General features: G+C 48.1%; 1 protein-coding gene and 1 long non-coding RNA gene across 2 annotated transcripts; one reads left to right on the top strand and one right to left on the bottom strand.

Moving 5' to 3' along the window:
• Positions 1-34,209: 34,209 nt before the first annotated feature.
• LOC140425367 (reticulophagy regulator 1-like) lies at positions 34,210-166,377 on the bottom strand. Its single transcript, XM_072509559.1, has 7 exons — positions 166,197-166,377; positions 117,502-117,628; positions 111,665-111,749; positions 87,576-87,713; positions 76,810-76,883; positions 66,195-66,318; positions 34,210-49,716 (listed from the first exon to the last, which is right to left on the bottom strand). Exons 1-7 carry the CDS (start codon positions 166,238-166,240, stop codon positions 49,208-49,210), a joined length of 1,101 nt encoding a protein of 366 aa, XP_072365660.1. The 5' UTR covers positions 166,241-166,377; the 3' UTR covers positions 34,210-49,207.
• A 38,191-nt stretch (positions 166,378-204,568) lies between these two features.
• On the top strand, positions 204,569-222,384 carry LOC140425800 (uncharacterized). The gene is made up of 2 exons (XR_011948015.1): positions 204,569-204,886; positions 220,895-222,384. It is a non-coding gene; the product is annotated as an uncharacterized lncRNA (long non-coding RNA).
• The last annotated feature ends 22,948 nt before the right edge of the window (positions 222,385-245,332 follow it).

Raw genomic sequence — 245,332 nt, 5'->3', positions numbered from 1 at the left:
ATACTGTGGATGTTGTAATCTGAAACAAAAACTGCTGGAAAAACTCAGCAGGTCTGGCAGCATCTGTTGGGAGAGAACAGTTAACATTTCAAATCTGTTTGACTCTTCATCAGAACTAAAAGAGAGAAAATGTGTTGGATTTGTATGGTATAAGGAGTCGAAAGTTGGAACAGTGCTTTGTGAGAGCTAGAAGAGATTCCAACAAAGATGCAGCAAACTTCAGAACAAGGGACAGATTGCCAAGAATGGATTAGGGGGAGGGGGGGGCAACGATTTTTATATTGAGGCAAAAAAATTACAAGATATATTAAAAAGGGATTAAGATCACAGTTTAAAGTTGTTGAACTGTGATGTTGAACCTAAGGGGTGTAACTATGACTAACGTGCCTAATCAGAAAATGAGATGTTGCTACTCCAGCTTGCATTGAGCTTCAGTGGAGGGTTCACGGTGCTGAGGACCCGGGTTCGATCCCGGCCCCGGGTCACTGTCTGTGTGGAGTTTGCACATTCTCCACATGTCTGCATGGGTCTCACCCCCACAACCCAAAGATGTGCAGTATAGTGGATTGGCCACACTTAATTGCCCCTTAATTGGAAAAAATAATTGGATACTCGTTTTAAAAATTAAATTTAGGGCATCCAATTAATTTTTTCCAATTAAGGGGCAATTTAGCGTGGCCAAGCCACTTACCCTGTACATCTTTGGGTTGTGGGGGCGAAACCCATGCAAACATGGGAGAATGTGCAAACTCCACACGGACAGTGACCCAGAGCCGGGATCGAATAATTGGATACTCTAAACGTATTTTTTTTTTAAAGCTTCAGTAGAGGGCTGCAGTGGACATGTGGGCAGGAGAACACGATGCTCAGTTGAAATGGCAAACATCTGGAAGATTGAGGTCATGCTTGCTGGCTGAGCGAATATGTTCCGCAAAGCAGTCACCCTTGTCTGCATTCAGTCTCCTCAATACAGAGGAGACCGGATTGGGAGCAGTGAATGCAATAACCAAGTTGAAGGAGGTGCAAGTGAAACGCTACTTAACCTGAAATAAGTTTTTGGGGACTTGAACAGTAAGGAAGGAGGAGGTAAAGATGTAAGTGTGACACATTCTGTGATTTCAGGGAAATATGCCATGGGATGGGGGATGGAGGAGTGGACCAGGGCATCACAGATGGATTAGTCCCTGTGGATTGCTGACAAGGACAGTACAGAGCATATATAGACATAGTACATGTAATAACCCTCACTAGGTCCATGGGGATACCCTAGTCGATCTCCATGGCATATGAGCTTCCCTGCTCATGGGCAGAGGCCTGCCTAGCTAGGGCTCATTACTGAGCTATGTTAGAGCCAGACCAGAGGGCAGCACGGTGGTGCAGTGATTAGCACTGCCGCCTCACGGCGCCGATGTCCCAGGTTCGATCCTGACTGGATCACTATCCGTGTGGAGTTTGCACATTCTCCCCAAAGATTGGCCACGCTAAATTGCCCCTTAATTGGAAAAAATTAATTGGGTACTCTAAATTTATTTTTAAAAAGCTAGACCAGGACCGGCATTCTGGTAGTCCTGATGAGGATTTACTGTATGCATGTCGCTGTGGCGGCCATTTTCTCTGACTACAATGAACTTGCGTTTATTCACCTCCAGGGTCTTCATTGTACACGTACCCCAAAGGGAATTCCCCAGGCCCTCAGTGAATTATGGTGTGAAGGCCTTTGACTGTGGGTGCAATATCTTGAAATAATCACACATTTGGACACAATACTGTAGCTTTCATGAAATCATGAAATCCTAAGCTTAAGTTTTATGGTGAGCAGACATCCTGGTTTTGGCGGGACAGAGTGGGTTTCTCATTAGATCCTGGTGTCCCGACAGTTTTCTCCAGAGTACTCATCTGTCTAGATTTTCATCTTTCGCACAGCGTCTCTATACTTTTTCTGTCCCGAGTTCCTCCTCTTTATGCTGAGAATAAAACAAGTTTGTAATGAAAGCAAGGTCCCTGCACCACGATGCACTATCAATCACGACGAGACAAGTGTAGAGAGTAATCGAGGCTTTATTACACAAAGATGTGTGGCCTCCTACAGCTGCTGCCAAAATGGCTGCAGTTCGGAGAGCACACATATTTATACTCTGCCTACTGGGCGGAGCCAACAGGCAGGGATCTACCCCCATACCTGTAGTGCAGGGGCCTTACCGTAATAGCCTCATATGCAGTGCAGTATATACAATATAAATCAACAGTGGTGACTACCACATTCACCCCCTGTTAAAAATGAGCCCAGCGGGGGTGGTGGAAAACTATTTACATACAGGTTGTCATGAACTTTTCAGAGAAGGTTACAAATTTAGACAGTCGGGCGCCTTGATCCGTCATTGAGGGACCGCAGTGCTGGTGGCGAGTCAGGCGTCGGCTCGGTCATCGGTGACTCCGGGAGCGTGTCGACATCCTCTTCATTCCCAGGTGGGACCAAGGGGAGGACGGATTGTCCTGGAGCTGTGTTGGGGTGCGTTGGGGGAAGGGAGGGTGATGCCGGGGCAGAGGGAAGGGGGTGGTGCCAGGTCCCTGAGGGAGACTGTGTCTTGGCGGCCGTTGGGGTACGCTACGTAGGTGTACTGGGGGTTTGCGTGGAGTAGCTGTATCCTCTCAACCAATGGGGCCGCCTTGTGGAGCCGCACGTGCTTGCGGAGGAGAACGGGTCCTGGAGCTGCCAGCCATGTTGGGAGTTAAACCCCGGAGGTGGACTTCCTGGGGACGGCAAGGAGACGTTAATGGGGGGTTTCGTTAGCCGCCATGCACAGGAGTGACCGAATGGAGTGAAGTGCGTCGAGGAGGACCTCCTGCCAGCGGGAGGCTGGGAGATTTCTGGACCGTAGGGCCAGCTAGACAGCCTTCCAGACCGTCCATTCTCCCGCTCCACCTGCCCGTTTCCCCGGGGGTTGTAGCTGGTCATCCTGCTCGAGGCAATGCCCCTGTTGAGCAGGTACTGGCGCAGCTCATCGTTCATAAATGAGGATCCCCGGTCGCTGTGGACGTAGGCGGGGAAACCGAACAGAGCGAAGATGGTGTTGAGGGCTTTGATGATGGTGGCAGACGTCATATCGGGATGGCGCTGGGGAATCTGGAATATTTGTCAACCACATCAAGAAAGTATGTATTTTGGTCGGTGGAGGGGAGGAGCCCTTTGAAGTCCACGCTGAGGCGTTCGAAGGGGCGGCCTTCACCAGGTGCGCACAGTCTGGCAGGTAGAAGTGCGGTTTACACTCCGCGCAAACCTGGCAATCTCTGGTGACAGCCCTGACTTCCTCGATGGAGTAGGGCAGATTGCGAGCCTTAATGAAGTGATAAAAGCGGGTGACCCCTGGGTGACAGAGATCGCCGTGTAGGGTCCGGAGTCGGTCCATTTGTGCGCTGGCACATGTACCTCGGGACAGGGCTTCAGTGGACTCGTTGAGCTTACCGGGGCGATACAAAATCTTGTAATTAAAGGCAGAGAGCCCGATCCTCCACTGTAAGATCTTATCATTTTTGATCTTACCCCGCTGTGTGTTGTTAAACATGAAGGCAACCGACCGTTGGTCTGTGAGGAGAGTGAATCTCCTGCCGGCCAGGTAATGCCTCCAGTGCCGCACAGCTTCAACAATAGCTTGGGCCTCCATTTTCGATAGAGGAGTGCCGAATTTCGGAGGCATGGAGATGCGGGAAAAGAATGCCGTGGGCCTGCCTGCCTGGTTCAGGGTGGCGGCCACAGCGACGTCTGATGCATCGCTCTCGACTTGGGAGGGGAGCGTCTCGTCGACCGCATGCATCGCGGCCTTGGCGATGTCGCCTTGATACGGTTGAAGTTAGGGACCCACTGGACGTAGTACGAAAAGAAACCCAGGCATCGTTTGAGGGCCTTGGGGCAGTGGGGAAGGGGAGATCCAGGGGGCGCATGCGATCGGGGTCGGGCCCTAGAACTCCGTTCTGAACCACATAACCGAGGATGGCTAAACGGTTCGTGCTGAACACACACTTCTCCTTGTTGTAGAATCATAGAATCATAGAATTTACAGTGCAGAAGGAGGCCATTCGGCCCATCGAGTCTGCACCGGCTCTTTTGAAAGAGCACCCTACCCAAGACCACACCTCCACCCTATCCCCATAACCCAGTAACCCCACCCAACACTAAGGGCAATTTTGGACACTAAGGGCAATTTAGCATGGCCAATCTACCTAACCCGCACATCTTTGGATTGTGGGAGGAAACCGGAGCACCCGGAGGAAACCCACGCACACACGGGGAGAACGTGCAGACTCCACACAGACAGTGACCCAAGCCGGGAATCGAACCTGGGACCCTGGAGCTGTGAAGCAATTGTGCTAACCACCATGCTACCGTGCTGCCCAAAGGTTAGGTTGAGGAGTTTGGCTGTGTGGAGAAATTTGGAAAGGTTAGCGTCGTAGTCCTGCTGGTCGTGGCCGCAGCTGGTGACATTATCCAGGTATGGGAAAGTGGCCCGCAGTCCGTACCGGTCAACCAGTCGGTCCATCTCCCATTGGAAGACCGAGACCCCGTTAGTGACGCCAAAGGGAACCCTAAGGAAATGGTAAAGGCGGCCGTCCACTTCAAACGCGGTGTACGGGCAGTCCGCCTTGCGAATGGGGAGCTGGTGGTAGGCAGATTTCAGGTCCACTGTCGAGAAGACACGGTACTGTGCAATCTGATTGACCATATCAGATATGCTTGGGAGGGGGTACGCATCGAGTTGCATGTACCGATTGATGATCTGACTGTAGTCAACGACCATCCTGTTTTTCTTCCCCGTTTTCACCACTACCACTTGGGGTCTCCAGGGGCTGTTGCTGGCCTCGATGATACCTTCCCGCAGCCGCCGCAGGACCTCAGACCTGATGAAGGTCCTGTCCTGGGCGTTGTTCCGTCTGCTCCTGGTGGCGACGGGTTTGCAATTCGGGGTGAGGTTTGCAGAGAAGGCGGGTCGACCTTAAGGGGCGTGAGGCCACATACAGTAAGGGGTGGTAGGGGCCCGCCAAATTTCAGGGTTAGGCTCTGGAGGTTGCACTGGAAGTCCGGGCCAAGTAGCAAGGCAGCGCAGAGGTTGGGGAGGACATAGAGCCGGAAGCCGCTGAACTCTATGCCCTGGATGGTGAGGGTTGCGATGCAGTACCCCCGGATCGCCACGGAGTGGGATCCGGAGGCCAGGGAGATTCTTTGGTTAATGGGGTGTACCACGAGGGAGCAGCGCCTTACCGTATCGGGATGGATGAAGCTCTCAGTATTCCCGGAGTCCAGAAGGCAGGATATCTCATGCCCGTTGATCTTCACCTTTGTCGACGCGGTCGCGAGGTTGTGCGGTCGGGACTGGTCGATCGTGCCGGAGGCAAGGTCGTCGGCAGTTGCAGGCGATGAGTGGCCCGATGAGGTGCCCGATGGGCAAGGGTCCTGAGGTGGGGAAGATGGCGGCGCCCATGGGCTGCACGTGTTGTGAGGGGGGCAAGATGGCGGCACCCATGGGCTGCACGTGGTCTGAGGTGAGGAAGATGGCGGCGCTCACTGGCCACACGCAGGGGGCGCAGGGACAATAGCGGCGTTTGAGCGGGCCTGGCCCACTGCAGTGAAATATCCTTTCTTGCCGCAGGCCTTGCAGAGCGCGCTCCGCGCCGGGCAGCGCTGCCGGGGTGTTTTGTCGGTCCGCAGAAGTAGCACTCGGGTTCCCCGGGGTTGGTTGGCTGCCGCGCAGCGCAGGCGTGGGGTTGGCTTGGGGCGGTCGCTGATGGGGTCCACGATGGGGTGGCCACTGGCGGGGTCCACCATGCCCCAGGGTGGGCCGTGCGGTCGGGGGCATACGCTTGTACGTTGCATGAGGCGACTGTGAGCGAGAGCGCTAGTTTCTTGGTCACCACGAGGTCAAGCGTAGCCCCTTCTAAGAGGTGCTGGTGGATTTAGCCCGACCCTATGCCCGTAATGAACGCGTCTCTCATTAGCAGGTTAGATTGTTCAGCTGCCGAAACGGCCTGGCAATCACAGACTCTCACCAGGGCGAGCAGGGCACGCCAGAAATCTTCCACAGACTCACCGGGAAGTTGGTGCCACGTGGACAGGAGGTGCCTGGCATAGATCTTGTTGGTCTGCTGAACATAGTTCTCCTTCAGTAGCGCCATGGCCTCTGCGTAGTTAGGCACGTCCTGGATGAGGGGAAAGACATCCGAGCTCAGCCGCGTGTACAGATTCCGGAGCTTCTGTGTTTCTGGGATCGGGCCTGTCACGGATCCGATGTATGCTTCAAAGCAAGCTAGCAAATGTGCGAGTCCTTTTTGGCGTTGTCTGCTTGAGGATGCAGCTGCAGGCGATCTGGCTTGATGCGGAGATCCATCTTTGTAAAATCTCTGTGTAATAAATTGATGCACTATCAATTACGACGAGACAAGAATAAAGAGTAATCGAGGCTTTATTACACAGAGATGTGTGGCCTCCTACAGCTGCTGCCAAAATGGCTGCAGTTCGGAGAGCACATACATTTATACTCCGCCTACTGGGCGGAGCCAGCAGGCAGGGATCTACCTGTAGTACAGGGGCCTTACCGTAATACCCTCGTGTGCAGGGCAGTATATATAATATAATACAACAGTGGTGAATACCACACACCATGAACTCCTTTGTTTCAAAGCTCGGGATAAAGCCTTCATGCTTGCTGTTTAAGCGGAGTTTTATTTGTCTCTCGCTTTCTTGGGTGACACCTTCTTTCAACTTGCAATATCAAAACAATAGGCATGTTACAATGTAGACAACTGGATTGAAGAAAACAAGAAATGCTTAACCTCGCTCCGTCTGAAACAAATAGCTGTCTCCCAGGCGTGACTCTACTAAATGGGGAAAACAGTGAGTAAGAGCCTTCTCTTAGGCTGCAAGTAGAACAATTAAGCACAATTCCATTTGTTTGAATATTTGTTACAGAGCCAAGCACCTGCTGCCAATTCTAATAATACAGTATAATAATTTCATTCTGAGGGGGCATGAAAATACCTTGCAGCTTCAGGGTACCATCAATATACCTTCCTTGAAATGTGAAAACTTCAATGTTTGTTTTAAAAGGCACCACACATAGTTAGAGAACTATTCTCTAGGGGGAGGTAGTGTAATCCCTAATACTCCGAGAACAAGGATAATGCTCTGGGGACACGGGACACTAGCAGTGCTACTAGTGGAATTTAAATTCAATAAATCTGGAATTAAAATCTAGTTTTGCTAACAGTGAGCTTAAAACCATTGTCGATTGTTGTAAAAATCAAACTGGTTCACGACTATCCTTTAGGGAGGGAAATCTGTTGTCCTCACCTGGTCTGGCCTACCTGTGACTCCAGTAAGGGTCCTTCCTGTTTATTCCCTTATTTCCCCTTTCATTTATTTTGTCGTTATCTATTTGATCCATGGGTGAATAATGGACATGTATCTTTAAGTCAAGCAACAGAGAGAATGATGAATTCGGAAGTTACAAGAGAGAACACTCTGCTAGTCTCTGCTGATTTGAGTAGGAGTTTCAGACTTTTCGGCACCAGAGAGAGATGGGGTGGGACTCGGTTTGACTGATTGGCTGGTGGCCCAATGAATTGACCAAAAGGCCGTATTCTGCTCAGTAATCAGGTGCTGGTTAGAACGTGCCTGAGTGGAACGATTTTCAGAGACCCAAGGAGCACAGATCGATTCCTGGAAGCACAGGGACAAGGTTTCTCTCTTGTCATGTGAGAGTACCTTTAAGAAATGGGTGTTTATAAATGGGTATGTATATAAATATCTGTAGTGAGAGTACCTTTAAGAAATGGGTGTTTACTACTGCAGTGATGTCAGAGAGTGGATGGAGCTGGGCTGTCTGTCAGCTTTTTACTTTCGCTTTAGCCTTGTTGCTGCAGGGTGGGTTTGGTTTCATTTTAGTTTTGGAGAAGCTGAAATCACAACAGAATGTGTATGAATCTCTGCAAGCTTCTGGATGTTCATTTGGGATTTTCAAAGTGGTAACTGCTCTCAATAGTGAATTTAAACCTGATCTTTGTGTTAAAAGGGTCTTTTGTCTTGTAAATGTTGCTTGGGAATTTATTAAGGATTACTTAGTGTTGTATTCTTTGGGGGTTGTATTTGAATTAATGGTTGCTAAGATGTTCACTGTATGTTTTAAAAAGGTTAACTTGAGTTCATAGAATAAACATTGTTTTGCTTTTAAAAAAAATACTTTTCCATTTCTGCTGTCCCACACGTGTAGAGTGGGCCGTGTGCGCCCCATACCACAATCTAGTAAAGGCTGTGGATCAGGTGAACTCCATGATACACTTTGGGGTTCTCTAAACCCTGGCCCATAACAAATTGGGGGCTCGTCCGGGATAAAAGTCTATCTATTGGATTGGCTTAGTGAATTTAAAGACAGTGATGGGTGAGCATATTGTGGTTGCTTTTTAGGTGTGGTATTTCAGTTGAAGTGGGGAGTGTGTTGTGGACAATGGCTCTTTCAGAGGCTCACTACCGGAGGAGGTATCTGGGACATATGAGGAGGTGAAAAAATCCATCTTAGGTGCATATGAACTAGTGCCTGAAGCCTACAGACAAAGGTTTAGAAATTTAAGGAAAGAATTTGGTCAAACATACATGGAGTTTGAAAGGACCAAACAGAGTAATTTATGGATAAGGGCTTTGAAAATAGACCAAATGTATGAAGCTCTCAGAGAAATTATACTTTTGGAGGAGTTTAAAAATTCAATTCCTGAAGTAGTGACAACTCATGTGGCAGAGCAGAGGATTAAAACTGTGAGATTAGCAGCAGAAATGGCAGATGATTATGAATTAGTTCATAAATCAAAGCGTGGTTTCCGACATCAGTTTCAGCCTGTGAAGGATATGGGGACATGAGAAATACTCAAGTGGTGGAGGCAAAGGTGATCTGATGGGAGATAATAAGGGGAGCGTACCTCAGACTAAAAAAGAAATCCAGGTGGTGGAAGAGGCATGAAAAGTTTCAAATGCTTTCACTGTAATAAACTTGGCCATGTAAAAACACAGTGTTGGTGCTTATCTTGTCCAGGAATACAGGTCGGGATTCTCCGCTGTCCGGCGGGCAGGCCGTACCGGCGCCGAGGAATGGCGTGAACCACTCCGGTATCGGGTCGCCTGGAAGGTGTGGAATCTTCCGCACCTTCGGGGGCTAGGCCGGCGCCGAAGGGCCTCCGCCGGCCGGCCCAAGTCGGCACATGCGCAGGAGTGCCAGGAGGATCCAGCGTGATCCCAGCGCATGCGCAGGGGGATTCTTTGCCGCGCCAGCCATGGCGGACCTTTACAGTGGCCGGCGCGGAGGGAAAGAGTGCCCCTACAGCATAGGCCCACCCACGGATCGGTGGGTCCTGATCACGGGCCAGGCCACCGTGAGGGCCTCCCCCGGGGCCGGATCCCCCCGTGCCTCCCTGAGGACTCCGCAGGCCGCCCGCAGAGCCAGATTCCACCGGTAAGGACCTTATGTGATTTACGCCGGCGGGACAGGCCATAAACGGGCAGCCGCTCGGCCACTCGCGGAGCGGAGAATTGCCAGGGGGGCCGCTGCCAACGGCCCCCGACCGGCACGGCGCGATTCCCGCCCCCTCCAAAAAACTGGTGCCGGAGAATCCAGCAGGCAGCGAGGGGGCGGCGAGGCTGGATTCACGCCGCCCCCCGGCGATTCTCCGGCCCGGCGGGGGGGTCGGAGCATCCCGCCCACAGTTTATCTTGGGTAATGATCTAGCTGGATCGCAGGTGGGAATTATGCCTACTGTGGTTGATAAGCCAGTGGAAAATCAGACAACTGAAGTTTTGCAGGACGAGTATCCTGGGATTTTTCTGGATTGTGTAGTAACAAGGTCGCAAAGTCACAGGTTAAGACAAGAGGAAAAATCAAAGAGTGAAGATGAAGTTGAAGTGCAATTATCAGAAACAATTTTTGATCAGATGGTTGAAAAAAACAAGAACAGGTGGAGGATGAGGCGGATATTTTTAGTTCAGGAAAATTGGCGGAGTTACAACAGAAAGACATAGAAATAAAACGGATCTATCAGAAAGCATACACGGAAGAGGAATCTGAGTGTATACTAGATTGTTATTACCGTAAAAGTGCTGTCTTGATGAGAAAATGGAGACCTTTACATATGCAGGCGGATGAAAAGTGAGCAGAAGTTCATCAAGTAGTATTGCCAGTAGGGTATAGAAAGGAGGTGTTGCGAGTTGCACATGAGGTACCAGTGGGAGGTCATTTGGGAATAAGGAAAACTCAAGCTAAAATACAAAAACATTTTTATTGGCCTGGACTACATAAAGATGTAGTTAAATTTTGACAATCATGTCACACATGTCAAGTGATAGGGAAACCTCAAGCAGTGATAAAACCAGCACCCTTAATACCCATTCCAGCATTTGAGGAACCTAATTGATTGCTTAAGACCGCTTCCTAAAAAGTGGGAATCACTATCTTTTGACGATAATGGATGTGTCTACTAAGTTTCCAGAGGTCATTCCAGTATGCAATATCACAGCTAAAAAGATTGTGGAGGACTACTTAAATTCTTTACTAGATATGGACTACCCACATAAATACAATCAGATCAAGGATCAAACTTTACCTCTAGGTTATTCTGACAATATTGAATTCTTTACCCGTCAGTCTGGCCTCAATAAAACTCGAGATGGATTTGTAGGTATAGTATTATTTCTTTTTAACCAACTTGCAAGGCTGACTCGCTCCACAGAGATTCAGAACACACAAGCGGTCTCCTGGCGCTCCAGAACCGAGTGAGATCGGAGACAAAGAAATCTCTGCAAACCTCATTCAAATGACATCAAGTTTCACATACAAGATTCTCATAGGTCATCCTATACACCTCCTGACCTGGCCATATATTCTGATTGGCTCACTTTGCATTCCTTAACCCTGGGCCTCTTGTTACCCAGCATCCTTTTCCCCATCCTTGCCATGCTTTCTGAATCCCTTTGTCCTTTGTTTGTGAACTCACTACTATCAGACTGGCTCACATCTACATTATTGTAACTAATCTTTGAACTACCTATTTTATATCACATTCGTTTGTTCAATTCCTCATTCCCTCCTTTTATCATTTCATGATAACCTATCAGTCCAATCCATAGCTACGGCCCCTCATCTAAGAAGATTCGTCGCTGCATTTCCAATTCCTGTTGCAGCACCCCGTCATCCGCTACACCCTCGTGGATCCTAACAGCCAAGATTCTAGGAGCATCTATCTGTTCCAGTGCACCCTGCATTTTACCCATCACGCATTTAAGGATGGCCAGGCCCACAAAGATGCAGCCGAGTGCCACTGCTAAATACATGGCCATATTTATCAACCAGTCCTTCCAACCTCCGAATCCCCAGTTACCCCAAGCACCTTATCATACTGTGAGTGGGAATTATCCCGAAGAAGGGGAAGGCAAATAGCCGGTGGTGCTGAACCCGGATCGTAAGGAAGAGTGACTTGCTCGGGCGGTGGCTCGGTACGCTGACAATCAACCACCATTTGGGGAGTGCCCCAAAGCGGTGAAATAGAAAATAACCTAGACACCGATGCGGGGTTCGGGTAGCAGACAACCCATCCCTGGCCATACAAGCAGTAGTAGATCTGGTAGAAGAGATTCATACCGCCCCGGTTTCCCTCATTCTGGGTCCTAAATGAATTAATTATATCTCCTGATAACCTACATTCTAGTTGTACTCCTCTTCTCACATGCTCCGTCCTCTCTCTAGTCCCCCTCTCTCTCTCACAACCTCTTCCTACCCTCTGCGCACTGTCTGACTTTACCTTTATGGCACCAATCTTAACACATCCAAAATCAAATTTACAAGTACTCCAAAAACAAGGAAATGTCCATGCAATGTTCCCTTGCTTCATGAGTCCTGCATTGTCCGTTAACCTGATAACCTTCCATGACGCAATACCATGTCCTCGTATATGGGGGCAGCGAAGAACGTCACCTCTGCATAAGTGAAATGTCCTTGTAGTTTGGTTGGGGTTACAGATGTAGATGATATTTCCCTTTTCCATTTCCGTCGCCAATGTCACTCCAAGCGAGGCGAGACCGAAGATTACACAGGCAGTGCGTGGCCACCCCATCATGCTCCACACCTGTAAAACAGCGCTGGGGAAGGCAGGCAGGCCAGTGACCAACCTTTTTACAGTGGTGGAGGAGGACCCAAGCACTCCGCCCCTCCACTTTAACTGCAGTGGGGGTAGTAAGGAGAACTTGGAAGGGCCCCTCCCATTGTGGCACCGACCCTTTCCGAGTCCAATTTTTGACCATGACATAACTACCAGGCTGCACTGAAAGCGAGCTATGTAATGGGGATGGTGACGGGTGAGCCGTGTGGCCATGAAGCTCCTTGAGGACCTTAGTGAGGGCTAGAACATAGGTAGTCATTTCTTCAGTCATATGGTGAAACTGAACCAGTCTGGGAACATGCAGGTTCCAGGGAGTTCTAAGGGGCCTGCCATAAAGGATCTCGGCAGGAGAGAGCCGGTCCGGTCCCGCAGGTGTAACCCGCAGCTAGAAGAGGGCAACGGGGAGTAACTTAAGCCAGGTCAGTCCCGTGTCTGCTCTTAATTTAGCCAATTTAGTTTTGAGGGTCTGATTGTGTCTCTCAACCAACCCGGCCGCCTGCGGTCTGTACGCACAGTGTAACTGCTGGTGTATGCCCAACTGGGAGCAGAACTCTTTGTTAATCTGTCCAATAAAATGAGGCCCGTTTTCAGAACTTAACTGAGCTGGTATGCCGTACCGGGGAATGATTTCCCACATCAGAACTTTAACCACAGTAGCAGCTTTATTATCGGTAGTCAGATACGCCTCAACCCATCTGCTGAACACATCCACAATGACCAAAACATATTTATAACATTGACACCTTTCCAACTCAATGTAATCCATTTGGAGCATCTCAAAGGGACCACTGTCTGATGTGCTGGCGTGGTCCATAAAGAAGAAACAGAATCATATGTACAACCTAGCCGTTTCCACATTTGTTTATCACTCTCAGGAGCATCCTCCTGTAACCTTGTGACATCTTGGATGGTTGGCATTGGCTTGTCAGAGGCAGACCTATTTATTGCAGAACGTTTTAGGCACCATCACTTGCTGAATTTGCGCGGCTGTCCCAACACACTTGGAACTGAACCGTCTTTCTGACGTCCCATCAATTCCAAAACACACATGGAACTGAACCGTTTTTCCGACGTCCCATCAATTCTAAAACACATGTGGAGCTGAACCATCTTTCCGACGTCCCATCAATTCCAAAACACACGTGGAACTGAACCGTCTTTCCGACGTCCCATCAATTCCAAAATACACGTGGAACTGAACCATCTTTCCGACGTCCCATCAATTCCACAAAACAACTCAAAACTGAATCAATCTTATGATATCCCATCAGTTTTTTTTTTAACCCTCAGCCGCACCTACATCGATTAAATTTTTAATTTTATAATCCCCAGACTGACTTTTGATTTCGTCGAGACGATCTTCCCGTACCAACCGCGAGTGACCAGACCAATTAGACCATGAGAAGAGGGGAAAATCAATGTGGTAATTTTCCAGCTACACACATTGTGGGCCCATTTCCACTTTGCTTGTCCAACATCAGTCTAATTCTGATTTCGCAGCTGGCCGGTGACCGTCTGGAGAAATCCCGGGTTTCGGCACTAAATGACAATATTGAATTCTTTACCCGTCAGTCTGGCCTCAATAAAACTCGAGATGGATTTGTAGGTATAGTATTATTTCTTTTTAACCAACTTGCAAGGTTGACTCGCTCCACAGAGATTCAGAACACACAAGCGGTCTCCTGGAGCTCCAGAACCGAGTGAGATCGGAGACAAAGAAATCTCTGCAAACCTCATTCAAATGGCATCAAGTTTCACATACAAGATTCTCATAGGTTATCCTATACACCTCCTGACCTGGCCATATATCCTGATTGGCTCACTTCGCAATCCTTAACCCTGGGCCTCTTGTTACCCAGCATCCTTTTCCCCATCCTTGCCATGCTTTCTGAATCCCTTTGTCCTTTGTTTGTGAACTCACTACTATCAGACTGGCTCACATCTACATTATTGTAACTAATATTTGAACTAAATATTTTATATCACATTCGTTTGTTCAATTCCTCAATTCAAAGAAGTTATAAATAGCTTAGGAATAAAACAATTTAAATCAACTGCGGACCAGCCAGAATCGCAGGGAGTGTTAGAAAGGTGGCATCAGGCATTAAAGACATTGTTGAGGGCTTATTGTCACGATTATCCAGAGGATTGGGATAAAGGAATTCCATTTGTATTGTTTGCAATTAGGGATGCACCTAATGCTTCAACCAAATTCAGTCCCTTTGAACTTATTTTTGGTCATGAGTAAAAGGACCACTTTAATTGATTAAGAAAAAATTGGTGAGTGAGAAATCAGAAATTACATTATTGGATTACATGTCAAATTTTAGGGAACGATTAAATAGAACAGGTGAATTAGCTAGACAACATTTATAAGCTATGATGAAACGGGTAGCGGACAAGAAATTTAAAGTTCGTAGTTTTGCCAGTGTAGATAGAGTTTTAGTATTGTGACCAGTGGTAGGTGAACCTTTAAAAGCAAGGTTTTGTGGACCTTATCAGATTGAAAGGAAATTAAGTGAGGTGAATTATGTGGTAAAAACACCAGCTAGAAGGAAGACTCACCGAGTGTGTCATGTGAATATATTTAAAAGGTACTTTGAAAGGGAAGGAGAGAAAAAGGAGGAGGTTTTAACGATTCTAACTCAAAGTGACGAACCAAATCCAGCTGACTGTGAATTTGACATACCTTAAAATAAAAGTAGAAAATGAGGATGTTCTTAAAAATTGGGATAAATTGTTGAGTTACCTTCCACAGGAAAAACAGACTGACCTGAAAGAGTTATTGATATCACATGGGTAAGTTTGTAGAGTTAAATTGGGAAGTACTAAAATGGCTATACATGATGTAGATGTGGGAAATGCTGTTCCAATCAAACAACATCCATAGCGACTTAACCCTTTAAAATTGGCACAGGTCAACAAAGAGATTGAGAGTATGCTGAAAAATGGCATAATTGAAGTGGGTTGCAGCCAATGGAGCTCACCCATAGTGATGGTACGAAAACCAGATGGTATCCAATGGTTGTGTGTGGACTATAGAAACGTTAATGCAGTTACAAGAATGGACTCTTAACCTATCCCACGTTTGGAGGATTGCATTGAGAAAGTGGGGCAATCAGTTTTCATTTCCAAACTGGATTTACTTAAAGGTTACTGGCGGGTACCTTTATCCGAAAGGGCGAAGGAGATTTCAGCTTTTGTGACTCCAGATGGTACATACCAATTCAAAGTTATGTCATTTGGCTTGAAAAACGCCCCAGCCACATTTCACCGGTTAACTAACAAAGTCGTTTCAGGATTACCCAATTGTGCGCTATACATCGACGATTGGTAGTTTTCAGCCAGACATGGAAAGAACATTTAAAACATCCGATGGAGTTATTCGATCGACTTCAGGAGGCGGGTTTGGTGGTACACCTAGCCAAAAGTGAATTTAGAAAAGCCCAAGTCACTTTCCTTCAGGAGTTTCTGATACACTCATCACAAAGGGAAATAAAGCGATTTATTGGCATGAGTGGATTTGATCGAACATTTGTGCAAAGAATTTGTAGCATGATTGCTCCACTGATGGACTTGCTGAAGAAACGTCAAAAAGTTCAGTGGACAGCGGAATTTCAACAGGCATTTGACTGCCTGAAAGCTGGGATAACCAATGCTCCTGTGTTGGAGTATTACAAGGGACTCTGTGATCAGGTTGAACTAAAGTATCTGACTTTAAAGAGAAATGCTGAGGTGTAGAGTAATGGACGGATCATGCAAGGACCTTCGTGTTCAAAGAGACTGTCAATCGAGAAGGATTCCAGTTGGAGGAAGAAGAAAGAAAATGGACTATATATTATACCTGCTTGCGTGTGTTTTTGTTTTGAAATGAAAAAGTATATTTACTGTGTGCATTTCTTAAAGGATAGTGAAAAGGTGAAAAATGAAACCATCTTGAAGTTGATGTTTTTTTTTTCTGGGGGGGGGGTGTGTCATGTGAGAGTACCTTTAAGCAATGGGTGTTTATAAATGGGTATGTATATAAATATCTGTAGTGAGAGTACCTTTAAGAAATAGGTGTTTACTACTGCAGTGATGTCAGAGATTGTGTGGAGCTGGGCTGTCTGTCAGCTTTTTACTTTTGCTTTAGCCTTGTTGCTGCAGGGTGGGCTTGGTTTCATTTTAGTTTTGGAGAATCTGCAATCACAGCCGGATGTGTGTGAATCTCTGCAAGCTTATGAATGTTCATTTGGGATTTTCAAAGTGGTAACTGCTCTCAATAGTGAATTTAAACCTGATTTTTGTGTTCAAGGGTCTTTTGTCTTCTGAATGTTGTTTGGGAATTTATTAAGGATTACTTAGTGTTGTATTCTTTGGGGGTTGTATTTGAATTAATGGTTGCTAAAATGTTCACGGTATGTTTTAAAAAGATTAACTTGAGTTCATAGAATAAACATTGTTTTGCTTTAAAAAAAATACTTTTCCATTTCTGCTGCACCACACCTGTAGAGTGGGCCCGTGTGCTCCCCATACCACAATCTATTAAAAGTTGTGGGTCAAGTGAACTCCATGATACTTTGGGGTTCTCTAAACCCTGGACCATAACACTCTCCCCTCCATGTTTTCTCTAGAAAGGCTGTATTCCCGGAACTGCAGAGAACCTGAATGAATGAATCTACAGAAAAACCATTGTAGGCTGCAAACATAAACCAGGACTCTCTCTGTCTCCAGAATGGCTGTGAGGATTGTATATATGAAACTACAGAGATCTGAATGAATCTACAGCAAAACCTGAAACTGAAAGCAAAGTTTGAAGAGGAGTAAGGTGCTAAAAACCACCATCTGAAACAAAGACTGTTTTTTCCCCTTCTGTGTTTGTCTGTCTTGTGTGTATATATATATATAGAGGGTGGGAGCAAGGTAAAGCGGGGAATAAGGAAATATATAACAATTAACCAGTTGTAACCAGGCACCAACGATATAGGTAAAAAACGGGATGAGGTCCTACAAGCTGAATTTAGGGAGCTAGGAGTTAAACTAAAAAGTAGGACCTCAAAGGTAATCTCAGGATTGCTACCAGTGCCACGAGCTAGTCAGAGTAGGAATGTCAGGCTAAAGAGGATGAATACGTGGCTCGAGAGATGGTGCAAGAGGGAGGGATTCAAATTCCTGGGGCATTGGAACCGGTTCTCGGGGAGGTGGGACCAGTACAAACCAGACGGTCTGCACCTGGGCAGGACTGGAACTGATGTCCTGGGGGGATGTTTGCTCGAGCTGTTGGGGAGAGTTTAAACTAATGTGGCAGGGGGATGGTAACCGATGCAGGAAGTTGGAAGGTAGTAAAACAGGGACAGAAATAAAAGGCAGTAAGGGGGAAAGTGTAAGGCAGAGAAGCCATAGTCAAAAATCAAAAAGAGCGACAGTACAAGGTACAGTGACTGAGTGGAGCTCAGCGAATAGGACCAGGAATACTAAAAGAAATAAAACGGGAAGTGAAAACATTAATGGTAAGCGACGCGGCAGGTTGTTACATGGGCATCCTTGGGCGCGCTTGCATGCGGATATCACCGGCCCTTTTCAAGGATCCATGTTCCTTCTATTAATTGATGCCCAGTCTAAATGGTTAGAGGTGCATAAGGTAGTAGGCACAATATCCTGCGCAACAATCGAGAAGATGCGTTTGTCTTTTAGTACGCATTGCCTCCCAAAGAACAAAGAACAAAGAAATGTACAGCACAGGAACAGGCCCTTCGGCCCTCCAAGCCTGCGCCGACCATGCTGCCCGACTAAACTACAATCTTCTACACTTCCTGGGTCCGTATCCCTCTATTCCCATCCTATTCATGTATTTGTCAAGATGCCCCTTAAATGTCACTATCGTCCCTGCTTCCACCACCTCCTCCGATAGCGAGTTCCAGGCACCCACTACCCTCTGTGTAAAAAACTTGCCTCGTACATCTACTCTAAACCTTGCCCCTCTCACCTTAAACCTATGCCCCCTAGTAATTGACCCCTCTACCCTGGGGAAAAGCCTCTGACTATCCACTCTGTCTATGCCCCTCATAATTTTGTAGACCTCTATCAGGTCTCCCCTCAACCTCCTTTGTTCCAGTGAGAACAAACCGAGTTTATTCAACCGCTCCTCATAGCTAATGCCCTCCATACCAGGCAACATTCTGGTAAATCTCTTCTGCACCCTCTCTAAAGCCTCCACATCCTTCTGGTAGTGTGGCGACCAGAATTGAACACTATACTCCAAGTGCGGCCTAAGTAAGGTTCTATACAGCTGCAACATGACTTGCCAATTCTTATACTCAATGCCCCGGCCAATGAATGCAAGCATGCCGTATGCCTTCTTGACTACCTTCTCCACCTGTGTTGCCCCTTTCAGTGACCTGTGGACCTGTACTCCTAAATCTCTCTGACTTTCAATACTCTTGAGGGTTCTACCATTCACTGTATATTCCCTACCTGCATTAGACCTTCCAAAATGCATTACCTCACATTTGTCCGGATTAAACTCCATCTGCCATCTCTCCACCCAAGTCTCCAAACAATCTAAATCCTGCTGTATCCTCTGACAGTCCTCATCGCTATCCGCAATTCCACCAACCTTTGTGTCGTCTGCAAACTTACTAATCAGACCAGTTACATTTTCCTCCAAATCATTTACTCTAAACCTTGCTGTGATATTCTCCCTAACCAGTAGCGCAACTCCGCCACCCCTTTTACATCCCCCTCTGTCCCGCCTGAAAAATCTACAAACAACAAAGGTCCCAGCACTGATCCCTGCGGAACACCACTGGCCACAGCCCTCCAATTAGAAAAGCATCCTTCCATTGCTACTCTCTGCCTTCTATGACCTAGCCAGTTCTGTATCCACCTTGCCAGCTCACCCTGATCCCGTGTGACTTCACCTTTTGTACTAGTCTACCATGAGGGACCTTGTCAAAGGCCTTACTGAAGTCCATACAGACAACATCCACTGCCCTACCTGCATCAATCATCTTTGTGACCTCCTCGAAAACCTCTATCAAGTTAGTGAGACACGACCTCCCCTTCACAAAACCATGCTGCCTCTCACTAATATGTCCATTTGCTTCCAAATGGGAGTAGATCCTGTCTCGAAGAATTCTCTCCAGTAATTCCTACCACTGAAGTAAGGCTCACCAGTCTGTAGTTCCCTGGATTATCCTTGCTACCCTTCTTAAACAGAGGAACAACATTGGCAATTCTCCAGTCCTCCAGGACATTACCTGAAGACAGTGAGGATCCAAAGATTTCTGTCAAGGCCTCGGCAATTTCCTCTCTAGCCTCCTTCAGTATTCTGGGGTAGATCCCATCAGGCCCTGGGGACTTATCTACTGTATTATTTTTCAAGACGCCCAACAATGTGACCCAAGCTATCTACACACCCTTCTCCAGACTCAACATCTACCAATTCCTTCTCTTTGGAGAATACTGATGCAAAGTATTCATTTAGTACCTCGCCCATTTCTTCTGGCTCCACACAGAGATTCCCTTGCCTATCCTTCAGTGGGCCAAGCCTTTCCCTGGCTACCCTCTTGCTTTTTATGTACTGTGTAAAAAGCCTTGGGATTTTCCTTAACCCTATTTGCCAATGACTTTTCGTGACCCCTTCTAGCCCTCCTGACTCCTTGCTTAAGTTCCTTCCTACTTTCCTGATATTCCACACAGGCTTCGTCTGTTCCCAGCCTTTTAGCCCTGACAAATGCCTCCTTTTTCTTTTTGATAAGGCCTACAATATCTCTCGTTATCCAAGGTTCCCGAAAATTGCCGTATTTATCCTTCTTCCTCACAGGAACATGCCGGTCCTGAATTCCTTTCAACTGACACTTGAAAGCCTCCCACGTCAGATGTTGATTTGCCCTCAAACATCCGCCCCCAATCTAGGTTCTTCAGTTCCCGCCTAATATTGTTATAATTAGCCTTCCCCCAATTTAGCACATTCATCCGAGGACCACTCTTATCCTTGTCCACCAGCACTTTAAAACTTACTGAATTGTGGTCACTGTTCCCGAAATGCTCCCCGACTGAAACTTCTACCACCTGGCCGGGCTCATTCCCCAATACCAGGTCCAGTACCGCCCCTTCCCTAGTTGGACTGCCTACATATTGTTTTAAGAAGCCCTCCTGGATGCTCCTTACAAACTCTGCCCCGTCTAAGCCCCTGGCACTAAGTGAATCCCAGTCAATATTGGGGAAGTTGAAGTCTCCCATCACCACAACCCTGTTGTTTTTACTCTTTTCCAAAATCTGTCTACCTATCTGCTCCTCTATCTCCCGCTGGCTGTTGGGAGGCCTGTAGTAAACCCCCAACATTGTGACTGCACCCTTCTTATTCCTGATCTCTACCCATATAGCCTCACTGCCCTCTGAGGTGTCCTCCCGTAGTACAGCTGTGATATTCTCCCTAACCAGTAGCGCAACTCCGCCACCCCTTTTACATCCCCCTCTGTCCCGCCTGAAAAATCTAAATCCTGGAACGTTTAGCTGCCAATCCTGCCCTTCCAGCAACCAGGTCTCTGTAATGGCAACAACATCATAGTTCTAAGTACTAATCCAAGCTCTAAGTTCATCTGCCTTACCCGTAATACTTCTTGCATTAAACCATATGCACTTCAGGCCACCAGACCCGCTGTGTTCAGCAACTTCTCCCTGTCTGCTCTGCCTCAGAGCCCCACTGTCCCTATTCCCTAGTTCTCCCTCAATGCTCTCACCTTCTGACCTATTGCTTCCGTGCCCACCCCCCTGCCATACTAGTTTAAACCCTCCCGTGTGACACTAGCAAACCTCGCGGCCAGGATATTTATGCCTCTCCAGTTTAGATGCAACCCGTCCTTCTTATATAGGTCACACCTGCCCCGGAAGAGCTCCCAGTGGTCCAGATAACGGAAACCATCCCTCCTACACCAGCTGTTTAGCCACGTGTTTAGCTGCTCTATCTTCCTATTTCTAGCCTCACTGGCACGTGGCACAGGAAGTAATCCTGAGATTACAACCCTAGAGGTCCTGTCTTTTAACTTGCTGCTTAGCTCCCTGAACTCCTGCTGCAGGACCTCCTGCCCCTTCCTGCCTATGTCGTTAGTACCAATATGTACAACGACCTCTGCCTGTTTGCCCTCCCCCTTCAGGATGCCCTCTACCCGTTCGGAGACATCCTGGACCCTGGCACCAGGGAGGCAACATACCATCCTGGAGTCTCTTTCACGTCCACAGAAGCACCTATCTGTGCCCCTGACTATAGAGTCCCCTATTACTATTGCTCTTCTGCGCTTTGACCCTCCCTTCTGAACATCAGAGCCAGCCGTGGTGCCACTGCTCTGGCTGCTGCTGTTTTCCCCTGATAGGCTATCCCCCCCGACAGTATCCAAAGGGGTATACCTGTTCGAGAGGGGGACAACCACAGGGGATTCCTGCACTGACTGCCTGCCCTTTCTGGTGGTCACCCATTTCTCTGCCTGCACCTTGGGTGTGACCACATTTATATAACTGCGATCTATGATGCTTTCCGCCACCTGCATTCTCCTAAGTGCATCCAATTGCTGCTCCAACCGAACCATGTGGTCTGTGAGGAGCTCCAGTTGGGTGCACTTTCTGCAGATGAAGCCATCCGGGATGCTGGAAGCCTCCCGGACCTGCCACATCTCACAGTCAGAGCACTGCACCCCTCTAACTGACGTTGCGTCAATTAATTAAATTAAACGTTTAAAAATGTTTTTTTTAAAGTTACTGTTAACTATCTGTTTCGTAGCACCTAATATAAATGTGAAAGCTAAATATAGTACTCTCCGATCTCTGGCCCCTCTAAATTATAATTAAGTAATTATGTTTAATTAGTTACCAATGCTTAATTTTTAAAATTTAGTGTAGATTCCCAACCAGCCACTCAGGTCACAGCTTTCCTGTGATGTCACTTCAGTTTCCCCCCCAACACACACAATTTGAAAAAGGTATAAAAGTAAAAATGAGTAAAAATCACTTACTTACCTTCTGAGTGTCTTCGATGTTCTCAGGTTCTCTCCCTGACAGAGACTGCTTCTCCTCCTCCGAACGGCTCCCAAAACTAGGCCGCGATCTTTTTAAATCTCCGCTCTGACTCGCAGCTGTGGTTTAAAGAATGCACTTTTGCCACAAGTTTTGCCCCTTTCCGGCGACCATTCGGTTGCTATCCCCTCACCTGCTATTTACATGTTTGAATCACTTGGTTGAAAAACAAGTTTGCAGAGGACGGAGAAATTGTCTGCCCACTCAGCCCATCAAGCACAGCCTGCAAGAGTGCTTGCACTGTGACAGAATTTTTTTTCGGATGTCTTGTCTCCAAATTGGTTGGTTTAAAAAAAAAATTCGGGAGTCATATGGTGACGATTCTGAATGGGAAATTGACGATACGGAGGAACAGATAAACAGACGAGATATTAAGCAACAAGATAATAACAGATATTATGCTTGTACCCCCAGGAAGATACGAAGATACCTGAAAAGCACGAACAAGATGAAGACGAACCTCATGATCTCCCTCATGACCGTCGCTGGAACAATAGAGTTACGCGCGTTACCCACCCCTACACCCCTCACCACACAGGCCCTAAACACGACTACCCAACACAACACCCCCAGCCTGGACACTACACCACACATAGACACAGCCACTGACATCCCCACATGGTGTGAGAATCTCATTAAATGGTACTCCCTGTCATACACAGTAGAAGCCTTACTGGTGATAGCTATACTCTGCAGTGTCATCCAGACAATCAGACTGCGGAAATGGATGAGGAGAGCCCTCCAGTATACACACTTAGAGCCCCTTTCCTCGGACCCCAGCAAACCCCACACTTTTTCTGAACGCTTCCTCCCTAATAAATCCCGCGGTTGTTGTTTCGTTCATAAAGTTACTTCTTTGTGCATCGACATTTGATAAGTAGGAATGTGATGCTGCTATCGGTTATATTTTTTGTATTGTAAGATAAGTTATTTGATTGTTAAGTAGCAGCATGAGTGTAGTCTAGTTAGAGACAGTTAGAGGTTCCCCTTTTTAAGGACACTGGAATATAGGTTTGAATGTTAAATGCCCCTTAGGAATTTTTAGAATATGTGGTGTGTTAGGGAAATTTAGGTAAATATTTTGACCCATAGGACAGAATAGGGTAGAATCTGTCCTTGATTGAGCGTACCCGGCATGTCAGAGAACAGGAGAAGACTCAGTAGTGTGATCCTTCACGCTTCGCGTTGAGGATCAAGAGGACGGAGTGTAGCCATCTGAGATGGCCACTTACAACCAGGAACAGAGAAACTCACAAAGCATAGCGGGTAAAATGGACAAAACAAGATTCAGGCAGGCTCAGAGCCTGAAATGTATATTTGCAAGTGAGGAGTCCAGATGGTATCGAAACTCCGACCAATTAGCATTTTGATGGACGATTAGCATTTGATAGCCCATCTCCACCAAGGCAAACGACTGGTACTTGAGTGACCGGTACAGTCCCAGACATTTTGGCGCCACTCCCTGTTCTAGGGAAGCGCAAACAACAGGGTCAGTGACCGCTTGGGACCAGTCATCCAGGCGCCTGCTCATTGATTGGTTAGAAATTGAACATAGTGATCAGGGATCACCCAATTAGTGGGGTCCAAACTCAAGGACCGCCCAAAAGAGCGCGAAAATCCCCAAGCATAAGAAGAGAGCCCACCATGCGTCCACCCGGCTACGACCATCTCCAATCGCAGCACCACCAGAAGCAAGTCCAAGGAGGTTTTGCCAGATATCCACCAAGTCGAAGGACCTGATCAAGTCAACTTACCCACCAATTCTGTGTATTTCCCAAACAACACTATTCCGGTCTGAATTCTGAAACTTTCTATGCATTTTAAAAAAAGAGATGCTCATGTGTTTATTTTGTTTAGTTGAATCCTTGCATTATTGGAGTGCATAGAAGTATTTATATGGTTCTATAACTGTTGATTGAAAAACATGCTCCAATAGGCCCAAGGTCCTTTGTTCTGCTAATAATTCATAGGAACATAGAAAGAGGAATCAAACCTTGATCTCCTTGAGCCGTTTCCACCATTCAATAAAGTCATGGATGTTTGTGACCTAACTTAACAAAAATCCATCAATCTCAATTTTAAAATTTACAATTGATCTAGCATCTATTACTATTTGTCAGAGTTCCAAATTTCACTCCTGAAAGATCTGAAACTATTTTTTATATTCTGCTCCCCAGTCTTAGACTTGGTAACCAGCAGAAATAATTTCTCTCTCTGTTCCCTCCTATCTGTTTGCCTCTTTTTTGATAGAAGAATCATTCTGGAGGTTATAACAATTTGTTAAATGGTCCAACTGCTCAATGTTACTTGGGATTGTGCAACATGGGAGAAACTGTTCTAGATTATGTAATCTTTATTATTTCTTTCTTACTAACTGCAGAAGACACACATTATCTACCAGAAAAAGAGGGTAGCCAAGGGGCTAATGAGAGTTGGGACAAAGTAATTAATATCAGCAGACAAAATGTTTTGGAGAAACTTAAGGAGCCAAACGGCAACTGCCGCAACCGGTCCACAGCAGATGCCACCTCCCTGGCCCTCACTCATCCTGAGAGCATCTCGACAACAAGGGCTCCTACATGAGACTCCTATTTAATGACTACAGCTCCGCCTTCTGTTGTGTTATGCTTCTTCATGTAGCATAAGCTGCTTCCTTGATGTATGTTCTGACAAAGGAAGATTCAGACTTGGAGATAGCGTTAACACATTTATTGAACAGTTAACAATTCTCCTACTTGAGTTCGACTCTCCTGCTAATCTTGCTCAGTCTAACTAACCAGTCTGCTCCAAGCCACGTGGTGGGTGTGATGCTTCTGATCTGCCTCTGTCCTTCTCTCTAAGTGTCACCTGTGGAAAGAGAAAGAGCATGTGTGCCCTGTCCTTTTATATGGGTTGTGTAAATGCCCCCTTTTGGTAGTGTCACATCTGGGTGTCTTGACTGCCCATTGGTCGTGTCCTATTCTGTGTGTTCATTAGCTGTATGTCTGCATGTCATGATGTCTCTGGTGCTCCCTCTAGTGTTTACTTAGTCTTAGTGTATTTACATTAACCCCTTGTGTATTTACAGTGATGCATATCACCACATCCCCCTTTTTCTCGTGTTACATATTTTCTGTACAGTGTTAAAGAAAATTGAACAAAATAGGTGGATAAGTGATGACATGTGTTTTCCGGGTCCTTAAGGGGGAGGGGGAGCAGCCCCAAGTCGTGGTCCACATTGGCATAGGTAGGAAAGGGGATAAGGATGTCAGGCAGGCTTTCAGGGAGCTAGGATGGAAGCTCAGAACTAGAACAGAGTTATTATCGCTGGGTTGTTGCCCGTGCCACGTGATAGTGAGATGAGGAATAGGGAGAGAGAGCAATTAAACACGTGGCTACAGGGATGGTGCAGGCGGGAGGGATTCAGATTTCTGGATAACTGGGGCTCTTTCTGGGGAAGGTGGGACCTCTACAGACAGGATGGTCTACATCTGAACCTGAGGGGCACAAATATCCTGGGGGGGAGATTTGTTAGTGCTCTTTGGGGGGGTTTAAACTAATGCAGCAGGGGCATGGGAACCTGGATTGTAGTTTTAGGGTAAGGGAGAATGAGAGTATAGAGGTCAGGAGCTCAGATTTGACGTCGCAGGAGGGAACCAGTGTTCAGGTAGGTGGTTTGAAGTGTGTCTACTTCAATGCCAGGAGTATACGAAATAAGGTAGGGGAACTGGCAGCATGGGTTGGTACCTGGGACTTCGATGTTGTGGCCATTTCGGAGACATGGATAGAGCAGGGACAGGAATGGATGTTGCAGGTTCCGGGGTTTAGGTGTTTTAGTAAGCTCAGAGAAGGAGGCAAAAGAGGGGGAGGTGTGGCGCTGCTAGTCAAGAGCAGTATTACGGTGGCTGAGAGGATGCTAGATGGGGACTCATCTTCCGAGGTAGTATGGGCTGAGGTTAGAAACATGAAAGGAGAGGTCACACTGTTGGGAGTCTTCTATAGGCCTCCAAATAGTTCTAGGGATGTAGAGGAAAGGATGGCGAGGATGATCCTGGGTAAGAGCGAAAGTAACAGGGTAGTTATTATGGGAGACTTTAACTTTCCAAATATTGACTGGAAAAGATATAGTTTGAGTACATTAGATGGGTCGTTTTTTGTACAGTGTGTGCAGGAGGGTTTCCTAACACAGTTTGTTGACAGGCCAACAAGAGGCGAGGCCACGTTGGATTTGGTTTTGGGTAATGAACCAGGCCAGGTGTTAGATTTGGAGGTAGGAGAGCACTTTGGGGACAGTGACCACAATTCGGTGACGTTTACGTTAATGATGGAAAGGGATAAGTATACACCGCAGGGCAAGAGTTATAGCTGGGGGAAGGGCAATTATGATGCCACTAGACGTGACTTGGGGGGATAAGGTGGAGAAGTAGGTTGCAAGTGTTGGGCACACTGGATAAGTGGAGCTTGTTCAAGGATCAGCTACTGTGTGTTCTTGATAAGTATGTACCGGTCAGGCAGGGAGGAAGGCGCCGAGCGAGGGAACCGTGGTTTACCAAAGAAGTGGAATCTCTTGTTAAGAGGAAGAAGGAGGCCTATGTGAAGATGAGGTGTGAAGTTTCAGTTGGGGCGATGGATAGTTACAAGGTAGCGAGGAAGGATCTAAAGCGAGAGCTAAGACGAGCAAGGAGGGGACATGAGAAGTATTTGGCAGGAAGGATCAAGGAAAACCCAAAAGCTTTCTATAGGTATGTCAGGAATAAGCGAATGACTCGGGAAAGAGTAGGACCAGTCAAGGACAGGGATGGGAAGTTGTGTGTGGAGTCTGAAGAGATAGGCGAGATACTAAATGAATATTTTTCGTCAGTATTCACTCAGGAAAAAGATAATGTTGTGGAGGAGAATGCTGAGCCCCAGGCTAATAGATTAGATGGCATTGAGGTACGTAGGGAAGAGGTGTTGGCAATTCTGGACAGGCTGAAAATAGATAAGTCCCCGGGACCTGATGGGATTTATCCGAGGATTCTCTGGGAGGCCAGGGAAGAGATTGCTGGACCTTTGGCTTTGATTTTTATGTCATCATTGGCTACAGGAATAGTGCCAGAGGACTGGAGGATAGCAAATGTGGTCCCTTTGTTCAAAAAGGGGAGCAGAGACAACCCCGGCATCTATAGACCGGTGAGCCTCACGTCTGTAGTGGGTAAAGTCTTGGAGGGGATTATAAGAGACAAGATTTATAATCATCTAGATAGGAATAATATGATCAGGGATAGTCAGCATGGCTTTGTGAAGGGTAGGTCATGCCTCACAAACCTTATCGAGTTCTTTGAGAAGGTGACTGAACAGGTAGATGAGGGTAGAGCAGTTGATGTGGTGTATATGGATTTCAGCAAAGCGTTTGATAACGTTCCCCATGGTAGGCTATTGCAGAAAATACGGAGGCTGGGGATTGAGGGTGATTTAGAGATGTGGATCAGAAATTGGCTAGCTGAAAGAAGACAGAGGGTGGTGGTTGATGGGAAATGTTCAGAATGGAGTTCAGTCACAAGTGGAGTACCACAAGGATCTGTTCTGGGGCCGTTGCTGTTCGTCATTTTTATCAATGACCTAGAGGAAGGCGCAGAAGGGTGGGTGAGTAAATTTGCAGACGATACTAAAGTCGGTGGTGTTGTCGATAGTGTGGAAGGATGTAGTAGGTTACAGAGGGATATAGATAAGCTGCAGAGCTGTGCTGAGGGGTGGCAAATGGAGTTTAATGTAGAGAAGTGTGAGGTGATTCACTTTGGAAGGAATAACAGGAATGCGGAATATTTGGCTAATGGTAAAATTCTTGAAAGTGTGGATGAGCAGAGGGATCTAGGTGTCCATGTACATAGATCCCTGAAAGTTGCCACCCAGGTTGATAGGGTTGTGAAGAAGGCCTATGCAGTGTTGGCCTTTATTGGTAGAGGGATTGAGTTCCGGAGTCAGGAGGTCATGTTGCAGCTGTACAGAACTCTGGTACGGCCGCATTTGGAGTATTGCGTACAGTTCTGGTCACCGCATTATAGGAAGGACGTGGAGGCTTTGGAGCGGGTGCAGAGGAGATTTACCAGGATGTTGCCTGGTATGGAGGGAAAATCTTATGAGGAAAGGCTGATGGACTTGAGGTTGTTTTCGTTGGAGAGAAGAAGGTTAAGAGGAGACTTAATAGAGGCATACAAAATAATCAGGGGGTTGGATAGGGTGGGCAGTGAGAGCCTTCTCCCGCAGATGGAAATGGCTGGCACGAGGGGACATAGCTTTAAACTGAGGGGTAATAGATATAGGACAGAGGTCAGAGGTAGGTTCTTTACGCAAAGAGTAGTGAGGCCGTGGAATGCCCTACCTGCTACAGTAGTGAACTCGCCAACATTGAGGGCATTTAAAAGTTTATTGGATGAACATATGGATGATAATTGCATAGTGTAGGTTAGATGGCTTTTGTTTCGGTGCAACATCGTGGGCCGAAGGATCTGTACTGCGCTGTATTGTTCTATGTTCTATGTACAAATCATGATGACAGTGATGATTATACAAAAGCAAATAATATGTATGAGTCCAAAGTTCATGAATTTATATGGTCAAGTGGCTTTCTCGTTTTGTAATTGAAGTGTTGATGTTGATGTTATCATTCCCTTGTGAATGCCAGCAGTGACCTTGTGCTTAAGGAACCAAGAAGTCATCAGGATGTGTGCAAATGGTCAAATAGGTCTGATTTGGACTCTTTTTTTCGATGCTTGTGGTAGCGATTCTTGATGTCATCTTTCCTGTCGGACCTGGACTGGTGTCTGTGTTTGCGGTATTGATGCCGTATGTCAGCTGCCTTGAAAGCTGGTCTGCTTGTTTGTAATGTAGCAAACGTGAATTTGTTGACAAAGTGTCACCTGTGGAAAGAGAAAGAGCATGTGTGCCCTGTCCTTTTATATGGGTTGTGTAAATGCCCCCTTTTGGTAGTGTCACCTCTGGGCGTCTTGACTGCCCATTGGTTGTGTCCTATTCTGTGTGTTCATTAGCCATGGTATGTTTGCACTCTCGCCATTGTTCTGAGCTGAGCAGCATCATTGTCCTTCATGGTCAGAGTTGTACTATGTCTCAGGGAGCCCGGCGAACCATGTCCATATAGTTTTGGTCATGCCCGGCATTGGAGGGGTTCTGGAGAGGTGTGGCGGGAGTAATATCCCAGGTGGTGAAAGTCTGGGTCAAGCCAAGCTGGGGACTAGCAATATTTGGAGTCGTGGATGAGTGCAGGAGGCGAAAGAGGCCGGAATTCTGGCCTTTGCGTCCCTAGTAGCGAAAGGTCTTGCTATTGTGGAAGGAGGCGAAGCCCCCTAGCCTGGAGGCCTGGATTAACGACATGCCGGGGTTCATAAAATTGGAGAGAATTAAGTTTGCTTTGAGAGTGTCTGCACAGGGGTTTTACAGGCGGTGGCAACCGGTCCTAGAATATCTCGCGGAGCGTTAGAAGGTCGGTCAGCGGCAGCAGCAACCCGGGGGGGGGGGGGGGGGGGGCGGGGAACGAGAGATTGTTTGAGGGGATGGACGAGCGGGAGATGGCATAGAGGGTGGGGAGAAACGGTTCGTGCGGCCAAGAGCCAGTGTATAAAGCTATGTAAATATACCATCTTGCCATGTATATATCTTGCTCAGGGAGATTTTGCGTTATTTTGTTGCGGGGGGGGTAATTGTTTGTAAGGGGAAAAAATTGTGTTGTTAAAAAACCTTAATAAAAAATATTTAAAAAAAAAAGAGTTGTACTATGTCATACCAGTTGTTCTATCGTTGTAGTCATTGTTGTTATTGACGTGCTTGTTGTTGAGTTTGTTGCCTTTGGTAACACTTCTTCTTGTTGTCTTTGTTGTTGTTTTTGTAGGTTTTGTTGTTGTGTTTGTTGCACTCAATGACCACACCGAGTGGAGAATTCGAGCCCTTCACAAAGTTACTTGAGTCAGTGTCCTTTGTGGCATCTGCTGTTTAATGAAACAGCGTGCTGTCTCAGATTCCTTGGCGCTCCCCATCTGGAGTCATGTCCAGTTCACTTGAATCATCTTTGGCTTGTCGATGCTCCTCGTCTGGAGCCCTTTCTGGTTCACCTGATTCAGCTTTGGTTTCTTGACACTCCCCGTCCGGAGTCATTTCAGGTTCACTTGAATCATCTGAAGTGTCTTGATGCTCCCCATCCAGAGTCAAAATGTTCAGGAATGCATTTTCTTGTGGAGAGGCTCGAGTGGATGAGGTTTGAATTAACGTGGTGTCACTGGAGTCACTAGGAGCCTCACTTTGATTGTCGAGTGCCTCTGTACATACTAGCTGTGGTCTGTCAGTCTCGCTGAGATGCCGCACATCTTGTATGGGAATTGTGAAGCCTTTGTCACTTGTCGCACATACAGTGGGTAGACTTCAGTGTCTTCTTGTCAGTTAAATGAGCTGGGTAGACTGTTAGTCTTCTTCTGGTGGCTCAAATAATCTGGGTAGACTGTCATAGTCTTTTTGTTGTTCACATGAGATAGCCGATGCTTTGTCACGAATGTGATGAACAGAAGCAGGTTCAGTTGGAGGAAGAACAAAAATGGACTATATTATTATACCTGTTTGCGTGTTGTTTTTTGAAACAAAAAAGTATATTTACTGTGTGCATTTCTGAAAGAATAGTGACAAGGTGAAAAATGAACCCATCTTGAAGTTGATGATTTTTTTTTTTCTTGGGGGCGGTGACATGAGGATGTCACTTTAAGAAATGGTAGTCTGCTAAAGTTACTGCAGTGATGTCAGAGTGTGGGTTAAGCTGAGCGCTGGCTCTGCTTTTTAGTTTCACTTTGAGAAAAGTTTGGGTGTGTCTGTGTTTTTTTCGGTTTTGTTTCAGTGTTGGACCTGCAGTCAGCCACAGAAGGTGTAATGTTGTTCTCTCTGCCCTGTAAAGACTATCTCTTGATCATTTGGTGCATTCAGAGTGATAACTGTTCTCAGTAGTGAATTTAAACCTGATGTGCTTCTGTTAAAATTTTTTTTTTTAATGTCTTATGGATGTTAAAAGGAAAGTAAGGATTACTTAGTGTTGTATTCTTTGGGGGGTTGTATTTGAATTGATGGTTGCTTAGAAGTTCACTGTATGTTTTAAAAAGGTTAACTTGAGTTCATAGAATAAGCATTGTTTTGCTTTAAAAAAATACTTTTCGATTTCTGCTGTACACCTGTAGAGTGGGCCATGTGCTCCCCATACCACAATCCAGTAAAATTCGTGGGTCAGGTGAACTCCATGATACACTTTGGGGTTCTCTAAAACCTGGCCCATAACATACTTCCACCAGCCCAAAGGGTGCCCCCAACCCCTCGAAAGGTCCTCCTCCACCTTGGGGAATTCCAACTCATCCAAAAAACACCTCACCCCCCCCCCCCCCCCCCCCCTCAAGCCGGGAGCTCCGATTCATATAACCTTATAAAAAACCCATTCACCCCCACCGGGATAAAGACCGCTCTTCCCCTCCCATCTTTCACCTTTCTGATCTTCCTCAGCTGATGAGCCAGCATCCTACTCACCTTCTCTCCATACTCACAGACTGCCCCCCAGCCTTCCGCAACTGCTCCATGCCAAACAGTTTTCCATCAATCTTCATACACTACGACAATCCCATGTGCTTTAATTTTACACGCTAATCTCTTATATGGGACTTTGTAAAAAGCCTTCTGAAAGTCAAAATTAACCACATCCACTGGCCTCTCGTCAACTCTACTAGCTGCATCCTCAAAGAATTCCAGTCGATTTTTCAAGCATGTTTTTCCTTTCATAAACCCACTATTTTCCAAGTGCTCTGCTGTTAAATCCTTTGTAATGGATTTTCTTCACTGATGTCAGGCTGACTGGTCTATAATTCCACTTTCTACCTCCATTTTTAAAATAGTACAGTTACATTAGCTACCCCCCATCCATAGAAACTGTCCAAGAGTCTATAAAATCTTGGAAGATGACCACCAACGCATTCATTATTTCTCGGGCCACTTCCTTAAGTACTCTGGAATGTAGATTATCAGGCCATGGGGTTTATCAGCCTTCAATCCCACCAATTTTCCCAACACCATTTCACTACTAATATTGATTTCCTTCAGTTCTTCCCTTTCACTAAACCCAGTGTTCCCAACATTTATTTGTTATTTGTATCCTCCTTTGTGAAGACAGAACCAAAGTATGTATTTAGTTGGGCAACCATTTCTTTGTTCCCTGTCATGAATTCCCGTTTCTGACTGTAAGGGACCTACATCTTTCTCTTTACATACCTGTAGAATCTGGTGTGGTGTGCTGAGCCAGTTATCTTCGCAATCCACTGGGATTTCACAGGTTGGATAGGGGTTGTCTGTCTGCCTCCGATTGGGCCAATTGAGGCCCTTAATGGCCCCTTCCTAAGCTAAGCAACTGCAGGTCGAGGGAGCTTCAGTTTGGGCACCCTGATGCTAATGGAGGGTATCCCCAGCGGAATAGCTGCCCCTGCGAGTTCTTCCCTCTTCAACTCTGTCCTCCTCCATGGTTTTTCATTGGGAACTGTCTGCAGTCCTAAGCAATGGTCACCGCTCCTGCCAGCATGGCTTGGATTGGAGAACTGATCATAGAATTATTATAGAATTTACAGTGCAGAAGGAGGCTTTTCGGCCCATTGAGTCTGCACCGGCTCTTGGAAAGAGCATCCTACCCAATGTCAACACCCCCACCCTATCCTCATAACCCAGTAACCCCACCCAACATTAAGGGCAATTTTGGACACTAAGGGGAATTTATCATGGCCAATCCACCTAACCTGCACATCTTTGGACTGTGGGAGGAAACTGGAGCACCCGGAGGAAACCCACGCACACACGTGGAGGATGTGCAGACTCCGCACAGACAGTGATCCAAGCCGGAATCGAACCTGGGACCCTGGAGCTGTGAAGCAATTGTGCTATTCACAATGCTACCGTGCTGCCCTCAAATGGCGTCCAATTAGTTGCCAGCTAGAGACAGGACATTCTCCTACATAATGGTAGAAGCCACGACCTCAGGCAGCTAACTGGCTGATAACTGTAAAATTTGGTCAGTTTCCTGGGTTAGCGGAGCAGAGCTTGTCCCTGACGTTTCAGCTGATGGGTGGAGCCACTGCCTTTGCAATATCCTCTGCCCGACATGTCAAGTTCAGCAACATTGTTCTCATGGCTTTTTCATAGTACATTTATCAAATAAATTCATAAACTCATGTATCAGACAAAATAAGGAGAATGTGCACTGTTTCTCTGTCAGTTAAAATAAGGATAGGAAGTTCAAATTTTAAAAGTTTTAAACCCAAAACTAAAATCAAATTTGCATACTTCTGGGCAATCAATTTGCTTTCAGGAGGCAGGTTGATCCTTAAGACCAAGGAGGTTGCATGCTTCCAATTTAGCATGCTTTTTATTTTTAACAAAGGTCAGCTGTGTTTCCCTGGTCTCAGCAAACCTGGCTGATAAAAGGTGGAAAGCGCTAGATCCATAATATAAATGGCACTACACAACCAACTGAGGAGGAGCGGCCCAAAGTTACCATCAACCACGTCTGCAGTCCGTCTGTCCCACTCTCCCAATCTTCACCTTCCCCATCTCCTACAATCACCAACTGCCCTGTGACTAAGCTGTTCTCCCCACCGGAATCTTGCTCTACCATCCCCCAACCCCTCACATGGACCATGATTCACACCCTCTCCACTGTGACCATATCCTGACCCCAGCCCAGGTTCCCCATCACATCTCCTTCATTGCATTCCCCTGCTGCAGATTTACCTGGATGAACAACAGTCAGTGGAAAAAAATGAAAAAAGATCATCCAGGAAACCCATACCTCAAAGTTTTCTGTCCACTGTCCCAAATGCATACTCAATAAATTTTGTGTCATTGTATTTACAAAAGAAGCTAGTTCACTATGTCAGATTAATTGATTAAAAACATGGATATGAAGCTGGGCAGAAAAAAAATGAGAATGCCATAAAATTAGAATCAAAACTAGTTATTTATAGCTGCATACACAAGACAGTACATTTTTACCATTTCATTTTCCTTAGCCAAGAATTTGTAGATCAATAAAGAATGCAAATGGTTCAAAAAAAATTAGGCAATTCTCATTGTACAACTGACACTTAATTATAGCACTGCACTGATTAATTGGAGATGGTATTGTACATAAAGTGCCTTTTATTGAATAGAGCAGTCATCAATCACAAAAAAAAAATCAACATTAGACAAGCTTTAATTATCAAATCCATAATAGTCATGTATTTGCCACTGAAATTCTTTTAGATCCTATTATTTAATAAAGTGCTGCAGGTGAAAAGTTTTCATATTTTTATGAAATATCATAAGATATTTTGTGATGTGCTCTGTTTCTGGTTATCATTCCTTTCTCCCAGGAAAAGTTATTGGTTTACATGTGGTTTGATTGACAGAAAATGCATTTTCGTAAAATATATATAAAGTGCAAAAATATACTTTTTTTTAAATGATAGTCAAAATCTACTCTTAGTCCCAGCACCCACATTTAAAGGCTAAAGATCCCACCTTTTACAAATTCTACATAAAATGACATTTAACAAATTAACAATTTTGTGACTGTAATGATTTATACACTCTTGAATAAACATGTTCTCAAAAAAGAGGAAAACAAATGTTTTTTAAAAAAACTGGATTTCCAGTTTAGTTGCAACAAAAGAGATCCAACAATTTTAATTTGTAACCAGAAACAGATTTCACAAAATCGCCCAAGGATTGGCCTAACTTGAACTTCGAACAACCCAAAACATCTTCTAAATATGAGATGTTTAAATGGCCCAAAATTAGCACTGGACGATGCATAAATGCCTAATACCAACTGCAGTGTTGATCAATGCAGAAAGGGTTCATGAAGGGAAAGACATTAAATATTCATGTGATAACAAATCTTATATTGTACTGCGATTTGAGAATTAAAGTCGGGAAGACGTGTCATTAAATCTGTCAGAAATTTCCACTTCATTGATGGAGGCTAAATCCCAAGTTTCAAGGTTTCAGACCTGATAACAGTACAATTCAATGTTTGATAACTTCTGCACTGCCTCCATTTTGTACTTTCAACAGCATTTAAGCAGAGTTATATTAAAATGCATTGGTAACAAAGTTTAAACATTGACTCAACCTTGAAAAGTCTGTATATGTGTATATGCATGCAAGTGAAGTACTGAAGAGAGAAATTTTGTGTTAAAAGCATTACTTGAATATTGCATCGTCACAGTTACCGAACTGGGATAGTAAAATAATCTAAATATACCACTGTTAAAATAAAGTTACTAATAATCATTTGAGCCTGGGTCCTACCTCTGAAAATATTTAAGCCCAGAAATTAGAGTGATATGAAAAGAATTGTTAATTCACATAGCACTCATCCACATGTCCTAAAATGCTTTACAGTAACTGCACTTCTAAAATCTAGCCACTGTTAACTTATGCAGCAACCAATATGCACACAGCCAGCCCCACAGATAGCAATGAAATAAAGGACTAATTATTCTATTTCAGTGGTGTTAGTTGAATTCTAGGATACCAGACTTTTTGTCCTACTCTTCCTCAGATATTGCCTTTTACCATCCACTTGGAAAGGAAGACCTGAAGTCTCAGCTTAACATCTCATTCGAAAAATGGTAGCTCTGATCATGCAGTATGCACTCAGTATTGCTTGCAATGAAATGCCATCCTACTTCTGCCCTGAAGTGACATATGAGATTTAATGTGTCCACATGTCTTTTTATCTGCAGACTTCTTTAAAGTGGTGTTAACCGTTTCATGATAGAAACAGCAATTGCCAGGCTGTAAAGTATTTTTGAAAGCATTGCCTCCATATCTCATAGAGACTTATAAAATTCTAACAGGACTAGACAGGGTAGATGTAGGGAAGTGTTACCAATGATGGGTGTGTCCAGAACCAGGGATCAGTCTGAGGATTCAGGGTAAACCATTTCGGACGGAGCTGAGGAGACATTTCTTCACACAGAGTGGTGAACCTGTGGAATTCATTACCACAGGAAGTAGTTGATGTTAAAACATTGAATATCTTCAAGAGGCGGCTAGATATAGCACTTGGGAAGAATGGGATCAAAAGCTATGGGGAGAAAGCAGGATTAGGCTCGTGAGTTGGATAATCAGTCATGATCGTGATGAATGGCGGAGCAGGCTCGAAGGGCCAAAAGGCCTTCTCCTGTTCCTATCTTCTATGTATCTATGAATCTTGCTACATGAATAAGGCTGGAAATTGAAGCACCACTGATTTTGAAATGGGTGGCAGACTTCATTTTGAAGTTTCAAATCACCTTTCTTTAATACTCCAGTTTAAAAAGAAAACGACACTCCACTGCAGACCAATTGTCAGCTTAAGAGGCCAGCAACTGAATTGTTCCCAGATCTATAGTTGCAAATCAATGTTATCCAATTGAATACTTCTGTATGACAAATCTAATTGAATTTTTTTTAGTTTACAGGAAAGCTCTTCACTATAGGCGTTATGTGCCTATTTGGTATTTGATAAATTGACCAGAATCAACATGGCATCTTCCTTAAAACAGAGCCAAAGAAGTAGAGAATATAAAACTTCACTTGTTCAAAACGTTTTACCAAGCGCATGCGGAGCTAACATTGGAACGGAGCTACCACCCATCGCGCCTGTGGGTCACGAACGAGGGACGGAACCATTACTTTGAGGAACCCGAGGATGCGATGGACTTCGCCAAGAGAGAAGGGCTGGTGCTGAACTGAGGACTTTTTGGACTTGTGTTAAAAAGACACAAAGCGATGTTTACACGTTTTCCTTGTGTTGTGTTTTTTTTTCCTGTTTCTCTCTTGTATTTGAGTTTTCCCTGGAAAAAGAGGGTAGTTAAGGTATTTGGTGCTGGGGGCTTTTTGTGTTCGGATCGGGGTGGTTGGAAGTGCCTATTATTTATTTTGTTTTATTCGATTTGCACTAGCATCGGGGTTTTCTTTGTTTCTTGTTTTTTTGTTTCTTTTCAGAGCAATTGTTCGAGGATGGCTGGTTTGGGGAAGTTGATGGGCGGGGGTGGGGAGGGGAGGTAATGGGTCAGAGGGAACGGAGTCGAGAGTCACCAGACTAGCTGGGTGAGCTGGTCTACGGAAGCCAGGTTGGAGAGGGGGGTATATAGCTAGTTTATGGCAGGGGTTAGGTTACAGGGTGTTGTTGCTAGGGGGGAGGAAGGGGGGATAGTTGATCTGCTGACGAGGGAGGGACTTGGGTTCGGGAACATGGAGGAGGTCGGAGGTGGGGGCTGCCAGGAGGCGGGCCAGGGGCAGTGCGGCACAGGGGCTGGGGGCGGCACCAAGAAAGGAGATGGTTGATCGGCGAGGGAGGGGGCACGGTGCCCCTCAACCAGGCTGATCATCTGGAACGTTAGAGGATTAAACGGGCCGGTGAAGAGTTCGCGCATCTGAGGGCGCTGAAGGCGGACGTAATAATGCTTCAGGAGACCCACCTGAAAGTAGCTGACCAGGTCAGATTGAGGAAGGGCTGGATCAGCCAGGTCTTCCACTTAGGGCTGGACACTAAAACCACGGGGGTCGCGATTTTGGTCAACAAACGGGTGCAATTCGAGGTGGGCAGCACAATCTCGGATGGGGGAGGCAGATTTGTCATGGTGAGCGGCAAGCTTGAGGGGATGAGGGTAGTTTTGGTCAATGTATATGCCCCAAACTGGGATGATGTGGATTTTATTAAGAGACTGCTGGGGAAGATACCTGACCTGGACTCGCACAGGCTGATTATGGGAGGGGATTTTAACACAGTCCTTTACTCCGGCCTAGACTGGTCATTTTCAAAAACGGGTAAGATGCAGGCAATGGCAAAAGAACTGAGGGGGTTTATGGAGCAAATGGGGGGGGGGGCTGATCCATGGAGGGCTAGTTGGCCGACGGGGAGGGAGTTTTCATTCTATTCACATGTTCATAAGGTGTATTCATGAATTGATTTTTTCATCATGAGCAAGGATTTGCTGGCGGGGCTGACAGAATATTCGGCGATCGCTATTTTGGACCATGCTCCACACTGGGTTGATCTTCAGATCTGCAAGGAAAGTTTTCAGCGCCCTCAATGGAGGCTAGAGGTCGGTTTGTTGGCGGACGAAGCAGTGTGTGAGAGGGTGAGGAAATGTATGCAAAACTACCTGCAGGCCAATGACCCAGGGGAAGTCTCAGCTGCGGTGCTTTGGGAGGCGCTGAAGGCAGTGGTGAGAGGGGAGCGGATTTTGATTAGACGACATCGGGACAGGGCAGAAACAGACCGACTGGTAAAGGAGATCTTACAGATAGACAGGAGATATGCAGAGACCCCGAGGGCAGAGGTATGAAGGGAACGACGAAGGCTACAGACTGAGTTTGGGGTGGTGTCCACAGGTAAGGCCGTGGAGCAGCTTAGGAAGGCGAGAGGTGCGATTTATGAGCACAGGGAGAAAGCCAGTAGAATGCTGGCACAGCAACTGAGGAAGAGGGAGGCGGCCAGGGAAATAGGGAAGGTCGACAGGGGGGAAAACATGGTAGGGGATACGGCAGCGCTGAACAAGGTGTTCAGGGACTTCTATAGTAAGCTTTACACCTCGGAACCCCCTCCGGGGCTGGAGGGGTGAGGCGCTTTCTGGATGGACTGACCTTCCCAAAAGTGGGCAGGAGATTGGTAGACGGGTTGGGGCCCCGATCAGGACCGAAGAAATATTGGGGGTTATGAGGACCATAAAGTCCTGGGGCTGGATGGGTATCCAACGGAGTTTTACAAAACGTTCTCCGAGATAGTGGGGCTTGTTAGAGTTTTCAATGAGGCAAGAGACAGAGGGGTGTTGCCCCCGACGATGTCACAGGCCACCATCTCCCTGATATTGAAACGGGACAAAGACCCTGACGCATGTGGGTCCTTTGGGCCGATCTCTCTGCTCAACGTAGATGCGAAAATACTGGCCAAGCTCTTGGCGGCTAGGATTGAGGATGTTGTGCCGGACGTTATTATGGAAGACCAAACCGGGTTCATCAAGGGCAGGCAGCTGGTGGCCAACCTAAGAAGGCTGCTGAATGTGATCATGATGCCCCCGGAGAGTAGGGAGGTAGAGGTAGGCAATGGATGTCGAGAAGGCTTTCGACCGGGTTGAGTGGGACTATTTATGGGAGGTGTTGGGACGGTTCGGGAAGAGCTTTATCGACTGGGTCAGACTGTTGTACCAGGCTCCGGAGGCGAGTGTAAGGACGAATAGGACGACATCTCACTATTTTAGACTGTACCGAGGGGCAAGGCAGGGGGTCCCCTCTCCCCACTGCTGTTTGCGCTAGCAACAGAGCCGCTGGCAATTGTCCTGAGAGCTTCTAGGAGTTGGAAGGGGCTGGTAAGGGGGGGGGGGGGGGGGAACACAAGAGTTTCATTGTACGCAGGCGACCTGCTCTTACACATCACGGATCCAGTGGCTGGGATGGATGAAATCATGGGAATCCTGAAGGAATTCGGCCAGTTCTCGGGATACAAACTGAACATGGCAGAGTGAGTTGTTTGTAGTCCAGGAGGGTCGGTTGAGGGGGCTGCCGTTCAGGCTAGTAGGGGACAGTTTTAGATACTTAGGGATACAGGTGGCGCGGGACTGGGGCCGGTTGCACAAGTTGAACTTATCTCGGTTGGTGGAGCAAATGAGGGCTGAGTTCCGGAGGTGGGATGCGCTCCCACTGACATTAGCGGGGAGAGTGCAGACGGTTAAAATGACGATCCTCCCGAGATTCCTGTTCGTCTTCCAGTGTCTCCCCATTTTCATTCTTTTTTCCAGAAAGTCAATAAAATGATTATGGGATTTGTGTGGGCGGGAAAGGGTGATGCTCGAGAGGAATCAAGAGGAAGGGGGGCTGGCGCTGCCAAACTTTAGTAACTGCTACTGGGTGGCCAATATAGCTATGATAAGGAAGTGGATGGTGGATGCGGGGTCGGTTTGGGGGCGAATGGAGGCCGCTTTGTGCAGGAGCACCAGCTTGGCAGCCCTGGTTACGGCGCCCCTGCCGCTCCCGCCGGCACAGTACTCCACCAGCCCTATAGTGGTGGCGACTTTGCGGATCTGGGGCCAATGGAGAAGGCGCATGGGGGGGACGAGAGCATCGGTTTGGTCCCCAATCTGCGACAATCACCGGTTTGCCCCGGGGAATATGGACGGTGGGTTCCGACCATGGCAGAGGGCTGGGATTGAGAGGATGGGGGATCTGTTCTTGGAAGGGAGGTTCCCGAGCATGTGGACATTAGAGGAGAAATTTGGGCTGGCGAGAGGGAATAAGTTCAGGTACTTGCAGGTGCGGGACTTTCTGCGCAGACAGATTCCATCCTTCCCACGCCTGCCACTTAGGGGGATCCAGGACAGGGTAGTGTCCAGTGGATGGGTGGGGGAGGGGAGGGTCTCGGATATATATAAAGAACTTATGGGAGCAGAGGAGACACAGATCGAGGAGCTGAAGCTTAAGTGGGAAGAGGAGCTAGGGGGTGAGATGGAAGAGGGCTTACGGGCGGAGACGTTGAGTAGGGTAAACACGACCGCAACATGCGCTAGGCTCAGCCTGATTCAATTCAAAGCCATCCACCGGGCCCATACGACAGTGGCACAGATGAGTAAATTTTTTGGATTAGAGGACAGGTGCACCAGATGTTCGGGAGGACCAGCAAACCATGTCCACATGTTCTGGGCATGTCCAAAACTCAGGGGGTACTGGCAGGGATTCGGGGACATAATGTCCCAGGTACTGAAAACAAGGGTGGTGATGAGTCCAGTGGTGGCTATTTTGGGGGTTTCGGAGGACCCGAGAGTCCAAGAGGAGAGGCTGACGTTTTGGCCTTTGATTCTCTGGTAGCCCGGCAACGATTTCTGTTGGCAGAGGCCTGGCTATCGGATATGGCGAGCTTTCTCGGTCTGGAGAAAGTTAAGTTCGCTCTGAGAGGGTCACTGTCAGGGTTCGCCCGGAGGTGGGAACCATTTATCGACTTCTTCGCGGAAAATTAATCGTCAGTAGTTGGGGGTGGGGGGGGTAGTTAGGGTAACGTAGATTAGGGGGGTAGTTAGGCTGGTCCTTGTAGGAGGGGAGCGGTTTTCTTGCACTATATTGATTGTTCTTTGCACACTGTTTTATATTGTTGCTGTTTACTATGCCAAAATGTCTTAATATAATTGTTTATGAAATTTTTAAAAATTCTTAGTTTAAAATAAAAGGTACATATTTACATTTTAAGTATTCTCTAAGGCGCTGCTTAAAGTGGGATTAACCAGGGTGAAGAAAGACAGAAAGATTGATATCTTAGTTATTGTTAGTGTGTGTCCTTGACACAAGGGACATTATTAAGTACAGACACAATGGCATCTTAAATAAGTTTGCATTAACTACAAATTTCAGAACATAGCTTAAATTATACAATCCATCCAACCAACATGAAATGAATTTAACACAGCAACTAGACTGGTTGCTGTGGGTTTCACTGATGCACAAATTGTAATTTAGTTCCAACCTCAAGTTTACTTAATTATTTTCAGAGTCAGTCCCATTAACTAATGAAATTATGTGATGTTTGTGAAATGTATAATTTTAAAGTGTTGCAATTCAAAACAAAAAATGTAAAATCAAAGTTAATTTGTAATGTTATTTAAACTGATTGGCTGTTGCGGGGAGTGATTTGCCTCAGGTGCAGTCACTGCGACTAGAAGGAGCTCTCAGTGAGGATAGACTGCGGGGACAAGTTGAGGCAAGTATCCTGCAGAGGGCGGCAGAGCGGCGACGCAGATTGGCTGTTGCGGGGAGTGAATTGTGGAAAGCTGCTGTTGGGTGAGTTTCTAGAACTAATATATTTCAGGCAGTGGCTAAACCCAAGATACTACACAGGTAGTGTCTCCCACCCCCATCCTCCTCCTCTAACCAAAAAAGTGGTGAGTTGGTGAGGTAAGCTTTTCTTTCCTTTTCCTCTCTCCACCCTCCCACCACCTCTAACCTGCCGGGAGTGTGAAAATCAGGTACGCTTTTTTTTCTCTCGCTGTAATTGTCAAGTGTATAAATGGAAGGGATGGCAGAGAGAGCAGTGCAATGTTCCTCCTGCAGGATGTTCGAGGTGAGGGACACCGTCAGTGGCCCTGAGTTCACCTGCAGGAAGTGCACCCATCTACAGCCCCTCAAAGACCGTGTTAGGGAACTGGAGCTGGAGCTGGATGAACTGAGGATCATTCGGGAGGCAGAGTCGGTTATAGATAGATGCTACAGGGACGTAGTTACTCTTAAAAATGGAGTTAGCTGGGTGACATTTAAAAGGAGGGGAAGAAGCAGTCAGTGCAGGGATCTCCTGCGGGGAACCTACCAGAGGTAAGCCACGGTGACCAGGTCTCTGGCACTGAGTCTGTCCCTGTGGCTCAGAAGGGAAGGGGGGAGAGCAGGAGAGCATTAGTTATTGGAGACTCTATAGTTAGAGGTTCAGATAGGTGGTTCTGTGGCAACGATAGAGGCTCACGGTTGGTGTATTGCCTCCCGGGTGCCAAGGTCTGTGACGTCTCTGATCGTGTTTTCAGGATCCTGAAGTGAAGGGGGAGCAGCCACAAATCGTGGTACACATCGGTACCAACGACATAGGTAGGAAAAGGGACGGGGATGTAAAACACAAATTCAGGGAGCTAGGATGGAAGCTGAGAGCCAGGACAGACCGTGTTATCATCTCTGGTTTGCTGCCAGTGCCACGTGCTAGCGAGGTGAGGAACAGGGAGAGAGTGCAGTTAAACACGTGGCTACAGGAATGGTGTAGGAGGGAGGGTTTCAGTTACTTGGATAATTGGAGCACATTCTGGGGAAGGTGGGACCTGTACAAAGAGGACGGGTTACACCTGAACCAGAGGGGCACAATATCCTGGGAGGGAAATTTGCTACAGCTCTTTGGGGGGGGTTTAAACTAATTTGGCAGGGGGATGGGAAACTAATTTGTAGTCCAGGAGATAGCGTTGCTGGGGTTCAGGAAGTTGAGGGTAGTGCAGTACTGAGGAAGGTACCAAGGTCGCAAGAGTGGACCTGCAGGCATGATGGTGGTTTGAAGTGGGTCTACTTCAATGCGAGGAGCATCAGGAATAAGGTTGGTGAGCTTGAAGCATGGATTGGTACCTGGGACGACGATATTGTGGCCATTACGGAGATGTGGATAGAACAGGGGCAGGAATGGTTGTTGGAGGTTCCGGGGTTTAGATGTTTCAGTAAGGTTAGGGAAGGTGGTAAAAGAGGTGGAGGAGTATCATTGTTAATCAAGCAGAGTATAATGGCTGCAGAAAGGCAGTTTGAGGAGGATCTGTCTACTGAGGGAGTGTGGGCTGAAGTCAGAAATAAGAAAGGAGCGGTCACTTTGTTAGGAGTTTTCTGTAGGCCCCCAAACAGTAACAGAGATGTGGTGGAAAAGATTGCAATGCAGATTTTGGATAGGTGCGGTAGTCACAGGGTAGTTGTCATGAGTGACTTTAACTTTCCAAATATTGATTGGAACCTCTAATTTGAATAGTTTGGATGGGGCTGTTTTTATCCATTGTGTGCAGGAGGCTTTCCTCACACAATATGTGGATAGACCGACAAGAGGCGGGGCTACATTGGATTTGGTATTGGATAATGAACCGGGCCAAGTGTTAGATTTGGTTGTGGGAGAGCACTTTGGAGATAGTGACCACAATTCGGTGACTATCACTATAGCAATGGAGAGGGATAGGAACATACGGCAGGGCAAGGTTTATAACTGGGGGAAGGGTAGTTACAATGCGATTAGGCAAGAATTGGGGAGCATATGATGGAAACAGGAACTGTCAGGGATAGGAACAATTGAGATGTGGAACTTGTTCAAGGAGCAAAGACGGCGTGTCCTTGATATGTATGTCCCTGTCAGGCAGGGAGGAAATGGTCGAGTGAGGGAACCATGGTTTACAAAAGAGGTTGAATGTCTTGTCAAGAGGAAGAAGGAGGCTTATGTAAGGATGAGAAAACAAGGTTCAGTTAAGGCACTTGAGGGATACAAGATAGCCAGGAAGGAGCTCAAGAAAGAGCTTAGGAGAGCTAGGAGGGGGCATGAGAAGTCCTTGGCAAGCAGGATCAAGGAAAACCCCAAGGTTTTTTACACTTATGTGAGGAATAATAGAATGACTAAGGTGAAGTTAGGGCCAGTCAAGGACAGTAGTGGAACGTGTGCATGGAGTCTGAAGATATAGGAGGCCCTAAATGAATACTTTTCTTCAGTGTTCACAAAGGAGAGGGGCCATGTTGTTGAGGAGGATAGTGCGATACAGGCTGGTAGGCTGGAGGAGGTAGATATTTGGAAGGAAGATGTGTTAGAAATTTTGAGAAGCCTGAGGATAGATAAGTCCCCTGGGCCTGATGAGATATATCCTTGAATTCTTTGGGCGGCGAGGGATGAGTTTCCAGAGCCGTTGATCTTTATGTCCTCTGTCTACAGGAATAGAGCCAGAAGACTGGAGAGAGGCGAATGCTGTCCCCTTGTTCAAGAAAGGGAATAGGTATAACCCTGGGAATTATAGGCCGGTTAGTCTCACTTCAGTCATAGGTAAACTATTGGAAAGGGTCCTGAGGGATAGGATTTATGATCATTTGGAAAGATTTTGTACAGTGTGTGCAGGAGGGTTTCCTGACACAATATGTTGACAGGCCAACAAGAGGCGAGGCCACGTTGGATTTGGTTTTGGGTAATGAACCAGGCCAGGTGTTAGATTTGGAGGTAGGAGAGCACTTTGGGGACAGTGACCACAATTCGGTGACGTTTACGTTAATGATGGAAAGGGATAAGTATACACCGCAGGGCAAGAGTTATAGCTGGGGGAAGGGCAATTATGATGCCATTAGACGTGACTTGGGGGGGGGGGGGGTAGGGTGGAGAGGTAGGTTGCAAGTGTTGGGCACACTGGATAAGTGGAGCTTGTTCAAGGATCAGCTACTGCGTGTTCTTGATAAGTATGTACTGGTCAGGCAGGGAGGAAGGCGTAGAGCGAGGGAACCATGGTTTACCAAAGAAGTGGAATCTCTTGTTGAGGAAGAAGGAGGCCTATGTGAAGATGAGGTGTGAAGTTTCAGTTGGGGCGATGGATAGTTACAAGGTAGCGAGGAAGGATCTAAAGAGAGAGCTAAGACGAGCAAGGAGGGGACATGAGAAGTATTTGGCAGGTAGGATCAAGGAAAATCCAAAAGCTTTCTATAGGTATGTCAGGAATAAGCGAATGACTAGGGAAAGAGTAGGACCAGTCAAGGACAGGGATGGGAAGTTGTGTGTGGAGTCTGAAGAGATAGGCGAGATACTAAATTAATATTTTTTGTCAGTATTCACTCAGGAAAAAGATAATGTTGTGGAGGAGAATGCTGAGACCCAGGCTATTAGAATAGCTGGCATTGAGGTATGGAGGGAAGAGGTGTTGGCAATTCTGGACAGGCTGAAAATAGATAAGTCCCCAGGGCCTGATGGGATTTATCCTAGGATTCTCTGGGAGGCCAGGGAAGAGATTGCTGGACCTTTGGCTTTGATTTTTATGTCATCATTGGCTACGGGAATAGTGCCAGAGGACTGGAGGACAGCAAATGTGGTCCCTTTGTTCAAAAAGGGGAGCAGAGACAACCCTGGCAACTATAGACCGGTGAGCCTCACGTCTGTAGTGGGTAAAGTCTTGGAGGGGATTATAAGAGACAGGATTTATAATCATCTAGATAGGAATAATATGATCAGGGATAGTCAGCATGGCTTTGTGAAGGGTAGGTCATGCCTCACAAATCTTATTGAGTTCTTTGAGAAGGTGACTGAACAGGTAGACGAGGGTAGAGCAGTTGATGTGGTGTATATGGTTTTCAGTAAAGCGTTTGATAAGGTTCCCCACGGTAGGCTATTGCAGAAAATACGGAGGCTGGGGATTGAGGGTGATTTAGAGATGTGGATCAGAAATTGGCTAGCTGAAAGAAGACAGAGGGTGGTGGTTGATGGGAAATGTTCAGAATGGAGTTCAGTTACAAGTGGCGTACCGCAAGGATCTGTTCTGGGGCCGTTGCTGTTTGTCATTTTTATCAATGACCTAGAGGAAGGCGCAGAAGGGTGGGTGAGTAAATTTGCAGACGATACCAAAGTCGGTGGTGTTGTCGACAGTGTGGAAGGATGTAGCAGGTTACAGAGGGATATAGATAAGCTGAAGAGCTGGGCTGAGAGGTGGCAAATGGAGTTTAATGTAGAGAAGTGTGAGGTCATTCACTTTGGAAGGAATAACAGGAATGCGGAATATTTGGCTAATGGTAAAGTTCTTGGAAGTGTGGATGAGCAGGGGGATCTAGGTGTCCATGTACATAGATCCCTGAAAGTTGCCACCCAGGTTGATAGGGTTGTGAAGAAGGCCTATGGAGTGTTGGCCTTTATTGGTAGAGGGATTGAGTTCCGGAGTCAGGTCATGTTGCAGCTGTACAAAACTCTGGTACGGCCGCATTTGGAGTATTGCATACAGTTCTGGTCACCGCATTATAGGAAGGACGTGGAGGCTTTGGAGCGGGTGCAGAGGAGATTTACCAGGATGGACTTGAGGTTGTTTTCGTTGGAGAGAAGAAGGTTAAGAGGAGACTTAATAGAGGCATACAAAATGATCAGGGGGTTAGATAGGGTGGACAGTGAGAGCCTTCTCCCGCGGATGGAAATGGCTGGCACGAGGGGACATAGCTTTAAACTGAGGGGTAATAGATATAGGACAGAGGTCAGAGGTAGGTTCTTTACGCCAAGAATAGTGAGGCCGTGGAATGCCCTACCTGCAACAGTAGTGAACTCGCCAACATTGAGGGCATTTAAAAGTTTATTGGATAAACATATGGATGATAATGGCATAGTGTAGGTTAGATGGCTTTTGTTTCGGTGCAACATCGTGGGCCGAAGGGCCTGTACTGTGCTGTATCGTTCTATGTTCTATGATACAGCTTAATCCAGTATAGTCAGCACGGATTTGTGAGGGGTAAGTCTTGCCTCACAAGTTTGATTGTATTCTTTGAGGAGGTAACTAAGTACATAGATGAAGGTAGAGCAGTTGATGGCATATACATGGATTTTCGTAAGTCGTTTGATAAGTTGCCCCACGGTCGGCTCATGCAGAAAGTAAGGGGGCATGGCATAGAGGGAAATTTGGCTGATTGGATCAGTAACTGGCTATCACACAGAAGACAGAGGGTGGTGGTAGATGGTAAATTTTCATTCTGGAGCCCAGTCACCAGCGGTGTACCACAGGGATCAGTGCTGGGTCCTCTGCTATTTGTGATTTTTATCAATGACTTGGATAATGGAGTTGAAGGTTGGGTTAGTAAATTTGCTGATGACACCAAGATTGGTGGAGTAGTGGATAATGTGGAGGGCTGTTGTAGGATGAGACATTGATAGGATGCAGATCTGGGCTGAAAAGTGGCAGATGGAGTTTAACCCTGATAAGTGTGAGGTGATTAATTTTGGTCGGACAAACTTGAATGCGGGTTACAGGGTTAATGGCAGGGTTCTGAAGAATGTGGAGGAGCAGAGAGATCTCGGAGTTCATGTCCATAGATCTCTGAAAGTTGCCACCCAAGTGGATAAAGCCGTGAAGAAAGCCTGTAGTGTGTTAGCATTTATTAACTGGGGGATTGAGTTTAAGAGCCATGAGGTTATGCTGCAACTGTACAAGACCTTGGTTAGACCTCTTTTGAAGTATTGTGTGCAGTTCTGGTCACCTCATTATAGGAAGGATGTGGAAGCGTTGGAAAGTGTGCAAAGGAGATTTACCAGGATGCTGCCTGGATTGGAGGGTAGGTCTTATGAGGAAAGGTTGAGGGAGCTAGGGCTTTTCTCATTGGAGCGAAGGAGGATGAGAGGTGACTTAATTGAGGTGTATAAGATGATGAGAGGGATAGAGTGGACGTTCAGCGACTTTTTCCTTGAGTGGTTGTAGCTGTTACAAGAGAGCATAACTATAAGGTTCATGGTGGAAGATATAGGAGGGATGTCAGAGAGTCCTTTACTCAGAGAGTGGTTGGGGCGTGGAACGCACTCCCAGCTATGGTAGTGGAGTTGGACACTTTAGGAACTTTCAAGCGGTTATTGGATAGACATATGGAGTGCACTAGAATGATTGGGAGTAGGTTGATTTGATCTTAGTTTCAGACTAGTTCGGCACAACATCGTGGGCCGAAGGGCCTGTACTGTGCTCTTCAGTTCTATGTTCTAAAACTGAGTTTTAATTTTTTTTCACCTTAAATCTGCAGTTCAATAAGGTAGAAAGTGCAGTGAAGATTGGTTTCATGTATTTAAAACAGTACAAGCATGGATAAATAATTTCAATTGTGTAACATGTCTCTACTAGACTTTCTTTGAACATTCTACTTGAACATATGAGGAAAAGATGCTTCATGTTGGACTAGATTTTATAAAATATCTAAAATACTGCAAATATTTTTTAAATGGGTACTTTACTTCCTTAGCAGTCCAATTTGCTGCCAGGTCCAGGGAGAAGCTGATTACTGATTGTCAGGTTCTGCGCACAAATCTTTAAAAAATGTTTGTTAAATATCTGACTTTAAATTTTGGCAATACATGTCAGTTAAAATATTTTAAAGCTAATTGTTAACAACTCAGATTAACAAGACAGAATTAGTTTCCATGCTGTTATTTCAAGGCATAAAGATTATAGTCAGACAACACACACACGATAGGTGGCCCATTATACCAAGTAACACAAATCAAATCCGTTCCTTCAATAACTAGATTAAACGTTGAAAGGTGCAGTTCTAGTTCACTTTTTTCATTCTTTCTTTGCTGCACTTTGTTCGATATTCACACGATCATGTTTATGAGGTTTGGTTTTTTTGGGGGGAACAACTGTAGTAAATAAGCTTGTAGCTTGTGTTTGTTTAGTTGTTCACATGTGGTCTGTATGTTTATTCTCCAGCCCTGAAAGAAGGCTTAATGACCTCCGAGTAGGTTTGAGAGAAAGCCTGACTTGTCATCTTTGCCTTTTTGATTTGCTGCCTGGCCCTGTTCCAGTCCTAATTCACTCTCAATTTGTTCCAACTCAGACTCATCAAGCAACTCAAAGTCATCAGCCTCTTCCGTGTCAGTCTCTTCACTTGAGTTAAGCTGCGGAAGCATGGTCGGGTTGGTTTCTAGGGCCTGCAACTGGTCTTTCACAGCAGATGACACTGCAGCAGCAATGACATCAGTTGCCATAGTGCTGATCAGGTTGAAGCTCTGCTCATTGGACAGGTTTAGGGACAGTCCAGTAATAGCAGTTCCTGTGCTTATGCCCTCCTGATGTGAACCTGGTTCATTAGGTTCTAGAGTGGGAATTGGAGGCATAGGGATGCCAATGCTCGAGTCATCATCATCATCTGTTGTTCCCTTATTATCTATTGAAGGGAATTCTGGAAGATCTCTGGCAAATGTTTCCTCATGATCACTTGGACGATCTAGATCTAATTTAAAGATTAAAACATGGGAGAATTAAAAAAATACAAATACCATTAAACTATTTGTAGGCAATTAAAGATGGGCAGAAATGCTGGCCTTGCCAGTAATGCTTCCATCCCATGAAAGAATAAAAAAAACATTTAATCACATTGTTGTTGAAGCTTATTTGAAGAGGAGAAACCAAACTTTCTTTAAGCATAGTAAACCAAGTTTAAAATTCAATCACCAAAATGTCAGTATGAAAGGAGCGATAGCACAGTGGTTCGCACTGTTGCTTCACAGCTCCAGGGTCCCAGGTTCCATCTCGGCTTGGGTCACTCTCCGGGTGCTCCGGTTTCCTCCCACAGTCCAAAGATATGCAGGTTCGGTGGATTGGCCATGTTAAATTGCCCGAAATGTCCAAAAAAGATCAGGTGGGGTGACTGGGATAGGGTGGAGGACTGGGCTTGGATGGGGTGCATTTTCCAAGGGCTGTTGTGCACTCGATGGACCGAATGGCCTCATCTGCACAGTAAATTCTATGAAATAACTATTTAAAATTAAATAATTCAATGATAGAAAAAAGTGAATGGCCTGAATTTTACTCTCCTGTGCACCTGAAGTCAGCATGGGTGGGATAGGATGTGAAACGTGCTCCCACCAGAGATTGCATTGTTAATGTAATATTAAACCTCACCCAGGGTTCAACACATCTGCTGGTTGGGTCTCTTGATTGGCAGGGGCAGGAGCACGTCAGACACCGGGTCCAATGAGGACCCAGCAGGGATGTTTGAAACCAGAGGATACAGCTCCCTGACGGCTGTCAGGAGTTTTGGGGGAGGTTGAGGGTGGTGTGGCTTAGGAGCAATAACGTTCCTGCTGCCCAGTAACATCCAGTGGCAGGAGGTCATGGTAGGTGGGAGAGAAAGTTGGGTGAGGTAAGTATACCCCGTTTCCCTGGTGCATGAGGTTAGTGACAGGCGCTACATCCTGATGCCCAGGGACAGTAAGAGATGGCTGCCTCACCTGACTAAGGTGGCCTAGACTGAGGTAGCAGCTGAAGTCAGTGGGCACAATGCTCTGTCCCTTACCTGGCTTTGGTGTCGTAAAAGGTTCAACAAATTTCTGCAGTTGGCAAGGGTAAGTGCAAAGATGGTATGGACCTTTGCGGAGAGGTGTTGTCTTGTGTCCATTCCACTGTGCGCTCAGTGTGCATGTCAACTGGCACTGAAGCCTGCTCTGCCAAGGCTGAACTGTCAGCACAATAGGGCACACTGCAATGGAGGAGGTAGGAGTGTCACTGTGAAATGGCCGCTTAATGCCAAGGTGGGGGGAGGGGGCCTTTGGAATGGCCTTCAAGGAAGGTGTAGAACACTAATGAGCCTTTCTATTGCTCCCTGTCAGGAGAAGATAAATTACAATAATGTAGAGTGCTACTGAACTGATGATGGAGTCCCCAATCTGCTGGTCCTGACTTGGAGTGAGAGTTATGCCCTGGAGTTGGATTGTCACAAGCCAGCTCGCTTCCCCAGTAATGGCAAGATGGTGGTCTTAATGAAGACAAGTTCCAGATGCATGTGCTCGGCTAAGGGCGAGTTTGCGGGCTCTCTCATCATCTCTGCACTGTCTCAGCAGGGCACCTAATAGGGATAGTAACAATGATGTCCATCAGGCAGCGGATGCTACATGTCCAGCAAGATATGTGGGAGATCTGGTGGAGATCCATAAGGTTCTGCATGCTATCGCTTACGTCATTGAGGAGTCCATGCAGAACATGAGCACTGTGTTGACCTTGAGCACCAAGCACAGGTCCTCCTCCATTGCGAGTGAGGTGACTCTCATGGATAGGCTGCTTCAGGGGTTACACTCAGACCTGCAAGTCAGCACACTGGCTGTGACCTCTGCCAGTGCGAGAGATGGGTAAGGCAGCTTTTTTTTCCTGCTAGATACCCATCCATCAATGGTGAGCAGTGAGGTGCAAACTCTAGCACGCTGGTAGACAGACTGCCCGTCGTCTCTGTGGGCTCCTCTCGGGGCACTTCAGACGAGGACAGCAGCACCACCACTCCTCTGCCAGTGGCTGCTACATCTGACAATGCCGGAATATCGGAGGAGTGCCCAGCCATGAGGCTTGATGCACCTGAGCTAACTCAGGCAGGCGCCAGTAGCCAGAGGACACCCGCCAAGGTCAGCATGACCAGCAAAATCAGCAGGCTGCCTCCAATGCCGCTGCAGGTCAGGTGAATTGGCCATGATAAATTAGCCCTTGGTGTTCAAAAGGTTAGGATACAGGGATAGTGTGGGAGCGTGGGCCTAGGTAGAGTGTTCTTTCAGAGGGTGGGTGCAGATTTGATGGGCTGAATGGCCTCTGCACTGCACTGTAGGGATTCTATGAGGACAGATTCTGGAAGTATGTGCCTGTTATCCAGGGAGCTCACATGATTAATACATCCTGTGGTACTTCCGGTACCAAGGCTGTTTGTGGCTCTTGTAAGATTGGATGGATGGCTCCTGGGTGACGAGGGCTATCTTTCCTTTGTAAAGGTGACTAATGACCCCATTCCGTCACTCAAGAACTGAGGCAGAGGAGAGATATCCAGGAGTCTTGGATATACAACAGCAGTGGTGGAAAGGACTATTGGGCTGCTCAAGATGTGTTTCCAATGCCTCGACCGATCCGGGGGATCATTACAATATCTGCCAGGACGTATCTCCCTCAAAGTAGTTGTATGCTGTGCCCTGCAAAATCTACCTCTGACAAAGGGGACCCAGTGGGTGCTGACGAGAGCGAGGCAGGACCACTTGCCATGGAGGATGACTCATTGATGGGTCTAAAGATAAGCCTGGGATCGCACACGATGAGGACTCTGAGGCAGACAATGAGAACATTCAAGAGGGCAGAGGAACAAGAGAAGTTTTAACATAGAACATACATACATACAGTGCAGAAGGAGGCCATTCGGCCCATCGAGTCTGCACTGACCCACCTAAGCTTCCACACCATCCCTGCAACCCAATAACCCCTCCTAACCTTTTTTGGTCTCGAAGGGCAATTTATCATGGCCAATCCACCTAACCTGTACGTCTTTGGAAGGTGGGAGGAAACCGGAGCACCCGGAGGAAACCCACGAACACACGGGGAGAAGGTGCAGATTCCACACAGACAGTGAGCCAGCGGGGAATCGAACCTGGGACCCTGGCGCTGTGAAGCAACAGTGCTACCCACTTGTCTTACCGTGCTGCCCTTTTGATTCAGGGAACCTTCAGCTGGACATTTGAGGCATGTAAGCCCATTCAATCCAATCACAATGTCTCACTTGTAACAGAACTTTACTTAAGAACAAACAAAGAACAACAAAGAAATGTACAGCACAGAAACAGGCACTTTGGCCCTCCAAGCCCGTGCACGACCATGCTGCCCGACTAAACTACAATCTTCTACACTTCCTGGGTCCGTATCCCTCTATTCCCATCGTATTCATGTATTTGTCAAGATGCCCCTTAAACGTCACTATCGTCCCTGCTTCCACCACCTCCTCCGGTAGCGAGTTCCAGGCATCCACTACCCTCTGCGTAAAAAACTTGCCTCGTACATCTACTCTAAACCTTGCCCCTCTCACCTTAAACCTATGCCCCCTAGTAATTGACCCCTCTACCCTGGGGAAAAGCCTCTGACTATCCACTCTGTCTATGCCCCTCATAATTTTGTAGACCTCTATCAGGTCTCCCCTCAACCTCCTTCGTTCCAGTGAGAACAAACCGAGTTTATTCAACCGCTCCTCATAGCTAATGCCCTCCATACCAGGCAACATTCTGGTAAATCTCTTCTGCACCCTCTCTAAAGCCTCCACATCCTTCTGGTAGTGTGGCGACCAGAATTGAACACTATACTCCAAGTGTGGCCTAACTAAGGTTCAATACAGCTGCAACATGACTTGCCAATTCTTATACTCAATGCCCCGGCCAATGAAGGCAAGCATGCCGTATGCCTTCTTGACTACCTTCTCCACCTGTGTTGCCCCTTTCAATGACCTGTACTCCTAGATCTCTTTGACTTTCAATACTCTTGAGGGTTCTACCATTCACTGTATATTCCCTACCTGCATTAGACCTTCCAAAATGCATTACCTCACATTTGCCCGGATTAAACTCCATCTGCCATCTCTCCGCCCAAGTCTCCAAACAATCTAAACCCCGCTGTATCCTCTGACAGTCCTCATCGCTATCCGCAATTCCACCAACCTTTGTGTCGTCTGCAAACTTAGGTGTGTGAGTATTAGCGATGGAGAGACGGTGATGCAATGAGCAATCAAGTATGAGAAGGGGAGGATTTGCAGTCGGGAAACTGAAACCAAACAGTACATCAGGACATGATGAATCCGCCCAAACTATCATAACCTGAATATCATCGGATTTCGAACATGGAAGGGGAGAAACTGTATACATGCCGAGCGCATGGACGAGGCTCCAGTCAAGCATCTGGCCTGTCGAGACAAAAGCGCAGTCACAGTGGGGAGATACCATGTAAATGTGGGGACTATGGGAAGAGATTCAGACGCCCGTTGGAGTTGGAAACTCATCAGCGCAGTCACACAGGGGAACACCGAATGTGGGAAAGGATTCATTGACTCCCCCAATCTCCTGAGACACCAGTGACTTCACACTGGGGAGAGATCTTTCAAATGCCTAGACTGTGGGCAGTGCTATAAAAGCTTCTGGAATCTGGGCCGGAATTCTCCGATATCGCGGCCAAGAGTTGACGCCGGTGTCAAAACCGGAGCGAGCGATGCCGGCGTCGACCCGACCAAAAGTGCGGCTATTCTGCGCAACGGAAGGGGCCAGCACAGGCGTCAAGGAAAGCGCAACGGCGCGGCCCAGAACGGTGTCACAGACGCGCGCGCCATAATCGACGCTGCGTCGCATCACAGTCAACCACCCGCACACACACAGGTCAACCCTGGAAGATGGCTGCCCGCCGTCCAGGTTCCAGGACCGGGGCATCGAAGCGCTCCTGGACGCCGTGGAGCAGAGGAGGGAGGCTCTGTACCCCAGACACGGCCGCAGGGTTGCAGCCAACACTGCCCGCGTCTGTGGAGGGAGCTGGGTACAGCAGTCAGCGCTGCAGGCATCACACCCAGGACAGGCAGCCAGTGCCACAAAAAGCTCAACGACCTAGTCAGGGCAGCCAGGGTGAGTACCTAGCACTGTGCCCATGGCACCAACCTCCCTACCCCCCACACATGTGGTATCATCCCCCCTCTGCAATGAGGGGTGGCACAACCCCAGCTGTGACCCACATGGCTGCACCCACCCATGCCAGCTGCATTGGCAGGATAGCCTGTGAACCTATGCCAACATAGACACAACTGCTGGGCTGCAAGTATCTGTCCGCCTAACACTGCTGATCTTTTTGAGCCCCCCCCCCCAGGAGAAGCGTGCCCATAACAACTGGGAGCGTGCCAGGACCGGAGGGGGTCCACCTGAATTGCACCCCCTCACCGTGCATGAACAGAGGGCACTGGACATCGCAGACAGACGTGAGGACCGGGAAGTTGCCGATCGGGGGCGCGCCACCAAGTGAGACCCCCCTGCCTGGCAGTATGCAAGGCCTAGGGCTTTCTGTGCAGGCGGGGGCCGTGGCCCAGGACATGTCTGCCCTCTCACAGGCAGCCATGAGCCAGAGCCAGCTGCAGTTCGCAGCGGCGCTCAGCACCGTGGGCCAGTCTCAGCAGGCCATGGCTGAGAGCATCAATGCCATTGCCCAGGTGCTGGCCGGCGTCGCACAGACCCAGGCAGGGATGGCCAACTCCCTGAGCTCCATGGCTGCAAACCTGCAGACCCTGCTTGATACCAGGGTGGGCCTCAAGGACTGGCAGCGCCATTTGCCAGGGGTGCCTCAGGTGTTGAATCCGCTCGCACCCCTGCCCCATGGAGAGCCCGGGGGGCCATCGAGCACCCCGAGGGAGGAGGTGCTGGGGCCCGTTCAATGTCCCACTGCAGGGGAGGTCCCGGGACACCGCAACACCTCGGACTCCCCCCCTCCCCGTCCCAGGTGCATCCGGTGGGAAACGGGCAGAACAGACTGGCAGCACACCATCCCGCTCGCCCGAGGCACAGCCTGGTCCACTCGCCCGAGGCACAGCCTGGCCCGTCCAGGCCAGGCAGCCCCAGGAAACGACCACCAAAGGGAACCCTAGTCACAGGGCAGGAGTCACAGCAGTCCGCCTCCAGTTCTGCTGTACCATCTGGGGAATCACCTGGACGTAGTCATAGGGCCAGAAAAGTAGACACTGAGTAAGTTATAAGAACATAAGAACGAGGAGCAGGAGTAGGCCATCTGGCCCCTCGAGCCTGCTCCACCATTCAATGAGATCATGGCTGATCTTTTGTGGACTCAGCTCCACTTTCCGGCCCGAACACCATAACCCTTAATCCCTTTATTCTTCAAAAAACTATCTATCTTTATCTTAAAAACATTTAATGAAGGAGCCTCTACTGCTTCACTGGGCAAGGAATTCCATAGATTCACAACCCTTTGGGTGAAGACGTTCCTCCTAAACTCAGCCCTAAATCTACTTCCCCTTATTTTGAGGCTATGCCCCTAGTTCTGCTTTCACCAGCCTGTGGAAACAACCTGCCCGCACCTATCCTATCTATTCCCTTCATAATCTTATATGTTTCTATAAGATCCCCCCTCATCCTTCTAAATTCCAATGAGTACAGTCCCAGTCTACTCAACCTCTCCTCGTAATCCAACCCCTTCAGCTCTGGGATTAACCTAGTAAATCTCCTCTGCACACCCTCTAGTGCCAGTATGTCCTTTCTCAAGTAAGGAGACCAAAACTGAACACAATACTCCAGATGTGGCCTCACTAACACCGTATACCATTGCAGCAGAATCTCCCTAGTCTTAAACTCCATCCCTCTAGCAATGAAGGACAAAATTACATTTGCCTTCTTAATCACCTGTTGCACCTGTAAACCAACCTTTTGCGACTCATGCACTAGCACACCCAGGTCTCTCTGCACAGCGGCATGTTTTAATATTTTATCATTTAAATAATAATCCCTTTTGCTGTTATTCCTACCAAAATGGATAACCTCACATTTGTCAACATTGTATTCCATCTGCCAGACCCTAGCCCATTCACTTAGCCTATCCAAATCCCTCTGCAGACTTCCAGTATCCTCTGCACTTTTTGCTTTACCACTTATCTTAGTGTCGTCTGCAAACTTGGACACATTGCCCTTGGTCCCCAACTCCAAATCATCTATGTAAATTGTGAACAGTTGTGGGCCCAACACTGATCCCTGAGGGACACCACTAGCTACAGATTGCCAACCAGAGAAACACCCATTAATCCCCACTCTTTGCTTTCTATTAATTAACCAATCCTCTATCTGTGCTACTACTTTCCCCTTAATGCCATGCATCTTTATCTTATGCAACAACCTTTTGTGTGGCACCTTGTCAAAGGCTTTCTGGAAATCCATTGGCTCCCCGTTATCTACCGCACTGTTAATGTCCTCAAAAAATTCCAGTAAATTAGTTAGGCACGACCTGCCCTTTATGAACCCATGCTGCGTCTGCCCAATGGGACAATTTCTATCCAGATGCCTCGCTATTTCTTCCTTGATGATAGATTCCAGCATCTTCCCTACTACCGATGTTAAGCTCACTGGCCTATAATTACCCGCTTTCTGCCTACCTCCTTTTTTAAACAGTGGTGTCACGTTTGCTAATTTCCAATCCGCCGGGACCATCCCAGGGTCTAGTGAATTTTGGTAAATTATCACTAGTGCATTTGCAATTTCCCTAGCCATCTCTTTTAGCACTCTGGGATGCATTCCATCAGGTCCAGGAGACTTGTCTACCTTTAGCCCCATTAGCTTGCCCATCACTACCTCCTTGGTGATAACAATCCTCTCAAGGTCCTCACCTGTCATAGCCTCATTTCCATCAGTCACTGGCATGTTATTTGTGTCTTCCACTGTGAAGACCGACCCAAAAAACCTGTTCAGTTCCTCAGCCATTTCCTCATCTCCCATTATTAAATCTCCCTTCTCATCCTCTAAAGGACCAATATTTACCTAAGCCACTCTTTTTTGTTTTATGTATTTGTAGAAACTTTTACTATCTGTTTTTATATTCTGAGCAAGTTTACTCTCATAATCTATCTTACTCTTCTTTATAGCTTTTTTAGTAGCTTTCTGTTGCCCCCTAAAGATTTCCCAGTCCTCTAGTCTTTGCTACTTTGTATGTTTTTTCCTTCAATTTGATACTCTCCCTTATTTCCTTAGATATCCACGGTCGATTTTCCCTCTTTTTCCCTTCCTTTTTGTTGGTATAAACCTTTGCTGAGCACTGTGAAAAATCACTTGGAAGGTTCTCCACTGTTCCTCAACTGTTTCACTATAAAGTCTTTGCTCCCAGTCTACCTTAGGTGGTTCTTCTCTCATCCCATTGTAATCTCCTTTGTTTAAGCACAAAACACTAGTGCTTGATTTTACCTTCTCACCCTCCATCTGTATTTTAAATTCCACCATATTGTGATTGCTCCTTCCGAGAGGATCCCTAACTATAAGATCCTGAATCAATCCTGTCTCATTACACAGGACCAGATCTAGGACCGCTTGTTCATTCGTAGGTTCCATTACATACTGTTCTAGGAAACTATCGCGGATACATTCTATAAACTCCCCCTCAAGGCTGCCTTGACCGACCTGGTTAAACCAATCGACATGTAGATTAAAATCCCCCATGATAACTGCTGTACCATTTCTACATGCATCTGTTATTTCTTTGTTTATTGCCTGCCCCACCATAATGTTACTATTTGGTGGCCTATAGACTACTCCTATCAGTGACTTTTTCGCCTTACTATTCCTGATTTCCACCCAAATGGATTCAGCCTTATCCTCCATAGCACCGATGTCATCCCTTACTGTTGCCCGGATGTCATCCTTAAATAACAGAGCTACACCACCTCCCTTACCATCCACTCTGTCCTTCCGAAAAGTTTGATACCCTCAGATATTTAACTCCCAGTCGTGACCATCCTTTAACCATGTTTCAGTAATGGCCACTAAATAATTTCCTCTTAACCTTTCTCCTAATTTTCCTTGTCGTTGAACCCATATCTTCATGTAACAACCTGCCGCGTCGCTTACCATTAATGTTTTCACTTCCCGTTTTATTTCTTTTAGTATTCCTGGTCCTATTCACTGAGCTCCCCTAGTCACTGTACCTTGTACTGTCGCCCTTTTTGATTGTTGACTATGGCTTCTCTGCCTTACACTTTCCCCCTTACTGCCTTTTATTTCTGTCCCTGTTTTACTACCTTCCAACTTCCTGCATCGGTTCCCATCCCCCTGCCACATTAGTTTAAATTCTCCCCAACAGCTCTAGCAAACACCCCCCCCTAGGACATCGGTTCCAGTCCTGCCCAGGTGCAGACCGTCCGGTTTGTACTGGTCCCACCTCCCCCAGAACCGGTTCCAATGTCCCAGGAATTTGAATCCCTCCCTCTTGCACCATCTCTCGAGCCACGCATTCATCCTCTCTATCCTGACATTCCTACTCTGACTAGCTCGTGGCACTGGTAGCAATCCTGAGATTACTACCTTTGATTGGTATTGGTAATTGGTATCCCAAAAGCTTTCTATAGGTATGTCAGGAATAAGCGAATGACTAGGGAAAGAGTAGGACCAGTCAAGGACAGGGATGGGAAATTGTGTGTGGAGTCTGAAGAGATAGGCGAGATACTAAATGAATATTTTTCGTCAGTATTCACTCAGGAAAAAGATAATGTTGTGGAGGAGAATGCTGAGCCCCAGGCTAATAGAATAGATGGCATTGAGGTACGTAGGGAAGAGGTGTTGGCAATTCTGGACAGGCTGAAAATAGATAAGTCCCCGGGACCTGATGGGATTTATCCTAGGATTCTCTGGGAGGCCAGGGAAGAGATTGCTGGACCTTTGGCTTTGATTTTTATGTCATCATTGGCTACAGGAATAGTGCCAGAGGACTGGAGGACAGCAAATGTGGTCCCTTTGTTCAAAAAGGGGAGCAGAGACAACCCCGGCAACTATAGACCGGTGAGCCTCACGTCTGTAGTGGGTAAAGTCTTGGAGGGGATTATAAGAGACAAGATTTATAATCATCTAGATAGGAATGATATGATCAGGGATAGTCAGCATGGCTTTGTGAAGGGTAGGTCATGCCTCACAAACCTTATTGAGTTCTTTGAGAAGGTGACTGAACAGGTCGATGAGGGTAGAGCAGTTGATGTGGTGTATATGGATTTCAGCAAAGCGTTTGATAAGGTTCCCCACGGTAGGCTATTGCAGAAAATATGGAGGCTGGGGATTGAGGGTGATTTAGAGATGTGGATCAGAAATTGGCTAGCTGAAAGAAGACAGAGGGTGGTGGTTGATGGGAAATGTTCAGAATGGAGTACAGTCACAAGTGGAGTACCACAAGGATCTGTTCTGGGGCCGTTGCTGTTTGTCATTTTTATCAATGACCTAGAGGAAGGCGCAGAAGGGTGGGTGAGTAAATTTGCAGACGATACCAAAGTCGGTGGTGTTGTCGATAGTGTGGAAGGATGTAGCAGGTTACAGAGGGATATAGATAAGCTGCAGAGCTGGGCTGAGAGGTGGCAAATGGAGTTTAATGTAGAGAAGTGTGAGGTCATTCACTTTGGAAGGAATAACAGGAATGCGGAATATTTGGCTAATGGTAAAGTTCTTGAAAGTGTGGATGAGCAGAGGGATCTAGGTGTCCATGTACATAGATCCCTGAAAGTTGCCACCCAGGTTGATAGGGTTGTGAAGAAGGCCTATGGAGTGTTGGCCTTTATTGGTAGAGGGATTGAGTTCCGGAGTCGGGAGGTCATGTTGCAGCTGTACAGAACTCTGGTACGGCCGCATTTGGAGTATTGCGTACAGTTCTGGTCACCGCATTATAGGAAGGACGTGGAGGCTTTGGAGCGGGTGCAGAGGAGATTTACCAGGATGTTGCCTGGTATGGAGGGAAAATCTTATGAGGAAAGGCTGATGGACTTGAGGTTGTTTTCGTTGGAGAGAAGAAGGTTAAGAGGAGGCATACAAAATGATCAGGGGGTTGGATAGGGTGGACAGTGAGAGCCTTCTCCCGCGGTTGGAAATGGCTGGCACGAGGGGACATAACTTTAAACTGAGGGGTAATAGATATAGGACAGAGGTCAGAGGTAGGTACTTTACGCAAAGAGTAGTGAGGCCGTGGAATGCCCTACCTGCTACAGTAGTGAACTCGCCAACATTGAGAGCATTTAAAAGTTTATTGGATAAACATATGGATGATAATGGCATAGTGTAGGTTAGATGGCTTTTGTTTCGGTGCAACATCGTGGGCCGAAGGGCCTGTACTGCGATGTATTGTTCTATGTTCTATGTTCTACTTTTTAGTTTAACTCCTAGCTCCCTAAATTCAGCTTGTAGGACCTCGTCCCGTTTTTTACCTATATCGTTGGTGCCTATGTGGATCACGACAGCTGGCTGTTCACCCTCCCCCCCCAGAATGTCCTGCAGCCGCTCTGAGACATCCTTGACCCTTGCACCAGGGAGGCAACATACCATCCTGGAGTCTCGATTGCGTCTGCAGAACCGCCTGTCTATTCCCCTTACAATTGAGTCCCCTATCACTATAGCCTGCCATTCTTCTTCCTGCCCAGCTTCGCAGCAGAGCCGGCCACGGTGCCATGAACCTGGCTGCTGCTGCCTTCCCCTGGTGAGCCATCTCCCTCAACAGTATCCAAAGCGGTATATCTGTTTTGCAGGGAGATGACCGCAGAGGACTGCCTTCCTACTCTTGCTCTGTCTTTTGGTCACCCATTTTCTATCTCCCTCAGTACCTTTCACCTGCGGTGTGACCAACTCGCTGAACGTGCTATCCACGACGTCCTCAGCATCGCGGATGCTCCAAAGTGAGTCCATCTGCAGCTCCAGAGCCGTCAAGCGGTCTAACAGGAGCTGCAACTGGACACACTTCTTGCACGTGAAGGAGCCAGGGATAGTGGACGTGTCCCTGAGCTCCCAAATCGCACACGAGGAGCATGACACGGGTCTGAGATCTCCTGCCATGTCTTAAACCTTCGGTTAACTTCAACAACTACAATTTCAACAAAAAAAAACAACAAAGAAAAAATAAATAAATATACCAATGAAAAGAAACAGAAACACTACTTACCAGGGATAAAAAGCACTTCCTCCCCACCCAGCTTCGAATTCCCACCTCGATTCAAAAAAGTTGGCACGGGTGCAGGGCACAGACTAGTTATAGGGGCTTGGGTACGTGTATCCGATGCGTGTGGGGGTGGGGTGGGAAGTGGGCGCCAGTGTGTGTGAGGGGTGATGAGATGTTGAACTCCGGTGAGTGTTTTGTGCGCCCCCCCCTCCTTGTGCGCCACCCCAGCCAGACGACAGGGCCATGCGATGCAGTGTCCAAGCCGCATGCAGGGACCAGTCAGGTGGAGGGTGTATTGTGGCCATGAGTCAGACATTGTCTAACGATGTAGAGCCCGGAGCTCATCGCAGAGCGGGTTGTGATCATGCACCAAGCCATGCAATAGACCCGCTTCCGCTGCCGACCGTGTGAGCCCTACCCGTTGTGCCATAGGTGGATGTGTAATGGAGGGGTGGTGTGCATGCGGGTAGTTAGTAGTGGGTGGGGTGAGGGTGGTCGGTAGTGCTGTACTGTGCCATCCGTGCCCCCCCCAAGTGGACCATGCGACTATCAACTCCTCCTGTACCCGCTGGCCCAGCCAGTATCGTTGGGCAGCCTTCCGTCCCTCGAACAATTGGGCCAGGATGAAAGCGTCATGTACACTGCCCGGGTCCCGGGCGCAGACCTGTAGGATCTTCATCCGGTGGTCACAGACCACCTGCACGTTCATGGAGTAGGATCCCTTCCTATTCATGAGGACGGCCCTGTTATCCAATGGTGGCCGCATAGCGACATGCATTCCATCAATCACACCCTGGACCATGGGAATCCTGGCCATCGCGGAAAAGCCTGCTGCCCGGGCATCCTGGTGGGCGAGGTCCATGGGGAACTGAATGTACCATTCCGCGATGTCGTACCGCCGATCACTGCACGGATGCACCTGTGCACCGACGTCTGGGAAATGCCGGAGAGGTCCCCACTCGGCGACTGGAACGACCCCGTGGCATAAAAGTTCAGGCGACCGCCACGTGTCAAGCCATCGGGGGAGGATGTCCACCCCCAGTCCCACGTAGTGCCAGGTGTGCCATCAGGCGGCAGATATGGGCGACAGTTCCCCGGCTCATCCGGAGTCTCCTCCTACACGACCTATCCGGGGGGTACAGACGAGGCCTCATCGGGCGCCTCCATCACCGTGGCACTGACTCCTCCTCCTCCAGTCGGGCGGGCGGCCCTTATTCCTGGGCGGCTGCCACCTGCCCCTCTGTGGCATGTTCCTTTGCGGCAGCCTCCGCCGCCTCCCTGACATGCCCCTGCTCCAGCTCTCATAGGGCTACATGCAGGGCAGCGGCCCCTACCACGCTGGCCAACATCGCTGGGTGATGGCCAAACATAACAGTCTGCAGGGGGTGAGGGTAGACAAAGTTGCATCATTGCACATACCCCCATCCACAAACAGGTGCCATGGGCTACACTGTTGCCAGCTGCCGCCTAGCCACGCAAAACCCCTCCCCCCCCGCCTCGATACCCCCCTGCCCCTCCCCCGACACTCCTCCCCCCCCCCCCCCCCGGCCCTCCCCCCGACACTGCCCCACCCGACAACGGCACTCCCCCTCAGCCACAGCCATGCCATCTCGACATCTCTCCCGTCCCCCGTGCCGGCCCCTACCTCCTCCTTCGTTGGCGTCAGCGGGCATTAGCCAGCACGACTGGTTGACGCCGTTCTAAAGAATGTTTGATTCACGTCCGCGGGACTTCGGCCCATCTGGGCCGCAGAATTGCTGCAGGCCTGGGGACCAGCAAGTCCCGCCATCTCTGGCGATTCGTGGTGCACTCCACGTGGGACTGGAGGTGGACATCAGAGAATCCCGGCCCTGATGTCTCATCCATGTGTTCACATTGACTTGAAACCATAAAGCTGCTCTGGCTGTGGGACTGGGTTCAGGTTGTCATCTAAACTCAGTGCTCACCAGTGAGTTCACACTGGGGTGAAGCTGTTCACCTGCTCCAAGTGTGGAATGAGATTCAGTGATTCATCCCGCTCCTGACACACCAGAAAGTTCATAAGGATTTTTGCTGCTAATCCTGTCAGGGACTGAACCTTGTTCATTGAGGTTTGTTTCTGCTGATGTTAATAACATCCAGCCTGGTTATGTGTGCTAATATTCTGCCTCAAAATCAAATAAATCAACTTTATGCTGATCCTAAAAAAAAAAAAAAACTTTCCTTGAGAACCCAACCCAGAAAGGCTGCACCACACAAAACCCTTAGTTTACAAGCCTGTGCAACATCTGGCCAATGTAAAAAGCATGTTGCCAAACCGCCCATTGAATTCAGGAACATGTTTATGTGACTTATTAAAATGTGCCAAAAAATATCAGAAAATTGAAAGCAATAAGTGCAAATAATATCACCCATGACATACCCCTGGAGTGTTCAAGATCCCGTAATAATTCAGAATGTCCAATGCACCGAACAAGCACGTCTTTCGGGACTTGTGGGAGTGAGCTGGAGCACCCAGAAGAAACCCACGCAGACACGAGGAGAACGCGCAGACTCTGCACAGTCAGTGACCCAAGCCGGGATTCAAACCTGGGTCCCTGGTGCTGTGAAGCAACAGGTCTAACCACTTACACCTTATGGGTGTTGCTGCCCTCATCTGTCCAGTAGTGGATGAAAGTGTGGGTGTGTCTGAAGATGACATCGCTCAGTAGCTTGACATAACTGTGCGCGGCTGACTGGAGGTGTCACACAAATTCCCCACTGAACCCTTAAATTAACCGGAGGCTTGGAAGCTGAGGGCCTCTGTAATCTTTAATGCTACCTGCATGGGGTGATCAGCCACCCAGCTGGATACAATTTCAGGACCTATCATTTCACAAAGGGATGTCACCGAGTCCCTGGAGAGGCGTAGTCTCCTATAGCACCAGACCTCAGACATTTGCAGGTCATTGGTTGCGCTGCCTGTATACTGAAGCACCTGGGTGGTGGGGTCTTTGACATCCCCTCAACCTTGGCCTCCCTGCTGAACCTGCACCAAAAACAGAGCCTGTGCCTCTCTCCTTACAAGTCTCTGCTGGGGGTACTGCCTATGCTCACTTTGCCTCTCCTACCCATCTATTCCTCTTCAGATTAGATCCCACCAGCAGAGTAGACTATTGCCATTCGATCAGAAGCAGAGGATCAGTGCCTTGCAAATGCCAGAACATTGTCCTCCAATCCTCATGAAAATATTCCAGGGAGGTTCTGAAATGCTGAAAGTCCTACTTAAAATGTTAAACAACAACTAAGGAACTCAAGCTAACGCAATACTAACACAGCTATGAACTCTATCACTTTGACAGAGAAACTGCAACTATTCCTTTTATCACACTTTATCCCGCATTTGGATGAGGATATACAAAAAATGTTTCCCCTACGCGATGAGAACACACAGCATAAAAAAGCACGCACAACATAAAATTTCTGTTAATTGGACTTTTAATGGCCTTAATAGGTCTTTAAATTGTTGATGGTTGTGCATCTGAGATGGCATGTACTAGGAGAGGAGGAGAACATCTAATTCTAAGAAAGGAAATTATGAAGTGGACGGATTTTTCCCCAGTGAATGATGGACTGTAGATAAAAGTACCATGATTTAAAACACTTGAATTCACTCAGGATTCAACTTTTTAAGCAAATATCATCAATAACACACTACCATCAGAACAGCCTTCCTTAGGATTCAACAAGCACAAGGAGATCAAATAGCCAACCTGCCAATATACAATTTCGCCGTGCAGCTTGTCACAATAATTCTCCAGCAACAGGTTGATTTGGTCTAGCCAATTAACTCAATTATTGTCTGGTTGGTCATCTGTACGTGCAATTGTGAACTTGCCGTTCCCAAGACACTGGTGTTCCTAATATATACAAACCCTTAAATGAGCATGTTTTTGCTCTACCCTTTAACACTTTACAGCAAATTCCCATAGAAAATGTCTCCAAAGGCAAAATATTTCCCTGAAGTTTGTGGCAACGTCTCATCTCCAGAATATTTGCTAAAAATGTGTATAAAAATATGTTCCTTATATGTATATCCTCGGGTGCTCCGGTTTCCTCCCACAATCCAAAGACGTGCAGGTTAGGTGGATTGGCCATGATAAATTGCCCTTAGTGACCAAAAAAAGTTAGAAGGGGTTATTGGGTTACGGGGATAGGGAGGAAGTGAGGGCTTAAGTGGGTCGGTGCAGACTCGATGGGCCGAATGGCCTCCTTCTGCACTGTATGTTCATGTTCTATGATAGCAGAAATTCACCATACCATCCGAGGCATCTGTCTGTGGCGTATGACCTCCTGACAAGTTAAACGTTCCATTTTCTGTCCATGTTTCTGAAGGTTCGGTATCAGAAATAGATAGTTCTTTGCCAGCTCCTGAGTTGCTTACCTATAGAATAAAGGTAAAAACACCAGAACATAACAAAGTTACTGTGACATATTCATAACTCCTCGGTCCATATCTCTGTAAGAAGTCTCACAACACCAGGTTAAAGTCCAACAGGTTAATTTGAAATCACAAGCTTTCAGAGCGCTGCTCCTTCATCAGGTGCATATCTTCCCAGATCAGCTAATTGCTTTCAAAGCTGTTCTCACTTTCAAACCACCTGTTGGCCTTTCCCTCCATCCTACGTCACAGAAACCAACGTTGTACCCAATGTTCTTCAACCATAGGTTTAACCATCATTCCCAAGTCACTCGCTGTTCCCCTGAACTCACTACCCAATTTATTTCTCTTTCAAAGATCTCCTGAAAATACTTCTCATTCATCGTGCTTTGCATCCCCCCTTTTTATTTCTACCTTTCCCTCTTGCTTGGGAGTTCACTTTCTTGTTTGTCCAACATGTCTATCTATACATGAAGAATAATGTACAAATTTAAGCTGCTGGTGGTGTTCAATACAATGTACAGCTACAGCTGAACAAATGGGGAGCGTTTGTAACAGGAAAATGCTCTTGTAATTATTTTGATGATTATATCTACAATATTGCATCACACTGACAAACTCTTTTCATATTTTTAGCATTAATTCAGGATTGAGCCCAATAAAACAAAAAGTCATACTTCAACATGAGCTCTGAAACAATTTCTAGTAAACTATGCTGCTCGTAGAAGTCACATAGAACATTACAGCGCAGTACAGGCCCTTCCGCCCTCCATGTTGCGCCGACCTGTCCCTTATCGTCCATATGTCCATCCAATGACCATTTGAATGCCCTTAGTGTTAGCGAGTCCACTACTGTTGCAGGCAGGGCATTCCACGCCCTTACTACTCTCTGAGTAAAGAACCTGCCTCTGACATCTGTCTTATATCTATCTCCCCTCAATTTAAAGCTATGTCCCCTCGTGCTAGACATCACCATCTGAGGAAAAAGGCTCCCACTGTCCACCCTATTCAATCCTCTGATCATCCTGTATGCCTCAATTAAGTCACCTCTTAACCTTCTTCTCTCGAACGAAAATAGCCTCAAGTCCCTCAGCCTTTCCTCATAAGATCTTCCCTCCATACCAGGCAATATTCTGGTAAATCTCCTCTGCACCCTTTCCAATGCTTCCACATCCTTCCTACAATGCAGCGACGAGCAATACTCCAAATGCGGCCGCACCAGAGTTTTGTACAGCTGCAACATGACCTCATGGCTCCGAAACACAATCCCTTTACCAATAAAAGCTAACACACCGTACGCCATCTTAACAACCCTCTCAACCTGGGTGGCAACTTTCAGGGATCTATGTACATGGACACCGAGATCTCTCTGCTCATCTACACTGCCAAGAATCTTACCATTAGCCCAGTACTCTGTCTTCCTGTTATTCCTTCCAAAATGAATCACCTTGCACTTTTCTGCATTAAACTCCATTTGCCACCTCTCAGCCCAGCGCTGCAGCTTATCTACGTCCCTCTGTAACTTGTAACATCCTTCCGCACTGTCCACAACGCCACCGACTTTAGTGTCATCTGCAAATTTACTCACCCATCCTTCTACGCCCTCCTCCAGGTCATTTATAAAAGTGACAAACATCAGTGGCCCCAAAACAGATCCTTGTGGCACACCACTAGTAACTGGACTCCAGTCTGAACACTTCCCATCAACCACCACCCTTTGTCTTCTTCCAGCTAGCCAATTTCTGATCCAAACTGCTAAATCTCCCCGAATCCCATGCTTCCGTATTTTCTGCAGTAGCCTACCGTGGGGAACCTTATCAAAAGCTTTACTGAAAACTATATACACCACATCAACTGCTTTACCCTCATCCACCTGTTTGGTCACCTTCTCAAAGAACTCAATAAGGTTTGTGAGGCACGACCTACCCTTCACAAAACCGTGTTGACTATCTCTAATCAAATTATTCCTTTCCAGATGATTATACACCCTATCCCTTATAAACCTTTCCAAGATTTTGCCCACAACAGAAGTAAGGCTCACTGGTCTATAGTTACCGGGGTTGTCTCTACTCCCCTTCTTGAACAAGGGGACAAAATTTGCTATCCTCCAGTCTTCTGGCACTATTCCTGTAGACAAAGATGACTTAAAAATCAAAGCCAAAGGCTCAGCAATCTCCTCCCTAGCTTCCCAGAGAATCCTAGGATAAATCCCATCCGGCCCAGGGGACTTATCTATTTTCACACTTTCCAGAATTGTTAACATCTCCTCCTTATGAACCTCAAGCCCTTCTAGTCTAGTAGCCTGAATCTCAGTATTCTCCTCGACAACATTGTCTTTTTCCTGCGTGAATACTGACGAAAAATATTCATTTAGCACCTCTCCTATCTCCTCAGACTCCAAGCACAACCTCCCACTACTGTCCTTGACTGGCCCTACTCTTACCCTAGTCATTCGTTAATTCCTGACATATCTATAGAAAGCTTTAGGGTTATCCTTGATCCTACCTGCCAAAGACTTCTCATGTCCCCTCCTGGCTCTTCTTAGCTCTCTCTTTAGCTCCTTCCTTGTAACTTGTAACTCTCGAGCGCCCTAACTGAACCTTCATGTATGATCTTTACATAAGCCTCTTTCTTCCTCTTGACAAGTGTTTCGACTGCCTTCGTAAACCACGGTCCCCTTGCTCGACCACTTCCTCCCTGCCTGGCAGGTACATACCTATCAAGGACACGCAGTAGCTGTTCCTTGAACAAGCTTCACATTTCCATTGTGCCCATCCCCTGCAGTTTTCCTCTCCATCCGATGCATCCTAAGTCTTACCTCATCGCATCATAATTGCCTTTCCCCCAGATATAACTCTTGCCCTGCGGTATATACCTATCCCTTTCCATCACTAAAGTAAACGTAATCGAATTGTGGTCACTATCACCAAAGTGCTCATCTACCTCCAAATCTAACACCTGTCCTGGTTCATTACCCAGTACCAAACCAAATACGGCCTCGCCTCTCGTTGGCCTATCTACATAGTGTGTCAGGAAACCCTCCTGCACACATTGGACAAAAACAGACCCATCTAAAGTACTCGAACTTTGGCGTTTCCAGTCAATATTTGGGAAGTTAAAGTCCCCCATAACTACCCTGTTGCTTTCGCTCCTATCCAGAATCATCTTTGCAATCCTTTTCTCTACATCTCTGGAACTTTTCGGAGGCCTATAGAAAACCCCTAACAGGGTGACCTCTCCTTTCCTGTTTCTAACCTCAGCCCATACTACCTCAGTAGACGAGTCCTCATCAAACGTCCTTTCTACAACCGTAATACTGTCCTTGACTAACAATGCCACCCCTCCCCCTCTTTTACCACCTTCCCTGAGCTTACTGAAATATCTAAACGCCGGCACCTGAAATAACCATTCCTGTCCCTGCTCTATCCAGGTCTCCGAAATGGTCACAACATCGAAGTCCCAGGTACCAACACATGCCACAAGTTCACCCACCTTATTCCGGATGCTCCTGGCATTGAGGAAGACACACTTTAAACCACCTTCCTGCCTACAGGTACACTCCTGCAACTTTGAAACCTTACTCATGACCTCACTACTCTCAACCTCCTGTATACTGGAGCTACAATTCAGATTCCCAAGTCCATGCTGAACTAGTTTAAACCCTCCCGAAGAGCATTAGCAAATTTACCCCCAGGATATTGGTACCCCTCTGGTCCAGGTGTAGACCATCCCGTTTGTAGAGGTCCCACCGACCCCAGAATGAGCCCCAATTATCCAGAAATCTGAAACCCTCCCTCCTGCACCATCCCTGTAGCCATGTGTTGAACTCCTCTCTTTCCCTATTCCTCGTCTCGCTATCCCGTGGCATGGGTAACAACCCAGAGATAATAACTCTGTTTGTCCTAGATCTAAGTTTCCACCCTAGCTGCCTGAATTTCTGCCTTACATCCCTATCCCTTTTCCTACCTATGTCGTTGGTACCTATGTGGACCACCACTTGGGGCTGCTCCCCCTCCCCCTTAAGGATCCCGAAAACACGATCCGAGACATCACGCACCCTGGCACCTGGGAGGCAACACACCAACCACGAGTCTCTCTCGTTCCCACAGAATCTCCTATCTTTCCCCCTAACTATGGAGTCTCCAATGACTAATGCTCTACTCCTCTCCCCCCTTCCCTTCTGAGCAACAGGGACAGACTCTGTGCCAGAGACCTGTACCCCATGGCTTACCCCTGGTAAGTGCCCCCCCCCCCCCCACAGTATCCAAAGCGGTATACTTGTTACTAAGGGGAACGACCACAGGGGATCCCTGTACTGACTGCTTCCTCCCAGCCCCTCTCACCGTCACCCATCTATCTTTATTCTTCGGAGTAACTACATCCCTGAAGCTTCTATCTATGGCCACCTCTGCCTCCCGAATGATCCAAAGTTCATCCAGCTCCAGTTCCCTAACGCAGTTTCTGAGGAGCTGGAGATGGATGCACTTCCCACAGATGAAATCAACAGGGACACTGTCGGCGTCCCTCACCTCAAACATTCTGCAGGAGGAACATTGCACTACCTTCCCTGCCATCCCCTCTAGATTGAAAAAAAGAAAAAGAAAGAGCTTACCTGTTATTCACTCCCCTTCTCAACAAGCACTCACTCAGCAACCTCTGCGGCCTGCATGATAACACCTGAAGGAAAATAAAAGAAAAACTACTTACCAGTCACCAGCCAATCCCTTACCTGCAGGTTCACGGTTCAACGTCTACCTGCCCACGAGCCTTCCTCTTGATCTTTACATCGGTTGGTTCTTTTTGGTTAGAGGAGGGGGTAGGGAGGGAAACACTGAAGAAGTGTTTCAGGTTTAAGTGTCACTTGACAACAGCTCCTCCACAAACCACCTTCAAGTTCGGGTGACCACAACGGAGGTATGCAAATTTCCCTTGCAACAGCCAATCAGCAGTTCCGCTCTACTGCCCTCTGCTGGATGCTTGTCTCCACTTGAACAGCTAGGGTCTCTAGCTCAGGTACACCTTCACGTTAGGGTGACCACAATGGAGGTATGCAAATTTCCCTTGCAACAGCCAATCAGCAGCTCCGCTCTACTGCCCTCTGCTTGTCACGGAGTCAATATGCCAGTGAGGAAAGTGTTCATACCATCACCTCTCTCACGCTCAACCGCATGCTGTAACTCCAAAGCCCTGCAAGTTTATTTCCCTCAAGCACCCATCCACCCTTTTAAAATCATTGTCCATCTCTGCTTCTACCACCCTCATTGGCACAAAGTTCCAGGCCATTAACTTTGTGGAAAATGTTCTCCCTTACGTTCTCGCTGCATTTCTTGCTCAAAATCTTAAACCTGTGTCTTTGTACCATCAACTAATGAGAACAGCTTTGATGTGTCCACCTTATCGAAACTTGTATCAATCCTGTCACCTCTATCAAATATCCCCTCAATCTCCTTTTCTCCAAGGAGAATAATCCCATCTTTTCCAAACTAACCTTGTAGCTAAATTCCCTCATCCTTGAAAGCATTCTGGTGAACCTTCTGTGCAGTTTCTCAAGGGCCCCTCCCATGCTTCCTAAAGTGTGGTGCCCAGAGCTGAACCTAACACTCCGGTTGTGACTAAACAGAACTTCATAAAGGTTCAGTGTAACTTACCTGATTTTGTACTTAATACATTTATGAAGTCCAATTTTCCACATACTTTGTCGACAAATCTCTAAGTATGACCTGCGAATTTCAATGATCCATGCACATGAGCTTTCTGGTGACCCTGCAGAGTCTTTAAATATAGCCATTTCCTCTCCCTGTCGCCATGATGCTTCACCTCATATTTCTCTGTATTAAATTTCATCTGCCACTTGTCTTTTCATTCTACTAGTCTATCTGATCATTGGTATCTGATGGATCTCTGTGTCTATTCGGAACCCTGGATATCCGTTATCCCTTCTTAGTTCCCAAATAACAGAGGTCAAGTCTCTGCTTTTTGGCAAAGTTCACTTGAACTTTGTCAGCTATGTCGCTGGTAAACTTTATTTGTCAATACAAAATTAGGTCAGATTGATCATCTTTAGCGAATACAGTCGATGAGTTTTCATTCAATTACAAATCTAGGTTATTTTTCAAATCATAATCCACAGTATAAAATGACTGAGTGATTTAAACAAAAGAAAGATGGCGATTTAGCAAAAGCAGCAGGGGAATAGGTTTCAGAAATAAAGATAGTGAGAGTGATTCCGGAATGAATTTTTCCATCCCGGCAAGTGATTCATAAGGAGATTATTATCTTAAGGTCTCACCTTCTTTACACCTCTGATTGGCTTTAACTAATTTATAATTCATTCAATTCGGCCAAAGTGTCTGTCCATCAATTTAAGAGATATATGTATTTAAATATATTGGTGCCAATTTCTCATTCTATCGTCTGTCAATTTTCCAACTTTATCCACACCTGCATCTAGACGTTATTGAAGAAGCACAGTTTTCGCTAAGAAATTATCAGCCCTAGACTGGCTGTAACTATAGAAATGGAACTACTTGAACTGACCGCCACCCAGTTTTTAAATACAATGGGGCCTTTTAGCTAGTTGACGTCAATGACCTCGCAGTTTCTAGCTGCTTGCAAAATGTGAGAAATTGAGAGGAACTTGTAACTACAACCTCAAGCAACTTGTAAAATGTGAGAAATTGAGAGTATTATCTGGATTAACCCCGGATTCCCAGCTATAGTTGCACTGAAATAATGCCTAATATGATTATAGTTAATTTAATCTTAATGAGTTCTCAATTAAACCTCTTATATCTGACTAGAAAAGTCAATTTCTATCAGTATCATTCCCGTTGTCTGCAACACCTACAATCATCATATTGAATGGTGGAGCAGGCTTGACAGTCTGTATGTTCTTTTCCTATTCCAATTTCTTCTACTCCCATGTACAAGTTCGATGTCATTGACAAATTTTGAAATTTTATTCTCTGGGTGGAATCTTATGTCCTCGTCCAATGAGTTTGCAGTGTGGGGTCATGTAATCAAGCAGGAGATTGGTCGTTGGACAACATTCTGCATTTATGTTCCCTTTCTGATCAAGTCCAGGCGGGATGGCTCTTGCACCCTGCTGCTAAATCAGAATCACAGAATAATAATACAGTGCAGAAGAGGCTATACGGCCCATCGAGTCTGCACCAACGCATGAAAAACACCTGACCTGCCTACCTAATCCCATTTGCCAGAGCTTGGCCCATAGCCTTGAAGGTGATAGGATTTAGGAACAGAAGAAGGCAATTCAATCAGATCATGGCCGATCGCTTCCTGGTCTCAAATCCGGCTCTACACCCTTTTCCCTTTTAAACCTGTTTTAAAATCAGAAATATATCTATCTCCTTCTTGAAACAATTTAATGACTCCGATTTCACCGTACTATGGGGCAGCGTGTTCCACAAATTCACCACCCTCTGCGAGCAGTAGTTTCTCCTCATTTGGGGGCAGCACGGTAGCGCAAGTGGATAGCACTGTGGCTTCACAGCGCCAGGGTCCCAGGTTCGATTCCACGCTGGGTCACTGTCTGTGCGGAGTCTGCACGTGCTCCCAGTGTCTGCGTGGGTTTCCTCCGGGTGCTCTGGTTTCCTCCCAGTCCAAAGACGTGCAGGTTAGGTGGATTGGCCACGATAAATTGCCCTTAGTGACCAAAAATTTTAGCAGGGGTTATTGAGTTACAGTGTGGAAGTGAGGGCTTAAGTGGGTTGGTGCAGACTCGATGGGCCGAATGGCCTCCTTCCGCACTGTGTGTTCTATGTACCTATCTCAGTTCTAAATCTATCGCCTCTCAACCTATATCCGTGACCTTTCCTTCCAGATTGCCCAAAAAGGGGTAACATTTGGTCTACATTTATTTTTTCAATCCCATTTAGTACAACTAATGGGATTTTATACACCTCGATCAGATCCCCTCTCATCCTTCTAAACTTCAGCGAGTACATGCCCAAACTGTTTACTTACTCCTCATACTCCCTTATGATGTGCCAAGTGCTCAGCCAGGTACGTTTTAAAGGATGTGAGGTAGCCTGCCTCTACTAACCCCCCAGGCAGTGCATTCCAGACCGTCACCATCCTGTGGATAAAATATCTTTTTCTCAAATCTCCCCTAGACCTCCTACTCCTCACCTTGAACTTGTGTCTACTCGTGATTGAACCTTCAAATAAGGGGAACAGCTGCTCCCTATCCATCCTGTCCATGCCCCTCATAATTTTATACAGCTCGATCAGGTCGCCCCTCAGTCTTCTCTGCTCCAGCGAAAACAACCCAAGCTTACCCTACCTCTTTTAATAACTTAAATGTTCCATCCCAGGCAACATTCTGGTGAATCTTCTCTGCAGCCCCTCCAGTGCAATCACATCCTTCCTATAATGTAGCAACCAGAATTGCACACAGTACTCCAGCTGTGGCTTCATCAAAGTTCTATACAACTCCAACATGAACTCATGCTTTTGTAATCTATGCCTCGATTGATGGCAATGACGGCCTCGTCCTGCCGCCACTGGTACTAACCCATTGGTGGGTGAAGGCTTGCCATGCAGGGAACATGACAAGACAACCCTGATAAGGTTGTTTGTGGACTCCCAAGGGTAGGAAGGAGAGTGTGTTGGCGAGGTGAAGGGTGGGGGTGCTGCAGCATGCACTGACTTGGGGAACTCTACTGCTTACCATCCTCCAGTCTGAAAACAATCATTTACCACAACTCGCTCACCAACTTGCTGCCTGATTCCATCGCAAACTCATTATGCCATTTATTTTTTAAACAAAACTGGCACTGACCCTCCTATTCAATGTGCCTCCATTTTAGTATATCAGCCTTTTGTGATATTTGGCCAATGGTTTCTTAAATTGCATATAGGCAGAATTCACTACATTCTCTTCACTGATCTGCATTATAGTGTTAAGCACCACAAACTTTAGTTCAAGTCTCAAATCCCAGGCTCATAAATGAAGAATTTACATTTGATTAAGGTAGCAGAGGCTGCAGCCCTTCATGGAACTATGTAACAGCATGTGCCAATTCCTTCAGGAAAGCTAAAAAGTAATAAAATGGACAGGAAAATTTGAGGAGAAAAAATAATTGATACATCACAATTGGCACACAATTTTCAAAGTGGCATTGGCACTCAGGCAATGTAAATATTTTTTTAAAATATAAATTTAGAGTACCCAATTAATTTTTTCCAATTATGAGGCAATTTAGCGTGGCCTGCACATCTTTGGGTTGTGGAAGCGGAACCCACGCAAACACAGGGAGAATGTACAAACTCCACAGGGACAGTGACCCAGAGCCAGGATTGAACCTGGGACCTTGGTGCCGTGAGGCAGCCATGCTAACGGCCACCGTGCTGCCCTTAGGCAATGTAAATGTAACCTCTACAATTTTAATGATAATGTGGCTGATACTTTCCAACATTTTTTAACTCCTTCATAGCAGGCCAATGAGATCTTGAGAATGCACTAATGATATTTAGCAATTATGCAGCAATAAAATGTAACCCTTGTACTTTAATTAATGACGTTCATAGATCAGGCATTTTGCCACCCTGACCTCATAGAATCATAAAATTTATAGTGCAGAAGAAGGCCATTCGGCCCATTGAGTCTGCACCGGCCCTTTGAAAGAGCACCCCATTTAAGACCATACTTCCAACCTATCCCCATAACCCAGTAACCCCACACAACCCAACCTTTTTATTTTTTGGACACAAAAGGCAATTTAGCATGGCCAATCCACCTAACCTTCACATCTTTGGACTGTGGGAGGAAACCGGAGCACCCGGAGGAAACCCATGCAGACACGGGGAGAACGTGCAGACTCCACACAGACAGTGACCTGAGCCTGGAATCGAACCTGGGACCCTGGAGCTGAGGGTCTGGAAGTGTGGTGGAGGCAGATTTGATCATAGCTTTGAAAAGAGAATTGGATCATGAAGAGGAAGAATTTGCAGCGGAGTAACTGAATTACTGAAGCAAGAAGCGTTAAAGTTGGCATTTTACTGTTCTGTAACCATTCTATGATTCGATCTGTAAGATTCACTGCAATGACTCGCCAAGCCTTCTTCAACAGCACCTTCCAAACCCGCAATCACTACCAAGTAGAAGGACAAGGGCATTAGACGCATGGGAATAGCACAATCTGCAAGTTCCAAACCAGGCCACACAGCATCCCGATCTAAAACCAAATCACTTCACTACTACAGGATCAAAAGCCTGGAACCCCCTTCCCAACAGCTCTGTGGGTTCAACATTTAGTTCAACAACAGTAGCTGCAATATTTTAATAACCAGCTACTTTACGGGTGTTAATTGTTCAGTCATTTCGCTGGGTTTAACAACGGACTGCAGCTGTCCAAGAAGATGATGCACCAGCACCATCTGAAGAGCAATGAGGGATGGATAACAAATGATGGCCTAGTCATCAGTGTCCCCATCCCATGAACGAGTAAGAAGAAAGGAATATTGTCTAACCTTGGGGCAAAGTGCTGACGTGTCCGCTTCACTCTCATCTTCTGACCTCCTTTCAGCCAATTCTTTCTGCTTCACTACAACATAAAACATGCAACAGATTAAATAGAGTTACAGATGCACTGCTTTTCTTTTTGAAAACTAAGACTAATGAGTTCAACATGCGGAAAAAGGAAACATAGAAAATTACGAAAGGAAAAAATGAATCACTTTCCAAGAACACATCAAGGATCAACAGTTGAACAAAAATGTTTGAGCAATCAGCCACTTTACGAATGTTGATCAGTTCATTCATTTTGCTGGGGTTAACAACTCAGCAAAACAAAGCCAATGCTCAAAACAAATTCACACTTGGTAAAAATATTTGTGAAGGATTAATGGATATATTTTAATTTTTGCTACTATCACTGTTAAAATTTGAAGGGTGCGATTTACCGGCCTTGTCCTGTTGGAATCGAGACAAGATAAGGCCGATAGATCCCGCGAGAGGCCTCTTCCGGGATTCCTGACGGTCGTTACACCTCGTGAGATCCATCAAGATCTCATCTGTATCCTGCCCACAATAGGTGGGACTGTAGCCACCTGAGTTGGCCAAGTCCCGATTTAAAATGGAGAACAGCAAAGGCTGAAGGGAAATTCAGCCAACACAGGCAGAAACTGGCAGGTGCAAGTTACTGTGTATTAAACTCTGCAAAAAGCCCAGACAGCATCGATACCAGCGACCATCGGCATAATAATGTAGCAGCCATCTACATACTAATGAGCAATCACCGGGAACAATCGAAACATTTGGGATAAACAAAGCCAAGCCAGACTCCCTGCCGCCAGCAGGAACCAACACAAAAGAGGTTAACGGACACCTCAAGACCGCCCATCGATCAGGGAACCGCTCCAGTATTGGAGAAATCGAACCAAGCGATTGGAATAAAGTCCAATCACATAGAACCAGGTACAGGGTCCGCCCCGAAATGCGGGAAGCCCCTGGGGACTATAAAAGTTAAGTCCCAAATTCAAATCGTTCTTCTTGACCGGGTCACTCAGCAACGCAAACCAACCCTTGACCGTGACCGGTTCAACTGCCGCCGAGATCCAGTAAGTCAACGCTCACTACGGGATAGGCGCTCCTAGCTACCAATCCGTACCAACTTCGAATACCGCAGACTCAGAACCCGAATGAAAGGCCATTTGTTCCCCTGACCTGGTGGGCCAGTCCGAAGCTAAGTATAGGCCTGTTAGTTGTAGAAGTAGCTTAGAAGTAGAATTTATGCATGAGTAGCGATTTACTGTGTATAATAAATGTGCTTTGATTTGAATCTTACTAATCGGTGTATTGAGTTATTGATCATTACTTGAGCTTGAACCTTGTGGCGGTATCATAAAGATACCTGGCGACTCGAGAGCAAAGGTTATAAAACAGACCAATTGAACCAACCAAAAGTTAGCAACATATTACTGGCGACATTCTGATGGGACCCGAACTAGAAGTGGCTTAACCACTCCGGGAGAACCCAAAAATTTGAATTAGAGATCCAATTAGGAATAGAAAACCACAAGTGTTCAAGCAGTTCTGATCAATCCTCATAATTCGGAAGTGTGTAAATGCATGCGTAACTAGCAGGGCGATAAGGTAATACTGATAGATTTTTTGTTGCGACAAAACTGTCGGGAGTTTGTATTTCGGAAATTAGCGAAAGCCGTACCCTTAATTACAGCACCGTCTTAGTCCCCCTTGTTCCAAAATTAAAGAAGCATTCAGATAAGAAAGATGGCAATGCAGGCAATGCAAGGCCTCATGAACCCAGAAGAATTTGCGGTCGCAGCGACCAGCAGCAGTAGAGTAGGACAGTGTCCCGTATGGGAAGAAGAAATCAGGAAGTACCTCAAAGGAAAAGGATGTAACAATGAGGAAACAGGTTCTGGGAGTATAGGAAATACTTGGTGGGAGAACCTGAGCGAGATTCACAAGAAGAGCTTAGGAAAAGCTCGCAAGCCGATGGCAATCGTGTCCTGCTTGGCACAATTGCGAGGCACAGAGGAGGTCGTTAGGACGCTCCGGAAAGAGATAGAAGGCATACATCGAATGAGCAAGGTCGATGTCAGTGAGGTAGAAAGCTAGAACTTAGAGTTGAGGAGGAAGTTGGCAACAAAAGACGGAGAGGTGGATGATGCCAAGGGGGCACACCAGTCTTGTCTGGCGCACTTAAGCAGCTTCCAGTCCCAGTACAAAAAGGCCTATCAGGACACGCAACGTGCAGTCCTGGTACGAGAAGAAACCGAGAAGCAGGTAGAAACATTGCAGAGGCAGTGTAATGACCTGAAGGCAGCGTTAAGAGCACTCCATGCTGCCACCACAGAGCAAAGACAAAGCTCATTAGACCACGCAAAGTGCCGGAAGCAGATTGCAGAGCTGCAATCTCTGCTTTCAGTTCAAAAAGGATTCCTGGAAACCTTTGGAGCAAAGTTAGATGAGGAAGATGGCTCTGATTGGGAAGAGTTAAATGAGACCGCGCAGAGATATGTTCAGGGAACATGTGCGCAGGGAAAGCCCCAAAAGAGGAAAGCACCCCAACCCCCCACAGAGCAGATAGTTCAGGCTCCAATGAACCCTGTAACCACCCACCGCACAGCCACATCGGACGACACGGAATTTTTGTATACCACCCCCTTAACAGTGACCCAATTACGGGACGCGTGCGAGAAAATCACACCGTTTCTCCCCACCTCAGACCCCCACCACTTCTTTGCCAGAGTAAAGCAGCAGGCGACCATGTGCGGCCTGGATGAGCGAGAGCATGTAAAGCTCACAGTTTTGAGACTAGACCCTTCGGTCGTAGCAGCCGTTCCCGACCCACAGAATGGAGGAGGAGGCACCCTTGCAGAAATGCATACCGCGTCCTAGTCGCGGTCGGGTATAACAGGGGTGACCTCAACAAATGCAGGCAAAAGAAAATTGAGCACCCCACAGCGTTCGCTGGATGCCAGTGGATCCACTTTGCAGCAGTTTTTGGAGACTTAGACCGCGCCCATTTGTCCCCAGACAACATGGCCAAATGGACCCGCACCCTTATCTCCCATGCCACAGAAACAGGACAAAAAGCTTGTGTGAATTATGATCCCTCAGAGGAGGCTCATAACGAGAAATGGGTCGTAAAAAGATTGTCCCGCACTTGAGTAGTCTGTACAAAACAAACCCGCAGTTAAAAATCCCGAAGAATAGCAGGCAGAAGCAGACATACACGCAGTAAAATCACACCAGAACCCCGCATGGGTAAATGAAGGAAAGAACAGCCCCCCACAAAAGTCACAGGAGTGTTACAACTGTGGACAGTTGGGACACTTTGCACGAGAGTGCAACGCCCCACGAAAGCCACAGAGAGCCCAGCAGACGGACACTCTAAGTAAGAATAAGACAGAGCCCATACATAGTGTGACCACCCGTCAGACGGACCTGAACGGAACGGACTGACGGTGTTCGGCCTCCCTCAGTTGGGTCTGCGACACCCTTTGGGATAGGTCCGGATGACCGGTAGTTGCAGCAAAAATTCGGGGACAGCCCATCGAATTTCTCTGGGACACAGGAGGGTCCCGCCCCACGAAAGCCACAGAGAGCCCAGCAGACGGGCACTCTAAGTAAGAATAAGACAGAGCCCATACATAGTGTGACCACCCGTTCAGATCAGACGGACCTGAACGGAACGGACTGACGGTGTTCGGCCTCCCTCAGTTGGGTCTGCGACACCCTTTGGGATAGGTCCGGACGACCGGTAGTTGCAGCAAAAATTCGGGGACAGCCCATCGAATTTCTCTGGGACACAGGAGGGTCCCGCACCACAATAAATTCCTACACCCTGTTTCAAAAGGACACATGGCCCACTACAGCCACCATCACCCTCAGCGGCGTTACAGGTCCCTCACAGCAGGGACACATCACAGCCCCTGTACCCATTCAAATCGGCACCATCACCACCAAGCACCCCGTGGTTTTAGTTGACCTACCGCACATAGCAGAACACATTCTAGGAATAGACTTCATGAATTCCCACAATCTATCATTTGATCCAGTCAACCAGTGTGTCTGGAAAATGGCAAAATCCGCAAGAGCCCCCGCAACGCTCAACATAGGTGAATACGCGAACAAAATTGGTGCAGTGGGCAAATTTTGGTTCAACCCGACCACGCTTAGCACGGACAAGCAGGTTAGGGCAGTTCTGCAAAAGAACAGGTCAGCATTCGCGACCCACAAACACGACTGTGGACGGATGACTGGTTCCGTACAAATCACAGGACCTGACCCTGGACCCCAAAAACAGTATGGATTTCCCCAAGAGGCAGAGGGAGAAATCTCAAAGGTAATCGACAGCTTATTACAGCAGGGCGTACTTAGATCAGTAGACTCCATTAATAATGCCCCGATTTGGCCAGTGAGAAAGCACGATGGGATCATGGCGACTGACCATCGATTACCGGGAACTCAACAAAATCACCCATGCAGCAGCCCCCACAGTAGCCACAAGTCCCGAGACCATGCTCAAGCAGGGACTCAATTCCCGATTCTTTACAGTTTTGGATGTCAGTAATGGATTTTGGTCCATTCCATTGGCAAAGGCGTGCCAGTACAAATTTGCCTTCACTTTTAAAAATCAGCATTACACGTGGACATGCCTGCCACAAGGATTCCACAACTCCCCCTCCATTTTCCACCGACAGCTGGCAAATGGTTTAGCCAAATTCTCTCGCCCCGAATGTCTGGTTCAGTATGTAGACGACCTACTACTGCAGCCAGACACCAAGGAAGAGCACACCGAGCTTCTGTCCGAACTCCTGGAACTCTTACATTCAATTGGTTGTAAAGTTAACCCCCAAAAGGCCCAGATTTTGGAAGAAAAGGTGATATATTTGGGAACAATTATCACACATGGTAAACGCGAGATCGAGCATAAAAGGATTGACTCGGCTGCTAAATTGCCCCTTCCCCAGAATGTTTCAGCCCTCCGGTCGTTTTTAGGACTGGTTAGCTACTGCCGAAACCACATTGACGGTTTCGCCAGCAAGGTAGCACCCCTCTCAGACCTCCTAAAGAAAGGAGCCCCCTGGGAATGGCTTCCGCAGCATACAGATGCTGTGGATGCGTTGAAGCAATCACTCATAGCAGCCCCCGCACTACAAGTTCCAGACCCACTTTCCCCTTACGCTATAGAGGTAGCAACCACAGACCGCACCCTTTCGGCCGTGCTCCTCCAGGAACGGCACGAACAGTTAAGGCCTGTAGCTTACGCCTCCAGAATTTTTGATGCTGTGGAGCAGGGATTTTCAGCCTGTGAGAGGCGCCTGCTCGCAGTATTTTGGGTAGTTCAGTATTTTACGTACATTACCGGACTGAACCCTATCACAATCCTCACAGAATGCACCCCCACCCAACTTTTACTGGACTGACGACTCAAGGACGGTACAGTCAGTCAAATAAGAGCAGCCAGATGGACCCTTCTCTTGCAGGGACGGTCATCACTGTGGAACACAGACACGTGCGAGCCCATAAAGATATATGTGGATGGATCTTCCACAGTATTGGATGGAGGACACGCAGGGACGCGCCCGAGAAGAAATCGCAATAAAACTTCCAGGCCACTTAGGCGCGCAGGCAGCAGAGCTTGCGGCCATTGCATATACAGTGGAACACCCAAATTCCTTCCCCAGCCCAGCAGACATATACTCGGACAGCCTCTATGTCTGCAACAGCCTTACGGAATTCCTGCCCCTGTGGAAAGCAAGAGGATTTATTTCCGCAGACAGAAAACCCCTCCCCTCAGCCCCATTGCTCCATCACATCTTAGAGAGAACACAGAACAGGACTTTTGGGATAGTCAAAGTTTGAAGTCACCATCGTTCCTCCCCCCATGAAATGTAAAAGCCGACGCACTGGCCAAAGCAGATTCCAGGCATTGCTATTTTTGGACACCCCCCGAAAGCGCACCAGTGAATGCAGTTCAGGTCTCGCAGACTAAGATCGAGGATCTAGCGCAGGCCCAGAAGCAGGACAGCAATCTCAGGGAGATTTTAAAAGGAAACTATCCAGCCCCCTATGATAGGTTTAGAAATGCACTGACCACACATGACGGTGTGGTGTTAGAAGACCACACCGTGGTGTTTCTGTGGTTCCTGAACAGGACAGGAATCAACTGATTTGCTTATTCCATGACGGTCATGGACATCAGCGAATCAATCCCACTACAACCCACCTCAGGCAGCTCTGCTGGTGGCCGAGTTTAAAGGATGATGTAAATCACTACATCGAGAATTGTCTTATTTGTGCCCAGAATAATCCGGACAAAAAGGCTGAGCTTAGTCACACCCGACCCGTTAATGGCTCCTGGAGTAACCTCCAGATTGATTATATTGGACCATTGCCCCCTTGCAGGAATGGTTATAAATATGTACTCGTGGTGATAAACACGTTTACAAAATGGGTGGAAGCATTCCCATCCAGAACTAACACGGCAAAGACCACAGCCAAGATTTTGACCCACCACATCTTTACAAGATGGGGACTCCCCCGCAGCATTGAATCCGACCAAGCTTCCCATTTTACGGGACGTGTCATGAAGAACGTCCTCACGATATTTGGCATGACCCAAAAATTCCACACTGCATACAACCCACAGTCGAGTGGTATAGTGGAGCGCATGAATCGGACCCTAAAATCCACCCTCAGAAAAATGGTCCAGCAAAACAACACCACTTGGGACTCAGTCCTCCCTTTTGCGATGATGTTTTTGCGCAATACAGTTTCAACTTCCACAGGTTACACCCCACACACTCTCATGACCGGACGCCCCATGAAAGGCACAGAATTTTTATTAGGTTTAGACTTGACCAGCCCCGAAGTGACGGCCCTAACACATGAAAAAGCTGTGGAACAATTAGTGGAAAATGTAAAAACGGCTCAGCTAGCAACCGGCATATGAAAGAAACAGAGCAAGGCCTGTTTTGACAAGACAGTGCATGCGACTGAGTTCAGCGTAGGACAGCAAGTCATGATCTCCGTATACAACCCTAGCACATTCCTGTCACTTAAGTACTCGGGTATGTACTCCATTGCGGACAAAGCCCTTCCGTCTACAAGATAAAGTATCCCAACGGAAAGACTGCGTGGTTCCATATCAACCAGCTGAAGGCATATGGAACACAGTCTAACCACGCACACACACGTCATGCTCGACGCAGCAGACCACGCCCCGCCCACAGCCAACGTCACCCTACCATCCCCCAACACGGCAGCACGGTAGCATTGTGGATAGCACAATTGCTTCACAGCTCCAGGGTCCCAGGTTCGATTCCGGCTTGGGTCACTGTCTGTGCGGAGTCTGCACATCCCCCCCGTGTGTGCGTGGGTTTCCTCCGGGTGCTCCGGTTTCCTCCCATAGTCCAAAGATGTGCAGGTTAGGTGGATTGGCCATGATAAATTGCCCTTAGTGTCCAAAATTGCTATTAGTGTTGGGTGGGGTTACTGGGTTATGGGGAGAGGGTGGAGGTGTTGACCTTGGGTAGGGTGCTCTTTCCAAGAGCCAGTGCAGACTCGATGGGCCAAATGGCCTCCTTCTGCACTGTAAATTCTATGAAACACGTCCAGCCCAGCCACGGACTCAACCTCGACTCCACCCCCGAAATATACACTCCGGCCCGGAACGCCCACAGACAGCAGCAGCAGAGACAGCGACTGTGACTCGGACGATAGCCACAGCATGCCTCCCTACTATCCCCATGCAACAGGACCCACACCCAGCGAATCTGACCACGATTCAAGTGATCCCTTCATGATCACTTTCCTACACAAACCCCACCACCGACCACCGACCCACAATGACGACCCCGATTCCGTCCCCACCCAACTAGACACCACCTATTGGCACAGAGACAATTCGTTCAGACTCGTCCTTAATGACGAGAGCGATCCAAAATCATACCAAGCAGCCCTATCAGCCCTGATACATTCAAGAGTTTGGCATCCGGGAGAAGATGACGACCTTGAGTCTGACTCCCAAAACGAGAACCCCTTTGCGACCCTGTTCGCAACCGATAACTGAGGTGTCCAGATGATGTTTTAAAAGGAACCGCTTGGAAGAAAACGGTGTCCTTTCTGATGGAACCTGCAGCATGTTTGATGTTGTTTGCACTTGTTTGTTAAATGTTGTATGTCAGACCGGAAAATATTTCCACGGCCCCACGCCACCACCCCTCTGACGCCCACTGGCAGTCAGAGAAAGTAGTTTGGCCAGACGCTAGTTCAGAGGAACTAGTTTGTCCGCAGAGACTTGTAAATGTCCCAGATGCCAGTTCATAACTGCTCTTCTGGTTCGAGGAAGGAACCAATACGGCAACCCCCCACGATGACTACATTTCTTGCCCGTTCTTGTCGGTTGCTCAGGCAGGGGAGAAACGGCTTGGGACCCGCCCTGCCTGGGAACTCCCCCTCTGGTCAGCTACGCTCGGGTAAGGGAAACACGGCATTGGTCGCCGTCCTACCCGGGGACTCCATCTAACTCTTAACCGTCGCGGCCCATACGCACCTCATTTTGGAAAGTTTTAGTTCAAAAAGTTTTGTTTTCTTTCAGGTAACCCTTAGGTTGCCAACCATATGCTATTTACATCCTCAAACATTTGGATGGTAAACCGCACAGTCTGTGAGACGGCTCGCACTGGTTCATTATTTGTACGTGTGTCTTATCCTAAAATTCGGGAGTCACACATAGTGACCAATTATAAAGGGAGTAATTGGCACTAAAGGACAGACAGGCTATCATACGAGATGTTAAACCAAGATAGTAAGAGACACTATGCTTGTTTCCACAGAACTCCAGAAGCTCCAGGACAGGAGAAGAGAAGAGAAGCGAAGAGAAGTGAAAGAAGAAGAACCATGAGGACATCCTCCACGTGGTTCATCGTTATAATGGACCTCAGCCGTTAATGATTCACTTCCCCACAGTACCCAGAGCTCAGTCACCAGCGACACCACACCATCTTGGTACTCCCTGTCCTACTTGATAGAATCCCTATTGGTATTGGCGATACTCTGCTGCATCGTGCAGACTATGCGTCTGAGAAAATGGAGGAGAGCCTACCGCGCTCGCACCCCGGTATATAGGATCAGATCCCCTATTTTCAGATACGACCAGACCCCCGACCCCCGCGATCTATAATAAAGAGCATTCGTTTGCGTTTTTGTTGTAAATAAAGAATTGTTCATGAGCAATTGGACGATCCTGAGTCAAGACTGCCAAGCCAGGAAAAACGTGTATAAACTGCTATGATTTTGTTTGTATGGTTGAGGAAATTAGAATGATGAAATGTTTAAGTGAGTGTAATGTACTAAGGATAGTTAGAGGTTCCCATTTTCTTGTTTTGTAATGCATGTCCCTGTTTGACATAGCACCCCTTAGAATTGTCAGTTAAAATGTTTTTGCATAGTTATGGTCAGTGTAGAGGCCATGAAAGAAGTGCTCACCGGGTCAGGGAATGAAGACAACGCAGTTATGTGATCCTTCACGCTTCGCGTTAGGATCACAAGGAGGAAGTGTAGCCACCTAAATTGGCCAACTCCTGATTTAAAATGGTGAACGGCAATGGCTGAAGGGAAATTCAGCCAACACAGGCAGAAACCAGCAGGTGCAGGTTTGCTGTGTATTTAACTCTGCAAAAGCCCAGACAGCATCGATACCAGCTACCACCAGCATAATAATATAGCAGCCATCTACATACTAATGAGCAATCTCCGGGAACAAAAGCAACATTTGGGACACTCAAAACTAAGCCAGACTCCCCGGCGCCAGCAAGAGCCAACACAAAAGAGGTTAACGAACACCTCAAGACCGCCCATCGATCAGGGAACCGCTCCAGTATTGGAGAAATCGAACCAAGCGATTGGAACGAAGTCCAATCACCTAGAACCAGGTACAGGGTCCGCCCCGAAAGGCGGGAATCCCCTGGGGACTATAAAAGGGGCTGGTTTAGCACACTGGGCTAAATCGCTGGCTTTGAAATCAGACCAAGGCAGGCCAGCAGCACGGTTCAATTCCCGTACCAGCCTCCCCGAACAGGCGCCCGAATGTGGTGACTAGGGGCTTTTCACAGTAATTTCATTTGAAGCCTACTTGCGACAATAAGCGGTTTTCATTTCCATTTTTCACTTAAGCCCCCAAGTTCAACTCGCTCTCTTCATCCTGCCCGGGTCACCCAGCAAGGCGAACCAACCTTGACCGTGACCGGTGCAGTGACCACCGAAAGAAGTCAGTCTTAATACAACGCTCGCTAAGAGATAGGCGCTCCAAGCTACCAATCCGTACCAACTTCAAATCCCGCAGACTCAGAACCTGAACCAAAGGCCATTTGTTCCCCTGACCTGGTGGGCCAGTCCGAAGTTAAGTATAGGCCTGTTAGTTGTAGAAGTAGTTTAGACGTAGAATTTGTGCATGAGTAGCGATTACTGTGTATAATAAATGTGCTTTGATTTGAATCTTACTAATCGGTTATTGATCATTACTTGGACTTGAACCTCGTGGCGGTATCATAAAGATACCTGGCGACTCGAGCGCAAAGGTAATAAAACAGAGTAATTGAACCAACGGGGAAAGTTAGCAACAGAACCTGTATTAGTTAATAAATAATTTGCTTAAAGGTGCTCCATTAAATTATTGGTACATTATTATAAATTTTAGATAATTCCCACCATATATTATAATTTTTCTGATGTAGAGTGAATGCAAAGTTGTTCTTACTTTCCCGTCTTCTTTGCAAACGTTGCACATAGTCCTTCAGACCGAAATCCAATCGCTGCAAAACTGGATCAATCTTGTTGTAAATACTTTGCCCCAAATCACAAGAGGTTACCAAAGGCCACAAGAGGACACATAATACTGGAAACCAACCAAGAAGCATAAAGGTTATGTGTGGTATCACATTTCACCATTGTTTACTGATCTTAGGAGAAAATGGGCAGATTATTTGAAATTGATGAGGAAGGGGGAGGGAATACACATAAAACTATTTAACAAAAATAAACTTTACCACAAGTAATATTCTTATCATATTCAGATACAGTGAAACCCATTTGTACAAATACTGCCAATTAATATTAGGTCCACAGTATAAATTCTAGGTGTTGTAGGATTCTAGGGAACATATTTTGTTGCACTGATTATACATAATGAAAAACTAGGCATTATCCAGGAATGCTTTCCCCTTACTTTAGCAAAAATATGTTAAAATCGGGCAGCAGCCTCTCCAAATTATGATAAGACATACACGTGACACGTGACAAATTTCTACACAGGATCTGGATTCAAGGTCATGATCAAGAATCAGACAGCTTTCAATCTAACTTACACATGGACTAGTATTAGATAATATAATTAAGATATATTATATATCTGATCGGTGTGTACATAATTGCATGTGTCACGCATCGCTATAAACAAGAACAAAGAATACAGCACAGGAACAGGCCTTTCGGCCCTCCAAGCCTGCGCCAATCATGTATCCTATCTAGATCAACCACCTGTATCCTTCTATACCCCGTCTGTTCATGTGCCTATCCAGATAAATCTTAAAGGCCACTAACGTATCTGCCTCAACCACCTCACTTGATAGTGCATTCCAGGTCGTCACCACCCTCTGTGTAAAGAAACTTCCCCCTCACATCTCCACTGAACATTTCCTCCCTCACATTGACCTGTGCCCCCTTGTAATTGTCATTTCCACCCTGGGAAAAAGCCTCCAACTGTTCACCCTATCTATACCCCTAATAATTTTATACACTTCTATGAGGTCATCCCTCAGCATCTGTCTCTCCAGGGAGAACAATCCCAGTTTATTCAATCTCTCCACATAGCTAACACCCTCCATACCAGGCAACATCATGGTAAACCTTTTCTGTACTTTCGCCAAAGCCTCCATGTCCTTCTGGTAGTGCGGTGGCCAGAATTGGACACAAGTGTTCCAAATGTGGCCTAACCAACGTTCTATATAATTGTAACATGATTTTTGAGCTTTTATACTCAATACCCCGTCCTCTGAAGGCAAGCATGCCATATATTTTCTTTACCACCATTTCCACCTGTGCTGTCACTTTTAAGGATCTGTGGACCTGCACGCCCAGATCTCTCTGTTTCTCTATGCTCCTGATAGTTCTGCCATTTATTTTATAACTCCCACCGGAATTGGATCTACCAAAACGCATCACCTCGCATTTGTCCGGGTTAAACTCCATCTGCCATTTCTCTGCCCAATTATGCATAATTAGGGATTAAGTGGAGTTCATCAGAATAGGGAGGTGTCGGCGGGCATTTTTTGGGAAGCACTGAAGGCAGTGGGCGGGGGAGAAATTATCTCATTTACAGTTCGTGCGAATAAGGAAAGGAGGGCGGAACATGACTGTCTAGTGAGCGAGATAGTGGAGGTGGACAGGGAATATTCGAGGGTGCACACCATGAAGGGACTGGCGAGGAGGAAAATGTTGCAGTGGCAATTTGATAGGCTGACAACGGGGAGGGCAGTAGGGCAATTGCGTCGGGCAAAAGGGGTGCAGTACGAGAACGGGGAGAAGGCAAGCCACATGCTTTCACACCAGCTGCGGAGGCAGGCTGCGTCCAGGAAAATATTGAAGATCCGGACTGGGGCTGGGGGTGTGGTGTCAGAGCCAGGGAAGATAAATGAGGCATTTAGAGAGTATGATCAGGGACTTATGAGGCAGACCCAGGAGGAGAGGAGGGGGACATGGGGCGGTTTCTGGACGAGCTGGAATTTCCCCAGGTGGAGGGAGCAAAGAGGCAGGCGTTGGAAGAGCCCCTGGGGCTGAGGGAGGTGCTGGAAAGTATCAGGGCTATGAAGTCAGGGAAGGCCCCTGGCCCGGATGGGTACCCGGCAGAATTTTATAAGGAATTTGCAGCGGACCTGGCACCACATCTGTTGGGGGCGTTTAATGAAGCACTGGAGAAGGGGGAGTTGCCGGAGACGATGAAGCAGGCGGTAATCACACTAATTCCAAAAGAAGGGAAGGATCCGGTGGAATGTGGGTCGTACAGACCCATATCACTATTGAACACGGATGTGAAAGTATTGGCTAAGTTGTTGGTGGGGAGGATGGAGGATTGTGTCCCGGGGGTGATTACAGAAGATCAAACATGCTTCGTGAAGGGCAGGCAGCTCGCAAGTAATATAAGATGGCTGTTGAATGTGGTGATGAATCCGTCGAGAGCTCTGGTACGGAGGTGGTGGTGTCCATGGACGCGGAGAAAGCATTTGACCGGGTGGAGTGGCGGTACTTGTTCGAAGTTTTGGGAAGGTTTGGGCCGAGATTTGTGGCATGGTTGCTGTATGTGGCATCAAGAGCGAGGGTGAGGACGAATGATATGAGCTCACGAAGCTTTGAATTACACAGCGGTACGAGGCAGGGGTGCCGCAGTCGCCGCTGCTGTGTGCGCTGGCCATAGAGCCATTGGTGATGGCTCTCAGGTGGTCAGCAGAGTGGCAGCGGATAATGAGGGGACAGAGGGAGCATCGGGTATTGCTCTATGCCGATGACCTCTTGCTGTATGTTTTGGATCCGTTGGAGAGTATGGGAAGGATTATGGACCTGTTGGGGAGGTTTGGAGGGTTCTCGGGATACAAGCTGAATGTAGGGAAAAGCGAGGTATTCCCAGTGAATGAGCTGGCACAGCGGGCTAATTTAGGGGGATGCCATTTACGGTAGTGAGGGATAGGTTTAGGTACTTGGGGATTCAGGTAGCGAGGGAATGGACGGGGCTCCATAAGTGGAACATAACAAAGCTGGTGGAGGAGGCCAGTAAGAGGTGGGATACACTGCACTTAACGTTGGCTGGGAGGGTCCAAGTGGTGAAAATGAATATTCTGCTGAGGTTCTTGTTTATCTTTCAGGCTCTCCCGATCTTTATACCAAAAGCCTTTTTTCGGAAAGTGGACACAATCATCTCTGACTTTGTATGGGCGGGGAAGGTGCCGAGGGTGGGGAGGACCCTGCTACAGAGGTAACATAGAACATAACAGCGCAGTACAGGCCCCTCGGCCCTCGATGTTGTGCCGACCTATGAAACCACTCTAAAGCCCATCTACACTATTCCCTTATCGTCCATATGTCTATCCAATGACCATTTGAATGCAGGGGGGTTGGCGTTGCCAAACCTGCTTCATTATTATTGGGCGGCGAAGGTGGACAAGGTGCGGCGGTGGTGGGAACGAGAAGGGGTAGAGTGGGTTAGGATAGAGGAGGAATCTTGTGAGGGGTCTAGTTTGAGGGCTATGGTGATGGCAGCACTGTCAATGGCTCCGAGTAGGTATTCAGGGAGCCCAGTGGTGCAGTCCACGGTGAAGATATGGAATCAGCTGAGGAGGCATTTTAGGGTGGAAGGGGTGTCGGTGCTAACGCCACTGTGCGAGAATCATGGGTTTGAGCCGGGGGGGGGGGGGCGGGGGGGGGTGGATAGTGTATACAGGAGGTGGAGGGAAGTGGGGCTGGTCAAGGTGAGGGATTTGTATTTGGAGGAAGGGTTCACCAGTCTGGTGGAGCTAAGGGAGAGGGTAGAGCTGCCGACTGGTAGTGAGTTCACGTATCTACAGGTTAGGGACTTTGCACGAAAGGTCTGGAAGGGGTTCCCTAGATTCCCTGCTGGAGCGAATGCTGCTTTCGGATGTGGAAGGGGAGGGAAGAATTGGGGATATATATAAGTGGCTGGGGGAGCAGGGAGGCGACCGGGTGGTGAAGATCAAGGAGAAATGGGAAGCGTAGTTGGGAATGGAGATTAATTGGGGAGTATGGAGTGAGGCACTGCGAAGGGTAAACGGGACCTCCTCTTGTGCAAGGATGAGCCTGATACAGAGTGGGTTCTTTCAGGGGGTAGCAGATGAGTGTGAGAGGTGTGGGCGGGGGCCATCGAATCATGCGCACATGTTTTGGGGTTGTGAAAAATTGGGAAGATTCTGGGCGGGAGTGTTCGCGGTCTTAGCCGGGACAGTGGAGGAGGAGGTGGACCCAGACCCTTTGGTGGCGATATTTGGGGTTTCAGAGAAGCCGGAGCTCATGGAGAGGAGGAAGGCCGATGTCTCTGATTGCACGGCGACAAATTTTGCTGGAGTGGTGGTTGACATCGCCACCGGGAGTAGCAGCATGGTTGGGTGACCTGTACGACTTCCTGCGGTTAGAGAAGATAAAGAATAAGTTAAGGGGCTCAGCAGGGCAGTTTGAGAAAAGGTGGGGGATGTTTGTGACCCTGCTTGAGGAGCTGTTCATTGCGGCGGGGGGGGGGGGGGGGGGGGGGGGGGAAGTGATAGGGAAGGGGGGAAAAAAGGAGGAAAATATGTACAAACCGGATAATTGATTTTTGGGAAGAATGTTTCCCGGGTGTTTATTTATTGTAACTACTTTGATACAAGTTTGAATAAAATGCGTTTCACAAAATAAATATATCACTGAACAGTTAATAAATATTTCTAATGGAAATTTCAATTCTAAAATGCCTATTCTGTCCTGTCACTTACCTGTAATGATTCCTGGTCACACCACTAGGTGGTGTTTTTAATAGGAATTCCCCTATTCTCCTTGTCATACCCCAAAATAAATAATTTGTTTTCCACTTCTCCCAGGTTGGCCATGAGAAAGTTAAAAACAACTTGTCCTCAAAGCAGCAAGTTTTTTGGTATTTTTATGCTGTTTTTCAGACTTTATTAAACTCCCTTCACGATTCCACCAAAATAATTAACTTACTATTGTAGAATTTTGAAAAGAAATAAGGACCGTGAAACTTTGAGGTTTGTCAGATATTATCAAATGCTCCTTACTTTTCACATAACCAGCTTAACTATTCACCTCAGTTTCAGAATAAGAATTTGCCCCAGGGCCCTCAGAAATAAATGGCTGCATAGTTTTCTTCCAAAATCGCTTCATTATCAAATAAACAAATAGCTATAGCAATCAACAGTTCCAAATTCACATGGAAGCCATATTTCCTGCCCTGTTTGCTCCTATATCAAATTAAATAGCACTGTCCCGTCTGATAAGTAAATAAATAAATCTTCCTTCCATCTTTTCTCCACTTCTGCAAAGAACAATTCACACTCCCAAACAACTAACAATGACCATAAATTCAACTGCAAAGGTATATTGTTCGCCCCGTCCAGTGTAATATTCGTAAATAATACTAGCATCATTTTTCACTTACTAAATGTCCACTCATGGCCAAAATATTTACAGGTGGTTTATATGTTAACACAGAGAACTCCATTACAAATGCTTATACAGTTAGATCCCATTATGAATGTTAATTATAAAAAAGTATACAATATTTTAACAAATATGATTGAATACATATTTAATAATTTGGCAGTACAGCTGAAAAAATAGACACTTTGTCAAAGCTTCATCTTGTATTCATCAGGATAGCTCGCAAGAAATTACCAGCAGTATTTGAGGAACAACAATTTATTCTGAAAACATATAGAATCATAGAATCCCGACAGTGCAGAAGGAGGCCATTCGTCCCATCAAGTCTGCACCAGGCCTTTGAAAGAGCACCCGACCTAGGCCCAATTCCCCCATCCTATTCCTGCAACCCCACCCCAAGGGACAATTTAGCATGCCCAGACCACCTAACCTGCACATTTATGGACTATGGGAAGAAACCGGAGCACACGGAGGAAACCTATGCAGACACAGGGAGAACGTGCAAACTCCACATAGACAGTCGCCGGAGGTCAGAATTGAACCCGGGGCCCTGGTGGTGTGAGACAGCAGTGTTAACCACTGTGCCACCATGTTTAAAATTGTATATCTAATGTACATGAGGTGCAATTCCATATGTAATTCTTTGAAAGAAATGCTAATTAATTTTAAAATGCTGCAGGATGAAATCATCAAGCATATTCCAAACTGTAAAGTTCACTAGATAAATAAGAATGTTCTTACTTTTTCAGCCCGTGTTAAACAAATCATTGGCCTAAATTTCACAACCCCCATCAACAGGTTTTCAGGTGGGGTTGAGAAAAAAAAAAAGAGTCTGCCTTTGGGTTCCCACTCACCCCAATTGCACAGCGATTTCACGTAGGGCACGCAAAGCCTACCCTTTCCCCAATTGATAGCTTCTTAAGGGCCATGCCTAAAAATTGAATGATTCTTTCAAGTTTGGTCTCAGGGAGGTGATACTTTAGTTTATTTAGGATATTTCCCAACTGCGACCCCAGGATAGATGAACTGTCTGATTTTAACTGTTCCAAGTCAGCATTATCTGCCTTGTAATAGCTAAAGTCAGGCCTGTAATCCAATGCAGATAATTCTTTCACCTGTCATCACTTATCACTGCCACAAATACATTTTCCCTCTCACCTCTATCGTGACTGGACCAGGATCTAAGGTCTTCAGCATTTCTGTATTTTAAAAGATAATCCAGGCTTCCCGAATGGTGATTTAATTTTAAAAGTCTAGTCAGCCAATTATAAATTACATGGGTTTTCCAAATTATTGCTTGGTAAACCAATTAAAGAAATGCCCATCAAGACCCTCTTCACCTCTCTGAGTTAACTTCATTTTGCCCTACCTCAGTGATCCTACTGACAAGCAGGGTGAGCACCCAAGATTTGTTCCTGAGTGCTAATATTTTCTACAAAATGGCCCGCACATGTACAGTGGTACTCATGAATTCTTTCTCGACAACCTTGGAAACATCCCTCCTCATTTCTCCTATTTTTCCATCAATACTTCTGCATATCTTCCTTACTGATCCCACACCAGAATGACCTCGCTTTTGCCATACTCCAGAAATCTTACCATTCCTCACCTTTTCCATTGCTGCAAAATTCAGGATTCTGTGACCCTTGTGCCCCTCCAAGACTCTCACATCCCATAATACTGACTCCCAAACCTGAATATTATCGCCAAGTTGCCAAACTCATCTCTTCGAACATCCCATTCCCATTAAACAGGTTCCTGCAACTGACTTCTGGATTATCTGGAACATCTCCCATATCATTTGCAGTTAACTTTTCAAAATACAGTCAAAATATTAAGCCAATTGTTTTCAAATTAATTAGGCAGATTTACAGTTTGAAACAAATGCACATGAAATCATGTGCCATGTGAGCTGCAAGATAACATAGTAATAAAAGTTTAACTTGACTGAATCACTGTAAATCTAATTGTAAAACGTACATTACAGAACGCAAGACTCTGCATTCTACCTGTTCATGAGTCATAGAACACAGAACATTACAGCGCAGTACAGGCCCTTCAGCCCTCGATGTTGCGCCGACCTGTGAAACCACTCTAAAGCCCATCTACACTATTCCCTTATCGTCCATATGTCTATCCAATGACCATTTGAATACCCTTAGTGTTGGCGAGTCCACTACTGTTGCAGGCAGGGCATTCCACGCCCTTACTACTCTCTGAGTAAAGAACCTACCTCTGACGTCTGTCTTATATCTATCTCCCCTCAATTTAAAGCTATGTCCCCTCGTGCTAGACATCACCATCCGAGGAAAAAGATGGTGTCCACCCTATCCAATCCTCTGATCATCTTGTATGCCTCAATTAAGTCACCTCTTAACCTTCTTCTCTCTAACGAAAACAGCCTCAAGTCCCTCAGCCTTTCCTCATAAGATCTTCCCTCCATACCAGGCAACATTCTGGTAAATCTCCTCAGCATCCTTTCCAATGCTTCCACATCCTTCCTATAATGCGGTGACCAGTATTGCACGCAATACTCTAAATGCGGCCGTACCAGAGTTTTGTACAGCTGCAACATGACCTCATGGCTCCGAAACTCAATCCCTCTACCAATAAAAGCTAACACACCGTGCGCCTTCTTAACAACCCTCTCAACCTGAGTGGCAACTTTCAGGGATCTATGTACATGGACACCGAGATCTCTCTGCTCATCCACACTGCCAAGAATCTTATCATCAGCCCAGTACTCTGTCTTCCTGTTATTCCTTCCAAAATGAATCACCTCACACTTCTCTGCATTAAACTCCATTTGCCACCTCTCAGCCCAGCGCTGCAGCTTATGTAACTTGTAACATCGTTCCGCACTGTCCACAACTCCACCGACTTTAGTGTCATCTGCAAATTTACTCACCCATCCTTCTACGCCCTCCTCCAGGTCATTTATAAAAATGACAAACAGCAGTGGCCCCAAAGCAGATCCTTGTGGTACACCACTAGTAACTGGACTACAGTCTGAACACTTCCCATCAACCATCACCCTTTGTCTTCTTCCAGCTAGCCAATTTCTGATCCAAACTGCTAAATCTCCCTGAATCCCATGCTTCCGTATTTTCTGCAGTAGCCTACCGTGGGAACCTTATCAAACGCTTTACTGAAATCCATATACACCACATCAACTGCTTTACCCTCATCCACCTGTTTGGTCACCTTCTCAAAGAACTCAATAAGGTTTGTGAGGCACGACCTACCCTTCACGAAACCGTGTTGACTATGTCTAATCAAATTGTTCCTTTCCAGATGATTATACACCCTATCTCTTATAAACCTTTCCAAGATTTTGCCCACAACAGAAGTAAGGCTCACTGGTCTATAGTTACCGGGGTTGACTCTACTTCCCTTCTTGAACAAGGGGACAACATTTGCTATCCTCCAGTCTTCTGGCACTATTCCTGTTGACAAAGATGACTAAAGATCAAAGCCAAAGGCTCAGCAATCTCCTCCCTAGCTTCCCAAAGAATCCTAGGATAAATCGCATCCGGCCCAGGGGACTCATGTAAGGTTTTCGGGCAATTCGGCCCTTTTTGGACTGTGTTCAAGAATAAAACCCAGAGACTGTAAACTGGACACTTTTCAGCCAAAGGAACATAACCAAATTTCCCAGCAGGCTTGGTCCGCTGAGCTGAGTAGGTGCATAGGTATTTACAAACCCCCCCCGGAGCTACAAGGAAGAAGAAGCCAGACAACTAAATAGGATTAAAAACAGAGACAAAGGGCATGGTAATGCTGTAAGGGGCCTGCCTGCAAGCAGGACAATGTGATGGTCATAGCCCCATGCAGATGTAAATAACTTTGTCTCCACCAGAGCGGAATCCCATCAACGTCCCCAATGTGATGGTCATAGCCCCATGCAGATGTAAATGACTTAGTCTCCACCAGAGCGGAATCCCATCAACATAACGAGGTGAGGATAGCAGCGATCTCCGAAGCAGATGGAAGCCCTTGAAAAATCTTCACAATGGAGCTTAACCTTGTTATCTAAACAATGCTTGGAATGCGACCATTAGCAGGTGATTAAATCTTTACAGATCCAGAGATGGGGCAACCCCAGGTTAAAGAGGCGTGAATTACATCAAGCCAGGACAGTTGGTAGGATTTCGCAGGCCAGATGGTGGGGGATGAATGTAATGTGACATGAATCCCAGGTCCCGGTTGAGGCCGCACTCATGTGTGCGGAACTTGGCTATAAGTTTCTGCTCGGCGATTCTGCGTTGTTGCGCGTCCTGAAGGCTGCCTTGGAGAACGCTTACCCGGAGATCAGAGGCTGAATGCCCTTGACTGCTGAAGTGTTCTCCGACTGGAAGGGAACATTCCTGCCTGGTGATTGTTGCGCGATGTCCGTTCATTCGTTGTCGCAGCGTCTGCATGGTCTCGCCAATGTACCACGCTTCGGGACATCCTTTCCTGCAGCGTATGAGGTAGACAACGTTGGCCGAGTCGCACGAGTACGTACCGCGTACCTGGTGGGTGGTGTTCTCACGTGTAATAGTGGTATCCATGTCAATGATCTGGCACGTCTTGCAGAGATTGCCATGGCAGGGTTGTATGGTGTCGTGGTCACTGTTCTGAAGACTGGGTAGTTTGCTGCAAACAATGGTTCGTTTGAGGTTGCGCGGTTGTTTGAAGGCAAGTAGTGGGGGTGTGGGGATGACCTTGGCAAGATGTTCATCGTCATCAATGACGTGTTGAAGGCTGTGAAGAAGATGGCGTAGTTTCTCCGCTCCGGGGAAGTACTGGACGACGAAGGGTATTCTGTCGGTTGTGTCCCATGTTTGTCTTCTGAGGAGGTCGGTGCGGTTTTTCGCTGTGGCGCGTTGGAACTGTCGATCGATGAGTCGAGTGCCACTCGATGGCAATCTCTGCAAGACGTGCCAGATCATTGACATGGATACCACTATTACACGTGAGAACACCACCCACCAGGTACGCGGTATGTACTCGTGCGACTCGGCCAACGTTGTCTACCTCATACGCTGCAGGAAAGGATGTCCCGAAGCGTGGTACATTGGCGAGACCATGCAGACGCTGCGACAACGAATGAACGGACATCGCGCAACAATCACCAGGCAGGAATGTTCCCTTCCAGTCGGAGAACACTTCAGCAGTCAAGGGCATTCAGCCTCTGATCTCCGGGTAAGCGTTCTCCAAGGCGGCCTTCAGGACGCGCAACAACGCAGAATCGCCGAGCAGAAACTTATAGCCAAGTTCCGCACACATGAGTGCGGCCTCAACCGGGACCTGGGATTCATGTCACATTACATTCATCCCCCACCATCTGGCCTGCGAAATCCTACCAACTGTCCTGGCTTGATGTAATTCACACCTCTTTAACCTGGGGTTGCCCCATCTCTGGATCTGTAAAGATTTAATCACCTGCTAATGGTCGCATTCCAAGCATTGTTTGGCATCTTTGAATTTGTCTATATATGTGTTTCTGGAACATACCTCTTCATTCACCTGAGGAAGGAGCAGCGCTCCGAAAGCTAGTGACATCGAAACAAACCTGTTGGACTTTAACCTGGTGTTGTAAGACTTCGTATTGTGCTCACCCCAGTCCAACGCCGGCATCTCCACATCATTGTTATCTAAAAGAATAGACTGTCTGGAACTAGTGTATTGCGCTGGGACAGGCCCTGCAAGATAACCGGTGGAAAAAAAAACAAGTTGGAGGCGGACCCAGGGGAGGTACTCCAATCTTGACAGGAGCCGCCGGCAGGAACTCACTGGGTGGAGGGGGCGGAGTCGGCGCCAAATTCAAATCTGGACAGGTCTGCCTGGCTGGAAGGGGCGGACCTGCGAGGAGAACCCAGAATTCGACAGGTCTGCCTGGCTGAAAGGGGGCGGGACCAGCAGGAACTCACTGGTGGGAGGGGGCGGAGTCGGCGCCAAATTCAAATCGGGACAGGTCTGCCTGGCTGGAAAGGGCGGACCTGCAAGGAGAACCCAGAATTCGACAGGTCTGCCTGGCTCAAAGGGGGCGGGACCAGCGGGAACTTTAAACTTGTACCGATTCAATGCAAAAGGGGCTGGCCGGACACCAGAAAACCCAGGTAAACGGGTATAAAAGGGGTGGTCAAACGGTCATCGAGGCTTCTGTTTTTGGACTGACTGCTCTTAACTTGATCTCTCAAACTTCAACTTGACCTCCTGCTCCAGCCGCAGCCTTGGACTGTAAGTACCCTGCAGCAGCGTGCGAAACTCCCGGGACTTTGATAGTGGTTGAGGCTTTGAGACGGGGGGTGCTTATTCTGTGTGTTCTTTTACTCTGTTTTTACCATTGCTAAATTGTGTAACAATAAGATTTTACGTTGTGTCCGTTATAGCACTTTCCTTATAGACATAGTTTTGGTAGAGTTTAAGGTTTTATTGTATTTTCTTCTGTTTGGTGATTTTGACCTGGATTTTTCAATAAACCTCGATTTGATTGTAATTGGAGTCCGTTTCAATTCTTCATTCTCTCACCAGCGATCTCTGACCAAGTCATCTTTAAAAACTCGAACCCGTTCACTCAGGACAGGCTGCTGGTTAGGTGATAAACAGCAGTGTCCTAGTCTCTCTCTTGGGAAAGCTACTCCAGCGAAGTAGGGACCGGGTGGGTGTTTTACCACCGGCAAGAGAGAGAATCACCTGGGCATTGGTGGGGGTCTGGATATCTGTGCGATATAAGCCTCAGGATTCCGGTTAGGAATAAACGGCAGGCTTGATTCAGTGCTCTCTCCCGCGGAGGTGCCCCAGTGCGGCATCCCCTGGTCTCTGAAGTTTCAGTGCCAGCTGGAGAGAGACACACACAGATATACAAACCCCAGATATCGGCCCAGTAGTGGAGTAAAACAAGAAGGAACCCGCTACACTTATCTATTTTCACCCTTTCCAGAATTGTTAACACCTCCTCCTTATGAACCTCAAGGCCTTCTAGTCTAGTAGCCTGAATCTCAGTATTCTCCTCGACAACATTGTCTTTCTCCTGTGTGAATACTAGAACAAAGAACAAAGAAATGTACAGCACAGGAACAGGCCCTTCGGCCCTCCAAACCCGTGCCGACCATGCTGCCCGACTAAACTACAATCTTCTACACTTCCTGGGTCCGTATCCCTCTATTCCCATCCTATTCATGTATTTGTCAAGATGCCCCTTAAATGTCACTATCGTCCCTGCTTCCACCACCTCCTCCGGTAGCGAGTTCCAGGCACCCACTACCCTCTGCGTAAAAAACTTGCCTCGTACATCTACTCTAAACCTTGCCCCTCTCACCTTAAACCTATGCCCCCTAGTAATTGACCCCTCTACCCTGGGGAAAAGCCTCTGACTATCCACTCTGTCTATGCCCCTCATAATTTTGTATACCTCTATCAGGTCTCCCCTCAACCTCCTTCGTTCCAGTGAGAACAAACCGAGTTTATTCAACCGCTCCTCATAGCTAATGCCCTCCATACCAGGCAACATTCTGGTAAATCTCTTCTGCACCCTCTCTAAAGCCTCCACATCCTTCTGGTAGTGTGGCGACCAGAATTGAACACTATACTCCAAGTGTGGCCTAACTAAGGTTCTATACAGCTGCAACATGACTTGCCAATTCTTATACTCAATGCCCCGGCCAATGAAGGCAAGCATGCCGTATGCCTTCTTGACTACCTTCTCCACCTGTGTTGCCCCTTTCAATGACCTGTGGACCTGTACTCCTAGATCTCTTTGACTTTCAATACTCTTGAGGGTTCTACCATTCACTGTATATTCCCTACCTGCATTAGACCTTCCAAAATGCATTACCTCACATTTGTCCGGATTAAACTCCATCTGCCATCTCTCCGCCCAAGTCTCCAAACAATCTAAATCCTGCTGTATCCTCCGACAGTCCTCATCGCTATCCGCAATTCCACCAACCTTTGTGTCGTCTGCAAACTTACTAATCAGACCAGTTACATTTTCCTCCAAATCATTCATATATACTACAAAGAGCAAAGGTCCCAGCACTGATCCCTGTGGAACACCACTGGTCACAGCCCTCCAGTGAGAAAAGCATCCTTCCATTGCTACTCTCTGCCTTCTATGGCCTAGCCAGTTCTGTATCCACCTTGCCAGCTCACCCCTGATCCCGTGTGACTTCACCTTTTGTACTAGTCTACCATGAGGGACCTTGTCAAAGGCCTTACTGAAGTCCATATAGACAACATCCACTGCCCTACCTGCATCAATCATCTTAGTGACCTCCTCGAAAAACTCTATCAAGTTAGTGAGACACGACCTCCCCTTCACAAAACCGTGCTGCCTCTCACTAATTGCTTCCAAATGGGAGTAGATCCTGTCTCGAAGAATTCTCTCCAGTAATTTCCCTACCACTGAAGTAAGGCTCACCGGCCTGTAGTTCCCGGGATTATCCTTGCTACCCTTCTTAAACAGAGGAACAACATTGGCTATTCTCTAGTTCTCCGGGACATCCCCTGAAGACAGCGAGGATCTGCTGACGAAAAATACTGACGAAAAATATTCATTTAGCACCTCTCCTATCTCCTCGGACTCCAAGCACAACTTCCCACTACTGTCCTTGACTGGCCCTACTCTTACCCTAGTCATTCTTTTATTCCTGACATATCTATAGAAAGCTTTAGGGTTATCCTTGATCCTACCTGCCAAAGACTTCCCATGTCCCCTCCTGGCTCTTCTTAGCTCTCTCTTTAGGTCCTTCCTAGCTAACTTGTAACTCTCGAGCGCCCTTACTGAACCTTCATGTCTGATCTTTACATAAGCCTCCTTCTTCCTCTTGACAAGTGTTTTGACTGCCTTAGTAAACCACGGTTCCCTTGCTCGACCACTTCCTCCCTGCCTGACAGGCACATACTTATCAAGGACACGCAGTAGCTGTTCCTTGAACAAGCGCCACATTTCCATTGTGCCCATCCTCTGCAGTTTTCCTCTCCATCCGATGAATCCTAGGTCTTGCCTCATCGCATCATAATTGCCTTTCCCCCAGATATAACTCTTGCCCTGCGGTATATACCTATCCCTTTCCATCACTAAAGTAAACGTAATCGAATTGTGGTCACTATCACCAAAGTGCTCACCTACCTCCAAATCTAACACCTGTCCTGGTTCATTACCCAGTACCAAATCCAATACGGCCTTGCCTCTCGTTGGCCTATCTACATGCTGTGTCAGGAAACCCTCCTGCACACATTGGACAAAAACCATCTAAAGTACTCAAACTATAGCGTTTCCAGTCAATATTTGGAAAGTTAAAGTCCCCCATAACAACTACCCTGTTGCTTTCGCTCCTATCCAGAATCATCTTTGCAATCCTTTCCTCTACATCTCTGGAACTTTTCGGAGGCCTATAGAAAACCCCTAACAGGGTGACCTTTCCTTTCCTGTTTGGAAAATGATGTCTGTTCGTATATTTAGATCTGTGTAAAATTGACTGAATTTGTGACTTGTTCCATCAATTGTACCCAACATTTTTTTTAACATATGAAATTTTATTTTCGCATATCTAATTGTGTAATTCTTCGCATATGCTTTACTGCCAGCCCTACTCTCTTTTTAAAAAAATATATATTTTATTCAAATTTTTCGGCCAAACAAAACAATACAAAGGTTTTCCTTTTTACAACAATAAAACAATATAAATAACAGTGGCCGTTTTAACAAATAAATAAATAATATATAAACTAAATGGCAACTGCCATAACAAAACTAATAACTCTCCAAAAATAATATCAAACAATCCATTCTACATAACCTAGTACAAATATCTATACAAAAACACCCCTGAGGACCCACCCGAGCCCTCCCTACCCCCCCCCCCCCTCCCCCCTGGGTTGCTGCTGTTACCTTCCCATTTCCTTTATCGTTCTGCGAGGTAGTCAATGAACGGTTGCCACCTCCTGGTGAACCCTTGAGCCGAACCCCTTAGTGCGAACCTTATCCGTTCTAGTTTTATAAACCCTGCCATGTCATTTATCCAGGTCTCCACGCCCGGGGGTTTGGCTTCCTTCCACATAAGCAATATCCTTCGCCGGGCTACTAGGGACGCAAAGGCCAAGACATCAGCCTCTTTCGCCTCCTGCACTCCCGGCTCTTCTGCAACCCCAAATATAGCCAACCCCCAGCCTGGCTTGACCCGGACCCCCACCACCTTCGAAAGCACCTTTGCCACCCCCACCCAGAACCCCTGCAGTGCCGGACATGACCAAAACATGTGGGTGTGGTTTGCTGGGCTTCTCGAGCATCTCCCACACCTATCCTCCACCCCGAAAAATTTACTGAGCCTTGCTCTGGTCATATGCGCCCTGTGTAAAACTTTGAATTGTATCAGGCTTAGCCTGGCGCACGAGGACGACGAGTTTACCCTACGTAGGGCATCAGCCCACAGCCCCTCCTCAATCTCTTCCCCCAGCTCTTCTTCCCATTTCCCCTTCAGCTCATCCACCATGATCTCCCCCTCGTCCCTCATTTCCCTGTATATATCCGACACCCTACCATCCCCCACCCATGTCCCTGAGATCACTCTATCTTGAATCTCCTGCGTCGGGAGCTGTGGGAATTCCCTCACCTGCTGCCTCGCAAAAGCCCTCAGTTGCATGTATCGAAATTCATTCCCTTGGGGCAACCCATATTTTTCCGTCAGCGCTCCCAGACTCGCAAATGTCCCGTCTACGAACAGATCTCTCAGTTGCACAACCCCAGCTCTCTGCCATACTCCAAATCCCCCATCCATTCTCCCCGGGACAAACCTATGGTTATTTCTTATCGGGGACCGCACCGAGGCTCCCGCCCTTCCCCTATGTCGTCTCCACTGCCCCCAAATTTTTAGTGTTGCCACCACCACTGGACTTGTGGTGTATTTCATCGGGGAGAACGGCCCACACAAAACTCAATTTTCTTGAAAAAAGCCTTCGTGACCATCACCGGAAGGCACTGAAACACAAAAAGGAATCTCGGGAGGACTACCATTTTGACCGCCTGCACCCTACCCACCAGTGACAGGGGCATCATGTCCCATCTCTTAAAATCCTCCTCCATCTGTTCCACCAATCATGTTCAATTAAGCCTATGTAAGGTTCCCCAACTCCTGGCTATCTGAATCCCTAAGTACCGGAAATCTCTTGTTACCTTCCTCAGCGGTAAGTCATCTATTCCCCTGCTCTGCTCCCCCGGATGCACCACAAACAACTCACTCTTCCCCATATTCAATTTGCACCCCGAAAATTCCCCAAACTCCCTGAGTGTCTGCATTATCTCAGGCATCCCCTCCACTGGGTCCGCAACATACAGCAATAAATCATCTGAATACAAAGATACCCGGTGTTCTTCTCCTCCCCTGAGTACTCCCCTCCACTTCCTGGAGCCCCTCAATGCCCCAGGGGCTCAATCGCCAATGCAAACAGTAACGGAGACAGGGGACACCCCTGCCTCGTCCCTCTATGAAGACGGAAGTAGTCAGACCTCTGTCTGTTCGTGACCACGCTCGCCACCGGGGCCCTATACAGCAGCTGTACCCATCCAATAAACCATTCTCCAAAACCAAATCTCCTCAGCACCTCCCACAGATAATCCCACTCCACTCTGTCGAATGCTTCCTCGGTGTCCATCGCCACCACTATCTCCGCCTCCCCCTCTGGTGGGGGCATCATCATTACCCCTAGCAACCTCCGTATGTTCGTGTTAAGCTGTCTCCCCTTAACAAACCCAGTTTGATCCTCATGGACCACCCCAGGGACACAGTCCTCTATCCTCGTCGCCATCACCTTGGCCAGGAGCTTAGCATCTACATTTAAAAGGGAAATGGGCCTGTAGGACCCACACTGCAGTGGGTCTTTTTCCTTCTTCAAAAGGAGCGATATCGTTGCCTCCGACATAGTCGGGGGCAGCTGCCCCCTTTCCCTGGCCTCATTAAAGGTTCTCTTCAAAAGCGGGGCCAGTAGGTCCATATATTTCCTATAAAATTCCACCGGGAATCCATCCGGTCCCGGGGCCTTCCCCGCCTGCATGCTCCCAATCCCTTTTACCACCTCCTCCATCTCAATCTGTGCTCCCAGTCCCACCCTCTCCTGCTCCTCCACCTTAGGGAATTCCAGCTGATCCAAGAAACACATCATTCCCTCCTTCCCTTCCGGGGGCTGAGCCTTATATAACCTCTCATAAAATGCCTTGAACACCCCGCTCACTCTCTCCGCTCCCCGTTCCATCTCTCCCTCCTCATCTCTCACCCCACCTATCTCCCTCGCTGCTCCCCTCTTCCTCAATTGGTGGGCCAGTAGTCGACTCGCCTTCTCTCCATACTCATACTGTACACCCTGTGCCCTCCTCCACTGTGCCTCTGCCTTACCCGTGGTCAGCAGGTCAAATTCCACATGTAGCCTTTGTCTTTCCCTGTACAGTCCCTCCTCCGGTGCCTCCGCATATTGCCTGTCCACCCTCAAAAGTTCTTTCAACAATCGCTCCTTTTCTTTACCCTCTTGCTTCCCTTTATGTGCCCTTATGGATATCAGTTCCCCCCTAACCACCGCCTTCAACGCCTCCCAGACCACTCCCACCTGAACCTCTCCATTGTCATTAAGCTCCAAGTACCTTTCGATGCACCCCCTCACCCTTAAACATACCCCCTCATCCGCCAATAAGCCCATATCCATTCTCCAGAGTGGGTGCTGTTCTTTTTCCTCTCCTACCTCCAGGTCTACCCAATGTGGAGCGTGGTCCGAAATGGCTATGGCTGTATATTCCGTCCCTGTCACCTTCGGAATCAGTGCCCTTCCCAAGACAAAAAGGTCTATCCGTGAGTATACTTTGTGAACATGGGAGAAAAATGAGAACTCCTTACTCCTAGGCCTACTAAATCTCCAGGGGTCTACCCCTCCCATCTGCTCCATGAAGTCCTTGAGCACCCTGGCCGCTGCCGGCCTCCTCCCGGTCCTGGACCTCGACCGGTCCAGCCCTGGATCAAGCACCGTATTGAAGTCTCCCCCCATTACCAACTTTCCCGCCTCCAGGTCCGGGATACGTCCCAACATACACCTCATAAAATTCGCATCATCCCAGTTCGGGGCGTATACGTTCACCAGAACCACCGCCTCCCCTTGCAATCTGCCACTCACCATCACATATCTACCCCACTATCCGCCACTATGGTCTTTGCCTCAAACAGTACCCGTTTCCCCACTAAGATAGCCACCCCCCTGTTCTTCACATCTAAACCCGAATGAAACACCTGCCCCACCCATCCTTTACGTAGTTTGACCTGGTCTATCAGTTTCAGATGCGTCTCCTGCAACATAACCACATCTGCCTTTAATTTCTTTAGGTGTGTGAGTACCCGTGCCCTTTTAATCGGCCCGTTCAGCCCTCTCACGTTCCACGTGATCAGCCGGGTTGGGGGGCTCTTTACCCCCCCCTCCCTTGTCGACTAGCCAGCCCCTTTTTTAACCCAGCTCCTCACCCGGTTCCCACGTACCCGTATATCCCCCCGACGGCACCCTCCCGCCTCGACCACCCCATCCCATAACAGCTCCCCCTTCTCCTTAGCAGCAGCAACCCAGTTAACCCCCCCCTCCGCTAGATCCCCCGCTAGTGTAGTTGCACCCCCCATGTTGCTCCCAGAAGTCAGCGAACTCTGGCTGACCTCGGCTTCCCCCCTTGTCCTCGGCCCCCACTGTGCGAGGCCCCCTCCTTCCTGCGTCCCTGTTCCTGCCATAATTACCATAGCGCGGGAACAAAGCCCGCGTTTCCCACTCGGCCCCGCCCCTAATGGCCGACACCCACAGTTCCTCATACTCCCCCCCCCCCCGCCCCCCAACATGGGGAAGAGAGAAAAGTTACAGGATCACAAAATTAACAAATTGAAAAATCATCCCCCCCCCCCTTTTCTCGCCCACATAAATACCCCACCACTTTGTCCCAAAAACTCTTTCTCTCGCCAGACTATTCCAGCTTCTCGTCCACAATGAATGTCCACGCCTCTTCTGCCGTCTCAAAGTAGTGGTGCTTCCCTTGGTGTGTGACCCACAATCTCGCCGGTTGCAACATTCCAAACTAGATCTTCTTTTTGTGAAGCACCGTCTTAGCCCGATTAAAGCTTGCCCTCCTTCGCACTCCAATCCTGGTATACGCGGATCACCGCGTTCTCCCACCTACAGCTCCGAGTTTTCTTCGCCCATCTGAGGACTGTCTCTCTGTCATTGTAGCGGAGAAACCTCGCCACTATAGCTCGAGGTATTTCTCCAGCCTTCGGTCTTCGCGCCAGAACTCGATCAGCTCCCTCCACCTCCAAAGGGCCCGATCCCATTAGCGAGTGAAGCATCGTGCTCACATATGTCCCGACGTCCGCCCCTTCTGCGCCTTCGGGAAGACCCAGGACTCTTAAATTCTTCATCCTCGAATTATTCTCCAGTACTTCCAACCTTTCCACACACCTTTTGTGCTGGGCCTCGTGCGTCTCTGTCTTCACCACCAGACTCTGTATTTCATCTTCATTTTCAGCAGCCTTTGCCTTCACGACCCGAAGCTCCAGCTCTTGGGTCCTCTGCTCCTCCTTTAGCCCTTCAATCGCCTGTAATATCGGGGCCAACAGCTCCTTCTTCAACTCCTTCTTCAGCTCTTCCACACAGCGCCGCAGGGACTCTTGTTGGTCTGGGCCCCATAACAAACGGCCACCTTCCGACGCCATCTTGCTTTGAGCTTCCCTTCCTTGCCGCTGCTCCAGAGGATCCTCCGCAATCCGGCCGCTATCCTCTCCCTTATCCATGCGTGTCCGGGGGGATTCCCTTCTGGTTTACCGCACAGTGTTTTTGGCTGTTTAAATTGCCGTTGGGGCTCCTATTAAGAGCCCAAAAGTCCGTTCCAACGGGAGCTGCCGAAACGTGCGACTTAGCTGGTCATCGCCGCACCCGGAAGTTCCCAGCCCAACTTTCTAACCACATGTCCACAGGCATTCATTTGTTTCTTAAATCATCATTTAAAAGAGCACGCAGAGGGAGGGAGAGAGAACGGTAGAGAAATTATTTAAAAGAGCATGGAGGGAGAAAGCGGCAAAGGATCTATTTAAAAGAGCGCGGAGGAAGATAGCAGCAGAGGAATTATTTAAGAGAGCACGGAGGAAGAGAGCAGCAGAGGAATTATTTAAAAGAGCGCGGAGGAAGAGAGCGGCAGAGGAATTATTTAATAGAGTTCTCTCGTCTGTGCATCCAAACCGATCGCATTCTGGGAAATCAGTGTGACATCACGGGGGAAACAGGTTCTCAATTACTTTCTGAAATGTGGGTAATGTATCAGTAAATCTATGGTTCTATTTGTAATACTAAGGTGCATAGGAGTAATAAAGATTATTAGTAGTAGGGTTTATTTAATTATAAAATGAATTAAGGATAAATTAATTAATACTGCTGCAGTATATGGGAACTGGTGGACCTCAGGGTGATCCCAAGGTAACCACATCTGCAGAGTCTGCTCAGAGCCAACAAGCTGGAGGACAAGTTCCGGACACTGTGATGCATGGGGGCGTGAGGAGTTACCTGGTTACTTCATTCCAAAGGCAGTAACACCAGAGAATAGGGTCTTCTGATTTGTTCAGTGGTCAGAGCCAAAAGGTTTTGACTGCGAGTGAGGCAGATCACAGAACTGAGAAGGTTGAAGTGGAAGAGTCTCACTTTTTGCAATTGTCCAACAGGTTCAAGGTTGTTGCAGCTTGTATGGATGAGAGCAGGGGCTGCAAGGTGGATGGACGAATTGGCCATGATACAGAAAACCATTCAAGTGGGTGAGTAAGTAGAAATGTAGGAGACAGTATCGTCAGGAGATTGACACAGTTCTTTGCAGCAGGGAGCCCGAGTCCAAATGGTGATGTTGCCAGGGTTTGGATAGCAAAGATAGAACATAGAACATAGAACGATACAGCGCAGTACAGGCCCTTCGGCCCACGATGTTGCACCGACATGGGAAGTCAAAAACCAAAAGCCATCTAACCTACACTATGCCATTATCATCCATATGCTTATCCAATAAACTTTTAAATGCCCTCAATGTTGGCGAGTTCACTACTGTTGCAGGTAGGGCATTCCACGGCCTCACCACTCTTTGCGTAAAGAACCTACCTCTGACCTCTGTCCTATATCTATTACCCCTCAGTTTAAGGCTATGTCCCCTCGTGCTAGCCATTTCCATCCGCGGGAGAAGGCTCTCACTGTCCACCCTATCTAACCCCCTGATCAGTTTGTATGCCTCTATTAAGTCTCCTCTTAACCTTCTTCTCTCTAACGAAAACAACCTCAAGTCCATCAGCCTTTCCTCATAAGATTTTCCTTCCATACCAGGCAACATCCTGGTAAATCTCCTCTGCACCCGCTCCAAAGCTTCCACGTCCTTCCTATAATGCGGTGACCAGAACTGTACGCAATACTCCAAATGCGGCCGTACCAGAGTTTTGTACAGCTGCAACATGTCCTCATGACTCCGGAACTCAATCCCTCTACCAATAAAGGCCAACGCTCCATAGGCCTTCTTCACAACCCTATCAACCTGGGTGGCAACTTTCAGGGATCTATGTACATGGACATCTAGAGCCCTCTGCTCATCCACACTTCCAAGAACTTTACCATTAGCCAAATATTCCGCATTCCTGTTATTCCTTCCAAAGTGAATCACCTCACACTTCTCTACATTAAACTCCATTTGCCACCTCTCAGCCCAGCTCTGCAGCTTATCTATGTCCCTCTGTAACCTGCTACATCCTTCCGCACTGTCGACAACACCACCGACTTTAGTGTCGTCTGCAAATTTACTCACCCACCCTTCTGCGCCCTCCTCTAGGTCATTGATAAAAATGACAAACAGCAACGGCCCCAGAACAGATCCTTGTGGTACGCCACTTGTAACTGAACTCCATTCTGAACATTTCCCATCAACCACCACCCTCTGTCTTCTTTCAGCTAGCCAATTTCTGATCCACATCTCTAAATCACCCTCAATCCCCAGCCTCCGTATCTTCTGCATAGAACATAGAACAATACAGCGCAGTACAGGCCCTTCGGCCCACGATGTTGCACCGAAACAAAAGCCATCTAACCTACACTATACCATTATCATCCATATGTTTATCCAATAAACTTTTAAATGCCCTCAATGTTGGCGAGTTCACTACTGTAGCAGGTAGGGCATTCCACGGCCTCACTACTCTTTGCGTAAAGAACCTACCTCTGACCTCTGTCCTATATCTATTACCCCTCAGTTTAAAGTTATGTCCCCTCGTGCCAGCCATTTCCATCCGCGGGAGAAGGCTCTCACTGTCCACCCTATCCAACCCCCTGATCATTTTGTATGCCTCTATTAAGTCTCCTCTTAACCTTCTTCTCTCCAACGAAAACAACCTCAAGTCCATCAGCCTTTCCTCATAAGATTTTCCCTCCATACCAGGCAACATCCTGGTAAATCTCCTCTGCACCCACTCCAAAGCCTCCACGTCCTTCCTATAATGCGGTGACCAGAACTGTACGCAATACTCCAAATGCGGCCGTACCAGAGTTCTATACAGCTGCAACATGACCTCCTGACTCCGGAACTCAATCCCTCTACCAATAAAGGCCAACACTCCATAGGCCTTCTTCACCACCCTATCAACCTGGGTGGCAACTTTCAGGGATCTATGTACATGTTCTGCATGTGCAACTAGGGGCTAAATTCGAAACCAAAACCTTAAAAGGTAATAATCTCTGGATTATTATCTGAGCCATGAACAAATTGATATAGGACGAAGAAGATTAGAGAGACGAATGAGAAATCAGTGTGGAAGAAATGAGTTTCGATGCGTTGGGGCAGTTGGATAAAGTGGGATCTATACTCTTTCTAATGGTCTTCACCTGAACTGTGCAGGGATCAGTGTTCTGGCAAATTTTATAACTAGACTGGTAGAGAGGGCTTTAAATGAAACAGTCGGGGAAAAGAAGGAGAGAGAGAATGACAAGTTAGTAGGGCAGGGTATAGAATTGGGTAATAATATTAGGCAGTTGCTTCTTAATAGTTAAAGTTTAAAACAGTTCAGACTTGCTTCTGTTAAATTACAAGGATGTTTAAAATGGTCGGAAAAATAGATTACACCATTCTGATGGGATGTTGTAGTTGAGACACATTTGGTAAACGCTTGAACCGCTTAATTTCTACTTTATGCTGTTCCTGATCTGACCCGTGAATGCTTTATCCTCACGCTGACTAGAAACACAAGATGAGTATTTTAGGCTTACACGTTGAAAAGAACAAGAGTTTCTGTATTTTCTAAAAAGGCAAAAGGAAGTCAATATAATAAACAAGTGCTAACTAGTTAAAAGCAGAGTAATTAATTAGAACGTACTGTTTCCAAGCACACAAAAACTAGTTTGTAATAATGAGATATGAGTGAATAAAATCATTCCGCAGATTAAATGGATTTCTGTCATGTTGCACAAATGGGTTGCTAGACCTGTCAATCGTTAAGCAAAATAGTATTAGAATTCTCACAAGATATGGCGAAGCTGTCTGCAAGTTAACCTGGTGAGAACATGTATAACAAAAGCAGCTAGACTTATCAAAATTGGTCTCAAAATTACAGCAAGTATACTTACACAAGAAGTATGATACCAGAGCCCCAGGAATGTAGCGCCCAATAACTGCACAAAATGTACAGAGGCTGCAAACAAGGAGACAAAACTGGAGGCGTGGGTTGGAGGAAGGAATAGAAAGAAAGGTTATCAGATTGCCATATGTCAGAAACTGCAAGAGAAAAAGACATTTGCATGACATGAATAATTGCTGGAACATTATGGCCGGGTTTCTCCGAGCCCGCGCCGGTTCAGAGAATCACCGGGGGCGCGAGAATCCCGTCCCGCCGCTCCGACGCCGATTCTCTGGCGACCGGAGAATTGCCACCAATCGCGACCGCACGGCGCCGGTTGCAGGGCCGCTGAAATAGGCTCCCGAGGTGATTCTCCGCACGCGACAGGCCGAACTCCCGCCAAGTTCTGCCAGCATGGTTCAGACCTGGTACCACCCAGTGGGAGCCCGGACCCGCGGCCGATGTGGACGTCCTGGTGGGGGAGGCGGGGGGGATCTGACTCCGGGAGGGGGGGGCCTCCACGGGGTCCAGGCCCGCGAACGCGGGCTTCCGATCGGCGGGCATGATCTGGAGGGGGCCTACCTCATGCCGCGCTGGCCCGCTGTTCGGTCGCCGACATGCTGCTCCGCGCCGGCGCGGAGACGGCAACCACGCGCATGCGCCGGCGTGGAGATGGCCGTCGCGCGCATGCTCGGATCCGAGCTGGTCGTGTGGGGCCGGCTTTCAGCGCCGGACCAGTGCGCAGCACTCCACCGCCATTCTAGCCCCTGAAGAACAGGAGAATTACTGAGCCTGGAGGCCAGTTGACGCCGGCGTCACTCACGCCGGTTTTGACAGCGGCGTCAACACTTGGCCGCGAAATCGGTGAATCCCGGCCTAAATGTCAACATTTGGAACTTCGGTTTGAATAAAAGCAAGGAAATTCAGGTAACTTTGATATAGCTTGCATGTGGGACAGCAGTCTACAGATTAAAATAATTTTGAAATTCAATAATTATTTGTCAAACTCATTTACAAACAGCGCAAAGCTGTACATTACAACAGCGCAAAGATGTATATTAAGAGAAACTGACTGGCTAAAATGCACCACATAGGTGTCTGTCAGTGAGCAGAATAACCAGCAAAAGGAAAATACCACACTCTGCACGCCAACCAGGATGCAAAGCGGAAGCATGTTTGTTTTCCAATGTGTTATTTCAAGATAATATTGCATATGTAAACAACCTACATTAATGTCAATAAATTATGTTAAAATACATGTTCAGCTGGAAAAGAAAAGCTAACCTTAGTTAGATCAGCGCCTTGCATCGTCCTTCAAAGCCCTTCATTTTTTCTTTGGTTATTTGCTGTGGCCCATGTTACACCACATCCCCCTAAACTTGAGATTTTGAAAGGGAGTGGAATTTGGGGAGGGGGTGGAGAGAATGCCATGCCTGGCCAAGATCATTAATTTACGATCCTGTGCTATTTAACACCAATGCCTCATTTACATCCTATGATGTAGTGATGCTGCCGTTGTACTAGGGTGGGTAAAGTAAGAAGTCTTACAACATCAGGTTAAAGCCCAACGGGTTTATTTGGAATCACTAGCTTTCGGGGTGTAGCTCCTTCATCAGGTGAGTCAATCATCCTGCTAGTCAGCTGCCCAACCAAATTGAACGTTATCATGTGAGAGTACCTGTAATAAATGGGTTTAAGAAATGTACCTTTAAGAAATGGGTGTTTATCAGTGATGTCAGAGTGTGGGTGGAGCTGGGCTGCCTGTCAGCTTTTTACTTTCGTTTTAGGCTGTTTGCTGCAGGGTGTGTTTTAATTTTGTTTTCAGTGTTGGAGCTGAAGCCAGACAGAGCAGGTGCACTGTTGATCTCTCTGCCATGAAAAGATTATCTCTTGATCATTTGGTGAATTGAGAATGATAAATGTTCTCAGTAGTGAATGTAAACAAAGAACAACAAAGAACAAAGAAATGTACAGCACAGGAACAGGCCCTTCGGCCCTCCAAGCCCGCGCCGACCATACTGCCCGACTAAACTACAATCTTCTACACTTCCTGGGTCCGTATCCTTCTATTCCCATCCTATTCATATATTTGTCAAGATGCCCCTTAAATGTCCCTATCGTCCCTGCCTCCACTACCTCCTCCGGTAGTGAGTTCCAGGCACCCACTACCCTCTGCGTAAAAAACTTGCCTCGTACATCTACTCTAAACTTTGCCCCTCTCACCTTAAACCTATGCCCCCTAGTAATTGACCCCTCTACCCTGGGGAAAAGCCTCTGACTATCCACTCTGTCTATGCCCCTCATAATTTTGTATACCTCTATCAGGTCGCCCCTCAACCTCCTTCGTTCCAGTGAGAACAAACCGAGTTTATTCAATCGCTCCTCATAGCTTATGCCCTCCATACCAGGCAACATTCTGGTAAATCTCTTCTGCACCCTCTCTAAAGCCTCCACATCCTTCTGGTAGTGTGGCGACCAGAATTGAACACTATACTCCAAGTGTGGCCTAACTAAGGTTCTATACAGCTGCAACATGACTTGCCAATTCTTATACTCAATGCCCCGGCCAATGAAGGCAAGCATGCCGTATGCCTTCTTGACTACCTTCTCCACCTGTGTAGCCCCTTTCAGTGATCTGTGGACCTGTACTCCTAGATCTCTTTGACTTTCAATACTCTTGAGGGTTCTACCATTCACCGTATATTCCCTACCTGCATTAGCCCTTCCAAAATGCATTACCTCACATTTGTCCAGGTTAAACTCCATCTGCCATCTCTCCGCCCAAGTCTCCAGACAATCTAAATCCTGCTGTATCCTCAGACAGTCCTCATCGCTATCCGCAATTCCACCAACCTTTGTGTCGTCTGCAAACTTACTAATCAGACCAGTTACATTTTCCTCCAAATCATTTATATATACTACAAAGAGCAAAGGTCCCAGCACTGATCCCTGTGGAACACCACTGGTCACAGCCCTCCAATTAGAAAAGCATCCCTCCATTGCTACCCTCTGCCTTCTATGGCCTAGCCAGTTCTGTATCCACCTTGCCAGTTCACCCCTGATCCCGTGTGACTCCACCTTTTGTACTAGTCTACCATGAGGGACCTTGTCAAAGGCCTTACTGAAGTCCATATAGACAACATCTACTGCCCTACCTGCATCAATCATCTTAGTGACCTCCTCGAAAAACTCTATCAAGTTAGTGAGACACGACCTCCCCTTCACAAAACCGTGCTGCCTCTCACTAATACGTCCATTTGCTTCCAAATGGGAGTAGATCCTGTCTCGAAGAATTCTCTCCAGTAATTTCCCTACCACTGAAGTAAGGCTCACCGGCCTGTAGTTCCCGGGATTATCCCTGCCACCCTTCTTAAACAGAGGAACAACATTGGCTATTCTCCAGTCCTCCGGGACATCCCCTGAAGACAGCGAGGATCCAAAGATTTCTGTCAAGGCCTCAGCAATTTCCTCTCCAGCCTCCTTCAGTATTCTGGGGTAGATCCCATCCGGCCCTGGGGACTTATCTACCTTAATATTTTTTAAGACACCCAACACCTCGTCTTTTTGGATCACAATGTGACCCAGGCTATCTACACCCCCTTCTCCAGACTCAACATCTACCAATTCCTTCTCTTTGGTGAATACTGATGCAAAGTATTCATTTAGTACCTCGCCCATTTCCTCTGGCTCCACACATAGATTCCCTTGCCTATCCTTCAGTGGGCCAACCCTTTCCCTGGCTACCCTCTTGCTTTTTATGTAAGTGTAAAAAGCCTTGGGATTTTCCTTAACCCTATTTGCCAATGACTTTTCATGACCCCTTCTAGCCCTCCTGACTCCCTGCTTAAGTTCCTTCCTACTTTCCTTATATGCCACACAGGCTTCGTCTGTTCCCAGCCTTTTAGCCCTGACAAATGCCTCCTTTTTCTTTTTGACGAGGCCTACAATATCATTCGTCATCCAAGGTTCCCGAAAATTGCCGTATTTGTCTTTCTTCCTCACAGGAACATGCCTGTCCTGTATTCCTATCAACTGACACTTGAAAGCCTCCCACATGTCAGATGTTGATTTGCCCTCAAACATCCGCCCCCAATCTATGCTCTTCAGTTCCCGCCTAATATTGTTATAATTAGCCTTCCCCCAATTTAGCACATTCATCCTCGGACCACTCTTATCCTTGTCCACTAGTACTTTAAAACTTACTGAATTGTGGTCACTGTTACCGAAATGCTCCCCTACTGAAACATCTACCACCTGGCCGGGCTCATTCCCCAATACCAGGTCCAGTACCGCCTCTTCCCTAGTTGGACTGTTTACATATTGTTTTAAGAAGCCCTCCTGGATGCTCCTTACAAACTCTGCCCCGTCTAAGCCCCTGGCACTAAGTGAGTCCCAGTCAATATTGGGGAAGTTGAAGTCTCCCATCACCACAACCCTGTTGTTTTTACTCTTTTCCAAAATCTGTCTACCTATCTGCTCCTCTATCTCCCGCTGGCTGTTGGGAGGCCTGTAGTATACCCCCAACATTGTGACTGCACCCTTCTTATTCCTGATCTCTACCCATATAGCCTCACTGCCCTCTGAGGTGTCCTCTCGCTGTATAGCTGTGATACTCTCCTGAACAAGTAGCGCAACTCCGCCTCCCCTTTTACATCCCCCTCTATCCCGCCTGAAACATCTAAAACCTGGAACGTTTAGCTGCCAATCCTGCCCTTCCCTCAACCAGGTCTCTGTAATGGCAACAACATCATAGTTCCAAGTAGTAATCCAAGCTCTAAGTTCATCTGCCTTACCCGTAATGCTCCTTGCATTAAAACATATGCACTTCAGGCCACCAGACCCGCTGTGTTCAGCAACTTCTCCCCGTCTGCTCTGCCTCAGAGCCACACTGTCCATATTCCCTAGTTCTCCCTCAACGCTCTCACCTTCTGACCTATTGCTCCCGTGCCCACCCCCCTGCCATACTAGTTTAAACCCTCCCGTGTGACACTAGCAAATCTCGCGGCCAGGATATTTATGCCTCTCCGGTTTAGATGCAACCCGTCCATCTTATACAGGTCACACCTGCCCCGGAAGAGCTCCCAGTGGTCCAGATAACCGAAACCCTCCGTCCTACACCAGCTGTTTAGCCACGTGTTTGTCTGCTCTATCTTCCTATTTCTAGCCTCACTGGCACGTGGCACAGGGAGTAATCCCGAGATTACAACCCTCGAGGTCCTGTCTTTTAACTTTCTGCCTAGCTCCCTGAACTCCTGCTGCAGGACCTCATGCCTCTTCCTGCCTATGTCGTTAGTACCAATATGTACAACGACCTCTACCTGTTTGCCCTCCCCCTTCAGGATTCCCTCTACCCGTTTGGAGACATCCTGGACCCTGGCACCAGGGAGGCAACATACCATCCTGGAGTCTCTTTCACGTCCACAGAAGCGCCTATCTGTTCCCCTAATGTGCTTCTGTTAAAAGGTGTTTCTTCTGTCTTCTGGGTGTTGTTTGGGAAGTTATTAAGGATTACTTACTGTTGTATTCTTTGGGGGTTGTATTTGAATTGATGGTTGCTAAAATGGTTCACTGTATGTTTTAAAAAGGTTAACTTGAGTACATAGTACATAGAATAAACATTGTTTTGCTTTAAAAAAATACTTTCCATTTCTGCTGTACCACACCTGTAGAGTTGTGGGTCAGGTGAACTCCATGATATACTTTGGGGTTCTCTAAACTTTGGCCCATAACAGCGTAAAGAAACAGCTGATTTTGAATAGGTTGAAATTGTGAAAGTTGTTGGTCAATTATTCAAAAATATTTTAACTGTGAACTTTTGTGTGTTGTAGAGAAGTTGCATTTTCTTACCTTCCCAGGGTTTTGTTTTTTGAAACGGGACATCTCCTCAAAAAACACAGTACAACTCATCCATGACTCTGTGAAGCACTGGCTGAGCCTTGGCATGCTCTCCTGTTTGGCATCAGTCACTTTCCAGCTGAATAAAAGAAAAGTTAAATGTTCTTTTAGAAGAATGAAATCAACCAGAGGCACGAGTCCATCTTGGCACCAAACTTATTTACTGTACTAGTGCATTAGTGTTGTTGTGCACTTGGCAGTCTTGACATTTTCCACAGTTTGGATCACAGGAAAAATATCCTTTGCCAACAATCTAGAATGCTAAATCCAGTAACGGTACTCCATAGCAGAATCACTGATACACAAAAATAAGGTGGCTAATTGATCTTGTTGCTGGAATAAGAATGCTAACATAAGCAATGCAGACATCTAGAGATGGATGCTGCTCACCTGCCAACTGAACTACAAAAGCGTTAAATACAGATCTATCTTCAGGAAGCTCAAAATGATCACTCCAGAATCATTCTAACCACGATAAAACCTACAACTGTACAGCTGGGTATTTTCACAGTGCAAGTGAACCAAGGAAAACCTGTTACAGACTCATCATTTCACCTAATTGAAAACCGAATGAAGCAGAATAGAAAAAATGCATCCAATGCACCAAGTTGTCGGGTTCATTAATATATTGTCACTGGGCTGCAGGACAGGATGGTGTCAAAAACAGGGCAGAGTGTCGGAAATCTATAAAGAGCTAATGGAGTGGTAGGGCGTCCTGATGGGAGGAGTTAAGCGTAAGTTGGAGGAAGAGCTGGGAAGGGAGTTGGAGGCTGGGCTGTGGGAGGAGGCTCTGAGGAAGGTGAACGCAACCTCTTTGTGTGCAAAGATTAGCCTTATTAAGTTCAAGGTGGTCCACAGGGCACATATGACTGTGGCCAGGATGAGTAGTTTTTTTAAGGGGATGGAGGATAGGTGTGGGTGGTGTGTGAGTGGACCGGTGAACCATGCCCACACGTTTTGGGCCTGTTCGAAGCTGGTGGGATTCTGGCGGGGGTTCGCTGATGTTATGTCGGAGGTGTTGAGGGTGAAGGTGGTCCTGAGTCCAGAAGTGAAAATTTTTGGAGTGTCGTAAGAACCAGGAGTCCAGGGGGCGAGAGTCCAACGTTTTAGCCTTTGCCTCCCGAGTAGCCCGGAGACAGATATCATTGAAGTGGAGGGACTCGGGGGCCACCGAAACCAGGGGTTTGTGTGAGCAACCTTACGGGATTCATCAGGTTGGAAAAGATCAAGTTCATCTTGAGAGGGACGGTGGAGGGGTTTGCATGGAGATGAAAGCCATTCATCGACTACTTCAGAAACATTTAAGATGTTAGCAGTGGTGGTGGTGGGGGGGGGGAGGGGAGTTAAAAAAGGAGGTAGGGGAGGTGGAGGGCAGCAGCAGGGAGGTGGGATGGTTGAGTGTTAAATAATAATTTATTTGTTTTTTAAAAAATATTTTTCATTCTCCTTTTTCACATTTTCTCCCAAATTTACACCACCAACAACAAACAATAATCAGTAACAAATATGTCAATCCCCAGATCAATAACAACGATCCCATCCTCCCACCAAACCCCAAATATTAGCCCGCATGTTCACATAAACAAATGACAAAAAGGAATCAGGAATCGCCCATAGTCACCATTAACACCCCCCCCCCCCCCAACCCTCCCACACACCCACCCCAACTAATGTTTGATGTTATCCAGTTCTTGAAAGTGCATGATGAGCCCCTCCAATCCGGCTGATAACGTGGAACGTGAGGGGTTTGAACGGGCCGGTGAAGAGGGCCCGAGTGTTCGCGCACTTAAAGGGACTGAAGGCAGACGTGGTCATGTTCCAAGAGACACATCTGAAGGTGGTGGACCAGGTCAGGTTAAGAAAGGGATGGGTAGGACAGGTATTCCATTCGGGACTAGACGCGAAGAATAGAGGGGTGGCAATATTGGTGGGGAAGCGGGTGTCATTTGAGGCCAAGACTACCGTAGTGGATAATGGAGGGCGATACGTGATGGTGAGCGGTAGGTTGCAGGGGACGTGGGTGGTATTGGTAAATGTATATGCCCCGAACTGGGATGATGCTGGATTCATGAAGCGCATGTTGGGGCGCATTCCAGACCTGGAGGTAGGAGGCCTGATAATGGGTGGGGACTTCAATACAGTGTTGGACCCAGCATTGGACCGCTCCAGATTAAGGACTGGAAAGAGGCCGGCAGCGGCCAAGGTACTTAGGGGGTTTATGGATCAGATGGGGAGAGTGGACCCATGGAGGTTTGCTAGGCCGCAGGCCAGGGAATTTTCCTTTTTCTCCCACGTGCACAAAGCTTATTCCCGGATAGACTTCTTTGTCCTGGGCAGGGCGCTCATCCCGAGGGTGGAGGGGACGCAGTATTCGGCCATAGCCGTTTCGGATCATGCCCCGCACTGGGTGGAACTGGAGCTGGGAGAGGAGAGGGACCAACGCCCGCTGTGGCGGCTGGATGTGGGACTGCTGGCAGATGAGGTGGTGTGTGGGAAGGTGAGGGGGTGCATCGAAAGGTACTTGGAGGCCAACGACAACGGGGAGGCGCAGGTGGGGGTGGTATGGGAGGCGTTGAAGGCGGTGATCAGGGAGAGCTAATCTCCATCAGGGCGCATAGGGAGAAGACAGAGGGCATGGAAAGGGAGAGGTTAGTGGGGGAGATTTTAAGAGTGGACAGGAGATACGCAGAGGCCCCTGAGGAGAGATTACTTGGGGAAAGACGACGGCTCCAGATGGAGTTTGATCTGTTGACCACAGGAAAGGCAGAGGCACAGTGGAGGAAGGCGCAGGGGGCGACATACGAGTATGGGGAAAAGGCTAGTCGGATGCTGGGACACCAGCTCCGTAAGAGGACGGCAGCGAGGGCAATAGGGGGAGTCAAGGACGGAAGGGGAGCCACGGTGCGGAGTGCGACGAAAATAAACGAGGTATTCAAGGCCTTTTATGAAGAGCTGTATAGATTCCAGTCCCCAGCGGGGGAAGAGGGGATGAGACGATTCCTAGACCAACTGAGATTCCCGAGGGTGGAGGAGCAAGATCTGGCTGGTTTGGGGGCACCAATTGGGTTGGAGGAGCTGAGCAAGGATTTGGGGAGCATGCAGGCGGGGAAGGCCCCGGGACTGGACGGGTTCCAGGTGGAGTTCTACAGGAAGTACGTAGACCTGTTGGCCCCGCTACTAGTGAGGACCTTTAATGAGGCAAGAGAGGAGGGGACCCTGCCCCCAACAATGTCGGAAGCAACGATTTCTTTGATCCTAAAGCGGGACAAGGACCCACTGCAATGTGGATTGTACAGGCTGATCTCGCTCCTTAATGTGGATGCTAAGTTGCTGGCAAAAGTGCTGGCCACGAGGATCGAGAACTGTGTCCCGGGGGTGATCCACGAGGACCTGACGGGATTTGTAAAGGGCAGGCAATTAAACACCAATGTGCGGCGGCTCTTAAACGTGATAATGATGCCATCGGAGGAGGGAGAGGCGGAGATAGTGGCAGCTATGGATGCGGAGAAGGCCTTTGACCGAGTAGAGTGGGAGTACCTCTGGGAGGTGTTGCGTAGGTTTGGGTTCGGGGGAGGGTTTATCAGTTGGGTTAAGCTCCTTTACAGAGCCCCGGTGGCGAGTGTAGTGACGAACCGGCGGAGGTCGGAGTACCTTCAGCTGTACCGAGGGACGAGGCAGGGGTGCCCCCTATCCCCCCTGTTGTTTGCATTGGCGATCGAACCCTTGGCCATGTCATTGAGGGAGTCTAGGAAATGGAGGGGATGGTCCGAGGGGGAGAAGAGCATCGGGTGTCGCTTTATGCGGCAGATCCAATGGAGGGGATGGTGGAGGTCATGCAGACTCTAAGGGAGTTTGGGGAGTTTTCAGGCTATAAGCTCAATGTAGGGAAGAGCGAGCTTTTTGTACTACAGGCAGGGGACCAAGAAAGGGGAATATGGGATCTACCGCTGAAGAGGGCGGAGGGGAGCTTTCGGTACCTGGGGATCCAGATAGCCAGGAGTTGGGGGGCCCTACATAAATTGAATCTGACGAGGTTGGTGGAGCAAATGGAGGAGGACTTCAAAAGATGGGACATGTTACCGCTCTCGCTAGCGGGTAGAGTGCACTCGGTCAAGATGGTGGTCCTTCCGAGGTTTCTGTTTGTGTTTCAGTGCCTTCCCATCGTGATCACCAAGCCCTTTTTCAAGAGAGTAGGTAGGAGTATTATGGGGTTTGTGTGGGCGAATAGGACCCCGAGGGTAAGGAGAGGGTTCCTGGAACGCAGTAGGGACCGAGGAGGGCTGGTGCTGCCAAACCTAGGGAGCTACTACTGGGCAGCAAATGTGGTGATGATCCGCAAGTGGGTGATGGAGGGAGAGGGGGTGGCATGGAAGAGAATGGAGATGGTGTCCTGTAAAGGAACGAGCCTGGGGGCGTTGGTGACGGCACCGCTGCCGCTCTCGCCAACATGGTACACCACGAGCCCAGTGGTGGCGGCAACGCTAAGGATCTGGGGCCAGTGGAGACGGCACAGGGGTGCAATGGGAGCCTCGGTGTGGTCCCCGATCAGGGGGAACCACCGGTTTGTCCCGGGGAGGATGGACGGGGGGTTTCAGAGCTGGCATCGGGCGGAGATTAGAAGAATGGGGGACCTGTTCATTGACGGGACGTTTGCGAGCCTAGGGGCACTGGAGGAGAAGTTTGAGATACCCCCGGGAAATGCTTTTAGATATATGCAGGTGAGGGCGTTTGTGAGGCGACAGGTGAGGGAATTCCCGTTGCTCCCGGCACAAGAAATTCAAGATAGGGTGATCTCGGGTGTATGGGTCGGGGAGGGCAAGGTGTCGGCAATATACCAGGAGATGAAAGAAGAGGGGGAAGCGCTGGTAGAGGAGCTGAAGGGTAAATGAGAGGAGGAGCTGGGGGAGGAGATTGAGGAAGGTCTGTGGGCTGATGCCCGAGGTAGGGTTAATTCCTCCTCCTCGTGTGCCAGGCTCAGCCTGATACAATTTAAGGTGGTTCACAGAGCGCACTTGACGGGGGCGAGGCTGAGTAGGTTCTTTGGGGTAGAGGACAGATGTGGAAGGTGCTCAGGGAGCCCGGCGAACCATGTCCATATGTTTTGGTCATGCCCGGCACTGGAGGGGTTCTGGAGAGGAGTGGTGGGAGCAATATCTCAGGTAGTGAAAGTCCGGATCAAGCCAAGCTGGGGGCTAGCAATATTTGGAGTAGTGGACGAGCCGGGAGTGCAGGAGGCGAAAGAGGCCGGCATTCTGGCCTTTGCGTCCCGAGTAGCCCGGCGACTGATCTTGCTAATGTGGAAGGAGGCGAAGCCCCCCAGCGTGGAGGCCTGGATAAACGACATGGCTGGGTTCATAAAGCTGGAGAGGATTAAGTTTGCCTTGAGAGGGTCTGCGCAGGGGTTTTACAGGCGGTGGCAACCGTTCCTAGACTATCTCGCGGAGCGTTAGAGGAAGGTCGGTCAGCAGCAGCAACCTAAGGGGGGGGGTGTTCTGGGAGGGGGTGGGGGCTTGCCTGGGAGGGTGGATGAGCAAGAGATAACATGAAGGATCGGAGAAACTGGCACGTGCGGGAGAGAGCCAGTGTACAAAGCTATGTATCATATTGTTTTACCATGTATGTACCTTGTTCTGTGCGATTTCTTGTTATTTTGTTACGGTTTTTTGTTTGTAAGGGTGAAAAATTGTGTTAAAAAGCTTTAATAAATATATTTAAAAAAAAGAAAGTGCATGATGAATAACGCCCGTGAATTGTAGAACCCCTCCATCGTTCCCCTCAGTTCAAACTTAACCTACTCAAGAGTCAAGAATTCCAACAAGTCCCCCCGCCACGCCAGGGCACAGGCTGGAGAGGTTGCTCTCCATCCCATCAGGATACGCCTTCGGGCGATTAACGAGGCGAATTCTACAACATCTGCCTCCGCACCCGTTTCCAACCCTGGCTGGTCCGACACCCCGAATATGGCCGCCCGGGTCCAGTTTCACGTGCACCACTATAAAAATTACCCTTAAAACCTCCTTCCAGTAATCCTCTAGCTTTGGACAGGACCAAGACATATGAACGTGATTAGCCCCCCCACCCCCCCCCCCCCCTCCCCCGCCCCCCACAACGTTCACACATATCTTCTACTCCTTCACAGAATCGGCTCATCATCGCCCTTGTGAGGTGTGCTCTATGTACCACCTTCAGCTGTATCAGCCCCAACATCGCGCAAGAGGTGGAGGTATTCACTCTCCGGAGCACCTCACACGAGAACCCCTCCTCCATATCCTCTCCCAACTCTCCCTCCCACTTTGCTTTGATCCCTTCCAGTGGTGCCTTCTCCTCTTCCAAAATAGCTCCGTAAACCAATGACACTACCCCCTTCTCCATTCCCCCTGTCGTCACCACGTCCTCCAGCAATGTGGAGGTCGGTTCCACTGGGAAGCTCTGTATCTCCTTTCTGGCAAAATCTCGAACTTGCATGTATCTAAACATTTACCCCTGCTCCAGCCCATACTTCGTTTTCAGCTCCTTCAGACCTGCAAACCGACCCCTAATAAATCTTTCAGTGTCTTAATCCCCTTCTCCTCCCATTTCCGAAAATTTCCATCCCACCTCCCTGGCTCAAATCTGTGGTTCCCCCGAATTGGCATTTCCCTTGACCCTGCCCCCCAACCCGAAGTGTTGGCGAAACTGCCTGCCCCCAACCCGAAGTGTTGGCGAAACTGCCTCCAAATTCTCAATGAAGCTATTATTACCGGACTAGATATTTATATATTTGTTATTTGTATTCCTGCGAGGGCAGTAGAGCGGAGATGCTGATTGGCTGTTGCGGGGGACATTTGCCTACCTGCGTTGTGGTCACCCTAACTTGAAGGTGGTTTGTGGAGGAGCTGTTGTCAAGTGACACTTAAACCCGAAGCACTTCTTCAGTGTTTCCCTCCCTACCCCCTCCTCTAACCAAAAAAACCCCACTTTGAAGATCAAGAGGAAGGCTCGAGGGCAGGTAGAAGTAGAAAGAAGTTGAACCGTGACATCACAGCCTGCAGGTAAGGGATTGGCTGGTGACTGGTAAGTAGTTTTCCTTCTATTTTCCCTCAGGTGTTATCGTGCTGGGCGCAGAGGTTGCCAAGTGAGTGCTTGCTGAGAAGGGGAGTGAATAGGTAAGCTCTTTCTTTCTTTTTCTTTTTTTATCCAGCGGGGATGGCAGAGAAGGTAGTGCAATGTTCCTCCTGCAGAATGTTTGAGGTGAGGGACGCAGTCAGTGTCCCTGCTGATTTCATCTGTGGGAAGTGCACCCATCTCCAGCTCCTCAGAAACCGCGTTAGAGAACTGGAGCTGGAGATGGATGAACTTCAGATCATTCGGGACGCAGAGGTGGTCATAGATAGAAGCTTCAGGGATGTAGTTACTCCGAAGAATAAAGATAGATTGGTGACGGTGATAGGGGCTGGGAGGAAGCAGTCAGTACAGGGATCTCCTGTGGTCGTTCCCCTTAGTAACAGGTATTCCGCTTTGGATGCTGCTGGGGGGGGGGGACTTACCAGGGGTAAGCCATGGGGTACAGGTCTCTGGCACAGAGTCTGTCCCTGTTGCTCAGAAGGGAATGGGGGAGAGGAGTAGAGCATTAGTCATTGGAGACTCCATAGTTAGGGTGATAGATAGGAGATTCTGTGGGAACGAGAGAGACGGTTGGTGCGTTGCCTCCCAGGTGCCAGGGTGCGTGATGTCTCGGATCGTGTTTTGGGGATCCTTAAGGGGGAGGGGGAGCAACCCCAAGTTGTGGTCCACATAGGTACCAATGACATAGGTAGGAAAAGGGATAGGGATGTAAGGTAGGAATTCAGGGAGCTAGGATGGAAACTTAGATCTAGGACAAACAGAGTTATTATCTCTGGGTTGTTACCCGTGCCACGCGATAGCGTGACGAGGAATAGAGAGAGAGAGGAGTTGAACTCATGGCTACAGGGATGGTGCAGGAGGGAGAGTTTCAGACTTCTGGATAATTGGGGCTCATTCTGGGGTCGGTGGGACCGCTACAAATGGGATGGTCTACACCTGGACCAGAGGGATACCAATATCCTGGGGGGGAAATTTGCTAATACTCTTCGGGAGGGTTTAAACTAGTTCAGCAGGGGCTTGGGAACCTGAATTGTAGCTCCAGTATACAAGAGGTTGAGAGTAGTGAGGTCATGAGTAAGGTTTCAAAGTCACAGGAGTGTATCAGCAGGCAGGAAGGTGGTTTAAAGTGTGTCTTCTTCAATGCCAGGAGCATCCGGAATAAGGTGGGTGAACTTGCGGCATGGGTTGGTAACTGAATGTATATTTGCGAGTGAGGAATCCAGATGGTATCGAAACCCCCAACTGATTAGCATTTGATGGCCCATCTCCGCCAGACAAAGGACTGATACTTGAGCGACCGATACAACCCTAGACATTTCGGCGCCACTCCCTGTACTAGGGAAGCATAAACAACAGGGTCAATGACCACCTGGGGCACGCCCAGCCATCAAGGCACCCACCCCTTTATTGGTTCAAATCGAACATAGTGATCAGGAATCACCCAATTCGTGGGATCCAAACTGAAGGACTGCCCAAAAGAGCGCATAAACCCCCAAGGAGAAAAAGAGAGTCCACCATGTGTTCAGCCTCTCTTGGACCTGGCGCACCGGCAACGTCCACTTCCAAGTGCAGCACCACCAGAAGCAAGTTCAAGTTCAACGCCCGCTACCAGACGGATGAGCCTAGCTGAGCCGCAGTTACGTCTACAGACCCGATAGGTCCAGGATCGAACAACAGCCATTGTTCCTCTGACCTAAGCCGGGTGCCTGAAGTTAAGTACAGGTTGTCACAGTCGATAGGTGTAGTTTAACTAGTAGTGTTTATGTTGCATGATTAATTGTGTGTGTAAATAAAGTACCCTTGGGCGAGATTCTCCGACCCCCCGCCGGGTGAATCCCGCCCCCGCCGATTGCCGAATTCTCCGGCACCGGAGATTCGGCGGGGGCGGGAATCGTGCCGCACCGTTTGGCGGGCCCCCCCCCCGGTGATTCTCCGGCCCGGATGAGCCGAAGTCCCGCTGCTAGAATGCCTGTCCCGCCGGCGTGGATTAAACCACCTCTCTTACCGGTGGGACAAGGCGGGGTGGGCTCCGGGGTCCTGGGGGGGGTGCGGGGCTATCTGGCCCCGGGGGGGTGCCCCCACGGTGGCCTGGCCCGCGATCGGGGCCCACCGATCCGCGGGCGGACCTGTGCCGTGGGGGCACTCTTTTCCTTTCGCCTTCTCCACGGTCTCCACCATGGCGGAGGCGGAAGAGACCCCCTCCATTGCGCATGCGCGGGGATGCCGTGAGCGGCCGCTCCCGCGCATGCGCCGCCCGGCAATGTCATTTCCGCACCAGCTAGCGGGGCACCAAAGGCCTTTCCCGCCAGCTTGCGGGGCGGAAATCAGTCCGGCGCAGGCCTAGCCCCTCAAGGTCAAGGGCTCGGCCGCTCAAGATGCGGAGGATTCCGCACCTTTGGGGCGGCGCAATGCCGGACTGATTTGCACCGTTTTTGGCGCCGGTCGGCGGACATCGCGCCGATTACGGAGAATTTCGCCCCTTGTTCTTAAACTAACTAACTGGTGTTTGGCTCTACGATCATTAGCCGATTGGACCTTGTGGTGGTATCATTTGATACCTGGCGACTCTGGGCAATAGAATATTGACATCCAAAGGAAGGAGGGCAATCTCATTGACTGCCACATTTACAGTAGATGCAAAAGGCAACAGTTATTGGCGACATCTGACGGGACTAGACCCAGAAGTGACCGTGTCACTCCGAGAGAACCCACAAAAACGGTTGAATTAGAAATCCAAATTGGCAAAGTAAAAGAAACCACAAGCGAAACCAGTATCGATCAAACCTCCAAAATTCGGAAGTGTGCAATTTGCATGCGTACTAACAAAGGGATATAAAGTAACCTCGATAGATTTTGTTGCGTGAAACTTTCGGGAGTTGCGTAAACTGGAAAATAGCTTGAGCCGTACCCGTATTTGCACCACCGCTTTATTCCCTCATGTTCAAAATTCCCGGTAGAGACAGAGATAATCGTAGGGATGGCAATGAAGGCAATGGAATGCCTTATGCATCCACAAGAGCCCGAGGTCGCAGCGACCAACAGAGCAGAACAGTGTCCCATATGGGAGGAAGAGATTAGGAGATACTTAAAGGGGAAAGGATGGCCCCTATGGTTGGAACTTTGCGCGAATGAGGAAACAGGTCCTGGCAGCATAGGACAGACTTGGTGGGACAGCCTGACCGAGATCCACAAAAAGAATTTGAGTAAGGTTCATATGCCGATGGCAATTGTGTCCTGCTTGGCACAATTGCGAAGCACAGAGGAGGTCGTGAGGATGCTCCAGAGACAGCTTGAGGAGAAGGAGCGAAGTAGAGAGGGAAACATTAGAGAATGAGAGAGATTACACAAGCAACTCTGGGAGCAGCTAGAGGAAAAGGACAGGGAGATGGATGATGTCAAGAGGGCACACCAATCTTGTTTCGCCCACCTCAGCAGCTTCCAGATTCAATACGATAAGGCCTACCAGGACACGCAACGCGCGATGCTGGTAAGAGAGGAAACAGAGAACCAAAAGAACAAAGAACAAAGAAATGTACAGCACAGGAACAGGCCCTTCGGCCCTCCAAGCCCGTGCCGACCATGCTGCCCGACTAAACTACAATCTTCTACACTTCCTGGGTCCGTATCCCTCTATTCCCATCCTATTCATGTATTTGTCAAGATGCCCCTTAAATGTCACTATCGTCCCTGCTTCCACCACCTCCTGCAGAACAGTTGAGGAAACAATGTGAAGATTTGAAGGTAGTCCTCCGAGCACTCCACAGTTCCACCACAGAACAGAGGCAGAGTTCAGAGGATCATACCAAGTGCAGGCAGCAAATTGCAAGATTGCAATCACTGCTATCCATTCAGAATGGATTCAGAGACACCTTTGGCCCACAGTTGGATCAGGAGGATGGCCCCGATTGGCAGGAACTTAGTGAAACGGACCAACGGTGCGTGAACGAGACAGAAAATCAGAATAGAGCCTCCCAGGCCCCGGAAAGGAAAGTACCCGCACCACCGACTGCACAGGTAGCACCCAACCCAATGAACCCCATCACCACGCTGCGTAGAGTAACAACAGAAGACCAACCCGATTTTGTGTACACCACCCTATTAACCATCACCCAGTTAAGAGATGCCCGCGATAAAATTGAGACTTTCCACCCCACATCAGACCCATACCACTTTTTCGAACGAGTTAGGCAACAGACCCTCATGTACGGTCTGGACGAGCAGGAAGAAGTAAAGCTCATAGTGATGAGCCTTGACCCGTCGGTTAGTTCAGTCCATCCCGACCCACAAACCATTACCACGGACAAAACAATTAGGGAAATCTTGAAGAAACATAAAGCATCTTTTGCCCAGCACAAGCACGACTGCGGTGAAATTCCAGGAATGGTCACCATTACAGGTCCCGATCCTAAGCCCCAGAAACAATACGGTTTTCCACAGCAAGCCGAGGGAGAAATAGCTAAGGTAATTCAAAGTTTATTGGATCAAGGTGTAATTCGGCCCGTAGCCTCAACAAACAATGCCCCGATTTGGCCCGTAAGCAAACCAGATGGGTCATGGAGACGGACTATCGATTATAGAGAATTAAACAAAGTAACTCCATTAGCAGCCCCCACCGTTGCCATGAGTCCCGAGATCATGTTAAAGCAGGGACTTCAGTCAAAATATTTTACGGTTCTGGACATTAGCAATGGCTTTTGGTCCATTCCATTGGATGAAAATTGCCAGTATAAATTTGTGTTCACCTTCCAGGGACAGCAGTACACGTGGACATGCCTTCCGCAAGGTTTCCACAACTCCCCCTCCATTTTTCACAGACAATTGGCGAATCGATTATCGAAATTTTCCCGACCCGAATGCCTCATTCAGTATGTGGACGACTTGCTCCTACAGACTGACACCAAAGAAGAGCACATTTCGCTTCTTTACGAACTATTAGGCCTCCTAAAAGAAATCAGCCCCCAAAAAGCCCAAATTCTCCAAGAAAAGGTCACTTATTTAGGAACAGTTATAATGCATGGTAAACGTGAGATAGAGCAAAAACGTATTGATTCAATTGTTAAATTGCCCTTGCCCCATAATATTACAGCACTCATTTTTAGGACTGGTTGGCTTTTGCAGGAACCATTTAGACGGTTTCGCCACAAAGGCAGCCCCACTTTCCGAGCTCCTTAAGAAACAGGCCCCATGTCCTCAGCACACGGATGCCATCGATGCACTAAAACGCGCCCTAGGTATAGCTCCCGCTTTGCAGGCACCAGACCCACACTCCCCATACGCAATAGAGGGAGCGACCACCGACCGAACCCTTTCGGCCGTACTTCTCCAGGAAAAGCATGATCTTTTAGGACCCGTAGCCTACGCCTCACGAGTTTTAGGTCCGGTAGAGCAAGGATTTTCAGCCTGCGACAGGCAGTTGCTCGCAGTTGAGCACACCCCAACACACCTACTGTTAGACGGTAGGCTGAAGGATGGTAGTTAGCCAAATTAGAGCAGCGCGCTGCACCCTACTCCTACAAGGACGCAACATTTCAGTAAAGAGGACAAAGACGCACACCTTTCTGGCCGATAATTTACAATATGCAGGAACCCTGCACGAGTGTGAAATCATTGCAGCCAGGCACACCACAGGACCCTTGATTCCTAAATCGTTACCGACAAAAGCAGGCATCAGACCGCAGAGAACCCAGCCCACAGATAAATCTCTAAAAATTGATGTAGATAGCTCCTCCACTGTTGATAATGCGAAAAGGATTACAGGATGTGGCATATATGTAGAAGATGCGCAGGGACACGCATTAGAGGAGATATCATTAAAGTTGCCAGGACATTTAGGTTCGCAGGCAGCCAAGTTAGCAGCCATTGAATACATTGTGCAGCACACAGATTTGTTCCCGTCCACAGCAGACATACATTCGGACAGTTTATATGTTTGCAAACGCTTGACGGAATTCCTACCAATGTGGGAATCTAGAGGATTTATATCCGCCGACGGTAAACCCCTACCCTCAGCGCCATTACTAAAGCACATTCTCAAAGAAGCTAAAGATCGCAAATATGGAATCATAAATGTTAGAAGCCATCATTGTTCCTCCCCACCCGGTAATGTAAAAGCAGACGCCCGAGCAAAAGCAGGCTCACGACATGGTCACTTTTGGCAACCCCCCGCGAGTGCCCCAGTACACGCGGTCCAGGTCTCACAGACCAATATTCAAGATTTGGCACAGGCACAAAAGGAAGACGACACGCTTATGGAAATTTTAAAAGGAGATTTCCCAGCTCCCTATGATAGGTTCAAAGACACTTTAACGGTACACAACGAAATCATATTAAAGAATGGTATTTATGTGGTCCCCACCCAGGACAGGAACCAGATTATTTGTCAATTCCATGACGGACACGGACACCAAGGGATAGAATCCACCCGTGCTCACCTCCGACCTCTCTGCTGGTGGCCTGATTTAAAAACTGATGTAACCCACTACATTGAAAATTGTTTAATTTGCGCCCAGAACAACCCAGACAGATGCGCAAAGAAAGGTCAGCTAAGGCAAACCCGCCCCGTTAATGGCCCATGGACGAACGTACAATCAGATTACATTGGTCTCCTCCCCCCTGCTGAAATGGATTTAAATATGTGTTGGTCATGATCGACACCTTCCCAAAATGGGTGGAAGCATTTCCTTCCAGGACAAACACGGCTAAAGCGACAGCAAAAATTCTAACCCAGCAAATATTTACGAGATGGGGACTCCCCCGTAGTATTGAGTTCGCACTTCACAGGAAGAGTAATGAAAAACGTCCTAACAATTTTCGGAATTAAACAGAAGTTTCACATTGCCTACCACCCACAATCCAGCGGCATTGTGGAATGCATGAACTGAACCCTAAAGGCAACACTTAGGAAGATGGTGGAACAACATAACACAAACATGGGACACATTACTCCCATTTGCACTGATGTTTATTAGAAGCACGGTGTTGAGTTCGACAGGATACACGCCCCACACCCTCATGACCGGATGACCCATGAAGGGTACCGAGTATTTATTTGGACTTGATGAAAAATGAAATGAAAATGAAAATCGCCATTTGTCACAAGTAGGCTTCAATGAAGTTACTGTGAAAAGCCCCTAGTCGTCACATTCCGGCGCCTGTTCGGGGAGGCTGGTACGGGAATTGAACTGTGCTGCTGGCCTGCCTTGGTCTGCTTTAAAAGCCAGCTATTTAGCCTAGTGTGCTAAACCAGCCCCTTTGGCCAACAAGTTATGGAAGATATTAAAGCAGCACAGCTCGCGACAGCTGTTCAACTAGGCGCCAGGAAAAAGCAGAGTAAGGCCTGCTTTGATAAAATAGTACACCTGGTAGAGTATACAGTCGGACAGACAGTCATGGTCTCCCTGTACAATCCTAGTTCATTCCTCTCCCCTAAATTTGCAGGACCCTACTCGATTTCTGATAAAGTCAGCCCCTCAGTTTATAAGATTACGTATCCAAATGGAAAATCAGGATGGTTTCAGATAAACCAACTTCAGGTTTATGGAACTCAAGTGCAGCCACTCACACCACATTTCACTGGCAATAGCAGACAACGACAACCCGCCCACTGGCAACATAATCCAACCCTCCGCCAGCCACGACAGCACGTCCACAGACACAATTTTGATTCCGCCCCCAGGGACGAGTTTTAACCTCACACTGGATTCGGCCGCTAGCGATAGCGACAGCAAAAGCACAACAAATGTACTTGAGATCCTCGACCAATGGCAAAACAGACCAGGTCCCAGACACTACAGCCCCAGTGACACCGACCAAGATACGTTCGGCCCCTCAAGACCATTTATTTGCCACTACCAGAACCTGACCCACCGCCCGACGATAGCGATCCCCCCCTTGCCGCTACCACCCTACAGGGTAAGAAACAATGGCACCGCGATAACTCTTATCGACTGATAAGAAACAACAAAATGGATCCCACATCGGCCCAGGCCGCCATGGCACAGAAACTCCAGTCACGAGTTTGGCAACCGGGAGATGGTGATGACTCAGAGTCTGACTCCCACCATGCCAACCCCTTTACGATCCTTTTCGGAATGGAACCCGGAGGTGTCCAGATGATGAGACAAAGGAACCGATTGAGATTTACGTTATCTTATTCCCTGATGGAGCCTGCCCGCTTTCTTTCTTTCTTTAGTTTGTTATTCTTTTTTTTAAACGTTGAATGTTCGTCTCTTGTACGACTTATGTCGATTTCACCAAATTTCTTGATAGTTTATTCTTTCGGTCTCATGCTAAATTTCTTGATGCAGTCATAACTACTCTTTTGACGCCACATGGTAGTTAAAGGAACAAGTTTGTCGGAAGTCCATAGATATTCAAATTCTTCCCGTTCTTGTAAGGTCACCCAGACAGTGGAGTAACGGCACTAATCCCGCCCTGCCTGAGGACCCCCTATGTATTTGGTCAGCCAAGCTCGGGTAGTGGAGCAATGGCACTGATCACCGCCCTACCCGGGGATTCCATCCATTCTTGCCCTGCCGCGGCTCATATGCACCCCATTCGGAAAGTTCTTTTCAAAACTCTTTTACTGTTCTTTTAAAGTGTGGCTTGAAGAATGCACTTTGCCAGTTTTTGTTTGCTTTCCGGCGACCCTTCGGTCGCTAACCCCCAACTCCTATTTACATGTTCAAACACTTGGTTGAAACAAATTTGCTGCTAGGAAAAAGTACCTCAACACTGGACGGAGAAATTATCCGCCCACTCAGCGCATCGACCACAGGCTGCGAGATTGTTCGCACTGCAACAGAATTTCTTTCCCGGATGTCTTGTCTCCCAAATGGTTGGTTTAAAAAAAAATGAGGGAGTCGCATATGGTGACAATTCTAAATAGGAAATTGATGTTAAGGAGAAAGACAGACAAACGAGATATTAAACAACAAGATAATAACAAATATTGTGCTTGTACCCCCAGGAATATACAAATATGCCAGGAGACAGAGGACGACAAAGACAAAATGAAGACGGACCTGATGATCTGCATCATGATCGTCGTTGGATCACTGCAGTTGCGTTATCAGCCCCTATACCCTTCACCACACAGGCCCTCAACATGACCACCCAACACGATACCCCTAGCCCGGTCACTGCACCACACATAGAAACAGCCACTGATAGGCCGACATGGTGCGAAAACATCATAAAGTGGTATTCCCTTTCTTACACGGTAGAAGTCCAATCGATTATAGCAATACTTCGCAGTGTCGTCCAGACACTCAGACTTCGGTAATGGTGAAGGAGAGCCTCCCGCCCCCAGTATACACACTCAGAGCCCCCTTTCTCGAACTCCAACAGACCCCACACTCTTTTTGAGCCCTTTATCTGACCAATAAATTCTGCGGTTTTCAAGACAAATTACTTTCTCTGTAAATGGCATAAGTGTTAAGTAGAAATGTGATGCTAGGGACTTCCGGGTGCGGCGATGACCAGCTGAGTCGCACGTTTCGGCAGCTCCCGGTGAAACGGACTTTTGGGCTCTTGGTAGGAGCCCCAACGGCAATTTTGACGGCTAAAAACACTGTGCGGTAAACCAGAAGGGAATCCCCCCTGGACACGGATGAAAAAAGGAGGAGAAAGTGGCCGGATTGCAGTGGATCCTTTAGAACAGTGGCAAGGAAGGCAAGCAAAAACCAAGATGGCGTCGGAAGGTGGCAGTTTAACATGGGGCCCTGAACAACAAGAGTTCTTGAAATGCTGTGTGGAAGGGCTCAAAAAGGAAATGAAGAAAGAGCTGTTGGCCCCGATACTACAGGCGATCGAAGGGCTAAAGGAGGAACAAAAGACCCAGGAGCGGGAGCTTCGGGTCGTGAAGGCAAAGGCAGCCAAGAATGAGGACGACATACAGGGCCTGGTGGTGAAGACGGAGATGCATGAGGCACATCAGAAACGATGTGTGGAAAGGTTGGAGGCACTGGAGAACAACGCAAGGAGGAACAACTTGAGGATTCTTGGTCTTCCTGAAGGTGCGGAGGGAGCGGACGTCGGGGCATATGTGAGCATGATGCTGCACTCGTTAATGGGAGCGGAGGCCCCGGCGGGTCCGTTGGAGATGGAGGGAGCATACCGAGTGATGGCGCGAGGACCGAGAGCAGGAGAAATTCCCAGAGCCATAGTGGTGAGATTCCTCCGTTTTAAGGATAGAGAAATGGTCCTTAGATGGGCAAAGAAAACTCAGAGCAGTAAATGGGAGAACGCGGTGATCCGCGTTTATCAAGACTGGAGTGCGGAGGTGGCGAGAAGGAGGATGAGCTTTAATCGGGCCAAGGCGGTGCTTCATAAAAAGATAAAATTTGGAATGCTGCAACCGGCAAGACTGTGGGTCACATATCGAGGGAGGCACCACTACTTTGAGACAGCGGATGAAGCGTGGACTTTTATTGTGGAAGAAAAACTGGAATGAGCGGGTTATTAAAAAGAACGTTTGAACAAAGTGGTGGGGCGAATGTGGGGGGCGAAGAGGGGGGTTAAAAAGGGGGGAAAGAGGAGTTTTACGTACTAATCCTGCGATGTGGTAACTTTTCTCTCTTCCACAGGTGGTGATGGGGGGAGGAGGGGAGGTGGAGGAGATGGGGCGTTGGCCATTGGGGGCGGGGCTAAGGGAGAAGCGCGGGCTTGGTTCCCGCGCTATGATAATCATGGCGGGAATAGAGAAGCAGGAAGGAGGGGGCGTCGCACGGTGCGAGCCGAGGTCACGGGGGGAAGCCGAGGTCGGCCAGAGTTTGCTGACTTCTGGGAGCAACATGGGGGGAGTAATTACGCGAGCGGGGGGTCTAGCGGGGGGGGGGGGGGGGGGGGATTCCTGGGTTGCTGCTGCTGGGGAGAGGGGGGAGCTGGTATGGGAGGGGATGGGCGGGGGGGCACCGCCTGGGGGAGATACAGCTGCGTGGGAACCGGGTGAGGAGCTGGAAAAAGGGGATGGCTAATCGACAAGGGGGGGGGGGGGGGTAGGAAGCCCCCCAACCCGGCTGATCACGTGGAACGTGAGAGGGCTGAACCGGCCGATAAAGAGGGCACGGGTACTCGCACACCTTAAGAAACTTAAGGCAGATGTGGTCATGTTACAGGAAACGCACCTGAAACTGATAGACCAGGTTAGGCTACGCAAAGGATGGGTGGGGCAGGTGTTCCATTTGGGGCTAGATGCGAAAAACAGGGGGGTGGTTATATTAGTGGGGAAGCGGGTAATGTTCGAGGCAAAGACTATAGTGGCGGATAACGGGGGCAGATACGTGATGGTGAGTGGCAAACTACAGGGGGAGACGGTGGTTTTGGTAAACGTATATGCCCCGCACTGGGATGATGCCAATTTTATGAGGCGGATGCTAGGACGCATTCCGGACCTAGAGATGGGAAAGCTGATAATGGGGGGAGATTTTAATACGGTGTTGGAACCAGGGCTGGATAGGTCGAAGTCCAGGACTGGAAGGAGGCCGGCAGCAGCCAAGGTACTTAAAGATTTTATGGAGCAGATGGGAGGTGTAGACCTGTGGAGATTTTGCAGACCTAGGAGTAAGGAGTTCTCGTTTTTCTCCTATGTCCATAAAGTCTACTCGCGAATAGACTTTTTTGTGCTGGGAAGGGCGTTGATCCCGAAGGTGAGGGGAACGGAGTATACGGCTATAGCCATTTCGGATCACGCTCCACACTGGGTAGACTTGGAGATAGCGGAGGAAACAGGAGGGCGCCCACCCTGGAGAATGGACATGGGACTAATGGCAGATGAGGGGGTGTGTCTAAGGGTGAGGGGGTGCATTGAAAAGTACTTGGAACTCAATGATAATGGGGAGGTCCAGGTGGGAGTGGTCTGGGAGGCGCTGAAGGCGGTGGTTAGAGGGGAGCTGATATCAATAAGGGCACATAAAGGGAAGCAGGAGAGTAAGGAACGGGAGCGGTTGCTGCAAGAACTTTTGAGGGTGGACAGACAATATGCGGAAGCACCGGAGGAGGGACTGTACAGGGAAAGGCAAAGGCTACATGTAGAATTTGACTTGCTGACTACGGGCACTGCAGAGGCACAATGGAGGAAGGCACAGGGTGTACAGTACGAATATGGGGAGAAGGCGAGCAGGTTGCTGGCACACCAATTGAGGAAAAGGGGAGCAGCGAGGGAAATAGGGGGAGTGAGGGATGAGGAAGGAGAGATGGAGCGGGGAGCGGAGAGAGTGAATGGCGTGTTCAAGACATTTTATAAAAAATTATATGAAGCTCAACCCCCGGATGGGAGGGAGAGAATGATGGGCTTTTTGGATCGGCTGAAATTTCCCAAGGTGGAAGAGCAGGAAAGGGTGGGACTGGGTGCACAGATCGAGGTAGAAGAAGTGGTGAAAGGAATTAGGAGCATACAGGCGGGAAAGGCCCCGGGACCGGATGGATTCCCAGTCGAATTCTATAGAAAATATGTGGACTTGCTCGCCCCGGTATTGACGAGGACCTTTAATGAGGCAAAGGAAAGGGGACAACTGCCCCCGACTATGTCTGAAGCAACGATATCGCTTCTCTTAAAGGAAAAGGGCCCGCTACAATGCGGGTCCTATAGACCTATTTCCCTCCTAAATGTAGCTGCCAAGGTTCTGGCCAAGGTAATGGCAATGAGAATAGAGGAATGTGTCCCGGGGGTGGTCCACGAGGACCAAACTGGGTTTGTGAAGGGGAGACAGCTGAACACGAATATACGGAGGCTGTTAGGGGTAATGATGATGCCCCCACCAGAGGAGGAAACGGAGATAGTAGTGGCGATGGATGCCGAGAAAGCATTTGATAGAGTGGAGTGGGATTATTTGTGGGAGGTGTTGAGGAGATTTGGTTTTGGAGATGGGTATATTAGATGGGTGCAGCTGTTGTATAGGGCCCCGATGGCGAGCGTGGTCACGAATGGATGGGGATCTGCATATTTCCAGCTCCATAGAGGGACAAGGCAGGGATGCCCTCTGTCCCCATTATTGTTTGCACTGCGATTGAGCCCCTGGCGATAGCGTTGAGGGGTTCCAAGAAGTGGATGGGAGTACTTAGAGGAGGAGAAGAACACCGGGTATCTTTGTATGCGGACGATTTGTTACTATATGTGGCAGACCCGGCGGAGGGGATGCCAGAAATAATGCGGATACTTGGGGAGTTTGGGGATTTTTCAGGGTATAAATTGAACATGGGGAAAAGTGAGTTGTTTGTGGTGCATCCAGGGGAGCAGAGTAGAGAAATAGAGGACCTACCGTTGAGGAAGGTAACAAGGGACTTTCGTTACCTGGGGATCCAGATAGCCAAGAATTGGGGCACATTGCATAGGTTAAATTTAACGCGGTTGGTGGAACAAATGGAGGAGGATTTCAAGAGATGGGATATGGTATCCCTGTCACTGGCAGGGAGGGTGCAGGCGATTAAGATGGTGGTCCTCCCGAGATTCCTCTTTGTGTTTCAGTGCCTCCCGGTGGTGATCACGAAGGTTTTTTTAAAAAGGATTGAAAAGAGCATCATGGGTTTTGTGTGGGCCGGGAAGACCCCGAGAGTGAGGAAGGGATTCTTACAGCGTAGCAGGGATAGGGGGGGGCTGGCACTACCGAGCCTAAGTGAGTATTATTGGGCCGCTAATATTTCAATGGTGAGTAAGTGGATGGGAGAGGAGGAGGGAGCGGCGTGGAAGAGATTAGAGAGGGCGTCCTGTAGGGGAACTAGCCTACAGGCTATGGTGACAGCCCCATTGCCGTTCTCACCGAGGAACTACACCACAAGCCCGGTGGTGGTGGCTACACTGAAGATTTGGGGACAGTGGAGACGGCATAGGGGAAAGACTGGAGCCTTGGGGGGGTCCCCGATAAGAAACAACCATAGGTTTGCCCCGGGGGGAATGGATGGGGGATATGGAATGTGGCAAAGAGCAGGAATAACGCAACTGAAAGATCTGTTTGTGGATGGGAAGTTCGCGAGTCTGGGAGCGCTGACCGAGAAATATGGGTTGCCCCAAGGGAATGCATTCAGGTATATGCAACTGAGGGCTTTTGCGAGGCAACAGGTGAGGAATTCCCGCAGCTCCCGACACAAGAGGTGCAGGACAGAGTGATCTCAAAGACATGGGTGGGGGATGGTAAGGTGTCAGATATATATAGGGAAATGAGGGACGAAGGGGAGACTATGGTAGATGAACTAAAAGGGAAATGGGAAGAAGAGCTGGGGGAGGAGATCGAGGAGGGGCTGTGGGCAGATGCCCTAAGCAGGGTAAACGCGTGATCCTCGTGTGCCAGGCTAAGCCTGATTCAGTTTAAGGTATTACACAGGGCGCATATGACTGGAGCACGGCTCAGTAAATTTTTTGGGGTGGAGGATAGGTGTGCGAGGTGCTCGAGAAGCCCAGCGAATCATACCCATATGTTTTGGTCATGCCTGGCACTACAGGGGTTTTGGATGGGGGTGACAAAGGTGCTTTCAAAAGTAGTGGGGGTCCGGGTCGAACCAAGCTGGGGGTTGGCTATATTTGGGGTAGCACAAGAGCCGGGAGTGCAGGAGGCGAGAGAGGCCGATGTTTTGGCCTTTGCGTCCCTAGTAGCCCGGCGCAGGATATTGTTAATGTGGAAAGAAGCCAAGCCCCCGGGGGTGGAGACCTGGATAAATGACATGGCAGGGTTTATAAAGCTAGAGCGGATTAAGTTTGTTCTAAGGGGGTCGGCTCAAGGGTTCACCAGGCGGTGGCAACCGTTCGTAGAATACCTCACAGAAAGATAGATGGAATGGAAAAAAGAAGGCAGCAGCAGCAGCCCAGGATCGGAGGGGGGGGGGGGGGGGGGAGGAGGAGGAGGAGGAGGACCAAGAGGACTCTCAGGGTTGTTACTATATTTACTATATACTGTATAATATGTATAGGTCGTTGCTACAGATAATTATATATTGGACTGTTAAATTATATTTTTGGAGAGTGTTACTTGTGATAAGGCAGTTGCCAATTAGGGTTAGTTTTCATTTTTGTTATTTATTATTTATTCATTTTCTGTTTATAAAATAGGTCATTGTTATTTGTGTTGTTATAATATTGTGTAAAGGATGAACAATGTACTGTGTTGGTTGACCAAAAATTTTCAATAAAATATTTTATAAAAAAAAAAGAAATGTGATGCTACTATTGTTTATCTTGTACTGTAATTTAAGTTCTTTTGGTTATTAGCTAGCAGCATAAGTGTTTCCCCTTTGTGTAAAGAAGTTGGAATGTATGATTGAATGTTAGAGTGCCCCTTTAGAATTGTTATAGATGTGTGATGTAATAAAAACTTAGGTAAATGTTCCAATCCATAGAACAGAGTAGGATAGAACCGGTAAGGATTGAGGGTACCCGGCACACCAGAGAACAGAAGAAGATTCAGTAGTGTGATCCATCACGCTTCGCGTTTAGGATAAAGAGGACGGACTGTAGCCATCTGGGATGACCACCGACAACAAGAAACATGGACGTTCGCAAAGCCTAAAGGGAAATATGGCCAATGTAAGATTCAGACAGGCACAGAGTCTGAATGTATATTTGCGAGGAGAGAATCCAGACAGCATCGAAACCCCCAACCGATTAGCATTTTGATGGCCCATCTCCGTAAGGCAAAGGACTGATACTCAGGTAACCGATACAATTCCAGACACATCGGCGCCACTCCCTTTACTCAGGAAGCACAAACAGCAAGGTCAATGACCGCTTAGGACATGCCCAGCCATCAGGCATCCACCCCTTTATTGGCTCAGATCGAAGGCAGTGATCGAGATCTGCCCAATTAATTGGGTCCAAACCTAAGGACCGCCCAAAAGAACGCGAAACCCCCCCAAGGGTAAAGAGAGACACTGCCATGTGTTCGATCTCTTTTGGATCTGGCGCTCCAGCAACATCTATCTCCAACTGCAGCACCATGACCAGAAGCAAGTCCAAGTTCAACGCTCGCTACCAGGCGGATGAGCCTAGCTGAACCGTGGTTACTTCTCCAGACCCAGCAGATCCAGATTCGAACAAAGGCCACTGTTCCTCTGACCTAAGCCGGGTTCCTGAAGTTAAGTACAGGTTGTAATAGTGTTAGGTGTAGTTTAGCTCATAGTGTTTATGTTGTATGTATAAGTTAATCTTGTGTGTAAATAAAGTATTATTGAACTTGAACTAACTAACTGGTTGTTGGGTCTTTGATCGATATCCGGTTGAACCTTGTGGTGGTATCATTTGATACCTGGCGACTCTGAAAGCAATATAATATCACTATCTAGACAAAGGAAGGGCAACCTTAGTAACTGCCATATTTATAGCGAGTAAATATAGCAACACTATCTATCTCTGTCTTAAAGACACTCAGTGATTTGGCCTCCACAGCCAAATTCCTCCTCAGCTCTGTATTAATGGATCGTTCCTTTGAGTCGTCTGGTTCTAGTTTTTCCTACAAATGGAATCATCCTCTCCATGTCCACTCTATCCAGGCCTCGCAGTATCCTGTAAGTTTCAATAAGATCCTTCCTCATCCTCCTGAACTCCAACAAGTACAGACCCAGAGTCCTCAACCATTCTTCATACGACAAGCTTTTCATTCCAAGGAATAATTCTTGTGAACCTCCTATGGACCCTTTCCAAGGGCAGCACATCCTTCCTTAGATATGGGGCCCAAAACTGCTCACAATACTCCAAATGGGGTCTGACCAGAGCCTTATATAGCCTCAGAAGTACATCCCTAGTCTTGTCATAGATTATCATAGAATTTACAGTGCAGAAGGAGGCCATTCGGCCCATCGAGTCTGCACCGGCTCTTGGAAAGAGTACCCCACCCAAGGTCACCACCTCCACCCTATCCCCACAACCCAGTAACCCCACCCAACACTAAGGGCAATTTTGGACACTAAGGGCAATTTATCATGGCCAATCCACCTAACCTGCACATCTTTGGACTGTGGGAGGAAACCGGAGCACCCGGAGGAAACCCACGCACACACGGGGAGGATGTGCAGACTCCACACAGGCAGTGACCCAAGCCGGAATCGAACCTGGGACCCTGGAGCTGTGAAGCGATTGTGCTATCCACAATGCTACCATGCTGCTTGTATTCTAGCCCTCTCGACATGAATGCTAACAGTGCATTTGCCTTAATAACTGCCGACTGAACTTGCGCGTTAACCTTGAGAGAATCGTGAACAAGGACACCCAAATCCCTTTGTGCTTCCCATTTAGAAAATAGTCTATGCCTCCATTCTCCTTCCAAAGTGCATTACCTCACACTTTTCCACATTGTATTCCATCTGCCATTTCTTTGCCCACTCTCCTAGCCTGTCCAAGTCTTTCTGAAGCCCGCCTGCTTCCTCAATACTACCTGCCCCTCTACAGATCTTTGCATCATCTACAAACTTAGCAACCGTGCCTTCAGTTCCTTCCTCCAGATCATTAATGTATATTGTGAAAAGTTGTGGTCCCAGCACCGACCCCTGAGGTACACCAGTAGTCACCGGCTGCCATCCTGAAAAATACCCCGTTATCTCCACTCTCTGCCTTCTGCCAGTCAGCCAATCCTCTATCCATGCCAGGATCTTATCCTGAACTCCGTGGGCTCTTAACTTATTTAACAGTCTCCTATGAGGCACCTTGTCAAAGGCCTTCTGGATATCTAAATAAATCACGTCCACTGGTTCTCCTTTGTCTAACTTCCTTGTTACTTCCTCAAAGAACTCCAACAGATTTGTCAGACATGATCTCCCCTTGACGAAGCCATGCTGACTCAGTACTATTTTATCATGCACTTCCAAGTACTCCGTGATCTCATCTTTAATAATGGACTCTAAAATCTTACCAATGATCGAAGTCAGGCTAATCGGCCTATAATTTCCAGTCTTCTGCCTCGCTCCCTTCTTAAACAGTGATGTTACATTAGTCACTTTCCAGTCCTCTGAGACCCTTCCTGCCTCCAGTGATTCCAGAACGATCATCACCAATGCCTCCACAATTTCCTCAGCTATCTCTTTCAGAAACCTGGGGTGTAGTCCATCCGGTCCAGGTGATTTATCCACCTTCAGACCTTTGAGTTTCCCCAGAACCTTCTCTTTAGTAATGGTCACTGCACTCAGCTCTACCCCCTGGTTCTCCTGAGCTCTGGCATCCCACTTTGCAATTCCTCAGACAGCCGACCCGGCAAGACCGTCACCGGTATGCAATATCAATAAGGTACTTAATGATGCCCCATGCACTTTATGCCGAAAATGAGTGTCCCACCGGCTAATTCGCTGAGATCATGCCTGGCAGATTCCCACTAACAAGGGGGAGCAGCCCTTAAACAGATTCTGCAGAGCAAACCCTAGACAGCACACGCAGCAGCCATGCCACCGCGCAGATCAGCTCAACATAGGAACATCGGGATTCGAAGCAGAAGTCGACAATTGAGCCTTTCGAGACTACTCCGCCATTCAAACAGATCATGGCTAATCTCTTCCTGGTCTCAAATCTGCCTCCCCACCTGTTTCCCATCTCCCTTTAACCCTTCTTGAAAGTCAGAGAGATCTAGGTGTACAGGTCCACAGGTCACTGAAAGGGGCAACACAGGTGGAGAAGGTAGTCAAGAAGACATACGGCATGCTTGCCTTCATTGGCCAGGGCATTGAGTATAAGAATTGGCAAGTCATGTTGCAGCTGTATAGAACCTTAGTGTTTAAGTCTGGTCGCCACACTATCAGAAGGATGTGGAATCTTTAGAGAAGGTGCAGAAGATTTACCAGAATGTTGCCTGGTATGGAGGGCATTAGCTATGAGGAGCGGTTGAATAAACTCGGTTTGTTCTCACTGGAACGACGGAGGTCGAGGGGCGACCTGATAGAGGTTTACAAAATTATGAGGGGCATAGACAGAGTGGATAGTCAGAGGCTTTTCCCCAGGGTAGAGGGATCAATTACTAGGAGGCATAATTTTAAGGTGCGAGGGGCAAGGTTTAGAGTAGATGTATGAGGCAAGTTTTTACACAGAGGGTAGTGGGTGCCTGGAACTCACTACCGGAGGAGGTGGTGGAAGCAGGGACGATAGTGACATTTAAGGAGCATCTTGACAAATACATGAATAGGATGGGAATAGAGGGATACGGACCCAGGAAGTGTAGAAGATTGTAGTTTAGTCGGGCAGCATGGTCGGCATGGGCTTGGAGGGCCTGTTCCTGTGCTGTACTGTTCTTTGTTCTTGTTTTTTGTTCTTTTTTTTATAATCAGAAATATTTCTAAATCCTTCATGAAACCATTTAAAGACTCAGATTCCACCGCACTATGAGACAGCGAATTCCACAAATTCACCACGCTCAGGGCAGTAGTTTTTCCTCATCGCAGTTCTTAAACTACTACCTTTCAACCTATATCCGTGACCTCACGTTCCATTTCCCCACAAGGGGGAACATTTGGTCTATATTTACTTTATCAATTGCATTTAGTATTTTATACACCTCGATCAGATCCCCTCTCATCCTTTGAAACTCCAGCAAATATAAGCCTAAACTGTTTAATCTTTCCTTGTACGTCAACCCCTTCATCCCTGGAATCAATCTCGTACCTCCTTTGAACTGCCTCCAATGCCACCACATCCTTCCTCAAATAAGGAGACCAAAACTGGACACAGTACTCGAGATGTGGTCTCATTAACACCTTACACAATTGCACCAACAATGGTTTACTTCTCTACTCCAGTCCTTTTACAATAAACGCTAACATTCCATTTGCCTTTTTAATTACATGCTGTACCAGCATTATTTTTTTAAAAACTGAGAGTACACAGGGAGAATGTGTAAACTCCACATGGGCAGTGATCCAGAGCCGGGATCGAACCTGGGACCTCAGCAGCGTGAGGCTGAATTGCTAACCACTGTGCCACCGTGCTGTCTACATGCTGTACCTGCATACCGTCATTCTGTGATTCATAAACAAAGACACCCAGATCCATCTGCTTAGATGCATCTTGAATCTGCTTTCCATTTAGATAATCGATTTTTTCCAGCTAAAATGGATAACCTCACAATTATGCACATTAAACTCCATCTGTCAAATTTTGGCCCAATCTCCTAGCCTATCTATATCTGTCTGTAAAATCTTTATCTCCTCTTCACTGTCTGCTTTCCCACCTATTTTAGTATCATCCGCACATTTTGCTCTGTTACACTCTGATAAATTGCAAACATTTGAGGTCCCGAGGACTGACCCCTGCGGCACCCTGTTAGTCACAGTTCGCCAGCCAGGGAAGGGCCCATTTATCCCGACCATCTGCTTTCAGAAAGCCCACCTGGCCAGGCTGATGGGCGCGGTAGAGTCCTGACGTGATTTCCTGTTCCCCTGAGGAAGACGGAGGGTCAGCCAGCTGGGAGGCAGTGGCAGCGGCTGTCAGCTCATGGAGTTCAACCAAGAGGGCCGCCACCCAGTGCCACAAGAAGTTCAGCGAGCGCCATCTGCCACATGGGTGAGTTGGCATCAGCACCGCCTACTACCCCCCTGCACCTGGCACTGTGAACCCCCCAGCACAATACCACGACATGCACACCCTTGCACCCACCAGCACACCCCGCCCATGCCCAGTACAGGGTGTTCACAGACCTCGAGCTTGGCCTGTGCCGCAAAGGTGAGTATCCACCGGCCTCCACCTAGGTGACTTATCAGGCGAGAGTTGTTCATGTCAGGATGGTGATCCTTCCCTCCGACCAACCGCATGTCCATTCTCCCACAGGATCTCCATCTGTTGCCGCCGGCCCATCTGGGGTGGTGCATCCCTGCCGGTAAAGAGAACAACTCGGAGAGCTCTGAGGATGCCAGTCGTGGCGTCACAGCTGTCATCCACACCGTCCATCAGCGCAGAGACACATACCTCGGTGGGTGAAAGTAGTGGACAGGCTTCTGGGGCACAGCTACCAGACCTGTTCCCCCCTACCCCCATCCCCAGGTGATGGGTGTGAGCGCACACCTAGCAGAAAGGAGTCAGACTATGGCATAGATTGAGGCGCACCAGAGTTGAGCTCACAGTGGATTATCATCACCCTCCTGCCTTGTATATTGACCCGCTGACAGTGCCGACATAGGCCCATCACCTGGTTAACACAGACCTTGGGAGGGTGGAACAGGGCGATTTTGGGGGTGGGGAAATGAGAAACAGAGATGACGGATGAAGCCACGTGCTATGTGAAGCGGGCGAGGAGGGCCTCCTTGGTTCTCCGGGCATGCTGGGCCCTCGCCGCCACTGCCTGGCACACACCCTCTGGCTGGTCCCACGGGTCCTCCCCGGGCTCGCCCTCCAGCCCCTCCTGGTCCGGCTCCTCTTCATAGGTGGCCACTTGTTCCTCATCCTCCACCTCCAGCACATTGCACCTTTGCTGTGCCAGGTTGTGGAGGGCACAGCAGACCACTACAGAGCAGGCAACCTTCTGGGGGGTGTATTGCAGGGCACCACCGGAGCAGTTGAGGCATCGGAACCGCACCTTGAGCAGCCTGATGCACTGCTCAATGACAGCCACATGGGCCGCTTTATATCCAGTCTGCACTGGCCTCCATATTGGCATTATTAGTCAGGTCCTGAGCGGTTACCCATTATCCCCCAAGATCCAGCTGGTCTGCCTGGGGTGTCAAAGTACAAAGAAAAGTACAGCACAGGAACAGGCCCTATGGCCCTCCAAGCCTGTGCCAACCATGCTGCCTGTCTAACCGAAAACTTTGTACACTTCCGGGGTCCGATCCCTCTATTCCCATCCAATTCATGTATTTGTCGAGAAGCCCCTCAAACATCACTCTCCTACCTGCTTCCGCTGGCAGTGAGTTCCAGGCACCCACTACCCTCTGTGTAAAAAAACTTCCCTCACATACATCTTCTAAACTTTGCCCCCCATGCCCTAAGCGTTTGCCCCCTAGTAATTGACCCTTCAACCCCAAAAAAGCTTCCAATCCACTTAACACACTCATCCCACTAATCCATTCAACCCATGAATCCACTCAACCCACAAATCTACCCTCCTGTCCGTAATCCACTCCTCCTCCCCAATCCCATCTCCCCTACACAAATCTACTGCCCTCCCCCAATCCACTCCTGACATCCCCCAAACCACTTCCCCCTCCCCCAATCCATGCACCTCCAGCAGCCTTTTGGCAGGTGACCAGAGAGCTGAGTGGCTGGACAATTTCCAGTATTTTCAGATTCACTGCCCCAGGATGTAGCTTTCATGCACACTCCTGCATATGGGGAAGTGTGCACCCACATGCATGATTTTCAGGTGGTGGTCACACACAAGTTGGACTTTTAGGGAGTGGAGCCCCTTCCTGTTAAATGCAAAGCAAAATGTGTGCCATCTATTAGCCCCTGGATCTGGGGCATCCTGGTGATGGCAGAGAATCCTGCTGTCTGAGCGCCATGATCCAGGTCAAAATTTATAGTGTCAGCTGTCTGGGCAAACAGGGCACCAGTGACTTCATGGATTCACTTGTGGGCTGTTGGTTGGGATATGCCACACAAGTTCCCACTCGAGCGCTGGAATGATCCTGAGGTTGGTGACCGTAAGCGGGTATCCTTCACCTCCATGTGGTGCCAAGTCCGCAAGGACATGGCACAAGTGCCGTACCGTCTCCTTGTTGCGGCATATGCTGTCTGCCACCTGTTTGAATGACTAGCGACGCCTGTACACCTTGGGTCTTCGCCGGCCTCCCCGTCTGGGTTCCTTCCTGTCCTGATGGACGGCCAGGTCCTCAGGATGTGGGGCAGGGGCCTGCACATAAGCCGCCGCTTCGAGCCTCTGGTGACGTTGCTGCCGTGGCCTTCTCCAGTGTCTGGCCACCTGGACTGCTAACTCCACTGTGAGGGCAGCTTCTGCAGGGTTCAAGATTTCATCCATAGCGTATCATCTGTAAGAAATTGGAGAGGGCATGAGACTGACAATCAGCTATGGAAGGGCGGCACTGAGGACCCTGGTTCGATTCCCGGCCCTGGGTCACTGTCCGTGTGGAGTTTGCACGTTCTCCCCATGTCTGCGTAGGTTTCACCCCCACAACCCGAAGACGTGAAGGTTAGGTGGATTGGCCACGCTAAATTGCCCCCTAATTGGAAAACTCTAAATTTATAAAGAAAAAAGCTATGGCTTCCACTCTGGAACCCCCTGGATCTCCCACCCTCACATCCCTGCCATCCCCCAGGGTGGCATCCAACATGCCCTGCACATGAACCCCCAGTGGCCCATGGGGCCCATATCGAAAAGACAGAGAGGTGGGCAGAGGGGGCGGGGTTGCCTTGTTAATTAGGAATGAAATTAAATCGATAGCACTAAACGACATAGGGTCAGATGATGTGGAGTCTGTATGGGTAGAGTTGAGGAACTACAAAGGCAAAAAAAACCATAATGGGAGTTATGTACAGGCCTCCTAGCAGTGGTCAGGACCGGGGGCACAAAATGCACCACAAAATAGAAAGTGCATGTCTGAAAGGCAAGGTCACAGTGATCATGGGGGACTTCAATATGCAGGTGGACTGGGTAAATAATGCTGCCAGTGGACCCAAAGAAAGGACCCAAGGAAAACCCATTGAATGTTTACAGGAGGGCTTTTTGGAACAGCTTGTGATGGAGCCCACGAGGGAACAGACCATTCTGGACTTAGTGTTATGTAATGAGCCAGACTTGATTAAAGATCTTAAAGTAAGGGAGCACTTAGGAGGCAGTGATCATAATATGGTCGAATTCAATCTCCAATTTGAAAGAAAGAAGGTAGAATCAGATGTAAAGGTGTTACAGTTAAATAAAGGTAACTACAGGGGCATGAGGGAGGAACTGACGAAAATCGACTGGGAGCAGAGCCTAGTGGGAAAGACAGTAGAACAGCAATGGCAGGAGTTTCTGGGAGTAATTGAGGACACAGTACAGAGGTTCATCCCAAAGAAAAGAAAGGTTATCAGAGGGGGGATTAGGCAGCCATGGCTGACAAAGAAAGTTAGGGAATGCATCAAAGCAAAAAAGAAAGCCTATAATGTGGCAAAGAGTAGTGGGAAGTCAGAAGATTGGGAAGATTACAAAAACAAACAGAGGATAACAAAGAGAGAAATAAGGAAAGAGAGGATCAAATATGAAGGTAGGCTAGCCAGTAACATTAGGAATGATAGTAAAAGTTTCTTTAAATACATTAAAAACAAACGGGAGGCAAAAGTTGACATTGGGCCGCTCCAAAATGACGCTGGTAATTTTGTGATGGGAGACAAGGAAATAGCTGAGGAACTGAATAAGTACTTTGCGTCAGTCTTCACAGTAAAAGACATGAGTAATATCCCAACAATTCCGGAGAGTCAGGGGGCAGAGTTGAATATGGTAGCCATCACAAAGGAGAAAGTGCTAGAGAAACTAAGAGGTCTAAAAATTGATTAATCTCCGGGCCCGGATGGGCTACATCCTAGAGTTCTAAAGGAGATAGCTGAAGAAATAGTGGAGGCGTTAGTTATGATCTTTCAAAAGTCACTGGAGTCAGGGAAAGTCCCAGAGGATTGGAAAATCGCTGTTGTAACCCCCCTGTTCAAGAAGGGAACAAGGAAAAAGATGGAAAATTATAGGCCAATTAGCCTAACCTCGGTTGTTGGCAAGATTCTAGAATCCATTGTTAAGGATGAGATTTCTAAATTCTTGGAAGTGCAGGGTCAGATTAGGACAAGTCAGCATGGATTTAGTAAGGGGAGGTCGTGCCTGACAAACCTGTTAGAGTTCTTTGAAGAGATAACAAATAGGTTAGACCAAGGAGAGCCAATGGATGTTATCTATCTTGACTTCCAAAAGGCCTTTGATAAGGTGCTCACGGGAGACTGCTGAGTAAAATAAGGGCCCATGGTATTCGAGGCAAGGTACTAACATGGGTTGACGATTGGCTGTCAGGCAGAAGGCAGAGAGTTGGGATAAAAGGTTCTTTTTCGGAATGGCAACCGGTGACGAGTGGTGTCCCGCAGGGTTCAGTGTTGGGGCCACAGTTGTTCTCTTTATATATTAACGATCTAGATGACGGGACTGGGGGCATTCTGGCTAAGTTTGCCGATGATACAAAGATAGGTGGAGGGGCAGGTAGTATGGAGGAGGTGGGGAGGCTGCAGAAAGATTTAGACAGTTTAGGAGAGTGGTCCAAGAAATGGCTGATGAAATTCAACGTGGGCAAGTGCGAGGTCTTGCACTTTGGAAAAAATAATAGAGGCATGGACTATTTTCTAAACGGTGACAAAATTCATAATGCTGAAGTGCAAAGGGACTTGGGAGTCCTAGTCCAGGATTCTCTAAAGGTAAACTTGCAGGTTGAGTCCGTAATTAAGAAAGCAAATGCAATGTTGTCATTCATCTCAAGAGGCTTGGAATATAAAAGCAGGGTTGTACTTCTGAAGCTTTATAAAGCATTAGTTAGGCCCCATTTAGAATACTGTGAGCAATTTTGGGCCCCGCACCTCAGGAAGGACATACTGGCACTGGAGCGGGTCCAGCGGATTCACACGGATGATCCCAGGAATGGTAGGCCTAACATACGATGAACGTCTGAGGATCATGGGATTATATTCATTGGAGTTTAGGAGGTTGAGGGGAGATCTGATCGAAACTTACAAGATAATGAATGGCTTAGATAGGGTGGATGTAGGGAAGTTGTTTCCATTAGCAGGGGAGACTAGGACTCGGGGCACAGCCTTAAAATAAAAGGGAGTCACTTTAGAACAGAGATGAGGAGAAATTTCTTCAGCCAGAGAGTGGTGGGTCTGTGGAATTAATTGCCACAGAGGGCGGTGGAGGCCGGGACGTTGAGTGTCTTTAAGACAGAAGTTGATAAATTCTTGATTTCTCGAGGAATTAAGGGCTATGGAGAGGGAGCGGGTAAATGGAGTTGAAATCAGCCATGATTGAATGGTGGAGTGGACTCGATGGGCCGAATGGCCTTACTTCCGCTCCTATGTCTTATGGTCTTATGGGCACCGGACCCCAGACAGATCCTGTACCCTAGACCTGCTGGAAACGTTACCTGGAGCAGCCGCTGGTTCCACCACCAATCCACACACCCACTTTCTGGTCGCGGGGATGTCCCCTGTACTGAGGCTCAGCTCTTGGGTGTTCTAAAGCTGGTTGCTGCCTCTGTGGGGTTGATGCCTCCAAAGTTCAGGACAGGTGTCCAGGCCTCAAGGCCTGATTGGGATGCTAGGCAGTAACAACGCCTGTGTCATGGCACGTGTTCCCACAGGAATCCACGAGGGAGCTGTGAGGTGCCCGCTCTAGAATTGCCAATTCCACATTAGCTGTGCGGCCAGAAGCCGCCAGTCAGTGGGAATTAAAGTGACCAGCACGATATTACCATGCATGGGGCTTTTGTTACGGGGATGTACGCAGCAGCTGAAGCTGCCCTGTAATGGGTATATACGACGAGCCGGGGGGGTGGGGGTGATGGACCCATGGCTGCGGACCCATGGCCCATGGCCGCTGGCCCCTGCCCCCCCCCCCCCCCCCCCCGATGTGGTTGATAGATCTTCCTGTCAAAGCCAACATGGCCACATGTTTCCACTTTGTACTCCCATCTGCTAAACCTTTGCCTACTCACTGAACCTATCTAATGATGAATCGAGAACCAGAACTCACTAAAATTCAAGTAAGAAAAAAGCCGTTGGGTGCTTCTCCTGCGATCGGGACCATGGCGGCCAATCGCTTTACGACCCTCCCGACACCTGCCCGCAACCCACCCATGGGTCGCTACCCACACTTTGAAAAACCCTGTCCTTTACTGTTTAAGGAAGTGCCGCTTGATAGCACTGTTGACGACCCCTTCCACCACAATTCCATTGTGCCAATGTGAAGAGACTGCTTCTTGTCAGGAGTACCCCTGTCCGGAACTTAACTAAAGGCCAGTGCTGCAAGGCAGGTGACCAAACACTGAAACCTCATCCAAGCTGCCTGCCTATTTAATGAGGTCCAAGGACCAACTTGCTATCAAACCTGAGCCGCTTGTTGCAGGAACCTGTTGGTTACACAGCACCGAATCTAGGTCTGAAAATGGGTGCAGAACAAAACTGACCCCCTAATATTTTCTCACAGAACATATCTTTTCTATCTCCAAAAACAAACTCATACATCGTCTCTTTCGGGTTATGTTGAAATGTTATCCGAAAATATGGTGAGCAGCAAGGCTACTTCCATAAAAGATATTGAAGTGTATTACATTTTGATATGTGTATTACATTTTTCAAAAGGTTATTCAATACAAGCTGTTCACACCCGTTTCTTGTTATGAATGGTCATGTGCAAGCACATGTGAAGGCTTGTGTGAAGGCATGTGATACATCCAGCCTTTTCCACAATCTTTTAGCCACTCCCGGAGTACACAAATTAATTGGCAGTTCTGGACACAACAGTCAACAAATCATCGACACAACAGTTGCTCGCAACAGGTGGTCATCACATTATAGGCACAAATATGTCTGTGTACAAGCTCAGTGGCAGATCTATTTTCAGTTGGACATGACTAAATACCGCATGCTCTGTATGTAATTAGTAAACCCAAACGGGATAAACCCAGTAGCTGACCTCAACACGTGGACAGCCTACTTGCATTACTTTCAGAAATACCATTCCATTGCCCATTACAAATACCAAAACAGGCTACACAGGGAGCTCAGCAAAACCATGTAAAACTATGAGTCAAAGTTGAAGACACCATATGACAAAATGTCCACTCTTCAATAAAATGTAAGCAGTAGACATTGATTTAGCTCTGGTTTCTGCCTTCTAGAAATATGTTGGGCAAAAGATAGAAAATATGTTTGTAGACTCATACTATCGAATCACAGCATTACAGCACAGAAAAAGTGTTATTTGGCACATCAGCTCTCTGCACAGTAATCCAGCCAGGTCCACTTCTCATCCTTTTTCCCACTTCAAGCACTTATTTAATTTCCTCTTGTAAACCATGACTGAGCCTGCCTCCACCACCCTTACAAAAGTGCATTTCAGATCATAACCACTCGCTTCATTATAAAGTTTTTCCTCATGTCACCTTTGGTTCTTTTGCAAATCACTTTGAATCGGTGGGCTTCGATTTTCCACCAATGGAAATAGTTTCCATCTACTCTGTCCCGATCAGTCATGATTGTGATAACATGCTGTCAAATCTTTTCCCAGCCTTTCTTCTCGAAGGAGAACAGCTCCAGCTGCTCCAATCTTTCCACTTAACCTTCATCCCTAAAACTGTTCTCAGGAATCTTTTCAGCACCCTTCACATCATTCTTGAAGTGGTGCCAGGAATTGACTCAATGCTCCAATTGGGGCCGAACCAGTGTTTATTAGGTTCATCATAACTCCTCTTGTTTTTATTCTCGATGCCTCTATTTATAAACCCCAGGGTCCCGAATGCTTTTTCAACCGGACTTCAGTGATTTGTACACATTTTCTGTTCCTGCACCCCCTTTAGCTTATATTGGCTGTCAGCTTTTTTTCCCCCTATCAAAAAGATATCATTTTGCACTTCTCTGCATTAAAAATCACCCGCTTGAAATGTCCTCTTGAAATGTATCACTAACCTCCTCATTGTGCACACTTCCAAACTTTGTATCATTGGCAGATGTTGACATTGTGCTCTGTACACCAAAGTGCAGGTGATTAAAATAGATCAAGAGAAAGTGATCCTCCTGCAATCCCTCGAAAACCCCACTGCATACCTTTCTCCAGTCTGAGAAACAACCATTCACCACTATGTTTCCTGTGCTTCAGCTAATTTAGCCAATAGATATTGGTGATTTTTGTGCTACAGTTGAACTAAATGTGATTTTTTTTTAACATTGAGGAACTTAAGTGAAAGAATAACAGCAATAATGTTGCACATCTGTAATGCTGAACATAGGATAGAGGAAGAGGTTAGATGATGCCAAGCTTGGGTTTTTAAAGACTATAGCCAGAAAATAGAGGTGCTAGAAATAGTGGTACAGAAGGCAGATAGAGAGTGCAACGTGCACTGACTCACAGCCCACCCAGTTCCCCATCCTCGAGAGAGAGAACTTCTATTTGTCCCTTATGCGTGTGCGCATGTATGCCTCCCAACTGATGTTGTCATGGCAGCAGGTTGGATACTCTCCATTTACAAACTTGAACCTTGAAGGCCCATTCAACATATTCTCTTGCCACACAGCGTACACGCTGTAAGAGAGAACCGGCACAAACATTATTGAAAGGGCCAGGCACCGAACTTGGAAACAAAATAATTTGGAATGACTTCTGCTATTGCAAAATGTTTAGAAGTCCAGTGGAGTGTTTTTAGGCGTGTTGTAGCGAGTCGCTGGATTTGGCAAGTGTTTCAGCACCCTCACAGAGAAGGCAGATGATCCAGTTATCTGCCCATTTAAAGCCTGGTCTGGGGGCTCCAGTGGCCATGTCGCTGGGTCTGCAACATGATAAGAAGTGCATGGACAAGGAGGCAAGGAGGCTGCAAAGAGAGAAAGCTCTGCAAAGCCATCTGCCAAATTGGAAATGGACTCCTCCAAGCACCTCGACAGCGACAGGAGACTGTCTGGCAGGCCAGTGAATGCACCCACCATCTCTATATTTATCCTCATCAACACCTTTCTGTATGATGTCCCACTGAAGTCCTCATCTGAGCTACCGGTAGTAGAATTAGTCTAAGATTTCCTCCTCCAGTAAGCTGGCACGTAAATTATTCTTCCCTGTCCTGCCTGCAGTTTTCCTGACAATTCACCACATACAGATCTCCACTCGATGTCAGGTTTCAAAGTACATACAATGTCAGGATCTGCTTTTATGACTTGGTGTCAGATCAAGTGATGGGGCCCTTTCATCAGTGCTGTACTGTTTCTTTCACTTCTTCTAGGTGTGCTGTGGCTAGGCAGGTGGCAGTTCCTGGGAGGATGAAAGCAGGAAATAAGAAAGGGGAAGGTTTGTATGAGGGAAGGGGGTTGGGTTGGACAACTAGAGATTCATGGTCATATTACCTGCATTTGCTCATGCCCAGATACCAGAATGAGTGTGAGCAGGGATTTGAGAAGGGACATAAGGCACAAAACATATCATTATCAATGTTCTAAGTTCCATCAGATACCATGGTCCCTGCTGCACTAGTCTCATAAGATGGAGAACCATCTCCTCCATAGAGCTCAGGATGTGCAGGCATCCTTCCTTCTTCCTCACCACTTCGGCTCTGCTCCCTCCTATTGATGGCCACCTTGTCCTGTAAGAGAGGGTGAATAAAGTGAGTAATTGTGTTTGGGCGATGTGCCTGCCACAGCTGAATAGCTGGAAATATGTTGCAAACTCAATGCAAGGCTGGCATAATTGCAATGTGAACTAAAGTATCAGGATGGTAAGCATGAGTCCTGCTGTCAGAAACCGCTGATGAGTGAGCAATGCATTGAGTACCATATGAAATTGGTGCACTGAGTATGAAATATCATGTGAAGATGTGTCCACCACCCTTGACCATGCACATGAGGTCATTCACTTCTTGTGACATTGCTGCCAGATCTTTTGGGACAAGCTCTGTGAACTGTTCTCCACAGGCCTCGATTTTCACATTTGGTAATTTACTTGGGGTAGATTCAGCGATCAATCAGCAAATATGAGAATGGAGGTGGGACAAGAGCTCAGAGCCAGAGTTAAACAGAACATGGCTGCCATTGCTGATTCATTGGCAGTATCAATCATGGAGCAGGAAAAGCAAAGGCTTGAATCCAAGCTGCCCCCCTCCTTTGCTGTTGCCAATCTGGAAGTCCTCCTCAAGAGTGAGGGAAAGGTGGGTGGACGGAGAAGGCCTTGCTCCCAAACCAATCAATTCTGGCTGGCTAGAGGTTACTGAGAATGTGAGGAGACTGAATGTAGTCAGGAGGAACTAGGTGTGGTGAGCCTTATTTGTTCTGGCAAAATGAATGCAATGCCAGCCCTTAGGACAGGCCATTGCGTATTCTATCCATAAGATACTCCAGCTGAGGAACCTGGGACTGCATTCTGCTCCTGAACATGGGAGTAGTGTAATGCCCAGGGTACTACTGCAAAGCTGAGCCTTCGTGCTGCTGACGACCAGCCAGCACTGATGCATAGTTTCCTATGACAATGTACTATTGACATTGGCCACAGAGGCCAGCAGTAGTTTATTTCATTCTTTTGTCTTTACATGAGAAATGGTATCACGATGGCCACAAAAGATGAAGGCGAGAGTCCCCATCCTTCACATTATCATTACCATGGAAAAGGGAACAATAGACATTGCCAGGGTGGCTGAACAGATGCATGTCAGGGAAAGGGAAATGTCATATCTGGGAAATCTCCCTGATGGCGGGTGAATAGAATCTGAATGCACAGATTAAGGAGGTGCAGTGCATTCCAACCTCTCAGACAGCATGCCAAAGTCTCAGTTGTTACAACTGAGGTTTATAAGATTGTGTTGTGGACCGTGTATTTAATCTTAAGGTGAAATGAAGGGGGTCATGCGACTATTACAAATTCAGCCTGACGTACAAGTTGAGGGATTTTCTAAGCAAGATGTTAAGTTTTCACACCTGGGAACAAGAGGCAAGGGCAGCTGTGCTGACAGTACATAGACTTGCCGGCTCCAAGCATTTGGAGCAGAAATGCAAGAGAGACAGGACAAGAACAGCAGTTGGTGTGGTCAACAGAGGTTCTTTGTGAGGTGGGAAAGCTGGAGGCAGGAGGGTGTTGAAGAAATACATTCCACATCCATCTTAGCAATCTGGGAGATACATGCCTAGTGGTTGGGGGAGGGGGTGTTGGGGAAGGATCATGGGAGTGGGCTCTACTGCCGGTAGTGGATTTGGGAAACTCCCTAAAAACCGAGAGAAGCGCTTGGAGATGATCACTCTCAAGTTACTACTTGAGCAAGATGGGAAAACGTGAACATTGGAAGTGACTGTGCACAGTTTGTTACATGTGATTGTGGAGAAATATTTATTTCTGCAGTTTAGAGTACAAGTTATCTACCAAAATTAATGTTTAATTAGTCATGCATTACAATAAAAATCGAAACCTGAAATATCGTTGTGCCATCCTTTTTGGCTTTTAACTGAAACCTCTTTTTAAAACATTATCGGTCTTTAAGGGAATTGTAACAGTGGAATTGAAGCTTCAGTTCCTGTTCTCCAAAGTCAGTTTTCATGATCCTTTCTTGCGTCTCCCACACACATGGAGATGAAAGGACAGATTACTGTGACCGTATTTGGTCAACCGTTGCCAGTGAAGACCTCAGAGCAAGCATCATCACGCTTCAAAAATTGCATTCTCTAGCAGCTTAGTTACAGTCACTCCATTGGGACTTTGCGCAAAACCTCTAGGTGATCAGCAGATTACTAGTGCCAGGAAAATGTGAAACATTTCCAGTACCTTGGAAATTATCTTTCACAGAAGGCTGGTGAAGAAATGCTGGTGCAGCCTTTGGCCACCCGAGGAAGCAAGTGTTCGGAAATCTTGATCTCAAAACTGAAACCAAGTTCATGGTCCACACCAGAGTTTTTCAAACATTTTTTCCCGGGGTCCACTTTTGACAACCGGCCCACCTTCAGCCCACCTTGGTGACCTATGTCACATTCGCTTACCTTTAATGCGAAAGGGGAGCCTGCTTGGTCCTTATGATCTCACTCCATCAGGTTCACAGGAGAGGGCAATGCACATATCAGAAGCAGACTTCTGCCAGTTCCTTTGTGCTATCTTCATCTTTGTGAAAACGGAACATGCAACCACGCACATGTAGGTCATCGTGAAGGGTAACAGCAATAAAATTACTGTTTTATTCAGCACTGGATACCCCTAGGAGATGCTACTCCAGAATGCTGAGAGCTTCATGGGCTTTTGGTGTTTTTAATGTGGTATTACAGTTCATGCAGTGTAGTCTTCATTTGGAATCAGCTCTAAGTTAATAACTGACTCTCGGGTCTCAACCTCAAAAGGAATTTTTTACCCACCACTTCTCTTTCAAAATATGAAACTCCTCTCATTTGCCTGTCCTTCCATACATATAACACACATGGGCTTTGCATCCTTATTTGCATTGGCACAATTGACAAAACCAGAACTCAATAAATCATCTTGATACTGCTTTGCTCCCACGTGCTTGTTAGGTGAATTCAACCTTCTGAATTCTCCCTCCTGTTTTAAAAAGAGGTTTCAGTTAAAAGCCAAAAAGGATGGCACAACGATATTTCAGGTTTCGATTTTTATTGTAATGCATGACTAATTAAACATTAATTTTGGTAGATAACTTGTACTCTAAACTGCAGAAATAAATATTTCTCCACAATCACATGTAACAAACTGTGCACAGTCACTTCCAATGTTCACGTTTTCCCATCTTGCTCAAGTAGTAACTTGAGAGTGATCATCTCCAAGCGCTTCTCTCGGTTTTTAGGGAGTTTCCCAAATCCACTACCGGCAGTAGAGCCCACTCCCATGATCCTTCCCCAACACCCCCTCCCCCAACCACTAGGCATGTATCTCCCAGATTGCTAAGATGGATGTGGAATGTATTTCTTCAACACCCTCCTGCCTCCAGCTTTCCCACCTCACAAAGAACCTCTGTTGACCACACCAACTGCTGTTCTTGTCCTGTCTCTCTTGCATTTCTGCTCCAAATGCTTGGAGCCGGCAAGTCTATGTACTCCGAACAGGCACCGTAGTGTGGTGACTAGGGGATTTTCACAGTAACTTCATTGCAGTGTTAATGTAAGCCTAATTGTGACACTAATAAAGATTATTATTAAGTTTCTTCTTTGTAGGCGGTTAACCAGAGCCCCTGGAGCTCTGTACAGACCTAACACTACCCTGTTCTGCCCTGGACTCTCCTGGGCGGATCTCCCAGTAGATTCAGTTGTGAGATCCTGTCCAGTTGGTACTCTATCTATTTTGTGTCTCTGACGATCTCTTGTAAGAAAACAATTCATCTTCACAGTCTTCTTGCCTTGCTTGCTAGCAGCTAGAAATGAAAGAAGCTTTTCCCTGTGATTTGGTACCAAAAGCATGTACACAGAGAGCACTTGATGTCAAGTGTATGTGCAGGGTTTGTGGCCTGCTCACTGCTGCTGCTTCTGGCCGAAAAGCTGTACAGCCTCATTTCTTCTCATTAAAAAGGTGGCAGCTGCCACCATTCTCAATAAATGGCTATTGGGCACTTTTCCCGCGATCGAGACCACCACGGGAAGGCCCGACCGATCGTTCCACAACCCTCCCAACACCAACCTATGACCGACCCATAGGTCATGACCTGCACTTTTAAAAACCTTGGTCTCCACAATGCAGCCGCGATCCGATCCTTACTGTGCAGGGCTGAAACACAGACAATGTATAGGAGGCAATGCGAGTCTTATTATTAATGCTGACAGACCATAAAATCTCTACAGTACAGAAGGAGGTCATTTGGCCCATCATGTCTGTACTGACCCTTCGAAAGAGTACCCTATCTAGGCCCAATCTCCCGCCCTATCTCCACAACCCCACCCCACATTTGGACACATACAATTTATCTTGGCCAATCCTCGTAACCTGCACATCTTTGGACCAATATCAGTGTCCTCTCACAAACACGGAGGCTATGATCGCCCACCATCAGCTTTGTTGGGTTGGTCACATAGTTCAGACATCAAGCTCCCAAAGCAGGTCTTGTTCTTCCAGCTTAGTCAGAATATATGCACCAGAGGAGGACAGCAGAAACACTACAAGCGTATGCTGAAAGCCAACACGAAGAAATGCAATATTGACATCAATTCCAGGAAGATCATTGCCTTGGACTGAACCAAATGTGGGCAGTCTGTGGGAAGGATTCTGAGACCCAACGATAACAAAATGAAGAAAAGCGAGAACGCACCGTGACCTATACTGATAACGCACAATCAGACATCCGACATGACAACAAATGTCCCATGGCCTACTGCTGTTCCGGAATTGGCCTTATCAGCCATCTTTGGGCACATAGAAGACAATCATGAAATGAAATGAAATGAAAATCGCTTATTGTCACAAGTAGGCTTCAAATGAAGTTACTGTGAAAAGCCCCTAGTCGCCACATTCCGGCGCCTGTTCGGGGAGGCTGGTACGGGAATTGAACCGTGCTGCTGGCCTGCCGTTGTCTGCTTTCAAAGCCAGCGATTTAGCCCAGTGTGCTAAACAGCCCCTTGCTAGTTAATAATAAAATAATAATTATTACAATAATAAGTTCAGGAGGCGGCGAGAGAAGCAAAGGTAGTTGTTGGGAGTGCCACTGATGGAGGACAGATAGCAACCCTATTCAGCGGAGTACAGAATCAAGGTCTCAGGAATCACATACGATAATGGGCTGAGAATAGAGGTGTCTATTCAACTCCTGTCACCCACCATTGCTCAGGGCTTTCAGTGCTTGTGCTCCTCCACTGACAGAATGGCCAATGTCATGCTAATCCATATGCGCAGCACTTGGAATGCATGCAGAAACTATCTGATGACAGGACACATGACTCATTATGTAGCCATGACCAATCGCTGATGGCACAGGGATGCCTCTTGCTGCCCAACTTGTGCTCCCCTCCAGCCAACGAGATTGGCTGCCCAAGCCCATGGCTGGCAACACTTCATGTGTGTTGTTGAGACTGCTGAGCTGCTGACCCTCTGATTGGCTGGTAATTCTTGGCGGCTGCCACCCATCCAATAAAGGGGGAAGAAAGCCACAATGGGAACTAATTTGCTGGACAGCAGAAAAATGTAGCCCGAGTTCCTCAAACATCAGAGGCAGTGTTACCCCCCCAGCTTTCAGACTCAACATTTTGGGGGTGGCGGGCACTGCTGTGTTGACACAAATTCCGGCCTCGGTGGCCATCTATATGGATAGACACAGTCTCCTACAACATTGATACTCTGGCATTCTCCAGGTACCTCCATCGTCAGGTGATACTTCATTTCCTTTCTTCCCCTCATCTCACTTCAGATCCAGGGCTCTCTCATTTAGCGGCCCCCAAGCAAGTGCTCATGGTGGCGCCGATTAGTAGTCCTTTTTTAAAAAGTTAACCTGGCGGAACGGCTTCTGTGGGGAGATGAGGTGGTGAGTAGTCATCTTTGCTCATAAGCAAAGAGCCCAGAGGCACTGGTCTTGGTGTCCCTGTGCTCAGCAGTGGGTGGGGGAGCGTAGGGGGGGGGGGGCAACCGCTCGCGGCAGCACCATGCCAATGCCTGGATCATATGTACCCATTCCTGGGGCAGTGCCTCAGCCATGCCCATCTGAGACTGGGACAAGCCCAGCAGTGCTTCAGTCATGCCCATCTTGAGAGCAGGACATGTCCCACAGAACCTCATCAAGGTCAATCTGGAACTGGGTGACATCCCCCAGCAAGGCAGACATTCTGCAGAGAGCCTCAGCCATGGGTATCACTGCGTGACGCCATGGACACCTTCACTGATGGTGCCGATGTTGTACACCAAGCTCTCCATTACGGTTACCACCCTAGGAGTGTTGGCCTCGGTGCCACTTATTGCGGGTGCCATCTCCTGCGCCTGTAGCCTCTGGGACTCCTCCAAGCTGCTATGGATCTGCTGGAGTGATGCTGACATCTCCCTCTGAATGCCCCGGCCGCTCCCTATCGTCTCCATTAGCTCTGCCCGGGTAACCCTGTTCCACAGGCTCAGCATCAAGCTGGGACCCAGCTGGGTCCAGGAATCCAGCAATCCTCCAACTGCTGAATCGCTTGGGGGTTCCTGTCTCCACCAGATGTGCATCATTAGCGGTGTGGTGCTCACCAGATTGTGCTTCAGAAGCCTGACCGCTAACATGTTCCACCGAGGTGTGAGCATCTGCACTGGTGGAGGGTATGATGACAGCTGTGCCGCGCCTATAACAGTTGAATCCTCGGAGCCCTCCTCCAAGGTGTTTTCCTCGGATTCGGGTGAGGGTGCCGCCCGGGAAGGGCCAGTGCCGTCGGCTGGAGGTCCTGCAGGAGAATGGACACGTGGTCAGTGGGAGGGATGGGTCAGTCAGTAAGGCAATTACTACTCACGTTTGACAAGTCCTATGGGTGGAGCCGGTGGTTCCTCACCTCTGCGGCGTCCGCCAGCCTCTGCGTGGGTGACCGCCTTGTCCTTGGCCACATCAGTCACCTCCAGGTTCCGCTCCTCGAAGGTGAGGATTCTCAAGTCCGGCACCCCACTGCTAGTCTGGGCCCTTTCTCACTGGGAGAGCTTTTCCTGAGGAGACAGAGAGAGGGCATCGTTAGCCACACGCGTAGTTCACAGTTGTGTGTGTGGGAATGGGGTTGCGGGTGTTGGTGTCTACTCGCTCGTACTGCCCGGTATAGGTCGTTGACCTTATTCCGGCACTGGACGCCAGTCCACCTGCTGTCGCCATCTCGTCCCAGGCAGCACTGGCTGCCTTGTGGCTCACATGACGGGAACAGAACATCCCTCTTGGCCTCCACTGCATCCAGGAACCTCACCAGGGGCTGGTCTCCTCGCCGCTATTGTTGAGAGCTGGCTGGGGTTGGCTGAGCCGCAACTGTGCCGCTTGATCTTGTTAGTTGGCGAGCCGTTATTTGGGGCAAGAAGCCCGTGAGGCCTCGTTAACTGGACCAATTAACTTTCAATAGCGTTGCCGGCCACACTGGGGCCAAGTGCCAGGAAACCTATGGCAATTCCCGCTCGCTAGTGCACTTCAAAATTTTTCCGGAGAATCGGCCCAAGGTGTTCAGGAGTATACTGGAATGCAGTTTGTTCATAATTCTAAATACGAACAGCAATTTGGAGTATTGGGTACAATGCTGGTCACCACACTACCAGAAAGACATGAATGCATTGGAGAGGGTACAGAAGCAGTTGACTAGGATGTTGCCTGGTATGGGCCAGCACGGTAGCACAAGTGCACTGTGCCTCACAGCGCCAGGGTCCCAGGTTTGATTCCCTGCTGGGTCACTGTCTGTGCAGACTCCGCACATTCTCTCCTTGTCTGTGTGGGTTTCCTCCGGGTGCTCCGGTTTCCTCCTACAGTCCAAAGACGTGCAGGTTAGGTGGATTCGCCATGATAAATTGCCCTTAGCGACCAAAACAAAGGTTAGGAGGGGTTATTGGGTTACGGGGATAGGGTGGAAGTGAGGGTTTAAGTGGGTCAGTGCAGACTCGATAGGCCAAATGGCCTCCTTCTGCACTGTATGTTCTATGTTCTATGGAGGGCATTGCTATGAGGGGAGGTTAGATAAACTCGGTCTGTTCTCACTGGAACAACGGAGGTTGAGAGGCGGCTGATAGAGGTCTACAAGATTATGAGTGGCATGGACAGAGTGGATAGTCAGATGCTCTTTCCTAGGAGAGTCAAGTACCAGAAGACATAGGTTTAAAGTTTAGAACTGATGTGTGAGACAAGTTTTTTTTTACACAGAGGGTGGTAATTATATGGAACGCACTGCCTGGGGATGTGGTGGGAGCAGGTACGATAGGGCATTTAAGGGGAATCTAGACAAATATATGAATAGGGTGGGAATGGAAGGATACGGACTCCGTAAGTGCAGACGGTTTTAGTTTAGGCAGATACCATGGTCGGCACAGGCTTGGAGGGCTGAAGGGCCTGTTCCTGTGCTGTATTGTTCTTTGTTCAAACTGTAATGTGCTGTCTCTTTTAAAATGAATTACAATAGATCTTTTTCTCCCCTCCCACATTGATTTGACACACTAAGAATTCAGCTCCCACTTTATACTAATTTGAACATACGTAAACATTTAATTGATACGTTTAGAAGAGAATTTAAAAATCTACTTTGGTGATAAGAAACCATTGGTTATTCAAATGTTCATTACAGTATAAAAGCAAATTACTGCAGATGTTGGGATCTGAAGCTTTGACAAAGGGTCATCTGGACTCAAAACGTTAGCTCTTTTCTCTCCCTACAGATGCTGCCAGACCTGCTGAGATTTTCCAGCATTTTCTCTTTGGGTTCATTACAGTATCTTCACCGCTGTCTGAACTTGACCTCACGTAAGGAATTTCGGACAGGGTATGTGGAGGCAGGGGAAATGGAAGCACGTGGAATATCTTCACTATAAAGTGCTCTTCCTCCATCTACAGATTGAAAGTAAAATAGGTTATTTCTCCGATTGTACACAACAGATTTGCTGATCAATGGATCTCATTGTGGGAGTGCGTCCTATTCCAAGATTCTGTGCGCTCCCAAGTTCTGCACAGTATCATATAGTTTTAATATAGCAGTTGTGATTTTAAAAAGTTAGTACCCAACTCATACATCAGCAAATCAATTGTTTTCCAGCTAAGCGACTAGATACTCTGCAGAGGCTCGTCGATCAGCAGCCAACGATTTATACAACATTGAGATTACAGACTTTCCAAGGTGACCCAGAACCTTTTACAAAAAATCTTTCCTGACATACCCTATATGTAGTTTGCAGATACAGCATCATGTGAATTTTACTGTCCATACAAACAATTACGTAGTTATCAACATTCATAACTTCTGTCAAAAAGGTCCCAGCACAAAATAACATCTATTGGAATTAAGATACGACATTTGGCATGATTCTCAGGGCCCGTTCGCCATGGGCGTAAATGTAGCTATGGCTGCCAAATCTCTTGAGAGCCTTTACGGGATTTGGAGCGCGTGAACTCATTTTGAGGTCTCCCCCATCCCATGCCGGCAACACTATCAGGTTCACGCCCAGAAAGAGCGTGAACCTGATTTCCATGACTTTGAAATCATTTAAATGTCACTATTTGGCTTAACGCCATTGCTCCCAGCAGCATTAGATGTGCTGTCCCCACTCCCCCGGCATGAATCACTATTGTTTTTTAAAAAAGAACAGTCATGATGACCATACTGGGGATGCGGATGTCGAATGATGAGGGACATGTCTGCCAACCAGGCTGGTACTGTCTTGGGGCGGACCCTCAATGTAGTAGTTACATTTGGTGGAGGGGATGACCCAATGTCAGTGGGAAATGGAGGGGGGGGGGGGTGTCGGGTCAGCCTGATGCTTGCCTGTCGATGGACCCAAATCTTCCTGTCGTCGGGGAGGGGGGTTGCCCCTCTGCGGGCAATTGTGGGGGGGGGGGGTTCCCCGGGGGGGGGGGGGGGGTTCCCCCGTGTCTGCCAGGGGTCCAGCTGTCCGTTGGGGAGGGTGGGGGTCCAGATGTTCATCATCTTACATACATAGATACGTACAGAAGGAGGCCATTCGGCCCATCGAGTCTGCACCGACGCACTTAAGTCCTCACTTCCACCCCATCTCCATATTCCCAATAACCCCTCTTAACCTTTTTGGACACTAAGGGCAATTTAGCATGGCAAATCCACCTAACCTGCACATCTCTGGACTGTGGGAGGAAACCGGAGCACCCATAGGAAACCCAAGCAGACATGGGGAGAACATGCAGACTCCGCACAGACAGTGACCCAGCGGGGAATCGAACCTGGGACCCTGGCGCTGTGAATCCACAGTGCTAGCCACATGTGCTACCGTGTTGCCCTTGTACCGTCTCTGACTTCATGTAAATAACACGAGTGATTGTGACAAGTTGTTCTTGATAAAAAAAATTATTTACAAGTAAAAGTTCTGCTTCAGGAAGTTATGATGAAAAATGGTTTCCTTCAGTGTGAAGGAGTTAAAATTATTTAAGAATCTCTACATTACAAAGACGGTGTCCAAACAGTAAAGCTTATTCTACAAAATATCTCTCGACATGACAGAAACATTTCAGACAATGTTATCTGGAAATAGAATTAAAAAGAAATGATGCAGTATATATGTTTAATTTAATTAATTTAATTAAGGGCGACACAGTGGTTAGCACTGTTGCTTCACACGCCAGGGACCTGGATTCGATTCCCGGCTTGAGTCACTGTCTGTGCGGTGTCTGCACGTTCTCCCCGTGCCTGGGTGGGTTAATAATAATAATAATCTTTTATTGTCACAAGTATGAAGTTACTGTGAAAAGCCACATTCCGGCGCCTGTTCGGGTAAGCTGGTACAGGAATTGAACCCGCGCTGCTGGCCTTGTTCTGCATTACAAACCAACTGTCTAGCCCACTGAGCTTCGTCTGGGTGCTCTGGTTTCTCCCCACAAAAGTCCCGAAAGACATCCTGGTAGGTGAATTGGATATTCTGAATTTTCCCTCAGTGAACCCGAACAGGCACCTTTAGTGTGGCGACTAGAGGATTTTTGCAGTAACTTACATTAAAGTAAGCCTACTTGTGACACTAATAAAGATTATTATTATAAACTTCATTTACATTAATGCATCAAGATAGAAACTACAAGAAAAAATGTACAGATTTACTGTAAAATCCTGATAAACGTATTCACCCTCAAATATTAACTTTTGCTTTCCAATGCTTAACTATTTGCTGTGCAATCCAGCCTTTTTGCTTTTAGACAAATCTACAGACTTGAAAGAATTATATTAATTCAATTCCTGTACATACTCTAATCACCTCTATCTATACAAATTCAGTGAAGAATTAGATTCCATTTTACAACAAAACAAAGTTGACTATCAATGCAGTCACTTCAGTAAAACATTAAACTGATATCAAAAAAAGGACTTTAAATACCTTATTGCTGATTCAAAAGTATTCTTTTCAGCCATCTCAGGCATTTATTTTAAGTTCTTCTGATCTTCAATAACAGCTACTGCAGAGAGTGCTGGTATATTATCACGTATACTGTAGTAGTTTCTTCTAAGACAGTTATTATTCAAGAGGCTGTCTGCTAAGGTCTTCATAGAAAAATGACAAAGTAGTCAAGTTTCTCTCACTCTAGTGAATGTGATATGAATAGGACTGAGTCAGTCCTGGTTATTTTATGTTGGTTGCTTCTAAAAATACTGAAAAGGTCATATCACATTCCAACAACTGAAATTCCATCACATTGAAACTCAGAAACATTCTTTTGAGAATATGCCATGGATCAACTCCATTAAATTATTTTCCCCAGTCCTGCTCCTCTAATAACCCCTAAATCTTCAACATCTGTGTCAAGTGCAGTGATGCACAGATACTCTTGAATCTGTTATATTAAGTGTTCATTAGAAAATTAGAGCAGCATGTGTATGGATGGAAATATGAAACTGTCATTGTTAAAAGAACATACAAAATAGAGGCATGAGCAGACTGAACAACTTAGAGCCTTTTCTGATATTCAGTCAATGAGATCATGGCTGATCTTCTGCCTCAACTCACTTTCCTGCCTGTTGCCCATAACTCTTTGATTCCTTGAGAGACCAATATTCCATCTATCTCAGCCTTAAACATACTTAATGATGGAGCATCCACAACTCTCTTGGGTAGAGAATTCCAAAGGTTCGCAACCCTTGGAATGACGAAGATTATCCTCAGCTCAGTCCTAAATGATTGACCTCACATCCTGAGACGGTGACCCAGTCTGTTAGATTCCCCACCGAAGGAAAACAAGGTCTGTGTTTACCCAGTCAAGCTCCTTCAGATTTTCCTATATTTCACTGAGATTACCTCTCACTCTTCTAAACTGAAAAGTAAAGGCCGAATTTACTCAGCCGCTCATCATCGGAAAATCCCAGGAACCAATCTAGTGAATCTTTCCTGCACAAGCTCTAATGCAAGTATATCCTTTCTTAAATAATGAGACCACAAATACACACAATACTCCAGGTGTGATATCATAAGACTTCCTTATGATACTCTAATTCATGTGCAATAAAAGCTAACAGCTTGGTCGACAGCAGGAGCACCATGATGTGGGGGAGCCACAGCACGAGGATACCAAAGAGGAGGAGAAGGGTGTGCCACAGCCACCTTATTGCACACCTGGCACCATGTGAGACTGGGGATGGACATGCCCTCTCGGTGGCCATCAAGGTGATGGTTGCCTTCAACTTCTTCACGACTGGTTATTCCAGTCGCCGAGTGGGACCTGTCTGGCATCTCGCAGCCATCGGTGCACAGGTGCATCCGGGCCGTCACTGGCGCCCTGTATGACATCGCAGACCGATACATACAGTTCCCTGTGGACTGCGCCCACCAGGTTCCCCGCGCAGAATACCCATGGTCCAGAGAGCGATCGATGGAGTGCACATCGCTATGCGGCCCATATCAGATGAAAGGACCATTTGCATGAACAGGCAGAGTACATACTCAATGAACATACTGGTGGTATGTGACCACAGGATGACGATCATGCACGTGATGGTGCGAGCGGATCTAACACCCGGGGCACCTCCGGCACCTGGCACTGCCAGTCTTGGAGGCCCGCGCTAATATCGACCAGGGTCTGAACGTTTGTAGCCATGGAGCTCAGGGAGTTGGCCATCCCTGTCTGGCTCTGTACAACGCCGGCCAGCGCCCAGGCAATGGTGCCGATGCTCTCAGCGATGGCCTCCTGAGACCGGGCCAGGTTGTTGAGCGCCTCTACGATGTTCAGCTGGCTCGGCTCATGGCTGCCTGTGAGAGGGCAGCCCGGTTCCTGGGCTGCGGAGGCCACGTACACAGATAGTCCCAGGCCTTGCAAATTCAGACCCATGCCTGACATCGTCGCCACCATTGCCCCCACCGGGGACACCACCCGTGCGGTGTTGGCCTGTGTGGCACTCATGACCGGCACCATTTCCTGTTCCTGGACGTGGATGCACTCCTGCACCTGCAGGTGCTGGAAACCGGCCATCACCCCCTTCTCACGTCCCTGGGTCCCTGACTGCATCGGGTCGAGGGTGGGTGAGGGAATTCCAGGAACCCGGGACCCGTCTGGGCAGCAGCTGTTTACTGGGACCGGTCTGCCCTCCGACCGTCCGGCCCTTCGGCTGCTACCTGTGGTAGTCACCACTGTTGTATTATATTGTATATACTGCACTGCATATGAGGGTATTACGGTAAGGCCCCTGTACAACAGGTAGGGGGGTCGATCCCTGCCTGCTGGCTCCGCTCAGTGGGCGGTGTATAAATGTGTGTGCTCTCCGAACGGCAGCCATTTCGGCAGCAGCTGAAGGAGGTCACACATCTCTGTGTAATAAAGCCTCGATTACTCTCTACTCTCGTCTCGTCGTAATTGATAGTGCATCAATTTATTGCACAGAGATTTTACAAAGATAGATCTCCGCATCAAGCCGGATCGCCTGCAACTGCATCCTCAAGCAGACAACGGCAAAAAGGACTTTGCACATTGGCTAGCTTGCTTTAAAGCATACATCGGATCTGCGACAGACCCAATCCCAGAAGCACAGAAGCTCCAGATTCTGTACACGCGGTTGAGCTCCGATGTCTTTCCCCTCATCCAGGACGCGCCTACCCATGCAGAGGCCATGGCGCTACTGAAGGAGAACTACGCTCAGCAGACCAACAAGATCTATGCCAGGCACTTCCTGTCCACGCGGCACCAATTTCCCGGTGAGTCTGTGGAAGATTTCTGGCGTGCCCTGCTCGCACTGGTGAGAGACTGTGATTGCCAGGCCGTTTTGGTCACTGAACATTCTAACCTGCTAATGAGAGATGCGTTCATTACGGGCATACGGTCGGACTACATCCGCCAACGCCTCTTAGAAGGGGCTACGCTTGATCTCGCGGCGACCAAGAAACTAGCGCTCTCGATCACAGTCGCCTCACGCAACGTACAGGCATAGGTCCCGGACTGCACGGCCCACCCTCCTGGGCATCGTGGACCCCACCAGCAGACTCCATCAACATCCACCCCCAGCCAACCCCACGCCTGCGCCGCGCGGCAGCCAACCAACCCCAGGGGACCCAAGTGCTACTTCTGCGGACAGACAAAACACCCCCGGCGGAGTGCGCTCTGCAAGGCCTGCGGCAAGAAAGGACATTTCGCTGCAGTGTGCCAGGCCCGCTCAATCGCCGCTATTGTCCCTGCACCCCCTGCGTGCGGCCCGTGGGCGCCGCCATCTTGCTCCCCTCACAACACGTGCGGCCCATGGACGCCGCAATCTTGGTTGCCTCACAATCAATGGGCTGAGCCACGTTGCCTGCCCCAGAACACATGCGGCCCAAGGACGCAGCCACCTTGCCTGCCTTAGGATATGGTCAATCAGATTGCACAGTACCGGGTCTTCTCGACAGTGGACCTGAAATCTGCCGACCACCAGCTCCCCATTCGCAATGCGGACCGCCCGTACACCGCGTTTGAAGAGGACGGCCGCCTTTACCATTTCCTTATTGTTCCCTTCGGCGTCACTAACGGGGTCTCGGTCTTCCAATGGGAGATGGACCGAATGGTTGACCGGTACGGACTGCGGGCCGCTTTCCCGTACCTGGATAACGTCACCATCTGCAGCCATGACCAGCAGGACCACGACGCTAACCTTTCCAAATTTCTCCACACTGCCACTCTCCTCAACCTCACCTACAACAAGGAGAAGTGTGTGTTCAGCACGAAACGATTAGCCATTCTCGGCTAATTCTGTGGTTCAGAATGGAGTTCTAGGGCCCTACCCCGATCGCATGCGCCCCCTCATGGATCTCCCCCTTCCCCACTGCCCCAAGGCCCTCAAACGATGCCTGGGTTCTTTTCGTACTACGCCCAGTGGGTCCCTAACTATGCAGACAAGGCCCGCCCACTCATCCACTCCACCGGTTTCCCACTGACGGCCGAGGCTCACGAGGCCTTCAACCGTATCAAGGCCGACTTCGCCAAGTCGACGCGGTCGACGAGACGCTCCCCTTCCAAGGCGAGAGCGATGCATCAGACGTCGCTCTGGCCGCCACCCTCAACCAGGCAGGCAGGCCCGTGGCATTCTTTTCCCGCACCCTCCATGCCTCTGAAATTCGGCACTTCACTGTCGAAAAGGAGGCCCTAGATATCGTTGAAATTGTGCGGCACTGGAGGCATTACCTGGCCGGCAGGAGAATCACTCTTCTCTCAGACCAACAGTCGGTTGCCTTCATGTTTAACAACACACAGCGGGGTAAAATCAAAAATGATAAGATCTTGGGGTGCAGGACTGAGCTCTCCACCTTTAATTACAAGATTTTGTATCGCCCAACCAAAGCTGTTAGCTCAACCAAAAGCTGTAAGCTCAACCAAAAAAAAAAAAGTCTCTTTGCCTTCCCCAGGAAGTCCACCTCTGGGGTTTCGCTCCCAATGTGGCTGGCAGCTCCAGGACCCGTTCTCCACCGCAAGCACATGCCCTCCACAAGTCGGACCCGTTGGTTGAGAGGGTACAGCTACTCCACACAAACCCGCAGTTCGCCTACGTCGCGTACCCCAACGGCCGCCAAGACACAGTCTCCCTCCTCCGCCCCGGCGCCACCCTACCTTCCCCCAGCGCACCCCACCACAGCCCCCACTCCAGGACAATCCATCCTCCCCTTGGTCCCACCCGGGGATGAAGAGGATGTCGACACGCTCCCGGAGTCACCGACGACCGAGCCGACGCTGGACTCGCCACCAGCACTGCGGCGTCTCATCGACGGATCATCTAAATTTTTAACCTTCTCTGAAATTTTAATGACAACCTGTATGTAAACAGTTTTCCACCCCCCCCCCCGCTGGACTCATTTTTAACAGGGGGTGAATTTGGTCCCCTGGGATGCGGTGTCCTGTCTGTCCGTCCCCTCCGTGTTGATGTCATGTTCTGTTCTTTCATGTCTGTCTGTCCCGTGTGCTGGTGTCCTGTGTAGTCGTGTCGTGTCTGTCTGTCCCCAGTGTGCTGGTGTCCTATGTAGTCGTGTCGTGTCTGTCTGTCCCCTGTGTGCTGGTGTCCTGTGTAGTCGTGCCATGTTTGTCTGTCCCCTGTGTACTGCTATCCTGGATATTGGTCTTGTCGCTGGACTGGGCCGGAGGGCTGTTGTTGGAGCTTCCCTCCCCGTCGCTGCTGGAGTCCCTGTGGGCTGCCCGCCCAGGTGCTTGCCGGGGGCAGCATAAGCCTGATGGGCCTGGTTGACCTGCGTCGGCTGCCCGCCCAGAAGCTTGCCACGGGCAGTGTCTGCCCAGGTGGGCTGGGTCGAACGCCGCGTGGCCCTGCAAGACACAATACACGATCATGGTTAGGCAGGTGGATGGCGGTGTGGGTCGCGGTAAGGGCTGAGGGGAGAGGGCTGAGGGGAGAGGGCTGAGGGGATCTCACTTGGTGGCGCGCCCCCGATCTCGGCATTGACAATCTCCCGGTCCTCGGGTGCACCAACTATGTCCAGTGACCTCTGCTTGTGCACGGCGAGGGGCCACAAGTCAGCTTCACCCCCTCCGGTTTGGGCCTGCTCTCAATGGTTATGGCCCCTCTTCTCCTACCGGGGGGGGGGTCCACACAAATCACAGCATTGTTAGGCGGTCCGATGCATGCAGCCCGGCAGTTGGGTCTATGTTGGCATGGCACACGGCCAATGCGGCTTGCATGGGTGGGTGCAGCCTTGTGGGTCACGGCTGTGGCTGTACCGTCCCCCTGGGGAGGGGGTGGGTGTCACGTGTGTGGATGTAGGGGGTTGGTGTCATGGGCACATTGCTGGGTACTCACCCTGGCTGCGCTGAGTAGGTCGTTGACCTTTTTAACGACACTGCTCGCCAGTCCTGGGTGTCACTGCGATGGCACTGATGGCCACACCCACCTCCCTGCACAGACGCGGGCCACGTTGGCTGGGACCCTCTGGCCGGGTACGGGGTACATCCGCCCCCTCCTCTCTTCAAGGGCGTCCAGGAGCATCTCCAGGTCGTGGTCCGTAAACCGGGACACTGCTTGGCGTGGCACCAACTTGCTACGTCGGCGGTCTGTGCGCTCGCGTCGCTTTATGTGCGGCGCGGCGTCGCGTCGCTTGTGTGGTGCCGCTTCTCTGATGCCGTTCTGAGGCCGCACCCCGCTTCCCGCCGCGCCCACGGTAGCCCCGTGTGGACCGGAGAATCAGGCGGCGAAACGCCCATTGACGCCGGCTGGCAACACTCCCGTTTTGACGCCGGCGTCAACACTTCGCCCCATTATCAGAGAATCCCGGCCAGTGTTTTTCAAACTTTTTTTTCGGGGACCCATTTTTACCAACCGGCCAGCCTTCGGGACCCACGCCGGCTAACCTTCGCGACCCACCGTTTTCTCTTACCTTGTTTGCTGCTGGCAAAATGGAGGAATTGCAATCGCGCTGAAAGCACGTGACAGAAACGTTCAGGGGGCGTGACCTGCTCTCTGCCTCCCTTCAGGCAGGAAGATTACATTGCATTTAAAAAAAAATCTTCTCCTGCTTCTCCGATTGTGCAAATCTACCTTGGCTAATAAATGCCTTCTTAACCACCTTAGCAACCTGTCCTGCTACCTTCAGGGATCTGTGGACATTCACTCCAAGGTCCCTCCCTTCCCTCTACACCTCAGTATCCTCCCATTTAATGTGTAATTCTTTGCCTTGTTTGACCTCCCCAAATGCATCACCTCCCTGGGTTGTATTCCATTTGCTGCTTTTCTGTCCACCTGGCCAGACCAGTAGCTGCTTCATATTTTGAAAGACATGAGGGATAAAGTATTTGCTCCTGTATCAATTTGCATTTCATTCAATTCCAAGGTGTGGGCTGGTTGGCTGGCCAGAATGTTCCTTTATTTCTCCACTTGTTTTCTCTCCTGTATGAATAGTGCCTTATGCTCAATTGTGTTCCGAATGAAGCAAAAATGTGGACATGACTGGTTGGCCGAATGTGGTGGTATATTCAATATAATTCAGTGTAACACAGGATTTGGCTACTTAGGTGCTGGTAGCTCAGTCGGTTTTGGGATCAGAAATAGAAAAGAAATTCATAGCAGAATTAGAAAAAAAGTACCTTCACATTTTGGGTGAAATCTTGCCTTTAAATGCAAGCTGATCAGGTTTCCTTATTGGAGCTCACGGAACCACGCTGTTTTGTGCATGCGCACCAATGAATGCGGCTGTCATTTTGAAGGCCGCTTGCAGCTGGCATTGTTAAAAGCCGGCTGCTGCGGCTGTTGCACGCAAATTTGCACAATCAGGAGCGCCGCGACGGACGGCTCCGCGACCCACCCAAAACCCGCCCACGACCCACCCGCAGGTCGTGACCCCGACTTTGAATATGCCTGCCAAACAGGCACTGGAGTGTGGTGACTAGCGGCTTTTCACAGAAACTTCACTGCAGTCTTAATGTAAGCCGACTTGTGACACTAATAAAGATCATTATTCATTTTAAGTGTGGGCTAAACCAGTGAAAAACTCACCAGGGTCCAAAAGTGACCAAGAAGGCTGTTAGTCAGTTTGACAGCGAAAGATGAAGCTCAACATCTTTCCATTCTGTCACATTACTTCACCTTGCTATTTATTTCTGTTTGAACAAGAGCCGAGTACAGCAGACGCAGAACGATTGGAATTACAAGGATAGAGTCACTTCATGTGACATTATCACTTAACATTAGGGTATGGTTTATATCAAATTGCTTTCTCTGCTTTATTAACTGGGATACCATCAATTAACTGGTATATAAATCATGGGGGAACACACCCACCTTTTCCTTCTACATTCTCTTGATCAGCATATTTTCATACCTTCAATACAATGCTAAATAAAATTAACCCGACAAGAGTTCAGCAAATGAAGCAAGTTGATCATGGACAGGTAGATCCCAGGTTTTTCTGGCATTGTGATCTCAACTGTGTTCACTAATTTACTCAAGTCAGGGTTGGCCTCAGTAATTCCAACCACTCAATATCACCGCATCAGCAACACCACCATTCATCCAATTGGTGTCATCGTTCAGCAGACTCTGTTTGAAACAATCCATTTGAAAGAAAGGAAACATGATTCCTTCTTCTCCCCTTAACTAAACCAATTCAAACAAACAATAGCAACTCACTTATTTGAAGCACAGCATATATGAAAATATTTACACGGGAGTAGGAAAAGAGCTCAAAAATTCAAAGATTTTCAAAAATTAAACTATTTTATAGGAAATGTAGGCGACCAAAGATGGATCAAGCATCTTTGAATTTCTCAGTTGTATCTCCAAATCAATAGCCACACCTCAGCCACTGTTTCTAAAGCAGACGCAGCATTACATGCCTTTTATTTATAGTCAGAACAAGATCTCTTGATAGAAATAATAATTCACTGGCACCAACATTAACAGCTGCCACCCTAACCACTGACATTTCTTCCAACAGAATCACCCAGCAATATTGCTATAGTATCAGCGATTGCTATCAGGAAAACAAAGGGGCTTTTCACAGTAACTTCATTGAAGCCTACTTGGGACAATAAGCGATTATTATTATTATATTATTATAAATAGAACTTAGTTTGTCCAAAATGGAAGTCCTGTAGCAGAATCAGAATTAAACATCACTTACGAATCCGCATGCATCAAACTTTAAACTATTGGTAGGAAGTGCCAGGGGAGAAATGAAATACTTCCACAAAGAGAAATGGAAATCAACAACTACATGCACTTAATGTAAAAAACATTCCTAAAGCGAATCGTAACACTGAGCCAGTTATTATGAGGGGTGACTAAGAGTTTGGTCAAAAAGTCAATGAATCGGAACAGCACAGGAGGAGGCCAGTCACATCCATGCTGACCTGTGAAGTAATCAAGTCAGTCCCATTCCCCAGTTCTACCCCACTGCTCTGAAAGTTTATTGGCCTCGAGTGCCCACCCAATGTCCTCCTCAAATCACTGTCTCCATTTCCACAACCCTCATGGGCAGCAAATTCCAAGCCATTAACACTTGCCAAGTAATTGCCTCCTCTCCACCCTGCATCCAAAATCTTATAATTATGGCCCGGAGTCCTCTCCACCCTGCATCCAAAATCTTATAATTATGGCCCGGAGTTCTTCCACATCAGCTATTGGGAACAGCTTTTGCGACTATCTTATCTAAACCAGTCATAATCTTGTACATATGCACAAAATCGCCCCTCAATCGGGGGCTTCCGGTGGCGCTCGCAAGCCGTGCGGTGTTGAGGAGGGGCTCCCGCCGGTCCATGACATTTTGGCCTTTTTCAGGCGTTTCCCCGTTGTTTTGCCAATCGGGATTTCTTTGGCCTTTGGGGCCTGAGGGCCAGGTGCTGGGTTGGGCTGGTTTGGAGGCGGCGAGGAGCCCCGTGGGAGTGTCCAGCGGGGGTGGAGCTTGGCATGAGGCGAGGCCCGTATCCAGGGTGAAGGTAGAGGGGGAGCAGAGCACATCGGGTGGCCCCCGCTGAAAATGGATGTTAGGGATGTGTGAAGTCCTGTCCCAGGGGAAGAGATTTTTTGAATTTTGATTTTTAAATTTTAGGTTTTTCAAAAATTTTTATTTATATATTTTTTTATTTATTCTATTTTATTATTTCTTTATTTAAAGATTGAAGAAAGAAAGGGAAAAATAATAAGTCGTTAAAGAATGCCAAAAACAGCTGTGAAGGGCGGAAATGCGGGTTCGCAGTCGAATGAGAGGACCAGTAAAAGTGTTGACAAGATGGTAGATGCTGGACCGCATGGTGGGGCCGCACTACTTACAGTGGAAAAGATGACCGAGGTGATGGCTGTGGAGCTGGAAAAGCAGTTTGCGAGGTACATGGTGGCACTGAGGAAGGAGATGGCGGTCGCACTGAAATAATTGGTGGAGGAGATAATCGCCCCGGTGAGGGTAGCTGTGGCAAAGACATCGGCCGAGGTGAGAGAACAAAGGTGAAAAGGTGAGGAAGTGGAGGAGGCCGTATCGCAGTGCAGCGACAAGCTCACCTCAATGGGGGATGAGCTGCGGAGGGTGGTGGAGGTCAACAGAGGACTCTGAGCAAAGTTCGAGGACTTGGAGAACCGCTCGAGGCTGAACAATCAGAATTGTGGGCTTGCCCAAAGGGGCAGATGGCTAAAGTTCAACAGAGTACTTTGCCAAGATGCTGGCGGAGTTGATGAGGGAGGGTGAAGGCACCTCCCAGTATGAACTGGACCAAGTTCATCAGTCATTAAGGCCAAAACCCAAAGTAAATGAGCCGCCGAGAGCAGTAATTATCTGCTTCCATAAATACCACATGAAGGAGAAGGTGTTAAGCTGTGAGAAGAAGAAGCGGGAGGTGCAGTGGGATGGTGTTAGAGTTTGGATTTACCAGGACTTGAAAAGCTGAGGGTGATGTACAACGGCAAATATTTTTATTTTGAAATGGTGGAGGCGGCTGAGGCGTTCATGAAGGCAGAAGGCTTGGGACAGAAGTGAGGAGTGGAGCTGGAAGAGAGATCGTGGACTGTGATTGGGGAACTGGAAAAAGTAAAAATGTTGTAACTTTCTTTCCTTGACCTGTATTGTAACTTACGTGACTTCACATTGTTATAGAGTTTAAGTTTTTGATTGGTTTGATTGGCATTTTTGTTCCTTTTTTTTTGTTGCGACGGTTATATGTTATATTATTGAATTGTATGGGTTAGATTGTTTTTCTTTTGGGACTGGGTGGGAGGGGACGGTATGCCTTTGGTGGGGGCACCCGCGCTAGCTAACTAAAGTCGGCTAGTGAACGGAGGTGAGGTGAGAGGAGGGCTGCGGACATTAGAGCCTGGTTAGCAGGTTTTGATCGGCCTTCGAGGCGAGCGGGGGGGGGGGGGGGGGGGGGGGGGGGGGGGGAGAGGAGCGATACTGGGTGAGATTTTTGAGAGGAGAAGTGCAGGGGGGGATTCTGGGAGGGGGGGGGGGGGAGGAGGTTCGATGTTAATAATGGGTCAGGCTCATGGGGCAGGACCCGGTGGTATGATGATGGTGGATAAGAAGGGGGGGGGGGAATGAGAGACCCCCAGTAAGGATAGTCACATGGAACATGAGGGGGTTGGGAGGCCTAGTCAACAGGTCAAGGGTGCTTGCACATCTTAAAAGTTTGAAGGCCGATGTTGCAATGCTGCAGGAGAAAGGGAAAGAGAGTGTGTGGTTTGAGATTAAACTTGGAGTTAAGGGGAAAACTACATGGCCAGATGAATAGTGGTCTCAATCATGACAAAGAAAGTGAAAGAAAGTGAAAAGGCTCTCTTTTATTACACTCCTGTATTATCTTTTATTATACTTCTTTGTGTGTTTTGATATACTATAGAGTGTAATATGTGTTACTCAAACCTTGGTTGCTGATGAGGTTTTCTGAATCTCGATGAAGAAGACTCGAACTCGTCCAGTAGTAACAAAAGGTTACTATAATTGCGTGAGTTCTTTAGTTTAACATTGATACTAGTGATAAGGTTAACTAGATCTAAATACAGTAACTATGCTTATCTACACTAACCATCTGAGCTAATCTTATACTCCTGTCCTGGTCCCAGTCCATCCGAAAGAGAGAGAGAGAGAGAGAGAGAGGCACAATGCGGTTTCTTTATAACCCTGTTGGTCCGGCCCTCTAGTGATCATCTGGTGCTACTGATTACACATTAACCCCTTACGTACATGCACATACAGAGATCAATACAGGCGCTTTTTGTGCCTGGAGGTGAACACGCAGAGAGCAACAGAAAAGGCTTTTTGGAGACATATGGTTGTGGACAAAAGAGGTAATTACATTCTCAGAGCATCACTTATAATGCACTAGAGCCAAAAGTCTTGAATGAAGTTCCCACACTTTGATAGTAGATAAAAGTTTCTAACAGAATAATTGTTAATAATTCAGAAATTGTTGAACAGATTAATGAGAAGGGCCTCAGCGTAGTAATTCCAGGAGGAATCCTACTGCTATATGAATGCGAGTGTAAGAATAATACAAGGTAGGTCAATGTATGGTTGCAGAAATTATGTGTGGTGACCTAAATTCTTAGAACAGAACAGAGAGCTTCACGTGGGCAGGGTTGGAACTAATGGGGCTGGATTCTCCGACTCTGGGGCTTGTCCCCATGCCAGCTTGGGAACGGTTACGCCAGGAAAAATAGAGCAGAACGGCCACCAATTCCCAGTTTTGCTGGGGGCTAGCGTAGAACATCCGGCTCTAGCTGCCGATATGCCCCGGAGAATTGGCAGGTCCGTAGCCGTGTGTGCGCACGGCGGTGGCCTGCAGCGGCCGCACGGTGCAACATGGCGGCGGCAGCTCACAGACCCGGCCCGCGAAATAGTCCCCCCCCCACTTCGGCCGGCATGCGCGCCCCGGACCCCCCCCCCCCCCACCCCCCCCAGTGGATCGGCCCTCCCCCGACTGTAGCGGCGCTGGACCGAGTCCGCAGCCACCACGCCAAGTTCCCGATGGGGGGGAACCACACGTGTCACATGCCGTCAGGAACTTGGCTGGTTGGGGCCGGAGCATCGGGGGCGGGCCTCAGGCAATGCCCTGAGGCCGTTGATACATGGAGCGACGTATTTGGAGTACGCCACTTTGGAGGGGCCAGAGCATCACGAAAGATTTTGTCGGAATCGGGTATTCTCCGGCCAATCTCCGAATGCGATTTCGGTGACCGGAGAATCCCGCCCAAGGTCTCACTGGGTTATCTCCTGCAACGGGGATAGCTTTTAAGTATCATGAGTAAGTACAGCAACAAAATAATGAAGTTAGCAGAAAGGAAAACAAAAGCAGAAAACAGATCAAAAGGAGGAAAAGTTTAAAAAATAAAATTACTAAACAAAGGCAGATTTTACCAATATCTACACAAATACCCAAAGTATATTCTGAATAAAGCTGCTGAGCTAGAAGTAGAAATTGCCACGGCAAGTTTGATATAGCTTTAAAAGTTGTTCAAAAGTGGCTTAGGCTTGGGCAGGATTGAAAGCATTGATTACAATGTATGTTAAAAAAAATAGGTTAGAGGAGAAAGGATATTAATCAAAGATTCCATTACAGCAACCAAATGTAAAAAGAATATAGGGTGGTTAAAAAATCAGAATCTATTTTGTTCTGTAGTTCAGTAATAAGGGAACTGTTAACCTACTAAGAATTTATAATAGATTGTTGAACATTGGATTTGAAGTCATGAGAAATGTGGACAGATTAGACAAAAAATTCAAAAACAAACCTGTGGTAGTATGTATTAGGGGTCATGTGGGACTGTGAAGCCGTGATGCTATTGGCTGACAGATCCCGGGTCCTGGTTGGCTGTTGACTCCTGGCTCCGCCCTGAAGGCGGAGTATAAGAACCCGAGCTTCTCCCCGCCGCTCCATTCTGTTGCTGAACTGCTGGGGACAAGTCTCGCTCAATAAAGCCTCATCGACTTCATCTCTACTCGTCTCTCTCGTAAGTCATTGTGCGCTACAATTTATTGAGCGAGCTTAAAGGACTATGGAGCTCCGGATCGCCCCGGAATGCCTGCGGATCAGCCCCCACGCAGCGAACTCGGCAGCAGTTTTTAAACATTGGCAAGCTTGTTTCGAAGGCTACCTCCGAACGGCCCCCGGCCGGATCACAGAAGACCAGAAAATGCAGGTCCTGCATTCGAGGGTAAGCCTGGAAATTTACCCTCGCATAGAAGACGCAGAGGATTTCCCAACGGCGCTCGCAGCACTGAAGAGCATTTACGTTCGCCCCGTGAACCAGGTCTACGCACGCTACCAACTCGCAACGAGACGGCAAAGTCCCGGAGAATCGTTAGAGGAATTCTACGCCGCGCTGCTAATTTTGGGACGGGGCTGCAGCTGCCCGCCGGTGAACACGATTGAACACACGGACATGCTAATTCGCGATGCGTTTGTGGCAGGTATGAACTCTCCCCAAATCCGCCAAAGACTCTTAGAAAAAGAGTCGCTAGGACTCTCAGAGGCACGGGCCATTGCAGCTTCCCTAGATGTGGCCTCGCAAAACGCCCGCGCCTACGGCCCCGACCGCGCGGCAGCCCCTTGGGCTCCGTGGACCCCCGTCGCGACAAACCCCCCCATCTCACAGGCTTGCGCGGTTAAAGCGCCAGATCATCCCGGGGGGGCCTGCTGCTATTTCTGCGGGCAAGCGAAACACCCCCGGCAGCGCTGCCCGGCCCGCGCAGCTATTTGCAAAAGCTGCGGCAAGAAGGGCCATTACACGGCTGTGTGCCGGTCCCGGGGGGTCGCCGCAATCCCCGGGGAAGAACGAGCCCAGCGCATCCCAAACGCTCCCCAACCCCCCCCAGCGCCCCATGTGCGACCCGCGGGCGCCGCCATTTTGGGTCCCGGCCACCACGAGGGGGCGATGGGCGCCGCCATCTTGTGACTCCCCAGCCACGTGCGATTCATGGGGGTGGCCATTTTGTCCACCCCGACCACGTGCGATCCATGGGGGCGGCCATTTTGTCCACCCTCGGCTGCGTGCGATTCATGGACGCCGCCATCTTGGATGACAACCAAGGACCCCAGCATCGACGGCTCCACGGGGTCCGAAGAAGACGCCGAGACACTACGACCACGACTGGCTTCAGTGACGCTGGATCAATCACGGCCCCGGACGCTCCAGACGACGACAACAATGGTGCTGATCAACGGACACGAGACATCATGCCTGATCGACTCTGGGAGCACCGAAAGTTTCATTCACCCCGACACGGTAAGACGCTGTTTTCTGACCATCCATCCAAGTACGCAAAAGATTTCCCTAGCTGCAGGATCCCACTCTGTAGAGATCAAAGGGTTCTGCATCGCGAACCTAACGGTGCAAGGAAGGGAGTTTAAAAACTACAGGCTCTACGTCCTTCCCCAACTCTGCGCGCCCACATTACTGGGATTAGATTTCCAGTGTAACCTGCAGAGCCTAACATTTCAATTCGGCGGCCCAATACCCCCACTCACTATCTGCGGCCTCGCAACCCTCAAGGTTGAACCGCCGTCCTTGTTTGCAAACCTCACCCCGGATTGCAAACCCGTCGCCACTAGGAGCAGACGGTACAGCGCCCAGGACCGGATATTTATTTGGTCTGAAGTCCAGCGGTTGCTGAAGGAAGGCATAATCCAGGCCAGCAATAGTCCCTGGAGAGCCCAGGTGGTAATAGTAAAGACCGGGGAGAAGCAAAGGATGGTCATAGACTATAGCCAGACCATCAACAGGTACACACAGCTAGATGCGTACCCTCTCCCCCGCATATCCGACATGGTAAATCGGATTGCCCAGTATAAGGTTTTCTCCACCGTGGACCTCAAGTCCACCTACCACCAGCTCCCCATCCGCCCAGGTGACCGCAAGTACACAGCCTTCGAGGCAGACGGGCGTCTATACCACTTCCTAAGGGTCCCATTTGGTGTCACGAACGGGGTCTCGGTCTTCCAACGGGAGATGGACCGAATGGTTGACCAGCACAGGTTGCAGGCCACATTCCCGTATCTCGATAACGTAACCATCTGCGGCCACGATCAGCAGGACCACGACGCCAACCTCCAAAAATTCCTCCAGACCGCTAACGCCTTGAACCTCACATACAACGAGGAAAAGTGCGTCTTTAGCACAAACCGGTTGGCCATCCTGGGATATGTAGTGCGCAATGGGATAATAGGCCCCGACCCCGAACGCATGCGCCCCCTCATGGAATTTCCCCTCCCCCACTGCTCCAAAGCCCTGAAACGTTGCCTGGGGTTCTTTTCATATTACGCCCAGTGGGTCCCCCAGTATGCAGACAAGGCCCGCCCGCTAATACAGACCACTACCTTCCCCCTGTCGACAGAGGCTCGCCAGGCCTTCAGCCGCATCAAAGCGGATATCGCAAAGGCCACGATGCGCGCCATCGACGAGTCCCTCCCCTTCCAGGTCGAGAGCGACGCATCCGACGTAGCTCTGGCGGCCACCCTTAACCAAGCGGGCAGACCCGTGGCCTTTTTCTCCCGAACCCTCCACGCCTCAGAAATCCGCCACTCCTCAGTGGAAAAGGAAGCCCAAGCCATAGTGGAAGCTGTGCGACATTGGAGGCATTACCTGGCCGGCAGGAGATTCACTCTCCTCACCGACCAACGGTCGGTAGCCTTCATGTTCGATAATGCACAGCGGGGCAAAATTAAAAATGACAAGATCTTAAGGTGGAGGATCGAGCTCTCCACCTTCAACTACGAGATCTTGTACCGTCCCGGAAAGCTGAACGAGCTGTCCGATGCCCTATCCCGCGGCACATGTGCCAACGCACAAATAGACCGTCTCCAAACCCTCCACGAGGACCTCTGCCACCCGGGGGTCACTCGGTTCTACCATTTTATAAAGTCCCGCAACCTCCCCTACTCTGTGGAGGAGGTCCGTACAGTCACCAGGAACTGCCACATCTGCGCGGGGCAAACCGCACTTTTTCAGGCCGGATAGAGCGCACCTGATCAAGGCTTCCCGCCCCTTTGAACGCCTCAGTCTGGATTTCAAAGGGCCCCTCCCCTCCACCGACCGCAACACATACTTCCTGAACGTGGTGGACGAGTACTCCCGTTTCCCCTTCGCCATCCCCTGCCCTGACATGACAGCGGCCACAGTCATTAAAGCCCTTAACACCATATTCACACTGTTCGGTTGCCCCGCATATATCCATAGCGACAGGGGGTCCTCCTTCATGAGTGACGAGCTGCGCCAGTTCCTGCTCAGCAAGGGCATTGCCTCGAGCAGGACGACCAGCTACAACCCCCGGGGGAACGGGCAAGTAGAGAGGGAGAACGGCACGGTCTGGAAGACTGTCCTACTGGCCCTACGGTCCAGGGATCTCCCAGTTTCCCGGTGGCAGGAGGTCCTCCCGGACGCTCTCCACTCCATCCGGTCGCTGCTGTGTACCACCACTAACCAAACGCCTCATGAGCGCCTCCTTGTCTTCCCCAGGAAGTCCTCCTCGGAACGTCGCTGCCAACCTGGCTGGCGGTCCCAGGACCCATCTTGCTCCGGAAACATGTGCGGGCGCACAAGTCGGACCCGTTGGTCAAGAGGGTTCACCTCCTCCACGCGAACCCGCAGTACGCCTACGTGGCGTACCCCGACGGCCGACAGGACACGGTCTCCCTGCGAGACCTGGCGCCCGCCGGCAACACACACACCCCCCCGACACCGATCATCCCCTCCCTGCCACCGGCGCACCCCGCGACCACCCCCTTCCCGGGAGGATCGGTCCTCCTCCCGTGTCCGCCCAGGAGTGAAACAGGAACAAACACCGAAACGCTCCCGGAGACGACAACGCTGGAACAAGCACCTGCACCACCACCGGGGCTGAGGCGATCGACGAGGAAGACCAGACCGCCCGCTCGACTCGTGGCATCGGCGTGACACCAAGAATGTTGTTGGACTGTAACAAAAAATTTTTTCTCTTACTAATATTGTAAATAGTTTCACAAACCTTGTACATAGCCCAGTGTAGGGCGAAAACTGGAATGACATGCCCAAAATTTTCCTCCCAGGACCAGCCTTGTAAACCCCTACCACCATGCGAACCACTACCCCGCCGGGTTCATTTTTAACAAGGGGTGAATGTGGTAGTATGTATTAGGGGTCATGTGGGACTGTGAAGCCGTGATGCTATTGGCTAACAGATCCCGGGTCCTGGTTGGCTGTTGACTCCTGGCTCCACCCTGAAGGCGGAGTATAAGAACCTGAGCTTCTCCCCGCCGCTCCATTCTGTTGCTGAACTGCTGGGGACAAGTCTTGCTCAATAAAGCCTCATCGACTTCATCTCTACTCGTCTCTCTCGTAAGTCATTGTGCGCTACAAAACCATAATAATGGGTTCTGATGAAATGCCATGGACCTGAAACCTGCTCCCTCTCCACAGATATTGGCCCAACCTGCTGATTTTTTCTGGCTCTTTACTTCAGATTTCCAGCATCTACTGCTTTTGTAAGGAAAGAAGTGGGCTGTATTTAATTTTACAAACTAGGTGCAGTTAATTGGTTGAGGTAAGAGATTATCTGGAAAACAGTAGAGGTAAAATTCAACTAAACTGGGATGTAAATAATGGGCACGATTAAACAAAATGGCCATGATTCTCCAAAATCGCGGCAAAGTGTCGACGCCAGCGTAAACACCGGAGTGTTTCACGCTGGCATCAACAGGCCTCTTGGCCCAGCGATTCTGCAAACCACAGTGGGGTCAGCACGGCGCTGGAGTGCTGCACGCAGCTCCGGCTGCCGATATGGACCCCAGCACTTCCGGCCGCGGATCCGCGCATGTGCACGACGGACGTTTTTGCGTCGGCCCCCACTCAACAAGGCGGAGTCTTACAGTGGCCCAGAAGAAGGTAGGACCATCCTGGAATGTGCGCGCCCGCCGATCGGTTGACCCGATGGCAGGCCTGGTCATCGTGGAGGTACCCCCAAGCCACGACGCCAAGCTCCCGCCAGGTGAAACTATACGGGAACCACGCTGGTGGGACTCGGCGGGAACTCCGCCGGTCAACCGCAGAGAATCGCCGCACGGGCCTCTTTTAACGGCCCCCGAACAGCGCCGCGTCGACTGGCACCGATTCTCCAGCCGCCGGAGAATCGAGTCTCGGCGTTGGCCCCGATCGCGGGCATTCACCGCCCCAGCGCCGATCGAAGTGTGGTAGTAAGCAGGAACTGCCATGAGTGTCCGACACTCGGCCTGATGAGGCTGTCACTGCGATAAAACGTTAATTGGTTCACTTAACGAGGTCTCAGGCTTCTCACCGGAAATCATTGTCCTGCTGGCTGTTGGCCAGGACCGCGCTCACCAGTCCCCTGCCAACAAGGGAGAGCAGCTCTTAAACTGATCTTGCATAGCCAACCCCACTCAGCTCGCAGCTATGCTGCCAAGACGTCCAGACCCATGATTCAGCGATGGCCGATGTGGCCAGACTGTTGGACACTCTGGAGTCCAGGCGAGATGCACTGTTCCCTCGAGGGTCATGGAGGGTCAGCCACACCCTGGGAGGAAGTGGCAGCGGCAGTCAGCTTGGGGAGCTTCACCAGGAGGACCCTATGGCGCAATAAGGTCAACGACCTCCACCGGGCCAGTCGGGGAGTTTGCACCGGATCGCCAACCACCCTCACACTCTCCTCCCACCCCCCCATACTCCTTATCTCCCTATACTCCCGCCACCTCTTCGTAACCCCCACGCTTCATCTCCCCAAGTCTCCCTCACGAGTAACCACGCATGTGGTTAATAATGGCCCATCGGTGTCCCCGCAGGAGAAGTTGGCCCACAACCGTCGGGAGAGGGCCCTGACAGCAATGGGGTGCCTGACATCAGAATAGTCACCCCCCGAGAGGAACAAACCCTTGGGGACAGAGCAGTGACCACCGTAAAGGTCGGCACTCAGCGCAGAGATGAGGATCCATTGGCCTTCATCCAACTGTCCTGCCAAACACGAGTAGCTAATGCCATCTCTCCCACTGACCACATGTCCATTTTCCCGCAGGACCTGCAGCCGAGGGGGGCGGACCTCGCCTCCCAAGAGAACACCTCGAAGGAAAGCTCCAAGAATGCCTCAATAATGGTCGCGGCACAGCTATCATCCCCACCCTCCACCAGCGCAGTGACACACACCTCGGTGGGTGAAAGTAGTGGGCAGGCTTCTGGTTAACATTCTGGTGCGCACCATACAGTTGCAGATGTACATCAGGTGGAGGCATGATCGCCCAAGCGAGACAGCAGTCAGAGGTCTGCTGGATCCCAGGACCTCTGGATCCCAGCTGGTCCAGAGGAGATTGGAGTTCCAGAGGCTTATGGTCACAGGCGATTGCGTCTCCAATGCGTGGCAATGAGGCTAACACTGCAAGGGTGGCGATCACAGTGAAAAGGCCTGGTGCACGATGTCGGCAGCATGAGTGGTGGTGTCCAATGAAGCGTGGCTCAATCGGTGACAGCAATGGCTGTGCACCTCGACAGCATGTCCCAGTTGCTGGGGGACGTCAACCAGGCAGAGCTTAATGAGGCATTGTGGAGCATGTCCCAGTGCCAGGTGGGCATGGCCGAGGTGCTGCAGAGCATGTCCCAGTTGCTGGCTGAGGCCATCGACACCATGTTGCAGACAATGGGGAGCGGTCATCACCGTCACCACTGGCACTTTCTTCCGAAATGCAGGCCGAGCACCAATCCCATGCTCCATCTCCCCGATCATGGGGAATGACACACGAGGTCACATCCTATGTGAAGCGGACGAGAATGAGGGCCTCCTCCCCCTCCAGGCTTGCCGGACCCTCGCCGATCCCGCCTGTACTCCATCCCCCGACTGGTCCTGCGGGTCCTCCCTGGGCTCGTCCTCTAGCCCCTCCTGGTCCGGCACCTCCTCGTCCTCCTCTTCGAAGGTGACCATATATTCCTCCCCTCCAGCATGTTGCCCCGCTCCTGTGCCAGGTTGCGGAGTGCACAGCAGGCCATCACAAAGCGGGCGATGTACTGCAGTGCACCACCAGAGAGGTTGAAGCATCAGAACCACATTTTGAGAAGTCCAAAGCACTGCTCAATGACAAACCGGGTGGCTGCATGGGCCTCGTTGTACTGGGTCTCTGCGTTGGTCACCAAGCTCCGTTCTGGGGTCATTAGCCAGGTCCTCAGTGGGTACCCCATATACGCCAAGAGCCAACCGGCCATCCTGGGGTGGTACTCGAAGAGACCAGGATGTCTGCCAGCCCCAGGATGCAGCTGTCGTGCACACTCTCTGGGAAGAGTGCATACACTTAAATGATCTTCATGTGGTGGTCGCACATGAGCTGGATGTTCAGGGAGTGGAATCCCTTCCTGTTGATGTAGGGCACTCCCTGATGGGCCAGTGAGTCCAAGGCAACATGCGTGCCTTCTATTAGCCCCTGGACCTGGGGCATCCCAGCAATGGTGGAAAATCCTGCTGCCTGGGCATTTGTTGGGCTTGGTCCATGTCAAATTTTTTTAGTTTTCTGCCCAGGTACACGTGGCATCCGTGACTTCACAGATGCACTTGTGGACAGTAGCTTGTGAGATGCCACAAAAGTACCTGCTCAAGCCCTGGAATGATCCTGAGGCATCGAAGTTCAGGGCTGCGGTGACGTTGACGGCCACCCTCTGGTCAGCAAAATGTGGCCCAGCACCTGGGTATATGGATGTTGGCCACTGCGTCCTAGATGTTGCCTCCAGCAATGTTCAGGCACAATGTCCAGGCATCACGGTCTGATTGGCAATATTGGCAATAACTCCTACTTTCTTCATGGCACGCCTACCCACCGGGAGGTCCACTTGGGATGTGTGAAGTGCTCTCTTAACTACAATTGCCAATTCCTTGTTAAAAAGGAAACCGATTGTTTTCAAATAAAAAGGGAACTACCCCAGCTAAATTAAGAGTTAACAAATAAGACATTTGACAAACAATAATGTCCAAGACAGGAAATGATTCGGCATCAATTGTACATATTGCTTTAGGAAGTAATGGAAATGCAGAAAAAGCTGGATAAGTAGTTTAATGAAAATCAAAATTAGATTTCGCACATACAAAAGACATTTTTTAGCACACTAAATATATATATGGAAAGCAGAAAAGAAAAACCAAAAAGCCTAAAGGGGCAGGAAGATAAAACTGCCAGAAAACAAAAAAAACTAAAGGATTTTGTAAACAATAGGAATTAGTGGTCAGAGATACTAAAACAGTATTTTGCCTTGGTCATCAGATATTGCAATAGCGTAAAAGGGGAATAGGAGGAAATTGCATCAATGAGATTGTATAACTATAAATAAGGAAGAAGGATTGAAACGATTGGTGGCACTCAAGGGCACAAGAGCAGTGGTTAAAGGATATTTTTCAGCTAGATGGATGAGAACAGCACTGACTCCACAAACTGACCTTTTGTTATCAGCTGCTGCTAGAACTACAGTGGCTGCTCTCAAAAAATTTCAGTCTGTTTTAGATGCCCATTGGGAGAGCCTGAACAACTATGAAAACCAATTAGGATATCTTTCAGTCGTCTTTAAGAGCCAAAAAATGAACTTTATTGTGCTGGTTTTACATCTGTGAGGAAGTGGAAGGATGGGTTAGTAAGTTTGTCAATGACACAGAGGTTGGTGGAGTTGTAGATAGTGCCGAGGGCTATTGCAGGTTACAACATGACATTGACAGGATGCAGAGCTGGGCTCAGAAGTGGCAGATGAAGTTCAACCTAGATAAATGTAAAGTGATTCATTTTGGAAGATCGAATTTGAATGCTGAATACAGGGTTAAAGGCAGGATTCTTGGAAGTGTGGAGGAACACAGGGATCTTGGAGTCCACGTTTCTAGATCCCTCAAAGTTGCCACCCAGGTTGATAGGGTTGTTAAGAAGGCGTATGGTGTGTTGGCTTTCATTAACAGGGGGATTGAGTTTAAGAGCTGCGAGGTTTTGCTGCAGCTTTATAATACCCTAGTTAGACCACACTTGGAATATTGTGTCCAGTTCTGGTCGCCTCATTATAGGAAGGATGTGGATGCTTTGGAGAGGGTACAGAGGAGATTTACCAGGATGCTGCCTGGACTGGAGGGCATGTCTTATGAAGAAAGGTTGAGGGACTTTTCTCACTGAAGCTAAGAAGGAAGAGAGGTGACTTGATAGAGGTGTACAAGTTGATGAGTGGCATGGATAGCCAGAGACTTTTCCCCAGGGCGGAAATGGGTGTCACAACGGGACATAATTTTAAAGTGATTGGATAGGGGAAACGTCAGAGGTCGGTTCTTTACACAGAGTGTTGGGTGCGTGGAATGCACTGCCAGCAGAGGTGGTGGAGTCAGAGTCATTCAGGACACTTGAGCGACGATTGGACAGGCACATGGACGGACAGCAGTAAATCGAAGGGGTGTAGTTTAGGCTGATCTTAGGTTAGGATAAATGGTCGGCACAACATCGTGGGCCGAAGGGCCTGTACTGTGCTGTACTGTTCGATGTTCTATGTAGAACAAGGTCCTATTTCTATCCCAACATAGAATCATAGAAGTTTACAGCATGGAAACAGGCCCTTCGGCCCAACCAGTCCATGCCGCCCAGTTTTTACCATTAAGCTAGTCCCAGTTGCCCGCACTTGGCCCATAACCCTCTATACCCATCTTACCCATGTAACTATCTAAATGCTTTTTAAAAGACACAATTGTACCCGCCTCTACTACTACCTCTGGCAGCACATTCCAGACACTCACTACCCTCTGAGTGAAGAAATTGCCCCCCTGGGCCCTTCTGAATCTCTCCACTCTCACCTTAAACCTATGCCCTCTAGTTTTAGACTCCCCTACCTTTGGGAAAAGATGTTGACTATCTACCTTATCTATGCCCCTCATTATTTTATAGACCTCTATAAGATCACCCCTAAGCCTCCTACGCTCCAGGGAAAAATGTCCCAGTCTATCCAGCCTCTCCTTATAACTCAAACCATCAAGTCCCGGTAAGATCCTAGTAAATCTTTTGTGCACTCTTTCTAGTTTAATAATATCCTTTCTATAATAGGGTGACCAGAACTGCACACAGTATTCCAAGTGTGGCCATACCAATGTCTTGTACAACTTCAACAAGACGTCCCAACTCCTGTATTCAATGTTCTGACCAATGAAACCAAGCATGCCGAATGCCTTCTTCACCACCCTGTCCACCTGCGACTCCACCTTCAAGGAGCTATGAACCTGTACTCCTAGATCTCTTTGTTCTATAACTCTCCCCAACGCCATACCATTAACTGAGTAGGTCCTGGCCTGATTCGATCTGCCAAAATGCATAGCCAAGGCATTCAGCAGAAAATTAGATTTGGATAACTCTGGTGCACCTACTCATCTCCATAATAGTTTGCACTGTGACATCTTATGCAGTGTTTGTGATCCAAAGTCCATGATTGTATTGTAAATTTAAATATAGGTCATCCAAATCCTACATTTGCAATGTCAACAAAAAACTTTAATCCAAAGTTCATCAAACCATGGCAACATAATTCTAAACTAATATTTCAACATCTCGAGTACAAACTCTACTTTTCTTACAAGTATTAAATTTATAATAACTCAATTTTTTTCTCCGAGCTGTTTTGAATAAACAGTCCGTGACATGGTTTATTTGGAGGGTGATACCTGGCTAGCACACATGAGGCAGGAGGGGGGGGAGCCAAGAGACCGGCACCATGTGGCCGTCATGTAGTCAGTGTCAGGATGGTGGGGGTTTGGTGAACAACAAATATTCATCAGGTAAGGGGAATCCAACAATAAAATCAAATTCAGACTGGCTAGGGAGATTGTTCCTTTGCGAGAGGGATGAACAAAGAACAAAGAACTGCAAGTCCAAAGACGTGCCGGTTAGGTGGATTGGCCATGATAAATTGCCCTTAGTGACCAAAAATGTTAGGAGGGGTTATTGGGTTACGGGGATAGGGTGGAAGTGAGGGCTTAATGTGGGTCGGTGCAGACTCGATGGGCCAAATGGCCTTCTTCTGCACTGTATGTTCTATGTTCTATGTAGCACTGCACAGCTTTGACAAAGGGTCATCTGGACTCAAAACGTGAGCTCTTTTCTCTCCTTACAGATGCTGCCAAACCTGTTGAGATTTTCCAGCATTTTGTCTTTGGTTTCAGATTCCAGCATCCGCAGTAATTTGCTTTTATTTAGTACAGGACAGGAACAGGCCCTTCAGCCCTCCAAGCCTGCGCTAGTCACGTATCCTATCTAGGCCAATCGCCTGTATCCTTCTGTACCCCGTCTGTTCATGTGTCTATCCAGACAAGACTTAAAGGTCGCTAACGTATCTGCCTCAACCACGTCACTTGGCAGTGCATTCCAGGCCACCACCACCCTCTGCAAAAAATGTCCCCCGCGACTTCCAGTGGCGGCCATGGAGTAAACGGTCGCACATTCAGCAGCTCTCACCCTTAGTTTTTCTTTTAAAATGGTGTTTAAGCCGGATTTTTCAGAAAATTTCTCAACATAAGTTGATTGAAGGAAGAGGAAAAGGAGGTGACCCTCAATTTATGGAATTGTGTCCAAATAAGAGTCAAAAAAGGAGCAACCAAAAGATGAGTGAAAGCAAGACTCAGATGTCACCGAGCTCAATGGTAACGAGACAAAGCGTGTCCACGCCAGCTCACTGGTCGATGGAGCAATGGGTCGAGTACCTGGATGAGAAGTTCGCCCGGCATCGCAAGGAGTGTACAGAAGATGTAACCCACATGATAGCCTCGATTAAAGAGGTGGTTGACCGGGTGGAGGAGAAAATGACGACCCAGGGACAGGAGATTCTAAAGTTGCAGGAGCTGGCGACTGAACGAGAGGAGGAGTCCAAAGAACAAAGAACAAAGAAATGTACAGCACAGGAACAGGCCCTTCGGCCCTCCAAGCCCGTGCCGACCATACTGCCCGACTAAACTACAATCTTCTAAAAGAACAAAGAACCACTGCAATGGCTTTGGAAATTAGCATACTACAAGACAGCCAGAAACGACTGCTAGGTAAAATATCCAAATGGTCGGGCTGCCAGAGGGAAAGGTGGGATCAGATGCGGGAGCTTATGTGGGGAAGATGTTGCAGGAGATGGTCGGGGCCGATGTGTTTGACAAGCCGCTGGAGGTGAACCGGGCACATAGGGCGCTCGTACGTAAGCCCCCGCCGGGTCGTGAGACCCCCGAGGGCCATGGTGGTGAGGCTACATCGATCCCTCGACAAGGAGCGTATCATGAAGTGGGCCAGCCAGACGGAACAGTACATGTGGGAAGAATCAGAGATCTGGGTGTACCAAGACTGGGAACCAGAAGTCGCAAAGAGTTTCAACAAAATTAAGGTGGGGGCCCTGTTTGCGAAAGACATTAAATTTGGACTGTTATACGCGGCGCGCCTTTGGGTGACCTACGAGAACCAATTCTCCAGAAGAGGTGGCTACTTTTATGAAAGACAATAATCTGGCTTAAGGACTTTTAAATTCTAACTGTGATGGGCTGAGTTTGGGGCAAGGGACAGGGTGGCAGGGAGGAGAGAAAATGGTTCTGTGTTTTGCTTTGTCTTGTTTAGAATTTCAGTCTTTTAATTCTATGAGTTATGCTTTTTAATTTTTGTTCTTTTCTCTCTTCTTGTGCAATTTGATTTTGATTTATTGTTTTATGTACTGGATTACAGAGGGAAAAACTTTTAAGATGCAATGGGGTGTTTTAGTTTCTGCAAGAAAGATGGTTGATTCTTGCATGCATAATTTTGCTTAAGCTGCCTGAAGCTTCTTCTTTTTGTGTTTCGTTCTGTTTGAAGGTGATGGGACTGATAAGAATCGGTCAAAGAGGGAGGGATAGAATCTAGCAATCTGGTTTGTGAAAATTGCTGATTGTCACAAGTAGGCCTCAATGAAGTTACTGTGAAAAGCCCCTAGTCGCCACATTCCGGGCCCTGTTCGGGGAGGCTGTTACGGGAATTGAACCGTGCTGCTGGCCTGCCTTGGTCTGCTTTCAAAGCCAGCGATTTAGCCCTGTGCTAAACAGTTTAAAGACTGTTAAACTCAAACTGTGGTGGTCTGAGTTTGGGGGAAGGGACAGGGTGGTGGGGAGGAGAAAAAAATGGTTCTGCGTTCTGCTTTGTCTTGTTTAAAATTTCAGTCATTTTAATTCTGTGAGTTAAATCGTGATGTTCGGGAAGTGAAGGTTTGTTTTTTCTGTTCCTCTTCTTGTGTAACTTGATTTTGATTTATTGCTTTCTGTACAAGACTTTTAAGTTGCGACGGGGTATTTTCCTCTCTCTTAGAAAGATGGTTGATTCTTGCAGGCATAATTTTGCTTAAGCTGCTTTAAGTTTCTTCTATTGTGTTTGATTCTGTTTGAAGGTGATGGGACTAATAAGAATCGGTTAAAGGGAGAGGGGTTTGCCTCGTTAGGGGATGGTTTGTTTACTTTTTGGGATTGTTGTTACTGTGTTACAAAGAGAACAAAGAAAATTACAGCACAGGAACAGGCACTGCGGCCCTCCTAGCCTGCGCCGATCCAGATCCTTTATCTAAACCGGTCTTCTATTTTCCAAGGGTCTACTTCCCTCTGTTCTCCGCCCGTTCATATATCTGTCTAGATGCATCTTAAATGATGCTATTGTGCCCGCCTCTACCACCTCCGCTGGCAAAGCGTTCCAGGCACCCACCACCCTCTGCGTAAAAAACTTTCCACTCACATCTCCCTTAAACCTTCTCCCTCTCACCTTGAAATCGTGACCCCTTGTAATTGGAAAAAGCTTGTTGCTATCCACCCTGTCCATACCTCTCATGATTTTGTAGACCTCAATCAGGTCCCCCCTCAACTTCCGTCTTTCCAACAAAAACAATCCTAATCTACTCAACCTTTCTTCATAGGTAGCACCCTCCAAACCAGGCAACATCTTGGTGAACCTCCTCTGCACCTTCTCTAAAGCATCCACATCCTTCTGGTAATGTGGCGACCAGAACTGCACGCAGAAATGTGGCCTAACCAAAGTCCTATGCAACTGTAACATGACCTGCCGACTCTTGTACTCAATACCCCGTCCGATGAAGGCAAGCATGCTGTATGCCTTTTTGACCACTCTATCGACCTGCATTGCCACCTTCAGGGTACAATGGACCTGAACTCCCAGATCTCTCTGTACATTTATTTTCCCCAGGACCCTTCCATTGACTGTATAGTCCGCTCTTGAATTAGATCTTCCAAAATGCATCACCTCGCATTTGCCTAGATTGAACTCCATCTGCCATTTCTCTGCCCAACTCTCCAATCTATCTATATATTGCTGTATTCTTTGACAGTCCTCCTCGCTATCTGCAACTCCACCAATCTTAGTATCATCTGCAAACTTGCTAATCAGACGACCTATACCTTCGTCCAGATCATTTATGTATATCACAAACTAGTGGTCCGAGCACGGACCCCTGTGGAACACCACCAGTCACCTTTCTCCATTTTGAGACACTGCCTTCCACTACTCTCTGTCTCCTGTTGCCCAGCCAGTCTTTATCCATCTAGCTAGTACACCCTGAACCCCATACGACTTCACTTTTTCCATCAACCTGCCATGGGAAACTTTATCAAACGCCTTACTGAAGTCCATGTATATGACATCTGCAGCCCTTCCCTCATCAATTAACGTTGTCACTCCCTCAAAGAATTCTATTAGGTTTGTAAGACATGACCTTCCCTGCACAAAACCATGCTCCCTATCACTGATAAGACTATTTTCTTCCAAATGTGAATAGATCCTATCTCTCAGTATCTTCTCCAACAGTTTGCCTACCACTGACGTCAAGCTCACAGGTCTATAATTCCCTGGTTTATCCCTGCTACCCTTCTTAAACAAAGCAACAACAATAACAATTCTCCAGTCCTCCGGGACCTCACCCGTGCGCAAGGATGCTGCAAAGGCCCAGCTATTTCGTCCCTCGCTTCCCTCAGAAACCTGGGATAGATCCCATCTGGATCTGGGGACTTGTCTACCTTAGTGCCTTTTAGAATACCCAAAACTTCCCCCTTCCTTATGCCGACTTGACCTAGAGTATTTGAACATCCATCCCCCGCCTCAACATCAGTCATGTCCCTCTCCTTGGTGAATACTGATGCAAAGTGCTCATTAAGAATCTCACCCATTTCCTCTGGACTCCACGCATAAATTCGCTCTTTTGTCTTTGAGTGGGCCAATCCTTACTCTGGTAACCCTCATGCTCCTTATATACGAATAAAAGGCTTTGGGATTTTCCTTAACCCTGTTAGCCAAAGATATTTCATGACCCCTTTTAGCCTTCTTTATTGCACGTTTGAGATTTGTCCTACTTTCCCGATATTCCTCCAAAGCTTCATCAGTTTTAAGTCGCCTAGATCTTATGTATGCTTCCTTTATCTTAGCTCGTCTCACAATTCCACCCATCATCCATGGTTCCGTAATCTTGCCATTTCTATCCCTCATTTTCACAGGGACATGTCTGTCCTGCACTCTAATCAACCTTTCCTTAAAAGACTCCCACATTTCAAATGTGGATTTACCCTTTAAGAGCTGCTCCCAATCCACATTCCCTAGCTCCTGCCGAATTTTGTTATACTTGGCCTTTCCTCAATTTAGCACTCTTCCTTTACGACCACTCTCGCCTTTGTCCATGAGTATTCTAAAACTTACGGAATTGTGATTGCTATTCCCAAAGTAATCACCGACTGAAACTTCAACCACCTGCCCAGGATCATTCCCCAATACCAGGTCCAGTATGGCCCCTTCCCAAGTTGGACTATCTACATACTGCTCTAAAAAACTCTCCTGGATGCTCCTTACAAATTCTGCTCCATCTACGCCTCCCCAACACCACATGAGTCCCATTCAATGTTGGGGAAGTTAAAATCTCTCATCACGATCACCCTATTGCTCCTACATTTTTCTATAATCGGTCTACATATTTGTACCTCTACTTCACACTCGCTTTTGGGAATCCTGTAGTAAAGTCCCAACAATGTTACTGCAACCTTCCTATTTCTTAGCTCTACCAATATTGCCTCAGTGCTCGAATCCTCCATCATGCCCTCCTTAATCACAGCTGTGATATCATCTCTGACCAGTAATGCAACTCCTCCACCCCTTTTTCCTCCCTCTCTATCCATCCTGAAGCATCTATACCCTGGGATATTTAGTTGCCAATCTTGCCCTTCCCTCAACCAAGTCTCAGTAATACCAATAACATCATATTCCCAGGTACTAATCCAAGCCCTAAGTTTATCTGCCTTACCTGCTACACTTCTCGCATTAAAACAAATGCACCTCAGACCACTGTCCCTTAGCGTTCATCATCTCTTCCCTGTCTATTCTTCCCCTTAGTCACATTGAGTTTATTATCTAGTACCTTACTGGCTTTAGTTGCTGCCTCTTTACTGACCTCTAACTTCCTAATCTGGTTCCCATCCCCCTGGCACATTAGTTTAAAACCTCCCCAACAGTGTTAACAAACGCACCCTCTCGGACATTGGTTCCAGTCCTGCCCAGGTGCAGACCATCCGATTTGTAATGGTCCCCCCGCCCCCAGAACCGGTTCCAATGTCCCAAAAATCTGGACCCCTCCCTCCTGAACCATCTCTCAAGCCACGTACTCATTTTGACTATTCTTGAATTTCTACTCCGACTGTCACGTGGCACTGGTAGCAATCCTGAGATTACTACCTTTGAGGTCTTACTTTTTAAACTTATCTCCTAACGCCCTAAATTCTGATTGTAGACCCTCATCCCGTTTTTTACCTACATCGTTGGTGCCTATGTGCACCACAACAACTGGCTGTTCACCATACTCCCCTTCATATGTCCTGCAGCCGATCTGAGACATCCCTGACCCGTGCACCCGGGAGGCAACATATCATTCGGGAGTCTCGTTTTCGATCACAGAAACACCTGTCTACTCCCCTTACAATTGAATCCTCTATGACTATAGCCCTGCCAGTCTTCTTCCCGCCCTTCTGTGCAGCAGAGCCAGCCATGGTGCCATTAGCCTGTCTACTACTGCTTTCCCCTGGAGAGTCATCTCCCCCAACAGTATCCAAAACGGTATACCTGTTTTGGAGGGAGATGACCGCAGGGGACACCTGCACTTCCTTCCTGCTCTTTCTCTGCCTTTTGGTCACCCATTCCCTGTCTCCCTCACCAATCTTCATCTGCGGTTTGACCAACTCACTGAACGTGCTATCCACGACCTCCTCAGCATCGCGGATGCTCCAAAGTGAGTCCATCCGCTGCTCCAGAGCCGTCATGCGGTCTAACAGGAGCTGCAGCTGGACACACTTCATGCACATGAAGGAGTCAGGGGCATCGGCCGCGTCCCTGAACTCCCACATTCAGCACAAGGAGCATAATATGGGTCTGGGATCTCCTGCCGTTTTTACACTTTACCGTAACTGATTACAAATATAATATCAAATAACGAATAAGTGAAAGGAATAAAGGTTTTACTTACCAATCAAAACACTTACCAACACACGAAGAATTAAATTTCTCCCAGCTACTGTTAATTGGAGCACGTTCCTTACCAGCCAGTGTTGAGTGCTTGTGTTATTGTTAGGTGTGATAGAATCTGGCAGTCGGCAGGTTTTTTGACGCCAGAGGGTGGGAGATACTGAGCTAGCTGGATATCTGGTTCATGGGAGCAAAGTGGGGAGAGAGCCGAGGAAAGACAAAGTGTGGGGGGGGGTTACTGCTGACGGGTAAGGGACAGTTAGGAGACTGGAGATGGAGATCAGATGGCAGTCGCCGCTGAGGGGTGGATCAAGTGAGGTGCGGAACACAGGCTAGGCGCTGGCCTAGCAAAGGTCATGGTTGACTGACAGGAGGGGGGGGCAAAAGTCCCCCGACCAGACTGGTTACATGGAATGTTCGTGGACTGAACGGGCCGGTTAAGAGAGCTTGTATGTTCGCACACCTGAGACAGTTAAAAGCGCACGTGGCTATGTTACAGGAGACACACTTGAAGCTGGGAGATCAAATTAGATGAAAGAAGGGATGGGTCGGGCAAGTGTTTCATTCAGGACTGGACTTTAAAACAAGGGAGGTGGCTATCCTGATTAATAAAAGGGTGACATTCGAGGTAGGGAAGACAGAGGTAGACCCGGGAGACAGATTTATTATGGTTAGCGGGAAGCTAGAGGGAATGGCAGTGGTGCTGGTGAATCTCTATGCCCCAAACTGGGATGATGTCACGTTTATCAGGAAGGTGCTGGGGAAGATCCCAGACCTTGACTGACCGGCTGATCATGGGGGGTGACTTTAATAAGGTCCTGGACCCGAGGTTGGGCCGGTCGAATGCTAGGTCGGGGAAGCTATCAGCAATGGCAAAGGAACTGCGGGGGTTCATGGATCGCATGGGAGGGGTGGATCTGTGGAGATCTGAGAGACCAAGGAGCAGGGAATATTCATTCTACTCCCACGTACATAAGGCGTACTCCAGGATAGATTTCTTCCTGCTGGATAAAACACTGTTAGCAGGGGTTGAAGACACTGAGTACTCAGCAATTGTGGTTTCAGATCATGCACCACACTGGATAGACCTACGGGCAGACACGGGAATGTCCCAGGGCCCACAGTGTAGACTAGATACAGGACTGTTAGCGGATGAGGAAATCTGTGAGAGTGAGAGAGGCCATTTGTGGATTCATAAAGATCAATGACACAGGGGAGACTGCAGTTTGGGTGATCTGGGAGGCACTGAAAGCGGTTATTAGAGTGGAATGTATTTTGATTCGAGCCCACAGGGATAAAACTGAGCGGTCGGAGCTGGACAGGTTGGTAGGAGAAATCTTACAGGTGGACAGGAGATATTCGGAGTCTCCAAATGAGGAGCTCCTGTAGGAGCGTCAGACACTTCAAATGGAGTTTGGGCTCCTTTCCACAGGAAAGGCGGAGGGTCAGCTGAGGAGGGTAAAAGGGGCAAATATATGAACATGGGGAGAAAGTTAGCAGGATGCTGGCGCATCAGCTGAGGAAACAGGAGGCTGCGAGAGAAATGGGGAAAATAAAGGATTTGAGGGGGCAAGACGGTGACGAACCCTGGGGCGGTGAATGAAATGTTCCGGGAATTTTATAGCCAGCTATACGAGTTGGAACCCCTGGTTGGGGAGGAGGGCATGAATCAACTCCTGGGGAGGCTAGAGTTCCCGAAGGTAAATGAGGAGCTGGTGGAGGCCCTGAGGGGCCTGATTGGGCTTGGGGAGGTGATAGATGGACTGGGGGCGATGCAATCGGGTAAAGCCCTGGGACCTGATGGATTTCCAGTGGAATTTTATAAGAAGTTCTTTGGGTTACTGGGGCCGCTCCTGGTTAAGGCTTTTAACGAGTCCAAGGAACTGGGAGTACTCCCCCCAACGTTATCACAGGCATCAATTTCTCTCACCCTGAAGCGAGACATGGATCTGGAGAGCTGTGGATCGTACAGGCCAATCTCCCTCTTGAATGTAGATGCCAAATTATTAGCAAAGATCCTGGCCACTTGAATAGAGGAATGTGTCCCGGAGATAATTCGGGAGGATAAGATGGGGTTTGTAAAGGGCAGGCAACTGACATCCAACATTAGACGGCTTCTTAATGTAATTATGGTGCCAGCAGAGGGGTGCGAGGCTGAGGTGGTAGTTGCCATGGAGGCGGAGAAGGCTTTCGGCCGAAGGAAAGTATCTATGGGATATTTTAGGCAGGTTTGGGTTTGGGCAGGGATTTGTGTAGTGGGTCTGGCTATTGTACCAGGCCCCAGTTGCAAATGTAAGAACTAACCGAGTTTGGTCAGAATACTTTAATCTTTATCGGGGGACAAGGCAGGGATGCCTGCTCTCCACATTACTGTTTGCCATGGCCATAGAACCCTTAGCAATGGCTCTGAGAGCAGCGAATGCCTGGAGGGATATAGTGAGTGGGGGGGGTGGAACACAGGGGGCGAGATTCTCCACTCCCACGATGGTTGGGAGAATCGCCTGGGCCGCCACAATTTCCCGGGACACCGGTCCGACGCCCTCCCACGATTCTCCCAAGCAGCGGGAACGGCTCGGTCGAGTTCCGCGGGCCACAGGCCGGAGAATCGCCGGAGACACCCAAAATGGCGATTCTCCGGCACCCCCGCTATTCACAGGCCCGGATGGGCCGAGCGGCCAGGCCAAAACGGCGGGTTCCCCCGGCGCCGTCCACACCTGGTCGCTGCCGTCGGGAACAGCGTGCGAACGCTGGGGGGGCGGCCTGCGGGGGGGCGAGGGGGGATTTTGCACCGGGGGGTACCTCAAATGTGGGGTGGCCCGCGATCGGTGCCCACCGATCGCGGGGCTGTCCTCTCTGAAGGAGGACCTCCTTCCTTCCGCGGCCCTGCAAAATCCGTCCGCCATCTTCTTGCGGGGCCGACTTAGAGAGGACGGCAACCACGCATGCGCGGGTTGGCGCCGGCCAACCCGCGCATGCGCGGATGACGCCAGTTATGCGGCGCCGGCCGCGTCATCTATGCGGCCCAGCCTTTACGCTGGCGACAAGGCCTGGCACGTGTAGATGACGCGGCCCCGATCCTAGCCCATTGTCAGGGCCTGAATAGATCTGATCGGGGCCGTTTCGCGCCGTCGTGAACCTCGACGGCGTTCATGACGGCGCGGCCACTTTGGCGCGGGAGTGGAGAATCCCGCCCCTGTCTCTCTCTATGCGGACGATTTGCTGCTTTATATCACGAACCCGTTGGGGTGGATGACCAACATCATGGAGGTATTAGGAGAATTTTGGCGATTTTCAAGCTACAAGTTAAATATGGGAAAGAACGAGATTTTTGTGATTCAGGCAAGGGGGCAGGAAAGGAGGCTGAAGGAGCTACCTTTTAAAGTGGTTGGGAAGAGTTTTAGGTATCTGGGGATTCAAATGGCCAAGGATTGGGGGCAGGTTCACAAGGTAAATTTGGGCAAAGCAGTGGATCAAATGAGAAGGGATTTTTGTAGATGGGACATGGTCCCACTGACGTGGAGGGTTCAGACAGTGAAGATGACTGTCGTTCCGAGATTGCTCTTCTTTTTTCAGTATCTCCCGATTTTTGTCCCAAAGGCTTTTTTCAGAAGTATGAATGTGGCGATATCGAGGTTTATATGGGCAGTTAAAACCCCGAGAGTAAAGAGGACACTGCTGGAACGGGACCGCGGGGGAAGGGGGATTGGTTCTCCCGAGCTTTATTAACTATTACTGGGCTGCCAACATATTGATGGTCAGGAAGTGGGTAGTGGGGGATAGGTCGGTCTGGGAGTGGATGGAGGCAGCATCTTGCAAAGGTACGCGTCTGGATGCTTTACTGACGGCGCCCCTGCTGTTCTCGCTGGCTCGGTACTCAACAAGTCCGATGATAGTGGCAGCCCTGAAGGTGTGGGGGCAATGGAGGCAGCATATGAGACTGGAGGGGGCGTCGGTGTGGTCACCGATCTGTGACAATCAGAGGATCAATACAGGGATTCACTCGAAGTTGGCAGCCGTTCATCGACTTCTTTAACAAAAACTGAACGGCAGCAGTAAGGGGGGAAAAGTGAAAAGGGGGGAAAGGAAAATAGGAGGCATGGTAATGTTAAATAAGGACAGGGAATTTATTTTACAGGTAATTGGGGATTGAGCGGGAGAAGTGGGGTACGTGATTTATTGTTTGTTGTTATTTTAGGGGGTATTTTGTGCGTCGAATCGCGCGGTTGTTTTCGAAATGTCAATGTTAAATTGTGAAAATTACAAATGCTTCAATAAAATATTTTCTAAATAAAAACGTCCCCCGCACATCTCCACCGAACCTTTCCCCCCTCACCTTGAACTTGGTGCCCCCTTGTAATTGTCATTTCCGCCCTGGGAAAAAAGCCTCCAACTGTTCACCCGATCTATACCCCTCAATTTTATAAACTTCTATCAGGTTGCCCCTCAACCTCCATCTTTCTCCGTCTTTCTCGGGAGAACAATCCCAGTTTATTCAATCTCTCCTCATAGCTAATACCCTCCATACCAGGCAACATCCTGGCAAACCTTTTCTGTACTCTCTCCAAAGCCTCCACGTGCTTCTGCTAGTGTGGTTACCAGAACTTGACACAGTATTCCAAATGTGGCCTAACCAACGTTCTATATAATTGTAACATAATTTGCAAACTTTTATACTTGATGCCCCTTCCGATGAAGGCACGCATGCCATAGGCTTTCTTTACCACCATTTCCACCTGTGCTGCCACTTTTAAGGATTTGTGGACCTGCACGCTCAGACCTCTCTGTGTCTCTATGCTCCTGATGGTTCTGCCATTTATTTTATAGATCCCACCTGGATGGGATAGAAGGAATGGAAAGATGGCATGGGAAGGGATAGAATGTCATGTGATAGAGATGATAGTAAGGTGGTAGGCATGGAAGGAATAGCTGATGTGATGGAATTGGTTAAGTGTGGCAAAACAGCAAGGACAATTGCTTGATACAAGTTAGCATTCAAAACTATTGTTTGTGCTAATATTAAGAGTCACTGGATTTGAATGAAAACATTTTAGATAAGCTGTTCTATCAATCTTGATTCTATGGATGAAGATGATAAGTCTTACTCTCCAGAGTTTCTACACTATCTAACTTCAATGGCATTCCACCGCATGAACTCCAATCCTAAACAACCATGTCTTGGAACATGGTTGATTGGTAGTTAGGAAGTGATTTCCTTTGACAATAGATGCTGAAATTGTAAATAACATTCAGTCCATTAGATGAAAACTGCCTTTTCATCTCAGGAGAAAACAGTTTCCAATTAGATTTTTATTTTCTATGACCATAAAAAAGTCAAAAAGCCAGATTCTTAGCAAAATTGCATTTCCATTCCCAAGACAGTTTTTTACACATGAACAATATCAACATTTCTCACTCTGGAAAAAGCTACAAAAAAGTTGTACAAATCTTTGGTGAAACAATAACTAGAAATCTAATCATTTAAAAAGTACTGACAGCTGTTTCTGACAGCTCTCAATGTACCCTGCTAGAAAGCATCCATGGCGCCAACATCCCGAGTCCTGACTGTGTTACAATGTGTTCCTTTCAAAAGTATCAAGCCAGTAACCAGAATAAAACAAAACTACAGGTAAACAGATTAAAATAGCCTCATAAACTGTTAAATAAACTCCTTGGATGCCAGCCAGTTGTTCTATATAATATTTATTCAGTTGAATTAGATTTAAAATCCAGATTCAGATGTTTTTCTCATCGTCACAAATTTGCGTCAAGTTTGAAATGGGTGCAACAACATATTTCACAACTTAAAAGAGCAATGGATTTCATTTGAATAAATCAGTACACTGCAAACAGTCAAACTCTAAAGGTCACAGTTGTTGGTGCCTGGCTCCCAGCTGTCAGTGTAAATGTTCACATCTTCATATCGCATTTGCAGGTGTCCTTGTTGCAGAGGGATGGACACAAGAGCAGGTTGTGACCGACATGGCCAAACAACCTGGCAAGACTTGAGCACAAAAATCAAGCCCGACATTCCGATGCAGTACGAGGGGTAAAGGTTTTCAGACGAAACAATAAACAATGGCTTCCACTGCCCTCTCAAATGGATGTAAAAGATTTCTCTAAACGAGGGCAGTGGTTTAAACTTTAGCATGGAAAAACTATAAAGTACCGGACTAAACTCACAACTCAGCTAAATTAATAAAATTGCAAATCAGGAAGTATAACTGCAAGTGAATTAATAAGTGTCAGCACAGCAGATCTAAAGGCATTAATTAAAATTAATAGTTTATATTAACCGTTTTGGATACCGTTTGGGGAGATGGCTCACCAGGGAAAGGTGGCAGCAGCCAGGTTCATGGCACCATGGCTGGCTCTGCTACACAGGAGGGCAGGAAAAAGAGGGGCAGAGCTATAGAGATAGGGGTCTCAATAGTAAAGGGAATAGGCAGGCATTTCTGCGGAGGCAAACGCGAATGGTCAGAACATGGAATACAGGAGTTGGGACGTCTTGCTGAAGCTGTACAAGACATTAGTAAGGCGACACTTGGAATACTGTGTACTGTTCTGGTCACCCTAATATAGAAAGGATATTATTAAACTAGAAATGATTTACTAGGATACTACCTGGACTTGATGGTTTGAGTTATAAGGAGAGGCTGTTTTTCCCCGGAGCCTAGAAGGCTTAGGGGTTATCGTAGAGGTCTATAAAATAACGAGGGGCATAGATAAGGTAGATAGTCAACATCTTTTCCCAAAGATAGGGGAGTCAAAAACTAGAGGGCATAGGTTTAAGGTGAGAAGGGAAAGATCCAGAGGGGCAATATTTTCACACAGAGGGTGGCGAGTGTCTGGACGAGCTGCCAGAGGCAGTAGCAAAGGCGGGTACAATTTTGTCTTTTAAAAAGCATTTAGACACATGTCGGAAAGCAGGGTATAGAGGGATATGGGCCAAATCCGGACAATTGGGACTAGCTTAGTGGTCAAAAGCTGGGTGGTACGGACAAGTTGGGCTGAAGGGCCTATTTTCATGCTGTAAACCTCTTTGACTCTAGTAACTAATTATAAAAGAGGACATATTGTAAAGATCCTTCCTTTTTGTTCCCTTATTTCCATTTTATTTTCTTTCTGCTGTTACATTTTTGATCCATTATGTCATGTATTTAATTGACCAATGACTTTCAGACAAAGTGGCCTGTACCTTTAATTCAAGCAGTAGTTTGCAGTAGGAGAGATCAGTGATGACCTGGTTTGGCTGATGGCCAATGAAAGCCTAAGGCGGTGCTCTGCCCAATAAAAGGTGATGATTGGATCTGATCCCACTGAGATGTTTGTCAGAGTCACAAGGCTAGTTTTGCTTTCAGTTTGAACCAGCAGTCCTGAGGAAGGATTGCTGTTCTCTCCCCTTTCCTCCAGAAAGCTGCTAAAAGAGGTGAACATTCCAATCTTGATGCCACAGAGACTCTGACTGAATCGATCTACAGGAAAGTCATTAAGGGCTGTAGACAGAGACAAGGGGCTGGATTCTCCATGTGAAAACGCCAAAATTGCGAAACGCGATGGCCAGAGAATCGGCTCCGACGTGAACTCAAACCCGACGCCGGTTTCTCGCCGAAACAACATTCTCCGGACCCCCGAAAACGACAAAATCACGGCGCCCGCCGTGCGGCCCGGAAGTACAGTATGCATCTCATTATTCATTAGGCATCTGTAATTCAGCGCCTCGGATGCCGTGTTTCTAATGTGCTATCAAAAATCGTGAACCTGGAGTGCTGGCTGAGGCAGCTGTGAGAGGAGGTAGGAGGTAGTGTGGGGGGACTGCGGGCTCCTGGATCGGACACCGGCCGTGCTTCCTGCGGGGAGATGGGGGGGGGGGGGGGGGGGGGGGAGAGAGGGGAAGGGGGGGCGGAGACAGGCCGAGAAGCCTGGGAACCCCCGACAGGACAGGGGCGGTGCCCAGGCACCAAACGCCATTACGGTGGCCATCTTGCTAGCCACCCACCCCGGCCCCTGGGTGAACGCAGACAAAATGGTCGAATGGGTGGGTGACCCCCCCCCCCCCCCCCCCAAGCAACACCCACCAGGGGACCATCCATGGCCACGCCGATGGCAGCTGTAGCCACCTGGGTTGGCCACTTCCCGACTTAAAATGGAGATCCGCAAAGAATGCAGGGAAATTCAGTCAAGCCAGGAAAAACTAGCAGGTGCAAAGTTCCTGTGCATTAAAACTTGCAGAAACCCAGACAGCACTGTAACTCACAGCCATCTGCATATTAATGAGCGATCCCTGGGAACAATTGAAACATTTAAGGTGAATAAGACCAAGCCAGACTCCTCGGCGCCAGCAGGAGCCAAGACAAAGGAAAGCCAACGGACACTCAGGGACCACCCAGCGATCAGGGAACGGCTCCAGTATTGGAGAAATTTATCTAAGTGATCGGAACGTAGTCCAATCACTTGGAACCAGATAAGGGGTCCGCTCCGAACGGCGCAAAGCCCCTGGGGACTATAAAGTAGAGCCCCCAAATTCGTCCTCCTTGGCAGGGTTACTCAGCAGCGCGAAACAACCCTTGGCCTGCCTAGCTGCCGCATCAACCAAGTAAGTCTCCAGTCAACGCATGCTACGAGATAGGCGCTCCTAGCTACCAGTCCATACCAGCTTTTGAATCCTGCAGACTCAGAATCGAACGAAAGTCCATTTTTTCCCCTGACCTGGTGGGCCAGTCCCAAAGCTAAATATAGGCCTTCTAGTGTTAGAGATAGTGTAGTAAGTAGAGTTTTATGCATGAGTATGGCAGGGGGGTGGGCACGGGAGCAATAGGTCAGAAGGTGAGAGCATTGAGGGAGAACTAGGGAATAGGGACAGTGTGGCTCTGAGGCAGAGCAGACGGGGAGAAGTTGCTGAACACAGCGGGTCTGGTGGCCTGAAGTGCATATGTTTTAATGCAAGGAGCATTACGGGTAAGGCAGATGAACTTAGAGCTTGGATTACTACTTGGAACTATGATGTTGTTGCCATTACAGAGACCTGGTTGAGGGAAGGGCAGGATTGGCAGCTAAACGTTCCAGGATTTAGATGTTTCAGGCGGGATAGAGGGGGATGTAAAAGGGGAGGTGGAGTTGCGCTACTTGTTCGGGAGAATATCACAGCTATACTGCGAGAGGACACCTCAGAGGGCAGTGAGGCTATATGGGTAGAGATCAGGAATAAGAAGGGTGCAGTCACAATGTTGGGGGTATACTACAGGCCTCCCAACAGCCAGCGGGAGATAGAGGAGCAGATAGGTAGACAGATTTTGGAAAAGAGTAAAAACAACAGGGTTGTGGTGATGGGAGACTTCAACTTCCCCAATATTGACTGGGACTCACTTAGTGCCAGGGGCTTAGACGGGGCGGAGTTTGTAAGGAGCATCCAGGAGGGCTTCTTAAAACAATATGTAAATAGTCCAACTAGGGAAGGGGCGGTACTGGACCTGGTATTGGGGAATGAGCCCGGCCAGGTGGTAGATGTTTCAGTAGGGGAGCATTTCGGTAACAGTGACCACAATTCAGTAAGTTTTAAAGTACTGGTGGACAAGGATAAGAGTGGTCCGAGGATGAATGTGCTAAATTGGGAGAAGGCTAATTATAACAATATTAGGCGGGAACTGAAGAACATAGATTGGGGGCGGATGTTTGAGGGCAAATCAACATCTGACATGTGGGAGGCTTTCAAGTGTCAGTTGAAAGGAATACAGGACCGGCATGTTCCTGTGAGGAAGAAAGATAAATACGGCAATTTTCGGGAACCTTGGATGACGAGTGATATTGTAGGCCTCGTCAAAAAGAAAAAGGAGGCATTTGTCAGGGCTAAAAGGCTGGGAACAGACGAAGCCTGTGTGTCATATAAGGAAAGTAGGAAGGAACTTAAGCAAGGAGTCAGGAGGGCTAGAAGGGGTCACGAAAAGTCATTAGCAAATAGGGTTAAGGAAAATCCCAAGGCTTTTTACACGTACATAAAAAGCAAGAGGGTAGCCAGGGAAAGGGTTGGCCCACTGAAGGATAGGCAAGGGAATCTATGTGTGGATCCAGAGGAAATGGGCGAGGTACTAAATGAATACTTTGCATCAGTATTCACCAAAGAGAAGGAATTGGTAGATGTTGAGTCTGGAGAAGGGGGTGTAGATAGCCTGGGTCACATTGTGATCCAAAAAGACGAGGTGTTGGGTGTCTTAAAAAATATTAAGGTAGATAAGTCCCCAGGGCCTGATTGGATCTACCCCAGAATACTGAAGGAGGCTGGAGAGGAAATTGCTGAGGCCTTGACAGAAATCTTTGGATCCTCGCTGTCTTCAGGGGATGTCCCGGAGGACTGGAGAATAGCCAATGTTGTTCCTCTGTTTAAGAAGGGTAGCAAGGATAATCCCGGGAACTACAGGCCGGTGAGCCTGTAGTTACTGGAGAGAATTCTTAGAGACAGGGTCTACTCCCATTTGGAAGCAAATGGACGTATTAGTGAGAGGCAGCACGGTTTTGTGAAGGGGAGGTCGTGTCTCACTAACTTGATAGAGTTTTTCGAGGAGGTCACTAAGAAGATTGATGCAGGTAGGGCAGTAGATGTTGTCTATATGGACTTCAGTAAGGCCTTTGACAAGGTTCCTCATGGTAGACTAGTACAAAAGGTGAAGTCACACGGGATCAGGGGTGAACTGGCAAGGTGGATACAGAACTGGCTAGGCCATAGAAGGCAGAGGGTAGCAATGGAGGGATGCTTTTCTAATTGGAGGGCTGTGACCAGTGGTGTTCCACAGGGATCAGTGCTGGGACCTTTGCTCTTTGTAGTATATATAAATGATTTGGAGGAAAATATAACTGGTCTGATTAGTAAGTTTGCAGACGACACAAAGGTTGGTGGAATTGCGGATAGCGATGAGGACTGTCTGAGGATACAGCAGGATTTAGATTGTCTGGAGACTTGGGCGGAGAGATGGCAGATGGAGTTTAATCCGGACAAATGTGAGGTAATGCATTTTGGAAGGTCTAATGCAGGTAGGGAATATACAGTGAATGGTAGAACCCTCAAGAGTATTGAAAGTCAAAGAGATCTAGGAGTACAGGTCCACAGGTCATTGAAAGGGCAACACAGGTGGAGAAGGTAGTCAAGAAGGCATACGGCATGCTTGCCTTCATTGGCCGGGGCATTGAGTATAAGAATTGGCAAGTCATGTTGCAGCTGTATAGAACCTTAGTTAGGCCACACTTGGAGTATAGTGTTCAATTCTGGTCGCCACACTACCAGAAGGATGTGGAGGCTTTAGAGAGGGTGCAGAAGAGATTTACCAGAATGTTGCCTGGTATGGAGGGCATAAGCTATGAGGAGCGATTGAATAAACTCAGTTTGTTCTCACTGGAACGAAGGAGGTTGAGGGGCGACCTGATAGAGGTATACAAAATTATGAGGGGCATAGACAGAGTGGATAGTCAGAGGCTTTTCCCCAGGGTAGAGGGGTCAATTACTAGGGGGCATAGGTTTAAGGTGAGAGGGGCAAGGTTTAGAGTAGATGTACGAGGCAAGTTTTTTACGCAGAGGGTAGTGGGTACCTGGAACTCGCTACCAGAGGAGGTAGTGGAAGCAGGGACGATAGGGACATTTAAGGGGCATCTTGACAAATATATGAATAGGATGGGAATAGAAGGATACGGACCCAGGAAGTGTAGAAGATTGTAGTTTAGTCAGGCAGTATGGTCGGCACGGGCTTGGAGGGCCGAAGGGCCTGTTCCTGTGCTGTACATTTCTTTGTTCTTTGTTCTTTTGTTTGAGTAGTGATTGACTGTGTATAACAAATGTGTTTTGATTTGAATCTTACTAATTGGTGTGTCGAGTTATTGATCAGGACTTGAACTTGAACCTCGTGGCGGTATCATAAAGATACCTGGCGACTCTAGAGCAAAGGTTATAGAAACAGAGCAAATTAAGTAAAGACACAACGAGCAACAAATTAAGAGCCAACCAAAGTTAGCAACATTTACTGGCGACATTCTGACGGGACCCGACTTAGAAGTGGCCTGACCACTCCGGGAGAACCCAACATTTTAATTGAGAATCCAATTTGGAACAGAAAAACCACAAGTGTTCAAGCAGTTCTGATAATACATGCGTAACTAACAAGGCTATAAAGTAAAACTGATAGATTTTTGTTGCGAAAAACTGTCGGGAGTTTGTATTCCGGAAAATAGCGAACGCCATACCCGTGTTTACAGCACCGCCTTAGTACCCCTCGTTCCAAATTTAAAAAGAGAGCATTCAGAAAGGAAAAATAGCAATGAAGGCAATGGAACGCCTTATGAACCCCCAGGAATTCGAGGTCGCAGTGACCAGCAGCAGAGTAGGACAGTGTTCCGTTTGGGAAGAAGAGATCAGAAAATATCTCAAAGGGAAAGGATGGCCCCATTGGAGTGAATTCTGTGATAATGAGGAAACAGGACCCGGGAGTATAGGACATACTTGCTGGGAGAACCTGTCAGAGATCCATAAGAAAAGCTTAGGGAAAGCTCGCAAGCCGTTGGCAATTGTGTCCTGTCTGGCACAATTGCGAGGCACAGAGGAGGTCGTTCGGACGCTCCGCAAAGAGATAGAAGAGAGACATCGAATGAGCAAGGTCAATGTTAGTGAGATCGAGAGAGAGAATATAGAATTAAGAAGGAAGTTGGCAGCAAAGGACGGAGAGGTGGATGATGCCAAGTGGGCACACCAGTCTTGTCTAGCGCATCTGAGCAGCTTCCAAACCCAATATGAGAAGGCCTATCAGGGCACGCAACGTGCAACGAGACAGAGAAACAGGTAGAGGCATTGCAAAGGCAGTGCAGCGATCTAAAAGCAGCATTAAGAGCACTCCATGCTGCCACCACGAAGCACAGACAAAGCTCAGTGGATCATTCAAAATGCAGGAAGCAGATTGCGGAACTGCAGTCTCTGCTTTCAGTGCAAAATGGGTTTCAGAGCACCTTTGGATCCCAATTAGATGAGGAAGACGGCCCTGATTGGCAAGAATTAAATGAATTAAAGAATGAATTAAATAGGTATGTTCAGGGAACATGTGCGCAAAGAAAGCCCCAAAGGAGAAAAGCATCCCAACCCCCCACAGAGCAGATAGATCAGGCACCCATGAATCCAGTAACTACCCACCGCACAGTCACATCGGAAGGAAACACAGAATTCCTTTACACCACCCCCTTAACCGTGACCCAATTACGGGACGCGTGCGAAAAGATCACACCATTCCTCCCCACCTCAGACCCCCACCACTTCTTTGCTAGAGTGAAGCAGCAGGCTACCATGTATGGCCTGAATGAGCGTGAGCAAGTGAAGCTCACAGTTTTAAGCTTAGACCCTTCGGTTGTAGCAGCCCTTCCCGACCCACAGAATGTAGGAGGAGGCACCCTTGCAGAGATGCACACGGCGATCCTAGATGCGATCGGCTATAACAGAGGTGACCCAGTAGAAGGCTTGAATAAGTGCAGGCAGAAGAAGACAGAACACCCCACAGCGTTTGCTGGATGCCTGTGGATCCATTTTACAGCCATTTTTGGAAACTTAGACCGTGCTCATTTGTCCCCAGACAACATGGCCGCACCCTTATCTCCCATGCCACAGAGGCAGGACAAAAAGCCTGTACCAATTATGACCCCTTGGAAGAAGGGCACAACGAAAAATGGGTTTTAAAAAGGTTGTCCCGCTCTTGGGAGCAATCTGTCCACAACAAACCCGCAATTAGAAAACCCGAAGAACAGCAGGCAGAGGCAGATATCCAAGCAGTTAAAGCACACCATAACACCGCATGGGTGAACGAAGCCAGGAACAGCCCCCCACAGAAACCACAGGAGTGTTACAACTGTGGACAATTAGGTCACTTGGCACGATAGTGCAATGCCCCACAAAAGCCACAGAGAGCCCAGCAGGCAGGCGCTCTGAATAATAACAGGACAAAGCCCATACATAGTGTTCAGACCAGATAGACATGAACGGAACTGACTGATGGTGTTCGGGCTTCCCCACCTGGGTCTGTGACACCCTTTGGGATAGGTCCGGCCAACCAGTTGTTGCAGCGAAAATACGGGGACAGCCCATCGAATTTCTCTGGGACACCCGCACCACAATTAATTCCTCCACCATGTTCCAAAAAGACACGTGGCCCACTACAGCCACAATCACCCTCAGCGGTTTCACAGGCCACTCACAACAGGGACACATCACAGCTACTGTACCCATTCAAATTGGCAATATTACAACAAGACACCTCATAGTTTTGGTCGATCTGGACCACACAGCAGAACATATTTTGGGCATTGATTTCATGAACTGTTTAGCTGTTTAGCACAGGGCTAAATCGGTGGCTTTGAAAGCAGACCAAGGCAGGCCAGCAGCACGGTTCGATTCCCGTAACAGCCTCCCCGAACAGGCGCCGGAATGTGGCGACTAGGGGCTTTTCACAGTAACTTCATTTGAAGCCTACTTGTGACAATAAGCGATGTCTGCAAAATGACAAAGTCAGCAAGAGCCCCTGCAACGCTCACAGTAGGTGAGTATGTAAACAAGATTAGCGCAGTCGGCGATTTTTGGTTTGACCCGACCACGATTAGTGCAGACAAACAGGTTAGGGCAGTTCTTCAGAAGAACAGACCGCATTTGTAAGTCATAAACATGACTGCGGCAGAATGGCTGGTTCGGTTCAAATAATAGGACCGGACCCTAGACCCCAGAAGCAATACGGATTTCCCCAAGAGGCAGAGGGAGAAATCTCAAAGGTTATTGACAGCTTATTAGAACAAGGCGTACTTAGATCGGTAGCCTCTACTAATAATGCCCCAATTTGGCCAGTGAGAAAGCCCGATGGATCATGGTAACTGACCATCGATTACCGGGAACTCAACAAAGTCACCCCCGCAGCAGCACCCACGGTAGCCACAAGTCCCAAGACCATGCTCAAACAGGGACTCAACTCACAATATTTTACGGTTTTGGACATCAGTAACGGATTCTGGTCCATTCCATTGGCAAAAGCGTGCCAATACAAATTTGCCTTCACGTTTAACGGTCAGCAGTACACGTGGACATGCCTTCCACAAGGATTCCACAACTCCCCTTCCATTTTCCACCGACAGCTGGAAAATGGTTTATCAAACTTTTCTCGCCCCGAATGTCTGGTCCAGTATGTGGACAAAGAACAAAGAAATGTACAGCACAGGAACAGGCCCTTCGGCCCTCCAAGCCCGTGCTGAACATGCTACCTGACTAAACTACAATCTTCTACACTTCCTGGGTCCGTATCCCTCTATTCCCATCCTATTCATGTATTTGTCAAATGTCACTATCGTCCCTGCTTCCACCACCTCCTCCGGTAGTGAGTTCCAGGCACCCACTACCCTATTACTGCAGACAGACACCAAGGCAGAGCACATCGAGCTTCTGTCCGAACTCCTGGAACTCCTACAGCAAATTGGATGCAAAGTAAACCCCCAAAAAGCCCAAATTTTGGAAAACAAAGTGGTATATTTGGGAACGATTATCACACACGGTAAACGCGAGATCGAGCATAAAAGAATGGACTCGATTGTCAAATTCTCCCTTCCCCAGAATGTTTCCGCCCTCCGGTCGTTTTTAGGACTGGTTGGCTATTGCCGAAACCATATTGACAGTTTCGCCACCAAAGCAGCACCCCTCTCGGAACTCCTAAAGAAAGGAGCACCTTGGGAATGGCTTCCGCAGCACACGGATGCTGTAGATGTTTTGAAGCGCGCACTCATTGCAGCCCCCGCACTACAGGTTCCAGACCTGCTTTCCCCCTTTGCTATAGAGATAGCTAGCACAGAGCGACCCTTTCGGCCATGCTCCTCCAGGAACGGCACGAACAGTTAAGACCTGTGGCTTACGCGTCCAGAGTTTTAAATCCTGTGGAGCAGGGATTTTTGGCCTGTGAAAGGCACCTGCTCGCAGTTTTCTGGCCAGTTCAATACTTCTCATATATCACCGGACTAAACCCCATCACAATCCTCACAGAACACACCCCCACCCAACTTTTACTAGACGGACAACTTGAGGACGGTACAGTATGCCAGATTAGAGCAGCCGGATGGACCCTTCTTTTGCAGGGACGGGACATCACTGTTAAAAGGACCAAGACCCACATTTTCCTAGCCGACAGCTCCAGTACCCAGGCACCCCCCACGAATGTGAAATCATCTCACCACACCGCAATCTATGGAATTCCTTGCCCAGTGAAGCAGTGGAGGCTCCTTCATTAAATGTTTTGGGGCAGCACGGTAGCATTGTGGATAGCACAATTGCTTCACAGCTCCAGGGTCCCAGGTTCGATTCCGGCTTGGGTCACTGTCTGTGCGGAGTCTGCACATCCTCCCCGTGTGTGCGTGGGTTTCCTCCGGGTGCTCCGGTTTCCTCCCACAGTCCAAAGATGTGCCGGTTAGGTGGATTGGCCATGATAAATTCCCCTTAGTGTCCAAAACTGCCCTTAGTGTTGGGTGGGGTTACTGGGTTATGGGGATGGGGTGGAGGTGTTGACCTTCGGTAGGGTGCTCTTTCCAAGAGCCGGTGCAGACTCGATGGGCCGAATGACCTCCTTCTGCACTGTAAATTCTATGATAATCTATCTATGATAACCACAACACAGGCCCCTTTATCGCGAAAGCACCCCCCAAAAAGATAGGTAATTCACCGCAGAGCCCCCAGCACACAGACACGTGCGCACCTTTGAGAATCTATGTGGATGGTTCTTCCACTGTATTAAATGGGAAGCGCATTACAGAATGCGGCATCTATGTTGAAGAAATCTCCTTAAAACTGCCAGGACACTTAGGCGCGCAGGCGGCAGAACTAGCAGCCATTGCGTACATCATAGATCGCCCAGATTCCTTCCCCAGCCCAGCAGACATATACTCGGACAGCCTCTATGTCTGTAACAGCCTCACAGAATTCCTACCCCTGTGGAAAGCAAGAGGATTTGTTTCCGCGGACGGAATACCCCTCCCTTCAGCCCCATTGCTCCGGCACATTTTGGATAAAGCACAGGACAGGATTTTTGGCATTATTAAAGTCCGAAGTTACCACCGTTCCTCCCCACCTGGAAATGTAAAAGCCGACGCACTGGCTAAAGCTGGTTCCAGACATGGACATTTTTGGAACCCCCCCAAAAGCGCCCCAGTGAATGCAGTTCAGGTCTCACAGACTAATATCGAGGATTTAGTGCAGGCTCAGAAGCAAGATAGTAATTTCAGGGAGATTTTAAAAGGAAACTTTCCAGCCCCATACGATAGGTTTAAAAATGCACTGACCACACATGACGGTGTGGTCCTAAAAGACACCCTTTATGTGGTTCCTGAACAGGACAGGAATCAGCTTATTTGTTTGTCCCATGATAGTCATGGGCATCAGGGAACTGACCCCACTACAGCCCACCTCAGGCAGCTCTGTTGGTGGCCGAATTTAAAAGAAGACGTCACGCACTATGTGTAAAATTGCCTTATCTGTGCCCAAAACAATCCGGACAGATACGCAAAAACAGCTCAGCTCATCCACACTCACCCCGTTAATGGCCCCTGGACTAACCTCCAGATTGATTTTATAGGACCATTGTCCCCTTCCAGGAATGGTCACAAGTACGTGTTAGTTGTGAGACACGTTTACGAAATGGGTAGAAGCATTCCCATCTAGAACAAACACGGCAAAGACTACCACTAAGATTTTAACCCACCACATCTTTACAAGATGGGGACTCCCCCGCAGCATTGAATCCGACCAAGGTTCCCATTTTACAGGACGTGTCATGAAGAACGTCCTCACGATATTTGGCACTACCCAAAAATTCCACATCGCATACCACCCCCAGTCACGTGGTATCGTGGAGCAAATCAATCGGACCCTAAAGGCAACCCTCAGGAAAATGGTCCAACAAAACAGCACCACTTGGGATTCAGTCCTCCCTTTTGCACTAATGTTTTTGCATAACACTGTTTCGACATCTACAGGGTACACCCCACACACTCTCATGACCGGACGCCCCATGAAAGGCACAGAATTTTTATTAGGACTTGACTTGACCAGCCCCGAAGTGACGGCCCTCACACACGAGAACGCAGTGAAACAACTAGTTGAGAATGTAAAAATGGCTCAGTTAGCAGCCGCAGTAAAATTAGGCTCCAGGAAGAAACAGAGCAAGGCCTGTTTCGACAAGACAGTGTATGCGACTAAGTTTGAAGTAGGACAGCAGGTCATGCTCTCCATTTACAACCCCAGCACGTTCCTGTCACCCAAGTATTCGGGTCTGTACTCCGTTGCGGACAAAGTAAGCCCCTCCGTTTAGAAGATTAGGTACCCCAAAGGGAAGACCGCCTAGTTTCATATTAACCAGCTCAAGGCACATGGCTCGCAGTCTAACCACGCACACCACGTCATGCTCGACGCAGCAGACCACCCCCCCGTCCACAGCCAACGTATCCCTACCCTCCCCCAACACGCCCACCCCATCCACGACTCTACCTCGACTCTACCCCCGAACTCTAGACTCCGCCCCGGAACGCCCAGACAGCAGCAGCAGAGACAGCGACTGTGACACCGACAATAGCCACAGCACGCCTCCCTACTATCCCCATGCAACAGGCCCCACACACCCAGCAAATCTGAACACGATTCGAGTGATCCCTTCTTGATCACATTCCTTAACAAACCTCACTAAAGACCACCGCCCTACCATGACGACCCCGACTCCGTCCCCACAGAATTAGACAACTATTTGGCACCATGGCAATTCGTACAAGCTCATCCGAAACGACGAGATGGATCCCAAGTCACACCATGCAGCTTTAGCAACACTCATCCATTCAAGGGTATGGCATCCGGGAGAAGAAGATGACATTGAGTCGGACTCCCAAAACGAGAACCCCTTTGCGATCCTGTTCGCAACTGATAACTGAGGTGTCAAAGAACAAAGAACAAAGAAATGTACAGCACAGGAACAGGCCCTTCCGCCCTCCAAGCCCGTGCCGACCATGCTGCCCGACTAAACTACAATCTCCTACACTTCCTGGGTCCGTATCCCTCTATTCCCATCCTATTCATGTATTTGTCAAGATGCCTCTTAAATGTCACTATCGTCCCTGCTTCCACCGCCTCCTCCGGTCGCGGGTTCCAGGCACCCACTACCCTCTGCGTAAAAAACTTGCCTCGTACATCTACTCTAAACCTTGCCCCTCTCACCTTAAACCTATGCCCCCTAGTAATTGACCCCTCTACCCTGGGGAAAAGCCTCTGACTATCCACTCTGTCTATGCCCCTCATAATTTTGTATACCTCTATCAGGTCTCCCCTCAACCTCCTTCGTTCCAGTGAGAACAAACCGAGTTTATTCAACCGCACCTCATAGCTAATGCCCTCCATACCAGGCAACATTCTGGTAAATCTCTTCTGCACCCTCTCTAAAGCCTCCACATCCTTCTGGTAGTGTGGCGACCAGAATTGAACACTATACTCCAAGTGTGGCCTAACTAAGGTTCTATACAGCTGCAACATGACTTGCCAATTCTTATACTCAATGCCCCGGCCAATGAAGGCAAGCATGCCGTATGCCTTCTTGACTACCTTCTCCACCTGTGGTGCCCCTTTCAATGACCTGTGGACCTGTACTCCTAGATCTCTTTGACTTTCAATACTCTTGAGGGTTCTACCATTCACTGTATATTCCCTACCTGCATTAGACCTTCCAAAATGCATTACCTCACATTTGTCCGGATTAAACTCCATCTGCCATCTCTCCGCCCAAGTCTCCAAACAATCTAAATCCTGCTGTATCCTCCGACAGTCCTCATCGCTATCCGCAATTCCACCAACCTTTGTGTCGTCTGCAAACTTACTAATCAGACCAGTTACATTTTCCTCCAAATCATTTATATATACTACAAAGACCAAAGGTCCCAGCACTGATCCCTGTGGAACACCACTGGTCACAGCCCTCCAATTAGAAAAGCATCCTTCCATTGCTACTCTCTGCCTTCTATGGCCTAGCCAGTTCTGTATCCACCTTGCCAGCTCACCCCTGATCCCGTGTGACTTCACCTTTTGTACTAGTCTACCATGAGGGACCTTGTCAAAGGCCTTACTGAAGTCCATATATACAACATCCACTGCCCTACCTGCATCAATCATCTTAGTGACCTCCTCGAAAACCTCTATTAAGTTAGTGAGACACGACCTCCCCTTCACAAAACCATGCTGCCTCTCACTAATACGTCCATTTGCTTCCAAATGGGAGTAGATCCTGTCTCGAAGAATTCTCTCCAGTAATTTCCCTACCACTGAAGTAAGGCTCCCCGGCCTGTAGTTCCCTGGATTATCCTTGGTACCCTTCTTAAACAGAGGAACAACATTGGCTATTCTCCAGTCCTCCGGGACATCACCTGAAGACAGTGACGATCCAAATATTTCTGTCAAGGCCTCAGCAATTTCCTCTCCAGCCTCCTTCAGTAGTCTGGGGTAGATCCCATCAGGCCCTGGGGACTTATCTACCATAATATTTTTTAAGACACCCAACACCTCGTCTTTTTGGATCTCAATGTGACCCAGGCTATCTACACACCCTTCTCCAGACTCAACATCTACCAATTTCTTCTCTTTGGTGAATACTGATGCAAAGTATTCATTTAGTACCTCGCCCATTTCCTCTGACTCCACACATAGATTCCCTTGCCTATCCTTCAGTGGGCCAACCCTTTCCCTGGCTACCCTCTTGCTTTTTATGTACGTGTAAAAAGCCTTGGGATTTTCCTTAACCCTATTTGCCAATGACTTTTCGTGACCCCTTCTAGCCCTCCTGACTCCTTGCTTAAGTTCCTTCCTACTTTCCTTATATTCCACGCAGGCTTCGTCTGTTCCCAGCCTTTTAGCCCTGACAAATGCCTCCTTTTTCTTTTTGACGAGGCCTACAATATGTCTCGTCATCCAAGGTTCCCGAAAATTGCCGTATTTATCCTTCTTCCTCACAGGAACATGCCGGTCCTGAATTCCTTTCAACTGCCACTTGAAAGCCTCCCACATGTCAGATGTTGATTTGCCCTCAAACATCCGCCCCCATTCTATGTTCTTCAGTTCCCGCCTAATATTGTTATAATTAGCCTTCCCCCAATTTAGCACATTCATCCTAGGACCACTCTTATCCTTGTCCACCAGTACGTTAAAACTTACTGAATTGTGGTCACTGTTACCGAAATGCTCCCCTACTGAAACATCTACCACCTGGCCAGGCTCATTCCCCAATACCAGGTCCAGTACCGTCCCTTCCCTAGTTGGACTGTCTACATATTGTTTTAAGAAGCCCTCCTGGATGCTCCTTACAAACTCCGCCCCGTCTAAGCCCCTGGCACTAAGTGAGTCCCAGTCAATATTGGGGAAGTTGAAGTCTCCCATCACCACAACCCTGTTGTTTTTACTCTTTTCCAAAATCTGTCTACCTATCTGCTCCTCTATCTCCCGCTGGCTGTTGGGAGGCCTGTAGTAAACCCCCAACATTGTGACTGCACCCTTCTTATTCCTGATCTCTACCCATATAGCCTCACTGCCCTCTGAGGTGTCCTCCCGTAGTACAGCTGTGATATTCTCCCGAACCAGTAGCGCAACTCCGCCTCCCCTTTTACATCCCCCTCTATCCCGCCTGAAACATCTAAATCCTGGAACGTTTAGCTGCCAATCCTGCCGTTCCCTCAACCAGGTCTCTGTAATGGCAACAACATCATAGTTCCAAGTACTAATCCAAGCTCTAAGTTCATCTGCCTTACCCGTAATACTTCTTGCATTAAAACATATGCACTTCAGGCCACCAGACCCGCTGTGTTCAGCAACTTCTCCCTGTCTGCTCTGCCTCAGAGCCACACTGTCCCTATTCCCTAGTTCTCCCTCAATGCTCTCACCTTCTGACCTATTGCTCCCGTGCCCACCCCCCTGCCATACTAGTTTAAACCCTCCCGTGTGACACTAGCAAACCTCGCGGCCAGAATATTTATGCCTCTCCGGTTTAGATGCAACCCGTCCTTCTTATACAGGTCACACCTGCCCCGGAAGAGCTCCCAGTGGTCCAGATAATGGAATCCCTCCCTCCTACACCAGCTGTTTAGCCACGTGTTTAGCTGCTCTATCTTCCTATTTCTAGCCTCACTGGCACGTGGCACAGGGAGTAATCCCGAGATTACAACCCTCGAGGTCCTGTCTTTTAACTTTCTGCCTAGCTCCCTGAACTCCTGCTGCAGGACCTCATGCCCCTTCCTGCCTATGTCGTTAGTACCAATATGTACAACGACCTCTGCCTGTTTGCCATCCCCCTTCAGGATGCCCTCTACCCGTTCGGAGACATCCTGGACCCTGGCACCAGGGAGGCAACATACCATCCTGGAGTCTCTTTCATGTCCACAGAAGCGCCTATCTGTGCCCCTGACTATAGAGTCCCCTATTACTATTACTCTTCTGCGCTTTGACCCTCCCTTCTGAACATCAGAGCCAGCCGTGGTGCCACTGCTCTGGCTGCTGCTGTTTTCCCCTGATAGGCTATCCCCCCCGACAGTATCCAAAGGGGTATACCTGTTCGAGAGGGGGACAACCACAGGGGATTCCTGCACTGACTGCCTGCCCTTTCTGGTGGTCACCCATTTCTCTGCCTGCACCTTGGGTGTGACCACATTTACATAACTGCGATCTATGACGCTTTCCGCCACCTGCATGCTCCTAAGTGCATCCAATTGCTGCTCCAACCGAACCATGCGGTCTGTGAGGAGCTCCAGTTGGGTGCACTTTCTGCAGATGAAGCCATCCGGGACGCTGGAAGCCTCCCGGACCTGCCACATCTCAAATCAGAGCACTGCACCCCTCTAACTCACATTGCGTCAATTAATTAAAATTAAAATTTAATTTTTTTATTTTTTTTTAATAAATATTTTTTTTAAATTTCAAAGTTACTGTTAACTGTCCAGATGATGTTTTAAAAAGAACCGCTTGGGAGAAACAGTGTCCTTTCTGATGGAACCTGCAGCATGTTTGTTCAATGTTTGTTCGTTGATGTTATCGTTAAGTGTAGTTTGTCCCAGACAATAGTTCAGAGGAACTAGTCTGTAGACAGAAAATTGGTAAAGGTACAAGTGTGTCCCAGACAATAGTTCAAAGGAACTAGTCTGTCGGCAGACAACAATCATAACTACTCTCCTGAATCGAAGGTAATCACGAGAGACAGCTCCACGACGACCACATCCTTACCGGTTGCTCAGGCAGTGGAGATACGGCATTGATCTCCGCCCTGCGTGAGGACCCCCCTCTGGTCAGCTACGCTCGGGTAGAGCACATACGGCATTGATCACCGTCCTACCCAGGGATTCCATCCAAATCTTACCCGCCGCAGCCCATACGCACCCCATTTTGGCTCGATTATGTTCAAAATTCTTTCGTTTGGTTTTAGGAACCCTTAGGATTGCTTCCCTATGCTATTTACATCCTCAAACACTAGGATGGTAAATGACACAGGCTGCGAGACGGCTCGCAGTACGGCAGAATGAGGGAGTCACACATGGTGACAAATTATAAAGGGAAATTGGCACTAAAAGACAGACATGCTAATGTACAAAGATATTAAACAAGATGGTAACAGAAACTATGCTTGATCTCCAGAATTCCAGAAGCTCCAGGAAAAGAGGAGACAAAAAGGAAGAGAAGGAAAAGAAGAGAACAATGAAGACGGCATACGTGTTTTTCGTTATAATGTATATGCGGTTACGCGTGGACGCGAACCCCATGACCCCAACCCCCCAAGGCCGTCAATGATTCAGTTCCCCGTAGCACCCAGAGCCCAGTAACAACGCACCATCATGGTGTGATAGCTTTATAACATGGTACTCCCTTTCATACGTAATTGAATCCCTTTTAGTATTGACGATATTCTGCAGCATCGTGCAGACTATCCGCATGAGAAAATGGCGAAGGAGAGCCTACCGCTCTCGCACCCCGGTAGACAGGATGAGATCCCCTATTTTCGGTTTTCACCAGGCCCCCGAACCCCTTGATCTACAATAAAGGACATTCGTTCGTGTCATTTTGTGAATAAAGACAACTGAGATTGTACAACTCTGAGCTTGACCGCCAAGCCAGAGGAAAATGTGAATGCTGCTATTATTTTTGTATTGTTAGGAAGTTAGTATGATTGGATGTTTAAGTGAGTGTAGTTTATGGATGATAGTTAGAGGTACCGTTTTTAAAAATGTTGTAATGTATGCCCCTGTTGTGACATAGCGCCACTTAGAATTGTTAGTTAAAAATTTTCATACATAGTTATGGTCAGTGTAGAGGCCATGGAAGAGTGCTCGCTGGGTCAGGGCGTGAAGACAACGCAGTTATGTGATCCATCACGCTTCGCGTTAGGGATCACAAGGAGGGCGTGTAGCCACTTGGGTTGGCCACGTCCCGACTTAAAATGGAGACCCGTAAAGAATGCAGGGAAATTCAGTCAAGCCAGGAAAAACTAGCAGGTGCAAAGTTCCTGTGTATTAAAACTTGCAGAAACCCAGACAGCACTGTAACTCACAGCCATCTGCATATTAATGAGCGATCCCTGGGAACAATTGAAACATTTAAGGTGAATAAGACCAAGCCAGACTCCTCGGCGCCAGCAGGAGCCAAGACAAAGGAAAGCCAACGGACACTCAGGGACCACCCAGCGATCAGGGAACGGCTCCAGTATTGGAGAAATCAATCCAAATGATCGGAACATAGTCCAATCACTTGGAACCAGATAAGCCCCGAACAGCGCAAAGCCCCTGGGGACTATAAAGTAGAGCCCCCAAGTTCAATTCGTCCTTCTTGGCAGGGTCACTCAGCAGCACAAAACAACCCTTGACAGTGACCTGCCTAGCTGCCGCATCAACCAAGTAAGTCTCCAGGCAATGCACGCTACAAGATAGGCGCTCCTAGCTACTAGTCCATACCAGCTTCTGAATCCTGCAGACTCAGAATCGAACAAAAGGCCATTTGTTCCTCTGACCTGGTGGGACAGTCCCAAAGCTAAGTATAGGCCTTCTAGTGTTAAGAGGTAGTCTAGTAAGTTGAGTTTTATGCATGAGTAGTGATTGACTGTGTATAATAAATGTGTTTTGATTTGAATCTTACTAATTGGTGTGTCGAGTTATTGATCAGTACTTGAACTTGAACCTTGTGGCGGTATCATAAAGATACCTGGCGACTCTAGAGCAAAGGTTTATGAGCTGACGGAAAGACTACCTAACAGACATTTACAGATCAAAAACTTTCTCCGCTAGGAGACAACAGAGGTACTCTAGGGCCACGAGTGGCACAATGCTGGACAAAGTGCTGGAGGCGGACGGTATGGAGAAGGATGACTGTTAGAAAAGGCGAGGACATCACTAGATGAAGCAACACAGTAATGAGAGGATGAACTAGGGACAGAGTTGGGTGGGGACTCTGGAGCAAAGCACTGAGCAGGGCCAACTCCACTTCCTCCTGCTCAAGGTTAAGCCTCAGTTCAAAGTGGTGCACAGAGCATACCTAACCAGAACCCGAAATAACAGGTTCTTTCCGGAGGTGGAGGACAAGTGTAAACGGTGCCAGGGAGGCCCGGCCAACCACACCCATAAGTTCTGGGCCTGTCCCAGGCTTGTCGAGTTCTGGACAGCCTTCAGGAAGCCAGGTTCAATTCCCAGCTTGGGTCACTGTCTGTGTAGAGTCTGCACATTCTTCCAGTGTCTGTGTGGGTTTCCTCCGGGTGCTCTGGTTTCCTCCCACAAGTCCCGAAAGGCGTGCTATTAGGTGAATTGGACAGTCTGAATTCTCCCTCCGTATACCCAAACAGATGATGTACTGTGGCGACTTGAGGATTTTCACAGTAACTTCATTGCAGTGTTAATGTAAGCCTACTTAGCATAAGAACATAAGAACTAGGGGCAGGAGTAGGCAATCTGGCCCTTCGAGCCTGCTCCGCCATTCAATGAGATCATGGCTGATCTTTTGTGGACTCAGCTCCCGCCTGAACACCATAACCCTTTATTCCTTTATTCAATACTATACTTGTGACATTAGTAAAAATTATTAGATTATTATTATGGGGGTGAGGGTGGAGCCATCCCCAAGAGGCAGTCTTCGGGGTTTTGGATCAGCCAGAACATCAAATGGGGAAGAGGACCGACACCCTTCCGTTTGCTTCTCTCATCGCACGCCAGAGATTCTTGCACGGCTGCAGATCAACAGCACCACCCACAGCTGCAGGCTGGCTGGCAGACCTGTCGGAATTTCTCCATCTGGAGAAGATCAAATACACAATCCTAGGGTCGGACAAGGGCTTCCACAAAGCCTGGGGGCTATTCATCAGCCTGTTCCAAGAACTGTTCGAGGCTAATAGCGATAGGAAGGGAAGGGGTGTGGGGGCGCCAGTGAGGCCAGCTAGGAGCACACAGAGCAGATAGGAACAAGGGGAGGGGGGTACAGCAAGGGAGGAACCCAGGGAAAAGGGGACATGGGAAAAGACAGAGGAGTGGGCCAGAAGGCACACCCCAACAAAGCCATAGGGGCAACAGTAAAATAAATTGTACATACGAACCATCTTGCTCACCTAATGTGTAGTGTACACATTCAATAAAATTCAATAAAAATATTTAAAATAAAATTAAAAAAGACAGGGGTGTTAGGGATAATCTCCAATGTTTGGCTATTGTAAATTGTATCTGGTCTACACAGACTTAGTTTATTTTATATTGTATAAAATGAAAAACTGAATAAAAACATTTTAAAAAAAGAGAATACACCAGTTATTGGTGATTAACAGGTGTAATTTAAAAAAAAATAAACAAGGCAGTTTGACTCTGATTGAGAAAGGCATTGCCCTGTGGTTTGAGCCAGCGAATGAGTATCACTTATTTTGTTTAGCTGAAACAGATGTGATGAGTGCACGTTCGTTTGGTCGGCAAAGAACAGGGTCCTGTGTACTAATATATGTAGCTTCCAGTACAAGCAAATGCACCACACCGAGCCCAACTGATATTAAATTGGCTTCAGTATAATTTTTAGCACACGGAGGATTATTTAGCAAATGTTGTACAATCGCAGAATCACATCTAATGTTGGACATGGTCACAGACTGGCTGAGTACAGTCACACTGGTACTGAAATTCATATTCCACATTTGTACTACACCCTCTTCTCATACAGTATAAAGTTTTGTTTCCCCAAAATGAGTTTCCTCGATCATCCTGATGAGTGCAAGACAAAAAGATCTGACAAAAATGCATCTTTTCAGCAATGCTTAAGTATCATATGAGATAGGAGCCAACAAAACAGGGCTACAAAGGATGCAAAGACAGGTTACAATGCATGTATGCAAATGTACAAGTGTAGTGAATAAGATTGGGGATTAAAAATGCAAATAGCCATGTGGGAATATGGTGTAGTGGCCATTACAGAATGTGGTTTAAGAATTGGACACTGAATATTCATGAGTACAAAGGTTGAAGAAGTTGGGTTTGTTCTCCTTGGGGGGGGGGGGGGGGGGGGAGGAGGAGGTGGAGGCGAAATTTGATAGAGGTGTACAAGATTATGACAGATTTATAGGATAGACAAAGATAAATTGTTCCCATTTGCAGATGACACATGGATGACACATGGACATTGGAGGGGGACAAGTGGGATTGCTCTACAGAGAATTAATATGGACTTGATAGACCAAATGGCCTCATTCTGGGTCAGTGTGTCTATCACTCTTCTTCAATTGCTGCCACAATTTACACACATTGGCCCCAATCTCAATGGAACAAAACAAGAACAAAAAACTGATCATGGTTTTCTTAACTATTTCTGTTGAACACTGGTTTCCAAACTCATACGTGACATTAAGGTTACGGCAGTTGTGCAAAGGAAAACAGTGCTATTCCTGAGTACGTGGATAGGTTGGTGGAATAGGTAGATATATGGCAGGTGAAATTCAAAATCGAAAAGCATTAGTCAATACATTTTGGTAGCAAGTATGGGAAGAGTCAAAATAATCTAAGTGGTACTATTTTATACAGGGGAGAAGAGGGCGGAATGGCAGCACAGTGGTTGAAGCACTGTTGCTTCACAGCGCCAAGGACCTGGGTTCGATTTACGGTTTGGGTCACTGCTTGTGCAGAGTCTGCACTTCTCCCAGTGTCTGTGTGGGTTTCCTCCGGGTGCTCCGGTTTCCTCCCACAAGTCCCGAAAGACATGCTGTTAGATGAATTGGACATTCTAAATTCTCCCTCAGTGTACCCGAGCAGGTGCCGGACTGTGGCGATTCGAACATTTTCAAAGTAACTTCATTTGCAGTATTAATGTAAGCCTACTTGTGACACTAATAAAGATTATTATTATTAGATATCTTTGGAGCGGGAAATATTTGAAGGCAGCAGGAGGCAAGCAATTAAAGCATACAAGATCCTTGGCTTTATAAATAGTGGCACAGAATACAAAACCAGGAAGTTATATGAACACTTCGGCCCCTGCTGGAATATTGCATTTGATTCTGGGCATCACACTTTCGGAAAGAATGTGTGGAGAGGGTACAGAAAACAATAAGGGTCTTTATGACCTGAACATCAAATGTAACATTACATTTCTGATGCCTTGGCTGATAGCACTGTTCATGCTTCAGAAGAGAAACAACAGCAGGCAGGTCTGGCAAGGAGAACCTGCACATGTGGACTGACAGGGCGATAGCATGGGCATGCTGAAGTATGGGGGAAGCTTACAGAGTGGGCACATAGTGATATGATTTGATGCACAATTCTGTTAGTTTGAATCTTCCAGGTCCAATTACCAAGTCCCAACTAACCAGGTTTTTAGTTACATGTTAAAGTGCCAACAGGCGAGGTGCTTTTGACTTACTTTTGTTTTTGCAAGGTTGTGAAAGTGTGGCAGCACGATGGCGCAGTGGTTAGCACTGCTGCCTCATGGCACTGAGGACCCGGGTTGGATCCCGACCCCCGGGTCACTGTCTGTGTGGAGTTTGTATGTTCTCCCTCGTCAGTGTGGATCTCACCCCCACAACCAACTATGTGCAGGGTAGATGGATTGGCCACGGTAAATTGCCCCTGAATTGGAAAGAAAATGAATTGTGTACTCTAAATTTTAAAAAATGTGGAAGTGTGTTCTGAAAGATTTTTTGGTGACTTGTTGAATTTTGAAGTACCCTGCAGCAGGGAATAGTTGTAGTCCACTCATTCCCAGTGACTCATCAAGTGCTAATCTCAACTCTGAATGAGCCTCTTAAGATATGCACTTTGCCAGTATGGTCCTTGTTCATCAATTGTTATGTCCTGGACAACCACTTGCACAGGACACATTGACAGCAAGAACTGAACCCCAGGTTACAGAGCATGAGCGGCAGCTTAAGTCATTATGGAGCATCCATGTGGCTGAAGATTTCTGGAGAGCATTTTTCCAGAGGTGGTCACTTTGCTGCTTAAGGGAGTTCATGCAGGGCCTGTCAGACAGTCAAGCAGGAGCAGGCAGGATATGCAGGATCTCAGAGTGCATCTCCTCCTCTAACTAACCAGTATTCAACGGTTCTCTGGGAGTGTAGCCAGGGCCAAATCCATGCCACTCACAACAGGGACACATCACAGCCCCTGTACCCATTCAAAACGGCAGCATCACCACCAAGCACCCCATAGTTTTAGTCGATCTACCCCGCACAGCAGAACACATTTTGGGAATTGACTTTATTAATTCCCACAACCTATCCTTTGATCCAGTCAACCAATGTGTCTGGAGAATGGCAAAATCCACAAGAGCCCCCGCAACGCTCACCATAGGTGAATATGCAAACAAGATTAGCGCAGTAGGCGAATTTTGGTTTGACCCGACTACGATTAGCACGGACAAGCAGGTTAGGGCAGTTCTGCAGAAGCACAGGACAGCATTCGCGACCCACAAACACGACTGTGGCCAGATGACTGGTTCAGTACGGTAGCATTGTGGATAGCACAATTGCTTCACAGCTCCAGGGTCCCAGGTTCGATTCCGGCTTGGGTCACTGTCTGTGCGGAGTCTGTACATCCTTCCCGTGTGTGCGTGGGTTTCCTCCGGGTGCTCCAGTTTCCTCCCACAGTCCAAAGATGGGCAGGTTAGGTGGATTGGCCATGCTAAATTGCCCTTAAGTGTCCAAAATTGCCCTTAGTGTTGGGTGGGGTTACTAGGTTATGGGGATAGGGTGGAGGTGTTGACTTTGGGTAGGGTGCTCTTTCCAAGAGCCGGTGCAGACTCGATGGGCCGAATGGCCTCCTTCTGCACTGTAAATTCTATGATAATCTATGATAATCACTGATGCTACAGAAGACAGACTGGGTAGTTATAGCGGATTCTAAAGCTAGACAAACAGACAGGAGTTTTTGTGGCTGCAGCCATGAATCCAGAATGGACTGTTACCTTGCCTATATCAGGGTATCACCAAGCGGCTGCTGAACATGGAGGCACCAAGAATTTGTGGTCCAAATCAGTACCAATGATGCAAAGAAGATGGATGAGGTTCGAGCTGATGATTTTAATAATAATACTACTACTAATAATAATAATTTTATTGTCACAAATAGGCTAACATTAGCACTGCAATGAATTTACTGTGAAAAGCCCCTAGAAGCTAGAAAAGAGACTAGTAAACAGAACCTCTTACTTTTGGTGCCACGGGCTCATGAGTACTTAAATAGGACGATAGAGGAAACGGATCATAGAATTTAAAGTGCAGAAGGAGGCCATTCGGCCCATCAAATCTGCACCAGCTCTTGGAAAGAGCACCTTACCTCCATCCTATCCCAGTAATCCCACCAAATCTTTTTGGACACAAAGGTCAATTCATCATGGCCAATCCGCCTAAACTGCATATCTTTGGACTGTGGGAGGAAACCCACGCAGACACGGGGAGAACGTGCAGACTCCACACAGACAGTGACCCAATCCGGGAATCGAACCTGGGACTCTGGAGCTGTGAAGCAACTGTGCTAACCACTATGCTACCCCATGTGAATGCCTGGCTGGAGAGATGATGCAGGAAGGACAGATGTCATTCTCATGAGGCATTAGGTTCAATTCTGGCGGATGCAGGTCCTATACAGGCCAGCCAGGTTACACCAAAACAGAGCCGAGGCCAATGTCCTTATGGGGTGTTTTGCTAGTGCTGTTAGGCAGGGTTGAAATCAACTTGGCAGGGGTTGGGAACTAGGATGTAACATTCGGAAGGAATTGGCCCCAACTGCATTCCCAGAGAACCATGGTGTACACCAGTATTCAATTCCAGTTAGAAGACAAGCCACACTCAGGGCGATCCTGCACTATCTGCTTGACTGTATAGCAGTTTTCAGCATGACTGTGTAAGGGTCCTTATTGCTTATTCCCTTATTTTCTCTTTTTTATTTTGCTGTTGTACTTTTGATCCATGGATGATTAATGACTTTAAGGCCAGTAGCCTGTAAGTGGCCTGTACCTTTAATCCAGTAGTCTGTGCTGATTTAAATTGGTGATTGCAGACTGGCAGGTATCAGTGAGGACTCAGTTTGATTGATTTGGCTGAAGGCCAATGAATTGGCCAAAAAGGCTGTGCCCTTCCTGGGACCAGGTGGCAATTGGATCTGATCCCACTGGAATGTTTTCAGAGTCACAAGGTTTTCAATTTGACCCCTGGCAGCTTAGAGAGATGACCAACTCCCTCTTCCCTTCGTTTTTCTCCAGAAACGCTATGTTTCTGAACTGGTAGAAAGCCTTTGGTTTACAGGAGAACTATTACAGGCCGTGCAAACAAAAGTTCAGAATCTGCTAACTCTCCTGGAAAAGCTGGTATGAATCAACCATCTTTTTTCTGAAGGCCTTTACTGCATTTGATGAAACAGAGCCTGGAGGCAGGGCACAAACTGAAAGCAACGTTTGATGAACAGAGACTCTGGTCTCTCCAGGGAAATTGAGAGTACAGGCTGTAAAATAAAGACTTTAATCCACAGGCTTACTTTGAAGAAAGCATGCTAGGTACCATGATCTGAAGCAAAGATGTTTTTCTCTTTCACTTATGTTTTTACCCTGCGTTTGTCTGTCTGGTGTATGTATCGAGGGTGGGGAGGCAAGTTGAAGTAGGAGTTAGGTACTTATTAATACTTAACCAACTGTAGCTGCGTATTTCACAATTATTTCTAAATAAAGTTATTTCTCAACTTACAAATTGAAAGAATTTTATATAGTTAATTCACCGGTATTGTGACTCCGGGACAAGCGGGCTGGAATTGACCACACACTTGCCAGGGACAGTAATTGTGTAAGCCCAAGGTGTCATAAAACTCAGATAGTTGTAATAGTGTGAAATAAATGTCCTCAGGAAAATTTTCTTGATTAGTATGCTTCTAATCCAGAAGGAGAGATTGTTAGATATGCTCTGGGAAAATGAGGTGAGTCAAGGATGGACAGGATAAAATTGTTTCCCTTAGTGGAGAATTATAGAACCAGGGGACATAGATTCAAGATAAGTGGCAGAAGGTGTAGAGGGGGCATGAGGAAAGCATTTTTACGCAGAGAGTACTGGGAGTCTGGAATTCACTGCCCGAGTTGGTGGTGGACGCAGAGACCCTAAACTCGTCTAAAAGGTATCTGAATCTGCACCTGAACTGCCCTAAGCTACAGGGCGTCCGGGTGCAGAACAGTGGAATTAGGAAGAGCACCTGGCTGCCCATGGGCTGGCATGAAGATGGGCCAAATGGTCTTTTGCTGTGCTGTAACTTTTCTATGATTCTATTCCAAGTGGATCACGACAGTTGGGAAACTTTTAAATTACAGTGATCACGGTATCATAATGTTAGATTAGGCATGGAAAAGGACAATGAGGAATCTAAAGTAAAAATAATTAATTGGAGGAGGGTCAACTTGTATGCGGCAAAACCAGATCTGTCCCAGGTAGGGAATATATGGTGAATGGTAGAACCGTCAAGAGAATTGACAGTCAGAGAGATCCAGGTGTACAGGTCCACAGGTCACTGAAAGGGGCAACACAGGTGGAGAAGGTAGTCAAGAAGGCATACGGCATGCTTGCCTTCATTGGCCGGGGCATAGAGTATAAGAATTGGCAAGTCATGTTGCAGATGTATAGAACCTTAGTTAGGCCACACTAGGGAGTATAGTGTTCAATTCTGGTTGCCACACTACCAGAAGGATGCGGAGGCTTTGGTGAGGGTGCAGAAGAGATTTACCAGGATGTTGCCTGGCATGGAGGGCATTAGTTATGAGAGGTTGAATAAACTTAGTTTCTTCTCACTGGAATAATAATAATAATAATAGCTTATTGTCACAAGTAGGCTTCAATGAACTGTTGCAAACTTTTGGTTGGTTCAATTGGCTCTGTTTTATAACCTTTGCTCTCGAGTCGCCAGGTATCTTTATGATACCGCCACGAGGTTCAAGTTTCAAGTAATGATCAATAACTCAATACACCAATTAGTAAGATTCAAATCAAAGCACATTTATTATACACAGTAAATCGCTACTCATGCATAAATTCTACTTCTAAGCTATTTCTACAACTAACAGGCCTAAGCTTAGCTTTGGACTGGCCCACCAGGTCAGGGGAACAAATGGCCTTTCGTTCGGGTTCTGAGTCTGCGGGATTCAAAAGCTGGTATGGACTGGTAGCTAGGAGCGCCTATCTCGTAGCGAGCGTTGACTTGAGACTTACGGTCTTTTGGCGGCAGCTGAACAGGTCACTGTCAAGGGTTGGTTTGCGTTGCTGAGTGACCCTGTCAAGAAGGTCGATTTGAACTTGGGGGCTTCACTTTACAGTCCCCAAGGGCTTCCCGCCTTTAGGGGCGGACCCCGTACCTGGTTTCAAGTGATTGGACTTCGTTCCAATCGCTTGGTTTGATTTCTCCAATACTGGAGCAGTTCCCTGATCGATGGGTGGTCTTGAGTTGTCCGTTAACCTCTTTTGTGTTGGCTCCTGCTGGCGCCGAAGAGTCTGGCTTGGCCTTGTTTATCTCAAATGTTTTGATTGTTCCCGGGGATCGCGCATTAGTATGTAGATGGCTGCTACATTATTATGCAGATGGCTGCTTGTATCGATGCTGTCTGGGCTTTTGCAGAGTTTAATACACAGTAAACTTGCACCTGCTAGTTTCTGCCTGTGTTGGCTGAATTTCCCTTCAGCCTTTGCTGTTCTCCATTTTACATCGGGAATTGGCCAACCCAGGTGGCTACACGCCCTCTTTGTGATCCTAACGCGATGCGTGAAGGATCACATAACTGCGTTGTTCTTCATTCCCTGACCGGTGAGCACTCTTCTATGGCCTCTACACTGACCATAGCTATGCAAAAAAATTTTAACTGACAATTCTGAGGGGCGCTATGTCAAACAGGGACGTGCATTACAAAATAAGAAAATCGGTACCTCTAACTATCCTTAATAAACTACACTCACTCAAACATTCAATCATACTAACTTCCTAAACAATACACACAAAATCATAGCAGCATTATACACAGTTTTCCTGGCTTGGCAGTCAAGCTCAGGATTGTACAATCGCTCATGAAACATTCCTTTATTCACAAAAAACGCAAACGAATGTTCTTTATTATAGATCGCGGGGGTCGGGGGTCTGGTCGTATCCAAAAATAGGGGATCTTATCCTATATACCGGAGTGCGATAGGCTCTCCTTCTCCATTTCCTCAGATGAATAGTCTGCACGATGCAGCAGAGTATCGCCAATACTAGTAGGGATTCTATCAAGTAGGACAGGGAGTACCAGGTTATAAACCTGTCACACCAAGATGGTGTGGTGTCATTTGTGACTGGGCTCTGGGTACTGTGGGGAAGTGAATCATTAACGGCTGGGGGGGTGGGGTTTGAGGTCAGGGGGCTCGCGTTCGCGCGCAACCAAATGTCCATTATGGTGATGAGCAACACAGAGGATATCCTCATGGTTCTTCTTCTCTCTTTTCTCTTCTCTGGTCCTAGAGCTTCTGGAGTTCTGTGGGATCAAGCATAGTGTCTGTTACTATCTTGGTTTAATACCTCGTTTGATAGCCTGTCTGTCCTTTAGTGCCAATTACTCCTTTTATAATTGGTCACTGTGTGACTCCCTCATTTAAAAAAAAAAAAAACGAATTTCAGGACAAGACACACTTACAAATACTGAAACAGTGCGAGCCGTCTCGCAGGCTGTGCGATTTACCATCCAAATGTTTGAGGATGTAAATAGCAGAGGGTTGGCAACCTAAGGGTCATCTGAAAACAAAACAAAACTTTTTGAACAAAACTTGCCGAAATGAGGTGCGAACGGGTAAGATGGCGACCAATGCCATGTGTGCTGTACCCGAGCTGACCAGAGGGGGGTTCCCAGGCAGGGCGGGTCCCAATGCCGTTTCTCCACCTGAGCAACCGACAAGAACGGGCAAGAAATGTAGTCATCGTGGGGGGGTTGCCATATTGGTTCTACCTTCGACCCAGAAGGGCAGTTACGAACGGGGGTCTGGCAAGCTCTGAGGTTTCTGCTGATGAGCGTGCTGACAAGTTCTCAGAGATTTCGGCTGAAAAAAGCGTGAGGCCATGGAAAAAAATTTCCAAACCCACATACAACATTTAACAGTACGACGACAAACAACATTAAACATGCTGCCGGTTCCATCAGAAAGGACACCGTTTTCTCCCAAGCGGTTCCTTTTTAAAACATCATCTGGACACCTCAGTTATCGGTTGCGAACAGGGTTGCAAAGGGGTTCTCGTTTTGGGAGTCAGACTCAAGGTCGTCATCTTCTCCCGGATGCCAAACTCTCGAGTGTATCAGGGCTGATCGGGCTGCATGGTGTGATTTGGGATCGCTCTCGTCGTTCCGGATGAGTCTACGAATTATCTCAGTGCCAAAAGGTGGTGTACAGTTCTGTGGGGGCGGAATCGGGGTCGTCATTGTAGGTCGGTGATGGGGTTTATTTAGGAAAGTGATCATGAAGGGATCACCCGAATCGTGGTCAGATTCGCTGGGTGTGGGTCCTGTTGCATGGGGATAAGTAGGGAGCGTGCTGTGGCTATTCTCCGAGTCACAGTCGCGGTTGCTGCTGCTGCAGTCTGTGGGCGTTCCGGGGCGGAGTCTATAGTTCGGGGGTGGAGTCGGGGTTGAGTCCGTGGCTGGGCGTGTTGGGAGGGGAGGGGAGGGTTACGTTGGCGGTGTGTGGTCTGCTGCGTCGAGCATGACGTGATGTGCGTGGTTTGATTGTGTTCCATATGCCTTAAGCTGGTTAATATGGAACCGCGCAGTCTTTCCATTGGGGTACTTTATTTTGTAGATGGAAGGGCTTACAATGGAGTACGGACCCGAATACTTAGGTGACAGGAATGTGCTGGGGTTGTATACGGAGAGCATGACTTGCTGTCCTACACTGAACTCAGTCGCATGCACTGTCTTATCGAAACAGGCCTTGCTCTGTTTATTTCTTGTGCCCAATTTCACTGCGGCTGCTAGCGGAGCCGTTTTTACATTCTGTACCAGTTGTTCCACAGCTTTCTCGTGTGTAAGGGCTGTCACTTTGGGGCTGGTCAAGTCTAAGCCTAATAAAAATTCTGTGGGGCGTCCGGTCATGAGGGTGTGTGGGGTGTAAGCTGTGGAAGTTGAAACTGTATTCCGCAAAAACATCAGCGCAAAAGGGAGGACTGAGTCCCAAGTGGTGTTGTTTTGCTGGACCATTTTCCTAAGGGTAGCTTTTAGCATCCAATTCGCGCGCTCCACGATACCACTCGACTGGGGGTGGTATGCAATGTGGAATTTTGGGGTAATACCAAATATCGTGAGGGAACCTTGGTCGGATTCAATGCTGCGGGGGAGTCCCCATCTCGTAAAGATGTGGTGGGTTAGGATCTTGGCTGTGGTCTTTGCCGTGTTTGTTCTGGATGGGAAAGCTTCCACCCATTTTGTAAACGGGTTTATCACCACGAGTACATATTTATAACCATTCCTGCAAGGGGGCAATGGTCCTATGAAATCAATCTGGAGGTTAGTCCAGGGGCCATTAACGGGTCGGGTGTGACCGAGTTGAGTTTTTTTGGCATATCTGTCCGGGTTGTTCTGGGCACAGATAAGGCAATTCTCAGCGTAGTGAGTAACATCTTCTTTCAAACTCGGCCACCAACAGAGCTGCCTGAGGTGGGCTGTAGTGGGATTGATTACCTGATGTCCATGGCTGTCATGGAACAAACAAATGAGCTGATTCCTGTCCTGTTCAGGAACCACATAAAGGGTGTCTTTTAACACCACACCGTCATGTGTGGTCAGAGCATTTTTAAACCTATCGTAAGGTGCCGTAAATTTTCCTTTTAAAATCTCCCCGAGATTGCTATCCTGCTTCTGGGCCTGCACTAAATCCTCAATATTAGTCTGCGAGACCTGAACTGCATTCACTGATGCGCTTTCGGGGGGGGGGGGGGGGTCCAAAAATATCCGTGCCTGGAACCTGCCTTTGCCAATGCGCCGGCTTTTACATTTCCGGGGGGGGGGTTCCACTACGTATGCGATGGCCGCAGGTTCTGCTGCCTGCGCGCCTAAGCATCCTGGAAGTTATATTGCTATTTCTCCTAGGGCGCGTCCTCAACGTAAATGTCGCATCCTGTTATGCGCTTCCCTTCTAATATTGTGGAAGATCCATCCACAAATATCCTAATGGGTTCGCACGTGTCTGTGTGCTGTGGGGGGGGGTTAGCAATAAAGGGGCTTGCGTTGTGGTGTGGTGAGATGATTTCACATTCATGGGGGGTTCCGGGGTACTGTAGGTTATCGGCTAAAAGTCTTTGTCCTTTTAACAGTGATTTCCCGTCCCTGCAAAAGAAGGGTCTATCTGGCTGCTCTTATTTGACTGACTGTACCGTCCTCAAGTCGCCCGTCCAGTAAAAGTTGGGTGGGGGTGTGTTCCCTGAGGATTGTGATGGGGTTTAGGGCGGTCATGTAAGAGAAATACTGGACTGCCCAAAAAACTGCGAGCAGGTGCCTTTCACAGGCTGAAAATCCCTGCTCCACAGCATCTAAAACTCTGGAGGCGTAAGCCACGGGCCTGAACTGTTCGTGCCGTTCCTGAAGGAGCACGGCCGAAAGGGTGCGGTCTGTGCTTGCTACCTCTATACGCAAGTGGAAAGCGGGTCTGGAACTTGTAATGCCCGAGTGCTCTTTTCAACGAGTCCAAAGCATCCGTCTGCTGTGGAAGCCATTCCCAGGGGGCTCCTTTCTTTAGGAGGTCTGAGAGGGGTGCTGCCTTGCTGGCAAAACCGTCAATGTGGTTTCGGCAGTAGTCAACCAGTCCTAAAAATGACTGGAGGGCTGAAACGTTCTGGGGAAGGAGCAATTTGGCAATCGAGTCAATCCGTTTATGCTCGATCTCGGGTTTACCGTGCGTGATAATTGTACCCAAATATATAACCTTGTTTTCAAAATTCTGGGCCTTTTTGGGGTTGACTTTACATCCAATTTTCTGTAGGAGTTCGGACAGAAGCTCGATGTGCTCTTCCTTGGTGTCTGTCTGCAGTAGTAGGTAGTCTACATACTGGACCAGACATTTGGGGCGAGAAAATTTGGCTAAACCATTTGCCAGCTGTCAGTGGAAAATGGAGGGGGAGTTGTGGAATCATTGTGGAAGGCATGTCCACATGTACTGTTGGTTTTTAAAGGTGAAGGTAAATTTGTACTGGCACGCCTTTGCCAATGGAATGGACCAGAATCCATTACTGATATCCAAGACCGTAAAGTATCGGGTATTGAGTATGATCCATCGGGCTTTCTCACTGGCCAAATCGTGGCATTATTAGTGGAGGATATTGATCTAAGTACGCCCTGCTCTAATACGCTGTCGATAACTTTTGCGATTTCTCCCTCTGCCTCGTGGGGAAATCCATATTGCTTTTGGGGTCTAGGGTCAGGTCCTGTGATTTGTACTCATAGATTATCATCGAATTTACAGTGCAGAAGGAGGCCATTCGGCCCATCGAGTCTGCACCGGCTCTTGGAAAGAGCACCCTACCCAAAGTCAACACCTCCACCCAAGAGCTGGTGCAGACTCGATGGGCCGAATGGCCTCCTTCTGCACAGTAAATTCTATGAAATCCCCATAACCTAGTAACCCCACCCAACACTAAGGGCAACTTTGGACACTAAGGGCAATTTAGCATGGCCAATCCACCTAACCTGCCCATCTTTGGACTGTGGGAGGAAACTGGAGCACCCGGAGGAAACCCACGCACACACGGGAAGGATGTGCAGACTCCGCACAGACAGTGACCCAAGCCGGAATCGAACCTGGGACCCTGGAGCTGTGAAGCAATTGTGCTATCCACAATGCTACCGTACTGAACCAGTTATCTGGCCACAGTCGTGTTTGTGGGTCGCGAATGCTGTCCTGTGCTTCTGCAGAACTGCCCTAACCTGCTTGTCCGTGCTAATCGTAGTCGGGTCAAACCAAAATTCGCCTACTGCGCTAATCTTGTTTGCATATTCACCTATGGTGAGCGTTGCGGGGGCTCTTGTGGATTTTGCCATTCTCCAGACACATTGGTTGACTGGATCAAAGGATAGGTTGTGGGAATTAATAAAGTCAATTCCCAAAATGTGTTCTGCTGTGTGGGGTAGATCGACTAAAACTATGGGGTGCTTGGTGGTGATGCTGCCGTTTTGTATGGGTACAGGGGCTGTGATATGTCCCTGTTGTGAGTGGCCTGTAAAGCCGCTGAGGGTGATGGTGGCTGTAGTGGGCCACGTGTCTTTTTGAAACATGGTGGAGGACCCTCCTGTGCCCCAGAGAAACTCTATGGGCTATCCCCATATTTTTTGCTGCAACTACTGGTCGGCTGGACCTATCCCAAAGGGTGTCGCAGACCCAACTGGGGGAGCCCGAACACAGTCAGTCCGTTCAGGTCCGTCTGATCTGAACGGGTGCTCACATTATGTATGGGCTCGGTCTTATTCTTATTCAGGGTGTCTGCCTGCTGTGCTCTCTGTGGGGCATTGCATTCTCTTGCAAAGTGTCCCAACTGTCCACGATTGTAACACTCCTGTGACTTTTGTGGGGGGCTGTTCTTGCCTTCATTTACCCATGCGGGGTTCTGGTGTGCCTTAAAACTGCGTGTATGTCTGCTTCTGCCTGCTGTTCTTCGGGATTTTTAACTGCGGGTTTGTTTTGTACAGACTGCTCCCAGGCGCGGGACAATCTTTTTACGAACCATTTCTCACTATGAGCCTCCTCTGAGGGATCATAATTCGCACAAGCTTTTTGTCTTGTTTCTGTGGCATGGGAGATAACGGTGCGGGTCCATTTGGCCATGTTGTCTGGGGACAAATGGGCATGGTCTCAGTCTCCGAAAACTGCTGCAAAATGGATCCACAGGCGTCCAGCAAACGCTGTGGGGTGCTCGGTTTTCTTTTGCCTGCACTTATTGAGGCCATCTACGGGGTCACCCCGGTTATACCCGATCGTGTCTAGGATCGCGGTGTGCATTTCTGCAAGGGTGCCTCCTCCTTCGTTCTGTGGGTCGGGAAGGGCTACTACGACCGAAGGGTCTAAACTCAAAACAGTGAGCTTCACATGCTCTCGCTCATCCAGGCCGTACATGGTCGCCTGCTGTTTTACTCTGGCAAAAAAGTGGTGAGGGTCTGAGGTGGGGAGGGGGGTCTGAGGTGGTGAGGAACGGTTTGATCTTATCGCACGCGTCCCGTAATTGGGTCACTATTAATGGGGTGGTGTACAGAAATTCTGTGTCGTCCGATGTGGCTGTGCGGTGGGTGGTGACTGGGTTCATTGGAGCCTGAACTATCTGCTCTGTGGGGGGTTGGGGCGCTTTTCTCTTCTGGGGCTTCCCCTGCGCACATGTTCCCTGAACATATCTCTGCGCTGTCTCACTCAATTTTTCCCAATCAGGGCCGTCTGCCTCGTCTAGCTGTTATCCAAAGGTTTCCTGGAATCCTTTTTGAACTGAAAGCAGAGATTGCAGTTCTGCAATCTGCTTCCGGCACTTTGCGTGGTCTAGTGAGCTTTGTCTTTGCTCTGTGGTGGCAGCATGGCTGCCTTCAGGTCACTACACTACCTCTGCAATGCCTGTACCTGCTTCTCGGTTTCCTCTCGTACCAGGACCGCACGTTGCGTGTCCGGATAGGCCTTTTCGTACTGGGATTGGAAGCTGCTTAAGTGCGCCAGACAAGACTGGTGTGCCCTCTTGGCATCATCCACCTCTCCGTCTTTTGCTGCCAACTTCCTCCTTAACTCTACGTTCGCTCTTTCTACCTCACTGGCATCGACCTTGCTCATTCGATGTATGCCTTCTATCTCTTTCCGGAGCGTCCTAACGACCTCCTCTGTGCCTCACAATTGTGCCAAACAGGACACGATTGCCATCGGCTTGCGAGCTTTTCCTGAGCTCTTCTTTTGAATCTCGCTCAGGTTCTTCCACCAAGTATGTCCTTGACTCCCAGGACCTGTTTCCTCATTCTCACAGAATTCGCTCCAAAGGGGCCATCCTTCCCCTTTGAGGTACTTCCTGATTTCCTCTTCCCAAACGGGACACTGTCCTACTCTACTGCTGCTGGTCGCTGCGACCGCGAATTCTTCGGGGTTCATGAGGCGTTGCATTGCCATTTTTCCTATCTGAATGCTTTCTTAAATTTGGAACAAGGGGTATTAAGGCGGTGCTGTAATTACGGGTACGGCTTTCGCTATTTTCCGGAATACAAACTCCCGACAGTTTTGACACAACAAAAAATCTATCAGTTTACCTTATCGCCCTGTTAGTTACGCATGCATTTAACACACTTCCGAATTATGAGGATTGATCAGAACTGCTTGAACACTTGTGCTTTTCTGTTCCCAATTGGATCTCTAATTCAAATTTTTGGGTTCTCCCGGAGTGGTTAAGCCACTTATAGATCGGGTTCCGTTAGATGTTGCCAGTAATACGTTGCTAACATTTGGTTGGTTCAATTGGTTCTGTTTTATAACCTTTGCTCTCAAGTCGCCAGGTATCCTTATGATACCGCCACGAGGTTCAAGTTCAAGTAATGATCAATAACTCAATACACCAACTAGTAAGATTCAAATCAAAGCACATTTATTATACACAGTAAGTCGCTACTCATGCATAAATTCTACTTCTAAGCTATTTCTACAACTAACAGGTCTATACTTAGCTTCGGACTGGCCCACCAGGTCAGGGGAACAAATGGCCTTTTGTTCGGGTTCGGAGTCTGCGGGGTTCGAAAGCTGGTATGGACTGGTAGCTGGGTGCGCCGATCTCGTAGCGAGCGTTGACTTGAGACTTACGGTCTTTTGGCGGCATGCTGAACAGGTCACTGTCAAGGGTTGGTTCGCGTTGCTGAGTGACCCTGTCAAGAAGGACGATTTGAACTCGGGGGCATCACTTTATAGTCCCCAGGGGCTTCCCGCATTTCGGGGTTTCAAGTGATTGGACTTCGTTCCAATCGCTTGGTTCGATTTCTCCAATACTGGAGCGGTTCCCTGATCGATGGGTGGTCGAGGTGTCCGTTAACCTCTTTTGTGTTGGCTCCTGCTGGCGCCGAGGAGTCTGGCTTGGCCTTGTTTATCTCAAATGTTTCGATTGTTCCCGGGGATCGCGCATTAGTATGTAGATGGCTGCTACATTATTATACAGATGGCTGCTTGTATCGATGCTGTCTGGGCTTTTGCAGAGTTTAATACACAGTAAACTGGCACCTGCTAGTTTCTGCCTGTGTTGGCTGAATTTCCCTTCAGCCTTTGCTGTTCTCCATTTTACACCGGGAATTGGCCAACCCAGGTGGCTACAGAACTTACTGTGAAAAGTCCCTAGTCACCACAGTCCAGCGCCTGTTCGGACGAAGGAGGTTGAGGGGCGACCTGATAGAGACCTGACTTTTTAATATATAATAAGTACAAGGAAGAAATGGTGTATTAAAATGGCTTATTAAAGTTGACAGTTCAAACATGACAGTGTGAACTGCTGAATAGCATGAGAATGATCAGATTAAAATTGGTCAGACAGGAGCAAGGACACATTTTGTTAATATGAAAATCTGGGCAACGTTCCTAGTTACGGTTTTCATGACAACGGATAAGTTTGGTGGGAACAAAATATCTCCGTCGCACCATGTCAAAATTTGAAGGACAAACATTTCAATCGAATTGAAATGTATTGTAATTATTATGACCCAATCGCAGACAGAAAGGGGACAGAACATTAACGATAGCAAATACCTTAAAACTAGGTGCCGGTTTTGAACAATTCATTCCGGAATAGTCTTACTTAATTTCTTTAACTATTTCCTGTGCTTTACTTTGAAAACTATTTTGTTTATTTTCAAGTTCGCTGTATTGTGCATTTTGATTTGAAGAAATCATCAAGAACTGTAATCTGTATTGAATTCAACTCCATCATCGTATTTGCTGGGACAAAACAAACTTTTTAAAAACTCTGTATTTGCAAGCAAACTGACCTGATCAAGAGACATTTTAAGCTGATTGAATAAAGCTACAATTTACAAGCATGAAGCTCAGTTTTATGTTCTGTCGAGTGATATATAGTGCGGCGACACATAGATCTATACTGGGTGTTAGATCTATCTATCAGAGGTCTACAAAATTATGAGGAGCATAGACAGAGTGGATAGTCAGAGACTTTTTCCCAGGGTAGAGGGGTCAATTACTAGGGGGCATAGGTTGAAGGTGCGAGGGGCAAGGTTTAGAGGAAATGTACGAGATAAGTTTATTTACACAGAGGATAGTGGGTGCCTGGAACTCGCTGCCGGAGGAAGTGGTGGAAGCAGGGACAATAGTGACGTTTAAGGGGCATCTTGACAAATACATGAATGGGATGGGAATACAGGGGTACGGACCCCGGAAGTGGAGATTTTAGTTTAGATGGGCAGCATGGTCGGCGCAGGCTTGGAGGGCTGAAGGGCCTGTTCCTGTGCTGTACTTTTCTTTGTTCTTATTTTATTTTATTCACCACGAAAAAGATTTACGTTTACTTTTGGATCACCTTAGTAACAATGGACATAAAGCTAGCCTTGCCAAGGCACAAATTTCCCAGGATGAAGTTGTCTACTTAGGTCAGAAAATATCCAAAGGCAAAAGGAAACTTACTCAGGACAGAACGGCTGCCATCAAAGCCACCCAAGGAACCTACAACTGTCCAGGAAGTGAGATCTTTTTTGGGGCTGTGTAATTTTATCAGAAATTGGATTGATTCTTTCCCTCAGATAGCTCAGCCATTGAGTGATCTTTTGAAAGGTAACCGAAAATCAAAAGACACTGTTAACCTCAACACAGAACAGAAGGAATCATTCTTAAATCTGAGAAAGGCCCTATGTTCAGCACCAGCTCTAGGAATTCCAAACAATGGAAAACCTTTTACCATATTGGTTCATGAAAAAGAGGGTTACATGACAGCAGTACTAGCCCAAGAACATGGTAACCAGTTAAGACCAGTTGGATACTACTCCATTAAACTTGACAACGTAGCATGAGCATATGGCAGCTGCCTAAGAGCCACGGAAGCCAAGTGTCAAGCTGTAACGGCTACAGCAGGCTTGGTCTTAGACTAACAGTTAACCAGTAAATGTCCTCATGCAATCCATTCTCTACTATCCATGAACAGAGTATCACAGGTTACATCTGCCAGGTGGACTAGATGGACAGCAGTTTTGAAAGCACCTAACCTTTATTTTCACAAAGCAAGTCCAGTAAATCCATCATCTTTGCTCCCGCTTCCCGAGGAACAAAAGTGAGGAGAAGTAGAAGAACATGACTGTGTGAAAATAACAGAGGAAATGGAAGAGGCACGCTTGGCAGAAGAAGAACCTCTACAAAACCCAGATTTAATTCTATTTACAGATGGTTCCTCCTTTTTAAAAAAACAAAAACATTTTTATTCAAATTTTCACAAAATATCAACAACAAAATACAGAAAGAACCCCCCCCCCTATATACATGAATAAATTAACAGCCTTCATCAAGCCGAGGAACTGAATAAGTACTTTGCCTCAGTCTTCACAGTAGAAGACATGAGTAATATCCCAACAATTCCAGAGAGTCAGGGGACAGAGTTGAATATGGTAGCCATCTCAAAGGAGAAAGTGCTAGAGAAACTAAGAGGTCTAAAAATTGATAAATCTCCGGGTCCAGATGGGCTACATCCTAGAGTTCTAAAGGATATAGCTGAAGAAATAGTGGAGGCGTTGGTGATGATGTTTCAAAAGTCACTGGAGTCAGGGAAAGTACCAGAGGATTGGAAAATCGCTGTTGTAACCCCCCTGTTCAAGAAGGGAACAAGGAAAAAGATGGAAAATTATAGGCCAATTAGCCTAACCTCGGTTGTTGGCAAGATTCTAGAATCCATTGTTAAGGATGAGATTTCTAAATTCTTGGAAGTGCAGGGTCGGATTAGGACAAGTCAGCATGGATTTAGTAAGGGGAGGTCATGCCTGACAAACCTGTTCGAGTTCTTTGAAGAGATAACAAATAGGTTAGACCAAGGAGAGCCAATGGATGTTATCTATCTTGACTTCCAAAAGGCCTTTGATAAGGTGCCTCACGGGAGACTGCTGAGTAAAATAAGGGCCCATGGTATTCGAGGCAAGGTACTAACATGGATTGACGACTGGCTGTCAGGCAGAAGGCAGAGAGTTGGGATAAAAGGTTCTTTTTCGGAATGGCAACCGTGACGAGTGGTGTCCCGCAGGGTTCAGTGTTGGGGCCACAGCTGTTCTCTTTATATATTAACGATCTAGATGACGTGACTGAGGGCATTCTGGCTAAGTTTGCCGATGATACAAAGATAGGTGGAGGGGCAGGTAGTATGGAGGAGGTGGGGAGGCTGCAGAAAGATTTAGACAGTTTAGGAGAGTGGTCCAAGAAATGGCTGATGAAATTCAACGTGGGCAAGTGCGAGGTCTTGCACTTTGGAAAAAAGAATAGAGGAGTGAACTATTTTCTAAACGGTGACAAAATTCATAATGCTGAAGTGCAAAGGGACTTGGGAGTCCTAGTCCAGGATTCTCTAAAGGTAAACTTGCAGGTTGAGTCCGTAATTAAGAAAGCAAATGCAATGTTGTCATTCATCTCAAGAGGCTTGTAATATAAAAGCAGGGATGTACTTCTGAAGCTTTATAAAGTATTAGTTAGGCCCCATTTAGAATACTGTGAGCAATTTTGGGCCCCACACCTCAGGAAGGACATACTGGCACTGGAGCGGGTCCAGCGGAGATTCACACGGATGATCCCAGGAATGGTAGGCCTAACACACGATGAACGTCTGAGGATCCTGGGATTATATTCATTGGAGTTTAGGAGGTTGAGGGGAGATCTAATAGAAACTTACAAGATAATGAATGGCTTAGATAGGGTGGGTGTAGGGAAGTTGTTTCCATTAACAGGGGAGACTAGGACCCGGGGGCACAGCCTTAGAATAAAAGGGAGTCACTTTAGAACAGAGATGAGGAGAAATTTCTTCAGCCAGAGAGTGGTGGGCCTGTGGAATTCATTGCCACAGAGAGCGGTGGAGGCCGGGACGTTGAGTGTCTTTAAGACATAAGTTGATAAATGCTTGATTTCTCGAGGAATTAAGGGCTATGGAGAGAGAGCGGGTAAATGGACTTGAAATCAGCCATGATTGAATGGTGGAGTGGACTCGATGGGCCGAATGGCCTTACTTCCACTCCTATGTCTTATGGTCTTATGAACACAAAGGCAAATATACACGCCCCTCCCCCAAAGGAAAACAACCTCCCCCTCCCCCCCCCCCCCCCAAGCCCGGTTTGACCCTGGAACCTACCACCTTCGACACCGTCCTCACTACACCCTGCTAAAAGTCCTCCAGCGCTGGGCACACCCAGAAACTGTGGGTGTGGTTTGCTGGGCTCCCTGAGCACCTAACATACCTGTCCTCGCACCCAAAGAACCGGCTTATCCTTGCCCCGGTCATGTGAGCCTGATGCAGCACCTTAAATTGTATGAGGCTGAGCCTCGCGCAAGAGGAGGAAGAGTTCACTCTCCCCAGGATACCCGCCCACGTCCCCTCGTCAATCTCCTCACCAAACGCCTCCTCCCACTTACCCTTCAGCTCCTCCACCTAGGCCTCCTCCTCCTCCTGCATCACCTGATACATTGCCGAGATCCTCCCCTCTCCAGCCCACACCCCCGACAGCACCCCGTCCTGGACACTGCATGGCGGCAGCAGTGGGAACTCCAGCACCTGGCGCGGAACAAACGCCCTTACCCGCATATATCTGAAGGTATTCCCCGGGGGGGAGCACGAACCTCTCCTCCAGCTCACCCAGGCTCGCGAACGTCCTGTCCACAAACAGGTCCCCCATCCTTCTAATACCTGCCCTGTGCCAGCTCAGGAACCCTCCGTCCATCCTCCCCGGGACAAACCGGTGGTCCCCCGGATCGGGGACCACACCGAGGCCCCCACCTCCCCCCGCGACGTCTCCATTGCCCCCAAATTTTGAGGGTAGCCGCCACCACCGGGCTAGTGGTATACCTCGTTGGAGGAAGCGGCAGCGGCGCCGTCACCAGCACCTCCAGGCACGTGCCCACACAGGACGCCATCTCCGGCCTCTTCCATGCCGCCTCATCCCCCTCCATCACCCACTTACGCACCATTGCCTCGTTGGCGGCCCAATAATACCCACAGAGGTTAGGCAGCGCCAACCCCCCCAATCCCTGCACCGCTCCAGGAACACCCTTCTTATCCTCGGGGTCTTCTGCGCCCACACAAACCCCATAACATCCGTTGTGCTCACCCTAACTTGAAGATGTACCTGAGCAAGAGACCCTAGCTGTTCAAGTGAAGACAAGCATCCAGCAGAGGGCAGTAGAGTGGAGCTGCTGATTGGCTGTTGCAGGGGAAATTTGCATACATCCGTTGTGCTCACCCGAACTTGAAGGTGTACCTGAGCAAGAGACCCTAGCTGTTCAAGTGAAGACAAGCATCCAGCAGAGGGCAGTAGAGTGGAGCTGCTGATTGGCTGTTGCAGGGGAAATTTGCATACATCCGTTGTGCTCACCCGAACTTGAAGGTGTACCTGAGCAAGAGACCCTAGCTGTTC

This window comes from Scyliorhinus torazame, chromosome 6 (genome assembly GCF_047496885.1).
Source record: "Scyliorhinus torazame isolate Kashiwa2021f chromosome 6, sScyTor2.1, whole genome shotgun sequence".
Lineage (NCBI taxonomy): Eukaryota > Metazoa > Chordata > Chondrichthyes > Carcharhiniformes > Scyliorhinidae > Scyliorhinus > Scyliorhinus torazame.
Note: the sequence above shows the minus strand (reverse complement) of the source record. Positions and strands in the feature narration are given on the sequence as shown.

What these genes read in the sequence shown, in the direction of transcription:
- LOC140425367 (XM_072509559.1), bottom strand. Translation starts at nt 166,240, where the DNA reads ATGCCTGAGATGGCTGAAAAGAATACTTTTGAATCAGCAATAAG. An exon ending in AAAAACAAAACCCTGGGAAG is followed by an intron (nt 111,750 to 117,501) that starts GTAAGAAAATGC and finishes CCACGCCTCCAG; the next exon opens with TTTTGTCTCCTTGTTTGCAG. An exon ending in TTTGCAAAGAAGACGGGAAA is followed by an intron (nt 76,884 to 87,575) that starts GTAAGAACAACT and finishes TTTATGTTGTAG; the next exon opens with TGAAGCAGAAAGAATTGGCT.